General features: G+C 33.0%; 17 protein-coding genes, 6 long non-coding RNA genes, 1 other non-coding gene and 4 pseudogenes across 39 annotated transcripts; 12 read left to right on the plus strand and 16 right to left on the minus strand.

Annotated features, from left to right (window-relative positions):
- The first annotated feature begins 216 nt into the window (after positions 1 to 216).
- On the plus strand, positions 217 to 2990 carry LOC108480500 (protein TRM32-like). Of its 3 annotated transcripts, none has more exons than XM_017783517.2 (4): positions 217 to 377; positions 513 to 800; positions 1164 to 1249; positions 1318 to 2990. In XM_017783517.2, exons 2-4 carry the CDS (start codon positions 644 to 646, stop codon positions 2635 to 2637), a joined length of 1563 nt encoding a protein of 520 aa, XP_017639006.1. In that variant the 5' UTR covers positions 217 to 377; positions 513 to 643; the 3' UTR covers positions 2638 to 2990. The 3 variants fall into 3 exon arrangements, with proteins under 3 accessions (XP_017639006.1, XP_017639007.1, XP_052883341.1); XM_017783518.2 differs by having other exon boundaries at positions 588 to 800; XM_053027381.1 differs by having other exon boundaries at positions 588 to 800; positions 1164 to 1234.
- A 6553-nt stretch (positions 2991 to 9543) lies between these two features.
- LOC108480684 (uncharacterized) lies at positions 9544 to 10888 on the minus strand. Its single transcript, XR_001870666.2, has 3 exons — positions 10681 to 10888; positions 10234 to 10415; positions 9544 to 10116 (listed from the first exon to the last, which is right to left on the minus strand). It is a non-coding gene; the product is annotated as an uncharacterized LOC108480684 (long non-coding RNA).
- A 1010-nt stretch (positions 10889 to 11898) lies between these two features.
- LOC108483138 (mitochondrial import inner membrane translocase subunit TIM9-like) lies at positions 11899 to 13698 on the plus strand. Of its 2 annotated transcripts, none has more exons than XM_017786363.2 (2): positions 11899 to 12143; positions 13322 to 13698. In XM_017786363.2, the coding sequence occupies exons 1-2, from the start codon at positions 12049 to 12051 to the stop codon at positions 13476 to 13478; spliced, it is 252 nt and encodes an 83-aa protein (XP_017641852.1). In that variant the 5' UTR covers positions 11899 to 12048; the 3' UTR covers positions 13479 to 13698. The 2 variants fall into 2 exon arrangements, with proteins under 2 accessions (XP_017641852.1, XP_017641851.1); XM_017786362.2 differs by having other exon boundaries at positions 11901 to 12143; positions 13292 to 13698.
- A 635-nt stretch (positions 13699 to 14333) lies between these two features.
- On the plus strand, positions 14334 to 19862 carry LOC108483137 (very-long-chain 3-oxoacyl-CoA reductase 1-like). Its single transcript, XM_017786361.2, has 3 exons — positions 14334 to 18038; positions 18127 to 18196; positions 19314 to 19862. The coding sequence occupies exons 1-3, from the start codon at positions 17401 to 17403 to the stop codon at positions 19566 to 19568; spliced, it is 963 nt and encodes a 320-aa protein (XP_017641850.1). The 5' UTR covers positions 14334 to 17400; the 3' UTR covers positions 19569 to 19862.
- Positions 14358 to 16371, plus strand: LOC108483136 (pentatricopeptide repeat-containing protein At4g11690). The gene has a single exon (XM_017786360.2). It carries the CDS (start codon positions 14358 to 14360, stop codon positions 16038 to 16040), a length of 1683 nt encoding a protein of 560 aa, XP_017641849.1. The 3' UTR covers positions 16041 to 16371.
- A 3440-nt stretch (positions 19863 to 23302) lies between the features above and the next one.
- On the plus strand, positions 23303 to 25846 carry LOC108481054 (uncharacterized). Its single transcript, XM_017784227.2, has one exon. The coding sequence runs from the start codon at positions 23526 to 23528 to the stop codon at positions 25605 to 25607; it is 2082 nt and encodes a 693-aa protein (XP_017639716.1). The 5' UTR covers positions 23303 to 23525; the 3' UTR covers positions 25608 to 25846.
- A 564-nt stretch (positions 25847 to 26410) lies between these two features.
- LOC108483263 (chaperone protein ClpB1-like) lies at positions 26411 to 29670 on the plus strand (annotated as a pseudogene).
- Positions 29671 to 30502: 832 nt separating this feature from the next.
- LOC108483264 (probable serine/threonine-protein kinase PBL10) lies at positions 30503 to 33330 on the minus strand. Of its 2 annotated transcripts, XM_017786550.2 has the most exons (8): positions 32992 to 33330; positions 32821 to 32873; positions 32492 to 32599; positions 31922 to 32253; positions 31646 to 31781; positions 31407 to 31549; positions 31216 to 31339; positions 30503 to 31124 (listed from the first exon to the last, which is right to left on the minus strand). In XM_017786550.2, exons 3-8 carry the CDS (start codon positions 32574 to 32576, stop codon positions 30688 to 30690), a joined length of 1257 nt encoding a protein of 418 aa, XP_017642039.1. In that variant the 5' UTR covers positions 32577 to 32599; positions 32821 to 32873; positions 32992 to 33330; the 3' UTR covers positions 30503 to 30687. The 2 variants fall into 2 exon arrangements, with proteins under 2 accessions (XP_017642039.1, XP_052882980.1); XM_053027020.1 differs by having other exon boundaries at positions 32492 to 32555; positions 32821 to 33329.
- Positions 33331 to 60986: 27656 nt separating this feature from the next.
- Positions 60987 to 63634, minus strand: LOC108483046 (triosephosphate isomerase, cytosolic). The gene is made up of 9 exons (XM_017786230.2): positions 63499 to 63634; positions 63163 to 63238; positions 62919 to 63042; positions 62703 to 62787; positions 62410 to 62542; positions 62116 to 62210; positions 61810 to 61888; positions 61412 to 61494; positions 60987 to 61297 (listed from the first exon to the last, which is right to left on the minus strand). The coding sequence occupies exons 1-9, from the start codon at positions 63535 to 63537 to the stop codon at positions 61250 to 61252; spliced, it is 762 nt and encodes a 253-aa protein (XP_017641719.1). The 5' UTR covers positions 63538 to 63634; the 3' UTR covers positions 60987 to 61249.
- Positions 63635 to 63791: 157 nt separating this feature from the next.
- On the plus strand, positions 63792 to 64757 carry LOC108483047 (uncharacterized). Its single transcript, XM_017786231.2, has one exon. The coding sequence runs from the start codon at positions 63792 to 63794 to the stop codon at positions 64530 to 64532; it is 741 nt and encodes a 246-aa protein (XP_017641720.1). The 3' UTR covers positions 64533 to 64757.
- Positions 64758 to 65104: 347 nt separating this feature from the next.
- On the minus strand, positions 65105 to 68558 carry LOC108483045 (uncharacterized). 2 transcript variants are annotated; one of them, XR_008281600.1, is made up of 2 exons: positions 67096 to 68558; positions 65105 to 65484 (listed from the first exon to the last, which is right to left on the minus strand). XR_008281600.1 is itself a non-coding variant. In XM_053027026.1 (2 exons), exon 1 carries the CDS (start codon positions 68068 to 68070, stop codon positions 67180 to 67182), a length of 891 nt encoding a protein of 296 aa, XP_052882986.1. In that variant the 5' UTR covers positions 68071 to 68558; the 3' UTR covers positions 65105 to 65484; positions 67166 to 67179. The 2 variants fall into 2 exon arrangements, 1 of the variants encoding a protein (XP_052882986.1); XM_053027026.1 differs by having other exon boundaries at positions 67166 to 68558.
- On the plus strand, positions 65443 to 66845 carry LOC128291760 (uncharacterized). Its single transcript, XR_008281609.1, has 2 exons — positions 65443 to 65578; positions 66373 to 66845. It is a non-coding gene; the product is annotated as an uncharacterized LOC128291760 (long non-coding RNA).
- A 2190-nt stretch (positions 68559 to 70748) lies between the features above and the next one.
- On the minus strand, positions 70749 to 71477 carry LOC108482844 (uncharacterized; annotated as a pseudogene).
- Positions 71478 to 93024: 21547 nt separating this feature from the next.
- Positions 93025 to 93913, minus strand: LOC108482836 (uncharacterized; annotated as a pseudogene).
- Positions 93914 to 95004: 1091 nt separating this feature from the next.
- On the minus strand, positions 95005 to 97608 carry LOC108483718 (very-long-chain 3-oxoacyl-CoA reductase 1-like). The gene is made up of 3 exons (XM_017787277.2): positions 96574 to 97608; positions 96416 to 96485; positions 95005 to 95439 (listed from the first exon to the last, which is right to left on the minus strand). Exons 1-3 carry the CDS (start codon positions 97209 to 97211, stop codon positions 95185 to 95187), a joined length of 963 nt encoding a protein of 320 aa, XP_017642766.1. The 5' UTR covers positions 97212 to 97608; the 3' UTR covers positions 95005 to 95184.
- A 2401-nt stretch (positions 97609 to 100009) lies between these two features.
- On the minus strand, positions 100010 to 102043 carry LOC128292221 (uncharacterized). Its single transcript, XR_008282256.1, has 3 exons — positions 101841 to 102043; positions 101136 to 101166; positions 100010 to 100499 (listed from the first exon to the last, which is right to left on the minus strand). It is a non-coding gene; the product is annotated as an uncharacterized LOC128292221 (long non-coding RNA).
- Positions 102044 to 103262: 1219 nt separating this feature from the next.
- Positions 103263 to 110845, minus strand: LOC108481466 (uncharacterized). The gene is made up of 8 exons (XM_053018161.1): positions 109330 to 110845; positions 108852 to 109246; positions 105673 to 105726; positions 104585 to 104677; positions 104408 to 104500; positions 104173 to 104301; positions 103387 to 103473; positions 103263 to 103298 (listed from the first exon to the last, which is right to left on the minus strand). The coding sequence occupies exons 1-8, from the start codon at positions 110843 to 110845 to the stop codon at positions 103263 to 103265; spliced, it is 2403 nt and encodes an 800-aa protein (XP_052874121.1).
- Positions 110846 to 114223: 3378 nt separating this feature from the next.
- LOC108480627 (uncharacterized) lies at positions 114224 to 123734 on the minus strand. Of its 6 annotated transcripts, XR_008281628.1 has the most exons (6): positions 122967 to 123716; positions 122502 to 122584; positions 122358 to 122404; positions 121854 to 122251; positions 115279 to 115363; positions 114224 to 114473 (listed from the first exon to the last, which is right to left on the minus strand). It is a non-coding gene; the product is annotated as an uncharacterized LOC108480627 (long non-coding RNA). The 6 variants fall into 6 exon arrangements; XR_008281630.1 differs by lacking the exon at positions 115279 to 115363 and having other exon boundaries at positions 122967 to 123713; XR_001870659.2 differs by lacking the exons at positions 114224 to 114473; positions 115279 to 115363 and having other exon boundaries at positions 121752 to 122251; positions 122967 to 123112; positions 123197 to 123734.
- A 3677-nt stretch (positions 123735 to 127411) lies between these two features.
- LOC108481467 (uncharacterized) lies at positions 127412 to 134284 on the minus strand. Its single transcript, XM_053018166.1, has 3 exons — positions 133808 to 134284; positions 132836 to 133706; positions 127412 to 127911 (listed from the first exon to the last, which is right to left on the minus strand). Exons 1-3 carry the CDS (start codon positions 134282 to 134284, stop codon positions 127412 to 127414), a joined length of 1848 nt encoding a protein of 615 aa, XP_052874126.1.
- A 6354-nt stretch (positions 134285 to 140638) lies between these two features.
- On the minus strand, positions 140639 to 142139 carry LOC108481943 (uncharacterized). The gene is made up of 2 exons (XR_001870792.2): positions 141849 to 142139; positions 140639 to 141695 (listed from the first exon to the last, which is right to left on the minus strand). It is a non-coding gene; the product is annotated as an uncharacterized LOC108481943 (long non-coding RNA).
- Positions 142140 to 144771: 2632 nt separating this feature from the next.
- On the minus strand, positions 144772 to 147093 carry LOC108483682 (expansin-A4). Its single transcript, XM_017787214.2, has 3 exons — positions 146791 to 147093; positions 146362 to 146680; positions 144772 to 145645 (listed from the first exon to the last, which is right to left on the minus strand). The coding sequence occupies exons 1-3, from the start codon at positions 146939 to 146941 to the stop codon at positions 145336 to 145338; spliced, it is 780 nt and encodes a 259-aa protein (XP_017642703.1). The 5' UTR covers positions 146942 to 147093; the 3' UTR covers positions 144772 to 145335.
- A 3283-nt stretch (positions 147094 to 150376) lies between these two features.
- LOC128292322 (uncharacterized) lies at positions 150377 to 151201 on the plus strand. Its single transcript, XR_008282357.1, has 2 exons — positions 150377 to 150773; positions 150901 to 151201. It is a non-coding gene; the product is annotated as an uncharacterized LOC128292322 (long non-coding RNA).
- Positions 151202 to 171816: 20615 nt separating this feature from the next.
- Positions 171817 to 175406, minus strand: LOC108481468 (RHOMBOID-like protein 1). Its single transcript, XM_017784597.2, has 6 exons — positions 174456 to 175406; positions 174052 to 174215; positions 172852 to 173015; positions 172504 to 172763; positions 172218 to 172344; positions 171817 to 172033 (listed from the first exon to the last, which is right to left on the minus strand). The coding sequence occupies exons 1-6, from the start codon at positions 174866 to 174868 to the stop codon at positions 171911 to 171913; spliced, it is 1251 nt and encodes a 416-aa protein (XP_017640086.2). The 5' UTR covers positions 174869 to 175406; the 3' UTR covers positions 171817 to 171910.
- A 5613-nt stretch (positions 175407 to 181019) lies between these two features.
- LOC108481993 (uncharacterized) lies at positions 181020 to 183463 on the minus strand. Of its 3 annotated transcripts, XR_008282580.1 has the most exons (6): positions 183037 to 183463; positions 182727 to 182830; positions 181752 to 181881; positions 181473 to 181648; positions 181346 to 181383; positions 181020 to 181234 (listed from the first exon to the last, which is right to left on the minus strand). XR_008282580.1 is itself a non-coding variant. In XM_017785098.2 (4 exons), exons 1-4 carry the CDS (start codon positions 183151 to 183153, stop codon positions 181610 to 181612), a joined length of 390 nt encoding a protein of 129 aa, XP_017640587.1. In that variant the 5' UTR covers positions 183154 to 183463; the 3' UTR covers positions 181300 to 181609. The 3 variants fall into 3 exon arrangements, 1 of the variants encoding a protein (XP_017640587.1); XR_001870805.2 differs by lacking the exon at positions 181020 to 181234 and having other exon boundaries at positions 181300 to 181383; XM_017785098.2 differs by lacking the exon at positions 181020 to 181234 and having other exon boundaries at positions 181300 to 181648.
- A 10457-nt stretch (positions 183464 to 193920) lies between these two features.
- Positions 193921 to 194027, minus strand: LOC128281799 (small nucleolar RNA R71). The gene has a single exon (XR_008272070.1). It is a non-coding gene; the product is annotated as a small nucleolar RNA R71 (small nucleolar RNA).
- A 45164-nt stretch (positions 194028 to 239191) lies between these two features.
- On the plus strand, positions 239192 to 242373 carry LOC108481469 (oxysterol-binding protein-related protein 3C-like; annotated as a pseudogene).
- Positions 242374 to 250995: 8622 nt separating this feature from the next.
- Positions 250996 to 256949, plus strand: LOC108480297 (telomere repeat-binding protein 5-like). 4 transcript variants are annotated; one of them, XM_017783239.2, is made up of 10 exons: positions 250999 to 251468; positions 252689 to 252872; positions 252986 to 253850; positions 253946 to 254152; positions 254240 to 254302; positions 254399 to 254478; positions 254800 to 255041; positions 255428 to 255745; positions 255872 to 255935; positions 256496 to 256949. In XM_017783239.2, exons 2-10 carry the CDS (start codon positions 252792 to 252794, stop codon positions 256691 to 256693), a joined length of 2118 nt encoding a protein of 705 aa, XP_017638728.1. In that variant the 5' UTR covers positions 250999 to 251468; positions 252689 to 252791; the 3' UTR covers positions 256694 to 256949. The 4 variants fall into 4 exon arrangements, with proteins under 4 accessions (XP_052883007.1, XP_017638728.1, XP_052883009.1 ...); XM_053027047.1 differs by having other exon boundaries at positions 250996 to 251468; positions 254240 to 254478; XM_053027049.1 differs by lacking the exon at positions 250999 to 251468 and adding an exon at positions 251481 to 251698 and having other exon boundaries at positions 254240 to 254478.
- Positions 256950 to 263993: 7044 nt separating this feature from the next.
- On the plus strand, positions 263994 to 267330 carry LOC108480207 (scarecrow-like protein 33). Its single transcript, XM_053027056.1, has one exon. It carries the CDS (start codon positions 264699 to 264701, stop codon positions 267006 to 267008), a length of 2310 nt encoding a protein of 769 aa, XP_052883016.1. The 5' UTR covers positions 263994 to 264698; the 3' UTR covers positions 267009 to 267330.
- The last annotated feature ends 21028 nt before the right edge of the window (positions 267331 to 288358 follow it).

Below are 288358 nucleotides of genomic sequence, written 5' to 3' on the forward strand. Positions count from 1 at the left end.
CCACTAGATACATCATGCATGCATAAAACAAAAGTTAAGTAAACAAAACACATCATGCCTGTATGTTTTGTAACTAAAATTAAGCGAATCATTTTGATAGGTAAAAAAGTGGGTAATCTGCAGAAAGTGGGAACTTAACATTATCTACTCTTGATTTTAATATTATTGTTATAATGGTTGGTCAGCTAATGTTATCCCATTGCTTACTTCATACACGTTTGACCCTTTTATATTAACTTTGGACTAATCTTTGCCTAAAACCAAAAACAGTGGACCAATCTTGTCCTGCCTGCTAAACTGTGTGCCTTCATATACTATTTCTTCTCTTCTTTGTTCATATGTTTATTGTTTTTTTGAGCCGTGAGTCTGCACTTCAGGTAAGCTTTTTGATGCTTTAATGCGTTTTATTTTACATTTGGTATTTATGTTATTGCTGTTTTGATGCATAAATTCATTGAAAAAACAGTTGTTTTTAATAAATATTTATCTGATGTTTCAACTTTGTTTAACAGGTATAAATATGGAAAACAATTTCCATAGCCTTCCATCTCTTGTTTCATAGTAGTAATTGAATTATTATATATCAGGTTTTACAAGAGGATTGAGGGCATTTTAAGGGATCCATTTGCTGTCGTGTTTCAATATGGGAAGGGAAATTGATAATGATGATGATGTTGAATTTGAGAGTTATCATCATCATCATCCAAGTTGCATGGGGGCCATATTTGATTATCATCATTGGTATAATGTCAAAAAGATGTTCCCATACAGAAAGTACAACTGGGGAAGACATGTCAAATGTAAGCAAAATATCAGGCTTGTCTCATCTTTTGATACTACATCAATATTTTCTTTTTGCAATTTCATCTTAGCATGTTAACACATAAACCAAATTCTTATCATCAAAATCACATATAATTCATACATAATCAAAATCACATATAATTCGTACTTAAATTATGTAGTCAAAGATTTATAGGGACTGCCATAGGACCCTTTTGGCTTTTTATATTGGCTCATTAGCAAGAAGACTTCATGTGAAGCACTCGTGTTTAGTGCATACCTCATATTCGATACTGTCACATGAGTCCGAGAGAAAATTCTCTTCTGAAGCTGCAAAATGATTGGTTTCTATGGTTTAATTTAGGCTATTTCGATTGCAGGCTGTGCAAATCCACGAACTGTTTCCATGGAACGTGAAGTCATTGAAACCCAAGGATTGTTACATGCTGAGGTTGACCACTTCCAAGTAAGTTTACATTATAGTTTTTGTTTTATCATGCAATGAAACATCAATGGAGTTACCTCATTTTACAGGTTCCACAGCAAACAAGAAAAACAAGTCTATCCATCAACAAAAGCTCAAATAAAGCCTCCACAAAGGGGTTTTCAGCAAGACCAGAATTACTGCAAATGTATTCAACCCATCATTTGGAACATTCAGGTTTCGGTTTTGGTTGGATTAATCCAATTATTCTCATCAACATGAGAACTGACACCTCTGGTATGAGCTCGACTTCATCTCCAGCAGAAGGGAAAACGTCTGATTCACCACGAACTCGATATCTGCGGTTTAGGACACTCGAGCATAAGCAGAAGGAAGTTTGGTCATTCAGAAAAGGAGAAAAAAAACAAGTTGCTGGTACTCAATCATCCCAGGAATCTGATTATCAAAAGCTGAACCGTTTCGTTATGAATCGACTCAAGGATTTTAAGCAGAGAATGAAGCAGGCCATCAAGGAAAGCAGAAAGGGTACTAACCACACCATTCAAGTTTCTATAAATGAAGATGGTACTGATCTTGATATCAACAATGGTAGACTCGATAGGATGAGCAGAACGAAGTTGATAAACAAGTCATTAGATCGATACACGGAATCTTTCAAGCATGGTGCACATAATGGACCAAAATCAATCAGTATTGGTGAAGGTATAGATAAGTTTGAACTAGTGGAAGCTGTTATAGAAGCTGAATTGCAGGAGAGCATGAGAGAAATAAATAACCATGATGATTTTAGTTCAACTTGTTTATCAATGGAAACAAATGATGAAAACATTGCTAAACCATGTGACTTAGCAATGGAGGAAACCAGTCCTCACCAAGAACAAGAGCGTGTTTGTGAAGACAATCCAAGCAGAGAACAAGAGGTTGATCTATGTTACAATTACGTTAGAGATATTCTGGAGCTATCAGGTTTACTACAAAATCAATACCTCCATCCATGGTACTCACCACACCAACCATTGAACCCTTTGCTGTTCAAGCAACTGGAGACATTGCTGCACCCTGAACTTAAACATTGCTCCATTGATGACCACCAGCTTGTTTTTGATCTAGTTAATGAGGCACTCGTGGTGATGAGTGAAAAAGCAAGTGTTCATAAATTCCCCAAGCCCTTTAACCGTGGCATTGGTTTAATGTTTAAAGGAAACGCTGTTCTTCTTCAAGAGGTGTGGAGATACGTCAGTGGGAACATGTGGTTTCAACAGGAACATGATGGGTCGTTGGATGATATTGTGGGTCTAGATATGGAGAAAGATGCTTGGATGTTCCTTCAAGGTGAAGATGACTTTGTGGCACTTGAGCTTCAAGAGTTGGTTTTCGATGGGCTTTTAGATGAACTTCTTTGTAACTGATTGAGGAGAATATGAATTCGAGCTCCTCTTAGTTTCTAATTTATGTTTTTGAAGATCTAATGATAACAATAGGAATTATAATTTTATATATATATATATATATATATAGCTTTGTTTATAGATACTCTCTGTTATATGTAAGCTGTGGCTTGTTGACGAAATCCATGTTCATGAGTAGGACAGAGTGAAAACTCGAATATGGACTATAATTTGGGGACGTTTGTTGCAATTAACAAAAGAAAATACAGGAAAAAGGAGAAGGAAAAAGATGAGGGTGCCATAATTGTCTAGCAAACTATGTAATTTAGATATAATATAATAAATTTTTTTGTCCTCCAATTTTAAAAAAAAAACAGTCATTTTAGCTCTCAATTTAATTTTTTTTTTGTCTCTTTAGTTATTGACATTGTATTTTTTGTTAAATCACTTCAAAATAGATGAAAAAGTTAAATTTTGTTAATAATTTTGTTAACTTTGCTGTATTGCATACACATGGATTACCATGTAGATGACATATCAACATTTAATTAATTTTTGCTATAATATTTGAATTAAAAGTTAATACAAATAATTGTAAAATTTAAATATATTAAAAATGTATTAAATATTAATATTAAAAAGTTTTATTAAATCTTAATATTTTAAAATATAATTATTTTAAAAATAAAATATAATTTTACATTCAATTAATTTTAATTTCAACAACTTTAGACCTTAAATGCATTAAACTAATGTAAAAATGTATATTTTTCCTAAAAATATGTATTACACATTTTTCCAATTTATTTACCAATTATAAATGAATAATATTGTCCATAATTTTAAAATTTTTATAGAGTGTCATATTTAATTATTTTATTAAATATAATTTTATATTAAATAATGTTATTAATGATAAATAATTTTTTATTTTATATAAAAATAATATTCTTAAAATGTTTTTAAATCATTTTAGGATGTTTATTTGATTTTATGTGAAAATAAATACGATTTTATAAAACTATAATAATAAAAACATTAAATACTTTCATATTATAATTAATTTAAATTTAAATTATATGCACTATCAATATGTGCACCACACGAGAATGCAAACTAGTTTTTCAAATATATTGTATTTTATGTTCTAATTGACTTTTTTTTTAAGTAACAAGATATTTATCGAATGAATTATTCAGATTGAATTTCTACAATAGAAGAAAGTGAAATATTATTGACAAAAAAGTCAAGATAAATTGTAGTTTTAGATATTTTTCACTTAATTTAAAAATTATTAATTTTTGTAATTACATACAAAATAATTTCACAATTTTATTTTTATAATAAAAATATTATTATTTTCCATAAATCTGTTTTAGAATTTTTATAAATATTTTAATAAATAATTTATTATTTAAGATAAAAAAGCTTATATGTAATAAAAAACTTAATAAAATACAAAAAATCAATTAAGCTCAAATATTAAATTCACACCCAATTAAGCTCTTGTCCTTAACAAAAAAAAAAAAACAATTAAGCTCTTAGTTTTCGTTAGAGGTGTGCATGAGCCGGGCCGGGTTCGGGTCGCGCCCACTAAAAATTTTAGGCCCATTTTCTAGGCCCAAGCCCTGCTCGGCCCGAAATATGGGCCTAAAAATTTATCCAAGCCAGGCCCGAAATAAAATTGTTAAGCCCGAGCCCGGCCCGACCCGACCCATATTAAATTTTTTTAACTTATTTCATTAAATAAAAAATTTTAAAATATATTAAATAATCAAATACATTTAAAACAAATATTAAAACAAAAAACAAATAAAAATATATTAAAACAATTTTTAAAACAATACACAAATTGAAAATATTATAAAAATTAATTATATTAAAATTAAAATTAAAATATAAATATGATTAAAAATAAAAATATATATATATTTAGTATATAATTCAGGCGAGGCCGGGCTCTCGGGCCAAAAAAATTTACTCGAGCCCGATCCATTTTCTAAACGGGCCTTTTTTTTGCCCAAACCCATATTTCTGGCCTATATTTTTACCCGAGCCCTCCCATTTTTTGGGCGGGCCTTCGGGCCGGGCCTCATTAGCCCGGCCCATGCACACCTCTAGTTTTCGTCATTGACCATGTTGACCGTTAAAATAAATTGATAGAACAATCAAATGGTGACACATGTCAACTTGTGGTTTAATATAATATTTTTATAAAATATTAAAAATCAAAATAATATTAAAAATAAAAAATATATAAACTTGAAAAAATTATAAAATTTAAAAACTTATCAATATTATTAAAATATATAATTTTATAAAATTAATAAAGTATTTTAAAATATTTAAAATTTTATTAAAACGTATAAAATATTAAAAATTATAAAACCATAAAATATTAAAATTTTATAAAAGTATAAAAATATTAAAATCATAAAAATAATTATTAAAAATATTAAAATTGATATAAAAATATAAATAAAAAATCATGAAAGCTTATAAATTTTATAAAATCATAAAATAAAGGGTTCACACATATGGTTCTCACACATATTAATTCACATACTATATAACATGGGTGTTCGCATATTATGTCATTGAATAGAACATGAGGGTTTGCATACTATGTCATTCTATATAACGTGGGGGTTCGCATTCTATGTCATATTATATAACACGGGATTCACATACTATGTCATTCTATATAACATGAGGGTTGGGTTCGCATACTATATCATACTACATAGCATGAGGGTTTGCTTAACAGATCTCATAGGGTTCGCAGGTTTATTTATCATACTATAAATTTTTTTGGATAAAGGAATCGACAATCTATTGGGAGGAGAGGGACAGATTTGAAAACCTTGAAATCCTTGATTGAATAAAGTAGTTTTGACAATGAAGAAGAAGAGAGAATTCTTGAGAGTTTTTCTTGAATTTTTTTTTCTATATATGAGTTTTAGGTTTTGAAAAGATTGACTATTTAGGGTCCGTTTGTTTATATGTAAAAGGTTTTATGGAAAATATTTTCTGCATTTTCCTGTGTTTGTTTTCACAAAAAATGGTTTGGTCAACGGAAAATGACTTACAAGTCAAAGTAAAATAAGTCATTTTTCTTGTAAAATGACTTGCACTTTTGAAAAGCGTAAGTCATTTTCCAGAAAAGAGTTCATCTATAGATAATTTTATTTTTTTAGAAAAATTAACTTAAATCAAGCTTAATATTATTATATTAATAAAAAATTTATTTTATTTTTAAAAATATTTAAAATATTATATTTTTCAATATTATTAAACATACATATTTAATTATTTATATTTAGTCGATAATAAATTATTAATATAATAAATATAATTTATTATTTTAATAAATTATTTAATATTTCAATTTTATTTAATAATAAATTTTAAAAATAATAATTTTAAATAATATTATTCACAAATTATTGAAAATATTCAATATTAACATTTTAATAATAAATATTTATTACAATTATAAATATATTAATAATAAATGTTTTGTAGTATAAAGGTTAAAATATGTCATAAGTCTATATACACTTCACTGATTTGTAATTTAGTCTTTGTACTTTTATTTTCAAGAATTTAGTCCCTTTACTTTTCAAATTTGAAAATCAAGTCCAACTGTTGACATCGTTAATTTTTTGTGTCAATTTTGTTGATGTCACATTTTAAATAAAATACTCACTTTTAGTCATGTAATTAAAAATGATATTGTAATGAATCAATTTAACATAATATTTTTAATATACATAAAAACAATGTAAAATATAAAATTATAGATAAAAATAAATTCAATTAAACAAAGCAAAAATAAGAAAATCTCAAATGTATGCTTGTTTAATTGAAAACAACTTTATGAAATATTTTAAGAAATCTACCAAACAACGTAAAATATAAATTATTTTCCGAAATCATTTTCCGAAGTAATTTTCAAATGAAACAAACGAAGCCTTATAAAACTTTCTTTTCCTATTTGAAATAGGCTTAAGTACTCATTTAGAATTAAGATTGATTTAAATTTAAAAAAAAACAGTTTTTTTTAGTTTAGGTTAATTTGAAAATTCAATACTTATGAGGTAAAAATAAGAAAATAAAATATTTTGATTCAACCAATAAACTAATCTTTATCGTAAGTCTTGAAGAAAATGTTTTTAAGGGTTATGGCCAAGCATCAATGGAATTTAAAAAAAATCAACAAAGCTGTGATTAAGAGAGTTCAAACCTAGAACCTTTAGCTTGCTTAATATCTTACCATTAAGTATCAACAATAATTTTTAAGGCAATTTAAGTTCACTTACCCTAATTTTTTTATGCATTAAAAATTTAAAATTTACCCTTCTTTGGGATATGACATTATTAGATTTTTTTTATATATTTATAATTTTATAATTTTTTATTGTCTAAAAGTACATAATTAGTACTTGAACATTTTTTTGGACAACTTATGTTATGTTACCTAAGTTGATACCTCTACACTCACATCGTTAATTTGTAATGACATGGTATTGATAACCAATTCGACGGTGACATGTCGCAGTTTCTCAGTAAGCTAAATGACGAGCATAGATTAAAAAGTTAAAAAATCTTTTAAAATAAACAAATTAATAGAAAATATAAATTTTTTCACATTAGAATGAACTTGGACAATAAATTGCCCGGGTACATCTGAATTTGGACACCCATATGTCTAGAATTATTCTAGATGTATTTTCAATAAATTTATATAAATTTAATTTTTACACAATACCAATTTTTAAGTTATTATTATTTTCAATATATAAAATATAAAATATAGAATTATAAAAATATAAAAATACATACAAATAAAAATTATAAAAATGTTTAATATTATAATATATAATATATAAATTAAAAAGTAAAAAAAATTAAAAAGTTATAAAAGTTAAAAAAAATTAAAAACTTATAAAAGTATATACAAATATATAAAATAACTAAGGAGAATGAAAGAAATGATGGAAACTTGTCTGAACTCATAGATACTAAAATCCAACGTAATTTTGAGACTGAAAAAGATGAGCGCTATTGGGAATAGAGGGCACGAGTTAACTGGTTGAAGAATGGAGATAAGAATACAGCTTTTTTTCACAAGCAGGCTACTCAGAAAAGACATAAGAATTTTATTAGTAGAATGCAATTTGATGATGGCAGAGACACAAAAGATATCGTGGAAATGGAGAGAATAGCCAGATTGTATTTTCAACAATTGTTTTATGTTGGAAGGAGGGGTAATTTTGATCATATTTTGGCAGGAATTATTCGTTGCATCTTGGATGAAGATAACTTAAGGTTGAAAGCAAGGTATACAACAGAAGAGATTCGTGAGGCACTAGCAGAGTTGCGTCCAACAAAAGCCCCAGGTGAGGATGGATTTCCGGCGTTGTTTTATAAAAAATGTTGGCCAATTATTGGGGAATAAGTTACCTCATTTTGTCTTGCTAAACTGAATGGAGGTATGGATATTAGTTTAATAAACAAAACAAATATTGTGTTAATTCCAAAAGTCCCCAATCCTTTGAATATTACCTACTTTAGGCCAATCAGTTTATGTAATGTGCTTTATAAACTATTGGCTAAAGTTATTGCTAATCGTCTTCGTCATGTGATGAATAAATGTATTGATCTAGCTCAAAGTGCCTTTGTACCGGGGAGACTTACTTGTGATAATGTTCTATTGGCATATGAAATTCTCCATACTTTGAAGAATAAAAGAGTGGGGAAGAAAGGGTTTATGACGGTGAAATTAGATATGAGTAAAGCGTATGACAGGGTTGAATGGAGTTTTGTTGAAAAAATTATGAAGAAACTAGGTTTTGATGCAGAATGGGTTGATGTGTTAATGAAATGTGTAACCATAGTGTCATATTTAGTGGGTTTTAATGGTGTTATTGGAGAAAATTTTGTCCCCTCTAGAGGTTTTAGACAAGGTGACCCTTTGAGCCCGTTCCTATTCCTATTCTGTGGAGAAGGGTTATCTAGTCTTATGAGATTAGCCACAGAAGGAAATTTAATTCGAGGAGTAAAGGCTAGTAGAAGTGGGCCACAGATCTCGCATTTGATTTTTGTGGATGATTGTATTTTGTTTGGGGAGGCCATAGAGAGATGAGCAAATTCATTGAAAAGGATATTATATGAATATGAATTCGGTTCTAGTCAATGCGTTAATTTCACGAAATCTATAATTTTTTTCAATACCAATACGCAGGAAGAGGAGAAAAGGGTAATAACTAGGGTGCTTGGAGTTCGCAGCTCTAATGATCTAGAAAGATATTTAGGTTTACGAAATTTGGTGGGTAGAAGGAAGAAAGTAGGTTTCCAGATTTTGAAGGATAGATTAAAGCAAATAATTGATAATTGGAACATTAAGTATCTTTCTTAAGGAGGTAAGGAGGTCTTTATCAAAGTTGTTTTACAATCCATTCCAACCTATTCTATGGCTTGCTTTTGCTTCTTAAGTCTTTATGCAACGAGTTGAGGGTATAATAGCTAAATTTTGGTGGCAAAAAAATCGGGGGAAAAAAGGAATCCACTGGTGTGCTTTGAAGGATATTTGTGTATCAAAAGATGCAGGTGGACTTGGTTTTCGAAAACTTGATAAATTCAATATAGCATTATTAGCTAAACAAGGTTGGCATTTTATTAACTATCCGAATTCTTTGTTAGCCCGTGTTTTGAAAGCTAAATACTATCCAAATGCGTGTTTTTTAACTGCCCTACTAGGGAACTTACCTTCACTTACCTGGAGGAGCATCTGGTTGGCAAAATGAGTGATAGAAGGAGGGCTATGTTGGAGGGTAGGCAAGGGGATCAAATTTCTGTTTGGACGGACATCTGGATTTCGGGCAATGAAGAAGATAGATTGCAGTGCCAACACAGAAATGATGATTTTGTATTAGTATCGGATTTGATAGATGAAGTTAACAGAACATGGAAAGCAGACTTAATTGACAATACATTCAGAGCGGATTTAACTAGAAAGATCAAGCAGATTCCTTTGGTGAGTGTAGTATAGCGCATGAAGACTTCCAAGTCTGGAAAGGAGAGCCTTCTGGTTATTTTTCTGTTCGAAGCGCCTACAAACTATTACAGGAGGCTACTCTAAATCCTATTATTATACAGACCGAAACTAAAAGTTTTTCAAAAAGCTATAGAATTTACAAATGCCCTCGAAAGTTAAAATTACAATCTAGAGGATATCTTGGAATTACATTCCAACTTTTGTTAATCTGAAGCAAAGACAAGTTGCTTCTGATGCTCGTTGTTCCCAATGTAAACAGGTGGAGGAGGACTGTAACCATGTCTTCCGTAGCTGCCCTACAACGATAGAAGTATGGAGATTTTTAAAGCTTTCTTGGGTACTGCAAAACAACACTGATAGTGTATGGAGTTGGTTAACCTGGGTATTCAGTCAAAGAACAAACGAACAGAGTCGCCTTTTTATTGTGGGCTTTGGTTAATCTGGGCAAGCCGAAATAAGTTAATTTACGAAAATAAACACTCAAGAAGCAGAAGCATTTCATCACAAGTTCTAAATTATATGTCAGAATTAAGAGGAGTTAAGGAGAAAAAACTTACCTTAGATGCTAGCATGGTTCCTAAGTCTATTGAAAGAAGACTATCTGTGGCGATTTATTTCGATGTGGCTTTTGACCAACAACTTTCAAGATCTGCTTCGTGGTTAGTTGTTCGAAACGAAGAGGGGGAAATATTGGCCTCCAAATTAGTCATCCATTCCAATATTGCAACTCCATTTGCGGCTGAAGCACATGCAGGGTTACAAGCTTCATTATTAGGAATTTCTATGGGGTTTAATGTTTTGCAAGTAATAGGAGACTCAAGAATAGTTATTTCAAAATGCCAAAGTTCAGAACATGTGAGATCGGTGATCGGAGCTATCATTCGAGACATTCAGAATACAAAAAGCCATTTCCAAAATCTCAAATTTCTTTTGTTCCTAGATAAGAAAACATACTTGCTCATTTTGTTGCAGTAAAGGCTTTAAAGAAGGGGGAAGGTCATTACCTGGTCGGAGATATTCCCAGATTCGTCCATTGCGCTATGGAGAGGAAGCGTCCAAGGCATCCAGACTGAAAGAAAATAGTGGTTTTGAATATGTAGCAGAAGACTAAAAGATTTGTGGAAATCTGCTACCATTAAGGCTAAGTCGGTGATGGGAAATGAAATGACTTTATGGAGGCCAGCTGTTTTGTCGACTGAAATTTGAACAGATTTTCATTTTATTTTTTATTTATTTGAATAGGGTTCTTTTATCTGTTTGCTTTTGTTTTAGGATTTGGGCCAACCGGTGTGTGGCCTGGTTCCCATACAGGTTTTCAGGCCTGCTTTAGTGGGCCTTAAGCTGACTTTGTGGATATTATGTTGTTTGGACACGTTCTTTTATTATAATATTCAGTCGATTTCTTCAAAAAAACTAAAAAGCACGGCTACAATGAATCCTGATAAATAGTTGTTTAGATGCATTTGAATCTAGATAATCATTTATCTAGGATTATTTTTATATAAAAACTTTTTATATTTTTATTAATTTATATATTTTATTTTTAATTTATATATATATTTTAATTTCAAAATAATAATACAAATAACATGATATTTTGTAAAAAAATTAAAAAAATATATAAACTTATTGAAAATACATCTAGAATGAATAAAGACAAATAGATATCTAAATTCAGATATATTTGGACAACCATTTGTTTAGATTCATTCTTGATGTGAAAATTTTTTTATTAATTTATTATTTTTAAAGTTTCTTTTAAAATTTAAATTTACTATGAGGCATACTAAGAGATTGCCACTTGTCATCACTTGAATTGACTATCAGTGCCGCGTATATATAAATTAACGTGTTAATGCAAAGATACCAACCTGAGTAATGTAATACAATTTTAGGTACTAACAAAGCCTAAAAAATATTAAAATACCAATTAGGCACAATTGAATAAGTATAAGGACAAACTACTTATCAAGGTTATCGACTCCCTAAAATAGAATATTTTCTTTTTAGCCTCTTTACCATTTATAAAATTTTAAATATTAGTAATAAAATTACACTTTAAACTTTAAAAATAATAAAAATTAATTTTATTTTTAAAAATTATAAAAATAAAAAACTATTAATTAAATTACATTTTTATTAATTTATAAATATACGATTTAATTCCCATCCAGTTGATACATCAACAGTTGTCTATGTTATTTGGTTTCGCATTTTATATATCCAAAGTCCCCTTAAGAGTTTCAACGACGCCGTTCTAATGTCACGAATCCTAGGGTTTCTCTTAAAGAACGGAACGACTAAAGCCTTACTGTAAAGTAAAATATAAACCCTAAGCAAAATCCTAAAAGGAAATTACATTCGGATCCAGTATGGACAAGAACATGTTAGCAGGTCTCGAGGGTCTCCCTGAAGAAGATAAGGCCCGAATGTCCGCCATGATCGACCATCTTCAGCTTCGTGATAGGTGTGTTTCACGCTCTTTTTTCCCCTCAAACTTCCCATTTTTCCATCTGCAAATTCGCTTATTGACTTCCCTATTTGCTTCCTGAATTGGTTATGTAATGAAGTTTTAGGAAATGGGTTCTCCTTATTTGGAGTGTATAATTTTTGGGTTTTATTTTTAATTGTTATGTTTGGTTTGGTTTGTGGTTAGCTTCTCAGATTGTAGATAATGCAGGGGTCCCAAATTTCCATCTGGGTTTTGCTGCTTTGTTTATAATGAGAAGCTAAAGAGATGTTCTCCTTAAAACCCGTGCAGCTTTTTTCTGTGTTGCCTCTGGACGTTTTGGGAACTACATTTCTACAACATGAATTCTGATACCCTTTTTAATGATGATTTAGCTAGTATTGCGCCAAGCCACATTAGACTTGAGATTAAGCCCATCGGGTCTGGAGCTCTTTAGATAAAATCCTCGCTACAAGTGCATATTTCGGGATTCATTCGTAATCTCACCTTACCGAACAAGGCCGCTACTGTCTCAACCAACAGCTTGTTGGTAGCATTTTGTTGTATTTGCTTTCATAGAATGGAGTTAAGTTTGGTGGTTGACACATCTTCACTTGGACTATAGCTATCCCAAAATTGATCTTTCCTGTTTTTGTTTAGAACTGGCCTTACATCTTCTGTGGGTTAAGTTGCCTTGTCAGTCACTGGTTGCTGAATTTTTAGATCCTTAAATCAATGTCAGCTTTTTCATGCATCAAATGTAGTGCTACAATTATGTTTATGTTGATTTTCCTGATACTGCTTATAATGCTACACTGGATTTTGTTTGTTTATAATGCCTACCTGGGATTGGGGAATGATTGATGCTTATGATATTGTTATTTGCATAGACTTATTGGCATTATTGCCCTAAGGCAAATGCCTCTTTTAAGACAGAAAAGGGGGTTGGCAGGGTTTTTGCGATGTCCATATTTCAATAAACAACCTTCTCCATAGCTTTGAAGGCTTTGTAAACTTCTATATGTACTTATTAAAGTGCCAATTCCAATTAACCAACAAAAATGGACCTGTGTCTGGTTAATTGCTTTGTGCTTTTGAATCTAAGCACCTCCTTACTGCTATGGAGGTGTCTGTATTGATCTAATTATCTGTTCTTTGATGTGCAGTCTAAGAATGTATAATTCTCTTGTGGATAGATGCTTCAATGACTGCGTGGACAACTTCACTCGCAAGACTCTGCAGAAGCAAGAGGAGACCTGCGTCATGCGATGCGCGGAGAAGTTCTTGAAGCACTCAATGCGTGTAGGACTGAGGTTTGCAGAGCTTAACTCGCAGGCCGCAACACAGGATTAAAGCTAATAAACGACCATGAGTTGGAGCTCAAAATGTTTTTGCATATCATGTAGAATTTTCTTCTTTTGGGATAAATTGGGTTCTTCCTCAGATGAAAAGCATTACGTTGCTGGGGTTGAGAATTGTTGTTAAATCATAGAATTTGTTATTGTTGATTTCCTCATAAGAAATTCAATACAATTGAATAGATATTCGTTATGCAAGATGGTTCATTCACAGATGTTGAAATCCCTTTATTTCCTTTTTGTTCTCAAGACATGACCCTATGCAAAACGGTGGTGGCATATTATGGGGTTGCTTATGATTATCAACATTTCTTTGGAAATTGAGGCGAAAAGAAAACCTACAGGCACAAAATCGAATGCTTAGTTTGAGATTTTAATCGGGTTGATTTTGGATCATGTTAATCCAGCTTGAATCTATTTGGATTTTTAAATTTTTCGGTTGGTTAATTTGGGATTTTGATTGTTTGAGTTTTTACTTCGAAACATTTTAGGTTTAAATTAAATTTTTATTTGAATTAATCGAGTTTGAAGCTTTTTTTCAAGTTAAGATTCTTTTTAACTATTTTGAGATGCTTTTATTGTTGTTTATGAGTTTTTTTGAGCTTAAATCATTTCAGATTCAAGTTAATATAAATTAAATGAATTTAGATTGCTAACTTATTATGATAATGTCAAGTTGGATCAAATTTGAGTTTAGATTTATCTATGGGTCAAAATCAAAACTCTCTGCAATTTGAGCTTAGATTACCAGAAAAGAAGGGAAAAACATCAGCAAAAGACATGAGAATAGCCATTCCTCGTACCAACTAACAAGTATAACAACCTTATTATATATTTCCCTGTTTATCCCAAACAATCCAAAATCTAAACCACGATGCTTCAATCTCTGACTCTCATTCCCAAAATGGCGAAGAACCCACCTCTCAAAGCTCTTTCCCTGTTCAACTCTTCAATCCTCCAAGGTCTTCAACACACCCCTGAATCCATATCCTTCACTCTACACATTCTTCTTTCTTCCAACTTGCGCTTTCATTCTCAGTCCCTTCTCCTCCAAATTATCTCTGGTAGAATCTCCTCCCCTTTCTTCACTCCGTCGTCTCTATTCCACTATTTAACTCAACACTGTTTTAGTCCCAACTCGATGAATCAAATCCGTCTGTACGAATCCATTATCAACGCCCATGTTCAATCCCAGTTACCTGATCAAGCCATTTATTATTTCAATCAAATGGTAGACAAAAACTTTATGGTTGGACCCAATACTTTCAATGGCATAATGGATTTCCTTATAAAATTTTATTGTTTTGAGAAAGCTTGGACCCTATTTCAAGAATCCAAGGGTAGGGTTAAGTTGGATGTTTATAGTTTTGGGATACTGATCAAAGGGTGTTGCGAGGCAGGGGATTTAGGCAAAAGTTTTGAGCTTTTAGATCAGATTGAAGAGTTGGGTTTGGCTCCAAATGTTGTTATATATACTACTTTGATTGATGGGTGCTGTAAAAATGGTGACTTGGAGGAGGCAAAGCTGTTGTTTGCCAAAATGGAGGAGATTGGTTTGGTTCCTAATGAGTATACATACACGGTTTTAATCAATGGGTTGTTTAAAAGGGGACTTGAAAATGATGGGTTAGAGCTATATGAGAAGATGCAGCGTAAAGGGGTAATTCCTAGTTTATATACTTACAATTCAGTGATGAAAGAGTATTGCAGTGAGGGAAAAGTAGATAAAGCTTTCGAGATGTTCGATGAAATGCGTGAAAGAGGAGTAGCATGTAATGTTGTTACGTACAATATATTGATTGGTGGGTTGTGTAGAGAGAAAAGGTTAAGGGAGGCTGAAAAATTAGTGGATCAAATGAAGAGGACTGGTTTAAGTCCGAATTTGATTACATATAATTCGCTCATAGATGGTTTTTGTAATGTTGGAAAGTTGGAGAAGGCTAGGTATTTATTTGGTCAATTGAAAACCAAGGGTCAATCTCCATCTTTGGTGACTTATAACATTCTTATTTCGGCATCCTCTAGAGCGAAAGACTCGACAGCAATTGCTAAATTGGTGAAGGAAATGGAGGAGAGAGGGATAAGACCTTCTAAAGTAACGTATACAATTGTAATTGATGCATTCTTTAGATCAGAAAACACAGAGAAAGCATTTGAATTATATTCGTTCATGCAGAAGGCCAGTTTGGTTCCGGATGTTTACACGTACGGTGTCTTGATCCACGGGTTGTGCATAAAGGGAAACATGAAGGATGCATGGAAACTATTTACATCAATGGATGAAATGCAGTTGAAGCCTAATGATGTGATATACAACACGATGATTCACGGGTATTGCAAACAAGGTAGCTCCTATAGAGCCCTGAGGCTGCTTCAAGAAATGAGAGAGAAAAGGCTCGTTCCTAATGTAGCTAGCTACAACTCTACTATTGGAGTTCTTTGCAAGGATGGGAAATGGCAAGAGGCTGAGGCCTTAGTGACTGAGATGGTTGAATCACGTTTTAAACCTACAGTCTCCATATATAATCTAATCTCTGAAACCAAAAACAATACATAGTTGAAGGTTTCTAGCACACAATTAAGTAAAATGTGGATGCCTGATGGCTTAAATTGATAAAACTGAGCTTTCATTGTGTGAAGGAAGATAAGAGAAACTCCTGGATGTGATATATTTTGAAGGAAAAGGAAATGCAGGATGCTGTGAATAAAGTGAGACCAAAAATTATAGCTCAATGGCTACCAGTTCTGAAGGAGGAGACATGAGATATACAAGCAGTTCATTCAGGGGTATTTGCTCCATTTCTTTGTAAGCTTCAACCACTTTCTCTATTAACTGTTCATTAACTCCATTGTTGTTGAAAAGATCCTCTAGATTGATTGGTTGATGATATGATTATAGCCCTTTACTTCCCATATTGCAAATTCAAGGCCAACAGCTAATTTAGAGTCCGGCTGAATGGTGCAAATGAAAGTGATATAGAACCTCTAGATTGAACTTCTGAATTATAATTTGCCACTATACATCTCTAAGCAAGTAGTTGAAGATTTGTGTTGGGAAATGAAGAAGACAGTGACGAAGAAAGGGTTTGAAGATTTTGTTTTTAAATTCCTGATTTTTTTATATTTTTTAATTTCAGGTCTTTAATTTATGCAATTTTATGTTACTTTGGGATAAAGAAAAGTTTATTTATTTTTTAAAAATATTTTTGATCCAACAATTTTTATGGAAGTCTCCCTATTCTGATCATTTAGCTCTTTTATCTGACACAATGCCAACGGCAGCCCATGATTGGGCCACGCATCAGTATTTAACACCATTAGGGCCAGATACCAAATTGATAGACGGAATAAAAGTTCAGGTAGCACATTGGATAAATTGAAAATGCAGGTGCACCTCGACAATTTTGTCAAAGTAATGGGGACTTTTTGGTCTTTACACAAACAAAAAAATGAATAAAATGGCATTTTAGTAATTACGGGGAAAAGTGCTCTCCAGTCCACTCTACGCACAGATTCGCACACATGGGCGACAACGCACAGTTTAATTTCATCCCCTCTTAAATTACTGTTAGCTTTTTCAGCTTTGAGGTTTCTTATTTCTATTAAATCAGCTAGTTCGCACGTTTCTTCTCCTCCACTGTGATTTTATTCTCCTGTCTATACCAAGGCCCCTCAACAGTCAAACTCCTAAGTAGTTAATGAAGGTGGTTTTCAGCTCATCTACTTCACCCACTACTTTATTTTTTCATTTATAGATAATCAGTCCTTCCCTTTTCCTCTTTTTGATTCCCATCTGTTTCTGCCTAACCGAACTGCTAAAGATTCCCCTTTTCGTTATCGTGCGCTCTATTTATATCCCCTTAGGTCTCTTTCTTTGGTATTCACCTAAGTTTCAAGTTTCTCCTCTTACGTAATCCATGGAAGCCTGCTTCTTCGATACTCTCAAGGCTCAATCTTTCTGGGTTATTTTCCTTTTCACTTTGGGTTCTTTATCACTCTTGAAGTTCTCATTTGTTTTTCTAAAATGGGTCTGGATCAATTTTCTTAGACCTGGTAAGAATCTAAAAAAATATGGCTCCTGGGGTCTTGTTACTGGACCAACTGATGGTATCGGCAAAGGATTTGCCTTTCAGCTGGCTAGGAAAGGGCTTAATCTTGTCTTGGTGGGCCGTAATCCTGATAAACTCAAAGACGTTTCCGATTCAATCTTGGCCAAGTATGCCAAGATTCAGATCAAGACAGTTGTTGTGGACTTCACTGGCGATCTTGATGAAGGCGTGAAGAAGATAAAAGAAACTATTGAAGGACTGGATGTGGGGGTTTTGATTAACAATGTTGGGATTTCATATCCTTATGCCAGGTTCTTCCACGAGGTTGATGAGGAGCTGTTGATGAATTTGATTAAGGTTAATGTTGAAGGTACCACAAAGGTAACTCAAGCTGTTTTGCCTGGGATGGTGAAGAGAAAGAGAGGCGCAATTGTGAACATTGGGTCTGGTGCTGCCATTGTCATCCCTTCTGATCCACTCTATGCTGTTTATGCTGCTACTAAGGCGTAAGTGTTTTGACACTTGCAAAGTTAATTGGGGTTTCATTTCTAGCTTTTAGCATCTAAGGTTCATCTTTCTCTCGGATTGTTTCAGGTATATTGATCAATTCTCTAGGTGCCTTTATGTTGAATACAAGAACAGTGGGATTGATGTTCAATGTCAGGTAATGTTTGCTAATATATGCCTATGATTTTCTGCTTTGATTCCAGGAGTTTTAAATGCTAGAGTAAGGCTTTTTTTCATGGAACTTGAACATCTATCCTTTGCCATTGCTGGATTTGTCTAAATAGCTTGGCTATGCTTCTTTTTTCTTTTTTTTTTACTATTTCGAAATCTGATTACTGGAAGCGTTCCACCACCTTATTTGTTAGACTGAGTAATCAATAATTGAACGATGACTCTATAGAATTACCATTATATGTAAATTGCAGTTCAAAATTCTACCTACAAACAACCTAATTTGCTAACATATAGTGATTCTGGAACAAAGTTTTCTACAAGGAATCTGTATAGGCCGTTTAAGCAGTCCGTTTGTCCTGCTAAGTTATCAGAAACTAGCTACATATAATTATCTTATTTTCTTGTTTCAAAAGGCGTCTTGTTTTATCTACTTCACCTGAAATATTGACAATTTTGATTTGCTTATTGAACTTACTATGGTCAATAAATTATGCTATTTAAGAACCCTGGGATATTAAATTGTTTATATTAGCTAATTTCTTTTGGGGGAAAAGAAACAGTTACTGTTTTGGGCACTGTAACTCTTTCAATCACTTTCACTCTCTTAGTATAACATGTTATTACGAGTATATTAAGAAAGTTTGCTGCTGTATAAGATGGTGAACAAGAAAGCTGATTCAACAATGTTTTATTCTCTCTCTCTTTTTAATGACATTAGTTTAATTCCAGGAATGACGCTTAGCTCATGCTACTGAATTACATAAAACATTGTCATTTACAGGTCATCAATTTTCACATTAGCTTTGGGAAACATTGATGTAGTTACCCTCAGTATCGGTAGCCAAGGTTACACTGTGTTATATTGACAAAAATAGGGAGGGAGGGTTATTGTTGAATGGGGTAGGAAGTCTATCCATTCGTATAATCACATGATAAAAGTTGAACCTCTATGAATTTGATGTATTTAGGTTGGTTGACAAAAGCTATAGCTTACAGAAGGTTGTACTTTAATGGCCAATGATCTGGGTAACTTAATATTGAGAGCAGCTATACTCTATTCATTAACATTCTCTGATCGATCAATGGGTTTCTTAATGCAGGTTCCATTATATGTGGCAACAAAAATGGCATCAATCAAAAGATCGTCTTTCTTTGTTCCATCAACAGACGGATATGCTCGTGCAGCAATGCGGTGGATAGGCTATGAACCTCGTTGCACGCCCTACTGGCCCCATTCCATCCTCTGGGGCTTGGCTTATTCACTGCCAGAGAGTGTGGTTGATGCATGGCGTTTGCGCTTTTCTCTTGGCATTCGAAAGAGGGGGCAACTCAAAGATTCTAGGAAGAAGGAATGAAAACAGATTGTTGAGTCTGCTGTATTTTGTGTTCATGGAGTTGAGTGTTTTGGTTGGATGAATGAGCTCCAGAACCGTCCAACCCCCCAAATATTGTAATCGCTTCATAAATTTGTTTTCAAGCATTGCAATTGCATTGTGACACTTCCATTATGTAGGGAAGGATAAGGATGAAAGCAAACAAATGTATGAATCGTCTGCCTGCATGATTTGCTTTTACGAGTTTAAAGTATACAAAAATTTGTAATGCAATACTAATATTTCTAGCTAAGCAAAAATGTTCAAATGATTAAAGTTTGATCTAGCTAAGCAAAAATTGCTCAAGCTGTCGATTGAAATATAGATAAATGGGTACCTTAAAACCAGTTAACCGAGTATTCATGTTTGGAGTATAATAAAAAGGCACAGGGACAATCACTAACTACGAACAAATATCATAAAATAAATATGGAAAATACAAAATATATAAACTTTTAAAATTTAAAGGTTAATGTATTATATAACCTCATAATTACACTCAATTATCACTTTGGTACTTAAATAATTTTTGCAATAATTTGGTACTTAAAATTTTCAATAATTTTTGCAATAGTTTGGTACTTAAAATTTTCAATAGTATATCACTTTACCTAATTGTTAACCACATCTCAAAAAAAAAAAAAATGCCATGTCGTTGACTTCTATTTTTTGAAATTCTAAAATAAAAAATAGAAAAATATAAAATATTATATAAAATTTCCAGAAATTTAAAAAATTAATTTTTTAAATATATAAAAGAAAGAGCGAAAATACCAAAGGAAAGAGCGAAAATACCAAAGGACAATGCAACCTTCCATATTTATGTCATAAAATTGCCAATGAATTCCCACCCACACCATCAAACAATGCAATTTTTTCCTTTTGCATGAAATTGTTCTTATAATATATATATATATATATATATATATATATATATATTAATTCACCATTGGAATTTGTTTTATATAAAGGAAATATTGTTTATAGTAATTTAAAAATATATATAAAATTTTGGTGTTCAATTTTACTAGCTCTTAATTTCCTTTATACAAAATATATATAAATTTAAAAAGAAAAAATAGAACTAACTGCTATCTTACATGATGAACATATTATCTAAAAATATATATTTTTATTTTCACTCTTTCTTTCAATAATATGTATATTTTTCAAAAACAGTATATTTTTTTTGGAATTTTTCATAATTATTGAACTTTTCTGATTTCTTAAACAAAATTTTATCTCTCTTAACTTTTTGCTATTTTTTGGATTTTTAAAAAATTTATTGCGCAAGAAAGAGAAATTTTAAAAATAAAAAACATTCAAGATTATTAAAAGTACAATAGATATTTATTTATCTATATTATTTTATTATTAGACACTTTAGAGCATCTAAGTCATGAGCATTCATTGTTCCTCTTCCACAACTTCTCAGCGAATTATAGTGCCTATTGTAGAAAAAGTGACACATGGAACATGGCATATAGATGCACTAAACATTGTGATTTCACTTTAAATCTAGAATGTGCCACATTACGACTCACAGCTTGGTACAAGTATGATAGACATCCTCTTATTCTAGCTTGTTATGATGATTCAGATTCTTCTCAACATTATTGTGATCTATGAGTATGAAAGGGATCCAAATGATTAATTTTACTATTATGCTAAATGTGATAACTTTTACCGTTCCAAATGTGCTCTTGGGGATCTCCCATTTCTGAATATTAGAAGCAACATTGACAAGCATCTTTTTCATAAACACTCACATCCATTCACTATTATGAAAAATATATGGGATTGCCCTCCATGTAAATTTTGCGGTGAGGTTTGCAATGGATAAGTCCGACAATGTAAAGAGTCTGAATTCAATTTTAGCGTCCATTGGAACTGCACTTATCATTTACGCTGATCCTCCAACTCCAATGAATCATTGTTTTAATGAGAGAATATAAGTTCGAATTTTAGAGACGATATTATAAGAGGGATAACCACTAGTGTATTTTATTTAATAATTAGATTTGATTATAATTATTTATTTTATTATTAATTACAATAACTATTTGTACTTATATGTGGGGTATGTTTGAATAATCTTTGTAAATTGAGTGTAATTAAAGTTAGGGAAGAGCATTCCATCAAATTGAGTAAAAAAATACTTTAGTTAGTTGAGTTGACGAATTAAACTTTACCATCCTAGCTCGATTTGAATTTTTCTTTTCAAATTAAATCAAGTTAAATGAAATTCAAGTTGAATCAAGTCGAATAATTTATCCTAGTTAAATTAAAATAAAAGTTAAAAAACCAATTACAACTTTTGTTGACAATAAAACTAAATTTCAAGCTACAATATATAAATTTGAGAATATATATATATATATATATATATATATATTTCAAACCTCTTTCAAAGCAAATATTAGAAGAACAAAAGAATTTAGTACGGTAAACTTCATTTGATAATTAATTTTAAGATCTCAAATTTATCATTTTGGAAAAAAATAATTTTTATAATTTAACATTTTATATAATATTTAGAATTTTATATAATTTTAATTTTTATAGATATTTTAAAATTTTGAAGATTAAATTTATTTTGTTGTATTGTTTTTACTATAGGAGTAATTTGTTCATTTTCGAAATTGACAAGAGCCCAAATGATATTTACACCAACTTATTATTCAAATTATAAAAATTCAATTTGGCTCCACCTAAAAAATTGAATTACTTTGATTCAAAAATCTAATAACTTGAATTATATAATTCAAATAAGTCAAAAGTAAAAAAAAAAAATTGAATCAAATTTTGCTCGCCCTTACGTAAAATAACTCAATTATTTGCTCCAATACTAATAAGGAAGGTTGAAAATGTTGGAGAATCATGCTATACAATCCACTATGATAGTTTAAAATTTTCATATTAATTCATTTTCTAAATATATAGTTGTTAATAATAATTTATATTATCAAATGTAACATAAAGGACGTTTGATTCATCGAATCTTGGATTAAATTTTGTAATAAGATTATAGGTAGAATATAAGATTATTTTATTTGGTTTATTTAATTAAAATGTAAAATTTAAGTGTTCAATAAACCTAAAACAAATTTTATTATATTATCAACATCACTTCCTTTAACATTGTTTTAGTGTCTAAATTTTGATAAAATTATAATAATTTAAGAAAATCATTTTGACCCTTTGATTATCATATGTATTTAGCTAAACAAGTGGCAGTTTAGTTACTTTAACATATTATCTTTTTATTGTAAAATATGCATATTTCCAATTAATAAACACTCTTTTATTTAATTAAAAAATTAAAAATAACGGCCAAATAAAATACTATAAGGTAATATTCATGACTCTTAAAATAAAGGAAAATAGAAGAAATTATCTTAAAAATGCTGTAGTTATCGCACAAATAATTTATTGATTCAATATATTGAATATGATTGATAATTTTGAATTAAAAATCTGAAAGATTATACAATATTTTAAACACTCAAAATTATAATTACTAATTTGAAACATTTGCAGTAGAGAAAATGAAGATATTAAACCTGGCAATCTATTTAATCACAACTTTAAACTTTTAATCCATTGATATAAAAACTGCAGTAATTATAGTTAAAATATTATTAAGGCATTTGTCATGTAATTTCATTATTTGGTTTTGAGGATATTCTGGATTCCTATTTTACCTTTTCGGCCTTTGTGCTAAATTTGTACCACCAGCCTTAAGGTCTCTCCCTTTGTTTATCATTTCTTTTCTTTTTTATTGGCATTCACATCAAGTTTCCATTCTTTTCAATTTTGTATACTAGTGGTGGAACTGATTGACATCCCCAAATTACCTCCTCCTTTTAGCACCATTTCCTTTCTTCCTCTCACCATTTTGGTAAGCACGAGGCTTAACCACAACCAAGTTTTCATCTAATGGATCTCACCCTGTCTGAGACTAAGAAAAGGGGAGAGATGGAACTTCAACATTTCTCCCATCACCATCCTTTGCTCTTCATTCAACACCAAAGTGTTACAGATGAAGCAGCTCAGTGCTTTGGGTGTGAGGAACTTATAGACGGTCCAAGCTATGGCTGCAATGACTGTAAGTATTATCTTCATAAGAGATGTGCGGAGTTAGAGTTAACCCCCCACCTTAATCATCCTTTCCACCCTCAACACCTTCTCACTCTTTTGCCTAAATCTCCTTATAAGGGTACATGGAGCTGTGATTTTTGTCGGAGGCGGCCTTCTTCGGGATTCGTTTATCATTGTGATCCTTGTAAATTCGATCTGCACATCAACTGTGCTTTGCTTCAATCATCCATTGCTCCAAATTATCCTACTTCTTTGCATCAACATCCACTGTTCTTCATTCAAGACCATAACGACGAAGTCAATCGCGATTGCTCCGGATGTATGAAACCATTATCTGGTCCAATTTACTATTGTTTAGATTGTTACCTTTCTGATAAACGCTGCTTTATCCTTCATAAGCAATGTGCAGAACTACCTCTTGAGATTAATCACCCCTACGACCGCCGTAAGCATCCCCTTACTCTCTTGCCGAAACCACCTACTCATCTTCACAACTGTAGCTGTTATTTGTGCAAAATTCAGTGGGAAGGGTTTGTTTATTCTTGCTCTTTTTGCAAGATTGAGCTTACTCTTGATGATTTTTTCTCACCACAAACAATCACGAATGCAAGTCATGAACACCCATGGATGCTTCTATCAAGACAAATGTCATTTATTTGTGATTTTTGTGGCACCACTGGAGATCGCACCCCTTATCTCTGTGCTACATGTAACCTTCTTGTCCATAAAAATTGCATTTCATTGCCACAGAATATCATGATAACGCGACATCATCATGTTATTTCTCACTCATATTCTCTTACGCAACTAGATGAGTTGTGCAGAATTTGTTACGAGGAAGTCGATACGAGGTATGGCAGTTACCATTGCTCTGCTTCTGATTGCAATTATATTGCTCATGTGCATTGTGCAACAGATAAAGCAGTTTGGGATGGAAAAAGCATCCCTGAAGACTATGATGAGAGGTCCATGGTAGCTCTTGATGAATCTATAAATTGGATTACCGATGTTGTTGAACAAATGAGTTTTGGAGAGAATACGGTAGCAGTTGAGATCAAACATGCTTATCATTATCATAATTTAAGACTCACTTTTAGTGGGGAGAGGAACGACGATGGCCAATGTGATGGGTGTATGAGGCCTATCTCAACTCCTTTTTATAGTTGTGAGCAATGTAAGTTTTTTCTCCATAAAGAATGCGCTGAATTGTCGAGAAAAAAACGACACCCATTTCACACGCACGGACTTATGCTAAAAAAATCAAACACAAGTGTTTATCCATTATGTAGTTCTTGCAGACGTTTATACCATGGATTTAGCTACAAATGCGATGATAAAGGTTGCGCATTTGAATGTGACATTCGGTGTATTTTATTATCAGACACTTTGGAGCATCCAAGTCACGAGCATTCATTGTTCCTTGTCCACAACTTTTCAACGAGTTGCAATGCTTGTCGTAGAGAAAATTACTACTTATCGGCACTAGCATATAGATGCACTAAGCGTTGTGATTTCATATTAGATCTACATTGTGCCACATTACCTCTCACAGCTTGGTATAAGTATGATAGACATCTTCTTACTCTAGCTTGTTCTGATGATTCTGATCCTTCTCAACATTATTGTGATCTGTGTGAGCATGAAAGGGACCCAAATGATTGGTTTTACTACTGTGCTGAATGTGATAACACTCTCCATTCCAAATGTGCTCTTGGGGATCTCCCATTTCTGAAGATTGGAAGCAACCTAAAGCATTTTTTTCATAATCACCCACATCCATTCACTATTGTGAAAAACATATGGGATTGCCCTCCATGTAAATTTTGCGGCGAGGTTTGCAATGAACAAGCCCTACAATGTAAAAAATCTGAATGCAACTTTAGCGTCCACTGGGATTGCCGTTATCAGTTGCGTTTGTGAAACAGACAAGTTACAACTTCACAGATTTGTATGTATTTGCATGACTGCACCAATTTGTCATCAACGCTCATGGCTTTTGCTTTTCATTCTGTTGTTAATGTTTGAGCGCTTCAAGTTTGTTTAGATGAAACAGAATCGGTAATTAGTTATCATTTGTTATTCTACTGGGTTGTTATCATCTGTACTATGAAGCAAGGTTTGATTTGATTTATATATAAATCAGTGCATGTTCTGCTCAAGGATGGAATAGGGTATATGAATGAATTGAACTTCCACAAGGTTAGTACCATTTTCTACCAAACATTAAGAGAAATTGCAGGGAATAATTATAGGAGTGTATGAATGGATTTTGGATCCTTTTTGATGGAGTTGAGTTCGGGGTTAATCGAGATTTTGGATCCTTTTGGAATTTTTTATAATTAATGAATTTTTCTGGATTTGTTAACAAAAATTTGAATTTTTTTAACCTTTTGCTATTTTATGAATTTTTCCAATTTTTTTTTAAATCTTATTGCGCAAGAAAGAGAAATTTCCAAAAAAGAAAAACATTCAAGATTATTAAAAATATTATTTTAATACTCTACTTCTCTGTTTTCTTCAAAATTGTTCCAGAAAACTGATTTTCCTGTTGTTTATTTCTTATCACCAAGGTAAGAAGCAAAAATCTTCCTTTTTATATGAAATCAGTTCTTTCTCTCTTTGTTTTTCTTGTTTTTGAAAATGTAAATTAACGAAGATGCATTTTCTGGAAAATAGAAATTCCAAACAGAAAAAAGAAAGTTATTGTCAATTTACATTGATCTAAAGTTTTTGGTTATGTACTGAATGGGTTTAGTTTTTGGACATTTTAATATTTTTTTTTCCTTTTGCAAGTTTTCTAAAATAAGTAAAGAGGATGAATCCCGATAAATTCACTCACAAGACGAATGAGGCTATGGCCGGGGCTTATGAGCGCGCAACGAGCCTTGGCCATGCCCAATTCACTCTCCTCCAAGTTGAGTTTCTTTAATATCCGACTCCCAAGGCATCTTTTATCAAGCAATCTCCAAGCCCGACTGTGGTAGTGCCGCACAATACGTGGATAGGGTATTCCATCAAGCCTTGAAAAAGCTTCCAGCACAGTCACCTGCACCAAACCAAGTCCGTGCTAGTTATTCTCTTATTAAGGCAATCCGCCACGCCCAAGCCGCCCAACAGTCTCGCGGAGATACCCATTTGGCGGTCGATCAGTTGATTCTAGGCCTCCTTGAGGATTCTCAGATTACGGATTTGTTGAAAGAAGTAGGGGTTACACCAGCAAAAGTGAAATTCGAGGTCAAAATGCTTCGAGGAAAAAAAGGGAAAAAGATGGAGAGTGCATCCGGGGGACACTACATTTCAAGCATTAAAATCATATGGGACTGACCTTGTTGAGCAAGCAGGGAAGCTTGATCCTGTAATAGGCCGAGATGAAGAAATTAGAAGGGTCATTAGGATCCTGCCTAGAAGAACTAAAAACAACCCAGTTCTAATTGGAGAACCAGCTGTTGGTAAAACTGTTGTGGTAGAGGGTTTGGCTCAAAGAATTGTGAGGGGAGATGTGCCTAGTAATCTTGCCGATGTTCGACTCGTTGCATTGGATATGGGTGCACTAATTGCAGGAGCGAATAGAGGAGAGCTTGAAGAAAGATTGTAAGCGCTTTTGAAAGAAGTTGAGGAAGCTGAAGGGAAAGTGATTCTCTTCATTGATGAAATCCACTTAGTACTTGGCGTTGGTTGAACCGAGGGTTCCAAGGATGCGGCCAACCTCTTTAAACCTATGCTTGCTTGGGGTCAACTTAGATGCATTGGTGCTACTACCTTGGAAGAACATAGAAAGTATATTGAAAAAGATGCTGCATTTGAGAGAAGGTTTCAACAGGTTTATGTTGCTGAGCCTAGTGTACCGAACACCATTAGCATTCTTCAAGGATTGAAGGAAAAATACGAGGGTCATCATGGTGTTAGGATTCAAGACTGTGCCTTGGTGATTGCAGCTCAGTTGTCAAGTCGATACATTACTGGTATGCCATATTTCTTCTTTAGAGATGCTTGATCAAGTGTTAATGATATCTGTTTAAAGCATGGATTTGAATTTCTTTGCTGAGTTCTAAATGATATTAATTGGTATTTTGCTTCAAGACGTTATCTTCCTGACAAAGCAATTGATTTGGTTCATGGAGATTGTGCAAATGTGGGAGTTACAGCTTGATAGTCAGCCTGACCAAATTGATAAACATGAAAGGAAAAGAATGCAACTAGAAGTTGAGCTTCATGCATTGGAGAAAGAGAATGATAAGGCTAGCAAAGCTCAACTGGTTGAAGTAAGTTTTGACTCTCAAAAACTGATGGATTAAGTTTATGTTCTTACTTTTGTCGGATCTATAACTTTTTTTTTTTGGTTTAGGTCTGGAAAGAACTTGATGACTTGAGGGACAAGCTTCAGCCATTGAAGATGAAATACCGAAAGGAGAAAGGAAGGGTTGATGAGATTCGACGATTGAAGCAGAAGAGAGACAAACTCATTCTTGCTTTACAGGAGGCTGAAAGGAGATATGATTTGGCAATAGCTGCTAATTTGATATATGGGGAAATTCAGGAAGTGGAATCTACACTAGCCCAGATTGAAGGCACAGCGGATTAGAACATAATGTTAACTGAAACAGTTGGACCGGAACACATTGCCGACGTTGTAAACTGCTGGACTGGCATTCCCGTCACGAGGATTGGACAGAATGAAAAGGAGAGGTTGATTGGGCTTGCGGAGAGGTTGCATCAAAGAGTGGTGGGACAAAACCAGGCTGTTGACGCTGTTGCAGAAGCTGTTTTGAGGTCGAGAGCTGCATTAGGAAGGCCACAACAACCAACTGGCTCATTCCTTTTCTTGGGTCCAGCCGGTGTTGGCAAGACGGAGCTTTCTAAGTCGCTAGCGGAACAACTCTTTGATGATGAGAATCTGCCGATCAGGACCGATATGTCTGAGCACATGGAGCAACATTCAGTGGCTCGACTTATTGGGGCACAACTTGGGTACGTTGGCCACAAGAAAGGTGGGCAGCTTACAGAGGCAGCGAGGAGGAGGCCTTACAGTGTTGTACTCTTTGATGAAGTTGAGAAAGCACACCTTTCTGTTTTCAACACACTACTTCAAGTCTTAGATGATGGTCAGTTAACTGATGGCCAGGGCCGCACTGTGGACTTCAGAAATACTGTGATCATCATGAAATCAAACCTTGGAGCGGAACATCTTCTTTCTGGGCTTAGAGGGAAATGTGCAATGCAAGTTGTTCGCGATCGAGTCATGCAAGAGGTAGTTAAATGACCTATTTTTGGCACCATATACCTTTGTCATATAATGTTTTGAAGCAGTACTACTAACATTATGGTTTTGATTGTTTGACAGGTAAGGCGACACTTTAGACCAGAGTTGCTTAGCAGGCTTGATGAGATCGTCTTTTTCGACCCTCTATCACATGACCAATTGAAGAAAGTTGCTAGATTGCGAATGAAGGATGTTGCAAGCCGCCTTGCTGAAAGGGGTATTGCATTGACTGTAGAAGATTCAACATTGGACTATATCCTTGCTGAGAGTTATGATCCAGTAAGTATTAACATTTATATCTTATACATATTCAGATATCATTGAGGGTATGGCTGAATAGTAACAATGTCTCTTTTTTTAACTTTTGATATAGGTCTATGGTGGAAGACCTATTAGGAGATTGCTTGAGAAGAAAGTTGTGACCGAGCTATCAAGGATGCTTGTGAAGGAAGAAATTGATGTGAACTCAACAGTTTACATCGATGCTCCAAATGGAAGTGAGTTAGTGTATCAGATTGAGAAGAATGAAGGGTTAGTCAATGCAGAGACTGGGCAAAAAGCGGATGAATTGATCTGAATCAGAGCAAGAAGAATGTTCAAATTTAAGCGGATGAAAAATTTAAGTGTTTAATGTTGCTGTTAAAAAGTGCTTTTGAAAAGTAAAATATTCATTTTAGACATGATATTATAAAGAAATAAATATGTATTTAAATAATGTTCAAATTAGTTAATATTATAATATTTTAGTAAAAATATAAAAAATAATTTATTATAACTTATTGTTAATATTTTAATATATAATATTAATTTTAAATATTTCTAAGTAATTAATATTAATTATTTATTAAATTTAATTAGAATATATAAATTATATTTAAATATTTAAATATAATAATTAAATATTTGTAATTAGATATTGGCACAATTGTATTATTTTAAAAATATTTTTATTTTTAATTAATGCTTTTAACACATTTATAAAACTCATATTAAATAACCAAGAAAGAGAACACAAAATAATAGCATCAAACACATTTTAAGTTAAAAAGTAAGATTAAAAAAGTAAAATAACAGCCAAAAGTGTTTTCTAACTGAAAAAGCTAAAATTTACTGCTTTTTCATCTCTAAAAAGGCTCATCCCAAAAGTTAAAAAAGTTGCCCCAATGATATGTATTCTTCATTGCTTTTAAGAGAAAAGCACTTTATTTTAGCAAAAGTTCATCCCAAAAGCAACGGAGAACACACCCGAAGTGATGCTGCACAAGCAGTGAAGGAGATGAAAATTAAAGAGATAGGTGATGAAGATGATCATATGGGCTCATGAACCAATTTATTTGCTTTTTAGTACGTTGAAAGTATTAGGATGCTATACAAAAGACATCAAAGTATGTCAGGTCTTGAACATGCAACCTCAGTCGGTAAAGTTGATTTCAATCTCAAAGGACAACCTACACAACCCCAAAAGAAAGTAATCATAAATGAAATAATAATATGATTACATTTCGACTGGAAATGTGAAGATCACAAAGTGTAACAAACGCTGTGAAACAAATGCTTTGTAATCTCAAAATCAAAATACGGCATTGCACATTCATTCCAACTTTTGAGTACATTAGCTTCATATAATAACTGTACAGCCAAAAGGCATATATGGAAAAACTGAATGCCCAAGTTCTGGAGACGATTCACCCACTATACTTGGTAGGTAAGCAACTTTGGTTCAGGACCTTGATTCTGTTATCAGGCATAAAGAGGCGAAGCAGATGGCTGAGGGTACGCAGTCGTACTCCTTCCACCGGTAGCATCATCTGCACTTTGCCTACGTCTCCGAGGTACGCTGTTAGTATTGTTGTGATTAATTCTGGAGTCGTTAGAATCCTGGAGCTGCTCCAATGCAGTTACAACCTCATTCATGCTTGGTCTGAACTTGGCATCGATCAACAGGCATCGCAAAGCAAGGGTAGCAGCCTTAAAGGCTCCTTCGATTGTATACTGCCCTTCAAGGCGATTATCTAGGACACGAAAAATTTTGCGTTTGTTGGCAAGGTAAGGTTTGGCCCATTCCACCAGTTTATGTTCTCCAGATGGTCGATTCTTGTCAACTGCTCTCCGGCCAGATAACATCTCCAGCAGCACAACTCCAAAACTATAGACATCACTCCTTGCAGACAAGTGACCTACAGTTGAAGGGAAAAAATGGTATCATTCATCGTTTACAAGAGTAGAAAATTACATATACTCGGTTAACTGAAACAGGTTGCTAAGTACCTGTGGCAAGATACTCCGGAGCAGCATATCCGTAAGTCCCCATAACTCGGGTAGAAACATGGCTCTTATCACCTGTTGGCCCATCTTTGGCCAACCCAAAATCAGAGAGCTTTGCATTGTAGTTCTGCAATTACAATAGAGAACCATGTAAAGGAATTGGAAAGAATGCTTTGGCTTAACAAATCACATACCGTATCGAGCAAGATGTTGGAAGTCTTGAAGTCTCGATATATAACTCTTGTTTCCGCACTGTGAAGGAAGGCGAGTCCCTTCGCAGCACCGAGGGCAACTTTCAACCGTAGGCTCCAAGAAAGAGGCTGGAAATAAGAACCTCCTGGTACATGTAACTCAAAGTGTTAAAAATAAACAAAATGGCATCTAAAACAAAGTTTTGCTCGACCAAACCGACATATAGGCTAAAAGAACTTACTCCTGAATAGATGATTCTCCAAGCTGCCACGAGGCATGAATTCGTACACCAGCAGGCGGTGCTCGTCCTCCAAGCAATATCCAATTAGTTTCACAAGATTAGGATGATAAAGCTGTCCGAGAAAATTCACTTCTGCCTACAAGATCAAGATCAAACACAAGTAAATCTAAGCACTTCAATCTCAAAACAACAGAAAGTGACAAGCTTCATAGATAAACATCTTAAGCAAGCAAACTCAACACATTAAAATCCTTTCCACCTAATAAATGGACTTACCAACCATTCCTTGTGACCTTGGAACCCGTCCTGGTTAAGCCTTTTGACAGCAATAACAATGCCAGATCCAGGCTTGGTAGCAGTAAAGGAATTTTCATCGATCCACCCCTTAAACACGGAGCCGAAACCGCCTTCTCCAAGCACACTATCGGGACGAAAATTCCTTGTGGCCATTTTGAGATCAGCAAAGCTGAAACTTTTCAAATTGGGGGACTGCAAAATCTCACCCTCACTCCGAGGTGTCAAAGGTGCTGAAAATGATGAAACTTTGCTGTTGCTGCTTTCACTGCTAATATCTTTCCCATCACCACTATCATACTTTGAACTGAGCCCTGTTTCAAACATGTATAACCCCTCATGCATTCATTGATTGAAATTAACCCATTTTTGGAAGTACAATAAGGTCATCTCCCACAAATTGTTAGGATGTATGTTAAGTTACTAATGAAGATAAAGCTCTCAATAAACCAGAACTTTTAAGAAAAAAAATTATACTTGAAAACCCCAAAATTTCAAAGTACATAGCAATTAACAGATATATTATAGCATAATGTGGGATAATTGAAATACCTGTGTTGCTGTGGCTCTCAGCTTTAATACCGGCACTCAAGCAATTTCCCATTGCATCAAATACCTGAAAAATACAAGCCACCATCTTCAACTCTTCTTTCGTAGATCCTAAAACAAAGAAAAAATCGGTTTATATAACAAACCAGAATTCAACAATGAAATGAAGCAGATCTAAGTTCTATTTAAAAAAAAAAGAGAAAAGAAAAGAAAAAAGCTTCCCAAAACCATCATTTTTCATTACAAAAAAACAGATAAAAAGGTCATCTTTTTCTCTGTAAACCAAGCAGGGAAGGGCCTAAAAAAAAGAGCATCAAGAGAGAGAAGTTTACCAGTTTATTATAGCAAAAGCTTTAATTTTTCTTGTGCAGTACCTAGTGGCAACCTGCAAATAGTTAGCCAACGGCGATGATGGTTATAAATTTAAGAAAAAGAGAGAGATTTTTAAAGGAAGGTGAGATGAATTGCACCAATGTCGGGCTGGTCCCGCCTTTTAAGCGTACCGTGCTACACTCTGTCTCTCTTTCTCTCTCTCTCTCTCTCTCTCAGTTTAGTCAAGTCAGAGAAGGTTAGCCCTTGCACTCCATTGCCATCTTTCCTGAGCCGTTGGATCCTTTCTATAAATGATGGTGGCTGAGCTTCAACAGCTGGCTTCGTCCTTGTATGTAGCTTTCAAGTTTCAACTATGACATAAATAAACCGTTAAAAAGTGAAATTTTCTATCTGAATTAAAAAGAAAAAATGGTTTTTTTAATGGATAATTGTAGTAATTGGAGAATGGAGGGACAATTGGCAAGCCAAGACCCTGGCTTTTATTCAAGTGGGAGCTTTTAGCTTTGAAACCGCCACAGGGGCCCTCATTGAAGGAGGAGCAGCCAATTATCAATGGGGTAAGAAAGGGTACTCAAAGAAAAATACCAAAATAATACAAAGAAAAAATTATGTACCAAAATAGTACATTTGGGGTGGTGCCGCCTATTGCAGAGGCATGACCACCCCATGTCAGATTAAAATTATTGTGGTATCGGTCAAATTATGATGACTAAAATGTAATAATATAAAATATTTAGAGACACATTATGAAATTATACCATTTAGAATGATTCTTGAGAAAAAAGTGAAAGGTGGTGCTTTATGGCGAGGCATGACCACCCATGTCGAGATCAAAAATTCATGGTATCGGTCAAATTAAGACTAAAATGTAATAATATAAAATATTTAGGGACTGTTATGAAATTATACCATTTAGAATGGTGCTTTGAGAAAAAAGTGAAAGGTGCTTGCCTTACAGTGGCGGCACCAAACTAAATAAATAATTTCATATAAGCTCTCCTTTTTTGTTATTTTCTTTTATTCCCCTTCAACTCACTATATTATTTTAAACAAGCCCTTGACCTATTTTTTAATAAAATAAGCCCTTAACTTATAGTTTTTACTCAAAAAAGCCCTTTATTTTAATATTAAAGTAAATATATTTTACCCAAAATAAAGCTATTTAAAAAATATAAACTAATTCACATTTTAGATTGATGTGAATAGCTTATTAAATAAAAATTAAAATTTTAAAATTTCTTGAGAGTGCTTATGAATAAAAACTATAAATTAAGGGCTTATTTAACTAAAAAATAGGTTAAGGGCTTGTTTAAAAATAATATAGTGAGTTGAAGGAGGAATAAAAAGAAAATAACAAAAAAGGAGAGCTTACAAGGTAATTAACCCATATTTTAGTTTGGTGCCGCCACTTTGTCAGGCGGCACCCTTCACTTTTTTTCCAGTAGCCATTCTAAATGGTATAATTTCATAACAGGTCCTTAAATATTTTATATTATTATATTTTAGTCCTGCGCCGCAATTTGACCGACAGCTACAGTAATTTCTGATCTGACATGGGGTGATCATGCCTCTGCCATAGGCGGCTCCACCCCAAATGTACTATTTTGGTACATAATTTTTTCTTTGTATTATTTTAATATTTTTTTATTTTTTTTTCCTATTTCAGTAAAAAAACCCACTCTTTTGTGTATCAATGGCATAGGTTAATTCCCAAGAAAAACCTCTTTATTAGTACAAGGAATTGACTAGACAGCTTCACTTGCATGGAAAGTTCAGAGCTTTTGGACACTTTTTAGTGTGACAAATCTGGTAGGTTTTGTTTTAGGATTAATTCCATCGGCCCTCCTCGAATTTCAACTCCAATTTTGAATTAATCCCAAACTTAAACTATTTTTAAATTGAATCCTCAAAATATTATCATATCAATCGAATCTTTAGTTTGGATTTTAAATCTCAACTCAAATCCGGCATACACTAAATCTATTTAACATGTTAATAAAAATAAATAACGATACTATATTTTTTTAACATGTCAGATTCAAATTGTCTATGTAATAAGTACACGTGTTTCTAATATGACCAACAAGTTTTAAATATGCTTAAAGTTAGATTTGAATTGACATTTAACGTTTAAATTGCCAGCTAGGATGATGAAAAGATTTTATTGATACAATATTGATATTAAGAGGGTTGAATTAGAATGTTTAATTTAGTATTTAGGTAATAGTTTAATGGCATTTGAAGGAATTAAGCCTTGTTATAATGATCCAAAGTCTAGAAACAGGCATTAGGTTGAGAAAAGAAGTAATAATTATAATATTAGTAAGTGTTTGAAAGGATGTTTCTGGTTAGATTCCAGACCTTATGTTAAAATAAAGATTTTGTTGCGTTATTGCAACTCTTTCCTTAAATAAATCTTAATTTTGTTGCATTATAGCTGTTCTTTCCTTGAATAAATCTTAAGCTCTTTATTTTATTTTATCTTGTCTAATCTCAAATCATTTTTCTTTTGATCAATAATCTGAATCATTTTATCAACAAGAATCTTAATCATGTGGATCGCATATTTTCATTTAAAAAAAAAAACAAAAGAAAAGTTGATTTAAGAACAATTTATAACAATTAAATAAGACTGATTTTTTTTATTCGTTAATGATGACAATAGTAACAAAAAAAATATAATTGTCGAAAATACTCGCAACGTTTATGAATTTTTGGTTTTGAGCCTTTAATTTTTTTGTTTTTTTATTGATATTCTTTAACGTTACGATTTTTTTATAGATTTTTTCATAAATCAATCCAATTTTAATGGAAAACGTCATTGATCATCAATTAAACGTCGATCAACGAAATAGTCTATGTGGCGTGCTGACATGTTAAAAATAAAGAATTAAATATGAAATTAAAAAAAATATATAAAAAATAGAGAGAGAGAGTAGAAAAGTAGTTATTTTGAACCCAAATAACACAGAATCAAGCTCCTTTCCACTTTTAAAAAAAAGCCGAAAAATGGAGAGTTTCAACGCCAAAGATCTGTCAACAATAGGCGGCATAGCCACCATTTCCTTTCTTCATTCCTTCATTCCCACCCATTGGCTTTCTTTCTCCATTGTCAAACGAGCCTAGAAATGGAAAAGAAACAGTGCATAAACTTGCTTCACTTTTGCTTATAATTCATTGTGGTAGCTATATGCTGTTGTTTTTGTCTGGAAAGGGTGGGCACAATCATTCTCATAATCAACCTATGGAGAACATGGCTATCGCCGATCTTGTTCTTGTTCCAGCATTGTCTCTTTGCGCTACCACTCTTCTTGTGTTTCTAGTTGTTGGAAACTCATTGTCGATGATAGATTTTAGGGATTTCATGATTTGGAAATAAGGGATTATGGATTTTAATTATAGGTTTTAATTTGAGGGTTAAAATTATTTTTTTTTATAATTTTTTTATAATTTCATATTTAAATCTTTATTTTTGACATGTAAGCACTCCACGTAGATTACTTTGTTGACCGGCGCTTGACTGACGATAAACTGACATTTTTCATTAAAATTGAGTTGATTTGTGAAAAAATTGTAACATTGAGGACATCAATCTAAAAAAAAAAAAATCAATGGTACAAAACCAAAAATCCATAAACGTTGAGGGTATTTTCAATAATTATGTCATTAGAAAAAACTATTGATTAACTATATGACTTCTACAACCTTCAATATTGCTTCTAAATTCTAAATCATTAATCGTTAATTCAAAGTATTATTATCATATTAATTAGGTAATTTTGATGGTTTAGGTGTTAAATACTAATTCATATTTGACATGAATTGGACCAAAGTTTTAATATGTATGAATCCATCACATGGACAGTTTACAGTTAGCATCTTAAAGAAAAAACAAATAACTTATGACAAATGAAAGTAATACTCTTGGTTTCTTTGAAAAACCTTCAACCAAAAAAGTTAGATTCAAAGAATTACGTACGGATGAGGGCTATGATATGGCGGTTGATTTAGAACTTAAGTCTGTGCTTTCCTGGAAAGATAGACTATTAGGTGGTAGATATGAAGGATCTAAGGAGTCAGCTGCCCAGTCTCGACTTGGTAAAGATGACGATTTTGAACTTTTGAATAGGGATATTACAATATCCCTGATCAATGGCATCCCTACGATTAGTTTCTCTGAAAGAATTAATCAATCATTGATCAAAGACATGGCAACAACGGTGGTTATTAAGCTTTTGGGTCGGTCCATTGGATATAATGTTCTGCAAAATAGAGTCGCCAATCTATGGAAGCCAACTTCGCCGTCCCATTTAATGTACATAAAGAACGATTATTTTTTTTTTGTGAAATTTCAAAATACAGAATATTATGAAAAAGTACTTACCAACGGGTTGTGGATAGACCAGGTGGCCCGACCCAAAGGCTCGCTCGAAATGTGGGAAGATTTGGACAAAAATATACGCTTGAAAAATGGGTTTGGAAAAAAAAATAAGGCCGATTTAAAAAACGGGCCAAGCCTCGGGTAAAGCATTTTTGGCCTTGGCCCGACTTGGCCCGAATTCACTAAATGACAAAAAAATCTATTTTTTTAATATTATTTTCTTATTATTTTCTCCTATTTTACTACTATTTTACTATTATGTTGCTACTATTTTATTGTTATTGTTTGGATATTGTATGAAACTTATTTTATTGTTAATTTTGTTATTATTTTAAAGACATTTGCTTGTTAAGTTGCATTTAACTTAGTGTTATTTAAGTATACATATTTTTTAAAATTTATTTTCATGTTGGGAAATATTTATTTTGATGTTTTAGTATTTTTGATGTATTATATATTTTTTAAAATTATATAAAAATAATATAAAAATTAATATAGACGGGTCGGGTCAGGCTTGGGTTTTAACAATTTTATCCGGGTCAGGCTTGGGCAAAATTTTAGGCCCATTTTTGGGCTGGGCTGGGCTGGGCCTGAACCTAGCAGACGAGCCTGAATTTTTAATTGAGCATGGCCCGGCCCATGCACACCTCTAGTTGTGGATCATCTTTGGGCAATATCTTACCGTGCAACCTTGGACTAGATTTCAATTCGATGCAACCTTACCCCGAATGTTGTCAAGGCTTGGATTAGTAGACTCTCAAGGTTTTTATACAAAATGAAGATTCTTGGAGAAATTGGAGGGATAATTGGTAAAGTCTCAAAAATCAATTTTAACACAAATAGTAAAACGAGAGGAAAGTTCGCGAGAATGGTGGTATATGTTAACCTTGATAAGCCACTAATTTCTCAGGTATTGATAAACGACACTCTTCAATGAGTTGAGTTTGAATCACTACAGGTGGTACGCTTTGGCTACGGGCGTTATGGCCACTTGAAGGATTTGTGTCCAAACAAAGTTAAAAATCTGGTTCAGAATGAGAGGAAGACGTCAATGGAGGCTTCGACAAGGACTGATCAAGCTACGACAAAGGAAGTGGGGGCCTACGGGCCATGGATGATAGTTGAGAGAAAGAATCAATGAAATCTCAGGGAAAACAATTTTACCGACGAAGAAGGTGGATTTTGGATTGGTTGGGACCAGATTTGATGCTCTATTTTTAGCAGACAAGAATGCCACTATTTCAGGTGATGAAGATGGAATTATATCAGGTAAGAAACAAGGGGTTAGGGTTAACTCAAATAGTTTCTATAAAGTGAATTTTTCTAGATATATAGGAAAAGAAATGGAATGGGTTTTGAGCCATTTGAAAAAGGAGATTCGGCTAGTAATGGCCTGATTTTGTCCAACTAGAGTAGCGGGTTGGTGCTTTCGAAATTCAACCTAGTGGAATCTTGAATTTAAATTTGGATAGCAACATGGTGAGGTAACCTGACTCGGCCCAAATTAAGGATATACATGTTGAAATTTCTACTGTAGCCATGAACCAAAATTCAAATTCAATTCGCGACGATAATATTTCTTCTGAGAAGGTTTTTTTTTTATCAAGTATAGCTCCTAACTCTATAACCTTTTCTAATCCTTTTTTTTTATAGGTTCTTGACATGTAGGTCATTGTGGAAAATGGAACACTTGATCAAGGTAAGCATACAAAATTTTGGTTTTAAAGAAAATACGACATCAACAAATGGGAAGATTTCCAAGAAAAACATCTCAGTAGATACAAGGAAGGGTATACATATAGACAAAGGACATGGATCCGATGGTCAAATAGATTTGAGTAAGAGTGGTAAGGTCTTTAACAGAACTCTTAGGGGCCGTGGTGATAAGTTTAAGGTATATGGTAATTCACGCATTCCTCTCTTAGAGTCCATGAATTCTATGGTGGAACTTATTAATTCCCAAATGGATACTGTTAACAATATAGGGGTCTCGGTAAGGAATGAAACAGGTTTGCAAAGTTCTTTTCTCTCTAAGTAAGTTTGAGTGCACTTTTTTCATTGTGATTTTGTTATGGAACTGTTAATTTTTTTTTGTGGAATTGTCAAGGTTGTGATAATGCAAAATTCTCGTGTATTTTTTGTGAGTATAATTTAGAATACAAGTCTAATATTGTCAGTTTGATTGAAACAAAAGTCAGTGGCATGAAAGCAGATAACATTATAGCCAAATTAGGTTTTCATTTTTCTCGTTGAGTGGAAATTGTTGGTTTTTTCGGAAGAATTTGGGTTGGTTAGAAGGATTTGATTCAGGTTGAGATCATGCATAATCATCCACAATTTATTTTGACTCGAGTTTTTGGTCATTCTCAGAATCTACCCAGTTTTATAGCTTTTGTTTATGGTAGTTCTGATAGACAGGAGTGGAATTTGTTTTAGGATGTTTTAAATACTACTATTCCTTCCGGAAATGTCCTTTGGTTCATTATTGGGGATTTTAATCCTTTCTAGGTTGATGGTGGGTGTCGAAACCATTTTTATTTTGAAAAACAGGGATCGACTTTAAAACAATGTATGGAGTCGCCACCAATCCTTTTTGTTTAGGTGTGATTGGGTCACCCTGTGGTCGATCATTTTAATAAAACATTTTGGTTTATTAAAACAAAGTTTTTGGTCTACGAAAAACTAGAAGACGGATTCGGGAGTCGGTTACACGCGAGGAAGGATTAGCACCCTCGCAACGCCTAAAATTGGTACCGTATTGATCGATTAACGTCCTAATGTTGAAAATTTGAAAAGATTTTAAAATATTACGTCCAGTGCGATTGGATACAATATTTCGAACCCTCAACACAAGATCATCTCAGGATTTCCAAAACACATGCACTTAAAACTTTTAAAAAGGATATTTGGCTATTTGGCCCAAACGGTAAATCGAAACCCAGCACGATTGGGCACGATTTATCAAATTTCAAAATACGAAACATTGCCTCATTTTAATTTGAGAAAACGTGGATGAAATTTCAAAAGGATATTCTGTATTTTAGTAGAATGAAAAATCGAAGCCGAGCACGATTGGGCACGACCTCCCAATCCCCCAAACACAAAATATTGCCTCGTTTTAATTTTTTAAAAAAAAAAACATGGATGAAGTTTCAAAAGGATATTCCGCATTTTAGTTGAACGAAAAATCAAAATCCAGCACGATAGGGCACGATTCCTCGAACTCCCAAACACGAAATATTTCCTTATGTTGAGAAGGTTCTTTGAAACGCGGATGATTATAAAAGCGATCTAAAGTATCGAAAATAATTTTTTAAAAAATTATTTTCCATTCAAGATAAAATAATATATAAAACTCTTTAAAAATAATATATAAACAATTCAAAATATATAATGTGTAAAAAAGTTTGAAATACATAATATATGAAAATATTAAAGTAAATAATGTGTAAAAATGTGAAATGAGCGTTGTATAAAAAGTTAAAATAGATAATAATAAAAATGTAAAATAAATAAATAAATAAATAGAATGTTAATAACAAGAGTAAAAAACATATATAAGAAAAATAATAATGAAAATAATATTAGTATATAAATAGAAATAAAAATATAATAAATAGAAATATAATAATAGTAGAAATATAAATAGATAAATAAAATTAGATAAATAATAATAGTATTAGAATAAAAAATAAATATAAATAAAAATATAAAAATAATAGCAATAATATATTAAATTAGCTAATTTGATAATAAAATAGCGAAAATAAAAAAGGATTAAATCTAACCTTAAAGCAAAATTCTGGGGCAAATCAAAGATAAATAAAAGAAAATGGACCAATTTGAACGTGCGAATAACAAGGAGGGACCAAAAGGGAAATAATCCCCACCCTCAAAAACACACAGCTTCAAAGAAGACCAAAATGTAGTCAAAACAAATTTTAAGGCCAAAATTAAGAATAATGAAAACTTAATTGCAAAACAAATAAAAAACAGAAGGGCTAAAAGCAATTGGACGAATTTAGAAAAAACAAAGAAATTGAAATGAAATTGACAAAATCCCACGTAATAGAAAGAGAAAAGAAAATAATTTAATTCCAATGAAAATAGGAAAAGAGAGAATAATCCAATTCCAAATTGAAGTAGGAATACCAAAAGTAATCCCCCCTTTTCAAAGAACAAAATACTCCTATTTATATACATAGGGTTTACTAAAAATAGCCTAATTAATTTAAAAATAAAATAAAATAAAATAAAAATAATATATTTCTATTTTTAGCCTTTTACCAAGTCAACAAATTTTGATAACTCATTGGCTTACTCCATCTTTTTTATTTGGCCACAATTTAATGATTGTCTTTCAATTTGGCCCCCTTTTTTAACTTGTTTCCGACCGATTGCATCATTTGGCTTCGGTTATTATTTTTTGGGGCCCAGGCCAAAATTTGCCTATTACAACTGCCCCTCTTTGCTCATTGTCATGTAACGAGAATGGAGCAAATACTATAAAATGACCAATTTTTCCTGGGCCTGCTGAGTCTCGATTTCTTTTAGCCACTTCAAGTAGCTTTGCTTTAACCCACTGCATCTTTAGGTATATAGGAACTCGTCTTCGATCTGCTCCACTACTGCTTAGGGAGATAAGATCTGTAATTTCCAACCTGTTACCCTACTGCTTAAGGAGTTAAGGCTCGTATCTTCAACTTACTCTCCTGCTACCTCAGAGAGATAAGGCTGGTGGCTAAAATCTGCTCCATAGCAGATACACGGAGATAAGACTCGCCATTTCTGATCTACTCCATAGCCGATACATGGAGATAAAATCTATAATTTGTAGTCTGCTTCCTTGCTACCTTAGGAAGATAAGACTCATATCTTCAACCTGCTATCTTGCTACCTCAGAGAGATAAGGCTGGTGGCTAAAATCTGCTCCATAGCCGATACATGGAGATAAGACTCGCCATTTCTGATCAGCTCTATAGCCGATACATGGAGATAAGATCTATAATTTGCAGTCTGCTTCCTTGCTACCTCAGGAAGATAAGACTTGTATCTTCAATTTGCTCTCTTACTACCTCAGAGAGATAAGGCTGATGGTTAAAATCTGCTCCATAGCCGATACATGGAGATAAGACTCACCATCTTCAACCTGCTCCATAGTCGATATATAGAGATAAGATCTGTAATTTTCAGTCTGCTTTCTTGCTACCTCAGGAAGATAAGACTTGTATCTTCAACTTGCTCTCTTGCTACCTTAGAGAGATAATGCTCGTGGGTAAAATTTGCTCCATAGCCGATATATGAAGATAAGACTCGTATCTTTAACTTGCTCTCTTGCTATCTCAGAGAGATAAGGCTGGTGGCTAAAATCTGCTCCATAGCTGATACATGGATATAAGACTCGCCATTTCTGATCTGCTCCATAGCCATACATGGAGATAAGATCTATAATTTACAGTCTGCTTCCTTGCTACCTCAGGAAGATAAGACTCGTATCTTCAACCTGCTCTCCTACTACCTCAGAGAGATAAGGCCGGTGGCTTAAATCTACTCCATAGTCGATACATGAAGATAAGACTCATCATTTTTTATTTGCTCCATAGCCGATACATAGAGATAAAATCTGCAATTTTCAGCTTGTTACCCTACTGCTTAGGGGGTTAAGGCGCGTATCTTCAACCTGCTCTCTTGCTATCTCAGAGAGATAAGACCGGTGGCTTAAATCTGCTCCATAACCGATACATGGAGATAAGACTTGCCATTTTTGATCTGCTCCATAGCCGATACATAGAGATAAGATCTGTAATTTTCACCGATGTCGCTACACTGTCCTCTAGGGAACATGCCCTGTAAACTCGGTTTCAATATGTCTATGTTTATGCCCAAATGATTAGAATGCTACGACCAAAACGAATCAAATGCTCCTAACCAAATGTGCTATGAATGATATGAATGTAGAAATGTCATGAGAATGATTCCTTTTAAATGCTTAAAGTGTCATCACTCATAATTCATCAGGGTCTTATCACTGACGTATTAAGTGCCATCGTGTTTGGCTGGTATTCTTGACAAAAAACCAAAAGAAACAATCTCATTCTGCTCAGTAAGCCTGCCCCAATGTAGTTTCAAAGTCCCTTCCATTGTACTTTCTGTGACATAAAATTTGTACTTCTTACTGCAACTTCAGGGGAATAACATTTGATTTCTTCTATCAATCCTACTGCAACTCAGAGGTATAGGATTCATACCATCTTCTTCAATCAAATGATCTATTACACCCCTCTCTGAGTAATATGACCAGATGCGTATGCAGAATATCAATTTTCTTTTTCGAGCTGATCCCATTTAATGCTTGGGTGAACATTGTTCATCATTCGTCGAGGTTGTATCATCGATGCCATATCTCATATCTGATACTTTTGATAAAAAATCTAAAGAGATAGTGACAATTTAGACTCCTCTGTCCAACCTTTAAGTTTGGTAAGTTCTAAATAATAGTCATGTTTCAAGTTTTTGTATTATTTAGAAGCTTCCAAAGTAATATGCAGAACCTCTTTTTGTGAAGGTATTATTAGTCCACTAATCATTATTTCAATGCAAAAATGTTTAAAAATGATCATAACAATGGACCAGAAGGAAATTAGGAGCATAGCTCGAAGTAAGTAAGCAAATACAACTTTAAGAAGGAAATCTATTAGAGTGTATCTTGAAAAGAATAAGATAATCAAATATATTAAATCCAAAAACTGGTGAAATAAAAAACTAAGTGCCCTAGATATCGTAGCCTGAGATTCTCTGTACGAACTTCTTGAGAACTATTTTGAGTTTGACATGTGTTTAGGAGATCTATAGTACTTTGTCGATGCCCCAAAATGTAACGTACTTCCTCTTCGTTGATTCCAGCATAGCAAGACTACCATATGCCTCATCTTTAGTCAAAATTTTAATTGCCCTTTTTCAGGTTTTCAATTCAAAACCCCTTTGGTCTTAAGGCGCCCTTTACGGGTTTTCGCCTTGGCCTCTCCTTTTTCTTTTCCTTTTCTTTTTTGTGTTTTTTTGAAATTATTAACTGTGACTGAATCTGAGTTCACCGGATTGGGCAGGTCCTTGCCATCTATTTCGGTTAATATCAATGCTCCTCCAGAACAGACATTCTTTACACATAAAGTCTCTCTCAATTTGGCATATTTCTTCCTTTGAAATCCTTCTATATAGGAATGATTTTCTACAATATCAAATTCCCCTCATGGAATTCCCTAGGATAAACCTCTCTGTCATAAGCCCGCATCATTTGACTGTGGCGGACATCCTTTAAATTCGATTGAATATATCAGGACTGGATTCATTCTGCCTCATCTCATTTTAATTCTGACAAGACTTAGAGAAAAGGAATCTTGTTTTCAAAACCATTTTTATCCCATAAACTAATGAGCAATGTGTTGCCCCAGCGAAGATCCTGGTTAACATTCAATAAGCATAGAGGGTAAATTGTAACTTATTTATGCCAATCTTTACAAGTTTTGGTCGCCCTTCACTATAACCTTTGTTTTTTTGGGGGGGTTTGATGACTTTGTAACATTGGCATATGAAGTGACCTTCACCCTCCTCTTAAAGTAATTGACGACTGCCAAGATGAATCGATGTATATTAGTTGATAATGACCTGATAACATCCATGCCCCACATAGAAAAAGTCTGTGAAAAAATGAATAAGGTACATGAATTTTGTCTCACTAAATAGATAATGCAATCCCCTTCCATGATGGATCAACAGTATCCAAACCTTATGATTAGAGTGGCTACTGTGAAGCTATTAACATATGTCCGTCTGACACCGTATAGATATTTTTATCGTCCACAGGTCTTAATATCTCGGGTATATCTTGACATGATCACGCGAAAACCTCTTTGATTTCTTGGAATAATTCAATGACGATTCGCTTTGTCTTCGTGGTAATGCAGGCACCGATCTTTACCTCTTACTTATAATGTCCACTGACCCTTTGTAGAGTAGGATCTGTTTTTCATCTTGTTCTACCTTCCTTAACAAATCAGGAGATAAGCTACAATCTCTGTCATCTTCAAAGTCCTAAGATCTACTTAAACACATACTTCACCCCAAAAGGGAGTCAGTTACAGCGCTGCTCCTGTCATTGATATCTGGGGATCTATTGTTGGTACAAAGGCATATTTCCAAAGAATAAATGATTCTAAGGATGATTATTTATAAGATATAATCATGGATGAAGAATAAAAAAAATATTTAGAAGACAGTCCAAAGAACAAAAGAATGTATATTATGAAATGAAAAAAATGAAAGAATATTTACTCGACAAGATGTATTTTATTGAAATAGAAAATTTTGGACACAAGCCTATGTCACAAAAGGATTCTTATTGCCTCTAGGCTTAAAGCAACAAGCGTGTTTTGAATATTACTCTAGATTAGCTCTAAAAATACAGTGATCTCTTCCACAGTCCCATTATTCAAAACATTCCCAAGTATGCAAGGATATGAAAACCTTTATTCCCCGATTCTCTCTTCGGATATGTCATTCAGATTCCCCGATGTTCCTTCCTCTTTTGACTTATTCAAGAAATCGCATTTACTCTATTGTTAGAGCGATTGAGGAGTCGTCGAACTTCACAATTCCCATGTTGATGAGCCTTTCGACTACTCTTTTGAAGGAGGTGCAGTTCTCTATCGAGTGTCCCGTAATGCTTGCATGATATTCACATTGGGCATTTACATCATACCACTTGGGTACGGGGGTTGCAACTGTTTTAAGTAGAACGGAGATACAATGTGCACATTGAATAGACTTTTGTACAGCTCCCGGTATGTTATTGGAATTAAAGTGAATCGGAGCTTCTCCGTGCTTTGTTTTGTATTGGACTCCTGACCTGAAGAAGCTTGCTGGCCTGTGACCGTCATTTTTTATTGATTAATTGTGATCGGTTTTACATGACCCATGCTCACATTGTCGACCTTATTTTCTCTCTTCTTCGGGGCTGACTTCCTGGCTCTATCCCCAGCCTCTATCTTTCCGCACCTTATCGCATTCTCTATCATTTCATCGGACATCACTATGTCCGTGAAACTCTTTGTCATGCCTTCCAGCATGTGATTAATGAAAATTGCCTTCAAAATATTAATGAAAAGCATGGTTGTCTCATTTTCCAAGAGCGGCGGTTGAACTTGCGTAGCGACTTCCCTCCATCTCTAGGCATATTGCCTAAAACTTTCATTTGACTTCTTCTCCATGTTCTGTAACGTGATCCCATCAGGCGTTATGTCTGTCACATGGCCATACTACTTCATGAAGGCCTGTGCTAGGTCCCTCCACGATTTAATTTGGGTGCGACTTAGCTGATTGTACCATTTAGCTGCAGCCCCGCTCAGACTATCCTAAAAACAGTGAACTAGCAACTGATCATTATTGACATGACCAGTCATCCTCCGACAAAACATCATGAAGTGGGCCTCAGGGTAGCTAGTTCTGTTGTATTTCTCAAACTCCGGTATTTTGAACTCCGGAGGGAGCACTAGATCTGGAACCAAACTCAACTCTTTAGCATCCATGCCACATTGATAATCTGTGCTTTCCAGTGCCTTAAATTTCTCCTCCAGCCATTTGTATCGGAGTTTCAGCTACTCTAAGAGTTCTCTTTTTGCCTTCTCCACCTCTGCTCCACCTCTGCCATCTGATCACAGTCGGGGACGAAGGATTTACACGATCGTCTTCGGGTTTAGAACACGAGCCCATCGAAAAATTCATCGGTGCCAAAATACCAGCCTGATACTGGGGTTTGATATTGATAGACACCCTTTGTGGTGGTACTGGGGTATTCACTGGGGTGAAACGTGGAGGGTAAGCAAGGATCTTGCTATCGCCCTCTAGGTTGACCAGAGGGCTCTTCCCTTTTCCTGGCCCTCCGAGCAACAACTGAGTTAGCTGATTCATCATGTCCTTCTGCGATTTTTACATCTGATCTTTCATATCCTGCTAAATCTTGACCAGTTGCTCTTGCATCTGTGCTTGCAGCCACTCTTGCATTTCTCTCTGTAGTTGTTCCAATTTTTCCAGCCTTTGATCAATAGCTTTGGTTTTTCTCCGTGTGTAGTAGTGATGTTCCAGGGTAACTATAACATGATTTCTAATTAATTAGGGTTCTTTTGTGAAGTTTAATACACATGATGCAATGCAATGCAAATGCATGGAATGAATGCAAAAGAAAGTAAGGCATTGATTCTGAATTCAATTCTATTAGAACAATTTTTTTAAAAAACAAATTCCTTTACATAAAACGGATTACATATGTGGCCTTGCCCTCATGTTCCAAGCGAAGACGTCGATTTCTTTTCTTTATAAAAGCCAAATCTCGCAAGCTTCTGATAAATTCCCCCACTAGCTCTTTTTTGCTTGATTCGGGCCGCGACTTATTACTCACTTATCCTCGCAATGCTTGTTGGCTCCTTTAAGAAAGTCGGAACATGACTGCTCTCAAATAATCTTTATCGACTTGAATTCTCAGGTAACGTCTTGTTTTCCTTCACGAACTATCAGCCTTCTTCGGTTGTGTTTACTTGGACCATATTCAGACAACCGTAATTTAATCCATTTTAGCAAGAAATTCATTTTCTTATGACAAACTGTTCTATTTAGTAATCAAATATGAATCAACATCTCATTTCTATGATGATGTAATGCAATATAGTCATAAACAAAACAAAACACGTTAGCACAGGAGGAAAAAAAAATATAGGACACCTACTTGGGTAATCGCTAGGGTTTGGAGTGGCTCTACCTAGGGTTGGGCTCTTAAAGTTCACTATATGTGGCTCAGTTATCAAGAAAGGGTATCTGAACCAGTAGATTCCTCGATCCTCACCCATTATAGGCTCATGTGGGTCGAGTTCAGTTCAGGGAAATACATTTCCCTATGGCCATGCGAGATGAAAACCTCACGAAGACATAGGTACGGATGTATCCCGGAAGCAGTCCACTAGCCCATGCGGAGGTGAAAACCTCACGAAGGCATAGTTTCTCACTCCCATTTAAAAGATGTGACCACAACGGTCATGCAAGATGATGTAGGAATATCCTTAAAACACAACAAACAAATGACACGGCATCAACAAAGTACGACAAAAAGAAGCATTATTTTTCAAATCAAATTTTTAATTTTTTGACAAAAGGACAGAAAATAATCAATTTTATGGCCTGACTCTCTTATGGTCCCCAGCGGAGTCGCCAAGCTGTCGAAACCATTTTTATTTTGAAAAACGGGGATCGACTTTAAAACAAGGTATGGAGTCGCCACCAATCTTTTTTGTTTAGGTGTGATCGGGTCACCCTGTGGTTGATCATTTTAATAAAACATTTTGGTTTATTAAAACGTTTTTGGTCTACGAAAAACTAGAAAACAGATTCGGGAGTCGGTTATGCGTGAGGAAGGATTAGCACCATCGCAACACCCAAAATTGGTACCGTATTGATCGATTAACGTCCTAATATTGAAAATTTGAAAAGATTTTAAAATACAATCTTTAAAAACATTTGGATAACTTGAATTGGATATTGAGATTCTCTCGCTTAGAAGGAATAAAATATTACGTCCAGCACGATTGGATACAATATTTCGAACCCTCGACACAAGATCATCTCAAGATTTCCAAAACACATGCACTTAAAACTTTTAAAAAGGATATTTGGCTATTCGGCCCAAACGATAAATCGAAACCTAGCACGATTGGGTACGATTTATCGAATTTCCAAATACGAAACATTGCCTCATTTTAATTTGAGAAAACATGGATGAAATTTCAAAAGGATATTCTGTATTTTAGTCGAATAGAAAATCGAAGCCCAGCACGATTGGGCACGACCTCCCAAACCCCCCAAACACAAAATATTGCCTTGCTTTAATTTAAAAAAAAAACATGGATGAAATTTCAAAAGGATATTCCGTATTTTAGTTGAACGAAAAATCGAAACCCAGCACGATAGGGCACGATTCCTCGAACTCCCAAACACGAAATATTTCCTTATGTTGAGAGGGTTCTTTGGAACGCAAATGATTATAAAAGCGATCTAAAGTATAGAAAATAATTTTTTAAAAAATTATTTTCCATTCAAGATAAAATAATATATAAAACTCTTTAAAATAATATATAAACAATTCAAAATATATAATGTGCAAAAAAGTTTGAAATACATAATATATGAAAATATTAAAGTAAATAATGTGTAAAAATTTGAAATGAGCGTTGTATAAAAAGTTAAAATAGATAATAACAAAAATATAAAATAAATAAATAAATAAATAAATAAATAGAATGTTAATAACAAGAGTAAAAAACATATATAAGAAAAATAATAATGAAAATAATATTAGTATATAAATAGAAATAAAAATATAATAAATAGAAATATAATAATAGTAGAAATATAAATAGATAAATAATAATAGTATCGAATAACAAAATAAATAGAAATAGAAATATAAAAATAATAGCAATAATATATTAAATTAGCTAATTTGATAATAAAATAGCGAAAATAAAAAAAAGATTAAATCTAGCCTTAAAGCAAAATTCTGGGGCAAATCAAAGATAAATAAAAGAAAATGAACCAATTTGAACGTGCGAATAACAAGGAGGGACCAAAAGGGAAATAATCCTCACCCTCCAAAACACACAGCTTCAAGGAAGACCAAAATGTAGTCAAAACAAATTTTAGGGCCAAAATTAAGAATAATGAAAACTTAATTGCAAAACAAATAAAAAACAGAAGGGTTAAAAGTAATTGGACGAATTTAGAAAAAACAAAGAAATTGAAATAAAATGGACAAAATTCCCACATAATAGAAAGAGAAAAGAAAATAATTCAATTCTAATGAAAATAGGAAAAGAGATAATAATCCAATTTCAAATTGAAGTAGGAATACCAAAAGTAATCCCCCCATTTTCAAGTAACAAAATACCCCTATTTATATACATAGGGTTTACTAAAAATAGCCTAATTAATTTAAAAATAAAATAAAATAAAATAAAAATAATATATTTCTATTTTTAGCCTTTTACCAAGTCAACAAATTTTGATAACTACTTGGCTTTCTCCATCTTTTTGATTTGGCCACAATTTAATTATTGTCTTTCAATTTGGCCCCATTTTTAACTTGTTTCCGACCGATTGCATCCCTTGGATTCGGTTATTATTTTTTGGGGCCCAGGCCAAAATTTGCCTATTACAGTGGGAAGAAAGGTAGTTGGATTAGAGGTAGGAGATGTCCTTATTTTGAGGGTTTTATTGATTTTGTAGCTTTACATGATCTGGGATTTAGAGGCCTATCCTATATTTAGTGTAAATAGGGGACTCTTGAGAGATTGGATAGGTCTATTGGTAATGATGCTTAGCTGAACATTTTCCCTAATAGTTTAGTCACTCACCTTTCAAGGCTTAAGTCCGACTATTGACAGATTTTCTTATCTGTGAGGCTAGATCTTAGGGCTCCTAAAGAGTGCCCTTTCAAATTTTTTGCTGAATGGCTGGAGCATTCTAGGTTTCCAGATTTTGTTAAGGATTAGTGTGGCTTTAACGGTAATTTGGAAAATTTTGTTTGTAATCTTTCCGTTGAACTTAAGAAGTGGAATCGTACTATTTATGGTCACTTAAGTACTCGTAGAAAACACCTTATAAACAAGCTTTCTAGTATTCAAAGGAGGATGGAGTTCTCAAATCCTAGTATGCTCTTTCAGACTGAGTTAGAAACCTAATAAGAGCTGGAAAGAGTTATTAATTATCAGGAACTTCTTTGGAAACAAAAATCCAGATGTGAGTAGCTTAAATTGAGAGACAAGAATACTAATTTTTTTCACTATCATACTTTACAAAGAAGAAAGTAGAACCGTATTATGACTTTGAAGAGTGATAATAGTTCGTTGATCTATGATGATGGATCCCTCCAATATGAAGGTATTAAGTTATTCCAAAAACTGTATAGAGAACAACTGGAACCAATGTGTAATCTTTCCCATAGTTCTTTCCCTATTCTTGGAAATTGCAATATCCAGTTTCTTGGAAAGGATGTGTCACTTGATGAAGTTAAAACAACTCTTTTTCATATGACCCCATTAAAATCCTCGGGAAGTGATGACTTTTAGACACGTTTTTTTCAAAAATACTGGGATTTAATTAGTTTGATGATCTATGAGTGGGTTAAATGAGTCTTTGTTGGAAGGGGTATTGAGCCTGAGCTAAATAACATTCTGTTAGTCCTCATTCCTAAAGTCCTTAACTTTGAGGGTTTTTCTCAATTTCATCCTATTAGTTTGTGTTCCGTGATGTATAAATTGGTGATGAAGGCCATTACTAGTCATTTTAAAATAGTATTTCCTAATATTATTGGCTAAGAACAGGAGTTTTTCATTGCAGGACGTAATATCACAAATAACATCATGATTGTTAGAGTAAGCACAAGAACATGAAGTGGATAGTTTTCAAAATTGATCTGGAAAAAGCTTATGATAGAGTAAGCTAGGAGTTCATTGAGGCTTCGCTTAAGGCTGCAGGTATTTCTGGCATGCTTATAAATTTTATAATGTCTACTATTTAAAATTCTATTATGGAGGTGTTATAGAATGGTGCTCCAACGCAAAAATTCAAGCTTGTGAAGGGTATTCAGCAAGGATGTTTGCTTTCGCCATATCTGTTTGTTCTATGCATGGAATGGCTTGGCCATAGCTTTCATCAAGCCATAAATGGTGGTCTTTGACGACTTATTTAGTTATCAAGATCAGGTTTGTATCTCTCTAATCTTTTCTTTGAAAATAATCTTGTCATCTTTGGTCATGCAGATTAACAACCTTTGATTCTCAAAGACGTTCTTGAGTGGTTTTGTTGATATTCTAGCCATCAGATCAATGCTCGGAAGATTGATATTTATTTTTCCAAGGGAATGGATGATGATATTGGTAGACAGTTGAGCAAAATTCTTGGATTTCACAGGGTGCATAATCTTGGCATCTATCTAGAGGTTCCTTTTCTTTATGAAAAGATTTTGAATAGTACTTTGCGTTTCATTGTTGACAAGGTTTGGAATAAACTGAACATATGGGATGCTAGGAAGTTATCTTTAGCCGGTAGAGCTACTCTAACGTAGTTCATCCTGTTATCTGTTCCTAATTACTTCATGCAATCTATTTTTGATTTCTTAGGTATTATGTGATGAGATTGAATGTATCACCAGGTAGTTTATTTCGGGTTATTTGATAATAAACAAAAGATGTCTTTGGTTAAATGGGAGTCTGTTTGTCAACCTCAATCTTGTGGAGGGCTTGGCTTTAGACATTTGAGGAACCAGAACACCTCTTTTATGTTGAAAGTCTAATATGTCGTCTTTCAAATCTAATTGGGGACATGTCTTGTCTTGGGCATTGGAGCGGATGACTCTCAGAAGATAGAAACATAGATGTGACTGACTGGACTAACAGTACATCAAACTAAACCCAAGAAGAATAGATCTTGAATTTGTTTATGGATTTATTGACTTATGTTATTCAAAGTGTGTCATACATTAATCCTGAGTGGATGACAGATTATATATACGTGACTCGTATACTTTGATGCAAGTAAAAGTCTGAGTTCAAATAGATAAGAAACCGAAAGTTGGTGTATTAGGTATACGACTTCTGCAGTATGTAGTGTCATTCACAACAATGAAATTCATAGCCTGAGATATGGGTAAACGATATCCTCTTGTTGGCATTACATAGTAGATGAAAAGTAAACGTGACCACATGTCGTTCGTATTTGTAATGAATGACTTGATTACTATTTGATAGTAATAGACTTTTCATGAAGGAAGATATAATGGTTATCGTGAAATAAAATATGATCATATTGGGAGAACATATTTATCCCAAAAAGATTATGGATATCCTATGAGGGTAACACACTTACGACAATGTCATTGGACGAGCACTGATCGAGGTATGTCATTAGGGAGAGCTTAGTCACGATACTATAGTGAAATGACTTTGTAACTAAATGAGTTTTAATTAATAGGTGAAAAGCTAAAACTTAATTATAAATCATTTAAGCTTTAATCACATTTGTCTAACCAGTCCCTCCGCTAGCTCATTAAAACCAGAAATCAATTGCATGTTGAATCAAATTAACAGAAATGAATAGAAATGGTAAAGTTAGAGAAATGAATGTGATTTCTTTAAATGGAAATGACTTAGATTAATTTATGTTTTTTTGAATTATTATTTAATTGATTAATTGAATAATTAAAGTTCAAAAATGAAAATAAATTAATTGGTCATAGTGAATCCGTTGAATATAGAAATATTAAATATATTTTTCATAGATTCTTTTACGATAAAGTTGTCATGATTTTAACAAAATTAGAATTGGGTTGAGAAAATTATTAAATTGAGATATTAATTAATTAATTTAAATTAATTTAAGATGTGTATTTTGAAAAATAAACATGTATAGGGTTGGATTGAATTATAAAGTATTAGATTAAAAACCCAGAAAATACTTATAATTAGACTCGATAGAGGAGAGATTAAAAAACCTCTCATGTTAATGCTGAAAACTGCAAACCTTAATATAATTAATTAGGGTTACCGTCTCATCTAATCTTAATTAGACTAGAAGTTAAGTTTTTTCTATGGAATATGGAAGATTTCCTAAGCAAGTAAACCCTTTTTAAAGTCAAGCCAACTCTTTAGAATACATGAGATTGACCACAAGAACAACCTTCTTTTAAGTTTTGAAAATTGAGAATCTTTTAATCAATTAACCTTTAATTAGCTCAATGCATTTTCAAGGACTCGGCACACAAAACACAAAAAAGAGGACTTTCCTTTTTCTTAAAAAAATAAAAAGTTGAGTTGATTTTTCGTAGTTATCAGACTCTTTACTTTTTTTCTATCAAATTAAAAAAAAAAAGAAGGGAAAAAGTCGAAAATTTTGTCAAATGTTTCTTTTTGGGGGGTTGAAAATTGGAACTTGAAGAAAGTGCACACGTGAGACGCGAGACATACCTAGCTACTTTGTCTCAAATTTGCCCAAAATGACGTATGATCTTTCGTAATGCTTGCGTAATCAAAACCGAATCAGAACCGTCAAATTGAATGACTGTTTGACCCTACGTGGGACCCATTGAAGCCATTTATTATTAAATTAATGAAAAACCATGTTTAATGCTGAAATGATTGAAGGGATTAAGTAGTTAATTAAGGTTTAATTAAAGAAAATGTGGTAATAGGTGTTAGTTAAAGTTGATTAGAATAAAAGTACAAGTGTTGGGGGAAGGTGAAACAATAGTCAAAATGGGTGACAAAATTTGTCGCCTATCAAACAAACGCCTTTGACGTGGCATTTAAAGGTAAAACTTCCGTACGTCTCCAAGGCAGCATGAGTGTCGGCATGATTCACAAATGGTTTGATTTATATTTAATTTTATATTACTACCTATTCAATCATAATTTAAATGACTTAAATATTATTATTAATATAAAAATATTTAAATTTAAGTACGACGTGTATTATTATTTTATTTATGAATTGAATAGAGAATATAAATAATTCAAGTATTATATAAAAAACGAATATAATTAAAATTTATAATAAAATAATCAATTTTGATACAATTAATCAATTAAATTTCTACATTTTTAATAGTAATATAATAATTTTATATGATTTTTGAGAGGTTTACTTTTAAGTTTTAATCCTTTTAATTGATAAAGATTGGTATACGACACCTTTTTTTTTATTTTTTACAAAATTATAAATAAATTGTTAGAATTTGATTTTCATAGTTTACAAAGAAAAGTTAATTCAATTAGATAACACTTTAAATTCTTTTAAAATTAATAATTTAACAATTTATATAAAAATAGCAAAAATCAAAAGTTTAGAAATTTATATGTAGTGAATTAACAAAACGATGGTTCAAGTTCACATATTTATCAATAATTAGATTAATTTTTCAATTTTCATATATAGTAAAGATCAAATTTTGACAAATTCAAAAGATTAATTTCTCAATTTTATACAATAAAAGAATAAAAATCATAATTAAATATATAAAAAAACAAGTAGAGTGCCTTATGAGCAATTTTCAAAGGAGATAAAAACATAAAATGAAATATCCCATGATTACTTTATTTTATCTCTAAAAGTTAAAATCAATTATTCTCATAGTTTTTCTTTCCTATATGGTTCATTTTCAATACTTTTAATGTTTGATATTGTTAAAATAAATTTAATCATCAAAATTTAAAAAAATAGTCAGAATTAAATAAGAAGGCTAATTTTAATCACAAAACTACTTTTAATTATTTTATAAGTTAGATCACCAACTATTAGCAATATCTGAAACTTAGGTAAAATTAGAGTGATTTTATATTTTTTTATAATTTTTATACGATTAAATTTTAAATAATCTAACCATTCAATTTGTCAAGATATTTATACGACATGCATGTAAAATTTGAATCGATTTGATATATTTATCATATCGACTTAGATTGTTATCCATATTAATATGTATTTAACAATTAAAAGGTTTACATAAAACAAATAGTTAAAAAAAATAAATTATGCAAAACTTAATGCGTATTATCCATATAAATAGAGAATGAAATATGACAGTTAAATAATTAAAATATTACAAGTAATATAAAACTATTTTAAATTTACATCCCTTCTCATATTAATATATTATATTCAAGTTGAAGATTATAATCTTATCTCATTCCAATCACTAATGCTATTAAAAATCTCATTAGTCAATTGATTTGAAATTAGAAAAAGTTTCCAAAAGATGGGTCTTTTTTATGTATATGAAATACAAAGTAAAATAGAATTATTTAGTAAAATAATTGAAATGGACACTCAGAGGACTTTGCAGTTAGGTCTTCAACCATTTTGCTCTATTATTTTATTTTATTTTATATATATGAAAAGACCCCAAAAGAGGAGGGTGGGTTAATTTGTTTTATTTAAATAAAAATAATGAAAAAAACTATTTTTACAAGTATAATTTCACCTCATAAATGATTGGAAAAAATCACCATGTAAAGGAAAATTAATTTAAGTTTTAGATATTTTTAAATTCATATAATTCAATTAACAAATTTTTTAATAATATTTGGATTAAAGCATAACATTAATAATAGTAAAAAGATTGAATTCCAAAATTAAGTATACTAATTATAATGGCACTACAACAAAATCATTATGAATATAATCTATAAGAAAATAAAATATAATGCACATATTATCATATATATTACAGTAATTAGAGGTTAAGAAAAGGAAATAAATAATTATGTTCATATTATAGTTTTTTTTTATACAGGACATCTTCTATTTTAAGTACTTATTTATAATTTTGGTATATTATTCTTCTACTAGATGCTTTTTAATTTTTTTAAAATATTAATCGTATAAAAATTACGGAAGGATGTAAAATTATTTTAGTTTTACATGGTGCAAGTGGATCCCTCACATAATATTAATATTCAAACTATAATAAATTTTGTATTTATTTTTAATGATTTTAAGAAATTCATTAAAATTTTAAACAAAAACTAATGTTATAAAAATTATAAATTTAATATACATAATTGATCCATACATTGCACGGTAATACAAACTAGTATATATATTATAACAATATGAGATTACAAAAAAGAAAAAAAAAAAAAGAGAGGAAATAATATTTATATTCAAATTACAGCGTTTTGACATATGACACTCTCAATTTAAAGCACTTATTTACAAATTTGGTAAATTTCTCTTTTACTTGTCTTTTAATTTTTTTTAAGTTATTTTGCCAGCCCTAGTTTTTCAAATGTTTTAATATAACATAGTCAAATTAAAAATGTCACTTAGTCAAATTTGAAATCAATTGGTAAAATGTTGTAAAGTTATTTTCAAGTTCTTACAAACTCATCAAATGACTAAAGTTATAAAATGCTTTTGAAAACTATTGGTTCAAGATAAATTTTACCTTATTGGGACAGTTCTATCGATACAAGATTTAATTGTATCGATAGAAGTAAGTCAGAGAACACCCCAAGCATTACTCCAAACTTTTATCAATACATATGCAATTGTATCGATATTCGAGAGAAGTTCTACAGGTAGAAGTAAGTTAGAGAGCACCCCAAGCCATCCATCAAATTTCTATCGATGCAAGTAAGTCAATGAACATTTTAAGGTTCCCTTGCACCTTTTACTGACATAACTATCAATACAAGTCTAAACCTTTGAAATCCTCAAGCTTCTATCGATACAAGTGGTCTTTTACCGATACATCAAGCTCCAATGATCACATTTTTGAAGACTTCTATCGGCACAAGTCCACTTGTATCGATACAAGTAGTTTGTAGTCTACAATTAATGCTCAAACTAATTGCAGCAACAAATCTAATTTACTCCCAATGTCTCTAAACTGCCCCAAGGTTGTTAGAAAGCAAAAGTACAAGTCAACAACTTCATATTGAAGACAAGAAATAAATTTGTAAAGTCAATCTCACAAAAAATCTAATGTTTTCATTCATATTCTCTTTGTTTTTCATACACACACTTGGGAATCTATCTCTTCTATTCTTTTCAAGTGTTGTATTATCATTGAGTGAGTTTCATCACTGTAATACCTTCCTTTGACAGGTGTCTTTAATCCTTGTTCTTATTTCTCATCTTTGTAAGGGTTTACTTACCCCAAAACCTCAAGGAAAGTGGCTTTAACTTGCTTAGTGAAAATATAGTGTTTTGTAAAGGTTAAACCTTGTCCTTGAAATGTTCAAATCTACTGAATTTGAGAAATTTTTAGTTGTGGTAAGCTAAGGTAGTAGAGGTCAACAATTGAGATCGAACCACTATAAAGTCTTGAGTCTTCATGGTTTGCCATATTTTCTTAAAGTTTTTAAAACTCCAATTCACCCTCTCTTGGTGATTATTGAGCGCAACATATTTCGTGCATTTTGTTTAATTTTTAATAATTTATATATATTAAATAAAAGTTTATTTTAAATAAATTATCTCTTTATTTTAAAATTTTACTTAATTTAATTAACTTTTAATTTTATCAAATTAAAACTAATCAATATTAAATTATTAAGCTTAAAATATAGTTTTAAAAAAAGACACATATTAATAGCATTTATCAAAATAAATTTGTATATTTCAAATATAATAAGAGTTAGTTATATTCATTTATTAAAGTAGAGTAAAGATAAATATAAAATTACAAAAAATATTAACAATTTTGAGATTAAAAATTTAATTTGAAAATATCTAAAACAAATAACATGTAAAAAATTATTGATAATACTATTTAAATTATAATATATTAATATTAATATTCAAACCATGATGAATTTTGTATTATTTTAATATTAAATATTTTTAAAATTAAATAATATTGATATAATCTATTTTAAATTAATTAAATATTTTAAAAATATTTTTAATTACATTTCCTTTTAGTTTATCAGTGATTTTTTGAAAAAATATTTAAAATTTTAAACAAAAACTAATTTATTAATAAATATTATAAATTTAATAGAAGCAATCTACCCATATATTACTCGAGAATATAAAATTAGTGTAAATTATAATAATTTCAAACATGACACGTAACGAGAGGATTTTAAATTAAATAGAGATATGTATATTAATTAGTGGTATAATTTAGCATTATTTTAAGCTAAATGAAGACTAAATCAGTGAATCAGTGATTTGATAACTCATATGGTTACCAAAATAGAAGACTTTTCATGTCAAAATCAAAGAAATTTGTGGACAAGTTGACGAAAGGGTCCTACAATAATTTGTTGGCTTAAATAAGGAGAAAATTTTAGGTAAACTACACTTTACTTCATTATTTTTATTTCGATTATTCTAAATTTCTTTTGTAAATTTAATTATTATCGTTTAAAAAATTGATTGAAATGATTAATGGATTGTTGATTGGACCTGCAAAAGAAAAGGAAAAAATTATTGTTTTAGTCCCTTTAAAAATTACAAAATTTTAATTAATACACTGCTATACTGGTGAAGTTTTAATTTTTTATGCTTAAAAGTAAAAGAAAAATAGCGATTTATCGTATCTCCACCCTTTATGACGTTATCACTTATCACTGTCTCCACTCATTCATCTTTTATTTGAACAAGAAAGCTTCGTTATGATTTCTGTTTAAAAAGAAAAAGAAGAAGTAAAGCAAATGAGGAAAACATATAATTTGGGTGGCTTGGTTTGATGTTAAACTCAGTTATATATATATATATACATATTTTATTCATAGTATGTTTATTTCTTTGCGTGTGTGTTTTGTTTTAGGTTTTTATTCTAGGAATACACACCTTGGAAGGGAGGCAAGGCATGAATTTCCGGCAGGGGACAAAAAAACAAGAGATATGGTTTACCAGTGTTTTAAAAGGTGACACCCCCAAAAAAAAAAAAAAAAAGAAAGAAAGAAACAAAATGGAAACATGATAATAAAACTAAAACTGAGCATTCATTAGCACTCTGAAAATCATTGGAGTTTAAATTTTACTAATTATTATACTTTTTGATTGATAATTTTAGAAGTAGAAGAAGAACCCCAGACCAGGGTCATGGTACCGAAATCCAAACCCAAGTCAACGGTAGCATCAACAGTGGAGGAAGAAGAAGGTATTGAACCGATGATGCTGTTTTTGAGGGCATAAACAATGACAAAGTTTTCTTGTTTGGGTGAAAGATAACGGAGAGGAAGTGGTGATGATATCATAGAAGGTGGAGCTACAGTAAATTATTATCTTTTCCTTCTTTAAGTATAAAAGACTATTGCAATTATGTTAATTGAAATTTTGTAATTCTGTTTTTTTAGGTCCAGTCAACTATTTCTTAAGGATTTAACGGATGAGGGAGAACTTTGGTCAATTTTTCTAATAATAATGACTAAATTGACAAAAAAATTTAAAATGATTAAAATAATAACGAGGATTATTTTCGATTTAGTTTACTTATTTTTAATTGATAAAGGACAAAAAGTCAAACAAAATGATGCAGCAAACGACATCAAAGTTGTAATAGGAGAATGATAGAAATAATTTCATTGATTCACGGATTGCATTATTTCAACGGGTTTAGAAAGTCAAAAAAAGGAAAATTGCCATAAAAAAAATTTAAGTGAAGCAGCACAACACAATGAAGTTGTAATATTAAAGAACAAAAGGGAAAAAAATACCCACAATTTCTGGAAAAAAAAAACTGAAACAAAGCTAGAATTCTACTGAAAACTGGGCGATGCAATAAAACCATAAATGTAGGGATCTGTTTTGAAAGAATAGCTTACATTTATAAAAAATAAACCATCTATTAATTCAATTATTAATGACTTGTTAACTTGGCATGATTAAATGATAATAAATTAATTGAACAAGTCATAATTAATGAGTGGATGTTATTATTATTATTATTATTATTTATAATGCCTCATTTAATTAATTAGTGTATTAAACTAAGGGAAAAAAATTAATGATCGCATTAAAATAGTGTCATAATATAAATAATAACTGTCAATAACTTTGATCCAACAAGAGTATTATGTTGTAAGTATGAAAGCTTGAGTTTAATCTTATTTTTCTCTCTAATTATTAAAAAACATTAAAAAATAATTAATATAAATTTAGCTGTATGAGATTTGAGTTGGGTGGAGGTAAGTCACAGTCTGATCTATAAAATAATAATAATAAACCAGCCAAATATTTTCACCCGAAATCCGGTGACTGGATGGGTTACCATAATATAGCCCACTTAAATGATGGATTATAATCCTAAAATAAGATTATATATCCAATGAAAGTCCACCCCCAGAAACAGTCTAACATGAGGATCCATGCTTCATACCAACAAAAAACAGAGTCAAATTTGGCTTATTACACACTTAAAACCCTGATATCCTCCTCTCCTAAGGAAACACCACAAACTACAAAACTAAAGTTTCCCACAAGGTTGTTTATGTTGAACTTCAATTCTTTTTCACAGTGGCCGACTTGATGATATCCACGAACTCAGGCTGATTGAGAAAAAGTAACAAAGTACAAGTTAAGAATAGTTGTGCACAATCTGAAGAAAAGGCATCAAATAAATGAATTAACAGTGGCAGAAGCAAAGAAAGACAGTTACTAACCTTCAGAGAAGCTCCACCAACCAAAAAGCCATCCACATCTGGCTGTCCAGCCAATTCCTTGCAGTTTGCTCCATTTACAGAACCTACATTTAATTTGCAATGGATGCAAAATCAGATTCAATCTGGTTTAGCAAAAAAAAAAAAAAGTTTAACCCAAGAATTGAAGGGTCATGGAGAACCAAGCAAAGGTTTTAACTTTTTTAGAATGATACTCTGAAATAGCAAAATCCAACAGGAATGGTGAAATACTATTTAGAAGATAGGATCGATGCAAGTAGGGTTTTTTAATTTTTTTTATTTTTATAGTTACAACACATTTACATGCTAACATAGGCTATGCTATGTTTCCTTAAAACCACGTCAATAAGATCAATAGTTTAGGCAATAAAGATAAATACCTCCATATATAATTCTAACTGATGCAGCAATGTCAGCACCAACATTTTGATTAAGCCATTTCCTCAATTCACAATGGACCTGGAACAAACAATCACATGTTCGTATGTAAAATAAAAGAGGGTATATTTTCTCTATAGGAACAAATTAAAAAGCAATGGCTTAGATGCAAAGAAAAGTTGGATAGATTGTGCTAAACCGTTATATAACAGCGCTTGGCATTTATGGGAGGACCAAACTATTAAAACAAGTGAAAAGCAAAAGTGAAGGACCCTTTTAAATGATATATGCATAAAACTCAAACTTACTTCCTGAGCCTGAGCAGGAGTTGCAACTTTCCCAGTACCAATGGCCCACACAGGTTCATAAGCCAAAACAACATTATCCCAATTTGTTACTTTATCTGCAAACGAGCAATAGAGGTTTAAAAAGATATATCTAGAAAGAAGAAATGAAAGAAGTCTAATGCAACGTAGATAGTTAAATAAATACCTATAGAGACCACAATCAACTTCAACCAGGCAAGCTATTAGACCTACGGTTATAACATATATCTGAAAAACAAATAATTGCTTTGATTTTTATATTCTAAAAGCAAGTACCAGCAATTGCTTTGGTCTGTGCAGCAACGACAGCCATGGTAGAGCCTGATTCTCGCTGTTCAAGAGTCTCTCCAATGCAAGCAATCACTTTCAAGCCTTGAGAAAGCGCATACGCTACTTTATCTCCAACAAACTGCAAAGACAAGCATTTAAAGTTTACAAAGGGGAATGAAATATAGCAAAGAATAAAAAAAAAAAAAAAAAACCATCAGATTCTTTGGGTGACTAAAAACCAAGACTGGAAATCCGTTAAGTAGATTACAAAATAACAGGAACCTAATCGTATTACTTACCTCATTGGACTCATTCAAGAGAGCCCTTCTCTCGGAGTGACCAATAATAACCCAAGGAATGCCTAGATTAACAAGCATCTCTGCACTGCTTGAAGAGAACATGAAGTTAACCGCTGATACGATGCAAAGATCTAGAAAGCCCCCTAAACAACAATATTACATATATAGCCTGCCATAGAAATGATCTATAAAGCGGATAACAGACAAAATGCATACCTAACTTCTCCGGTAAAAGCACCACCCTTGCTAACCCAGCAGTTCTGAGAGGCGACGTGAAAATCGGACCGCAACAGACTTTTGACAAGGGTAAGGAACACAAATGGAGGGCTCACAACAACCTCTGCCAAAACATAAATATTAACTTTATAAGCATTCGAAGTTAATTAAAAAGTTTCAATAGTTATCAAAATTGAAGTAAATTTTAGACCCAAAAAGGGAAAAAATAAAAAAAAACACTAACCCACAACATCATGAGAAGGAACTTCAGCTTCATTCAATGTTGTAACAATCTTCTTAACCTCCTCAGTTGTCCCATTCTGCAACAAACCCACTTCCCTTTATTTACATATGCAGTAATAAATAGAACTATGGATCAGATCTCAAAAACCTAAGGGAGCTATTTAAATCACCAATCAACTAAGCTTTGGTACAAAGATCAAATCAGACGCAACAACGTTTTTCAATATCGAATATTGATGCAAAATATGGATTCAGTGGATGTTAAAGAGAGTATGAGATCGAATTTTGACTTAAAAAGAAAAAAGAAATTTATTGAGAAACAGAAGAAGAAACATACACATTTCCAGTTGCCGCCGACGAAGAATTTCCGAGCCATGAAGTTTTGAGTTTGGGGTTTTTTTTTTTTTTTTAGATTATTTGCGATGAATACGAGGATTAATTAACTGCTCTTGGGCTACTCCCAACGTTTACCCTTTTTGCAGTTTAGTCCTTACCATTTAATTAACCTATTTCGGCCCAAATTAACTAAACCCGGTTTGCTAACCCTAAACATCTAGTAATTTCATATTTCTCCATTTTTATTCCTTCATTAGTTTCTCAGGTAGAACCCTTAAACCTCCCAGGAACACCATGATCCGAATCGCCAAAAACCCCAATCCTCTAACAATTCTGACTCACCAATTCCTCCAACGTTGCACCGTCAGTGGAACCGCCAAAGGCAAATCCAAGCTCAAAGCTGGCCAACCTTTAAAACGCTCCAAAATCTCCACTAAAAAAGGCAAAGGCGGCGCTCCTCTCGACGATTCCCTCCCCAAAGGCGGCCGAATCCCCGACGAGAAGCAAAAACTTTACGAACAATGCCTCAATGCCCCCACGCCGGTCCGTCACCTCTCACCGAAAGAGCGAGCCCGCGAAGCCGAACGGGAAAAATTGGGATTAATAAGCAAGGAGCGGCAACGGGAAATGGAGATTTTGAAGAAGGGAGGAAGAAAAGCAACGGGAGTCCCTGACGAGCCTATGATTATGGGAACTCCGGGGCTGGATTTGGTTACATTGGGCCTTGTCGATGCTGATAAGATACCCAAATATGAGCTGACGGTGGAGGATGGCCGGAGATTGGCCAAGGAGTATAGTCGGGTTTTGATGAGGAAGCATAGGGCAAGGCAGGCTGCTGAGACTAATTTGTTGAGAATGAAAAAAGAGGCAATTGAAGCGTTGCCGGAGAAACTTAGGGAGGTGGCTATGATACCAGATTTGACCCCATTTCCGGCAAATCGATTGATGGCGTCTTTGACTCCACCTATTGAAGGGTATATTGAGAAGGTTAAGGAAGCGGCTAAGAAAAGTTCCACCAAGCAGAAGCTTAGGTGAAGGCGAGGTGGAAGGTATTTTAACCTTTTTCTTGATTGGGTTATTGATGAATGGTGTAATGCTGATTTTTCTTATTAAAAATTCAACTTGAAGTGAATGTATATTGAACTCTTCTTTTCTTTTTGGGGGTGGGGAATTAGAACTTAAAATCCAAATATGAGTGAGTGAGTGAGTTTTGATGCTTGGATTATATCAGTTATGCAACACTTTCAATTTTACTCAAAACTCATAACGTGCTTTTTTGGTGGCACTATCATTCACTAATCTCTGGACTTGAAATTGATTCATTGAAGGTAGAACCATAGGATAGAATTCATATGCCTTCGACAACTACTCCATAGTTTTGTTTAAAACATAGGTTTCGACTGTGTTGGATACTCAATTACAACAATATTTGTGATCAAGTTATGTTATAAATAAAATGTTTCTTGCTCTGGCTGAGCTTCAATTGGTGCTTCCTGTTATTGGTCATGTTTGCCATTTGGTATGTTTAAGTTTTTGTTGTATTGGCATCTTCTTGTTCAATTTGACTTCCAATTTGTGATATATTCGAATGTCAAATACATATAAAATTAAATCAATTGGTTGTATTCTTAATTTATTTTTTCAAAAATTTTGGAGTTATTTCCAATAATTACAACACACCTAAAATATTCAACTCCTTGAACACAACATACAACAGACTCAACAATCTGTTTTCATTCCTCCTCCTTAGAATCTTTGAGTTGCCCCTCTTTTGAACGCCAAGACAAAAGCACAAACGCCATGCATCAACCACACTCCCTGGCAGTGAATAAGCCAAGCCCCAGAGGATGGAATGGGGCCAGTAGGTCGTGCAACGAGTTTCATAGCCTATCCACCGCATTGCTGCATGAGCATACCCGTTTGTTGATGGAACAAAGAAAGACGGTCTTTTGATTGATGCCGTCTTTGTTGCCACATATAATGCAACCTGCATTGAGAAACCCATTGATCGATCAGAGAATGTCAATGAATAGAGTCTAGCTGCTCTCAATATTAAGTTACCCAGCTGATTGGCCATTAAGGTACAACCTTCTGTAAGCTATATCTTTTGCCAACCTACCTAAATACATCAAATCCATAGAGGTTCAACTTTTATCATGTGATCATACGAATGGATAGACTTCCTACCCCATTCAACAATAACCCTCCCTCCCTATTTTTGTCAATATAACACAGTGTAACCTTAGTTGCCGATACTGAGGGTAACTACATCAAATTTTCCCAAAGCTAAGCGTAATAATCATCAGAAATGCATACAGTTCTGCTGTCATGTTCCACTCTTGAAACTCATCTAAAAGTATAATCAGTAGAGATTAGGGCAAAACAAGAGGTCGGAAATCAGGGAAAATTGAGTGAATGAAAAAAAGGAAAAAAGACTTGAGAACCACTCGGGGCATGAAGTGTCTTAAAACTAATGTGAAAATTGATGACCTGTAGATGACGATGTTTTATGTAATTCAGTAGCATGAGCGAAAGATGGTGTTTATTCCTGGAATTAAACTAATGTCATTAAAACGAGAGAGAGAGAGAGAGAGAGAGAGAGAGAGAGAGAGAGAGAATAAAACGTTGTTGAATCAGCTTTCTTGTTCACCATCTTATACTGCAAGCAAACTTGCTTAATATGCTCGTAATAACATGTTCTACTAAGAGAGAAAAAGTGATTGAAAGAGTTGCAGGGTCCAAAACAGTAACTGTTTCTTTTCCCCCCAAAAGAAATTAGCTAATATAAACAATTTAATATGCCAGGGTTCTTAAATAGCATAATTTATTGACCATAGTAAGTTCAATAAGCATATCAAATTTGTCAACATTTCAGGTGAATGTTACGAACAGAAACCGAGAAGCCAAAAATGGCAGACAAAGAAGGGAAGGAATAGAGATTCCAGAGAGAAGAAGAGTTTGAGAAGAAGGAAGAAGAATCAACAGAAAAGAGAGAGAGAGAGAATAATTCCTCAACAATTTTCATTAACCACTCAATTACCTCAGCCAAAAGCAGAACATCATATATAAGGGAAGATAACAGCAAAAAGAAAATTGTTGGATGAAACGCTCCATATCATCGAGATGTCAAAACACATCGTTTTGCTTGGTATTCATTTCGGTTCGTACCAGTGAAGTAGATAAAATATGATGCCTTTTGAAACAAGAAAACAAGATAATTATATGTAGCTAATTTCTGATAACTTAGCAGGACAAACGGACTGCTTAAACGGCCTATACAGATTCCTTGTGAAAAACTTTGTTTCAGAATCACTATATGTTAACAAATCAGGTTGTTTGTAGGTAGAATATTGAACTGTAATTTACATATAATGGTAATTCTATAGAGTCATCGTTCAATTAAATAAGGTGGTGGAGCACTTCCAGTAATCAGATTTCGAAATAGGAAAAAAATGCATAGCTGAGCTATTTAGACAAATCCAGCAATGGCATAAGGATAAAAGATGTTCAAGTTCCATAAAAAAAAGCCTTACTCTAGCATCTAGAACTCCTGGAATCAAAGCAGTAAATCATATAGACATATATTAGCAAACATTACCTGACACTGAACATCAATCCCACTGTTCTTGTATTCAACATAAAGGCACCTAGAGAATTGATCAATATACCTGAAACATCTATTCTACCTATAGATATTAAGCATGTCCATCGCTTCACTCTGCTCCTCCAACAATCCTTCACTCGCATACTTACTTAAAAGCTCCATCTTCTTCCTTTCCACAATCATTCTCTCAATCTCCTTATCATCAGGCAAGGGTTCGTGCACGACAAATTCCCTCTCCTTATCCTTCCTCTCTTTCTCCTCCCTCTCCCTCCTCTCCTCCTCCACCACATCCTCCTCTTCCTCAAACAAAACCTCTCTCGCAGCAGCTCCCACGGTAACCACCTCCTTCGCCCCTCTCCTTGCTTCTCTCCTAATCTCCTCCACTCTCCGCCACTCCTCCTCGGCTTCAGTCCTCATCTTCGCCTCTGTTGGCCCCTCCACTCTAGCTAAACCTTCATCCCTATACCCATAATAACTCGCATCAATATTCTTATTAATATCATCTCTCCTTCTCCTCTTTCGCAACTCTGGCTGCCTCTCAAACAACTCCCTAACTCCCGGCAACTTCTTCGCGGCTCCGAAATACCGATACCCAGGGCCACGTCCGCTAGGGTTCGGAACATCCACTATGTTCCCTTCTAAATCCGTCATTTTAGGGGCCTGTTTGGCGTAATTCGGGCCGCCGAGTTCAACCATACGTCGTTCCCAATGCGACTTCTCTCGTATAAGCTTATTGATCTCGTCGTTAAGGTCGCGAAGTCGATGTTCCCCGAGGCCATCGTTCTGAATCTCGGCGACCTTGTGGCCGATCTCTCGCATGATTTGTTGACGCCATTTGTCGGCCTCGGCGAGGTCGCGACACTCGGAGGCAAGAAAAGGGCGGCGTTCTTTGGGCTTCTTTTTTTCTTCCGCTTTTAGGGCTATGAATCGATTTAGCATCGACTGGGCTTTCTCTTCGTTTCGAGCCATACTGTAATTGAGGGTTTTCAAAGGCCAAAATCCAATTGTTGCTACCAATTTGGTTCACAACAGAGGCAGAATATTCGATGAGAGATTTTGTTATGGAATAAAGATGGTATTTATAAAGTTGAGTCCTGAAAATCTTAGGATATCCTACTGGATTTAGGAAAAATGTTCTTTGCACATAAAATATTCCTAGATACTTTATATTTATATTTCCTAATTTGAGTCTGACTCTATCTTTTACAGGTGCTGTTAGGTGTTAGAAACTCTTTTCCATATATTTTTGTGTAAATCCATCAACATTCCCGATAGGAACTAATCTCTTGATGAAGCCATAAAGCCGACCTTCGCACTAAATGTGGGTATAACAATCTAATTAAATAACCTTTAGCGGCTGTTAAGAAAAGAGTCGGTGAAAGGGAAAGAAAAACAGAAAGGAGAAGAAAACGAGAGAGGAAGAAGAAAAACAATAGCCTGACCATTACAGTTTCTTTTAGATTTGTTAGGCACGCATATCTAAGACCATAAAACGCACCGGTTTCACTCGTACAGAGTAAGGGTGAGCGTTCGATTGAATCGAATCGAATCGAATAAAAAAATTTTGAGTTAATCGAGTTGACGAATTAGATTTGTTAGGCACGCATATCGAGTCGAGTGAGATGAAATTCGAATCAAATCGAATCGAAATATTTGTTCGAGTTAAATTTTAAAAAATAATTTCGGGTCCTTATAACCACTGTCACCTATCATAATAAAATTTGTCCACCTTAATCAAATTATTTATTAACTTTCATCACCTCATAATTTATTTATTAATCTTTTATAAACGGGTTAGCTTCTTTGCTTGTTTAGTTGTTTCAATTATCTTGATTATTGTCATTATGCCTTTTGAAATTAAAAATATATTAAATGTAAAATGTGATTTTTAATAAAATTATTTTAAATATAAAATATGAAATTGATACCAATATAAAATTTTAGCACGAATATTTTATGACATAATTAATAATTCAATTTTAATATAAATATTCAATATTACTAAACAATTCAATAATATAAATAATATAAAATGTGAAATTTAATTTAATAATATAAATAGTATATATAAATAAAATTATTACTATTTATGTTTAGTGATATTTTTGGATAATTTTGATTTTTATTTGAGAGTAAAGGGTGAGAAGTAAAAGTTTAAGAGGAAAATAAAAAGTTTTGGGAATAAAAGTTTGAGGGAAAGTAAATGGAGGAGTAAAATTTTGGAGGGAAAATATTAAAAAAAAATTTGGGGGGATGGGTTTGGGGTAAATGGGAGGTGGGATGAGAAGGGAGTAAAAGTTTTAGGGAGAAAGTGAGAGGGAGTAAAAATTTTGGGGAAAAATAAAAAGTTTTGAGGGTTTTTGGGAGTAAAATTTTGAGAAAAAGCAAATGGAAAGTAAAATTTTGGTGGGAAATGGATTTTGGGTAGATTAGGGGGTTGTGATGGGAGAGGAGTAAAAGTTTTGAGGGGAAAGTGGGAAGGAGTAAAATTTTTGAGAGAAAAGTAAAAAGGTTTGAGAGTTTGGGATAAAAATGTAAAATATTATAGTTTGATATTCGAATTATTCGAATTATTCGAATTATTTGAATTATTCGAGTTATTCGAATTAAAAAACTCAACTCGATTCGAACTTGAAATTCAAAAAAAAATTCAAGTTGACTCGAATAACTCGATTAACTTGATTCGTTTAACTCGAAATTCGATTTTTTATTTTTATTTTTTCAAGTCGAATCGAATTTTTCTCACCCCTAGTACAGACGCCCTACTTACCACTAAACTTAGCATTTTATTAATGGCATAGAGGTAAATAATGCTAATTTGCTAAAACGAACTATATCATTAACGCCCCATTTTTTAGCCCGTATCAAAATCAGAACTAAAACCCTAAAAAGGAGAGAAATTAAAACCTGATAAACCCATGTATAATAAGAGAGCTACAAGTCCCTCTACTAAAAATGTAGCAATTAAATCCCTGGATTTTTAAAATGTAAGCAAATTGGTAAAATCTTTAATATTTTAAGTCCCTCTACTAAAAACGTAGCAATTAAATCCTTGGATTTTTAAAATGTAAGCAAATTGGTAAAATCTTTAATATTTTAAACAGAAATCATACAAATGGATGATGTGACAAATTATTTTTTGGTCTGTGATGATAGAGACTAAATGATGAAATTAGCTAATATAAAAAATTTAATATCTCAGGGTTCTTAAATAGCATAGTTTATTTACCATAGTAAGTTCAATAAGCAAATCGAATTTGTCAACATTTCAGGTGAAGTAGATAAAATAATACGCCTTTTGAAATAAGAAAACAAGAAAATTATATGTAGTTAATTTCTAATAACTTAGCAGGACAAACGACCTATACAGATTCCTTCTAGAAAACTTTGTCTCAGAATGACTATATGTTAGCAAATCAGGTTGTTTGTAGGTAGAATATTGAACTATAATTTACATGTAATGGTATTTCTATAGTCATCCTTCAATTATTGATTACTCAATCTAACAAATAAGGTGGTGGAACACTTCCTGTAATCAAATTTCGAAATAGTAAAAAAAAAAAAAAAGAGCATAGCCAAGCTATTTAGACAAATCCAACAATGGTATAAGGATAAAAGATGTTCAAGTTCCATGAAAAAAAGCCTTATCATTCCTCTCTTTCTACTTCCTCCTTTTCCCTCCTCTCCTCCTCCATCACATCCTCCTTGTCCTCAAACAAAACCTCTCTCGCAGCACCCCCACGCTAACCACCTCCTTCGCCTCTCTCCTAATCTCCTCCATTCTCCGTAACTCCTCATTGGCTTCAGCCCTCATCTTCACCTCTGTTGGCCCCTCCACTCTAGCTAAAACTCCATCCTCTTCATCCCTATACCCATAATAACTCGCATTAGTATACATATAAATATCATATCTAGTTCTCCTTTTTTTGCAACTCTGACGGCTTCTTAAACAACTCCCTAACTCTTGACAACTTCTTTGCAGCTCCAACATATCAATACCCAGGGCCACATCTGCTAGGGTTCGGGACATCCACTATGTTCCCTTATAAATCTGTCATTTTAGGGGCGTGTTTGGCGTAATTTGGGCTTCCATGTTCAATGATACGTCGTTCCCAATGTGACTTCTTTCGTATAAGCTTATTGATCTCGTTGTTAAGGTCACGGAGTTGATGTTCCCCGAGGTTTTTGTTCTAAATCTCGACAACCTTATGGTCGATCTCTAGCATGATTTATTGACACCATTTTCCGACCTTAGTGAGGTCGCAACACTTGGAGGCAAGGAAAGGGTGACATTATTTAGGCTTCTTTATTTCCTCTACTTTTAGGGCTATGAATCGATTTAGCATCGACTAGACTTTCTCTTTGTTTCGAGCCATACTGAAATTGAGGGTTTTTAAAGGCAAAAATTCCAATTCCAATTAAACACTGGAACTATTCATAGGTTTACAAATTACACCGCAGAACTTGAAAATCATAATAGTCTAGCATACTTAAAGCAATTTCTTAGCCACTCACACTGAAAAACATGATAGTTAACATACTTATGACGAATCCCAGATCGCTTACCAAAAATTGAGAATTAAACAAGTTTAGTTTTGCCTTTATCTTTGCCAGTAGATGGTTTAGTTGGTTTGCAACATACACAAACACACATATTACTTAGACAAGCAAAACTTACATAATTCACACATGGAAGCGAACTTAGCTTTCTAAACAATCAAACCTAACAAGATAAAGACTTACCCTAAGTGCTACGAACTTGGTTCAGAACAACGACTTGACAACGAAATATTTGATAAGAGATTTCTCATGGAATAAAGGTCGTATTTATAGACCTAAGAGTCCTAGAAATCTTAGGATATCCTACTCGACTTAGGAAAGACATTACTTGGACGTAAACTATTCCTACATACTTCATATCTCTATTTCTTAATTTGAGTCTGACTCTATCTTTGACAGGTGCTGTTAGGTGTTAGAAACTCTTTCTCATATATTTTTGTGTAAATCCATTTGATATGATGTGATGTTTAGGCAAAACATTCCCGATAAGAACTAATCTCTTAATGAAACCATAAAGTCGACCTTGGCACTAAATGCGAGTATAACAATCTAACTAAATAACCTTTAGTAGTAAAATTATTAAAAAAAAATCAAAATTTGATTATAACACATTTAGCAATTAAAATAAATGTGGTTTAGTTTTAAAATTATCTACTTTGTGAAAAAACTAATCCACTTGAATTTTTTTTCTTTTATCTATAAAATAAAAATTCTCCCATTCACATGAAATAATTTATCTTATTTTTAAAGGTAATTTTTTTCAAAATTATTATTATTTATTATTTTTAAATTTATTATTTTCATTAATTCTAGTATATAGTATGTATCGCATATATTTATTTTGTCTATATACTCTATCAATATTGCCATAAACCTGTTTCATTAAATAAAATAATTATCAAATATAAGTTTCTTTTTGTAACCCATTAAAACAATTAAATCAAAAAATTAATATTTTTGTTTTTTTAATGAAATAAATTAGAAAATAATAAATAGATAAAAAATCTCTTATAAGTTAAAATGAATTTTCTTTCAATTTATTTTCTTTTACTTTATTTCAATTTATCATTATTCTTTAAATATGTTACCTTTAACTTTTTATCATTCAAGAGGATTTGAAAACATCAACTTAGTCCTTAAGAACTGATTGACATTTTGGCTTGAATCATTAACAACATTTATCTACTTTCAACCCAATCGAAAGAACAGACTCATAGCCCCTATCACTTGTAATAACAATAAACTCGTTTTTCAAAGCAAACCACACTATTATTAATTGTATATACAATTTACATTTTAACAAATGTCGTATGAAATTACTGTTTGTTGGGAACTCAAAGAGCCCAACACACCTATTATAGAGGACCTAGGACCTACAAGTAATGTTACACCAACTCTCTGAAGTCAGTTAAGCCTTTTCTTTCTAACTTCTTATTGCACTATAATACTCAAGTGACAGGGCTGACCATATATTATTTAGGCGGCAGAACCGATCATATATCATTCAAGCGATAAAGCCGACTATATATAGAAGCTAACCCAAGTGCACTAAGTGCTTAGAAACCTAAGGCCTATCCGAGACTTACAATTACAAGAGAAGAAAACATTTTTATCAATACACAATACAATTATAATATGACGCACACTTCTTTATTGCATACACTTACAAAAATGAAAGCTTCTACCCCTATTTATAGAGTTTAGTGGTCGTTGGATTGTTGACACATGTCAACATCCTTGCCATTAATTTTACAAATATCTAATAGCTAGAATATTCATCTAGAATATCTAATCTTCTAGACAATATCCTATTTCTTTTTTTTATATTCTAGAATTTTCCAAAGAAAATGTCTCTTAAGGGGTAAATTTGGTTTTTATATTCAACACTCCCCCTCAATTCAAACTTCTTTCCACAGAAGATTTGCAGATTATGCTAAGTGCTTCTCTGAACTTCTCAAACTTTGGTTTACTCAAACTTTTCGTGAATATGTCTGCAACTTGTTCATCTATCTTTGTTGGCACCATCTTAATCTCCTCTTCAAGGAATTTTTTGCGAATATAATGATAGTGCACTTCTATATGTTTTGTCCTTGCATGAAAGATTAAATTCTCTGTTAGATGTATAACTGATAGATTATCGTAGAGAAGCTTTACTTGATAGTCTGTTGGCTGATGGAGATCCTTCATCAATTGTTTTAGCCAAGTACTCTATTGTGTCATTGATGTCGCTGATCAATATTCCACTTTGGTGCTTGATAATGACATTGTTGGTTGTCTCTTGCTACACCATGATATTGCTCCTGATCCAACACTGAAGATGTACCCAGTTGACAATCGTCGTGTATCATAGTCTCCAGCATAGTCAGCGTCACAATATCCAACTACTAAACATTTTTTTTCTTGTATAAAATATCAAAATTAATGGTGCCTTTAACATGCCTTAGGATGTGTCGTATTGCATCGAGATGAGGTTTCTTAGGATTGCTCATGTATTAACTAGCCATTCCAACTGCATAAGTTATGTCTGGTCGACTTAGAGTGAGATAGATAAGAATTCTAACCAACTGTCGATACATGGTTACATTTTCTAAATGTTTTCCTTTATTTGCCTGTAGTTTTATATTGGGATCCATAGGAGTGGAGATAGGCTTGCAGTCAAGCATCATATACCTTTGTAGAAGATCCTTTGCATATTTCTATTGGCCCAAAAATAATCCTTCCTTTATGCGCTTTACTTCAAGTCCAAGAAAGTGTTTAAGTTCTCTTAGTTCCTTCATATAAAATCTTATTGAAAGATTTTGCTTTGTTCACTGGATTTCCTTGCAATAATCTCCTGTGATGATTAAGTCATCCACATATACTAGCACTATGGCTAGTTTTCTTTGATTTTCTTTCACAAATAAACTAGAATTTGAAAGAGAAATTGTAAAACCACATTGTATTAAGAACTCATCGATCTTCCTATACCATGTTCTTGGAGCTTGCTTCAAGCCGTAGAGTGCCTTCTTCAGTTTGTAAACATACTCATGATGGATCTTGTTCTCAAAACCTCTTGGTTGCTTCGTGTAAATGTCCTTGTCAAGTTCTCCATGTAAGAAAGCATTCTTGACATCCATCTGTCACAACTTCTAAGACTTTCTAGTGGCTAATGCTAGTAATACTCGAACAGTTGTGATTTTTGCCACCGGGCTAAATGTTTCTTCATAATCTAACCCATATTGTTTTGAGAAACACTGAGTAACAAGTTGAGCCTTATACCTTTCAATTGAGCCATCTAGTCGGGTCTTCACCTTGTAAACCCATTTACAAGATATTGGCTTCATTTCTTTTGGCTTTGGCACTAAGTCCTATGTTTGATTTTCTTTTAATGCCTTAATCTCTTCTTCCATAGCTTTCTGCCACTTAAGGCTTTGTGCTGCTTCTTCATAAGTATATGGCTCAATAGGTATAGACTCATCTATAAGGGCAGTGTTGGCATACCTTGGGTTAGGCTGCCTTGAGGTTGTTGATCTTTGTAATTCTTTTGTAGGCTCCTTGACTTTTGTTTGTCTTGGATGAAACTACTCAGATGTAGGTTGATGTATGTTGGTTTTCTATGGACTCTTGTCCTTAGAGGGTAATCTTTCTCTTTTCTCATTTGGATATGATGCTTGTTCTTTACCTAGTTCTTTATTTTCTTTTAGAACTTTTTTTAAGTCATGAGATTCCAAAATCTTGATCTTCTGAGGTGACCACCATGAACAAACTTCATCAAACACCACATTTCTTGAAGTGCGGCACTTGCCTGTGGTTAGGTCACAACATCTTCAACCTTTTCATGCATCATCATAACCGACGAAGATGCATCAAATTTTCTTCTTGTCAAATTTGCTCCTTAAGTAATTTAGAACAAAAACATAACATACACAACCAAATACCTTGAAATGGTTGACAATTGGCTTGATCTTCCATAGTATCTCATATAGTGAAATGAATCCCAACTTAGCTTGTGGTAGCCTATTAATCACATAGGCTGCCATTTTCATACACTCTCTCAAAATCTTCCTAGTACACTCTTAGGAAGAAGCATGCTTCGACAAGTTTTAGTAAGGTGACGATTCTTGTGCTCTACGACTCTATTTTGTTGTAGAGTATTGGGGCAAGTCAATTGGAGTATGATCTTAAGCTTCTCAAGATAGATAGTGAACTTAGTAGATATATATTCTCTCTCATTATCAATGCATAGGCACCGAGTTTTCTTATTAAGTTCATTATCTATATTCTTGTTAAGCTCATTGAATTTCATAAAAGTCTCTAGCTTTTCCTTCATAAAGTAAATCTACACATATTTTGAGAAGTCATGGATAAATGTCACTATATACTTAATACCTCCAAGTGATGATTGCTTCACTAAGCCAAAGACATATAAGTGTATGGGCTTTAGTGGTGTTTTGGACTGATGCTCTGACTCCTTAAATGTCAATTGCTGAGCCTTGCCAAATTGACATCTAGCATATACTATATCTGCTCAGATGTCCACTTGAGGAAGTCCTCTTAATATGTCAGTCTTTATCATTTCATTCAGCTTGTTGTATTTTACATGTCCAAGATGCTCATGCCAAAGATCAACTCTGTCATTCTTCTAAGTCTTATCCACATATGTTGACTCTGTACATAACATATAAACTGACTCTGTTCTTTTTCCTTTCATAATGTGAGTGTTAATGACCTTCACTTTTTGAAATACAGTTACATCTTCAGGCTCAAAGAGAACATAATTCTTTTTTTCTGTTAGTTGAGGTATTTGTAACACCCCTAATCCTTATCTGTCGCCGGAATAGGGTCACAGAGCATTACCAGAGTTTACAGATCAATTACAAAAAAATTTATATCATTTACTATTTATATTCGAAATTAATCATATTTTCCCTTAAATGGGCCATCGAGGCCCAAAATATGCATTTAGATCAAATCGGGACTAAACCGAGAACTCAAAAAAATTTTCGCGAAATTTTAAAATTTTTCTTAGGTGTAGGTGACACACACCCGTGTGGCCAGACTGTATGTCTCACACTGCCAAGTGGTACACCCTTGTCCCAAACCATGTGGGCATTCGATGTGAGGCACATGGTCGTGTCCTAGCCCGTATTCAAATTAGGGTAGCTACTGACTTGGGTCACACGGCCAAGCCACATGCCCGTGTGCTAGGCCACGTGAACAATTTATTTTACATTAATTAGGTGCAAGGGTCACATGGCCAAGTTACACGCTTGTGTGCTAGGTCGTGTGTCACATACGGCTGAGACACACACCCGTGTCTCTGCTCGTGTGAAAATACCTGAGCATTTTGTTTCTCAATTTTAAAGATGAAGGGGACACACGGTCAAACCACACACCCGTGCGTATGGCTGTGTGTCACACACGGTTGAGACACAAGCCCGTGTGTCTGTTCGTGTGGATGAAAATAGGTCATTTTCAAGGTCACTTTTCTCACCCAAATTTGCCTTTTACCTACAACAACACTTGAATACATTCACCAACCAATTCAAGACATTAAAACTAATCTTATGCATGATATATCATCACATGTATTCATGTATTCAAACTTACCTATTTGTATAAACATATAAATTTACCAAAATTCAATCTAATCATACCAAGCACATATTTATATTAATCATATTATACCCTCATACATTTACATCAAACAAGTCATCACTAGCCATTCCAATGGCTAGTTACAACCAACCATATATATACTATCATTGGCCAATTTAACCTATACATACCATTATACTAAAATAAGTTTACTATTTATACCAAAACGAATTGAAGGATAGTGTGATGATGCTCCGACTGATTTCAACTTTTATGAGCTTCCGAGCACTATAAAACAGGGGAAATAAAACAAGGTAAGCTTTTAAGCTTAGTAAATTCATATAATGGGAAATAAACTTACCATTTATTAGCTTTTAAAATAATCTTACAAGTGCATCCAAAATCAAGTAAATCAATATCTAAATACACATACATCCTCATCAAACATGTTAGTTATATAATTCACATAAGTTTCAAGAAACAAGAAAAAGCTCATCCTTATGCAATTTCCACATACATGTATTTATCATATCAAGTATACAATAATCATGTACATATTATATCTTTATATTTCAAGTATTTCTCATAGTAATTCATCTTGAAATTCATATCATCTCATATCATAACTGTAAAAAAAAAAAAAATAAAGAACACACAAATTTTACGTGGAGACCCTTTCAGGAACGGGTAGAGAAGAAGAAAATTCACTATGTCGAAAAATTTGAATTCAATACAAGAGGAATAGACTATGTCTATTTATAGGCTTGTAAAGCCATATTCTAGTAGGATTGAAACACCTTATCCTAAGCAATATAAAATAGATGAAGTTTAATAAGGTTTAAAAACCTTATTCTAAAATAAAATAAAAAAAGTCTAGTTCTATATGGATTTTACTTTTATTTTATTTTCCATCGTATTTTATTTAAATAAGAATTTGGGTCACTTAATTCTAACAATCTCCGCCTTGACACAAATTCTCAATGAACAAGTTCTTCATCGTGAACCTTCAATAAACAAGTTCTCCACCTCTTCCATAAAACCCCTTAAGGGTTTAACTTCAACAATGAACACCAACCAAGTCTAAGCAATGCTCAAACTTGGATATAGGAACTGACTTAGTCATCATATCTGCAAGATTTTCATGAGTACTAATTTTGCTCACAACAATATCACCACGAGCAATAATATCATGAACAAAATGATATTGAACGTTAATGTGTTTGTTCTCTCATGAAACATTTGATCTTTTGTAAGAAAGATAGCACTCTGACTGTCAAAAAATACTGTGCTGATTTGAAGGTCTTCATTGAGTTCACTAAAGAGTCCCTTCAACTAAATAGCTTCTTTACAAGATCGCCATGTACTCAGCTTCAGTGGTAGACAAAGCGACTGTAGACTGCAAAGTGGCTTTCCAACTGATTGCACAACCTATGATTGTAAAGACATAACCTGTGAGAGATCTTCTTTTATCAAGGTCTCCAGCAAAATCAGCATCAACATACCCTATGAGTCCATCTCTAGTTCTTCCAAACTGTAAGCAAACATCAGTAGTACCTCGTAAGTATCTTAGAATCCACTGAACTGTTTTCCAGTGTTCTTTACCGGGATTCGCCATGTATCTGCTAACTGCACTGACTGCATATGATAAATCTGGACATGAACAAACCATAACATACATGAGAGATCCCACTACACTAAAGTATGGAACATGTGACATGTACTCAATCTCATCATCTGATTGTGGAGACAAAACTGATGAAAGTCTGAAATGGGCTGCTAAAGGAGTACTAACAGGCTTAGCACTCTGCATATTGAACCTGCAAAGAACTTTTTCAATATACCCCTTCTGACTTAGGTACAATTTACTTATTTTTCTATTTTTGAGAATCTCCATTCCAAGTATCTTCTTTGCTGGTCCTAAATCTTTCATCTCAAATTCTTTACTTAGTTGGGTTTTTACATTTCTTATCTCTCCTTTATCTTTTGCTACTATCAACATGTCATTAACATAAAGAAGTAGATACACAAAAGAACCATCACTGTTTTTCTTAAAGTAAACACAACTGTCAAAACTACTTCTTTTGAAATCATAAGAAGTCATAAAGGAATCAAACCTTTTGTACCACTGTCTTGGTGACTGTTTCAAACTGTAAAGGGACTTTTTCAGCAAGCAAACATAGTCCTCTTTTTCTGAGACTATAAAACCCTCTGGTTGTTGCATGTAAATATCCTCCTCAAGTTCTTCATGCAAAAATGTAGTTTTTACATCTAACTACTCAAGCCCCAAATCATGCATGGCCAATACCAAGCAAAGCTCGAATCGAACTATGCTTAACAACTGGAGAGAACACATCTGTAAAGTCCATTCTTGGAATTTGACTGTAACCCTTTGCAACAAGCCTTGCTTTATATCTAGGTTCTTCAACTCCTGGAGTCCCTTCTTTCTTTTTAAACACCCATTTACAACGAACAACCTTTTTACCTTTAGGAAGTTTCACAAGGTCCTATGTTCTATTTTTGTGGAGTGATTCCATCTCTTCTTGCATAGCAAACATCCACTTTTCTGAGTCTTCACATTAACCCTCGAATAATTAGATGGCTCTTGATTCGCATCTATATCTTCAGCCACATTTAAAGCATAAGCAACTAGATCAGCCTCGGCATACTTCTTTGGAGGTTTAATTTCTCTTCTAGTTCTGTTTTTGGCGATAGAGTATTGTGGTGAAGAAGCAACTCTATTCTCAATTTTTGTTCTGGCTTGAGGAGTTGACTCTGTATTAATCTGATGCTCCACCTGCTTTTGATTTTCTTTATTGGAAGAGTCTTTAAGAGATAAGTTAGGTAGCATAGCAGTTTCATCAAAAACAACATCTCTGCTAATCACAACTTTTCTATTTTCAGGACACCATAACTTATACCCATTTACACCAGCTTTATAACTAAGAAAAACACATTTAATGAATCTTGGTTCCAATTTTCCATTATCAACATGAGCATACGCAGGACACCCAAAAATATTTAAATTAGAATAATTAGCAGGATTACCAGACCATACCTCTTGTGGAGCCTTTTTCTCAATGGCAACGGATGGAGATCTGTTGATTAAAAAACATACAGTAGAGGCTACTTCTGCCCAAAATGACTTTGATAAGTTGGCATTTGACAACATACATCGAACCTTCTCCATGAACGTTCTGTTCATTTGTTCTGCAATGCCGTTTTGCTGTAGAGTATGACGAATTGTCAAGTGTCTCATGATCCCTTCTAACTTGCACAATCTATTAAACTCATCAGAACAGAACTCTAAGCCATTGTCTGTGCGGAGGTATTTTATCTGTTTTCCCGTCTATTTTTCAATCATAATTTTTCAAGACTTAAATGCAAAAAACACATCGCTTTTCTACTTCAGAAAGAATGCCCAAACTTTTCCGGAAAAATCATCAATAAAGGTTAGCATATAGTTAGCTCCACCTCTCGAAGGCACTCTGGATGGCCCCCACAGATCAGAATGAATATACTCCAATATTCTCTTCATGTTATGGATTCCTCTAGTGAACCGAACTCTCTTTTTCTTCCCAAAAACATAGTGCTCACAGAAATTTAGTTTGCAAATTCCTTGCCTATCAAGAAGTCCTCTTTTACTCAATTCTACCATGCCATTCTCACTTATATGCCCTAGGCGCATATGCCAAAGTTTAGTAATATCATCATCTGACAAGGAAGAAGAAGTGACAGCTGCATCACCAGTAACAGTAGAACCCTGCAAAACATATAACTTGGAAGTTTTTCTTTGCCCTTTCATCACAACAAGGGAACCTTTAGAAATCTTTAAAATCCCACTTTTAGCTGTATATCTGTACCCTTTTGAATCAAGAGTACTCAACGAAATTAAATTTCTCTTCAATTCTGGAACATGTCGTACCTCACTAAGTGTTCTGACAACTCCATCAAACATCTTAACTTTAACTGTTCCAACACTTGTGATTTTACACGAAGCATTATTTCCCATCAAAACAACACATTCAGATACTATTTCGTAAGTTGTAAGCCAATCTCGATTGGGACTCATGTGGAAGGTGCAGCCTGCATCAAGTATACATTCCTCGCTTACTTTAGAATCATTGATAGAAGCAACTAGAAGTTCACCATCACTGTAATCTTCTACAACATCAGCTTCACCGGAATTTTCTGGTTGTTTTTCCTTTTGATTCGTAGCCTCCCTTTTAATCTTATTTTGTAACTTATAGCACTCAGATTTAATGTGCCCTTTCTTCTTGTAGAAGTTACAAGTTTTACCTCTATTTGAAGACTTCGATCTACCTTTAGATTTACCATGAAGATTTCGTCCTGTGTCCTACCACGATCATCATTAGTATTTCGATCTTGTCTCTCACGAACAATGAGACCCTCTCCCTGAGAGTCGGGTTTAACCACAAATGCTTCATATTATCATACGAGGTTAAAGAATCATAAACCTCATCAACTGTGAGAGACTCGCGGCTATATAAAATTGTGTCTCTAAAGGTTGAATAAGACGGGGGCAACGAACAAAGTAGAATCAACCCTAGATCTTCCTTATCATATTGAACCTTCATGGCCTCCAAGTTTGAGAGAATTTCTTTAAATACTGTTAAGTGTTCGTGTACAGACGCACCTTCCTCCAAATGATGAGCATAAAGACGCTGCTTCATATGCAACTTGCTTGTTAGAGTTTTCGACATACATATTTGTTCTAGCCTCTTCCATAATACAGCGGCAGTCTTCTCTTTCATTACATCCTGCAAAATTTCGTTGGACAAATGCAGATGTAATTGTGTTAACGCCTTTCGATCCTTACGCTTCTTCTTTTCATCTGTTAATGTCGAAGGCATCTTATCTATCCCTAGCAGGGCATCCTCCAGATCCATCTGTGCAAGAACTGCTTGCATTTTAATTTACCACAACGCAAATCTGGTGTTGCGATCCAACAGCAAAATTTCGTGCTTCAAAGACGCCATTACCATGATCGAGATGAATAACCCGGAAGCTCTGATACCAATTTGTAAAAAAAATAAAATAAAATAAAGAACACACAAATTTTACGTGAAAACCCTTTCGGGAAAAAATCACTGGCAGAGGAGAAGAAAATTCATTATGTCGAAAAATTTAAATTCAATACAAGAGGAATAGACTATGTCTATTTATAGGCTTGTAAAGCCATATTCTAGTAGGATTGAAACACCTTATCCTAATCAATATAAAATAGATGAAGTTTAATAAGGCTTAAAAACCTTATTCTAAAATAAAATAAAAGCAGTCTAGTTCTATATGGATTTTACTTTTATTTTATTTTCCATCGTATTTTATTTAAATAAGAATTTGGGTCACTTAATTCTAACAATAACTTTACCCGTTGAATCATTTAAAATATCGATGGATACATGGGCAATACACATGAAGTGTACAATATGGTAAATCCGTCAACTCATATTCTAGAGTGCTTATAAAGCACATAAACAGGAAGCTTATCCGGGCTAAAACGAGAAGCTTATAAGAGCCATAACTGGGAAGCTCATGCGAGTCAATAATAGATAGCTTTTAGGAGCCATTAACAGGAAGCTCCGGATAGCCATATATTGGGAAGTTCAAGCGAGCCATATCGGGAAGCTCACAAAGAGCCAATTAATGGGAAACTCACAAAGAATCGTAATTGGGAAGCTCATAAGAGGTAAGGTGTGTCCACAACACATGAAGGATCACAACTTATTGGGACGCTCTGAAGAGCTATAACGGGAAGCTCACAAGAACCATCATACGGGAAACTTAGAATAGCTAATAATAGGATGCTCTTTCGAGCTATTGTGTGTCTGCAACATATGCAAGACCACAACCAATATAGGAGCCCAGTATCTAATCGAATTTTATGTATTTAAACGGGATTTAATATTTACCAAGCATTATCAGATTTATGAATTTATTTCCTAAACATACCAAATTCATAATTCAACATTCACATATAAAACATTTCACTCAAACGTATAAATATACATAATTTAGTTACACGAACTTACCTCGACACTTGTTTGTATACGAGAATATACTAATCCGATACTTTTCGATTTCCTCAATCCAACTCCGTACTAGGTCTATCTGGATCTATACGAGTAAATTTAACTCAATTTAATACAATTCATATTCAATTCAACTCAATTCACATTTTAGGCAAAAGTACCATTTTGCCCCTATACTTTTAATTAATTCAGATTTCGTCCCTAGGTTAGGAAAATGAAATTCATGCAATTTAATCCTTAATCCAAGCCTAGCCGAATTTTTCATATAACATTTACAGCCTATGTATTTCACAAAAATAAAAAACTTTTCATGAATTTTTCATATTTTCAATTTAGTCTCTAAATCACAATTTCATGAAAATTTCCTTTACAAAAGTTGTTTATCTATCAACAACCTTTCATTTTCTACCATAAATTTCAAAATTTCAGCATACTCATCCATGGAAAAAACTTTAATACTTTGATAACTTTACAAATTGATCCCCAAAATAGCTAGATTAGGTTATTACGATATCGAAAATATAAAAATTACTAAAAATGGGACAAAAATGCTTACCCAATTGAGCCAATTAAGCTTGCTTGAACTCTTTTCTCTTAGTTAGGGTTTCCATGTATTTTAATTTGGGGAAGATGATAAAATAAGATGATATTTGTTTATTATCATATTTAATTATTTCAATTTTCCAATTTAGTTCTTTTTTTATTCAATTTTCCATGGATGAATCATCATAAATATCTATTAACTTCTCTTAATGGTCTATTTAACTTATAAGGACCTCAAATTTTGAATTCCATAGCTATTTGATACTTCTAGCTACTAGAATTCAACTTTCACATTTTATGCAATTTAGTCTTTTCCCCCTAATTAAACATGAAATCGGTAAATTTTCTTAACGCAATTTTCATATGAATTCTTTACCATAATGCAAACCATGCAATAATATTAAATTAATTTTTCTTTTCAATTCGGATTTGTGGTCCCGAAACCATTATTCCGATTTCACTGAAAATGGGCTGTTACAGTATTGACAACAAATTTTTCTTCAAGTCAGGACAAGATAGACCTTTTTGAGTTGGAGCTGCCAAGAACCATACCTTGGAAGTGTTGTCTTCCCAATATGAGAAATAAACAACTTTGAATTGTTGGCTATCAACACCACTCTCATTCCTTTGTACTCATTCATGTCTTGCAACTTATTATCGTCACTGGTCATATGATTAGAGCATCCAAAATTCACGATCCAATCCTCCTTAGAGTCTATCTTTGAATCTATGGTTGCTACAAGAGTTGATTCATCCATGTCTTCAACTCTTCTTGATCCACTCCAACAAAAAATCCAACTTCTATATCCTATTATTCCTTATGGATGGATGCCTCCAGCGTGACCTCTTTCTTCTCCATTTTTGTGGTGGCCATATTTCCTTAGAAAGTTATCCTCTTAGGGAATTTGTACTCTCGATCAAAGTGGCCATTCTTGCTACAATTGAAACATTCACCACCTTGTCTTTTATCATTCTTCCCATGTTGTTGATGATAATCTTCTCTTTCATGTCGAGCTCCCTCTGAAGTGTTACTTCTCTCTTTTAGATGAAGCTTGACTCATTGTTTCCACTTTTTCTTCTCCATTCATTGTCTTTGAGACGTACCCTTCTTCTTGTTGCTGAATAATCCTTCTTTTTTGTCTTTTATAGTTACTCCACTCATATGTTTTGGCTAATGCCTCTTGATTAGCCAAAAGATTTTCCAGCTCCACCAAGGATGGTTGAGTAGGTCATTCTCTTACAGCGACCATAGACCAATTATACTCAGGTCTTAGGCCATGGATGACAGTTCTCTTCATCCTTTCCTTAACTTCTCCTCTAGTGCAGGTTGAGATGTCTCATGATAAATAGATTTCAACTTAGTGAAATATTGAGAAAAGGTTAAGTTTCCTTGTAAGATACCTACGAGCTCATTTTCTTAAAACTAGAGGCGTGCTTTATTCTTCTTCGAAAATAATTTTTCCAAAGTTTCTCAGGCTGTCTTCGGTGTCTTATCATCACGAATATGCTCCAATAGGTCTTCATCGATTATGGTTTTCAATACAAATGAAGCCTTTCCAGCCTTGATGTTCCATTTTATCAAGGCTTCAGCATTTTCCTTTGATGGAGGAGTTGTGTCAGTGCCAATGACTATTTCCCACAAATCTTGACCTTATAGGTAGGATTCTATGCAAGTCTGCCAATAGCCATAGTTGTCGTTATTAAGCTTCTTCATTCCATTACTCGTGCTGGCAAGATTTGCCATGGTCACTGACACCTGTTGTTAAGTAAACTTGCTCCCTGAACAATAAGCTTCACAATCTTTGACCGCACACTAGCAGAGACTCCCCTTAGTGCCTTTATGCCATACCAACCAATGCAAGTCCCTAGTGCTTACTGAAGCTTCCTTCACTAGTGATGGTCCTATATTGCTTGCTCGAATACCACTTGTTGGGAACTCAACAAGCCCAACACACCCACTATTAAGGACCTATAACCTACAGGTAATGTTACACCAACTCTCTGAAGTCAGTTAACCTTTTATATTCTAACTTCTGATTAAACTATAATACTCAAGTGGCAGGGCCGACCATATATTATTCAGGTGGAAGAACTGACCATATATCATTCAAGTGTCAAAGCTGACCATATATCATTTAAGCGGCAGAGCCGACCATATATAAAGCTAAACCAAGTGTACTAAGTGCTTAGAAACCTAAGGCTTCACCGAGACTTACAATTACAAGAGAAGAGAACATTTTTATTAATACACAATAAAATTACAATATGACACACACTTCTCTATTGCACAGACTTACAAGAATGAAAGCTCCTACCTCTATTTATAGCGTTTAGTGATCATTGGATTGTTGACACATATCAACATCCTTGTCATTAATTTTACAAATATCTAATAGCTAAAATGTTCATCTAGAATATCTAATCTTCTAGATAAAATCATATTTCTTTAATTTATATTTTAGATTCTTTCAAAGAAAATATCTCTTAAAGGATAAGTTTGGTTTTTATCTAGAAATAGCATTGGCCTTCAACACCGCTCAATATTCAACATGACTTATTATACTAAAAATCAAATAACTTGGTTCATGAGTCCATTTCATCATCTTCATCACTTATCTTTTCAATCTTCATCTCTTTCACTACTTATGTAGCATCACTTCTTCTTGTTCCTTTCAGGATTCAGATCAATACATCCATTTTTTGCCCAGTCTTTGCATTGACTAACCCTCTATTATTCTCAATCCGATACACTGACTCACTTCTATTTAGAGCATTAATGTAAACTGTCGAGTTCACATCAATTTCTTCATTCACAAGTATCCTTGATAACTCGGTCAAAACTTTCTTCTCAAGCAATCTCCTAATAAGTCTTGCACAATAAACTTATATCAAAAGTTAAAAAAAAAAGACATTGTTACTATTCAACCGTACCGTCAATTATATTTGAATATGTATAAGATATAAATGTTAATACTTACTGGATCATAAATCTCAGCAAGAATATAGTCCAATGCTAAATCTACTACAACCAATGCAATACCCCTTTTAGCAAGGCAGCTTGCAACATCCTTTTATTTGCAATCTAGCAACTTTCCTCAATTGCTTATGTGATAGAGGGTTGAAAACGATGACCTCATCGAGCTTGTTAAGCAAATCTAGTCTAAAGTGTCGCCTTACCTGTCAAAAAATCAAAATTATAATGTTAGTACTACTACTTCAAAACATTATATGACAAAGGTATATGGTGCTAGAAATAGGTCATTTAACTACCTCTTGCATGACTTGATTGCGAGCAACTTGTATTGTACATTTCCTGCTAAGTCCTAAAAGAAGATGTTTGACTCTAAGGTTTGATGTCAGGATGATCACAATATTTTTGTAATCTACAGTGTAGCCCTGGCCACCGGTAACTGACTATCATTGATGCAATCTCTCAAAATTGAATAGAACTTTGAAAATAAATCGACGAGACTGGTATCCGATAGTAAGTAGAATGCATGATTTTGTTATGATTTGTCTTGATTTAGAAACAATAGGATGGACACCTTGACTCGAAGCACTTGAAGACTTCAGGATCTGAAGTTATTTAGAACCCCTACTTGCTTAAACTTACAAACTACCTGAACCTTGTTATGTTAAAGTCACCACACTCCAGGATGGATGGAACAGAGTGATAAGTCAAATGATAAATGTTACAAAACCTTAATTTTTGATAAGTTCAAATTAGTTCAATGAATAACCAAGAAAAAATTTTCACAAATAAAAATGTATGTTATAATTGGTCAAACCTTACAAATGACATGTTTCGAGCTATTTATAGAACTAAAAAACTAAAAAAACCACATTCGACCATTAAAGGTTGTCCATGCTTAAATTGAATACATTCATGTATAGTGTAGGTTCATTGAATGGTTGAAAGGTCAAGTTCTTCCTCCTTTTCCGTACATGTATTCTTATGATGGAAGAAATCTTCACATGCTTTGAATGAACACCAAGGGACTCATTCATCTCCTTTGACCATACATGAATGTAACACCCTGATTTTGGGCCTAGTCGGAACAGTGGTTTCGGGACCACAAATCCGACAATGGAAATTTTATTTTTATTATATTTTTATGGTCTACAATTCCACGGAATAATTTCTTGAAATTTTTTTTCGAAAATTTTGACGTTCGGGCACTTAATTTAGTCAAAAGGACTAAATCATAAAAAGTGTAAAAGTTGAGTTCTATATACTAGAGGTGTCATTAAATGGAATTAGATCATTGGTTAATTTCTGGACAAAAATAGACATGAAATGGGTGTAATAAAATATTTTTAAGTTAGGGATATTTTGGTAAACTAATAATTAAAAGAATTAAAAAGGGAAATAAGCCAAATTAGCTATCATCTTCTTTATTCAACCATTTCTACCTGCAGCAGCCAGGGTTAAGGTTTTTTCAAACTCCCAAGCTTGATTGTAAGTGCTCCCTAGCCTCGTTTCTAAAGTTCTTTACATTTTTGAAATCCCGATAACTTGGTTAAGATTATTCTAGCAATAATTTAACCTAGGCTTTATATTTGAAAAAATGCTCGTAGGTGAAATATGTTTATTTTGATGTTTTATGGTAGAATATGAAGCTTGAAATTGTGTTAAACAACTTTTACTAAGCGATTTTACGTGAAAACGAGTAAAACGACATAATTGGTAAAAATACCTAATGTTCATAAGTACATGTTAGAGTGTGAATTTGATGTTGCTATAGAAGAGAAAAATGATAAGCATGTCATAAAACATAAGGAAATAGGATGAAGTTTAATTTACGAGCCTAGGGGAAAAAATGTAATTTTGACAAAGTTTTGGGGCAAAATTGTAATTTTAAAAAAATATGATTTTGGGTTAATTTGAATAATGTGAGTCCTAATTAGGCTATATTTGAAATGATAGAGCAAGGAAAAATTGAAATTCAAGCTAAAACTGGAAAATATCAGGTTGTGGACAAAATGGTAAAAATGGTCATTTTCGCATACGAGGTAAGTTCATATGATTTTTAATAATGCAATGTGTAATTTAATGTTATTTCCTTGATATTAAATAAGATGTAAGTTTATGTGTAAATGTGGTAACATAATTGTCATTTTAAGTAATTTAATGATATTTATATGATATGATGATTATTATCATGAAATCATATGCTTTGTGGTTATTATTGAGTAATATGCAAAATTATGTGAATTACTTGATAAATATGAAATGCTACTAAGTATTGGTTCCAACATTCCGTGAAAGACGACAAAGATGTGTGATCGAGGAAAATCCCGTTTGAACCTTAGGAATAGATTAGGATACAAGTGACATGTCACTGGAATATTTGAGTTCCGAACTCGTTGAGTTGAGTCCGAGTTCGTGAGATGTAACTAGGCATCCAAACTCGTTGAGTTGAGTCCGAGTTCACTTATGGATGCGCACACCCGAGCTCGTTGAGTTGAGTCTGAGTTCACTTATGGGTGGGTTACATGGTAGCTTAGCTACACATATATTACGCAGGCTATTGAGTTTGTCTAGCTATGGGCATGACACTTATCTAGCTATGGGCACGACACTTATGTGCATGTATTCCGTGTATCCGATTATATTCCGAGTGTTCAACGGATAATTTGGCGAAGTATTCATTGATGATCTCAATGAGATAAGCTATTGGTGAGTATGTCTTTGAGTTATGTTACAAGTTGTACAGGTATGTACACTAAACTTATGTGTGATGCCTTGACATGTGATGATCTATGATGTATATAGTATTTGGTGACTATTATGAAAATGATATGATTTGGAATAAATCTTTGATACTTGATGACATTGAGATTATGGATTTATGCTTATGAAGCATAATTATGTGTTCTTACCATTATGAATGAAATGATATTGTATGGATTTGGTGAATAATAGTAATGAATGAGTAAATTTAGCCTTGACAGTTTTGGGTTATTGCAGTGGTGCAACTTTGTAAATTCACCAAAAATTGTGGAAATTGCATTAGGGGCTGAATGGTTAAAGCCCAATGAGTCTAGTTTCACATAGAAGAAACTGTATATGCAATCGAAATTTATATTATGAGATATTTAAATTGTTGTGAGACAGAGTCTGAATGACTTTGTGATCCCCTATTTCGATTTGAGAAAATCATTAAAAATTGTATAAAAATAATTATAGGTTGTAATTTATATTATTAAAATCCTTAATGAGTCTATTCTCTATAAAGATAGATGAGAGCATTATTCAAATTCTGTACTATGAGAAAAATAATTTTTAGTGAAGAGAGGTCAGAACTGTTGGACAGCAAAACAGGGGAAACTTTAATGAATAAACTGTACTAATTGGCTTAATAAAAAATTCTAGAAATTTTATAGGAGAAAGGTATATGAGTCTAGTTTCAAGGAAAATTAACGAAACTTAATTTGGAGTCTCGTAGCTCCAGATATAAATTAATTAGTTACTGTAACTCGGTAAAACAACTTAACCTGAAAAAGAGTAAATTGTACAATTATGATGTTTTACCTTAAAAAAAAACAAAAAACATGTGGGTAATTGCTTATTAACTTCATATGGACTTACTAAGCGTAACGCTTACCCCTCCTCTCTACTTCTTCAATTTTGACAGGTCGGCTCGGGGTTGGAGATCGTCGGAGGCAAAATCACACTATCAAGCTATCATTTTTGGGAGAATTAATTCAAATATTAGAAATATCAAGTGAGTGACATGTATAGGAAGTTGGTTTGTGATATGTATTATTATTATGACTTTGACCATACGTATCAGTCTGCATTGAGTTATCGTATATGTTCATGAGATGTGGTCCTTATCCATTATGGTTTGTAAGTTTAATTAATCATGCCATGTCCTATGTTTTGACGTGATGATATAGTTAGCTTTGTTTGTTATGCATGACTGGTAATACATCAGGTAAGTTAAATGCAGGCCAGTGGATTATGAATTAAATGGAAATGAGTAATGTTGCATTGAATATGGATGTTTAATGGACAAATTGGTAACTACATTATGATGGTATAAAATGAGAATAAGATTTAGCATGTCTAGTTCTAGTTAATGTAAGAATGTATATTATATACAGGATGGTAAGCAAAAATGTTTAAAGTGAATGACATGTTATTGCATGATTACGGATGTGTAAGTGCTCATTTATGCCACGTTATATGTCTTTAAATATGAGTCTATGCATGTCTTCGAAAAGCTTTGAATTAAATGAAATTTATGACCCGGTTTTCGTCTATGTGTATAGTTAAGTCTGGTAATGCCTCGTACCCTATTCCGGCCTTGGATATGGGTAAGGGGTGTTACAATGAATATGCATGGGACATTCATTCTTCATAAATGTTGCATTAAAAGCTGGCATGTTCATGAACTAGTGTAACACATCTTTTAGATTCATCCTCCCAACTCGTGCTTGCATGTGGAAATTCAATGTGCTAAATTTAATGTTGTACTTCCCCCTTGGATGTTCATTTTTTCAAACTTACGATTATCAAAACCACTCGACTTTAGGGACAAACCACTTATACTTAACTATTCATTCATTTAGCAAAAATTATCAAATCAAAATTTAATAAAACACTATAATCAACTCGTAAATATTATTAAACACTATTTACAACTCACTCATCGAATTTGTGACCCCGAAACCACTATTCTCGACACCACTGAAAAACGAGCTATTACAAGTACAATTAAACTTGAAGAGCTAGAGTCGAGCTAGGAGACCTCTCATCTCATCACATCTTCAAGGGTAACAAGTGTAGGTACTATATTTTAAGTTGAAATGGCATGTACATAGATAGACCAAATGTGTTCCCAAGTGTTAGGGACTAAAATGTAAACTCTTAAAACTCTATTTATTTTGGTATTTTAAATATAAGTATTTTGGTTCTAAATAAAATAAATTATTGATGGTCATATGTATGCCGGTTTAATAATGTGATAATTTGGTTGATTTGGGGTTGTTTTGAATTGCTTCAAGGCATTTTGATATGATTTTAAATGTTGTAAAAAATCCAAAACTTTGTAAGGGTTTTAGAAAAAATTTTCAAATGGTTTTGAGCAAAAATTTCCCAAAGTATTGATACTAGGGGATCAGGTATCAATACCTATATTTACATTGGTGTAAATAACAAGTCAGAATGCTATTTTAGTATCGATATTGAAGGCTAGGTATCGATACCTACGCCTAAGGTATCGATACCTTTATCAAAATTTGAATTTTTTGGAGTTCTAGAATGTTATTTTGGTGTCAATATTGTGCAGAGGTATAGATAAAAGGTATCAGTACCTAGCTATATGTATTGAGGGAAAGGATTGTATGAAACAGTGACGCCACATCATCTGTATCCCTTTCCAATAGTTTTATGCCACATCAATATTCTTATACTGAATTTCAGGATTTTATCCTGAATTTTAGTATTTTAATTTGGATTTGATTTTTTTCAGGATAAAATCCTGAAATTCAGGATAAGAGTACTGATGTGGCATGAAACTATTGGAAAAGGATACAGATGACATGGCGTCACTGTTTCATACAATTATTTCCCTATGTATTGATACTTGATCCCTGTTTTAAGTAAAAATAATTTTTAAATCATTTCCAAACACAATTGAACGTCCATTAATGACCCTAGATGTTTATAATAATAATTTTTGGGTTAAATAAGTTAAAACATTATGGGTAAATGCTTAAATTACACAGGGTTTAGCCAAAACTGCTTTGACACCGAATGTAATAGTCTTATATTAAGTCCATACTGTCAAGCCAAGTATAGGGGTGTTACAAAATTGTACTTAGTTACGGGTGAAAAGTTAGATAAACCTTGAAATGAAAATATATTTACCATATTAATTGCATAGGTGTTCGCATAACAAGGTTCATAGACAAATTATCACTAGGGTTTGTATAGGAGGTGTTCACATAACAATGTTAGGAGACAGATTATCACCAAGCATTCGCATAGGTGGTTTGTAGAAGTGTTCGCATACAAGTTCTCACATCTTGACCTTTATTGGCATTTCCACTCTAGCTTAAACTCCTAAGATATAGAAAAATAACAATAGAAACCATAAGTTTTCTTGACTAAGTTCAAATACAAAAAACCATACTGAGTTTAAACCCCAAAACCATATTGAGTTCAGACCCCAAAACATGTATTCTACCTATAGATATTAAACATGTCCATTGATTCACTCTACTCCTCTAACAACCCTTCACTCGCAAACTTACTTAAAAGCTCCATCTTCTTCCTTTCTACAATTATTCTCTCAATCTCTTTTTCACTAGGCAAGGACACGTGCACAAAAAATTCCCTCTTCTTATTCTTCCTCACTTTCTCCTCCCTCTCCATGCTCTCCTCCTCCACCACATCCTCAAACAAAACCTCTCTCGCAGCAGCTCCCATGCTAACCACTTCGTTTGTCCCTTTCTTTGCCTCTTTCCTAATCTCCTCTACTTTTCGCACTTACTCCTCGGCTTCAGCCCTCATCTTCGCCTCTGTTGGCCCCTCCACTCTAGTTAAAACTCCATCCTCTTTATCCTTATACCCATAATAACTTGCATCAATACCTTTATAAATATCATATCTAGTTCTCCTTTTTCACAACTCCAATGGCTTATCAAACAAGTCCCTAACTCCTGACAACTTCATTGCAGCTTCGAAATACTGATACCCAGGGCCACGTCTGCTAGGGTTCAAAACATGCACAATGTTCCCTTCTAAATCCGTCATTTTAGGGGTGTGTTTGGCAAAAGGCTATCGTGTTCAACGATATGTCATTCCAAATGTGACTTTCTATTGTATAAGCTTATTGATCTTGTCGTTAAAGTTGCAGAGTCGATGTTCCCTGAGGCCTTTGTTCTGAATCTTCGCGACCTTGTGGCTGATCTCTCGCATGATTTGTTGATGCCATTTGTCGGCCTCGGCGAGGTCGTGACACTTAAAAGAAAGGAAATGGCGACATTCTTTGGGCTTCTTTTTTTTCCTTCACTCTTAGGGTTATGAATTGATTTAGCATCGACTAGGCTTTCTCTTCATTTTGAGCCATACTACAATTGAGGATATTTAAAGGCCAAAAATCCAATTCCAATTAAATATTGGAACTATTCATGGGTTTACAAATTACACCGCAGAACTTGAAAAGTCTAGCATACTTAAAGCAATTCTTAACCACTCACACTGAAAAACATGACAGTTAACATAATTATGACGAATCCCAGATCACTCACTGAAAATTGAGAATTAAAAAAGTTTAACTTTGCCTTTATCCTTGCTAGTAGATGGTCCGACTGGTTCGCGACATACACAAACACACAGATTATTTAGACAAACAAAACTTATAAAATTCACACATGTATGCAAACCTAGCTTTTTGGACAATCAAACCTAACAAGATAGAGACTTACCCTGATTGCTACGAACTTGGTTCAGAACAGAGACTTGACGGCAAAATATTCGATGAGAGATTTCTCATAGACTTAAGAATCCTGGAAATCTTAGATTCCCTTCTTTACTTAGGAAAGACGTTACTTGCACATAAAGTATTCCTAAATACTTCATATCTTTATTTCCTAATTTGAACATGACTCTATCTTAATATGCTTAGTGTCCTTTGATGATTGCATGAATATCAAGAAGTAAAAACTTAAAACAAAAGCCAATTTAAACAAGACCACCTCAATTGCCCTTCCATTCATTTTTAACCAATGTCCCCTTTCAATTTTTTAATCATTACGGTCAAGTTAAGCTATCCATGAAAAAAAATTTATACCAAATTAAATATACTACCTGTTTTATAAGTAAAATCTGCTAGAGCTCCCAAGTGTCATTTGAGTGGGTATTTCGATCAAGGTTTTCAGAGGAAATGAAAACAGCAGCCTATTATTACTTAGGACATCATTTAAACCAGCCCAAACAGAGACACCAAATTACACAGGTATTTCTAGTCGAATTGTAATCATATTATTATTTCATTTTATGATTGCTTTCTTTTGGGGGTGTGTAGGTTGTCCTTTGAGATTGAAATCAACTTTACCAACTAAGGTTGCATGTTTAAGACCTGACATACTTTGATATCTTTTGTATAAACGCGATGACATACACTTTAAACTTGTAAAAGTAAATCATGCAGGAAAAGGGTTCATATAATTTGTATACTTTCATCCTTATCCTTCCCTAAGCATCCTAATACATAATGGAAGTGTCACAATGCAATTGCAATGCCTGAAAAAAAAATTATAAAGGGTTGTGGATCTCATTCATCCAAGTAAAATATTGAACTCCATGAACAGAAAATAGAACAGACTCAACAATGTGTTTTCATTCCTTCTTCCTAGAATCTTTCATTTGCCCCCTCTTTCGAATGCCAAGACAAAAGCGCAAACGCCATGCATCAACCACACTCTCTGGCAGTGAATAAGCTAAGCCCCAAAGGATGGAATGGGGCCAGTAGGGTGTGCAACGAGGTTCATAGCCTATCCACTGCATTGCTGCACGAGCATATCCGTCTGTTGATGGAACAAAGAAAGACGATCTTTTGATTGATGCCATTTTTGTTGCCACATATAATGGAACCTGCATTAAGAAACTCATTGATTGATCAGAGAATGTCAATGAATAGAGTCTAGCTGCTCGCAATATTAAGTTACCCAGATTATTGGCCATTAAGGTACAACCTTCTGTAAGCTATAGCTTTTTTCAACCAACCTAAATACATCAAATTCATAGAAGTTCAACTTTTATCTTGTACACGTCCAACAGAAAAACAAATTATATTCATAGACAAAATTGCACACGTCCATATAAGATGTAGGAGTTGTTGGCAGTCCATGTTAATCTCTTCTGATTGCAAATCCAGTTATACTAAGAGATTGAATAAAACGTTGTTCACCATCTTATACTGCAAGCAAACTTGCTTAATACACTCGTAATAACATGTTATACTAAGAGAGTAAAAGTGATTGAAAGAGTTGATGGGTCCAAAACAGTAACTGTTTCTTTTCCCCCAAAAGAAATTAGCTAATATAAACAATTTAATATCCCAGGGTTCTTAAATAGAATAATTTCTTGACCATAGTAAGTTCAATAAGCAAATCAAATTTGTCAACATTTCAGGTGAAGTAGATAAAATAAGACGCCTTTTGAAACAAGAAAACAAGATAATTATATGTAGCTAATTTCTGATAACTTAGCAGGACAAACGGCCTATACAGATTACTTGTAGAAAACTTTATCTCAGAATCACTATATGTTTAGCAAATCAGGTTGTTTGTAGGTAGAATATTGAACTGTAATTTACATATAATGGTATTTCTATAGTCATCCTTCAATTATTGATTACTCAACCTAACAAATAAGGTGGTGGAACACTTCCTGTAATCAGATTTCGAAATAGTAAAAAAAAAAAAAGCATAGCCAAGCTACTTAGACAAATCCAGAAATGGTATAAGGATAAAAGATGTTCAAGTTCCATGAAAAACAGCCTTACTCTAGCATTTAGAACTCCTGGAATCAAAGCAGTAAATCATAGGCATATATTAGCAAACATTACCTGACACTGAACATCAATCCCACGGTTCTTGTATTCAACATAAAGGCACCTAGAGAATTGATCAATATACCTGAAACAATCCGAGAGAAAGATCAACTTTAGATGCTAAAAGCTAGAAATCAAACCCCAATTAGCTTTGCAAGTGTCAAAACACTTACGCCTTAGTAGCAGCATAAACAGCATAAAGTGGATCAGAAGGGATGACAATGGCAGCACCAGACCCAATGTTCACAATTGCGCCTTTCTTTCTCTTCACCATCCCAGGCAAAACAGCTTGAGTTACCTTTGTGGTACCTTCAACATTAACCTTAATCAAATTCATCAACAGCTCCTCATCAACCTCGTGGAAGAACCTGGCATAAGGATATGAAATCCCAACATTGTTAATCAAAACCCCCACATCCAGTCCTTCAATAGTTTCTTTTATCTTCTTCACGCCTTCATCAAGATCGCCAGTGAAGTCGACAACAACTGTCTTGATCTGAATCTTGGCATACTTGGCCAAGATTGAATCGGAAACGTCTTTGAGTTTATCAGGATTACGGCCCACCAAGACAAGATTAAGCCCTTTCCTAGCCAGCTGAAAGGCAAATCCTTTGCCGATACCATCAGTTGGTCCAGTAACAAGACCCCAGGAGCCATATTTTTTGAGATTCTTACCAGGTCTAAGAAAATTGATCCAGACCCATTTCAGAAAAACAAATGAAAACTTAAAGAGTGATAAAGAACCCAAAGTGAAAAGGAAAATAACCCAGAAAGGTTGAGCCTTGAGAGTATCGAAGAAGCAGGCTTCCATGGATTACGTAGAGGAGAAACTTGAAACTTGTGTGAATACCAAAGAAAGAGATCTAAGGGATATAAATAGAGCGCACGATAACGAAGAGGGGAATCTTTAGCAGTTCCGTTAGGCAGCAACAGATGGGATTCAAAAAGAGAAAAAGGGAAGGATTGATTATCTATAAATGAAAAAATAAAATAGTGGGTGAAGTAGATGAGCTGAAAACCACCTTCATTAACTACTTAGGAGTTTGACTGTTGAGGGGCTTTGGTATTTACAGGAAAATAAAAGCACAGTGGAGGAGAAGAAACGTGCGAACTAGCTGATTTAAAAACAATGGTTTAATTGCTCTTGGGCTACTCCCAACGGTTACCCTTTTTGCAGTTTAGTCATTCAATTTCCATAATAAACCAAAAAAAGTCATTTACCTTGTCATCCCTTTGGATAGTTTCCAGTACAAACGTTAATAATTTTACCAATTTGCTTACATTTAAAAAATACAATGACTTAAATGCTCTGCTGTTTGCTCCTCTTTTCATATTATAGGGACTAGTGGGATACTTTCACCTAAAAATATATACTTCATTAAAACACCCATACTCATAGTCAATTTTCTTTTAAAGCCAAAATAAAAATTCACCCCCTAAAATAAGGTAAATGCGTAAGCATTTGATCCAATTAAATGAAAAAATTTTAAATTAATTGAGGTGACGAATTTTATTTTATCCCATTTACTTATAGGATGTAGGTGTTGTTTGCAGTCCATGTTAATTTCTTCTGATGGTTACTTGTTTTCCATTTTTCTTTTCAAAGAACAGAAGAGTAAATTTAGGACTGTTTACAGCAGGTGTGATCGTTCAACTAAATTATAGATTACAGGAGCAAAAAGAAATGTAACAGGACCCAAATTTAGAATGCACCCAATTTTCTTTTTCTCACTCACGTTCGAATATTAATCAAATACAAATGATTGAACATGGATGCCTAAAGAAAAATGAAATGAAAATTAGTCAAAAATGAATATTCTCTTCTCGCATGTAAACACAAAACTCAACTAGTGAGGGGCAAAATTGAAACACACTCATAAAAACAATATTGAGATAGCAAATCCAGTTAACCAAACTTCACTTCTAGAACGTATGAAGCCCTGTAAACTGTAATCTAGGAACAAGCCTATCACTTATGAGATGCATTAATCCCCTGGCTAGGCACCAAATTCAATCAGTGGGATCTGGGAACTGAGACGTGCATTCTAACCAACTAGTAGCGGAGTCCAACATTGGAGCTGAAACACAATGGTGGTTCTTCTGGATAGAGTAGTTTCCGAGCTCTGGGCTTGCTGGATGACAACATACAAGATGAACTTCTCTTACCGTTGGTGATCTCGGGAGAATTTGGTAATCCGGGACTAGCATCAATACCCAAGTTTGTAGTCCTGTGTTGGAACTTCATTTAGCGTCTAATGAAGGCAGAAAAATTGTTTCAGTCAAAAGAGACAAACGTCATAATATGAAAGAACGACTAGTAAAAAAGTTGAAATATGAATGGATGTCATAAGAGTTAAACAAACTTCCCTCAACATAAACAAAGTGAAGTAACTACAAACCTTAACAGCTTGCCTCAAAAACGCAACACTTCTTTCGCGTGCTTTCGTCTTGCAAACTACCTCGTCCTGCTCCTGCAACAGCTGTTCGAAAAGGATCTCTCTGTGTATCCAAAGGTTCAGACTTCGGTAAAAACATGCATACAGACATCTCCACAACAGTAACAATGGAAAGGGGGAAGAAAGAGAGAACAACATTCATGTAAGTGCAAGAATTTTGCATTAATTATTACTGCAAAAGCACATCTTTCACTCGTACATTCCTGAAAGTTGAATTAAATAATGTCAGATGATAGAATTATTCCATCATTACCCTTTTCTGTTTGTATACATCGATTTGCAATCTAATTTTTGGGCAATTAAAACACCAATATCTCCATGACTAACATTATTTCAAGCGCTCATATAAGAAAAAAATGTCAACCACAACTACCGAGAGGCAAATAACCATTTTTTTTTTCATTTACCTATTCTGCAAGTTGAAAACTAAAACATGATATACTTCAAAAACACCATCAACCAAAAGAGACATACTTGGTACAATATTTGTATAAAAATATTATGGAGGTTTCCTTTTGTATGATTGACCTGAACTGATAAAGAGGGGGGAAATATTTTAGATTTGTCAGAATAATAATTTTAAACTTAACCAGCAGGAGAGTTAAACGAAACAGTATTACCAGAAAGTGCATTATAGCCTTTGGCACTAAGTCTTGAATGTTCTTCCGGACTATATCAAAGTAGGATTTCTGTTAGAGAATGGCCCTCCATGCAGCTCATGCAACAAAAGAGAAATTCATGCACGTAAGAATTCATGCACATAAGTCTTGCGGATGAAATATGAAGAAGTAGCAGCTGCAGTATTGCCGGATGAAATACATGCAACTGAAGTTGTTAATGCTACTGTTTCATCTCAGTTTCATTTTGTTACTTTTTAACAATGTTTTGTAATTTAGTTCATTTTGAACTATGTTTGGATGACAATTGATGTAACTTGATAGTAAAAGAGCTGATTACCAGCTTTGCCTAAGTGTGCAAGTCAATTTCACCTAGTTCCAATGAATTAAGTGGAGTTAGGTAATGTTTAGGTGATGTATTTGTTAGTTTAGACCAGCCATTGTCTGGAATATGTAATAGCTTCATGCCAAAGTTCAATGTAATGAAAATTCATTAGAATTTCATCAAAAATACTCTCCCTTTTCTTTGCTTTCAATTCTATTCTGTTTTTCAAGTTCAAAGTCACCAGACTTTGAAGTACTTCAAGTTTTTCTTCATTCTTCATCTGAATTTATTACGTTGTTGTATAAGTTCCAGATTAAGCTTCATACTTCATCCGGATAAAGTGTCCCAAAACACTAACAATTTCACAAGTATTCTGGTGATAATTATTTCTGTAGCTTCATTCTCTGACATTTCAAGTGGTCTTAAGATTGACGTAGGCTGAGATCACCAAGGGAAAACATGAAGGAAGTGAATTTAGGACAGGCAAGATATGCTGCTATAAAGAAAAACAAAGTCATCAACACTTTCTCACACACAAGTGCAAGGCTTTAAAATGTATAGATACCTCTCTCAGTTGGATTGTTGATGACATATTCTCTGCATCATGAAGAGTTTCTTCAGGAGATTCAGTAGCTGCGGTCCCTCTAGATGATGCCTGGCTCCCAAATATTGAAGAAAAGCCCCAACTCCTTGTAGATAAACTACCACATAAATAAAAGTTACCTAAGTTGATGCCTATTAGTGAAAAGCCCTAAAAAACTGTCCATGCGGAGGCCTATGGGTATCATCTATATGAACGTCACAAACTCGCTTAGAAGATTCAGAAAAAATGGTAAAACTATTTGTGGAAATATAAAATTTTTTTAATTTTCTATAGTGTTAAATTTAGATCCTTCCTTCCATTGTTCTTGGCAATGTAAATACTATATTAATGAGTTTTTTCTTTGAAGCATATAACACAGAATAGTGCTGCAGTCTCTGCAAGGGACATTAACCATAAGAATAAGATGTTCCAACAGAATGTATTACAATACAAACCCATCTCATACTAATCTTCAGCCAAGTGGAATGTTATCATACATACACAGATCTTGAAATTGCAGTGCACTGTTGATACACTGAAACATTCCGACCCGGATCAATCATAAACACACAGCCGGAATTTCATATTTTCTTTTCAAGATGTAAAAGAAAAAAGCATCATATCTTCAGCCACTGAAATTTTCTTATCATAAAAAGATCAGTCAGTCAGTCATACTAGAATCATGTGAGAAAGAAAACAAAAATGAATGAGAAACAAACAAACTTGGACTAGTCTTCAGTTAAGAGTAAATTACCAGTTAAAACATTTGACTGAGGATGATTTCCCTGCCAAAATGCCATCATAGATTAAATGCTTAAAAAGTAAATGATAAGCATGGTTCATATTTCCAGATGTTTACACTTCTTTCCTCTTTTTTTCCCTTTAAAGAAAATTAACCCAAGTCTACCACCAAGATGTTACATCAGTCTGAACCATGATGCCACAATTACCCTTAGCTTACAATTTGTCCTCACAAAAATATTAAGGGATTCCTATGTGATAAAGCATAATGGTATTCTCCTACTGTGTTAGAAGGGTTTCACTTGCATATACGAACAAAGGTCGGTCTGATGCATTGAAGAGCAGTACACTAAGGGTCAACCGTTCTCACTCAAAGTAATTGAAGCATGCATTCAATGCTAAGTATATGAACTAGATAGATCAGGATAATTGCTTCAAATAATCAAGGGCTGAGAATAAGACTCAGTTTTAGTACTTCAAGGAGATACATCTAGGGGCATGAATGGAGCTTGTTTGTTAGGGTGCTCAAAAAGAATATTCATCTATTACAAACTAAGATATCTTCACACAGACAGGGAAGAAACCTAATATATCATAAGACAAAGCCTGAAGCTTGGAGAACTTTATGTTCATTTCTAGCAATTTCCTTTTTGCCTACTTCCTCCCCAAATGAATTCTTACAAACAAAAAAGTAAAATAAAAATGTAAAAACAGACACCTGGTTAGAAACACTATTCAAAACCGATCGACGAGCAACAGTTTGGGAGAACTGGCCCTTGTCAGATATAGGTACCTTTTCAGCATCCGCTCTCTCTTGAATGATAAAAAGATCAAGTAAATGTGTCTATATCATGTATAAAGTTAACAGTATATACCCATTATTGTTGCAGAATAACAAATCAACCAATAAAAAGAACTTGAGAAATCATGATAGAATCATGCAGTTGTCAATTTAGAGTGTTAATTATTACATGTGAATCAACCTCAGATTTCAAAACACTTATTTCTGGATGCCTACGTCTATGTCAGCGTAAGTACATTAAATTCTTTGACAGAAGTGCCTTGACTAATGCAAAAAGTGTTCACACACCGATAATAAGTTCTTCTATTTTATTAAAGGATGAAGGAGATCATCTCAGTGATCCCACTGAATATAGGAGTCTTGCCGGTACTTTACAATATGTGGTCCGGACTCAACCTGATATTGCTTACGCCGTAAATCGTGTTTGTCAATTCATGCATGCACCAATTACTGTGCATTTGGTTGTGTTAAAGCTAATTTTACGATATTTACGTGGCATTCGTGATTATGAGTTAGTTTTTTGTCCGTCTGATAGAGTATCCTTAGTAGGTTATGCCGATGCCAACTGAGGATTAGATTTTGACGATCGCTGATCAACAATAAGGTATTGTGTGTACTTTGGACATACACTAGTCTCCTAGTCTTCTAAGAAACAACAAGTTGTTTCTCAAACTACGGCTGAGGCTGAGTATCAGAGTTTAGCTGCCGCTACCAGCGATGTTACTTGGTTACTCTCGTTGCTACAAGAGTTACACCTGTGTTCTGCCAATCTACCCGCTATCTGGTGTGATAATTCTAGTGCAGTTGCGGTCGCAGCCAATCCTATCCTCCACTCTAAGTTCAAACATGTTGAGCTTGACCTATTCTTTGTTCGCGAAAAAGTTGCTAATGGCTTACTTGTTGTTGGCGAGGCCCCGACTTGTGATTAGGTCGTTGACATTCTCACCAAACCTTTATTTGTTTCATCTTTTGCTCAGTTTTGCAATTTTCTTTAAGTTTTACCTGTCGAGAAGATGGGAGAATGTTAGAGTCTAAGAAAGTAACTCTGTTAATCTGTTATACAAATTATTATGCAATTACTAAATTGTTAACAGTAGTTACTCATACCATTTGTATAAATACTATTGATTGTACATATTCAAGATAACATAATAATATCACTTCAATTTCTGAGAGTATTTTCATTCTTACTAGAGATATTAACAGAGTGTAAATTATTACATGTGAATCAACCTCAGATTTCAAAACAATTATTTGCTATTAATTTCTGTAATAATAGAATAGACGTTATAATAAGTACTTTTAATACAATTTCACATCCCTTCAGAAAATTTAGATTCAACTGTCAGTCAGTCTCACAAAGGAAGATGAATGCTGAACCGAAGTGAGCAATATAAAACTATAACTCCATGCTAAAGGGCTAACTTCCCACACGTTGATTCAACTGAAATACTATCTTTACCTTTGATGATCTCATCTGCTTCACAGCAAGCTCAACAGCTTTGTTCCCACCAATAAAACTTGGATGCGAAGAATTTATATAATCCATCTGATATTAAAGAAAATGAAAACAAAAAAAATTATAATCATGCATTATAGAATATTTCAAATATATGATTTTAATAGAAGATATGGTAGCTTATATCTTGGTGGGTGAATCACAAAATGGTCTGTAAAAATAAGATCTGAAACCTATACTAGTCAAATTAACTGAGGTGTAGTAGCTTTCTGTGAGAGATGAAAATAAAAAGGATCATATCAAATAAACTGAATAATGAAAGCAGAAAAATCATACCTACTAGGAACAGATACAAGCTGATAGTTGGTGCTAAATTTTTTGTACTAAAGACGGTGCTAACCAAATCCCATCTAAACAAAAGAGCATGAATAATTGGAAACTGATTATATAAAAATATCAGTGAAGTAAAGTAGTAAAAGAGCATTGCTTGCAAAGGTTCACACGCAAATGATGACTAAAATGAAATTACAGAATGACTAAACAGGACTCGAAATTTTCATCAAGCATTTTAGAAGTTTCTTAATAAGCTTCTTTAGGCCCAATATTTTTCCATAAGGATACACATGTCATACATGCAACCACATGCATATCTACGAGTAGCCCCTAGGTTTCTAGAAACTCCTTATCATGTCATTTTTTTGGGTACCCAATAGATATTGCAGCATTACACACTAACTCCTACATTATTGTAGATATCATATAAAGGAAGGAAAACAAGAAATAAATAACCTTCATCTCAATGAGATTTCCTCTCATTGTCTCAGCAGGCTTAGCAGCAGCATCTAAAAACTTTCTTACAACGTCATTCATGTGTCTTCTTAACGATGGGAACCTCTTTAATCCAGTTGATTCACAAGCCTGGCAAAGTGTTGCACGAAATTCACTCTATTCACCATATCCACATATTGAACTCATAATTTCATTAGGTAAAAGATCCCAGTACTATATGAAGTACTATTCTCGCCTTTATCTGTTCATCATAGACAATCCATAGACACTGATGACATGGGTCTGACAACTGAGCAAATAGTCTTCTAACCAAAACTTCAAATGGAACCTGAAACCCAGCGAAATACATGATTTATAAGATCTACTGATTTCAACAATTGGTTAAGTTTTAACCAATCACTGTCATACTCACCTCTGGGACAAATGGAACATTTCTTAGACCAGAGGAATTTCTAAGGACATACACAATATCCTCGTCAGTCAACTTTTCACAAGGGTCCACTTCCTGTAAAAAACCAGCTAATCTCCTAGTTCTCAAGCAGGGAAAATTCCAGACAACACAAAAAGATAGAGCATCAATTACATAAGCGCTTTAGAAAGACAGAATCATAACCTCTAAGAGCTTCACAAACATTGACTGAAGAAGTGGATCCTGGCTCCTCCAAACAATTATTTAGTTGACATGTCCAGACTTTTTCCATCAACCAGAGATGAAAAATCTTTCCAACAATGAGAAAAAAAAATAGAAAACTTAGCAACAGCAGAAAATTCAGTGAGCAACATTCCGCTGCCCCACTTGAAATTAGAAGGCAACACATACAAATATACAAGATAATAAGTGTATTGCTTGAAACGCTAAAAATGGAACATATAGGAAAATAAAAACCTCACCATCACAGTATCTTCTAAGAATGTGCAATAAGGCTATGTGGACATGAGTAATAATCAGAGATAACTAATCTAACAAAAAAGACAAAAAAGGAAAATTCAGTTCTCTAATAAATATCTCAGCTTTATTTGATTATCTAAATATTAAAATTTCTAAACCAAATTTTAATACAATACTAATGATGTCGTAAACATTAAATAATTAATATTTTCAGACTCACAAATTGGAATGGCGGTCCCTAAACCATTATTTCCGACACCACTGAAAAACGGTTTATTACATAAATGCCTTGTAAAGTGCAAGTTTGTTCTGGTGCTCAAACTGCATTGTGAGTGATCTAAAATTCCATAAAATGGACCCTAAAGACGAGCCATTGTACTTCTAAGACCACATCACAACCTTTAATAGATATGACCAAAAAGTCTATGGTAAATTCATGTCCTTGAGCTTCCCAACTTACTACTTTGCTTGAGCCTTTGGTTATTAAACTACTCCCATCAGCTATCATAATTGTCAGTTGACTAGATTGTTCCACAGGGTAAGTTTAATCTCCTAACCAACTTTGAATCTACAAAGTTATGAGTACTTCCAAAGTCTACAAGAATAATTACCTCTGTATGCCCCATTTTGGCTGCTACTTTCATAGTATTATGGCCTTGAGAACCCTGCAATGCATGTAGAGAAAGTACTGGAATGGTATTTTCAGAAATCTTGTTCCACCACTTCCAACTGTTCAGGATAGTCCAGGAATTCTTTTGTTACTTGAGGTTTTGAATCCACTAAGCAATCAGATAGGCTCCACCACCAACTGATAGAGCCAGGATTTAGTGCACTTGTGTCCTAGGGTGCATTTAGAGGCACACCAGAATGCTTCACACATCTCTATGCCGTGTCCCCTGGTTCTCTTTTTCTACGACAAGCACAACAATTCGCTGAGTTATTGAAACTTGCCATTTTTTCGCTATGTTTTTGCTATTATCTTTGTATCACTTTTTAAGAGATTTTATGCAACAAAGAGTGTGGTAAAACTGCAGAATGTATTTTACTAAACAAGGAAACTCAAAGATATCTAGTGTAATTATCTTTTCATATTTAACAAACATTCGTTGGAAGAAGCAAAAAGATGAGCCGGTTCTGAAGGTTAATCAACGAGTTCGGGTTAAGGAAAATGTGTTAATGGATTATCCATTTGATGGATTTTTTTTCTTTCTTTACTTGCGCAGTATTGGAGTTTGTACAAGTAAAGTTGAAAGTGGAGGCTCAACTTTCGGTTCAGCCAAGTCGAAGACAGAGGCCAGCCTTCACTTTCAACTTATTGGGACAAACTCTAATACTGCGCAAGTAAAGAAAGAAAAAAATCCATAAAATGGAGAATTCCTTTATCAAAGGTGTTTCTATTTGTCTCAAATTGCAACTCAGCATTTAATATGGTTGATATCGATCAAAACTTTAGAGATTTTATTCCCATCACACTAGCTCGGAAAAAGTTTTGGTGAGAGAGTTTACTCATTATAATTGTATGATATAAGACTGCAACAAACATTAATTAAATTAAACTTAAATCATCTTTTATAGTGGAATACTCTTTAAAAAAAATTACATACATATAAAATTAAATCCAAATTGAGTAATCAATTAGCTGTATTTTAAAATTTTTTTTTTCAAAAATTTTGAAGTTATTTCCAATAATAACAACTCACCTAACATAATTTTTTTTCCCTGCTCTGAATCACCAGCTTTGTTTTTGACACCCAAAAAGACTTATAAGTTTAATGAAGAAAAGTATGCTCTTTGGGCATGGAAGACTTTGCCATATGGTAGCTCAAATCGTGGGCTAAAATGAGTTCCCCATTGCTGTAGTATTCTTCTTTTGTTCAATCATAGGCTAATTTATTCAATTTTTAGGGTGTTTTATTTTGATCATTTGGTTTTAAAAAGAATTTATTTTATTTATTGGTGTTATTAATATTTGATATTTTGATTATCTATCTATTAAATTATTAACGAGGTGGATTTTTTATTGACATAATAATAAATTTAATTCTTTAATATTTACAATTTTTATTAATTTAATCTCAATTCTAAAAATTTAACAAATTTAATTTTCAACTTTATATATTAAAGCTAAAAATGAAAATGAATTTTTTCAAAACACACTTCCCTTATCATGAGTTTCAATTCAATTGATGCTAAAATGTTTCAATTGTTGAATTTTGTTGCACAACTCAATAAGTATCCATAGTCTCTTATCATGAAGCTGCCAAACCACTTCTCTTGATGACTCAAATGCCGACAATTTAAGTTTTATGATTTATTAGTTTGAGGTTAGGGATAAGTAAAATTCAATTTGATTCAAAAATTAATTTTTTTTAATATTTGAAGTTAATTGAATGAAGATATTTGAGTTTTTCGAATAAGTAATTCGATTTTTAAGTTCAAGTTGAGTTGAATTTTAAAACTTGAATAATTTAAATAATTTAAATAACTTGAATAATAAATTAATATAAATACTTCTTGGGCCCTAACAGTTTTGAAAATGTATAAATTGGTTCCTATAAAAAAATAAATTTCAAAATAAACTTCAAAATGTTTATAAAATATTCTTTTCCAAAATTTTATATATTCAAAAATTAAAATTACTAAAATATTTTAAAATATAAAATGCTAAATTATGATTTTTAAAAAATCAAATTTATAAATTTGAGGCCTTAAACAAATAAATTATCAAATAAAGTTTGTCATGATTTTTTTCTCTCATTTTGTTTTAAAAGGGTTTCAAATATATATTGTATTTATGTTCTTTAACTTGAAATTAGTTATATTATCAACAAAGTTTATGATCAGTTTAATTTTTCTAATTTAACTCAAAAATTCATTTGACTCAACTCCACATAAATCTCATTTAACTTCTTTTTAACTAACTCAAATTTTTACTCAATTTAATTTGATTGGATGGGATGCCTGAGTATTCATCTACCTTAGGAATATTCTGAATTCCTTAAAAAATTTTGATTAAAATTGATTTTGACAGCATAAGCAGAATTAAAACCCAAAAACAGAATTAAAACCCTTCCCCAATTTCCTCATAAATCAAAATTATTCCAGCCAATAAACAAGCACCAGCAAACCACTGTAATGTTATTAGCACATTAAAATTATTGAATTAATAAATGCCTTTAAATAATTTAAAGTGTGTAACATCATGTTTTTGTCGTTTGTTTTAATTTTTTTTACTAAGATGGTTATATTCCAATCCATTACAATGATTAAGGAATCTTTGCAACCAACAAAATGCCGCTCATCATCCTCACCAAAAAAAAAAAAAATTGTTCTCATAATAGTTGCAGACTAAAATTATTCAATTTTATCTTGATTAACTCCAAAAACTTGCTCAAATCCAAAAAAAGAATCTAAAATCCATTCATATACCCTGTCCCATCCTTGAACAGAACATGACACTGGTTTATATATAAATCAAATCAAACCTTGCTCCATATGATAATTGATTACAGATTGTATTTCATCTCAACAAACTTGAAGTGCTCAAGCATTAATAACATAATAAAAAGCAAAAGCCATGAGCGTTGTTGGCAAATTGGCGCACCCATGCAAATACATACAGATATGTGGAGTTGCTGTAAGTTGTCTGCTTCACAAACATCAGCTTGGAATATCATTAAAACGACAATTCACTAGAGTTGGAGGATCAGCGTAAATGATAAGTACAATTCCAATAGACACTAAAGTTACATTCAGATTCTTTACATTGTAGGGTTTGTCCATTGCAAACTTCACCACAAAATTTACATGGAGGGCAATCCCATATGTTTTTCACAATAGTGAATGGATGTGGGTGTTTATGAAAAAGACGCTTGTCAATGTTGCTTCCAATCTTTAGAAATGGGAGATCCCCAAGAGCACATTTGGAATGGAGAGAGTTATCACATTCAGTACAGTAGTAAAACCAATCATTTGGGTCCCTTTCATACTCACACAGATCACAATAATGTTGAGAAAGATCAGAATCATCAAAACAAGTCAAAGTAAGAGGATGTCTATCATACTTGTACCAAGCCGTGAGTGATAGTGTGGCACATTCTAGATCTAAAGTGAACTCACAATGCTTCGTGCATCTATATGCCATGTTCCATGGGTCACTTTTTCTACGACAGGCATTGCAATTCGCTGAAAAATTGTGGACAAGAAATAATGAATGCTCGTGACTTGGATGCTCCAAAGTGTCCAAAAAGAAATACACGGGATGTCACATTCAAAGAATGACATGCAATTTCCATCATCGCATTTGTAGTTAAATCCATGGTGAAGACTTTGGCAAGCATTACATACAAAAATTACTGTATTTGAATTTGTGAGCGTAAGCAAGTGCTTGTGAAATGGGTGTCGTTTGTTTCTCGGCAATTCAGCGCATTCTTTATGGAGAAAAAACTTGCATTGCTCACAACTATAAAAAGGAGTTGAGATAGTCCTCGTACACCCATCACATTGGCCATCATTATTCATCTCCCCACTAAAAGTGAGTCTTAAATTGTGATCATGATAGGCATGTTTGATCTCAACTGCTACCGTAATCTCTCCAAAACTCATTTCCTCAATAACATCGGTAATCCAATTTATAGATTCATCAAGAGCTTCCATGGACCTCTCATCATAGCCTTCCGGGATACTTTTTCCATCCCAAACTGCTTTATCTGTAGCACAATGCACATGAACGATATAGTCGCAATCAGAAGCATTGCAATGGTAACTGCCATACCTCGTATCGACTTCCTTGTAACAAATTCTGCACAACTCATCTTGTTGCGGAAGAGAATATGAGTGGGAAATAACATGATGATGTCGTGTTATCAAGATATTCCGTGGCAATGAAATGCAATTTTTATTGACAAGAAGGTCGCATATAGCACAAATGTATGGGGTGCGATCTCCGGTGGTACCGCAAAAATCACAAACAAATGACCTTTGTCTTGACAAAAGCGTCCATGGGTGTTCATGATTTTCATTTGTGATTGTTTGTGGTGAGAAAAAATCATCAAGAGTAAGCTCAATCTTGCAAAAAGAGCAAGAATAAACAAACCCTTCCCACTGAATTTTGCACAAATAACAACTACAGTTGTGAAGATGAGTAGGTCGTTTCGGCAAGAAAGTAAGGGGATGCTTACGGTGGTCGTAGGTGTGATTAATCTCAAGGGGTAGCTCTGCACATTGTTTATGAAGGTTAAAGAATTCATCAGAAAGAGAACAATCTGAACAATGGTAAATTGGACCAGATAATGGTTTCATACATCCGGAGCAATCGCGATTGACTTCTTCGTTATGGTCTTGAATGAAGAGCAATGGATGTTGATGCAAAGGAGTAGGAAAATTTGGAGCAATGGATGATTGAAGCAAAGCACAGTTGATGTGCAGATCGAATTTACAGGGATCACAATGATAAACGAATCCCGAAGAAGGCCTCTGACAAAAATCACACCCCCAACCACCCTCGTAAGGAGATTTAGGGAAAAGAGTGAGAAGGTGTTGAGGGTGGAAAGGATGATTAAGGTGGGGGGTTAACTCTAACTCCGCACATCTTTTATGAAGATAATACTTACATTCGTTGCAGACATAGGTTGGACCGCCTATAAGTTTCCCACACACAAAGCAATTGTTTTCTTCTTCACATGAAACACTGTGATGTTGAATGAAGAACAAAGGATGGTGATGGCTGAAATGTTGAAGTTCCATCTCTCCCCTTTTCTTACACTCAGACACAGTGAGATCCATTAGACGAAAACTTGGCTCTGGTTAAGCCTCCTGCTTAGCAAATGGCTGTTACTTTCGCGCAGAGAGGAAGACAGCAAATGGGGCAAAAACAAGGGTGTTAAATATGATGAAAACACTAAACTGTCATTGCAAAATCTCGTTGTTGCCTACATTGTTATTATTGAAACAGAAAGTACCATATAAGCATCAAATTGGTCATTTTAAAATATGTTTTCGATTTAAATGCATGAACAAAATGGGTACAATATATATATATATATATATTTTGTATAGAGATCGGCATTGCACAAAGCTCGAAAGTAAAGAGCGAAACAGACAAACGAGTCTCTAAAAGAGTCGGTAAGACGAGAACCAGAGAGCCAACTGCATGGTTGGAATCCCTACTCCCGAGGATGAGTTGTTGGGTTGGCCCTCATTATATTATTAAAATGATTAAAATATCTTCTATACATAAGGCTCAACTTTAAAATGATTAAAAATTATCGATCAAAATAGCTTTTAAAATATTAAATTTAAAATATATTTTGATATAATTAAAATGATTGCCTAAACAATCCTTTTAAAGTATATTTAATGCTTTGATATAAAAGATTCACTTTTAAAATTTTAAATTTAAATAATCGTGTTTATTTATATTGAAACACGTTATATATACTATTTAAATAATTATGTATTTCCAAGTATCATTAAGAATTTTTAAATAAATTACGCTTTCTTTTGAAAATTTGTAGTTAAGTCACTTAACTTAAAAATTTTACAATTTGATCACTAAAATTTATAATAATAAAAATTATTTCAACACAATTGAATTTTATATTTCAATTAGAATTTTTGGTTCACTCATGAAGTTTGTAATAATTAAATAAAGAAAAAGTTAACATATAATCTTAATTTTGTAAAAAAATAATGAAAGCTTATTTTAATTATATAAAATTTGAAATATTTATTTAAGTCATCTCTTAACATATTTTAATATAAATAATAAAAGTAAAAAATTAATTTTTGTAGCGAATATAAAAATGTTGACAATTAAGCCATTATAAGGGTCCGTTTGTTTGCCAGTAAAATATTTTCTGAAAAATAATTTACGGAAAATGATTTACTTTTCTGAAAATGATTTACTTTTCTGATGTTTGGATAAATCAGTGTAAAATATTTTACATTGTTTGGCGATTTCAAAAATATTTTCTGGAAAAGCTGTTTTTACATATATTAATTAATAAATTTATATTTTAAGTTGTTTTTACATATATTGCAATGATTTTTTTATAAATAAATAAATTAAATTAAATATATAATAATACTCAATTATTAAGCTAGAATATTAACCGTCATAAATTGAAATCAACCAAAGTTTAGACAGTAACACAATGATTGGAAAGTAAAATGCTAAATTATTTAAAACATATCAAAAAAATAGAACTGGTTCAACCATTACGACCCTACAATGAAAAATGGGTTAAAAGAGGAACAATATATTACACAAATTACATACATATATATATAGTTCAAATTAACTACGACAAGAGAAGCTATTGTATCAATGGACTTCATTTTTTTTTTCTTATTGTCCTTTGCTTGTATCTGTATAAACCCCACAAAGAAGAACTAGCAATGGAGGCCTCATGAATGGCAGTCAAAATTTGGTATATATAAATGGAGAACACGATGCAGGCGAGGGAAAAAGGAACTAATCAAGTGCTGCTTTGTTTTTATGAGCAGATATTGGCTTTGGCAATAATAGGCTGCTGAAAGAGTAAAATGACTGACGATATTTCAAAAGAGTTTGATAGCAAGAAAATAACAAGTTATTGTGTTTTAGCTGCTATTAGTTCCTAATTCCCTTGTTAGCAAAATTTCACAAGTCTTACACATGATTCACTACTTACGTAACTATATGCCACTTTTAGCTAACTGCCAATGACCGACTACAAGCAAGACGTTCACGATATAGAATGCAGAAATGGGCTAGGGCTGCAACACACACACACACAAAGAAAGTTTATTCCAGTTCACTGCTACAGCTATTTTTAAATATAAGAGCAATCATTTTCAACTTCTATAAAAGTGGATATTCCAAAAGCTGTAAAGAAAACTCATAAATAAGGTCTAACAAAAAAAGAAAACCAAAGATTCAAGGGTAATGATGATGATTATGATGGAGAACAAAGCAAACTCACCTGATCCTTATAAAGATTATCGTTAAATATGTCTTCAAGAGACCATTGAAACACAATATCAATGAAACCCATATCTTTTCTAAGATATTAAGCAACACCTAACACATTTATTTCATCATGCTTTGAACAACAATAAACAACCATAAGGCAGTATGTTAACTCAGCAGATCCTTCAACAACCAGAAATTTCATCAAAATTCCATCACTCATACCAGCATAAAGATCCAACAAAACAACCAAAGAAGAAAATGTAAAGAACTCGCTACCATTTATTTAATTAAGTAAATAACATATGCAATTGTTTCATTTTTAGCAAGTTTAAAACATTTTTAAACAGGGAAATTGCACACTAAAAAAACTTATCACGAATGAACAAGTTTAGGAAGAAGAACAATTCTTATTTCTTCTAATCTGAATACAGCCTTTTAAAGAATAGCAGGAAAAATAAAAAAAGGAAATAATCTCTAGAAATTAGCATATCCCTAAAAATTAGTAATTAGATTATGGTTAATAGTACAAGGAAATTCCTAGAACTAAGGTAGAAAATCTGCTTAAATTAAGGAATTCTACCACTCCCCCTTAAGCTGGAGTGTAGATGTTAATCAAACCCAACTTGCCCATAGTTTCTTTGAACATTTTTCTGCTCAAGCTTTTGGTTAACACGTCTGTTACTTGTTGTATTGTAGGTAGATATGAAACACAAACTTCCCCTTTGTTAATTTTCTCCGTAATAAAGTGGCGATCAATTTCCACATGCTTGGTATGGTCATGGTGTATGTGGTTATGAGCTATGCTAATCTGCTACCGATTGTCACAAGATAATGTTATAGGTTTTGTATAGGATAATTTTAGTTCTCCCATTAGCCGTTGTAACCACATTCCTTCACATATACCGTGGGACAAAGCTCAATATTCATCTTCAAGACCTTCTTTGCGTGCCACAACAGATCGCTTTTACTCCTCCATGTCACTAGATTACCCCAAACATAGTCTGCAGTAACCACTTGTGGAGCGCTTGTCATTAATTGCCCCCGCCTTGATCAGCATCGATGTAAACTTCTATTGTAATACCCCTACTCGTATTCATTGCTTAATAGGGTATGAGGTATTACCGAGTTTACAATTTTTTTTTATATTCAATATAGCCCCTTTATAAATATCTAACCTTCCCTGCAATATTAAATCGAGACCAATCCACTTCAACCAAACCAATTCAACATATTTTCAAGATAAATTCATACATATTTATAAGATAACGTCATCACATACCCAAAACCAGGTTTGTTAACCATACTAATGGCTAACTTTATATTCATTTCATGTTAACATTTACTTTATTAGCTTATACATGCCATTGATTTCCTAAATAAAGTTTCTTTATATACCGAAATCCTGAGGTTGATAGTGTGATGTGTCTCCGACCAAATCTGACCTCCGAGCTCTTAACACTACAAAACAGGGAAAAGAAAACGGGGTAAGCACTTCGTGCTTAGTAAGCTCATGTAACAAGAATTATACTTACCTAATATTTTCAATACAATATAATAAACATTCATATATTCATTCAATGCATTATTACCCTAATATGCACAAACTCAACATTCAAGTTAGTACAATAATTTCTATGTACCAATAATATATACCATGATTGATGAGCTCATCAATATTATAATTTCCATTTCCTTGTTATTTTTTCATATTTATCTCGTTGAATTTATCGAAATTTAGATGGATTTTCAGAGGTACACTTTTAGTGTACAATTCCGGGTTCGTCAATTCATATTCATGTGCGACATTTCCATTTCAAAGAGCACACTCATGAACCTCAACCTTGCAATGGATTACCATCGAGCTAAATCCTCGCAATATAAACTCATAGAGTATTGTCGGGATTACCAATCCAGCTAAATTCCTACAACGACAATTACTCTAATGAGCTTGGATCCGAATTGCCACCCAAGCTAAATTCAGACCCTAATTGGATTACCCGTCAGGATAAATCCATTTTCCACATATTCTTCGGGAGGGCTATATCAGGATAGGATCACCCGTCCGGGCTAGATCCTTTTTACCATCAATTCCTTCTCAGAGATCCATCGAATTTTCCTTTCATTCAGCCGGGATTTCTTCCCCTTTTTATCAAATATATCAATGTTTCATAAATTTTTTATGTGATGAACATTCAAATCATATTCACATCAATAACATACATTTCAAGTATTTAAAAATATAATTCAAGTTACACGAACTTACCTTGATACTTGTTCGTGTACAAAAATCTACTAATCCTAAACTTTTTCCTTTCCTCGATCTAGCTTCGTATTTGAATCTTCTGTATCTAAATAAATAAATTTAATTATCAATTTAATACATTTCATGTTCATATGCAACAATTTCTATAATTTCATTATTATTATTTATAGTTTATTCAAAGCTGTCTATTTGAGTCATAGTCACTAAATTATTTATAACTCGAGATACGGAACTCCAAATTAAGATCTGTTAATTTTCTCTGAAACTAGACTCATATATATTCTAACCATAAAATTTTCAGAATTTTTGGTTTAGCCAATAAGTAGAGTTTATTCTTTAAAGTCACCCCTGTTCTGCTATCTGACAGTTCTAACCCTTCTTCACTAAAAATTAATTATCTCTTCATACAGGATTCAAATGATGTTCTTGTTTATTTCTCTTAAAAATAGACTCATTCAGTATTTTATAAATATAAATTTAATCCCATAATTATTTTTCATCAATTTTTTATGATTTTTCAAAGTCAGAACAGGGGAACCCGAATTCATTCTGACCTTGTCTCACAAAATTTATTATATCTCAAAATTTACAAATCCATTGCTTACACTATTTCTTCTATGAGAAACTAGACTCAATAAGATTTAATTCTATATTTTTTTCATCTTCTAATTCGAATTATAAAATTTATGGTGAATTTTCAAAGTTAGTCTACTGCTGCTGTCCAATATTGTTTTAGTGCAAGCTATTTATTACCATTTTTTCCCTAAGCTTTTAATAAATAACAATTTCGTCCCTACTCAATTAGCCTCTCAATTGAGCTGATTTTCTCAATTAACACTTTATTCTACCACCTTAAACTAGTTTACAACCTTTAGGAATCAAAATTTCAGTAATAGACTTTAATTCTAAACATTTTCACAATTAGGTCCTAAAAATCAATTTCTATTGAAATTACCTAATAAAATCATCTCATAAACAAATTAAAGCTTTAATTTCATTCTATTTCATCATAAACATACAGCATTCAACCATGGTGACTTTCAATTTCATCCATAAAATCAAAACTAATGAATTTAATAGTAGGACCTAGTTGTAAAAGTCTTACAAACACAAAAATTACAAGAAAAAGGCAAGGATTAACTCACTTGGTGCAAAAATTATGGAATACCAGCTTATAGAACCCTCCTATGGCATTTTTATCTGCTGGAATTGAAGAGAAATGAAGAGAAATCTAGATATTTCCTATTTAGTCCTAGTTTTATTTAGTTAATTTTGGAATATTCCAATTTTGCCCTTAATTTATCAATTTTCCTGCTGATTTCATGCCCTTGCTGTCCAGCCCAAATAAATTTTGGGTCTAATTGCCTTTTAAATCCTCTCTCATTAGACACTTAAGCTATTTAATCATCCCATCCTCTTTTACAACTTTTACAATTTAGTACTTTTTATTTAATTAACTATCCAAACATTAAAATTTCTTAACGAAATTTTAATACCACATTACTAACATTTCATAAATATTTATAAAATTATTTTCGACTCGATTTTACGAGATAAAGGTCCTGATACCTTATTTTACCCAATTTCTTTAATAATTTCTTTTTCTAACTAACCATTAAATCGGTAAAATTTTTCTATCAATATTTTCATACGATTTTCTTATCATATCAATTTTCATGCAAAACTATTGAAATAAATTTCTCTTTAAATCGGATTTGTGGTTACGAAACTACTATTCCGATAACCTTAAATTTAGGCCATTACATCTATGCTTCGATTTACATCTTTCTTGAAATGCAACCCTTTACCAAGAGTCCCTTTTAAGGATCTCAATATCCTGTAGGCAGCTTCCAAATGTTTCTTCCTAGGAGCATGCATAAATTGACTAATAACACTTACTCCAAAAGCTATGTCTAGACGAGTGTGAGAAAGATAGATAAGTTTTCCCACTAACCGTTGATATCTCCCCTTATCTACCTCTTTTCCATCCTTATCAGTTCCTAATTTAAGATTGGGTTCCATAGGAGTCTCGGCTGGTTTGCAACCCAACAATCCGACTTCAAAAAGTAGATCAAGAACATACTTTCTTTGAGAGATTGAAATACCTTCCTTTGACCTTGCTATCTCTATTCTAAGAAAATATCAAAGATTTCCCAAGTCTTTAAGTTGAAACTCAAGACTTAAGAACTCTTTTAGTCTTTCAATTTCACTAGAATCATTTCCTGTCAATATTATGTCATCTACATAGACAATGAGAATACAACACTTCCCATTATTCGAATGTTTGTAAAATAAGGTGTGATCAGCTTGACCTTGAGTATAATGTCTACTAGTCATGGCTTTGGAAAAACGATTAAACCAAGCCCTAGGGGATTGCTTTAGTCCATACAAGGACTTCTTTAACTTGCATACTTGGACCTTGCTTCCTTCGAATCTAGGCAGCAAATCCATGTAGACTTCTTCGTTTAATTCTCCATTGAGAAAAGCGTTCTTTACATCCAATTGGATCAAAGGCCATTCTAAGTTGACAGCAATTGAGAGAAGCACTCAAATAGTATTCAGTTTGGCCACTAGTGCAAATGTTTCCTCATAGTCCAACTCATATGTTTGAATGAACCCCCTGGCCACAAGTCTAGCCTTGTATCGATCAATGCTCCCATCTGGTTTAAATTTTGTGGTGAAAATCCACTTATAACCCACGGTCTTCTTCCCAGTAGGTAGTTTAGATATTTCCCAAGTTCCATTGTTTTCAAGAGCCTTTATTTCTTCCAACACAGCTTGCCTTCATTTGGTTGACTTAAGAGCCTCTTCTATGTTCTTTGGAGTTTCTACAAAGTCAACATTAGAAACAAAGACATTGTAAGATTTAGGCAAGTTTCCATAGGATACAAACCGAGAAATGGGATGTTGAGTGTAGCTCATAGTGCCCTTTCTTACTGCAATTGGAAGATAGATAGAAGATGAAGGAGGTGAAACTTCTTCCTCAGAACAATCCTCAAGTAAAGATGGCATTGGCACTGTTGTTTCAGTCTCAGGCAACTGATGTCTCCGAAAGTATACACGAAGCCCCTGAGTTTTTTCTTGTTGTTTTTCAGAATGAATGAGCTATTTTTCTTCATTAGTATGGTTAATCACCCTTGTTTCTTGTTGCTGAACAGTGGAGATAGGAAAAACAATGTCCAAAATAGGAATAACAGTGGCTGTAGGATTTTCAGCAGGTTTTGTAGTGGTGGTAGGGCTGATAGAGTCTTGAGGTATAATGAGAAGATTGCTCAAGGTCTCATCTTCACTAAGTATCTCCCCCTGAAGATGAGAGGCCGAAAAATATGGCTCGTTTTCAAAGAAAGTAACATCAAGGGACACAAACATCTGGTGTAAGGTTGGAGAGTAGCACTTGTACCCTTTTTTGTATAGGTGAGTAACCAATAAAGACACAAGTGTGGGCTCTAGGATCAAGTTTAGATCAGTTAGGTTGATGGTTGTGGACAAATGCTTCGCAACCAAATGTTTTGGTTGGGAGATTAGGAACACGAAACAAGGGAAAAAATTTTGAATAGTATATAAAGGTGTTTGAAAGTTTAATATCTTTGATAGGAGTCGGTTTATAAGATAACAAGCAATGAAGACTGCTTCTCCCTATAAATACTTTGGTACACCCATAGTAAACATAAGGGCACGAGCCACAGCTACAAGGTGTCTGTTTTTTCTCTCGAAAACCCCGTTTTGTTGAGGGGTGTCAGGACAAGAACTTTGATGTATGATTCCTTGCTCAGAAAGATAAGGACTTAGGATAGAATTAAAGTACTCTCTCCCATTATCAGTTCTAAGGGTGTGAATATTTGAATTGAATTGGGTTCGAATCATTGAATGAAAATTTTAGAAGACTCTAGAGACTTCAGATTTTTATTTAAGGAGATAGACCCAACAAACTCTAGTGTGGTCATCAATGAAAGTTATGAACCACCTAGCCCCTGTGATGTTTTTTACTCGACTGGCTTCCAATAGATCACTGTGGATTAAAGAGAAAGGTTGAGATTGAACATAAGGTTTCAAAGGATAAGGGACACGAGTGTGTTTAGACAGTTGGCAAACTTCACAGTTCAAGGAACTTATTTTCTTATTTAGAAATAGTAGAGGAAACAGTTTCTTTAAGTACATGAAATTCGGGTGTCCTAGTCTACGGTGCCATAGCATGATAAAATCTTCTTTTGATGTAGATAAGGCCATCCCTTCTTGTGAACTGTTTTTGTCCCAAACATATAAGCCATCATCAACTTTAGCAGTGCCAATCATTTTCCCGATTCTCGCTCTCGAACCACACAACCGAAAGCAAAAAATTCAGGAAGTACTTTTTCATCCTTGGTAAGCTTGCTAATTGAGAGTAAATTACAGGAAACATTTGGAACATGTAAAACTTTATCAAGGGAAAAATTTTTAGTAAGTCTAACTGTCCCCATTCCAGCCACTGGCGAGTAAGATCCATCAGCTATGCGAATCCGAGGCTAATCATGACAAGGTAAATAGGTGTGAAACAAACTTAAATTACCTGTCATGTGGTCGGATACACCTGAGTCTAATATCCAGGAAGTTGTGATAGCTTCGTGTGTAGTATTTAAAGCAGCACCTTGAATAGCTAGTGACCCACTGGTTGTAGGAGTCCCGAGTAGTTTATGAAGAGCCTCAAGTTGAGTTTTGGTTAGCCGAACATCTTGAGCATCTTCTTCAATAGTAGATATCATTGCTGCCTTGTTTTCTTTCTGTTTTTTTCCAGGATAGCCATGGAGTTTGAAGCATTTCTCTTTGGTATGCCGAATCTGATTACAGTGGCTACACCATGGCCTATTTGAACCAGAATCACTTCCATCTTTGAACCTTTGAGATTGTGGGCCTTTTGAAATAAGAGCAGAGTTCTTGGAAGGATGATGACCAGCTATGGTCAATGGTTTTAGTTCTCTTGTGTCTCCCAACATAATAAGACGTCGTTTCTCTTCCCTCCTTACTTCAGCAAATGCTTCTCCTATGGTTGGCAGTGTGGTTCTGCCTAGTATTCATCCTCGGACCTCATCAAGATCATGATTTAGTCCTGCTAGGAACTCATAGAGACACTCTTTGTTAAGATGATCCATGAACTTGGTGTGTTCCGAGCCCTAGCCCAAATCAGCTTCATAATACATGTCTAACTTCTATCATAAGATCTTTAGGTTGTTGTAATATTGAGTGACTTCAAGTGTTCCTTGTCGAATATCTTTCAACTTTAATTTGATCTCGAATACTTGGGAAGCATTTCCAAGATCTGAGTAATTCTCCTTGATTGCATCCCACATTTCTTTGGCAGTTTTAAAAAAAAGATACGTTCGGCTTATATGACCTTCCATCGAATTTATAAGCCAAGCCATAACCATTGAGTTGTTAAGCTCCCAAGTTGCATAACCAGAGTCTATTGATGCTGGTCGAGGAATTTTTCCATTAATGTACCCAATTTTTCCTCGCCACGAAGAACTATAAGGATGATTGTGACCATTGCAGAAATTTTTCCATCTAATCGATAATTTGTGATTATAAGAGAAGAGTTAAGGTCACCTTGTGGGATTCCTTGGCTGTGATTTTGAGTTATTTGTGAGATCTTAGTCTCAAAAGAATTTTTAGTGTCACCCGTGGGAGTAGGGTTTCTAACAGAGAAAACAGAACAAGAAAAGAGAAGGAAGAGCAGGATCAACTGGATTCCTGATGCTCTTGATACCATGAACAAGTTTAGGAAGAAGAATAATTCTTATTTCTTCTAATCTAAATACAACCTTTTAAATAATAGTAGGAAAAATAAAAAAAGAAATAATCTCTAGAAATTAGCCTATCCCTAAAAATTAGTAATTAGATTATGGGTAATAGTGCAAGGAAATTCCTAGAACTAAGGTAGAAAATCTGCTTAAATTAAGGAATTCTAACAACGAAGATTAACATGTCGTAAATAAGCCCTTTGGAGGTTTGTACCCTTCAAATTCGTATTGCTTAATTTCGCACCCTGAAGCCATGTTCATCACAATTAACTTAATCACACTAAACATGTTGGGTCAAAACAATTTATTCAAATGTTTATCAATAATATCGAGCTTGCTAGAGTTATCAGGATAAGTTGTCGCACATATCAAATTAAGTTATAGAACCCTAGTATTTTCTATTTAGGTGCCTAATGATAACTTCACATAAATAAAATGATACATGTGCTAAAGCAATTGACTTGTAAACGCCATGCTTAAGGGTCTCTTCCCTTCAAATTGGCTCCTTCAAGATTAGCTCCCTCTAAGTTGGCATCAGTAAGATCAGCACTCTAAAAGTCTAGATATTAAGCATATTAATAGTTTACAATAACACAATTGACACACTAAGCATATAATTTTAATTTTAATCATTCAACCGAACCATTATAGCTCAAACAATTACGAATCTGAAAATATTATTCCAACAAGCTTAAGGAATTTATAGTAACCTAAGATCTTGTAATTTCCTACTTTATATATGCACATTCTATTCAATTCAATGAACCACATTTGCTTGTTTATTTTAATTTAGTGAATCACCTATAAGTGTGAAGAACGAATATCGGCCCCACAGAAGCTACAATCTATCAAAGAAGCATCTGCAACAATGTAATTGATGATGATACATCAATATTTAAACCTTAACAATAAATAGTAACATTTAGCTAAGTTACTTGGACACTAGTCTGAATGTCCGCTATGGATATGTACAATTTTTCTATTTTAGGAGTTCCATGTATTTGAAGAGTCTTTATAGGACCGTATCTCTATATCTATATCCAGACATGTGTCTAGCATAAGTATTGGACTTCGGTACTTCAAGAATATAGACATTTAGTAAGAAATCTACTAACTATAGAAAGATGGCAAATATTTTCCTTGAAGATTTGCACTCTGAAGATTCGCCCCAGCTAGTAAAACCCCACGAAGATTTGCCCCTGTAAATTCACACCTTCCTTAGGCAAAAAAAAAAAAAACCGTTGCAAACAAAGTTCACAAGAAAATGCACTCTCCAAAAAGAATAAATAATTCTGAGGATCTTACTCGCACAAAGTTGCATTGTGAAAATTCGAACACACAACATCCACATCCTGTTACAAAAACAAAGAGGTTTATTATAAGTATGAGCTTAAATTTAATTAAAGCATTGACAGTTAATCACATACTTCACTTAAGAATCAGACATACCCGAAATTTTGCACACTGAAGATTTACACGTGTGAAAAATACGTTTTTGAGACAGGCAAAGCTGAAATCCACGAATGAAAGATCTTGCACAAATAAATAGGAAAAACTGAGATGATGAATCCAAAGTGCAATAACAAGCGGCATTACATTACTTCTGCTTCTTCATTAGACTTGAAGTTGAACCACAAGGGATCAAATGATAATAAAGAAAGACATCAAACATTCGGATTAAAAATAAAACACACACACATTCAACAATCCAAAAGAAAATGCCACAAATAACCACCATCATCATGGAATAGCGAAAATGAGAAAACTAGTATTAGAGCCAACAAGCACGTACAAAAGCTACAAACAGAAGATCAATGAGACCGAGTCTTGCTTCCTGCGAACAATGATTCTACTTCTCCAAAATATGAGTTTCCCACAAGATTTTGTCAAAAATTTGGATAAGAAATTATTTACCAATTTAGAGATATCAATGCCAGAAAGGTTAACTCCTCGAAATTTAACTCTTTCAGACTGTATGCACTTGATGATATCGGTACGCGTCAATTCTGCTGAAGACTTTTCATCTTCTTTCTTCTTATTAAGAACAGAACTGATTCCTTCTATTAATCCCTGAATCATATCACATAATACTGTCACTGAACAAAATTTCAAGAGATCATACCATGGGTGCAAATAACAATCACCTAAAACTGTTGCAACGATCGAGATCCAAGCATTTCACACGATGTCGTTAGTAGGAAGGAAGATCGCTCTATAAACAGTAGCACTGGCGCCATAACCAACCTCTTCTAGAAGCTTGTAATCACTGGGATTCGCTGAGTAACTCTGACTTCCTCCCATTCTCCCAAAACCTAAAGCCTTAAACCGCCTTTTGGAAAAAGAACCAAATCACTGGCAGTCGAGTAATCGACGTTGAATGCCGGCGGCAGAGTAATTAAAGTAAAAGAATCGTAGTGAAAATCAAAAAGGCGGTAATGAAGACTAGAAATGTATAGGGTTTTTTTCTTTTTGTCAATGAAACTACTGCTGATTGTTTTTGATACAGAGATGAATTATCGGTTGGGGACGCAATGAGGGGAAGGAGAAGAAGAAGGAGAAAGCGTTTCAAGATGCTGGGATGTGAAGAGGAAACCGAATTAGAAACTGTAAGACATTTTCCCCAAAAAAACACTTCCTTTTCCCGTATTTTGTAAAATATTTTACGGTGAAAAATCATATCCAGCCAAACAAACAGTAGAAAATACTGGAAAGCTTTTACGGAAAAGCTTTTACAGCTAAACAAACGGAGCTTAAAAGTCATATGGATAATGAATTATTGATAATAAAGACCAAATATTAATATAATAAATTTTGAAAAACATAAAATTGGAAACCAAATAATAAATTTTCAAATTTTAATAATTAAAATAAAACTTCTCAACAAACTTAGTGGTGAAAACTATAATTTAGATTTTATACTTCCAAAAATATAATAGCTTGTGGACAATGTTATGTTACAAGTTAGAAGGTGTGGCAATATCAGATATCATTTAATATGTATCATAACATTGACATGCTATTCAATCATTAATCTCTAACGAGTAACCATAATTTTATATTCTTAACGTTAGTGTCAAAACGATTAATTTTAATAGTTGATTAATAAAATTTAAATATCTTATATAATTGGATGGTTGTCTTCATAATTTATTCCTATAAGCAACATAATGAAAAATAATTGATAGATAATAATAAATGATTAATAGTAACTAACAAAATTATTTTAAAGATGATATCACATTCAGCACATCTGGAATGAAAAGAGTTATTATTATTTTTTGGTGAATTATAATAACAATGCAAAACCCAAACAACAAACGCAATTAGTGTGACTTGAACCCAAGCCACATCTAAGGCAATAAACACCCTTAACCATCAAGCCATTAGATGAGATTCAAAAAAGTTATCACTTTTAACATAGTAATAAAATCAATCATTAGGGTCTCGCTCATTCTCATACAAATCACAGGAATACTATGAAGGGTTAGAATCATCAAAATAACTTAGGGTAAAGTGAAATCACAAAGCTTCACGCATCTGTATGCCATGTTCCATGGGTCTCTTTTTCTACGACAAGCGCAACAATTCACCAAGGTATTAAAACTTGAAATTTTTTCATTATGTTTATGCTTCTATCTTTGTATCACTTTTTAAAGGATTTTATGCAATGAAAAGTGATAAAAACGAAGAATATATCTTGCTAAAGAAGGAATTTTGAAGAGATGTAGTGTAATTATCTTTTCTTATTTAACAAACATGCAATCAAACGTATTTTTATTTATCTCAAATTGTATATCAATATTAATGGTGGTTGATATGGGCCGAAAAATTTTAGAGATTTTATTCTCATCACACGAACTTGAAAAAAGTTTTAGACTGACTTGAAAAAAGTTTTAGTGTGAGAGTTTACTCATTATAATTGTACGAGAGTAATGCTGCAACAAGCATTAATTAAATTAAACTTAAATAGTCTTTTATAGTGGAATCTTCTTTAAAAAAAGTCACATACATATAAAATTAAATCTGAATTATGTATTCTTAATTAATTTTTTAAAAAATTTTGGAGTTATTTCTAATAATTACAACTCACATAACATACTCTTTTTTTTTTCCTGCTCTGAATTCACCAGCTGTGTTTTTGACACCCAAAAAGACTAAAGTTTAAAGAAGAAAATATGCTATTTGGGCTGGAAGACTTTGCCATATGGTAGCTTTAGTTGATAAAAAGAACAAACAAAGGCAAGAACACAAAAATCATTTGGGATTTAAAATTTGGTGGCTGCAGAATTTGATTCTTAAATATAACAAAGGAATGTAATCATGGGCTAAAAACGAGTTCCCCATACTATTAGTTGCTGTTGTATGCCTCTTTTCTTCTATCATAGCTTCTATATTATTTTCTCTTACATTCAATTTTTAATGTGTTTCTTTTTCTGCCATTCAATTTTAAAAACAAAATCTTAATTATTATTGTTATCAGCATTTTAATCATCCACCGATTAAATTATTAATGGAATGTCAACAACAACCATAATAATAAATTTAACTTTCCTATATTTATATTTTCTATCAATTTAATTTTATTTCTAAAATTTCAACAAGTCAGGTTGATGCTAAAACAAATGAAAATATTTTTTTTAAAGGACTTTAAAAAAAGTTGACATATGACAAAATTGACCCTTAAAGTTTCTCATAATTTGTTTTCTACTATTTTGTTTTAAAAGAATTTTCAAATATATATGGTATTTAGAGATAAATCTCAAAATTATACATGAACTTTAATTCAATGTGTAATTTGATACATCAACTTTAATTTGGTGCAAATGTACATATGAAATTTTGATTGTAGTTCAAATGTATCCATGAAACTTTAATTTTGATTCAATCATACACATTTAGAAAAATAAATACATCAATTTACTTTTATATTGGGTTAAATATAGTTATTTGTATATGCAATATATAAATATAAAGTGGTGTTATATCAATAATTGTATTAATAATTTGTGATAATTAAATCAAATCAAAATTTCATGTATAAAATTGTATAAAATCAAAGTTCATGTATAAAATTACATATTAAATCAAAGTCCATATATAGTTTTGAGATTTATCCCATAGTATATAGTTTTTTAACTTGGAACTTAATCATATTGTCAACAGGTTTGTGATCAATTTAATTTTTTAAAATTTAATGCAAAGAAATGTATTCGACCTAACTTGATACGAATCTCACTTAACTCAATTTGATTCGAAAAAATTTTAAATTGAATTAGGATGATAAAATAAGACGCCTCAACTTGATTAACTTGAATTCTTTTACTCAATTCGACTTGATTCGATCGGATGCTTACCCCTAACTGAGAATATTCTGAATTCAAATGACTAAATTAAAATACCGCTCATCATCCTCACCAAAAAAAAAAAATTTCTCATTGTACTCGCGACTTGAGAATTTAAATTATGCCGGTGAGTTGGACGGAGGCATAAAAACTTCAGATTCAACGATTTCGACCCGATAATCAAGAAAAATTGACACATCTATCTCGTTCTGTTGTCATTTTTAGATGAATGATATATATAAAAACAACTGTGTTTTAATTTTATTTGTAGAGTTAAAATTATTTAATTTTATATAAAATTATTTTGGTTATTAGCTCAATGATTGGGAAACCTGATTTAATAAGATTTTTTGCAATTTGTTACAATTTGTTAGATTTCTTAATACATACTTTAAATGATTTATTGACCATCCTTCAACAAATGTAATTAGATGCCCATCGATGTAACTTCCAATCGCCAGCTTTGGCAGTTTTTACTTAGCAAGAGTAAACTACGAGCATTTGAACTTTCAAAATTACTAGATATACCATGGATAACTTGGTTCATTTTGTGACAACATAATTGGAATAAAGGAAAAGTACATATTCAAGAGAAGTTTAAAGTGAGCTATCAAAGTCTCGATTAAGCTCGAAAACTTGCTCAACTCCATAAAAAAAAAAAAAAAATCCAAAATCCATTCATACACTCCTATAATTATTCCCTGCAATTTCTTTTAATGTTTGGTAGAAAACAGTACTAACCTTGTAGGAGTTCTGTTCATTCATATACTCTGTTCCATCCTTGAGCAGAACATAACAACCCAACAAGAAAACATATGAGAACAACCCAATAAAAAAACAGATGATTAACTGATTACAGATTGTGTTTCATCTAAACAAACTTCAAGTGCTCAAGCATTAATAACATAATGAAAAGCAAAAGGCATGAGCGTTGTTGGCAAATTGGCGCACCCATGCTAATACTAATAGATCTGTGGAGTTGAAACTTGTTTGTTTCACCAAGGCGAACTTGGAATATCATTCATTAGAGTTGGAGAACCTGGGAAATATTGCAGGGCAAAACCAGTGGATGCTAAAGTTGCATTCAGATTCTTTACATTGTAGAGCTTGTCCATTACAAACCTCACCGCAAAATTTACATGGAGGGCAATCCCATATGTTTTTCACAATAGTGAATGGATGTGGGTGACTATGAAAAGGAAGCTTGTCAATGTTGCTTCCAATCTTCAGAAATGGGATATCTCCAAGAGCACATATGGAATGGAGAGAGTTATCACATTCAGCACAGTAGTAAAACCAATCATTTGGGTCCCTTTCATGCTCACACAGATCACAATAATGCTGAGAAGGATCAGAATCATCTGTGCAAGTTAGAGTAAGAGGATGTCTATCATACTTGTACCAAGTTGTGAGTGGTAGTGTGGCACATTGTAGATCTAATGTGAAATCACAACGCTTTGTGCATCTATATGCCATGTCCCATGGGTTTCCATTTCTACGACAAGCACTGCATTTCGCTGAAAAGTTATGGATAAGGAATAATAAATGCTCGTGACTTGGATGCTCCAAAGTGTCCGATAATAAAATACACCGAATGTCACATTCAAAGCAAATGCAATCTCTATCATTGCTGTGAAAAATAAAATAGAATAAAATAAATAAAAATAAAGAACACATAAATTTTACGTGGAAACCCTTTCGGGAAAAAAACCACGGGCAGAGGAGAAGAAAATTCACTATGTCGAAAAATTTTTACTCAAATACAAGAGGAATAGACTATGTCTATTTATAGGCTTGCAAAGCCATATTCTAGTAGGATTGAAACACCTTATCCTAATCAATATAAAATAGATGGAGTTTAATAAGGTTTAAAACCTTATTCTAAAATAAAATAAAAGAAGTCTAGTTCTATATGGATTTTACTTTTATTTTATTTTCCATCGTATTTTATTTAAATAAGAATTTGGGTCACTTAATTCTAACAATCTCCACCTTGACACAAATTCTCAATGAACAAGTTCTTCATCGCGAACTTTCAATAAACAAGTTCTTCACCTCTTCCAAAAACCCTTAAGGGTTTAACTTCAACAATGAACACCAACCAAGTCTAAGCAATGCTCAAACTTGGTTATAGGAAGTGACTTAGTCATCATATCTGCAGGATTTTCATGAGTGCTAATTTTGCTCACAACAATATCACCACGAGCAATAATATCACGAACAAAATGATACCGAATATCAATGTGTTTTGTTCTCTCATGAAACATTTGATCTTTTGTAAGAAAGATGGCACTGATCGTCACAAAATATTGTGCTGATTTGAAGGTCTTCATTGAGTTCACTAAATAGTCCTTCAACCAAATAGCTTCTTTACAAGCCTCAAGAATCGCCATGTACTCAGCCTTCAGTGGTAGACAAAGCGATCGTAGTTTGCAAAGTGGCTTTCCAACTAATTGCACAACCTCCGATTGTAAAGACGTAACTCGTGAGAGATCTTCTTCTATCAAGGTCTCCAAGAAAATCAGCATCAACATACCCTATAACTCCATCTTTAGTTCTTCCAAACTGTAAGCAAACATTAGTAGTGCCTCGTAAGTATCTTAAAATCCATCGAATCGCTTTCCGGTGTTCTTTACCGTGATTCGCCATGTATCGCTAACCGCACCGACCGCATATGATAAATCGGACGTGAACAAACCATAGCATACATGAGAGATCCCATCGCACTAGAGTATGGAACATGTGACATGTACTCAATCTCATTATCGATTGAGGAGATAAGGCCGATGAAAGTCCGAAATGGGTCGCTAAAGGAGTACTAACGAGCTTAGCACTCGCATATTGAACTCGCAAAGAACTTTCTCAATGTACCCTTCCGACTTAGGTACAATTTACTTGCTTTTCTATCTCGAGAATCTCCATACCAAGTATCTTCTTTGCTGGTCCTAAATCTTTCATCTCAAATTCTTCACTTAGTTGGCCTTTAACCTTTCTTATCTCTCTTTATCTTTTGCTACTATCAACATGTCATCAACATAAAGAAGTAGATACACAAAGAACCATCACTTTTTTTCTTAAAGTAGACACAACTGTCAAAACTACTTCTTTTGAAATCATGAGAAGTCATAAAGGAATCAAACCTCTTGTACCATTGTCTTGGTGATTGTTTCAAACCGTAAAGGGACTTTTTCAAGAAGCAAACATAGTCCTCTTTTTACGAGACTATAAAACCCTCTCGTTGTTGCATGTAAATATCTTCCTCAAGTTCTCCATGCAAAATGCGTTTTACATCTAACTGCTCAAGCTCCAAATCATGCATGGCAACAATACCAAGCAAAGCTCGAATCGAACTATGCTTAACAACCGGAGAGAACACATCATGAAGTCCACTCGAATTTGATCAGAACCCTTTGCAACAAGCCTTGCTTTATATCCGGTTCTTCAACTCCTGAGTCCCTTCTTTCTTTTAAACACCCATTTACAACGAATGACCTTTTTACCTTTAGGAAGTTTTACAAGATCCCATGTTCTGTTTTTGTGGAGTGATTCCATCTCCTCTTGCATAGCAAACATCCACTTTTCGAGTCTTCACACTAATCGCCTCGAATAATTAAATGGCTCTTGATTCGCATCTATATCTTCACCACATTTAAAGCATAAGCAACTAGATCAACCTCGGCATACTTCTTTGGAGGTTTAATTTCTCTTCTTGTCCTATTTTTGGCGATAGAGTATTGCGGTGAAGAAGCAACTCTATTCTCAATTTTGTCTTGGCTTAAGGAGTTGATTCTCAGATTATCGATGCTCCACCGCTTTTGGTTTTCTTTATTGGAAGAGTCTTTAAGAGATAAGTTAGGTAGCATAGCGCTTTCATCAAAAACAACATCTCTGCTAATCACAACTTTTCTATTTTCAGACACCATAACTTATAGCCTTTTACACCAAACTTTATAACCAAGAAAACGCATTTAATGGATCTCGGTTCCAATTTTCCATTATCAACATGAGCATACGCAGACACCCAAAATCTTTAAATCGTAATAATTAGCGGGATTACCGGACCATACCTCTTGTGGAGTCTTTTTCTCAATGGCAACGGATGGAGATCGGTTGATCAAAAACATGCAGAGAGGTCGCTTCGCCCAAAATGACTTCGTAAGTTGGCATTTGACAACATACATCGAACCTTCTCCATGATTGTTCGTTCATTCGCTCGCAACGCCGCTTTTGTCAGTGGAGTATGACGAATCGTCAAGTGTCTCATGATCCTTCCGACTTGCACAATCTATTAAACTCATCGTAATGTAACTCTAAGCCATTGTGCATGCGGAGGTATTTTATCTGCTTTTCCGTCTGTTTTCAATCATAATTTTCCAAGACTTAAATGTGGAAAACACATCGCTTTTCGCTTCGTGAAGAACGCCCAAACTTTTCTCGGAAAAATCATCAATAAAGGTTAGCATATAATTAGCTCCACCTCTCAAGGCACTCGACGGCCCCCACAGATCGTAATGGATATACTCCAACGCTTCCTTCGTGTTATGGATTCCTCTAGTGAATCGAACTCTCTTTGCTTCCCAAAACACACGGTGCTCACGAAATTCGGTTTGCAAATTCCTTGCCCATTAAGAAGTCCTCTTTGCTTAATTACGCCATGCCATTCTCACTCATATGCCCTAGGCGATATGCCAAAGTTTAGTAATATTATCATCGACAAGGAAGAGGAAGCGACAATTGCATCACCAATAATGATAGAACCACAGAAACATATAACTTGGCAATCTTTCTTTGCCCTTTCATCACAACAAGGGACCCTTTGAAATCTTTAAAACCCCACTTTCACTGTGTATCTGCACTTTTGAATCAAGAGTACTCAACGAAATTAAATTTTTTTCAATTCGGAACATGCCGCACGTCACTAAGTGTTCGACAACTCCATCAAACATCTTAACTTTAATTGTTCCAACACCGCGATTTTACATGAAGCATTATTTCCCATCAAAACAACACCTTCAGAATCTTGTTTCATAAGTTGTAAACCAATCCCGATTGGGACTCATGTGGAAGGTGCAACTGAATCAAGTATCCACTCCTCGCCACTTTAGAATCATTGATGAAGCAACTAGAAGTTCACCATCGCTGTAGTCTTCTACAACATCGCCTTCACCGAATTTTCCGTTTGTTTTCCTTTTGATTCGCAGCCTCCCTTTTAATATTATTTTGTAGCTTATAGCACTCAGATTTAATGTGCCCTTTCTTCTTGCGAAGTTGCAAGTTTTACCTCTGTTTGAAGATTTCGATCTACCCTTAGATTTACCACGAGGATTCCGTTCTCGTGTTCTACCACGATCATCATCAACATTCCGGTTTTGTCTCCCACGAACAATGAGACCCTCTCCCGAGAGTTGGGTTTAACCACAAGATGCTTCATCTTATCATACGAGGTTAAAGAATCATAAACCTCATCAACCGTGAGAGACTCGCGCTATATAAAATCGTGTCTCTAAAAGTTGAATAAGACGGGGCAACGAACAAAGTAGAATCAACCCTAGATCTTCCTTATCATCTTGAACCTCCATGGCCTCCAAGTTTGAGAGAATTTCTTTAAACACCTGTTAAGTGTTCGTGTACGACGCACCTTCCTCCAAACGATGAGCATAAAGACGCCGCTTCATATGCAACTTGCTTGTTAGAGTTTTCGACATACATATTTGTTCTAGCCTCTTCCATAATGCAATGGCGGTTTTCTCTTTCATCACATCCTGCAAAATTTCGTTGGACAAATGCGATGTAATTGTGTTAATGCCTTTCGATCCTTACGCTTCTTCTCTTCATCTCGTTAATGTCGAAGGCATCTTATCTATCCTAGCAGGCATCCTCTAGATCCATCTGCAAGCAAGAATCGCTTGCATCTTAATTTGCCACAACGCAAATCTGTGTTGCGATCCAACAATGAATTTCATACTTCAAAGACGCCATTACCGTGATCGAGATGAATAACCGAAGCTCGATACCAATTTGTGAAAAATAAAATAGAATAAAATAAATAAAATAAAGAACACATAAATTTTACGTGAAACCCTTTCGGAAAAAAAACCACGGCAGAGGAGAAGAAAATTCACTATGTCGAAAAATTTTTACTCAAATACAAGAGGAATAGACTATGTCTATTTATAGGCTTGCAAAGCCATATTCTAGTAGGATTGAAACACCTTATCCTAATCAATATAAAATAGATGGAGTTTAATAAGGTTTAAAAACCTTATTCTAAAATAAAATAAAAGAAGTCTAGTTCTATATGGATTTTACTTTTATTTTATTTTCCATCGTATTTTATTTAAATAAGAATTTGGGTCACTTAATTCTAACAATTGCATTTGTAGCTAAATCCGTGGTGAAGTCTGTGGCAAGTACTACATGGTGCACCACATGCTTTAATACCTACTGTGCTTGAATTTGTGAGTGTAAGCAAGTGCTTGTGAAATGGGTGTCGTTTTTTTCTCGGCAGTTCAGCGCATTTTTTATGGAGAAAAAGCTTGCATTGCTCACAACTATAAAAAGGTGTTGAGATAGGCCTCATACACCCATCACATTGGCCATCGTCGTTCATCTCCCCACTAAAAGTGAGTCTTAAATTATGATCATGATAAGCATGTTTGATCTCAACTGCTACCGTTTTCTCTCCAAAACTCATTTGTTCGACAATATTGGTAATCAAATTCATAGATTCATCAAGAACTTCCATGGACCTCTCATCATAGTCTTCCGGGACACTGTTTCCATCCCAAACTGCTTTATCTGTTGCACAATGCACATGAGAAATATAACCGCAATCAGAAGCAGAGCAATGGTAACTGCCATACCTCGTATCGACTTCCTCGTAACAAATTCTGCACAACTCATCTTGTTGCGGAAGAGAATATGAGTGGGAAATAACATGATGATGTCGCGTTATTAAGATACTCCGTGGCAATGAAATGCAATTTTTATGGACAAGAAGGTCGCATATAGCACAAATGTATGGGGTGCGATCTCCGGTGGTACCGCAAAAATCACAAATAAATGACCTTTGTCTTGACAAAAGCGTCCATGGGTGTTCATGACTTGCATTTTTAATTGTTGGTGGAGCAGAAACATCTTCGAGAGTGAGCTCAATCTTGCAAAAAGAGCAAGAATAAATAAACCCTTTCCACTGAATTTTGCACAAGTAACAACTACAGTTGTGAAGATGAGTAGGTGGTTTCGGCAAGAGAGTAAGGGGATGCTTACGGCGGTCGTAGGGGTGATTAATCTCAAGGGGTAGTTCTGCACACTGCTTATGAAGGATAAAGAAGCATTTATCAGGAAAGTAGCATTTATCAGAAAGGTAACTACCTAAACAATAGTAAATTGGACCAGATAATGGTTTCATACATCCGGAGCAATCGCAATTGACTTCTTCGTTATGGTCTTGAATGAAGAGCAATGGATGTTGATGCAAAGGAGTAGGAAAATTTGGAGCAATGGATGATTGAAGCAAAGCACAGTTGATGTGCAGATCGAATTTACAGGATCACAATGATAAACGAATCCCGAAGAAGGCCTCTGACAAAAATCACACCCCCAACCACCCTCGTAAGGAGATTTTGGCAAAAGAGTGAGAAGGTGTTGAGGGTGGAAAGGATGATTAAGGTGGGGGGTTAACTCTAACTCTGCACATCTCTTATGAAGATAATACTTACAGTCATTGCAACCATAGCTTGGACCGTCTATAAGTTCCTCACACCCAAAGCACTGAGCTGCTTTATCTGTAACACTTTGGTCTTGAATGAAGAACAAAGGATGGTGATGGGAGAAATGTTGAAGTTCCATCTCTCCCCTTTTCTTAATCTCAGACACGGTGAGATCCATTAGATGAAAACTTGGTATGCCTCCTGCTTACCAAATTGCTGAGAGGAAGAAAGCAAATGGGGCTAAAACAAGGGGGTATTTTGGTGATCTCCATCATTTCCACCACTACTATACGCATATCAGCATATGATTAATGCCAATAAAAAAGAAAAGAAATGATAAACAAAGGGAGAGACCATTAAGGCTGGTGGTACAAATTTAGCACAAAGGCCGAAAAAGTAATATAGGAATCCAGAATATCTTTTATCCCTCAAAACCAAATAATGAAATTACATGACAAATGTCTTAATGGTATTTTAACTATAATTAGTACAGTTTTAATATTAATGGATTAAAAGTTTAAAATTGTGATTAAATAGATTGCCAGGCTTAATATCTTCATTTTCTCTACTGCAAATGTTTCAAATTAGTAATTATAATTTTGAGTGTTTAAAAATATTTGTAAATCATTTTATTATAAATTTTCAGATTTCTTAGTTCAAAATTGTCAATTATATTCAATATATTGAATTAATAAATTATTTGTGAAGCTTTTAAGATAATTTCTTCTATTTTCACATATTTTAAGAGTCATGAGTATTACTTTATAGTATTTTATTTCTATTTTATTTTATTTTTTAATTAAATAGGCGAGTGTTTATTAATTGAACATATGCATATTTGACAATAAAAAGATAATATGTCAAAGTAACGAGACTCGCCACTTGTTATCATTTTAATATTTACTGATTATTTACTAAATATGTATGACAATCATCGGGTCAAAAATGATTTTCTTAAATTATTATAATTTTATGAAAATTTTGATACAAAAACAATGTTAAAGTAAGTCAACTTGATAATATAATAAAATTTGTTTTAGGTGAATTAAACATTTAAATCTTACATTTTAGTCAAATGAATTAAATAAAATAATCTTACATTCTACCCATAATCCTATTATAAAATTTAATCCAAGATTCGATGAATCAAACACCCTTATATTATATTTGATAATATAAATGATAATTAACAACTATACATTTGAAAATTAATTAATATGAAAATTTTAAATTCATCATAGTGGATTGTATCGCATAATTCTCCAAAAATTTCAACCTTCCTTATTAGTATTGGAGCAAATAACTGAGTTATTTTATTTAGGGATGAGCAAAATTTGATTCAACTCGAAAAAAATATTTTCTTTTTACTTTTGACTTATTTGAATTGTATAATTCAAGTTATTAGGTTTTTTAATCAACTCAAATAAGTAATTCAATCTTTTGACGTGTAGCCGAATTGAATTTTTATAATTGGAATAACAAATTGATATAAATATCATTTGGGCTTCATCAATTTCAAAAATGAAGAAATTGCTCCTAGTAAAGACAGTATAACAAAATAAAAATAATCTTCAAAATTTTAAAATATCTAAAATAATTAAAAAATTATATAAAACTCTAAAATGTTATAAAAATGTTAACTTATAAAAAGATTTTTTTTCAAAATGATAAATTTGAGACCTTAAAATAAATTATCAAATAAAGTTTACCGTACTAAATTGTTTTGTTCTAATATTTTCTTTAAAAGAGGTTTCAAATATTTATATAGTCTCAAATAAACTGACACTGCCAAACCACTTCTCTTAATGACTCCAATAAATTAAAATGTGAACTCAAATTGTGGTTTATAAGTCGGTGCATAGGTGAGTAAAACTTGATTCGATTTGAAAAAAAAAATATATTTTTTAATTTTTGAATTAATCAAATTAAATTATTTGGGCTTTTCGAAATAACTAGAATAAGTCATTCGATTTTTTGATTTCGAGTTGAAGTTTTAACAACTTGATTAATAAATTAATGTAAACATCTCCTGGGTTCCTAATAGTTTTGAAAATGTACAAATTGGTGCCGGTAAAAACACAAAATTCAAAATATTTATAAAATATTGCTTTTCCAAAATTTTATAAATATATATTCAAAAAATAACTAAAAATATTTAGAAATATAAAATGCTAAATTATATTTTTTTAAAAATCAAAATAATAAATTTTAGGCGTTAAATGACAAATTATCAAATTAAGTTTGTCATACTATTTTTTTTGTTTTATTTTTTTTAAAAAAGTTTTCAAATATATATAGTATTTATGTTCTTTAACTTGTAATTTAGTCATATTGTCAACAAGGTTTATAACTAGTTCAGATTTTTTAATTTAACTCAAATAAATTTATTCGACTCAACTCGATGCAAATCTTATTTTGCTCGATTTGATTTAGAAAATTTCCAAATCAAATTAAGATAATAAAATAAGATTTCTCAACTCAACTAACTCAAATTTTTTACTCAATTTAACTTAATTTAGTCAAATGGTTATCCCTAATTGAATGTTGATCTACCTTAGAAATATTCTAAAATCGAATTATTATAGTAAAAAAGTGCATTAAAATGGCTTTTGGCAGCAAAAGCAGAATTAGAACTCAAAAACAGAAATAAAACCCTCCCCAATTTCTCACGAATGAAACTTGTTCCAACCAATACCAAAGCACTAGCAAACCACTGTAATTTTATTAGCACATTAAAGTTATTTAATTAATAAATGTCTTTAAATAATTTGTATTTTACTTAAAATTTTCCAAACCAGCATGAAAGAAAAAAGTGTGTAACCTCATGTTTTTGTTGTTTGTTTTACTTTTTAAAATTTATTTACTAAGATGGTTATATTCTAAAATACATTATAATTGTAGCAGTTAATTTTGGCTCAGACCAACAAACCAAAAATAAACCCAAACAAATAAACCAAAAATAAAATCTAAAATATAATAAATAAAATAAAAGTCCAATAGTCCATTTACAATGTTAAACAGCCCAAACCCAATGGCCCATTACATACCCAAATTGAACCAAACTCAATTATCAGCCCACTACCCAAACAACCCTAGCCCAACTACCCAAAACGTTTCAGCAACCCTAGCCCCCATCTCTTCAGTCGCCGCTCCTCACCATTGGCCACCTCGCGCAGAGCTTCCCTCACGCCACCGCCGCAGCACACGCATCTGACACCACCTGCAAACAAATCAAGACACGCAAAATACAAGAAAACAAAGAAGGAAAAAACAAAAAAAGAAGCAGAAAACAAAAAGCAAAAAAACAAAGAAGAAACAAACAGAGAAGAAAATAGAGCGGGCATGTATTCGGCTATAAAAGCCATTCTCGATCCTTTTGTAATTTTTTACGAATACTAACAATCGAAAAGCAAGAATACAAAAGAAAGGTTGATTTCAATTTCCATTTTCATGTCTTTTCGTTTTATACTTTTATTTTTCTTTTATTTTTTATAAATCTGCTCTAAACGAAAATAAAAAGAACAAACTTACCGGAGTTATCCTGTGGCCGCGTCATCGGAGTCCTCATCTCCGTCGCTGGGGTCGTTTTTTAAAAAGGAAGAGGGGGACTTTTTCACTTGCATTTTCGAAGTTCGGAGAACGTGGCCTTCAGTTCACCGAACGGACTAAGGATCCTTTCACAAGAACGCCGCCTTGACCCGACGGTGGCGCGATGGACTACTGAGGGTTCCCTCGGTCGAAGACAAGAGGAGAAGGCGAGGGGGTTTAACAGTTTTTTTTTTAGTTGGAGGCTAAAATGAATTTTTTTAAAAAAAAAATTGGGCCTTAAATTATAAGAAGCAAACGGCGTCGTTTGGGAGTAGGAGTCCAGGTGCCAAAACGGCACCTTTTTGGACCACCTACGTATGACCCGACCCGTGTCCGTGGAGGATCCGTGCCTTTTTGACCGTTGGTCTATTTGCGCAGTGGGTCCTCCGCTTTTGTAGCCCGTCTCATCAAGCTTCCTTTTTATTTTTTAAACTTTTGCCACATGATTTTGTCTCTCCTTTCATTTTAGTCCTTCGTCCATTTGAGGAAACTGGCCACTGAAACGCTGCACATCAAAAGGCCTGGGATACTTGCTCTTTCGAGCCTTGGTCTTTCGAGCGCTTTTAATATAGTCCCTGGTAGCTTTTGGCATTTACGATTATGCCCCATTCTTTATTGTTGCCTTGCAAAGCAGTCCCAGACACATTAACTTCATGTTTTTTTAATTTGCTTCTGTTTATTTATTTATTTTTTATTTTCTTTTTGTTTTTATTTTACTTTTTAAACTATTTTATATTTTATTTATTTTATTGTTTCATATATATACTAGTTCTCTTAAAACTGTTTTTATGTATTATTCATTTAAAATTGATCTATAGTTTTCATTTCAAATTGTTTTCTTGTATATTATTTTAGATTGTGAGTATATATATATTTCCTTAATTAGTTATTTTACTATATATTATTTCAAATTATTTTATATGTTACTTATTTTATGTTTTATTTATATGTCATTTTATTTTAAAATTTTACATATCATATTTTAAATTCACATATTAAGTAGTTTAAATTATTTTATGTTTTATTTATCTAAAAGTTATATATATATGGTTTATTTCAAATCGTAGTATTATTATTTACCTTAAGTTTATATATATTATTTACTTGAGGCTTTTTATTATTTATTCGTTTTGAATTATTCTTATACACTATTTTTTTTTTAAAAATAATACTATTTACTTGAAATTGCTTGATGTTGTTTTATTTTTACTTCATTTTCCTTGATTTTCAATATTGGATTTTAAATGACGTATGTTACGTGATTATTATCATTGTGCGTATTATATTTAGCCTATTCGTATTTTCATTACTGTCATTCGCTCGTATTCTTGTTGTATTATTCCACACTCCATGTTATATTTTCGTTTTATCTAGCCTAAGTCATATCATACATTGATTCAACATATTTATCCAACTTGAATCTCTTGTTTTTTAATCCAAATAAATAACACGTCGATTAAATATCTAATTCGCTACTATTTAAAAACAAAAATTTCAAAATAAGGCAATGTTTCGCGTTTTAGAACATCGACAAATTGTGCCCTAACTTACGGGATTTCGATTTTCTCGTTGATTCTAAATTGTCAAACATCCTTTTGAGTTTTAAAATACACGGAGTTCCAATTAAAATCAAAGACAAACTTGTGCTCGAGAGTTTATAGTACTGTGTCCTAACTTACGGGATGTGATACTTCGATATCTCGAGACGAGGAAATCTTTAACAATCGTTTTGAGCTAATTAGAGAATTTTAAAATCGATGCTAATAACAAAGGATAGTATTTCAAATCCGTTCCCGGTTTTCAACTATTCGACATTGAGACACAAACTAATTGATTTGGTACCAATTTTTGGGCGTGTCGAGGGTACTAATCCTTCCTCGCACGTAACTGACTCCCGAACCCATGAGTTTCGTAGACCAAAAATACCGTTTTAATAAACTAAAACGTTTTATTAAAACAAAGGTGATCCGATCGCACCTGATAAAGATCGGTGGCGACTCCCGTTTTAATTTTTACTCTCAAACAAAGTCGATTCCCATTTTAAAAAATGGTTTCGATAAAAATTATTAAGGATATTTACAACCAAAAAAGATTCAACAGTTGTAAAATGTAAAACTAATACATGTAATGGACTAAATTAAAATGCAGCTCAACAATTTCGACTCGATACTAAAAAGAAATTAACACATTCGTCTCATTCTGTTGTCATCTTTAGGTGAATGATATGTTTTTAAGAGTATAATAAAAATAAAAAATAATGTGATAGTTTTGTAATTCTATGTGGAGTTAAAATTATAGAATTTTATGTAAATTTATTTTCATTATTAGTTCAACCATCATTTTCTATTTCGGTACCTTAGATTTATTAAAATTATTTGCAATTTGTAACAAATTGTCAGATTTCTTAAAACATACTTGACCATCCTTCAACAAATGTCCATTGATGTAGCTTTCAAAATTAATAGATATACTATGGATAACTTGGTTACTTTTGTGACAAAATAATTGGAACAGAGGAAAAGATTAAATGGAATGAGCTAAAAAGGGCATACTTATAAGAAGTTTAAAGTGAGCTATCGAAATCCTGATTAAGCTCGAAAACTAACTCAACTTCGTAAAAAAGGATTCAAAATCCATTCATACACTCCTATAATTCCTATAATCATTCCCTGCAATTTCTCTTAATGTTTGGTAAAAGATGGTACTAACCTTGTTCCATCCTTGAGCAAAACATGACACTGGTTTATATATAAATCAAATTAAACTGAACTTTGCTCCATATTACAAATGATAACAACCCAACAGAAGAAAATATGATAACTGATTACAAATTGTGCTTCATCAAAACCAACTTGAAGTGTTCAAGCATTAATAACATAATGAATAGCAAAAGCCATGAGCGTTGTCAGCAAATTAATACATACAGATCTGTGGAGTTTGTAACTTGTCTATTTCACAAACGCGAGCTTGGAATATCATTAAAATGATTCAGTCAACATGGTGGGCAGTGCTATATCATAAAAGCAGTTCAAGTGGACGCTAAAGTTACATTCAGATTCGTTACATTGGAGAGCTTGTTCATTGTAAATCTTACCACACTCTTTACATAGAGAGCAATCCCATATGTTTTTCACAATACTAAGCCGATGTGGGTGTTCATGATAAAAACCCACATCAAGGTTGCTTCCAAAGTTTTAGAAATGGGCACTCCCCAAAAGCACATCCAAAATGGAGAGAGTTATTACATTTAACACAGTAATAAAACCAATAATTTGGGTGCCTTTCATACTCATACAAATCATAATAATGTTGAGAAGGATCAGAATCATCAAAACAGGTTAAAGTAACAGGATGTCTATCATGCTTGTACCAAGCTGTGAGTGGTACTATGGCACATTCTAGATCTAAAGTGAAATCACAGCGCTTTGTGCATCTATTTGCCATGTTCCATGGGTCTCTTTTTATATAACAAGCATTGCAATTCGCTGAAAAGTTGTGGACAAGGAACAAGGAATGCTCATGACTTGGACGCTCCAAAGTGTCTAATAATAAAATATATCGAATGTCTCATTCAAATTTGCAACCTTTATCATTGCATTTGTAGCTAAATCCATGGTGAAGTCTTCGGCAACCACTACATCTTGAAGAAAGAATTGTGTATGAATTTGTGAGTGTAAGCAAGTGAAATGGGTGTCGTATTTTTCTCCACAGTTCAGCGCATTCTTTATGGAGAAAAAACTTGCATTGCTCACAACTATAAAAAGGAGTTGAGATAGGCCTCATGCGCCCATCACATTGGCCATCATCATTCATCTCCCCGCTAAAAGTGAGTCCTAAATTGTGATCATGGTAGGCATGTTTGATCTCAACTGCTACCGTATTCTCTCCAAAACTCATTTCTTCAACAACATCGGTAATCCAATTTATAGATTCATCAAGAGCTTCCATGGACCTCTCAGCATAGTCTTCCGGGATACTTTTTCCATCCCAAATTGCTTTATCTGTTGCACAATGCACATGAGCAATATAACCGCAATCAGAAGCATTGTGGTAACTGCCATACCTCGTATCGACTTCCTCGTAACAAATTCTGCACAAGTCATCTTGTTGCGGAAGAGAATATGAGTGGGAAATAGCATGATGATAATACTTACAGACTACAGAGTAGACAATAATAAGCGAATCCCGTAGACTCCCTGCCACAAAAACCACACATCCACTTCCATCTACCCTTGTAAGGAGATTTAGGCAGAAGAGTAAGAAAGTGTTGAGGGTGGAAAGGATGATTATTTATTTTGGAATTGCTAGGAACTTAATGTTAATCCAATATGCATCTCACCATATCATTAGGGGAAAGACTATTAATCTCTTTCCTCAATAAGAAAAAAGAAGAAATGTTAAACAAAGGGAGAGCCCACCAGCCATAAAGCCTGGCCGTACGAAATTAGCACAAAGGAATCCAATGGCCGAAAGGGTCAAATAGGAATCTAAAATATCTTTTTCCCTCAAAACCCAATAATTAAATTAAATAAAAGTAAATTATTTTAATGACAAATTCCTTAATTGTATTTTAACTATAGTTAGTACAGTTTTTATAATAATGGATCACTTAACTGTTATTTTTATTAGGGTTCAGCATTCGATCGAATCGAGTAAAAATATTTTGAGTTAATCAAGTTCATGAGCCTTATTTTATCATCCTAACTCAATTTAAATTTTTTTTCGAATTGAGTTAAGTGAAATGAAATTGAGTCAAGTTAAATAGAGTGAAATTGTTCAAGTAAAATTAAAAGAATTAAACATGTCAAATAAAAATATTGTTATAGTATAATTAATTCCATATTAGAGTATATAAAATTTAAACCATATATATTTAAATTTTTAAAAGCAAAATAATAATAAAATGATACTTGAGTATGATAAATTTGAATCATTAATTAGGTCTCAAAATTTTATTTTAGAAAAATTTTAATTTTAAATTTTTTATACATTTTTAGAATTTTTATAATTTTTTAGAATATAAATTTTGAAATTTTTATAAATGTTTTAATTTTTTGTATCTTTTGTTGAGAGAGAACAATTTATTTATTTTTAAAGTTGACATGACTAAAAGGGTATTTACACTAATTTATTATTTAAATTATTCAATTGTTAAATTTAACTAGACTTGAACTTAAAACTCAAATCAAATTTTTAATTTAACTCGAATAACTCAATTTTATTAACTCAAAAATTAAAAAATTATTTTTTAAATCGAATAAAATTTTACCATTCTTATCACATGTAAAAATTTTGGCCAAATAGTAAGAAAAAATCATCCAAAATACCAGAGCGCGTAAAGGGATAAGATTGGGAAGACCCACAACCCATGTGCTCTGGCTTCACTGAAGTAATTTCAGCAAATTCATTTGGAGTTCCGACCTTATTATGATGTCACCTCCCAATTTGGATGTCTTAATTATAAAATAATTTTATTTTTAATGAATAAAAAGTTATTACATTTTAATTTACATTCATCCAATCTTATATTTTCATTTATAATTTTACATTTTAGAATGATTTTTTTTAAATTGTGTGAGATATTATAATAGGCTTAATAATAAATTTGGTCACTAATGTTTATATATTTTACTAAAAAACATTTTAACTTTTAACCTATTTAAATTATATAATTCGAGTTATTCAATTTTTGAACTAACTCAAATAAGTAATTCAGTTTTTTAGATGTGGCGAATTGAATTTTTATAATTTGAATAAGAACATAGGTGTAAAAGTCATTTGGTCCCTATCAATTTGAAAATGAATAAATTAGTCCTAATAAAAACAGTACAACAAAATAAAATTAATCTTCAAAAATTTAAAATATCTATAAAAATTACAGAAAATATAAAAATTAAAAATTATATAAAAATGTTAAATTGTGAAAAGATTTTTTTTCCAAAATGGTAATTTTGAAAACTTAAAATAAATTATTTTACCATAGTAAATTATTTTGTTATTCTAATATTTGCTTGGAAAGAGTTTTCAAATATATATAGTCTCAAATTTATATATTGTAGCTTGAAATTTAGTCTTTATTGTCAACAAAATTTTTAATTGACATGTTTAACTTTATTTTTAATTTAACTAGGACAAATTATTCGACTTAATTTAATTAGAATTTCATTTCACTTGATTCAATTTGAAAATAAAATTCAAAATCGAGTTAGGATGATAATATTTAACTCACCAACTCAACTAACTTAATTTTTTTCAACTCAATTCGACTGAACACTCATCCCTAACTTTAACTACACTCAATTTATTCAAACATACCGCATATATAATCACAAATAATTATAGTAATTCATAATAAAAATAAATAATTATAAACAAATTCAATTATTAAATAAATTGTCAAATACACTAATGGGTCTAAGGAAAATATCCAAAGTAACCTAAGATGTAACGTTGGGGTCAATAAAATATGTAAGATCTCATCTCTTTCTATAAAGAATGCTCTTAAATATTACTATTTAGATAAATAAACATTTTGAGGGTTTTAAATCTCTATTTCATTCGATTTTGATGATTTGATATTGATATCCAAAGATTTTATAAAATTTAATATTAAGGTTTCAATTTATATATAAAAGTTTATTATTAATTTTTTTATAATATATTAAATTTTATCACACTTATAATATGGTTGAATGAATTTTTTTTATTATAAATAACACGGTTTTATATAAATTTATCGATTTTGTGTTTGATTTTCAAATAATATTTTTAAATTTTTTATTTGAAGATTATATATATGTATGAAAAATAATAAAATGCCCTTATAATTTTATAAATTACCCTTCAAAATAAAAATATTTTAGTAATTTTATAATTAAATTGATATCAAGTTGACTCATAACATTAACACAGTCACCCACTTTATATATATAAAACATTGATACAACTAAAAGCAACAAATTGAACATTAAAAATAAAATTTTAATTTAGTAAATTTAAACTTTTACTAATCTAATTTATGCGTAGGTTCAAATTCTATAATATGTATATTTTATTAACTTTTGCTAAAATAAAATATTTTTAAATAATATAAATTGATTAAATTAATATTAATTTATAATACAACCCAAACATTGAGACAAAATAAAGCACATTGGATACGAAACAAACCAAATATATATAAATTCAACTAAACATATAAAGAGACACTCCCCAATCCAGTACTACATTTCAACACTTGGGCTGCGGGCTACATCTTTGTGCAGCCACTTCAGTCCTCACCTATTTTTCTTCACTTTTCTCCTTTACCACTAAAAACTAAAATTAAAATTTAAAAAAAAAAAAAAAACCCTTAATTCACACCACAGAACAATACAAAGCAAAATAAAAGTTCAGTTAAAAAAAACCCTTGTACTTAAAATTTCAATTGACATCCATCCAAAAAGAAGTGTAAGCAACACCAAGTCCAATTGGTTAAAATGGAACTTCACCCTAGATCAAGGGTAAAAAAGGTGTGATGGATTATGGTGGGAAAACTTCAATTCCTTTTTTCGAATAAAACCCTAAACTTTGTTTAAAGTTCTATGGGGTTAAACTTAATATTTGCTATTTTTTTTTTTTTGGGAGGGGTTGCAAAATCTATCAAACCCTGAAATTTTTGCCGGTGAATGTTTGACCAAACTGCCAATGGGTAGGAACGATGTTCCAAGAGGTAGAAGTGCGCCTGTCACTGCCTGTCACCCTGAATGATAATGATTGACCAACCAAAACTGCATTTGACTGCCAGTTCTGACCCCAGTTCCGGCTCATGCTCATCCAACCGGTCCTCGAGCCTTTCACGCTCACCTTCACGATATCCCCTGCACCCGCGACATTGGAGATCAACACCAAGTTGAAGTAACGGAAGCCATTGATTGTGAACCTTATCCCTCCCCTCTTCCGGCATGGCACCCTGCGTAATTATATAATAACCGTGAGCCCTTTTGTTTTAACATGGAACACGGAGCATGATTGTTGGTTTTTGTTCAACAAGACAAGAATTAAGGTTCCAAAATTGGTCTTCAAGTACTTTGGTGACTGTGCAGTCGTCCTCTCATTTTATAATGAATGTTTTTTAATTAAATAAAAATATATTCACGTGTACCAACATGTTACTCTAAACTTAAGTCCAGCTCATCTGAGCTCAATTTCGATCCGACAAAAAAAAAGATAAGGTTAGTGAGTAAAAGAGGAAACAGAATATGGGTATTTTGGTAAAATTCAAAATGGCCAGAGATAGACAGTAATAACTCTTCCGCTCTGACACAGACCTCACCCAAGCTTGCATCATAAATACGACACACACTCTTAATCTTTTATAAAATACAGAGATTAACCAAAATAAATAGGCTTCCTATGCATTAACCGCATTAATTAAACATTTAATATTTGTGTAAGCCAAAATAGGTATTGTTCATAACTAAAACTGAGGTTTCATTACTCGTTTCGATCCTTCAACTTCAATTCGTTTCAATTTAACCCTTCTAATCATATTCTGTTTTTCGGTCCAGCTGTTCATTTTCACATTAAATGCAACAAATTGAAATTTTCTGTAGTTGAAGGACTAATGTAAAATTTAACCATTCTGGTCTAATTAACCAAAAACTAAATAAGAAACAGAGCACATACCGGCGGTAGGAAACGGGGACAATGCCGGCACGGTACTCAGCAATCTTGAGGAACATGGGCATGGCAAGGTCAAAGTGAGTGCGAGGAGGGTTGCACCACCCCCCATTGTCGTTTGGGAGGGCATAGTTTGGTGGGCAAAAGTTGGTCGCCGTGATGAAGATGGATGGGCTCCCCGAATGACACCACTTTGGGTCACTGGCACACTTTATCTCGAAGCAAGCACCGCAGCTTAACCCGTTGTTGAACAATGCCGTGCTCAGTGCCGCCGTGCTGACTCCGTACCCTTGGCTGTACAAGTTCCCATAGCCACAAGCTCCGCCTGCAAGGAAAGAAAAATGTGAAATAAGGACTGGGTTCTTTAGAAGCATTTGAGGGATAGGAGTGAAATGAGGCAAAAATGGGGGGTTAATGAAGGTACATATAACATACCCATGGTGCCCGAAGCATCAGCACCGCCGTAGAACGTGGCATGGGCATTTTGCCATGCTCCACCAGAGTAAACTCCTGGGATTCTAGCTTCACCCATCATCCACATTGAAGAGATAAAGATCAAAACGCTTATTACATTCACCATTGCCATTTTTTCCCCTTCAATTACTTCAACACTATGATAAAAGTCTAAATCTTCGCTTTCTTTTTTTATAATAGAGAGGCAGTGAGGGTTATAGCCAAAGAGAAATGGGGCTTGAAGGTGAGTGTTAAGGGATAGAGTGAAGGGGGGGTACTTAAAGAGAAGGGGGTCTATATCTTCAAGGATGGATTTAGGGCCCCACTGTTAGGAAAATTCAAACCAATCATCATTAATGTTGCTTTTGTTTGAAACCAATTTATATTTTTTTCTCAAAAGTATTCTTCTTAAAAAAGAATTGTTTAATTGTATTTTTATTAAAATTGAGATTAATCTTTTAAAACATATCCATACATATTGTATTACTATTGAATTAAGATTTTTTAAATTTTATTATATGTGATTTTTGTCTAAATTTATTTTGATTTAAGGTTATACATACCTAAGTTATATTAGGTATAATTTTATCTAAATTTATTTAAATTTTAATTTTAATATATTTTAATTGTCAAAGACTAATTTTTAATTATTATTTAAATGTATTATTTGTAATCATATAAAAGAAAGGAAAAGAAGAAACTCCATCTACCAATTTATAAATTGTGTGAACCAATATAGTAAGGTTATATGGATCAAAGCTTCAACGCACTAACATAAGACCCCCGATGGCGCTTAACAATTAACAAAGCATCTATAACGTGGAGATAGGGACCCACTTAATCCCGTAATCGTCGGCTCTTATAGAACAGCCCGCCGGACTTTTAACTGTGAGTGGGGCACATACTATGCCAAATTGCCAACCACTCGCCCCCATACTTTTTTTTTTTGCCCTTAACACCCCGTCGTTTTTGCTATATATTGCTACTTAAATTTAATTTTAATATTTAAATTTATATTAATTCGAGTTCAAATTCATTCTTTAATTTATTTTTGTAACATTATTAAAATAAAATGAGATCGATTAAATATAATATTAAGACTTGGCATACATGTGTATTTGATATAATAATAAACACGGTTTTTTTATGACTTTAATTAACATTGGCAAGCAGTTATTTAATTAACATTGACAAACAGTAATCACTGCTTGCCAATGTTGGCCAATGGTCAAATTTATTGTTGACTAAGAAAGTTAATGTCAATTAATTTTTTATTAAAATAATGTAACAAATAGAATTTGCTTACATGATAAGTATATTTAATTGATGATGTGAATGTGCACCATATGTAACAACCTTATCGTTCCACGTCATCTCATTTCAATAACGTTACAAAAATGGATTGAAATGTGTGATATGAGTCAAATTCATGTACTAATGTAGATAAAAATATTAGTATCAAATTGAACATTAAAACTAAATTTAAATGTCAAAAATATATTTTCCTTTTCAAATTAAACTTATCCTTCTATATAGAAATTTAAGATTTAAAATAATGTATTTATACTTGACAATTGGACTTATCAAGTGAGTCAATTTAAATTGAGTTAATTTATATTCTGAACTTTTTGGATTATTTTGGATTAATTAAATTTAGGTTCAAGTGATTTTAATGTCATGTTGTTTTAAGATTAAATTATTTCAAATTTTTATTATTTTAAATTTGAGTTTTGAATAAATTCATTTTAATTTCAAATCATTTTAAATTAGAATTATTTTGTATTCGAATCATTTCAAAATAAATATGTTGAAGTTGATAACCTTCAATTCTCCATTACGAGTCAAATTTGACAGCCAAATGTAGTTTATAAAATGATATTTTGTTTCAATAAAAAAGGACAAAAACATGAAAAATTATGATTTCATTTTTCAAAGAACATGCATGCTTAACTACGAGTTTTGTCAATTAATGCACACTATTAGGTTACAAAAGCACGAAAATACTCTCTTTTTTAAAGAATACAGCAAAAGTTGGATTTCGACAAAAACATTAAGTTAGGCATAATTGTGTCTATTATGTTTTTACCTTCAAGAAGATTTGACAATCCAATGGTTTATTTCAAAGAATAATTAGACTAAAGAGAGCTATCACTTATCTATAAGTCGATAAAGATGGTTTAGTTTAATGTTTTGAGAAGATTAAGGTAATGCTTTTTGACCATTCAAGTTTAGATTGGGTTGGATTCAATCAAGTAATCGAATCCACTTGATCAATCCATTTTTTATAGTGATGATTAGTTGATCTAGTATGTATTGAGATTTAGTACCTTTACTGTAGTAATATCGTCATACCTTCTGTACTTCTAATTTTTCGAATAAATTAGTTTAATAAATTCCATCATTATCATTAATATCTATTATAAGTGATCCGACTCATGATTATGTCTAATTGAGACTTAAATCACTTGTTGTACAAGGTTAAAATTAATAGATTATCTCTTGTTGAAGTTTAAAATTAATTGGTTTAATTACTTGTTGGAGTTTAGGATTTTAAATTCAACTCGATATGAGTTTAAATATTTCAAATTCGATCACTTTATATTTAAGTCATCTCAAATTACTTTTTCAATTCATTTTAATTAATTTTGAATTGTTTTATGTTTGAGTTATTTCAAGTTTAAATGAATTTAAATTTAAATTAATTTAAATTAAGATTCATCAAATCGAATTTTAGATACGAATCAAGATTAATTAATCAAATTTTAATTAACAAAATCATACATTTAAAAATAATTATAAAAATAGACTTAGAATTTTCATAACTTCATTTTTCAAACAACATGCATGCTTAACTACGAGCTTTGTCAATAAATGCACTTTATTAGGTTACAAAAGCACGAAAATACTTTATTAAGTTAGGGATAATTGGCCTACTCTTCTTTTCTATGTGAAAAATTGACGATGGTTTAATTGAAAGAATAAGTGGACTAAATTATCACTTATCTATAAGTGCAGAAAGTAGCTTTAGTTTAATGTTTTGAGAAGATTAAGGTTATGCTTTTTGACTATTGTTCTACAGATTTGATATAATGCTAATATATTAAATGCTTAATCCACACTTTAGTGCTCCAATCATATCCGTTTTTCATTTTTTTTTTCATGGTTTGATATTTAAATTACTTTGTCACATCCTGAAAATTAGATCAATAAAAATTAGATTAGTGAAATCAAGAGTAGTCACGTTCTGTTTTTGAATTAGGGTTGTAGAAAAATTGTCAATGTAATTAATCTACTTCAGTGGTTAAGTGTTGTCAGTAGTATGTGAGGGGTTTTGGGTTTAAATTATTTTCCTTGAGTTTTGTTAATTTTTGCCCAACCCCTCACTTTGAATATTAGAGTTATATATTATTTTCTCTCAATTAATATTAAAATGAGCATCTTGGTTTAGTGGTAAAGCTTTAACTTACCTTTGATCTTGTGTTTGAATCTTTACCCGTGCAAACGGGCATATGTTTGCTTCTCACCTAGGTTAGTATTTTATTTTTAAACTTTATTTTATTTTATTTTTGAGATAATTTCCCAAAAATCTCTCTCTTTCCCTCCCCCACTTTGCCCTTTCACTTTTCCCATCTTTCTCTCACGTTGGTTTTCTTTTCCCCTTGCTTTCTTTCTTTCACTTGTTACAGTAAAGGAAAAAAAATATAACCTTTTGCTGATTATTCCATGTTTTTTCAAAGATTTTTTTATTCGTTTGTGTTCCTCTTGATTCATCATTGACACTTCTTTTACGTGGTGTTGTTTGCACGTTTGAGAAAGTTAGGTAAGGTCTCGTTTTGTTGTGATATATCATTGTTGAGATTAGGAAGTAAGTTTTTAGTTTAATTGTTTGGTACAGTTAGGAGGAGATTGTGAAACGAGCGGAAAACGGAAAACTAAGGATTTTGGATCTGCCGCTATGGTTTTGGGTAAGTAATCAATTGCCGAAAGGTTGATTTTCATTTTGTTAAGGCATTGGTAGCGATCGTGGCCGAATTAATGGTTTAAAATTTGGTGTTTCATTGCTAAGATTGTCGGTTTTAATCATCGTTTTAGGTTTTGGGATCTTCGTGGTTGTATCGACATCGAAAAACGAATAGGTGTGTAATGAAAACCTCAAAAAATAACGAACGACGTAATGCCAAAAAGCTTATTGTCGATGTCACATAGCCATGTGTCAAGCCATGTGGATCACACTGGTTGGGTTGATTGGGCTGTGTGGCCACACAGGCGTGTGGGCCATTTTTCGTAAAATTTTGTTAGGTTGTATTTGAAGTGCAATTCAAAATTAGTTATATCATTGGCTCCGAAATGTGTTCTGTATGTATTATGAATACGAAATCTGATATTCTACCTCTGTCAATGAGATTTCTAAAAACATGATATTAAATATTAATATTGTATGTATAACATTCAAGAGCATATCTGTGGTATAATTTTTGCTTCTGATTTGTAATTTGAGAATATGTTTAAGCATGATTCATTTATGTGCATCTGAGTATGTAATACGTTCTGATATGTGCACTGGGGTGAGATATTGATGTGATGGAGGAAGTGTTCTGGCAGTTTCATTGCATACTGATATTAGTAAGCCATCGTTGTCGAGCAACCCAAGGTGGCGGGTCATCATTGCTGGGCAACTCGGGATGACTTATGTGTAGTTTAACCATATCTGATCTGGTGGCTTGACCACACTTATTTGATTTTGGCGGATTATTGTATTATATTTGACAACTTGATTGCGCTATTTTGAAAAGTGACATACACTCATTTATAAGTGTGGGGCGTTGGATGGGTATTCATTACCCTAATTGGTGTGTAGGGATGGACGGAAATGATGTGTAGCGGATGAGGGTAGGACCTCTATCTGCATCTGCATCTTTATCTCCATTTGTGTCTGTATTAGTATTTGCAACTATATCTATTTTTGAATTGCATCTGTATTCATATTTGTTACTATATTTGTATTTGTTATGTTGTATGGGTTGAGTTACACACTGCGCTCATTAGCTCACCCCTTTGTTTTCATCTTCTCAGGTAATTGGCAAACTTAGAACTGGATGGTAGGTGGAAACTCAGAAACTAGATTTTTTCAAAAAAATTGGTTTTTAATGGACTTTTTTTGGACTTTTCAGACTGTAATTTGTTTTGGAATTTTCTCTATCGTCATGAACTGCTATATTGTATTTTACAACTATAATTTTACAAACTTCAAAGTATTAGATTACAAACTAAGTCACGGTTTTCAAAATTTAATACTAAAAAATTTTCACTGTAAAATAAAGTAATCACTTAAGTGTTTTCTATAATAAAATCAAACAGATTTAATGAGCATTTTTCTAAAAACTGGAAAACAATTTATCAAGTTGACATTGTTCCATTACACATTTTTGAATTTAAAATCTGATTTTAAAACAAACTTATGTAACTCCTCAGGATTCAGTTATAATGTTTAGGCTGAGTTTAGGGCATTACATGTTTTTTCATTACCAAATTCAATCCAATTTTTATAATAATGTTAAAAAAATCAATAATATGTGGCACCAATCAAAATTTACCATATGAAACCTCCAACCATTTAAAATGTCACATGTGGTGTTAAAGTATATTGAAATTAATATATATATATATATATATATATATATATATATAAACAATTGGTTGTTGACCAACCATTCATCGTTGAAATTGATTTTTATTTTTATTTTTAAAAATTTTAAGAATTTTTTATAGAAATTATATATACTTTTTCAATTTTTTTAAATTTTACAAATTTTATATACTTTATATGTTTTGAATTTTTTCAATTTTTGAGTTAATTTTTATGAAAATTTCAAATTATATCATTTATATTTTTGAGTTAGAATTTTTCATTTTTATATTAATTTGATTTTTAGAATTTTATATATTTTTTGAGGTGTTTTACAAAAATAATTATAATTTTTTAGAATATATATTTGAAAATTTTGAGGGTTTTTTTAAATCTATAAATTTTAACTAATTTTTTTCAAATTTTAACTAATTTTTAATTTTTATATATTATTTTGACTTTTTAGAATTTACATTGATATATTTTCTATTTTCTATTTTTAAAATATTTTTTAATTTTAAATTATTTATATGTTATATGTTATATGCTATATATTATATATTTTAATTTTTAATTAATATAATATACATAATAATAAAAGAAAATAAAAGAGAATGACGCAACACATTCTAAAAACATCACATGTCAATTTTATTTTACTCCATGGACTAAATTCTCCAATAAAATAATAGTTTAGTAAAAGAAAAGAGCTAAAGTGAAAAATAAGCTTAAAAAAAAAAAAACTATTCAATAAAATTGTTCAATTTATTTTTATTAAATAAGTCTGTATTCTTTGATGCATGAAAGCCATTCACACTTTTACTTCAACCTAAATCATTAAAGGGACGGAACGGTGTTTCTTTCCTTTCCTTTTCTTTTTTTTCATTTTAGTTTGAGATATGTCACTATTTTACGGGTTATAAAAAGTTGGTTCAAATCTATAGTAGTTTTTATACTTTGCGAAAGTTACGGATTTAATCTTTTTACTTTAATTTAATTATTTTTAGTCCCTACATTTCTTAATTTTTAAATTTTATCTTCACCAAATGATAACTATTTAATTCATTAAGTTAAGTTATGTTATTTTCAAAATCTAATGCGGCAAATAAATTATCATATGTAATGTTATATTAGCTTGTTATTTCTAGATATTACTCATTAAAAATTTAGCTAATGGATTAATGATTGTCATTGGCGTTAACATTCAAATTTCAAAATTTGAAAAATATAGGGACTTAGAATGATCCAATTGAATAATATGAACTAAATCTACAATTGTATGCATAATACAAGACTAGTAATTGAATTTAAACAAATAAATTTAATTCTTACTGTTTAGTCATTACTAAAATTTTAAATTAAAGTACAATGACTAAAATTGATCAAAATAGAATACAATGGACCAAATTCACAATTTTAAAATTAAGTACTTATGAAAAATAGTCCAAGCATTTTTTAAATATAGGCATAATACCAAATTTAGCCCTCAACCCATCTTTTATCAATTTGGGTCTTATTCTTTTTTTTAAATTAAATTTGATAATTAATCTTTCAAAATAATCAAATCGTTTTTCAACAGAAATAATAACTAAAATATTAATTTTTAATAATGTTCGCATAGCAACCCACGTGACAATTCATGTGTATTTCATGTTGACATGACACTATTTGTTTTATATTTAAAAATAATTTAAAATTTTTAAAAATATTTGAAAAAATTAAAAATCAAATTTAAAAAAGTATATAAAAGTTCATAAAATTTTTAAAAATAGAATGAAGTACATGTTAATTACCATGCGGGGTGCCATGCTTTAAAAATTAACATTTTAGGCAATGTTTCTGTTAAAAATAACAATTCGGCTTCTTTTAAAGATCAATAGTTAAATTCGACTTTTTTAAAAGGTTTAGTGCCAAATTTACCTAAAAGATAAAGGGTCAAATTGACAAAAAATATAAATATTAGGGACTAAATTTATCGCTATGAGTTTAATATATTACTATACTCTATTCACTAAATATATTTTGTTGACATTACTTCTCAATTTTCCCTTTTTGTTTCCTAAAAAGTATAGATTATTGATGTATTATAAGTTAAATATATTATTTAGTATCCAAATTTCATATATATATTTTAATATGGAGCTTATGTTTTGTTTGTTCAATACGATATTTATCTTTAGCAAAAATTATATATTTAATATTTAAAGATAACAATGTTAATTTTTACATAAATGTTTAATAATATTAATAAAATATCATGTATTTAATGACCATTTCAGTTTTATATTAAATATTATTATATAATTTATATTTTAATTACTAATAAATTATATTAATTTTTATAAAGAATTTATCATAAATATTTTTTATTTTATCAATAAATATAATGTACTTAAAATTTTTATAACATGCTAATAATAATGATAATAAAGTATTATTTTTAATTTAAGGATAAAATTGTCATTTTCAATCTATTCCTTACTTATTTTAAAATATTTTTTTGTTTAGTCAAACAACATAATACTTAGACTTGCTCATAGGTTAGGTTACTCGTTCAAAGGCCTGCCCGAAAAGTGGGAGGATTTGGGCAAAAATAAGCTGAAAAATGGGCTTGGTTAAAAAAATAAAGCCCGTTTAAAAAATAAGCCGGGCATTGGGTAAGGATTTTTGGCCCGACCCAGCCCGACCCAAATTCAAAAAACGACAAAAAGATCTACTATTTTTTGTTGTTTTAATGTTATTTTATTGTTGTTTTAGTGCTATTTTCTTATTGTTTTCTTCCTATTTTGCTACCATTTCATCATTATATTACTACTATTTTGTTGTTATTATTTGAATATTGTATAACACTTGTTTTATTGTTAATTTTGTTATTATTTTAGAGATATTTGCTTGTTAAGTTGCATCTATTTTAGTGTTATTTAACTATACATATTTTTTTAAAATTTATTTTAAATTTGTTGAAAAATATTTATTTTAATGTTTTAGTATTATATATATTTAAAAATTATATAAAAATTTAATATGAGTAGGCTGAACTTGGGCAAAATTTTAGTCTCATTTTTTTTACTGGGCCTAGCAAATGGGTCTAAAATTTTAACTGGGTTCGGCCCGAACCCGACCCATGAGAACCTCTAGTAATACCTATTCCATGTCTATTTTATTTCATCCAACCAAATTATTGTTATGTTAATTTTATTTCATTATAGCTGTATTCTATTCTCGTAGAATAACATTCTATTATAGTTTTATTTCATTCTAATGAACCAAATATATCGCTAGTGTTTAATTATGGTTTTACAGTTGACTTGATGAAAATTCATAATTAAATGTTAATATTAGCAAGTAATTTTCATTAAATCAGTTTTAAAATTAAAATAGAATCATACTCATTAATCAGTATTTAACAAATTAAGTACAAGAAAATAATTTCATAATTAACACTAAATTTATTTTAGTAACAAAATCATAAAAATTAAATCTAATAATATTAGCTATTAATATTAATAAGTAATTTTCATTAAATCAATTTTAAAACTAAAATAGAATTATACTCATTAAACTGTATTTAACAAATTAAATATAAAATTAAACAAATTCACAATTAAACCATAAATCTATTTTGATCATAAAATCATGAAAATTTAAATCTAATAATATTAAAATATCAAATCAATCCTAAAATTTAAATTAAAATTAAATAGTAAACCGTGAATGGTTTATCCGATACAAGTACATTAGATAAAAATGCATATGGAAAAAATATTAATTTCCTTTTCATTTTTTTTTTTTTAATTTTCCTCATAGCCATGTGCATGTGCATGCCACAAAAAGAAAAATCTATTTTCTAAAATTTACGTCATTTACGTGGGCCAAACAATTTTGCCCACGTAAGGTAGGGAAAATATGAAAAGATTTGATGCGGACCCAGCCTGACATTGTGGTTCATCATAGCATCTAATTAGAGGGTGCCTCTCACTCGCGTAGTCCCCTCCCCATGTGATTCCTAATCATTCTTTCTTGATTCATTTGCAATTTGCATTGCTTAAGAAAAGTCAAAAGTCTATAAAAAAAAGAAAAAGGGAAAAAAGCAATTGCACTTAATTTTCTTTATTGACTTTTGTTTTCCTTTTTGGTAAAAGAGAAAAGGGTTTCTTAGATATTGATTTTTTCATTTTTAATAAATTCTGTTACTCTTACTCCACTTTATTAATATAATAGCCCAAGAGAGATTTAATTTGACTGAAAATACGTTTTGGGTTGAGGAGGTATATGTAGCCGGTGAATCTAGATAATCACATTTCGGCTCCTCTAGATTGAAACAAGATGATCTCTTCCCAGCTAATGCATGGCTGTTTTGTGATCTGAAAATGGCTTAGTTTTGTGTTTTTGACTGTTTAGACCCTTCAGCTCACCCAGATTACCAATATATTTATTTGTTTGTTAATTATAAATATATTTTTAATAATTTTATTATAGATTCTGCTCATATCTACTTTTTTACACAATGTCTAAAATTATCCGTAGCCTCTCCCAGTTTATAAATAGGAGGATAATACTCTTCAATACACTTAAACTCATATCTTTTAATATTGATAACAATATCCTTATCAATTGAGCTAACATTAAATCAGTTAATAATAAATATTTAAATGATAGACATTTGTCCTTGCCAAATAACTTATTCATTTGTTTTTAAGTGAGTCAAATGGTTGAAAAAAAAAACATATGTAATTGAAGTGGCTTTTACTTTCCCTATACATATGTTTGCAATCTTTCTATTTGTCAATTACCTAACCAAAGCATATTTTTTACATTATATGCTTTGAAAATTGAAAACCCATTTTTCTCTTGTTATTATCTCCATTCTAAGATACTAAAATTATGAACTTGGGCTATTGTTTGTCTTTATTTGAGGGATGATAAATTCCAATAAGCTAAAACAATTTTAGATGCCTTTTCATAATGCTCTTTTCTGTAAATATTGTTATGCAAATCAAGGATTTGACTTGAATTCATAGTGCTTATAAAACAATTAGAAAATATTTCATTAAAAATGACACAATTATTAGTTTTTGGCATGCACTCTCTCAGCCACTAGTTTTATTTTTTTAAATATCAAGTCACCTAAATTCTATATATCACTTACCTTATGGATCCCAATCATTATTAATTTTTCTTTATTATCTTATTATTTTTCCTGTAAAACCAAGGAATCTTATCATAATTGGGCATGCAAATTGGTCAATTGCAGTTGCATCCAATATAAATACGTTCAAAATCTTCAATTTCAAGCTTGTCTATTAATTAATTTATTTATGTTCTAAAATTCAAACTACCAATTTTATCTGCATATTTGAAATTAATGCTAAATATAGGTTTTCAACTGTAGACATTATTAACTAAATAATAAAGGTGAGAATTTTAGGTCATCTGGGTCCAAACTTTTAACTAACATGATTCAATATGATAGGTGGGTCAATATTTAGAATTTGTATTTCAAAATTAGAAAAAAGTTTAGAGTACAGAAATTAATTTTTCTATATTTTTATAAATTTTAAATGATTAAATTAAAATTTTATTATTTTTAGGATTAAAGTATAATTTTATTTTTATTAATTTAAAATTTTAAAAATTTAAAAGACCAAAATAGTAAAATTTCTATTTTAGGGAGGTCAGACCCTGCCAACCTTCCTAAATCCGCCTCTAAATTTAAATTCGACTCTCATAAAGCATAAATTATGTGTGAATTATCTCTAGAATTATTATGACTTAAGTCCCATAATGTATTAGTCTTCTTTAGAACTATTTTAATTTGACTTTGAATATGTTTCAAATATTTCAAATACTTAATTTTAACTCTAATTGATTCAAACACGTAAACTTAAAAACTGACAAAGCATTAAATATAAACGCTAATATTTATCAGCTGAATCATGCCACACTAGGTGACTTTGAATTTTCAGTCCACAACCACCACATCTCCATCAAATGAGCTAAAATTGCACGGTGTTTTTGGTGATGGGGGTTGCTTTAATTTCATTTTCAGAATGAGATACATTTAGCCTGGGGTGGTGGAAATTTGGGGTGCCCTTGGTCTTGGGTTACTGCCATCCCCATTCTTTTGGTGCTTTAATTGTGTTACCTTCCTTATTGAAGATTGGACATCGACAATCAAATTCCCTTTTGAATCAAACTTTATATATTCAACATACTTTGGAAACGTACGATATATACATATAAAATCTAGGGGAAGGATGAATTTGAATCCGCATCAAACTAACACGGTTTTGTTTACATTCTTTCATAATTTTTTTTACAATTAATATTTTAACAATCTAACCATTAAATTTATCAATATTATTATACTTATTATATATGTAAAATTTTGAATCAATATGATATTTCTATTATATAGATCTAAAATATCGTTTATATTAATATATATGCAACAACCCTGACCCGGCCTAAAAGTTTCGACTAAATTAAAGATGTTAGATTGATCACCGAAGTGATCCATTAAAGTCATTCCTTTTCTTGTATGAACATCGTTTTTTATTGTTTTTAAGAAAAACATTCATCGTTCAAACCGACTTTACTTAGTAATTCATTTACAATATTATTAATGTGAAGTTAAAAAAAAAAGGGTTAAGGAAAGACTTTATTAAAACTTTAAGTATTTTGCAAAGCAGCGAGAAACATTATAAAGAATAGTAGTTTTCTAAACCATATAACATGCATTTATTAGAGTGTTAATTAAATATCATTCCTCGAGATTATTAAGCTAAATAATCCCAAACCATAGTTATAAAAGCAATAAATAATTAATAATTAAAACCCGATAAATAATCCTAATAAAACGATTAAGGAAAACTATAATGAAAATTTTAAAATAATAATAACAATAAAAATGAGATGCTAGTCTGAGGTTCCTCCGATGCCATTTCGAATCTTAGTTTTTTGCGTTACCTGAAAGGTAAGGAAAAATAGGGGTGAGTTTATGACAGCTTAATGTGAGTCTAATTTTTAAACCATTATATATAATGGTTTAAACCATAAAGCATTCAATTTATAGCATCATAGCAATTTAAGCATAATGTAAGGAACATTAAATAAATCAATGCATGTACAGTTTATGATGTAATGCAAAATTTTAATTTTAAGTTCCCACCCATCCATCCTATCCACCCTCAAGCATTATTCGGCACTCCAAAACACTTGTCAATAACTGACCACCCCGAATTTCCGGTGACGATGGGCATTCACTTGCCATCTGTGACGATGACTTTTACTACAATAATTTACTATCCCGGTTGCCCAATTTCGATGGCTTTTAAACTATCATCCCGGTTTACCTAGTTTTGATGACATTGTCACCTACTTCGTGTAGTACTGACTTCAAGTGTGGACTTAAATTGCCACTTTCTCTTACGGAACTCCTCCGTCCTCCATACCTAATTTCATGTAATCATGCACATAAACTCAACATATCATGCTATTTATCAACAATCGATGCTATGCTTGTTAAGCACATTTATTATTTCATACTATCATTTAATGACATGTATTCATGCATTCATTCATATCAATTTCACATATATAATTTTTTCATGCAAATTGAAAACTTGTATCTATATATTAATATTAGATTGTATATTGTGCTTGTTCAACTAACACATACATAACAGGTTCACATGTAGGGTTCGCACATGCACATATTAAATCACATACTATATAACTTGGGGGTTTGCATACTATGTCATATGTACTATATAACATGGGGGTTTGCATACTATGTCATACCATATAATGTGGGGGTTCACATACTTTGTCATACCATATAATGTGATGGTTCGCATACTATGTATTAAGTGATCGCCTAATTTTTACTAAGGGTTCGCATATTATTCTCTAAGGGATCGTATAATAGATTGTCTTAACTTTTAACAATTCCATTGATTAATCATATACAATAGTTTAAGTTTAGATCCCACACCTGGTTGAAGACACAAAAACCTTAATTTTAAATGAAGAAATCGACAATCATTGAGAGGAGAGGGTTGCAATTGAAAACCTTGAAACCTTGAGTTGAGTAAGGTGATTTGGCAATGGAGAAGAAGAAGAGAGAATTTTGAGAGCTTTTCTTTAAATTTTTTTTCTAAATATGAGTTCTGGGTTTTTGAAAAGATTAACTATTTATAAAACTTTCTTTCCCTAATTAAAATAGGATTAGGAGTTAGTTTAAAATTAGGATTTGATTTAAAATAATGACTAAATTTAAAAAAAAAATCATTTTGGTCTAGGTTAGTTTGAAAATTTGGTACTTTATGGGGTAAAAATAATAAGAAAATAAAATATTTTGACCGAAATGTGCACAAAGAGTTTCAAATTGAGGACTTAAGAGAATGTTAAAATTTTACCACTGTACTAACAGATTTATTCTTGTTAATTCCTTGACTAGAATAATTTTAAGGCATTCTAAGTTTGCTTACCTTATTCTTATAATGTATTAGAATCTAAAATTTTTTTATCCCTATTTCTTCTAGCGCTAAATTTGGTATTTGACATATATATATATATATATATATATATATATATATATTTAACAATTAATTTTTTTACATAAAATAAATAGTTAAAAGAATTTTATTTACTTCAAACTTGACAGAATGATCTACATAAATAAAATATAAAATTTAATAATCAAATTATTAAAATATTAATAATAGAATAAATTATGAGAAAATGTAAAAGTAACCTATATAAATAAATCTCTCATTATAAAATAAGATTTTGAAACAATTTAAAAATTGTTTTAAGTGATTAACTCATTGATGGACAAATGATATACTTGTTTCATTAGTTATAATATTAAAATAATATGGACCATTTTATTCATTACTAATGTTTATAATTTAAGAAATCTGGAATACACCTTTTATTAATTCTGTGTAAATTGCAAATCATTGAATTTCCATTCATTTTTAGGTTCAAAATTTGATTTTAAATCGGATTAAATTTCTCAAGAAATTGATTAATTAACATTTTTATTGCATTGTAAGTTGCAACACCCACATGTAAAATATTCGTATCCCTTAAAAAGATTTGGTTGATCATCAATACATTTCACTTGCAAAATAGCCCTGCATCCACGTGTGAGTTATAACACCCATACAATAAAATTTAATTTTTTTTTTCATACAAAGCTTAAGATTATTCATAGTGTCTCCCTAATCTTTTTTTGGTGATATAGTAAAAACAAAACTAATTATAAAATAGTATTCTGTAAAGAAAAAACATTCTTATTCTTGTCTAAATCCATTAACGTGTGTGCCATCGGATGAAGAGTATCGAACACTTGCAAATTATTAGTTCTGGAAAAGGCTTGTTTAGCTAGACAATTTGCAACTTGATTTTGATTTCTCGGAATGTACCGCAAGCACCACCGTTTTTCTTGAAATAAAATACTTTGGATGCGCTTCAGTGAACTTGAACACACGTCCTTTTCCATTGACAACAATGCTGATGTTAATTAAATTAATACTCAATTGACAATTTCAACTTTTTTAACTTAATACCAACTATATTTATATTTTTTTAAATAATTACATTTGTATTAGGGTAATCTACAAAAATAGTCACTTTTGTTTGCCTCAAGTTGCATTTTAGTCACTTATGTTTGAAATGTTATGTTTTAGTCACTTATGTTATTATTTTGTTACGAAGTGATTACTCTACCGTTAGGTTTCGTTATCTCTCTAACGGTAATCCTACGTGGCAGTCCAACTAGATTTTAAGTGACAACTTGGATTTCTAAATAGGATGAAAATATATTTTTAATTAAAAAATTTAATTAATTAAAATTTTTAAACCTAAACCTTAACTAAAAAAACTGTTCATCTCCTCTTTTCTACTTTTCTTCCTTCTCTTCTTTTTTTTTAATGGTTTTTTTTTTCATTTGATTGGAAAAACTATTATTAAGATCAAAATAGTTGGAATCAAATTGACTACTTCATAAAGATGGATTCAATGGAGGATTTAGGTATTTCCTCTTTGCATTCCTCTATCTTTTTTATTCAATACTGAAAAACAAAAGATTAAATTTTTTATTGTTTAGTGAAAACCTTAAATTAAAATTTGAGTATTTTTGTTCATCAAACAACAAAAAACAAAAGACAAAAAAGAGAGAAGCTGTTCACTTTAGTACAATTTCTGTCTCTTCATCAATGGTGGTTTTGGTGGAGCTTTACACAAACCCAATACTCACCCAACCAAATATTCTCTCTTTATTTTTATTTTTCTTTTGATAGAAAAATGAAAGGAAAGACCAAGTAAAATTTTTTTCTCTTCTAAACTCCTTTTGACTCCAAATAAGTTTTTTTTTTCTTTTCATTTTCTTGGTTTTTAAGGGAAAAGTGGAAAACCAAAAAACCATTGAAAAAAAGAAGAGATGGAAGAAAAATAAAAAAGGGGAGATGATCAATTCTTTTTAGTTAAGGTTTAGGTTTAAAAATTTTAGTTAATTAAATTTTTAAATAAAAATCTATTTTCATTCTATTTAGAAATCCAAGTTGACACCTAAAATCTAGTTGGACTGCCATGTAGGATTACCGTTAGAGAGATAACGGAACTTAACGATAGAGTGATCACTTCGTAACAAAATAATAACATAAGTGACTAAAACGTAACATTTCTAACATAAGTAACTAAAATGTAACTTGAGGCAAACAAAAGTGACTATTTTGTAGATTACCCTTTGTATTATATATTATGTCAATTAGTGTATCGCATGAAAAAAAATTGTATTATATATTACAAGATTTTAAATAAATAAGGATATTCACATTACAATTTTTTTACAAGTAACAGCTCTTTATTTTAAACATTTATTTCACTTTGGATAAATTTCTCTTTTCTTGCTTGTCTTTTATTTAATCTAATTTTACTATTTAGTTTAAAATTTAAAATTTAAAAATAAAAATAATGTAAAATTTATCATAAAATAAATAATATTAAATTCAAATAAATTTAAATAATATTTATCTTAATATTTAAATTATTTTAACATAAGTTTGTTGGTACAAAAGAAAACTCAAGAAAATTAACTAATTACACCCTTCCTAGGAGCATTTAATATATAATCATAATTTTTATGACCGATTTGTAAATATAACATTTAATTTAATTAATAATTAATTGATATATTAATATTTTCAATAAATAAAATTATACAATTCAGGGAAAAAAAATAGTTGTAGTAAATGGAGAAGAACAAACTCTATCAACACAGAAAAGGTTTCAGCCCAGCATCAATAGAACATTATGACACATTGACAATTGATTTTGTGACAACTCAATCACAACATATATGGAGTGATTACAAGCACCAAACACGGTAAAGAAATCAGCCTCGGATGGTCCAAAGTGGCAAGCAAAAATCGACAAAGAATCGAACACTCACCAAACTAAATAGGACGACAACAAAAACATCCCTAAAATCACTTGTAAAAATAAGATTACATGCATAAGCAAGACTAAAAACCGTGTTACGAGAGTAGATAAAAAATTTTAAAACTGAAGATTTATTAAACAATGGAAAAACAAACAAAAAAAAGTATAAAACTTAAAGACAACACGGGGTCCAAATCAATTCGTGAAATTATTTATTATTCTGAAATATTTTCAAAATAGAAATAGATTAAGAAGCTAACAAAGAGCCACTCACTTTTCAATAAAAACTACTAGTGGCCGGTAGAGTTTTAGCGAACGACAGACATCGTCATCTATCCATCATAACTTGTGAAGACAACAAAAATACTCACAAAATAGATTTGCAAACTGAAAAAAAAAAAGAAAAAATACATGGAGTGAATGAGAAGAAAAAAAAAGATTGGTGGGAGGGGAAAAAGGGTAGGTGATTGCTAACCCAGAAGTTGATAGTGTCGCTAAGCAAAACAAAATATAAGAAGCAAATTGCTTGAAGAAAAAAGAGAATTTTATATATTTAAAGTTAAAATAATTTAGAATCTAATTACACCCTTTCGACAATGACTTAATATATAATGATAAATTTTATAACTAATTTTGTTACAGTTGTTCAACATTTAATTTTACAAATCAATTTGTAAATAATTTAATATATAAATTTTAAAATTTTAAATAATATTTATACAATAATAAAAATTAATACTATAAAATATATTAGACAAAATGAGTTGAGTGCATAGTCTATCAGGAAGGAATGCAGAGGCGAAAGATTGCATTAGACAAAGTGTTGCGAAATTGGGATGCAAAGGCCAGCTTGATAGACTGATTTGCTGGAGCAATTTGTACACTCGTTGAATAAAATTACAGTGGCCAGCCTGAGCCATGAGCCAGAGACGTTAGTCTTTTTTAAGCCAGTTTGACCATGGAACAATTTTTTTCTGGTATTCTTAATTTGGAGTTGTTTTTTTTTTTTTATTTTTATTTTATAATATCGTTTTAGAATTTAAATTTGAAATCTTTTATTGAAAATGTAATATTTCTTACCACAGTGTCTAACACTAACTAAATTTTATATTCTTTTTAATTTTTATGAACTCATAATTAATTATATTCTTTTTAAAACACCATTATGCAACAACGTTAATGCTAACTGAATTGATTACATAACTGTAACATTATATGTAAAGAAAAAAATTAATGAAATAAGATTAACTTTCCATTAAATGCTAAAAAATTAAAATATTTAGGGAATTAAGCCAATTGAATGAAAAATGATGGGAATGAGTCAATTTTTGAAAAATGCTTCCAACTGGAAGCTTTTTCAGGTGATATGTAGAAAATTATTTTTTTTTCTGTCAAGTCAGCAAAAGCGTTTTTAATAAGAAGATTTTTTCCCCAAAAGTCACCTACTCTCAACGGCTATTTAATTAGCCGTTACCTCCCCCAACTTAATTAGCCGTTGCACCCCTCATGGTAAAAAAAATTATCCTATAAACCTATAAAAATACATTACATCATAATTCACTATCTTAACTTTATCATTTTAAGCAAATCTATATTTAATTTTTATATCAAATTTATTTATAAATATGTTATATAAATTTTTTCACCCACATCTAATATATCTATAATTAAAAGCACATATTGTTAAAAGTTTTCGGTTGGTTCAGTTATTATTTAAATTGAACTACCATTAATCAAGTTTTAAAACACTTAACCGCTTGTCAAATTAAAATTTTTCAAAAATAACATAATTACAACAATAAACTAAAAACATAAAAAACAAACATTAGATTAAAAATAAAATTCATGAAAACACTAAATTAAAAACATTACATTAATGTTATTTTCATAATATTTTTCTTTAGCCTATTATATCAGTAGTCACAACTCCACCAAACTTTAACAAACCCTTGAATTAATTTTGATAATCGATTAATTAATTTAATTTCAACTATTAATTTAATTTTAATAGAAATGTGCACAATAACAACCTGCCACATATGAAAGAGAAATTATCTTAAAAATATCAAATGGTAATACCTTTTTGACACTACCGTGATATAACTTTTAGTATTACCAATAGAGAGATTCTAGTAAATTCATTTAGGAAAATATTTTTAATAGATAGTATTTTAAAAATAAAAACAAAATAAAATGTTTAATATTTGTAAGTTTTGATGATATTTGTCATAAAAATAAATATAATAATAAATTTAACTCTTATTATTTATATATTTTATTATTTTATCTTAAATTTGTTATCACTTTAATTTTCGATTTTCTTTGTCAAATTATTTTTTAAATAAAAATAGGTTTGTCCTCTAATATTTCTATATTTTATAACTTAGTACTAATATTTTTTATCACTTTAATATTTAACTCTTTTTACCAAATTGTTTTCTTAAGAAAAAATGATTTAGTAGTTAACTAAATAGCAATTGAAAGTAGAAGGAAAAGAGCTTCTTGCTGGAACTGTTTTTGTTGACTTAGCGGGAAGAACTTTCTATTAAAAGTATTTTTGCTAAAAAATAACGGAAAGAACTTCTAATTGAAAACAATTTTCTGTGTATCATTTGAAAAAATTTCTAATTATAAGCGTCTTTAAAATTGACTCGTTTCAATTATTTTTCATTCAATCAGTTTAATCCTATAAATATTTTATTTTTTTAGCATTTAATGAAAAATTAGTGATGAAATAACATATTTTTCAGGGGGGGATAAATTTGGGTCAAATTGAGCAATGATAAATTTTGACCTTCTAGTAAAAAACTGATTGAAGGGACAGGATCTGAGCTCCAGTTGCTGTTAAGCTTTTTGGCCATTGCTCTCCCCTCAACAGTCCTTTTCGTAATAGCTCCAACTGCAAGGCATCATCTTCCTTTTGGGAATTCACGCCTTTTTAACTTCATATGCTCACTAGCCACATGTCCAATATAATCATGCCAATCAATATCTGCTTCACTAATTCAACTTACCAAAACAGGTCTCATTTTTCACAATTCAGGTAGGAACTCGAGTTCCTTTAACTAAAGTGTCATGCTGGTTAATCATGTGGACAAAAGAAGCAATTGGAGAATGTATTTTCGAGATAGGAATCTGACTTCAAAGTCCAATATTGTAAATTGCAAAACCAAGAATGACACTTAGAGGGCAATAATAAGTACTAGTGTTGTGCTCAAAGAAGGCATGTAAGGGCATCATGGAGAGAGTATTTGCCTGCACTTTATCAAACCATTGGTCGGATATGCAGGGACCGTTTTTCCTTTTGCTTTTGGCTCCCCAAATCATGCACTTTATTTTGATGAAACAATGCATGCTTTGAGGGGATTTAGTTTTCATCTCAGCTTTAAGCAATCTCCATGGGAATAAATGACAAAGCTTTTAAAAACATGTTACTCAATCAGCAAGCATAAATGGCATCATCATCTTGGTTTTGTTCCCATTCTAGTTTCCATGTAGGCTGGTACCTTACTAGTTACTCATTGCTTGCACAATTCACAATTGTCCTTTTCAACTTTGGAGCTATAGGGGTAATGGGTAGATGAGGGTTTACTTTTACTTATCAGATTAAAAAAGTTAATGGTAAAATGAAATAATTTATCTTTTAAAGAAAATTTTATATTTATTTATCGATGGGACGGACGATACTTTCTAAAAAATTGGCCAACTCTAGCTATAAAATTAAAAAAACTAATGATATTAAGTGGGATAGATTCTCTCTTTTTTTCTTAAAGATGGTAATATTTTCTATAAAATCGGTTAATCTATTTTTAAAGACATCAGATTTTTCTTTTGGAATTTCACTTCTCATTTGAAAAAAGTGAAACATTTTGCAATACATAGTTGCATGCAGTGTAATATTATTGCCTCGTGTTGTTCTGCATTGAAAGACGACTATATTCTACTTTTAAAGACATTAGATTTTTCTTTTGGAATTTCTCTTATCACTTGGCAAAAATGAAACACTTTGAAATACATAATTGCATGCAATGTAACATTATTGCCTCGTGTTGCTCTTCACTGAAAGATGGCAATATTTTCTATAAAATTGACTAATCTACTTTTAAAGACATTAGATTTTTCTTTTGGAATTTCTTTTATCACTTGGCAAAAGTGAAACACTTTGCAATACATAGTTGCATGCAATGTAACGTTATTGTCCCGTGTTGTTCTTCACTGAAAGATGGTAATATTTTCTATAAAATTGGCAAATCTACTTTTAAAGACATTAGATTTTTCTTTTGGAATTTCTCTTATCACTTGGCAAAAGTGAAACACTTTGCAATACATAGTTGCATGCAATGTAACGTTATTGTCCCGCGTTGTTTTTCACTGAAAAACGATGATATTTTCTATAAAACTGGTAAATCTACTTTTAAAGACATTAGACTTTTCTTTTGGAATTTCTCTTATCACTTGGCAAAAGTGAAAAACTTTGCAATACATAGTTGCATACAGTGTAACATTATTGCCTCGTGTTGTTCTTTACTGAAAAATGACGATATTTTCTATAAAACTGGCGAATCTACTTTTAAAGACATTAAAATTTTCTTTTGGAATTTCTATTATTACTTGGCAAAAGCGAAACACTTTGTAATACATAGTTGCATGCAGGGTAACATTATTGCCTCGTGTTGTTCTTCATTGAATGACGACGATATTTTCTATAAAACCGGTTAATCTACTTTTAAAGACATTAGGTTTTTCTTTTGGAATTTCTCTTATCATTTGGAAAAAGTGAAACACTTTGCAATACATAGTTGCATTAAGTGTAACATTATTGCCTCGTGTTATTCTTCACTAAAAGACGACGACATTTTCTATAAAATTGACGAATCTACTTTTAAAGACATTAGATTTTTCTTTTGGAATTATTCTTATCACTTGGCCAAAGTGAAACACTTTGTAATACATAGTTGCATGCAATGTAACATTATTGCCTCTGTTCTTCTTCACTGAAAAACAGTGATATTTTCTATAAAACGGGCGAACCTACTTTTAAAAACATTAGATTTTTCTTTTGGAATTTCTCTTATCACTTGGCAAAAGTGAAACACTTTGCAATACATAGTTGCATGTACTGTAACATTATTGCTTTATGTTGTTCTTCATTGAAAAACTGCGATATTTTCTATAAAATTGGCGAATCTACTTTTAAAGATATTAGATTTTTATTTTGGAATTTCTCTTATTACTTGGCAAAAGTGAAACACTTTAAAATACATAGTTGTATGTAGTGTAACATTATTGCCTCGCGTTGTTCTGCACTGAAAGATAGCAATATTTTCTATAAAATCGGCAAATATACTTTTAAAGACATTAGATTTTTCTTTTGGAATTTCTCTTATCACTTGGAAAAAGTGAAACACTTTGTAATACATAGTTGCATGTAGTGTAGCATTATTGCCTCGTGTTGTTCTGCATTGAAAGACGACAATATTTTCTATAAAATCAACCAATCTACTTTTAAAGACATTAGATTTTTTTTTTTGAAATTTCTCTTATCACTTGGCAAAAGTGAAACACTTTGCAATATATAGTTGCATTCAGTGTAACATTATTGCCTCGTGTTGTTCTGTATGGAAAGACGGTTATATTTTCTATAAAATCGTCGAATCTACTTTTAAATACATTAGGTTTTTCTTTTGGAATTTCGCTTATCACTTGGCAAAAGTGAAACACTTTGCAATACATAGTTGCATTCAGTGTAACATTATTGCCTCGTGTTGTTCTTCACTAAAAGACAATGATATTTTTTTATAAAATCGACGAATCTACTTTTAAAGACATTAGAATTTTCTTTTGGAGTTTCTCTTATCACTTGGCAAAAGTGAAACACTTTGCAATACATAGTTGCATGCAGTGTAACATTATTGCCTTGAGTTGTTCTACACCGAAAGACGACTATATTTTCTATAAAATCGGCGAATCTACTTTTAAAGACATTAGATTTTTCTTTTGAAATTTCTCTTATCACTTGGCAAAAATGAAACACTTTGCAATACATAGTTGCATGCAATGTAACATTATTGCCTCGTGTTGTTCTTCACTGAAAGACTGCGATATTTTCTATAAAATTGACGTATCTACATTTAAAGACATTAGATTTTTCTTTTGGAATTTCTCTTATCACTTGGCAAAAGTGAAACACTTTGCAATACATAGTTGGATTCAATGTAACATTACTGCCTCGTGTTGTTCTACACTGAAAGACAGCGATATTTTCTATAAAATCGGCGAATCTACTTTTAAAGACATTAGATTGTCTTTATGAATTTCTCTTATCACTTGGAAAAAGTGAAACACTTTGCAATACATAGTTGTATGCAGCATAACATGTGTAGAAAGACAGCGATATTTTCTACAAAATCGACGAATATACTTTTAAAGACATTAGATTTTTCTTTTGGAATTTCTCTTATCACTTGGAAAAAGTGAAACACTTTGCAATACAAAGTTGCATGTAGTGTAACATTATTGCCTCGTGTTGTTAAGTACTGAAAGACGGTGATATTTTCTATAAAATCGGCGAATCTACTTTTAAAGACATCAGGTTTTTCTTTTGGAATTTCTCTTATCACTTGGCAAAATTGAAACACTTTGCAATACATAGTTGCATGTAGTATAACATTATTGCCTCGTGTTGTTCTTCACTGAAAGACGGCGATATTTTCTATAAAATCGACGAATCTACTTTTAAAGACATTAGATTTTTCTTTTGGAATATCTCTCATCACTTGGCAAAAGTGAAACACTTTACAAAACATAATTGCATGCAGTGTAAAATTATTGCTTCGTGTTGTTCTTCACTGAAAGACGACATTATTTTCTATAAAATTGGCGAACCTACTTTTAAAGACATTAGATTTTTCTTTTGGAATTTCCCTTATCACTTGGCAAAAGTGAAACACTTTACAATACATAGTTGCATTCACTGTAACATTATTGCCTCATGTTGTTCTTCACTGAAAGGTGGCGATATTTTCTATAAAATCGGTGAATCTACTTTTAAATACATTAGATTTTTCTTTTCGAATATCTCTTTATCACTTGGAAAAAGTGAAATACTTTGTAATACATAGTTGTATGCAGTGTATCATTATTGCCTTGTGTTGTTCTTCACTGAAAGATGGCGATATTTTCTATAAAATCGGCGAATCTACTTTGAAAGACATTAGATTTTTCTTTTAGAATTTCTCTTATCACTTGGGAAAAGTGAAACACTTTGCAATACATAGTTGCATGCAGTGTAACATTATTGCCTAGTGTTGTTCTTCACTGAAAGACGACAATATTTTCTATAAAATTGGCGAATATACTTTTAAGAATATTAGATTTTTCTTTTGGAATTTCTCTTATCACTTGGCAAATGTGAAACACTTTGCAATACATAGTTGCATTCAATGTAACATTATTGCTTCATATTGTTCTTCACTGAACAAGTAGCTATTTCGGCTTATAAGTGATAATCTTTTCAAACCCTAAATCAATTTTGCCTTGAAAGAGATATATCACCTGAAATTTGAATCCATAGAATTCTATTGCTTTTCTATTTGATTTTAATTAAAATTTATTTTGAATTTTTCTTTATTTTTTTGGTAAATTTCACTTGTCAATTATGATGCTCGAAAAAAATTACAGATTTTTTATTTAGCAGATACAAATATGTGAAGAAACCCCATGCTAGTCAAGTTTTTTAGCAAGAAAAGGATCCATTTCAAAAAATAGAAGGTTTTTTTTTTCTTTTGTAAATAAACTAACGTAAATTCTTCATCAATAGAATTCAAAAGAGGGAAAAAAAAGTCACAAATAGAAACTCTCAATATCTTAATTACAAAACAAATGCAATATTTTTCAATTGAAAAAAAAAAGAATATTGAATCTATTGCATCTTTATAAATAAAAAGATTCCATTAATGGAGTACTCGAAATTAAGAAAATTTAAAAAAAAATTGGAAAAATCTTTCTCCTATACATGGTCATGCATCAACCACAGAGCTTAGAACATAGCTGTTGAACTTGGGAAGTGCTTTCCTCTGTTAACGGATAGATTTCGCTTTTCCCATTGCTTATGCATGTCAAGTTCAACGATTTCCCGAACTCGGTCGACTGCGATAACAATTATCCAAAAATATTAGTAATGTTCTATTTAATGATAATTGTTCTCCAATGGATTAAAGTAGTGTTTTCTGCTATTTTATTTCAAGTATCACTGTCTATTGATTTACTTCGAGTCATTCAGATATGCGATTCTTTAATCGAGTCGAGAACGAGCACGAATTGACAAACTAACCTGACAATACACTTGTCGGTTTTTGCAGCTCCACAATGGCGTCGGGATACAACTCATATAATGACACCAAGAACAGTGTTCATTCAAGTTAACCCCTCGAAGGAGAAGTATTAGGCCAATGGCGAATCTGGGAAATTTTGTTCCACAACATAACATATTGCATCAGTGAAAGTACATAGAAGCATGGGGCTATGGAGTATAATGTCACTCATGCATGGCAATGGCTTATTTTGAACATGATGATGAGTGATTATATGATTTCGTGTGTACCAAATGGATTCCTTACCCTGCAATCAATAGTATCAGAGAACAGACCCACAAGACGTACTGGTATGTCTTATGTTTAGGTTTACGAGAAGGTGCAATGTATCCTGGAGGAACCTCTTTCTGACTAACATATCCAAACTGGGGACGGATTAGGAACACGAAACCGAGGAGGAAGCCGGAGATAAATCCTCCGATGTGAGCAAAGTTATCCACGTGTGGGAGGATTCCCATAGCTAGATTTATTACGATAACCAAAACAAGAGTTAACAACGCTGCAAACTGCACGTAAAAAACCGAAACCGTAAGGTAATTTGGTCGCTAAAGTAACAGCGCACCAAGAATTAAACTTCGTTGCAATCTTACGTGCCTTATTTGAATATATTGTCCAGTTTGTGATTAGTTCTGAAAGCATGCTTCCTAGTAAACCAAAAAGTGCACCAGAGGCACCAACCGATATACCGGTCTGAATAAAAAGAGATGACAGTATACTCCCACCGAAACCAGCGATCAGATAAAGCATCCCGATTCTCACTGCCCAAAATACCAGAGAGCCAAATAGAAATTAGGATTATGTACCTTTAAGCTAGTACAATAACTCCTGAGTTGGTAACTTTAAAGCATTTCCAAAAGGCAATAACAGAGATTCTATCCCATCTTGGCAGTATTCGATGCCGCAGCTAACGGTTTACAAGTTCCGGTTAATAACAAAGACGCCTTAAGAAAGCATTAGAACTCAAATTTTGAGCTATTGTGCTTCAATTAAGCACACCTAACAGCTGTGATAGGCCTTGTTTAAGCGTATCAAAGTCCTAGATGGTGACCTTAATAAACGCATGCCCTGCAAGGACTAGGCAGCTCTCTTTGAAGTTAAAATACCTAAATTAAAACAAGACTTGCCTCAGGACAAGAAATCTCCTATTTTAAGACACAACATCAAGATTTTTGATAGTTGAGTTTAGATTTGAGTGCTAACTTTAAATTTGACCTTTTTTAACGACGTATATTGATGATTAAATTGATTTAAATAATAATTATAATTTAAATTTTATGATTATGTAATGAGATAATTTGAGTTGTTTACGTAACGTAGTGTAATATCACATATTCAAATCTAAAAATTAAATCAAGTATAGGGTGTCACATTTAGTGATATCATTATAATTTAGATTTCTTTTCATTTTAAAATTATACATTTTGATCTTAAAGAAATTAACTACATATTCAAATCGAATATTCAACAATCGATCAAATATAGGATGTCATATTTAGTGGTATCATTGTAATTTAAATTTATTTTTATTTTAAAATTATACATTTCGATCTTAAATAAACTAACTACATATGAAATTGCCATCATGATGAATTTATTAGCTAGGAAAAGGAATTAATATTATGAACATTTAGGCGGGAACATTGAATGCAAGTAACCATACAAATAACCCTGCACGCATCTCAATTTCGTAAATTAGTACATGATGTTGAGAGCAACCCGTCCTAAGCCGTAAACCCCATACATATCGAAGTCATCAATGGTAAGAAAGTTTTAAGATGGGAATAAGATACATACCAAATCCGAATTCCTGCTCGAGCCGAATTCCAATGAATAAAAGACTCAACATGTTTGCAAGTATGTGGAAAACACCAGCATGCAACCATATACAAGAAATCATGCGCCATGCTTGACGACTTTTGACAACTTTAGACACTTCAAGAGCACCCATTTTCTCTAATCTGAAAACAGAAAAGCATACCATTACAGGTCAGCTGTCAATCCCGAGTTTGATCCCTGTACAATCCCTGCTCTACTTTAAAAAGAAAAAAGATCATTCCAACAAATAAGCAATGCCGAAACATCACAGAAGATAACAACACAAGCCCACATATATTAAACAAAAAAATGATCCCTCTGGAATATAAGTGTATTCTAAAAGACATTATGAAGGAAGATAATGCAAATGGAAAGAGGCTTACGTAGAAGAAGAAGGGCCAAGTAGGGGATTCTCTTTGAAAGGCTGAAACGAGAACCTGCCCAGGAAGCTCCCCACACATTTCTTCGAGTTCTTGGGACAATTATTAATGTACATTGTTATCATGAAAAGGAAAATATTAACCAAAACAAAGCCTGGAATCATCCAAGGCACCCATTTTTTAAACGGCATGAAATCAATCAACCGCCCTGCTTGCTGCCCTTCCCTGCCCCTGTTCCTTTGCCCCTCTCCCTCTCCATGCCCGTACCCTTGTCCCTGCCGCCTACGCCGCCCGTCAGACGACTGAGATGGCTGTGACGATGGTGACGGTGACGTGGCACGACCTGGTCTCACCGAATGCACTACCTTATCTCCGTTCTTTGGATTGGTCACCTTGATTTCAATCTTGGAATCCATGCCCCGTCTTGCAAAACACCCCTCAAAACAAACCCTTTTTTTTCCCTTCTCCCTTCAAACACCAAAAATCAAATACCCAAAGTGCAAAAAAAACAAAAAATCATACAGGTAATTTTCTTTCACAGTTTTGGGACATATGTGCATGGTTTTTCAGTTAGGGATCAAACAAAACAAGAAAACAGAACATATGGGAGGATTCCCATTGTGGAAAAGAGTTAACTGTGTTTCAATATATCATTAATAATAATAATAAAGGTTTGGTTTTCTGAATTCTGGTATTACACAGATCCTGTCGTGTTTCAGAGTTCAGACAAACCCTTCCTTGTAGCCGGTTTTCTTTTTCTTTTTGTTGTTGATTCAATGATATTGGTTATGGAAGAATACAGCTTGTTAGAGATAGGGTTATAATGTTAAGTTTCCATTTATTTGATATGAACAAAGTGATTATTTTTATAACAAGTTATTGTTTCTAACAAAGAATCACGTTTAAATTCAGACCAAAAAGCTTGCAAAGTAGAGTAGTATAGATAGCAAGATGGTAGTCAAAAGTTATTTTAGGAAAATACAAGAGGAATTTATGCAAGTTTTATAAGGAGAAAGAAACATGTGTGTAAATGTGTAATGTAATAGGAAATTATTCAGTAGAAATTTTCCTCACCATTGCTTGCATCATGTACTGTCCTAAAACCGTGCTCCTAATAATAGTAAAAAGTAATGCAAATCTCCATTTGATTTTTGTGGATTTTAATAATATTAGATCCACTATTTGCTGAGATTTAGATAACATCTTTTTGAAATTTTCCTATTCTTTCCCATAGTAATTAAACTTTTAAATGGAAATAACTATAGGGTAAATTACATAAATAGTTACCCAATTATTAATTTTTTTATTTTAGTCACTCAAAATAAGCACGAGCATTATATAATTCGGTCATTTTTGTCACTCTCATTAGAATTACAGGCAGTTAAAAAAATTAATATACTAACAAATTTAGCTCTTAACTTTTACATATTATATCAATTTAGTCATAATTTTAAAAAATTAACGCTCAAAATTTACAAATAATCTCAATTTGATCCTAATTTGTAGTAGCAACAGAGAGGGAGAGGAACCATGGTGGGGGAGGGGAGAGGATTTTTATTTTATTTAATATTAATATTAATATAAAATTTAAATTTATTATTATAATTTTTTGAAAATATTTTTTATTTTTATATATTTTTAAAAATATTTGTGTTTTTATATTTTTATATTTTTAGAATTAGGATCAAATTGGTACCATTTGTAAATTTTGGGGATTATTTTTTAAAATTATGACTAAATTGATATACTATGTAAAAGTTAAGGATTAAATTTATTATTGTACCAATTTTTAACTGCTACATTAGCTTGACTTTTATGATTTTTACAAATGTAACGTGAGTGCTTAAATTATAATTTTTTATTTTAGATGCCTAAAATAAAAATTTTAATAATTGATTGACTATCTATATAATTTACCCATGAGATCATTAAATTCTTGTCAAAATATACGAATCAATTTTATTTATTTGATATTAGGAAGTGAACATAATAAAAAAATTAAACTAATTCATCATGCGTCATTATTATTTATTTCTAATTAAAATTAAAATCATTCTTTGTATAAAAGAAATTATATTCATTAATTATTATTTTATCACCAATTAATTTAAAGTAATATGAGATCAATAATAAATAAAAGAGTTTATTTGTTATAGAACACTCAAATAAAGAAATTATATTCTACAAAAACTTTCTTTTACTTGACTAAATGACATTATCATGAGCCACCTCCGAGCTATTTAACACAACTTCAAAAGTATAGAAGTTCACAAATCGGTCTTAAAGAGAAAATTTTGAGAATTAGAAGTTCGTTCGAAATCCCAAGAAATCTCATAACTTGAAGAATTTCATAAGAACATTGCATCAATTCTAAATAAAGTTGCTTTTCTATCTTGTTCATTCGATAAAAGGTGGTTAAACCTGTTCTTCAAGATCAAGCCTAAAGGGCCCTTTAAGCGAAATCATCCTTCCAATATGAAAGTTTAGACAGCTTTGGGTCAAAGCTCTCCACAATCCAGTTGCACCAACATAAAGGAAATAAAACTCATTCCTCACTATTAAGTTTCAACAACTCTTGAAGCGGACTCAACCATCCAAGATTAAATCTTGAAGACCCTTAGATCAAACCCTCTCTAACTTATTTTCAAAAGCAAGTCTCGAAAATCCTTGAATTCAAATTAAATCAAATTCTCAAGCAAGCATCTATCTAAATTCGTTTTCAAGATCAAGTATCAACAAACCTTGAAGTGGATAACATTGGCTCAAGATCAAGCTAGATGACCCTTGGATCGAAGCTCTATCGAGAAAAAGAATCAAATGATTTATTCATATATTGTAGCTTAATTTTATAAATAATTTTTAAAAAATAATTATTCTAATCTTTCTGGTTTATTTTTTTATGTGGGATTTATGTGCACAAATTTCTGGCATACTTGGTGGGACAATCTTTATCTTTAATCTCATTTTTTTTCAACAATTAAGTTCATCAAAACTGCGATGACTCTTGTGAAGAACCTTTTCAACAAGTCAAATCTCAAATCTTCTTCAACTTAAAAGTTAGTAACGCTTATCTTCAAAGTTAGATGTTGTGCCTGTGATGACAACTGGCACTACTTCCTTTGAAGAACAAATGACTTCACTTGCAAATTCGTGGAATCCATTGCAACAAGCATCAAGGGAACGGAGGATAAAATTGGTTTCATGATTCATGATGACTCAAATTGAACGCTTAGATAGAAGCAACCAAACTCTTCCAATGAAACTCAACATCAAACTCTTCAGGAAGTTGGTGAAACCAAGACAAATGAAAAAGGAATTTAAAAGGTTTTTTTCAGGTAAACTCAAAGAGTTCATCAAGAAAGCCATCAAACATCAAGCTAAAAATATTTCTCCACTTTTATATACGTAAGCAAAGCCATACACTCAAAAGATTAATTATTTGGGGATGCCTAAAAAGTACCAACCTCCAAAGTTCCGACAGTTCAATTGCAAAGAAAATCCACGTCAATATATTGTACAGTTCGTTGAAACTTGCAATGGGGCCAACACTAACAGAGATCTTATGGTGAAGTAGTTTGTCTAATCATTAAAAGGAAATGCATTTGATTGGTACATTGACCTTGAGCCTGAGATGATTGACAATTGGGAAGAACATGAGTGAGAATTTATCAAAAGATGCTACAACACTCGTTGCACTATCAGCACGACTAGGCTCACGACAATGGAAAGACAAGCCAATTGTTTATCATATTCATTGTTGGAGAAATTTAAGCTTGAACTGCAAGGAAAAATTGTCATAGTTCTCTGTCATCGACATGTGCATACAATTCATATATTGGGGCTTGTGTTACATTCTATACAACATCAAGCCAAAGTCTTTTAAAGAATTAACTATTTGTGCTCGAAATAAATTATATCAAAGATGTATCATTTGTTAACATAGATTTGAGTTTTTGTACATTTGAAATTTATATATATTGTAAAATTTTTAAATAATTTTTAATATTTTTTAGTTTTGCACTCGTCCAAAATGAATCTAGACAATCATTTGTCCGAATCTTTTTTATGCATATTTTATTTAGTTAAACAAGATTTTATTTTTAAAAATATTTTTTAAAAAATTAAATATATTTAAATATATATTTGTTGACATGGCATACCACATTAGCATACTGCCATGTGGCACCTTATGGTGGCCTCCGTCAACCATGTTAGCGAAGTTAATGGTCAAACCAGTTAATTGACAATTTTCGTTAACTAAAAGGGCCAATTGATTTTTTTTAAGTCACTATGAGCTTAATTAGGTGCATTTTTTATAAGGGTTAAATTGATTTTTGTGATTTTTTGTTGAGGCATTTTTTTTTTGACACTTAGGCCTAATTTTTATATATTTTATGATTTCCTATAATTTTATAATTTTTAATGATTTTATATATAAAATACTAGCTTTCACCTCGTGGCACAATCCTATCATGTCACACGGTGAAAACAACATGCAAAAAATTGTTGCTATTTACTTTGTAAAGTTGACTGATAATTCTAACAGTTAAAGGGCTTAATTAATTGTAATCCTAAGGCTCAAATGAGTAAAAAAAAAATCAAGAGTTTTTAAGGCCCTATAACCTATTTTGTCAAATCTTATTTTGAAATAAATTATTTCGCGTTTTATTAAAAAATAAAATATTCAAATTTTATTCAAAATTATTCAAAATAAAATAAATAATAAAATTAAATTTTCAAAATAAAAAGAAATTATCAAACAAAATAATTATATTTACTATATCAAATGGTTCTATAATATAAATTGAGTATTTAATTTTGTAGTTTATGGAACACAAACTTACCTAAACAAGGAATAGAATTAATGATTTTTTAGCTTCGGCTGGTGCACTGCTCAGGGACTCTAAAGGAAGCTGGTTATCAGGATATGGCAGAAACATAGGAGTTTGCTGAGTCCTAGATGCTGAGCTTTGGGTGATCATACATAGTCTGGAGCTAGCTTGGGAGCAAGGAATAAACTAGGTGGTAGTTGACTGATAGTTGGACTGCTATTGAGATGATCCAACAACAAAACAGAATTGATGATTCTAATCTGATGAAGAGAATTAAGGAGCTTTTGTGGAGATCATGGGTTGTCAAGGGCAGTACACGCCCCGAATGAATAATAAGGCTGCTGATTTCATGGCAAATATGAGCAGAAGAGCTCCCTTGGGTCTGATTGTGTTTGTTGAGCCGTAGAGTCGATTTTTCTCCATTATATTAATTGGAGTTCCTATTTAGACTTTCTGGCTGGATTACTGTTTTCTTTTATAATAAAAATATTTTACTTAAAAAGGAAAATTGTTTTATAAACTGTGGAATTTTAGACTTCATTAGAGAGTTGACAAACATCTACAAAATTTTGTTTATGGACATGATCACGCATTTGTCGTTTTCCAGCTTTGGTCATAGTTGATGAGATTGACATGTTTGATAGAGCAGAGGTATCTAATTTCCATCTAGATCTTTATTCTTTCACTTTGTTTTTGAATGATATTTTTGAAACAGTTAAAGCTACGCTGGTATGGTTCGAAATCCGTGTTGTTGCTGTAGAATACAAAGGCCTCATTCAGAGATAATTCCTTTTAGAGTAGTATTATATTTGTTTGCATGTCATTTCTGTGTGGTTGTCTATGTTTAGTTCAATGCTGCCAACCAGATTTAGTACTGTTAGATATGGCACATAAGAGTATTAGTAAAAGTTTCAAGGTTGTACCTGTGGCTTGGAGAGAAATGATAAATTTGATGTGCATCCCCTGAACAAGTATGTTGTTCAGGGAAATTAATAGCTGAGTGATATCTTTCATGTGTATTTGGATATGATTAAATGATTAGAGATTCATTTTCTTTTTATGGAGTTCCTAAATAAGTAATGACGTAATTTCATGATGACTTGCATGCTAAACATGTAAGAAACAAGTGTTGGCGAAGATGAGGCAATGTGTTCCTTTTAATTGAAGTAGCTTTTTAGCTTTGAATTGGGCAAAATCCTCTTTGTTTTCTGCTCTAATCAAATCCGTTTCACTTGTTGAGATGACTTAGAATTTGTGGGTAACCATTTTAATATAAACGCGTCTTGAATCTAATAAAACTAAAATATAAAACCCAGTAGGCATTGTCATGGAACCATGGTATCAAAATGCCCATGAGATATCACACAAACGAGGAATGGATGGGGGTCCTAAAAATTAGGCATTTTAACGGATTGAATTGATTAGACTAATTAGGGTTCTAAAGTTTTTGAAGTGACTTTCGATTGCTTATTAAAAACCTTTTAAATTTGAATCAATTTAAGGTCAAGTTGAAATAATTTTGACATTTTACGATGAGATTGTTGAAATTGAATGGATTTGATTTTCGAATAAGGATGACAATAAATAGTACAGATTTTGATATCCTACATTTTCAACAAATTAAAATATTACATATTCGGATAATATATGAACTCAAATAATCTAATTATTATTCATAGTAAATTCAAAATGAGTACAAATTCAGATTCAAATTCGAACATCCAAATAATTTAAATTTAATTTGTAAAATTCTAGTAGATAATTTAATTAATTTAGATTCGGATAGTAATGCAGGTAATATACAAATTTAGATTTTAAAGCGGATTTAGCATATTGGAATTCAGATTTTACAAGAATATTGCAGATACCCAACCCACTACCATCCTCCAGTAAAAATCGGCACATCTACTAGAAATCCACCCTTTTTTTTCATGTAAAAGAACATTCAAGCTGCCAAAACCACAAACAAATTTAGCATTGCTATGGTATCAACAAGAAAGTTCGCTGGAAATGGATTATTTGAAGCAATGCAAAACAGTGTTTTAGATTAGCATCAAGTACCACAAACTGCTTCATTCTGTGGGCTCAATAAGGTAACACTGAAATCAAACATATATAAACCATTTAAAAAGGTTTATGATCTGCAAAATCAGAATCTTTTGCACAATGAAATGTAAAAAAGCAATACCTATTGGCATTTTCCCAAGTAAGAAAGTTTCTAATTGTTTTCTGGGAATAATGAATGGTTCCTCTTGCCTAATGGAATCGAATCCTTGATATGTGTTGTTGAAACACAGGACAGCAGGTTGATGATACAAAAGTATATCAAAAGTGGGCCAAGCTGTATACTAGAACCCACGCCAACTGAATGAAAAAAAGAAGAGGGTTTCGTTAGCTATAAACATAGGAAAGTTGCACATCATCGGCATTTGAATCTGAAAGAAATAATCAAAAATTGTTTCAGTACCAGAAAGAGAGTTATTGAAGCAAAAAGCCCTTCTTGGAGAAGGGTTGCATGACCACCAAATTCTTCTTCATCGACCTTTAGTATCATAGCATAATAACCGTATATGATTGAAGTGGATATGACCAGAAAACTGCAAATGAATATCAACATTAAATGATTGACAAAAAGTTTCTCAAAGAATAGTAATGAAAGAGTAAAGAAATACAAATACAAAAATAAAAATAAAAATACTACAATTACTTGCTTATTGACTGAATTCTTCACAATCAATACGAGAACACCGAAGGTAATCATCCTTTCAAAGAAATGGTATAGTGACATGAACATTCATGCTTGAAAAATGCAAGTAAAAAACTTATTGAAGACCAGCAACAGATGATACACACAAAATTGTGGATACAGCCTAGAAAATTACATCAAAAGAACCAGGGGCATGTATGCAGATGGACATGTGCAGCCTAACTCCACTGATTAAAGGTACTATCAATGCAGCAAAATGGCCCCCATGTCTTATATATTAAATATGGTTCCAGAAACCCAAGAACTATAGAGTACTAACACACTCTGGTATGTCAATTAACCATTGGCATAGTGGCATACGACCCGGACAACCCTACCTCGACACACACTTTTGTAAAGTTTTTGTGCATAAATTCAAAATGCTTATATCCTAGGTTAAGAAAATGCTAGAATCCAATTGCTAAGAATTATCAGAGACCACTGGTCAGCCAATCTACAATTTTATCAAACTCGATCACCTCATGTTGACATCGCAGTTCAATCCCATTACAGCAGTGTAAAGTCAAGAAATCCTTCCTTTTAGAACAAGCATAAACGCATATCATACAGCTCAGCTCACAAAAAGGCATCTAAAAATCTAGTGAATCACCAAATTTGCAACAGATTCAACAAATCCAATATGAATCTGAAACACTGCAATTCACAAGTGCAAGCAACATGAATATGAGAACTTACATGAAGATCCAAATGCCTCCAACCACAGGGATTGCTCCCCATAATAATCCACATAAAAGCCCCACAACTTGTCGAATCCAATGCAATACATCTCCTAATTGATCCTGCTCCAAAAATCAATCAAAACCCATCATCAATTTTCCTTTCCTGAATTTACCCAATTCAGTTACAGTTATGATCATCCTATTTAAATTTCATTTAACAGGAAAAAAAAGAAAACCCATTAAATCAGAGTACTTCTAGAACTGAATAAGCTCAATAAAAAAGCACCATGCCCTTTAATTAATGATAAAATAGGATAAAGACTTACTTTATCCCAAGAAGCTTCCGGATCTAATAACTTGGCGAACTTGAACGGGGAAAAGTGACCGTTTTCGTGTTGCTGATGTTGCTGTGCATTCAATTTAACTGGTTTCGTTTCTTTCATAGTTGATTTTGATGCGAATTTGTTAAGGATTCAATTGAAAATGACAGTAAAAAGGATGGAATTTTGGTCAGATGCTAAATTTGGGTTAGGGTTTTGGATATGGAAGAACATAAAAAATGGTTCAAAAATGCTTTGATTTTAGATCAAAAGGCAGTGGAATTATTTGGCAAAATTAGGCAAATATGCCAAAAAAAAAAAGATTTATTTTGGGTTAGGGTTTTGGACGCATTTCACCTGGTGAGGAATTTTTTTTCTGGTTTGATGTTTGGAAATTTGAGTTTAAAGGGTTTTCTTTTTTCTTCTTTCAAATAGATATTTTGATAGTTTTAAAGTATTTTTGACTTTTTATGTGATGTGCTCGAAAATCCACACATTTCATTTTTTACGTAGCGATGGAACCATTACTTAAGCGAATCGTATTGCAATTCAGGCTCTTAGTTGACGGTGATTATACAGTCACAGGTTGGAGTGTAACTAGGGTTTTAAGTTGATAAAGGTTATGCTGTGAAGGGTTGGAGTATAACTCGGACCCCCAATTGACAATGGTTTTACGGTGACGGTTTCAAGTTTCACTTCACTAGAAGAGGATGTTTTAAAAATTGCATACATAAGTTTAAGATCATAATCATAGGGGAAAACACAAGGGTTTCTAATATAATCAACTTCTTTTTGTCCATCTCTACCAAAGGCAGTGACCCTGTTACTATAACCTGTGACAAAGAAGGAGGAGTTACAAGGATGCTGGAGAAAAGCTGAAACGCGAGTCGAGGCAGCAGCGGTTATAGTTATTAATCACAGCAATCGTTGTCACCTTAAGTTGCATTTCAACTTTTCTCCACCTCACAGTAACTCTACCCCCTGAAAGTCTTGTTACCGCTAACTCTGTCACAGTTGATAGTAACAGGATCATTGCCTTTGGTGGAGATGGAGAAAAAGAATATATTGATTATACTAGAAACCCCTATGTTTTTCTCAATGATTATGATATTATAATTATGTATGGGGTTTATAAAGCACCTTCTTCTGGTAGAGTGAAACTTGGACCCGTGACTACTTAACCACTATCAACTGGGGGTCTAAGTTACACTCAAACCCTTGACAACATAACCTTTGTCAACTTGAAACCCTCTTTACATTTCAACTCGTGACCGTATAATCACCATGAATTGGGAGCCTGAGTTGCAATGCAATAGGCTTCTAAGGTAATGGTTTTATCCCCACACGACAGATGGAATGTGTGAGTCTTCGAGCGTCACCACATCACCATGAACTCAAACACACTTTAAAACTATCATTATGTCTCTCTCAAAGAGAAAGTCAAATAAATCTTTAAACTTGGAAATTTTAACATGCAACTAAAAGAAAAAAAATTAAAATAGAGTAAACATTTTTTTCTAAGAGATGGTGGGTAAGAGATTTGATGGAGTAGGGGGAGCGAAAGTCCCCTTTATATAGGCAACCTAGGGGGGAGGAATATGTTTTTAACATAATCGTCTCAGATTCCTGGGTTCTAAAATAATCAGGATGCATTTTTCCCCCCCATTTTTAACCCTAACCCTAATTGTTTATTTCAAAAGCCGAGAATCCCGGGATAATTTTCAGCCATAAAATCCTGAGAATCCCAGACAACATCTCATCCCACATTTGTTGCGAAAAACGCTTCTATCAAGACACGCTTTTCTAAAAATTATTTAAACTTTTTAGGAAAACGTTTTTACTTAGAAGCGTTTTTTTAGACTTGCCTTATCCAATCTTATTCAATAATTTGAAGTTATATTTGATATCTGGGGGTATTATTACCTATATAATGAATAAATTCTATAAAGGTTCCACATTGAAATTTAGAGCAGATTGTTTTTATAAGGAGATTTGCATAAGAAGAAAATTGTTTATGTTAAAAATTCTGGATTTCAAAAATCGACCCAACAAAAGTAATTCATTCAAGTATGTGTCATTTTTTTTCATTTGGGTGATGCGTACTCATTTTTCTCTATACTTTTTTTTTGTTTTAAACGTGTGAAACGAGCTATTTGGTTGAATATGAGTAGATGAATTAGAGTTGTGATTTATTACGAAGGTGAAATTTGTGACACTGAAATTGGACTCGTCTTTGTATCAGCCCAGTCTTCAAATTTGACTTTCAACTAGAGCCTAAAAGTGCACGAGCTTCAATCAAAAAATAGGAGGAAGATGAGGAGTTCAAGCCGGAGAAGAATTTCAAACTTGGAATATGGATATCTAATATCATTGAATCTTGCTAGATATGATATATTTGAGCTTGATCTGTCATACTTTGATATGTCAAATTAGACTTCCCTATTATACGTAAGAAAATTGTTTTCAAGCAAATTAGTGTTTTTTCTATAGTTTAGCATAGTTTTTAAATTTTCTATTCAATAAGTGTTTACTTTTTTTTTTTTACTCATTTTGAAACCCAAATTGGCCAAATGTGCCATTTGGACACTAAAGATTGATTAAGTGTTGTAGGAACTCAATAGCGGCTATTTTTTAGTAAAAACATCACCAATAAAAGGGGTATCACAATATCGAGGCCTGGAAACCATGATACCCTCGACAGTCCCGAAATGAAGAGAATAATGAAGATCACCTACAATGGTATCACGATATCCTCATTGGTTATTGCAATACCCAACCTTCAAGGAAACCCCTATTTTGATACTGTTGACGGTATTGCAATATTCAGACCATGGGTATCACAATATCACTGTTGTGAGGAGACAAAATTTGACATCAAAGGTAGTCATTATCCAATTGAAGCACCAATCTAAAAGACATGTTGAGGGGCATTTTGGTCAAGAGCAATGGATCAGAATAGCTGCTAAAAAATAGCCAAAATTGGTTGAAAAGAGTGAGAGGAGCATGAGGCATAATTTTTAATCATCTTCTTAGTTTTATTTCATTTTTGGGGTTTTAGTTATTTTTCTCCATAGTCGTAGATTTAAATTTATGTTTGTTTATTTGCTTTCCTTTATATTCTTAGCGTTAGTTAAGTTAGCTAACAATGTAGCTTAAGTTTATTTGCATGTTTAGGACCTTTAACTTGCTTGTAATGACATTTTCATCTCTAATTTAATGTTATCTCAATTGGTTTCCTTTCATCTATTAAAAATCTCATCTTTATTGTTCTTGTTCAATTACTTTGTTGTTAGTTGATTTTCTTTTAACTCTTTCAAAGTAAAAACCAAAACTTTCATATTTTTGTTCAAGTTTTATATTAATGGCTTTCATGTATGTTTCTTTTATGTTAGTTAGCTTAGATATGTTAATGGGTAACTAAACCTTAGGAGGTTGGTTGATGGAGATGTAGGAAAACTAATTTTTTGGTCAAGGACTAAATTGTAATAAATTAGACTAAAATAAATGAACTTAAAAACTTAGGATTGATGCCTCTAAGGGTAAATTAAGATAAGCGAGACCGAGAGGTAATCTTATTGGGCATCAATTCATTAATCCGGGTAAGTTGGGTGAGATTGAGAGATTAATTGGACTAATTTGTCTAATTTGGTAAAATTGAGACCGAAAGGTAAAATTAAGCTACTTTAGGAGTTTAAGCATTTTAGTTCCCAAATTTGATGATTAATTAACCATATTGAAGTCAACTAACCACTATTTGTTATTGATTGAATAGTTTCCTAGATTTGCATACTTTACGATTTAAATAATCTCACTTTCATCGCCTGCCATACTATGTTATCTAGCGTGTAGTTGTTTAGACTCTTTATTTACATGTTTTTAGCTAGAATTCACTTAATTGCCAACTCTTGTAGGTTCAATCCTCAGAGTACTCCAGTACCTTATTGTACAAATTATATTACAACTGACCTGTCACACTTGTAGACACTGCATGTAGTTATTTTGATTTGATTGTGATATTAGTGTTGATTCTCAGCTCCGGTGCATACACACTGGGGTGTAGTCAAGTTGTTGGCATCGTTGTTAGGGAGCCGGTGCTAGATTGAGTGATGTTTTTTTTATTGCATGCTCTGTAGGGAGATAATTGACAAAAACTAAGTTTATAGATACAACTTTTTACTTTGTTTCTTTGCTTGTTATTTTGTTCAAAAAATTTATTGATTGTGTGAACCTCTTTTGCTTACAAGAGGTAGTGTATGACTCGGACCGGAAACTTGATTGCACCATTCGAACTAGAATTGAAAAGAATCTTGAAACATGCTCAATGAGGACAAGTTTTGAGGGAAGCCCCAATTCCAGTTATAGGCCAACCAATTGACGACCTAAGAGTCGAGGAATATCTTCCTTCAATTTACAAATGAGCAATGGTAGAAAGGACATTGAGAAACTATGTTATGCCTAATCTCGATGTTGTCCAAGAAGCATTAATTGTCTAGTGATTAATGCTAACAATTTCAAGATTAAGCCAGCTATGATTCAAATAATCTATGGGAATCTTCAATTCCGATGATCGATGAACAAAGACCCGAACTAGCACCTTAAGCATTTTCTGACCATATTTGATACTTTTAAATATAGTGGAGTATCTGATGAAGCCATACATTTTCGGCTATTCTTTTTTTTTGACTGATAATGCTTTCATGTGGTTAGATTCGCAGTTGATGGACTCGATAAACACATAGGATGAGCTAGCAAGTCTGTTCTTGGCCAAATACTTTCCTCTGAATAAGACCATGAAGTTGCGAATGCATATTACAAATTTTTGACTATTCGAGAGAGAGTCACTATACAAAGCGTAAGAATGCTTCAAGTTAATGCTACGTAAGTGCATTTATCATGGTTTACAAGATTGGTTGCAATTACAAGATTTTTACAATAGGCTTGATGGGAATTTGTGATCTAGTCTTGATGAAACGTCTGCAAGGATGTTCATATCGAAGACTATGCTAAAGGTTGCCAACTTATAGATGACATGGCAATGAACTCATACATGTGATTGGCTGAGTGGTTCATATACCGAACCAAATAACCAACCATAAATGTGGTCGATAATGAAGACAAATTTCAGCACATCTTTGAGAGGTTGAACCATATTGAAATAAGCTCGCAAAATCGCAAAACCCAAACCAACCGCTTCTAATAAACTCAAATGCAGGGAATGATAGTGAAGGCACTAACTGGGGAGGCCACAACGAATACAATCATGCAGAAGCCAATTACTTAGAAAATAGAGGGTACAATTTGTACTCTAACACCTACAACCCAGGGTGGTGAAATCACCCCAATCTTAGGTGGGAAGGGAACCAAGGGGGTTCCTCTAATCAAAATGTACCCAACTTTAACCTGCCTAGGCCTAACATACCATACCAACTTCCAAAGCCATTTAAGGCACCCCAAGAAAGCAAGAGAAAACTCGTCTACAATAGTGACCCTCCAATACCCATTTATTTGAGTAAACTAGATGAAGGCTTGCATTCAGTGCAAGTAAAAGTATACTTAATGCGAGGTCAATTAGACTAAATTTCACGTATGCTGCAAAACAATGCTTCCTTTAGTATACCGAGTAATACTGAACTGAACCCAAAGAGGGAAAAGAAAGAACATGCTAAGGCCATTATCCTTAGATTTGGAATGGTGGTTAAGGATCCTATCAGATCTGTGAGTGGATAGAATGTAGTAATGAAGGAAGAGAGCACTCGCACTCCCAGTGATAAAGATAAGGTAGGCGAGAGAGTAGAAGTTGAAATTGAACATGTAACACCCTTAACCCATATCCGTCGTCGGAACAGGGTTATGGAGCATTACAAAAATTTACCGATCAAATATAGACATTTTATACCATTTCTAATTCATATCAGAAAACTAATCATAATCAATCATAATGTCCCTTATAAGAGCCTTTGAGGCCCAAAATATACATTGGAAAAAAGTTGGGACAAACCGGGTACTCAGGGAATTTTTTGCAAAATGTCAAAATTTTTCCTAGGTGCAAGACACACGACCGTGTCTCAGGCCGTGTAGGTCCATACCCATATAACTCTCTGACTTGGGTCACACAGCCAAGCCACACACCCGTGTGCTAGGCTGTGTGAGCAATTTGACTTGCATTAATTAGGTGCAGGGGTTACACGACCAAGTCACATGCCTTTGTGCTAGGCTGCATGGATAATTTTGAGCATTCTATTTCTCAATTTTTAAGATACAGGGGACACACGGCTGAGACACACGCCCGTGTCTCTGCCCGTATGGAAGAAAATATGCCATTTCCAATGCCACTTTTCTCACCTAAATTATCTTCCACCTACATCAACACTTTAACACATTTACAAGGCAATACCAATCATTCAAATCAAGCTAAAACCATGTTTAGCACATGTTATAACATCCTATATGTCTAAGTATTCAGTTTCCCTTAATTGACCCAATTCATATGCATGCACATCTTACCAATTATACTAACTCAATTCAATTAATTATGAGCCTTTATAATCTCTCTCATTTAACCAATTGAAAGACTCATCAAACACATTAAGACCATAAATAAACACATCAATATATGTCATTCACAAGTCATTCCAATGGCTAGTTACAACCAAACATTTACATTGCTATAATTGGTCATATTTAGCCTATACAAGCCATTTTAACCAAAATTAGTTTGCTATATATACTAAAGAGTCCGAGGGATAGTGTGATGTAGCTTCCACCAGCTTCCAACCTTTACGAGCCTCCAAGTATTATAAGACAGAGGAATTAAATAGATTAAGCATTTAATGCTTAGTAAGTTCGTATAATGGAAATTAACTTACCATTTAATTCACATTTAAGGCAACAAATAAATATGCTCAAACCAATTTGGTCAATTGCCTAAACACATATCCTCATCAAGCATGTTAGCCATGTAATTTACATATATAACAAGAAACATGTATGAACTCATCAATATTCAATTTTGACATACATATATTTATCACATCAAGTGTCCATGAAACATATGCATATCATATCTTTGTATTTCAAGTATATACTCGTAACAATACGCATCAATTTTATAATTTCTCATGTCATAACTTTGCTCGTTAAATTATTTATAATATCGATGGATACACGGATATTACACATGAAGTGTACAAATCTGTAATCTGTCAATTCATATGCAGGAATGCTCTTATGAGCACATAAACGGGAAGCTTTTTCGAGCCATATAATGGGAAGCTTATGTGAGCTGTATAACGGGAAGCTCTTGCGAGCCAAATATCGAGAAGCTTAATCAAGCTATTAATCGAAAAGCTCATCAAAGAGCCTTTAATCGAAAAGGTTTGACCGAGCCAATATCAGGAAGCTCTAGAGAGCTAAATAATCGGGAAGCTCATGAAGGGGCCTTTAATCAAGAAGCTCCGAAGAGCCATATATCAGGACACTCATAAGAGCTATGGTGTGTTCACAACACATGCAGGATCATAATCAAATGGGATGCTTTGAATTTTGCAAAATTCGAGATAGCTAGATTAAGTTGGCTTGAGCTTAGTTTTCCATGGCTAGGGTTTCCACGTTTTAATTTTGGGAAAGATGATGAAAATGATGAAATTTTGTGATTTAATTAAAATGTCATCTTTTATTATTTCATGTTTCCAATTTAATCATTTTCTTTATTTAATTTTCCATTGATGAATCATCATACTTATCTACGGAATAATATTAAAATAATTTTTCTTATGGACTCGAATTTGTGGTCTCAAAACCACTATTTCAATTTCACTGAAAACGAGCTGTTACAGAACCCAAGCAATCTGAGTTAGAGGATAGGCCGATTGTACCACTGAGTCAAGTACCCATACTTTTTTGGCCCATATTGAGGAAAGAAAGAAAAAGGAAAGTGAAAAATTTCTAAGTTTTCTTAACATGTTTAAGGCTTTGAATGTTAACTTCCCATTGTTAGAGCTCTTAGAGAAAATGTCAAAATATGCTAAGTTCCTTAAGGAAGATATGTTTACGAGGAAGAAGATTGGGAAATGAGAGAAAATTGCTCTTAACGCCAAGTGTAGTACGTGTGTATCCAGAAAAGTTCCTCCAAAACTTAAGGACCCAAGCAGCTTCACAATCCTTTTAAAAATAGTAAAAGTGAATTTCGGAAAAGCCCTTTGAGATTTAGGAGCTAGCATCAACCTCATGCCATTATTGATTTATCAGAGGTTAGGATTAGGGGATCTTAAAGAGATGTTAGTGACCTTATAGCTTGCCGACCGATCGTTAGACTATCCCAAAGGAGTCATTGAGAACATAGTAGTTAGAGTTAGATAATTTGTTCTCTCAATGGATTTTATTGTATTGGACCTCAAGAAGGATCTTAAGATTTTGGTCCTACTAAGAAGGAAAATTTTGGCCGTCTCTAGAGCTACCATAGATGTTGGGAAAAGGAGTTGATGATGGACATAGACGATAAGATTGAAATTTTTAAGTGCGTTGACCCCAAATATAGTTATAGGGAGATATTACCTTATCTAGGACATAAGCATCAAGTCATACATATATTGTTTGGCCCATCTTCTATAGTTTCTAATAGAGATCCTAGGTTTACTTCGAGATTCTAGAATTAGTTACAGAGGTCTTTGGGAACTAAACATCAATTCAGTACTACATTTCATCCTCAAACTAATTGCCAGTCTAAAAAAGTTATTAAAGTCTTAAAGGATATGTTGAGATGTTGTGTAATTAATTTTTGAATGAATTGGGAAATGTATATTCCTTTGGTTGAGTTGCTTCCAACTAAAGTTTTCACTGGTTTGAAAATGTATCGCTTTGAAGCTTTATATGATAGAAGGTGTAGAACACCTACCTGTTAAATAGAGCTCAATGAAAGAAAGTTAATGGATTTTGAATTGGTATGTGAAACTAAAGAAAAAGTCTCTATTATTTTTAGTCATTTAAATACTGCTCGGGATCGTCACAAAGCATATGTAGATTTGAAGAGAAAAGAAATTTATTTTGAAATCGGTGATAAAGTATTTCTAAAAATCTCTCATTGGAAGAAGATCATCAGGTCTGGCCAGAAGGGAAAATTGAGTCCAAGATTTGTAGAACCTTATAAAGTTATAGAGAAAGTAGGACATGTAGCTTACATGTTGGCTCTACCTCTTGAGTTATCAAAGATCCACAACGTGTTTCATGTATTTATGTTGAGAAGATATAGATCAAATCTAGATCATGTTGTACAGATTGAAGAATTAGAGGCTGAACCAAATTTGTCTTATGAAGAAGAGCTCGTTCGTGTCTTGGCAAGAGAGGTAATAGAGCTGAGGAACAAATGAATTTCATTAGTGAAAGTATTTGATTTGTCGTAATTTGGTGTAGCAAATTAAACTAGTTTTCGCATTTAAGGAGCTTGAATACAAGCATTTTCATTATATTTTAGTTAAGTTTTCTTAGTTATATTTATATTCAATAAAGTGTGCAAATTGAGTCTTTTATTGACCTTAGGGGCCGAATAAGGCCTAAAGAAGAGCTAACGCACCTTGTAAACATGTAGGAGACCTTTAGAATGCATACTAAACAACTATTGGTCGCTATATCGCAACACAGGAAGTCATCAATGTGGGAATTAACCCAAAATTAGTATTGTCTATCCGTGAACACCTTCACCCCAAGCTAGTCTAGATTGTGAGGTCGGAAGATAAGTAGTTCTTACTGACTCATTATGTTAGTGGAAGATCAGAAGATCTTGTTAAGGTAATGACTAGTTGATTGATAAGGAACCCAAAACAACAGTTGATGGGGATTACCGAAAAAAGCTAATCACCCATAATCAAGATTTGATTCATTCTACTCTTCTATCTCTTGAACGTTTATTTCTTTTATGTTATTATTATTAAACCCTAAAAACCCTATTATCATGTTTTCATACTATAATTGATTTAAACTGCTAATTAAATCTTTTAGTGTTTAAGTTAAAATTGATCTAACATTCCCTTATCTTGGGTATGATCCTTAGAGTACTCACTACTCTGTTATAAAAACTATATTACAACTCAACCCATATACTTGCAGATACTGCATTGTAGTTTTTTATTTTATTGCAGTATTCATACTATAGACGTTAGTATGTCCGGAGGAGGTCAAGTTGTTGCATTGTTGCCAAGGAGGCAACATTACTAGTTTAAATTTAATTTTTGCACGTAAAAAATAATTAGAAAACTTTTAGGTTGTAGATACGATTTTATTTTATCTATCATTACTAATTGTCTTTTTCTGGGTTTAGTGTATGACTCGTAGTAGGGGCACCCCTATTAAAGATCCAAAAAGAATAATCCAAAAAATTGTCTACAGCAGCAGTAACAAAAATAGATGCAAGATCCAGCACCACCTGTTGCAACTAATGTACCACGTAAAAATCCACTGTTCGGTGACGCTAACGATAAAGCCTTAGGAAACCCACCAGCCCCACAACTACTCGCAAACATACAAATGGCTTGAAACAAAAGAACCTTAAGGGATTATACCTTACCAAGTTTGGACATGGTTCAAGAAAGTATAGCAAGGCCAACATTACAGTTAATAAATTTGAGATCAAACTAACAATAATCCAGATGATCCAGAATAACCTACAATTTAGGGGTACAATGACAGAGGACTCTAGGATAACAATTCCTCTAACTCTGTGATACTTTTAATTATAACGTGGTCACTGATGATGCTATTCATCTTCGGTTGTTCCCCTTATCTTTGATTAATAACGCATTTTCTTTGTTAGACTTGTAGGCACCAGGGTCTATCACGACATGGGATGAACTCGCTGGAAATTTTTTACAGAAGTTCTTCTTGATTAGCAAAGTAGTTCAACTAAGAAAAGAGATTACAGTCTTTAGACAGATGGAGGGGGAAAGTTTTCATGAGGCATGGGAACATTTCAAAATGTTAATTCAAAAATGCTCGCACCACGGATTTCCTAAGTGGATGTGACTATAAGTATTCTATAATAGATCAATGTGAACGCACGATTTGGATTAGATAGAGCAGCAGTAGCAGCCCTTATGAACATGACGTATAAGGATGCATACAAAATTATTGAAAAGATAGCATTAAACTCCTATCAGTGGCTGATTAAATGCTTTACATATGGCCAGAAACCTGCTACGGTCAAAACTATCCAAAAAGAGGACAAATATCAACAGATAGTGGATAGACTTAATCGTATCAAATCTACTTATACACTATCTATGCATGGAGGAGATAAACCACTCTTTCACTATCTCAATAATCCTATTAAGGATGTAAATTACATCGGGAATAGAGGTGGAAATCCTTATTCTAATACATATAATCCCAATTTGAGGGATAACCCAAACCTGAGATGAGGAGGAAATCAAGAATGAGGTAACAATTTAAATCAAGCTAAAAATACTAATTCTTAACTTCTTATTTGTAAAAACCCCTGGATAGAGTCAAATAAAGTGACCATACTGCATATGGACAACGTTTGGATAAAATCGAGGGAGAAATGCAATAAATGAGAATAAATGTCAAGCAGGTGTAGTTTGAGTACACCAATTTAACAATAACATTGACTAAACTCGAGGATCAAATGAGTCAATTGATGATATGATGAATGAAATCAAAAGACAAATTAACACAAGTATTTTCATCACTACAGAAAACAATCCACGGAGGAAAAGTAAAGAGCATGTGAAAGCAATTGTACTCTGATCGGGCTAAGTATTGAGTAACTTAGAAGCCACTATTTTTGAAACAATTGTGAAGAAAAAATGACGATCCTCAAGAGGAATCCCTAAAGGTTGAAGATGAGCTAGAGCTAGAGGAGGTAACCACATCGACAGCGAAAACAGAAAAAGAAATAACTAAATATTCTACCAGTGCAAAAATCTAATTCCCTTCAAGATTACATGAAAAACAAAAGCAGGATGAGGATGAATTTGTAAGTTTCTTGAACTTTTCAAAGCATTAAATGTTAAGCTGCCCTTAATCAAATTAATAGAGAAAGTTCCTAAGTACACCAAGTTTTTAAAGGAAATTATATCTAGGAGTAGAAAAATTAAGGTAGGTGAACAATATAGTATAAGAGCTTCATGTAGTGCTATCGTATCAAGACGGGTCCCCCAAAAATTAAAAAACCTAAGAAGTTTTACTTTTTCCATAAATATAGATAGCATTTATTTTAATAGAGCTCTATGTGACTCACGAGCTAATATTAGTTTGATGCCTTTATCTGTCTTTGAAAAACTCGGGTTAGGGGATCTTAAAAATATGCATATAACATTATAATTGGTTGACAAATCTTCAATTCATCCAAGAGGGGTATTAGAAGATGTGTTAGTCAAAGTACACGGTTTCATTATTCCAGCAGATTTTTTGATGCTTTATTTTGAAGAAGATCGTAAGATATCGATCTTATTAGGTAAACATTTCCTGACCACTTTTAGATCTACCATTAATCTAGAGAAAAATAAATTAGCTATGAAAATTGATGGTGAGACTGAAACTTTAAATGTGGTCATTAACCAAACAAGGAAGATAGGAGGAAGTTAGGGGAGCAATGCAAAAAATTATTTATCTCTAACATTCTCGAGTCAAAGGACATGATTCCTTTTATGCATGCAGGAGAATAAACAGGTTTAAGGAAAGGGACAAGTAGGCACAAGTGGAATGGCACGATAGATGATGGGCTAATACTAACAGAACAAAAGAATCATCCATCGATGAACTGATGATATTGACAGATGAATCCGGCAGTAAAACTTTAAAATATTTGAATTGCCTAACTGTTGTAAATTATTGTATATTTAACTAACCGTAGAGTTTAGATGTTAACTTTTATTTGATAGATGTTCATTCAAGACCGAGACATCCTTAAAGATGGAAATTTACGCTAACACAGAGTAGTGTCGCAACACGGCAATCTTGTGTCACAACACTTTATGCAGAATGTAACAACTAAAGAAACCAACTCAACGTTGCGACACCACACTCCTATGTCGCGACATGGATGATAATTTCCCCAAATTCCCAAATTGAAACACAGAACCGCTGTGTCAAGACAACGATAAACTGCTAGGGATGCCGCGACACAAAGGTTCTCGCGACATTGTTATAATTTTTCTATAGGTTAACTCGACCCATTTGTGCAATCTGATGACCTAACCCTTAATTTACCCAATTTAAAACCCCTAAAACACTTATTTCTTAACCTAAAACCATATTAACTCTTATTTAAATACTCCTTACCTCCTTTAATCTTTTAAATATTCCCAAATACCTTCAACCCTAACACTCATTCTTCCCTTTTTCTTTTTAATTTGTTTGGAAAAATTGTTTCTTTCAATCTTACTTAAGGCAAAATGAAACCACTCCAAAGAACAATGAGCAAACAAAAATGTGACAAGGAATCCAATGGCTCATGCAAGGTTAAGGGTTCCTATCTTAATTTTTACTGTTCTATTGAAAAAAACTGTTTGATTAGGTCATTAGTTAGTGACATTCGATATCATGCCACCTACAAAAATTAGACAAACTAATGAACTAGAACCATCAATAGTTTTAAATCCCTCTAAATTTTCAATCCCGAAAATTAAAAAATATTGTATTGAACTTCAAGGAAAAACCTTTCTCCAAGAGAGGGGTTTTGATCTATCTTTGATCTTGTGTAAGGAAATATGGTCTTTAGTCAGATATCATAGGTAAGAATTCTAGAAAATCCCTAAAGATAGTTTTGTGGTCCCCGTTGTCCAAGAATTTTATGCATGATTAGAGGACCAAGAGTCTAGGAACACTGAAGATCATATGTGTGAATCGATACTTGTGTGAGGGAAAAAGATGAAAGTAACCCCTTGAATTATTTGCAACTTTTATAATGCTCCATAGTATGAGAACGATTTTATTTATGAAACTAATTTAGAATATTTTCGGGACATACATATGGATAACATTATAAACTTTTTAATTGAATAAAATAGTGAATGGAAATATCGCTCAGGTACCAATGTTCCTATGTCCTTTTATCAAGCTATTTTGTTTCTAGAGGTTAAGATATGGCTTCAATTTGTTTGCATAAGAATAGAACCTGCTTTAAATGTTTCTCACGTTAACACCTTTAGAGCAGTTTTACTCTATGCTATTTTACAGAAAAAGTAGGTCTGTATCGACAAACGAATCCACCAAAACATGAAGAGATACATTAGTGGCCAGAAGGTGGGAGTTTTCTTTCCCCACCTAATGACATCCTTACGCAAAAAAGCGGGTGTATTTATGACATCTACTGAGCAACCATTGAAACCTTCTAGAAGTATTATCAAGGACACCTTATTCCAACAATACATTGAGCTACGAGCCAAACAGATAAAAGATTGAAACAAGTGATAGCAAGAAGCAACAACTACCCCAACTTCATCACAAAAGTTAGCACAAGCTCAACAGGAAGTTGGTGAGAGTAGCCATCCAAAGTTAGATTGGACGAGTCAGTAGATGCAAGAGTCAAGACCAAATTTCAAGAATTTGCTAGGCAAAACAACATTCGGGTCCTCAATTATACACTTGACATGTTTGGGCCAACAAATATGGAACAAAAAGAAGAGGGGTAAGAAAGCAAGAAGGTTTCTGAGCCTATTGACACTTCTTGATGAACCTTATTAAAAACTTCAAGCCTAAAAATGTTAATTTGTATCTGTCTTTTTTCTTTGGTCCTGAACTACACGACTATAGACGTCTGGCCAGACGTATTGAGGACTAAGTAGGTACATCATAGTGGAGTTTGTAAAAACAGAGTGAAATAGGAAATATTAGTATGATATGAGAACTATAGGTTAGCCTGAAAGTGCAAAACAAAAGAAAAATCCAAAAAGCAAAAGTAATATATAAGTAGAAAAAGTTCTCGAAAAATACAAAGCATTCATGAGTGAGATGAGCTGAAAAATAAAGTCACAAAAGAAAGAGAAACTCTTTCATTAGTGCACACAAACTTATAGGCTAGCCGTAGTTACTATGTCATGCTATGATTTCCTATATATGGAGAGACAAGGAAAGTGAGAGAATGAAAAATAAGGTAGTGAGCGAGTAAGGGTTATTAAAGGGGAAGAATAGGGATCAATACGATGTGCCAAATTATTTTCGTGTTTATAATCCTTTTAATGCATACTATTTTTTAGTTCCAAACCTGTCCTAAGCTTTAGAATATTACAAGCTGAAAAGTCCTATATGACTTAAATATCCTTATACATGAATAGAGATTACATTAAATAATTGCATAAACGACTATTTGTATTCTACTCGGATAATCAAAGTACTTGTATGATTTGTTGATGAATTCCTACAGGTGAGACCCTTAATACTTGTATATTTTATAACATACTAAACTTAGATATTTGTGATCAAAAGTAGTAAGTCAGCTACTCATCATGTTAAAGTTGTTAGGAAGCATGAAATGGCTAAGTATGCTTGTATTATATTTGCTCAAAGGTCATCGCTTTTATTTCTTTTTTTTTTATGTTGCGTGAAGACAAGCAATGACTTAAATATAGGGGAGTTTGATATGTCGTAATTTGGTGTAGCAGGTTAAACTAGTTTTCAATTTAAGGAGCTTGAATACAAGAATTTTCATTATATTTTGGTTAAGTTTTCTTAGTTTTATTTATATTCAATAAAATGTGAAAATTAAGTCTTTTATTGACCTTAGGGGCCAAATAAAGCCTAAAGGAGAGCTAACGTACCTTATGAGCATGTAGGAGACCTTCAAAAGGCAAACTAAATTTATATTGGTTACTATGTCACAACACAGGATGTTTGATGTCGTAACATAGGGAGCAGAATAGAGAAAGCTCAGGACTACCTTTGATGTCGCAACACATACTAAGAATGTCGTGACATACCCCTAAAGATATCCCAAGAGAAGTATATTGACTTCCATGTTACGACACAGATCCTGGTGTGTTGCGACATCGACTCTGTAACGAGAACTAAATACAAAGTAGTGGCGATTTGGTCTACACAATCAAACTTAAAGCTTGAAGACGTCATCTAACCTAGGGTTAAGGACGACAACCATCTAAAATCTATAAATAGTCTCATTTGGCACATGTTATGGACATTATTCACTTAGCCTATGTTTTCTTTAGCAAATTTAGTTTTAGTTTTTCTTTAATTTTTAGGTTTTAGAACTTATTTAAGTTGTTTTTCGTTGTTCTCAAGAGATCTAAATTATGGAAAGTATTCAAGCTTTGTGGATTCATGATTAATCTCAATACAATCAGGTTCTTTCATGTACTCTATACTGTCGATATAATTAACATGTTTTCTCTTTATATTGATTCTATATTGTTTATGAAAACCATGAGGAATTAATCCCTTTATGAGGGATTAACAAGTAGAGGTATGATCTATTAACTATTTTGTAGGGTTACTCAATGGATCAGGTGTTTAGGAAAGGAAGAACGTGAAACAAACCCCAAGCCTAACAACCCCGGAAAGTCATCAATGTGGGAATTAACCCAAAATTGGTATTTTCTATCTGTGAACACCTTCACCCCAAGCCAGTCTGGACTGTGAGGTCGAAAGATAAGTAGTTCTTGTTGACTCATTATGTTAGTGGAAGATCAGGACTAGTTGATTGACGAGGAACCCAAAACGATAGTTGTTGCGGATTACCAAAGCAAGCTAATCACTCATAATCAATATTTGATTCATTCTACTCTTCTATCTCTTGAACGTTTATTTCTTTTATGTTATTTTTATAAAACCCTAAAAAAACTTGTTATTATGTTTTTGTACTATAATTGATTTAAAGTACTAATTAGATTTTTTTAAGTGTTTAGGTTAGAATTGATCTAGCACTCACCTCCCTTGGGTACGATCCTTAGAGTACTCACTTACTTCGTTGTAAAACCTATATTGCAACTTGACCCGTATACTTACGAATATCACCTCGTAGTTCTCTATTTTATTGCAGTATTCACACTCTGGCATAAGTTCAGAAGAAGCTACATGGGAAAAAGAAAGTCAAATGGAAAAGCAATATCCTCAGTTATTTTCAGGTATAAATTTCATGGAAGAAATTTTCTAAGTGGGGGAGAATTGTCACATTCCACCCAAAAAAGTATTGATATCTGATTATTGCTTAGGATGTTTTGGTTAATTAAGAGTAGTGATAAGTAAGTAAATTGTTTGTTTTGATTAAGTATAGAATTCTTTGTATGCGCTACTTGGCGGACTCTTAGTGTTGGCCAAGATTTAAGGTTTGGCGGACTCTTCTGTTAAGTGTACGCCTCCCAGATGCTTTGGTAAACTCGCTTTATTTACAATTGAATGGATTTGTTTATTATTTTAATAAGGAAATTTAGTTAGTTAAATTAAGATTTAGTTAAAATGGAATTAAGCTACTATAGATTAAAAGACTCAAATTATGATAAGCACATTTAATCACGAGAATCAAGAGTATTAGTGAAATTATCTGATTTTTTCACTAAACCTTGTCGTCGTGCTTAAGTATATAAGGATAGTGGTGCCTTCATGGAAAACTTTTACATTTTCTTTGTATTCATAATCCTCCTTGATTTTCTTTGAATTTTCTAAAACCAAAAGCCCAAAAAACCTGTTTGAAGTTAGGTCCATTGTAGTCAGCCAACTTATACGTTTGCCATAGTTCTTTGGCAATTACTGATGAACCCTAAGTTATTCTTAAAGTTAATTATGTGTCTTCGAATCTGCATCCATAAGTGTTAGGTAGTTGCTTAAGGAAGGAAATTTCCTAGTTTTGGGTTAAATGTTTATGATTCATGCATGCATGTTTAGATTTGATGAAACAATAATTTAATATGTTTAATACTCTTATTTTTTGCTCCAGAAGCTACTGAAAATATGAGTGACAAAGGCAAAAGATCTGCTTCATAGACTTTGATATATTTTTGGCGAGTTCCTTCTTACTTCCATGTGTTGTGATTACCTTTACTTTATAAAATTGGAAGGTAAGTATTCTTTACTTTATAAAGGGTGATCAATGTATGTATGTATGAAAAATGGTTGTTTGACCAGAGTCATTAGTCTGAGTTCTATCTGTTTGGGATAAGAAGTATGAGTCATTTTCATGTTAAGCCACTTCCATATTCTTTTGAAAGGAATGATCTAATATGAATTTATCTACGGAAATGGATTTAAAGGAAATATGTTGTGTAGCCTCCGGTAGGGCAGATATATATTGCAAAATGGATTGACATAACACAATTAAACATGCTACTGAATGAATCTAAAATGGGAGCTATAATGAGATAATGTATATGAAAGAAAAAAAACATTTTATATTAATCTGACTCTAAACTCTGGGTATGTGGCTGACATGAAAATGGAATGTCTGAGTTATGTTGTGTTGGCATATAGTATTCACCCATGTGACACCCCATTGGCATACTAAGTCTATCTGAATTCTGTATACATCATTGGGCGTACTCTGTAATGTTGAGTGTTTCCTTTGAAAGATTGGATTGTGCTATTAGTATTTTGTTTAATATCTATATAGAGCTCCCTAACAACATGTTTGGTTGGCATGAATAACCATTCCATTCATGTCAAATTCAATGGTGAACACTAATTCAATAGTGGTTCATTGAATGGGTTATTCAGTGGAATCTCATTCCTTCTCTATTCATCAAATTCATCAAACCAACATTCAATGGAAGGAGTTAAGAATATTTATTCAACATCAACACGTAATAGAAAAAAATTGTTTTAGTCAATTTTACCTAGTAATTTTTTTCAAACTCACTCTCAGTCATTTTCAGAAACTTCAAAAATAAATTGTATAACCCATTTATGTTTCCATCTTGTTTTTACTTTAATCTTACTCCTCATTCTACTATCCATCAATTTCAAGAATACAACAAGAAATAATACAAATTCATTTCTCAACAGTTTCAACTCTCAATCAATTTCCAGAAGATAACAAAAAAAAAAAAACTAACTAAAATTAAAACCCATTTCTTAATAATAGATTTGTAAAACATGATTTGGAGAGGAAAGCTTTCTTACCCATTTTTCTTACCGATAACAGATAAATAAAGGGGGGAAACAAGAAGATGAAAAAAAAAAGCTTAAATCAGAGGCTTTTGGAGTAGGTGAAATAGTGGACGACGACGCCACCGGCGGTTGGCTACCAGTAATTAATTCCAATTCATGTTAAGAGAAAAGATTAGATGAAAAAAATGAGTGGCTAAAAGTGATGATGAAGTTTAGAGAGGCACGATAAAAGAAAAAAACTAAAAATAATATTAACTTTTCTATAATTAGGTGGGTTTTAAATAAATTTTAAAAATAATTTGTTAAAAATATATAAATACATGTATTTGTTAGATAGCACATATATAAAAAATACCTAAATAAATTTTGAACAAAATAATCTTTCATGTATAATTTATAAAATATCTCTTGATATTAATTTTATCATAAATTCTTATTTTATTATTAAATATAATTAATTTAGATATACAAAATATGTATTAATAAAATAAATAATATTTATCTAGTTTAAGGGTTATAATATGTATTAATTCATAATTTAATAATAACTTTATTAAAATTTTTATTATATTATATATTTTTTTATTAAATTGTATTTAATAATAATTATATTAAAATATGATTAAATTAGTTATTATTTTTAATCCTATTAAAATTTAATAATAATAACAATAATAATCATCTATCTAAAAACTTTTACTAAGGGTACTCTAGACATTTCAGCTTTTTTCCTATGCTATTATAACATCTATTCCATTCAACCAAACACAATAATACTATTACAATTCTATTCCATTTTATTCAACCAAACAATTGAATTACTAATTACAGTTCTATTCTATTATAGTTCTATTCCATTACAGCTCTATTCCATTCTAATGAACCAAATGCATTGTAAGTCCTCGTTACCCTTTTCCTTCTCAGGCTTACTGTTGAAGGAAAACTTTTTGAATGACTACGCTAGAGGACATCTGCTGCTATGGGATATTTGTTTATTTTTATTATGCATGATGATGGGGTGATGTCTGATTGTATTTTGAAAAGAATTTGTACATAAGACTCATGTTGAGGAATTATGATTTAATGAAGTTTCGTTAAAGTTTATGAAATGATTTTAAAGTATTTTATTTTGGGTTGATAAAATATCTTACTGAAATTCTATATGCCATTTGGCTTATACTCTATTTTTTTGTATTTTATTAAAGGTTTATTTCAAACACTATAGTTTTACATAGTTTATGCTAGAAACAATTTTGAAGATGAATGATTTTTATGTAATGACACGTCTTACTTGGATCTTTCTAAGGGATCGGGTTTGGCGTGTTACATGTTTTCACTGATGTGGCAGTGAAAGCGTGTCTTACAATGCATGTTTTACTTTCTCTCCAAAAATAGAATAGATCGGTAAATTTTAAGAAATTCATCCTAGTTTTTTAAATAATTTTTTCAGCATATTTATATAAATTAACCCTAATTGAACTATTAAATTAATAGATAAAAAAATTAGATAACTATACACAAGCACTAAGTTTTATTTATTCTAACTCATCTCAATTATTAGAATTTCTTGTTCTTATGATTGTTATTATAGACATTGATGTTTTTTATTCAATGTAGATTAGTATGTTAGATGTGTGTTATTTGTGGTATTATTGTTGAATTAATATCCCTATTTTAATTGAGGATATACAAATATTCAAGTTGTCCAAAAAAGAGTTATTTTCGACCATTTTACAAAATCAATTTAGCTTCTTGTTAAGCAATTGTATGTTATTTGTATCTACACTTATGTTGTTTTCTTTTAAGAGCAAACAAACTTGGGAAATATAAATAGCTTTGGTATTTAGAGTCTAGAAAAACATATTTCTTTGTTTTCTTAAGCTTTTCTCTCAATTTACCATTGATATTTTGTATTAGAATTTATTTATTGTTGAATTGTAAACATACTAGAAATAAAATTGGACATGATGGATTTTAAGCAACAGAAGTGGGATTAGATCTTCTTCCATTATTTCTGTGCAATTCTTACTCCAATTCTTTTTTTTTCTTGAATATTGTTTTTGATAGATAACTTTAGTGAATGTTCTATTGTTATTTTCAAGTAATGAGCTGAATTTCTTATTGGTTAATTACTAGATTAACCAATAGGAACTGGATACCCAATAGCCAAAGGAATAGTCGTAAAGAAGACAATCATTCTCCTGAGAAAGATTTGTGATTGTATTCGATTCAATTTGCCAGAACTCATCTTTCAAGAGATCATCAAACATGCAAACCAAACCTACCCCATGCTATATCTTCCTTAATCCAGAATTTTCAAATTTGACCCTTAATCCAAATTTTCCAAGCTTGCGTATCGAAATGGCTTCACCGTCAATGCTCGTCATTTTGTTTGCAGCCTTGATCACATCACTTTTTTGCCTCATTAAACTATTAAATTGTAAATCATCATTTCATTTGTATAATCCTTTTCCTTGTAAGACTTTCCTGCATTGTGTTTTCCTATTACAACACTCTTTAGAACCTACCCAGCCTCTATTCTCCTAATAGGCACGTGCATGGCAATTTCTTTCATCTTACCATTTACAGCATGGGTTTTGGAGTTAGGGTTAGCCTAGCCCTTAAAAAGCATCATTGCAGGTGATCGGGTATGAATACATTCATCGCAGATCAGAGATGTTCATGGGTCGAGCCGAACCTAGACAAGATATTAACACACTTTATACTTGCCTAAGCTCAGCCCAACCTAAAATATAGTCTAAAAGTTATAAAATTTTCACTCCACTTTTCAATTTTTTCTTTTTTGGTTATCCAACTATTTTGAATTTTTTGGTGTTTCCATTTTTATGTTAGTCGATTGGTGAACAAAAAAGGCAAAAATAGAATAATTGAATGATCATTTTATAAATTTTCATAGTTGAATGACAAAAAAAGACCATATTTTAGCATTTCATTTAAACTAATGATATAATGGTCTCGAGGCAGGTCATTTTATAACCTACATCTCGATTAGGGGGATTATTTTTACACCCCTACCTCGATAGGTACACGTGGAAACACAAGAGCCAACCGGTGAGACCAACGGACAATCCCTTACCTTATATCGTCCGAATGGTTGCTCAATGCCCAACTACTCGTGTGCTTCGTACCATCCACGAAAGGAACCATCCATCCTTAACCACCCAATTAGACCCTCTGTTAGGCTACTTGGTATTAACGGGTGCGCTCTCCTCAAGAGGAGACCACCCGAGAACCATGACCTACCTATAAATACCCTTGAAACACATAGATGGTGACTCTCCTTCCTTTTCTACAAATCCTAATAGACCTAGTTCTCCCTTCTTCTTTCCATTCTCTAACTTTCCCGGCTCTCTACCCGACTTGGGTGAATCGACCTTCTTCAAAACCACCCCTTCTTCTCTTTCTTCACCCTCGTTGATATCGTGTATCAACAATATTATATACATCATCAATAATTAAAATAATTTTCCATTTTTCTTTGGTGCCGTTGTAGTTTGAATATTATTCAATTTTGCCTCTTGAAGAACCATTATTTTTCTTATATATAAATCTATATATCTAACTTATTAATCTAACAATCTCCTATTTTTAATTGATAATTTTTCTTAGATGTTACTTGGTCAAATATGTCTAACTACAGATGTTATTTATAAAACTAAGCTTAAATTTTAATTGATATATAACACTAATATTAATTAAGTGATAATTAAGATGAGTAGAATTCTACTAAAATAATAACTCTATTTTACATTAGTAAAATTAGGACTTTTATATCAAATGTTTTTTAACTAATAATTTAATTTTAATTTTTATGTTTTTCCTATATTTTATAGTTAGAGTTCTATTCAAGTAATAATTTTGTTTTAAAATTAGCACAATTTTAACTAATAATTGTAAATTAAATTATAATTATTTTTAATTGTATAATTATCACAACTTCTACTTTAGTTCAACTTTTTAACTAATAATTCTAAATTAAATATTAAAATTATTTTTAAATGTGAATTTAATAATATGGTGGGAAATAAAAATATTTTCGTCAGTTCAAAAGTTTTTTAAACTCGTGCTTTTATATATATTATTATAAATAATTTATTTAATTTATTTAATAATTCTATAGAAATATAAATAAAATAATCATCATCTTATTATAATGATATAAAATTTAACTTTAAAATATAAATAAATATAATAAATATTTAAAGTGCAATTATAATACAAATAAAATGTATTCTTTTTGTTTTAATTTTTCTATATATACATTCATACATGAATTATTTAAAATATAAATATTATAGTAATTTACAATAAAACTCGTTAGTTAATTAATTTGGTGTAATAATTTTAAAAGTATACTATTCATTTGATTGTCATTTTAAATTATATTTTAATATAAATATATATTATCAAATAAGTATTATAAAGCTTATGATATTGAAATAAATATACATATTTTTAGTTAATAGGTTATATAAAATTTTACAATTGTAATTACAAAATTTACAATTATTTTTATTATTAATTATTTACTTTTATTCTATATATATTTATTATCTTACACTCGTATTATAAATTATTTATTACTACTTCTATGTTTATGTTATTAATGGTTATAAAATGTTGTTGATTGCTATTATATCATGCATCAGTTGAAAATTAATCCTAACTTAATATATTAATAAATTTTTAATCTAAAACATAAAATGCCTTATTTGGTTCTAGTGTAATATCGTGAAGAAAACATATGTATGTATAACAATAGTTAGACATAAAATAAATGGTGATTAGTACAAATTTAATCTTGAAATTAAAAATATGGTAATAATTCTTGTAAAAAATGAGACCTCTTCAAAATAAGTGAAAAATTATCCTTCTGAAGCGACGTAAAAATTGGTTTCGGGGTCGCTAATTGTGGCGATCTAGTGAAAAAGTTTGGAAACTGAAGTTCGATTTTGAAATAAAACGGGGAGTCGCCACCGGTCCTTTTTCCTAGGTGTGATCGGACACCTATTAAATTTCCTTTTTTTTAAAAAAAAAAAGCGAGAAAAAGGCCGAATTAAGGTCTACGTTAAAAGCCGGAGAAAAATTTGGGTTCGGGAGTCAGTTACGCTCGAGGAAGGTATTAGCACCCTTGCGACGCCCAAAATTGGTATCTCATAAACACGTGTTGTCTTGATTTTCAAAAATACGAGTTTAATGTAAAATTTAGTCGTGATCCGGTTAAAAAGACGAGAAATTTTGGTTCATTCCAGTTTTTTTTTTTAGAAGGGTATACCAGTTTAACACGAGTCAATTGACGCTCACCCAACATAGCGATGAACTCGATGACTTAATGTTAAATCGGAACATTGCCTTGATTACTGAAACTAATAAAACATAAAAAAAATAATATTATTTGTAACAGAAATTCGTGTATAATGCTCACGATGATACAATTAACGATAAATATTAAAATACAATAAAAAAATAACAATAGTATTAACATATGTATGAACAATAACAGAACTAATAATAATAATAATGACACGATAAGTCAAAATAAAATGATGACATGTTAATAAAGACAATAATAAGTAATAATAAATAATGTTAAATAAATTAATAATAAGACAATAAATAAATAAACACAAAAGGAGAACATATAATATAATAATAATAATATGAAAATAATGAAAATAATATTGTAAATAAATATTCATGTGTATATACGCTTATAATGAAAACATACACTAATATTAATGATAATAATAATACTAACAGAAACAAAAAGTAAATATGATATAATAATAAAATTAAAACAAAATAACTAAAATAATACTATATATAAATATATATACAAACACATATATGTGTCATAAAATATATATACTAATATCAATAATAATAATGATAATAGTGATAATACAAAAAGAAAACGTCATAAAATATTAAAATACAGTAAAAAACATCGTATGGAAATATATACATATATATATATATATATAGAACAAAAATACTCACTACTATATAATATAAATAACAATAGTAATAATATATAAATACACAAAGCAAACATAATAAAATACTAAAACAAAGTAATAAAATAATAGAATTGTATAAATATATATACATACTAAAAATATACGTGATAATAATGGATACATACAAAGTACACTAATATTTAAACATAATAATAATAAACATAATATTAACATTAAATGAAATTAACATTATAAATTTAATTTAAGAGCTAAAATGACAAAAGGACTAAATTTGAATTAAAAATAAAGTTTTGAGCGAATTTTAAAATAAAAGATAAATCGGAGGATCCCTTTGAATACGCTTGCAAACCATGAGGGCCAAAAGCAATTTTCCCAAGCCTTTAAAAAGCAAGCGCTTAGCCAAGGACTAAACCGAGAAGCGACAAAGTTCAGGGCCAATTCGTGAATACCTATAAACCTGATTTAAAACATCAAAAATGCGGAAGGGCCTATCGCACAAATAGCCCATTGAGTAAAAAACACGCGGATCCCCTGGTGGATCGGGTCGGGTCTTCGGGTTTGGGCGTGAAACGACGCCTTTTAAGCGCCCAGGGGACAACGGCCAAAAGCGGTGCTGTTTATTTCACTATATAAACCAAATTTCTTTGAAAAATTTTCAATTGGCAGCAGAAGAAAGGAAGAGAGAAAAAGAGGAGGGGAGAAAAGAGAGAGGGGAGAGGGAGAGGGAGCTCCGGTGGGACTCCGGCTAGGGGTCCGGTCGCCGGACGGTCACCGGACCACCGTCCGTGGCCGGATCCGGTCACCGTACACGGTGGCCGGAGAAGGTAAAAGTTTCAAAATTATTCTTTTATTTTTCTTTTATTATTTGTTATATTTATTTTAATTTGTATAAGTTAGAAAATAAGCTTAAAAAAAATGTAAATGAAATGGAAAAGGGAAAGAATGGAAATCACCTTCGCTCTCCGATCTCACTGTTTTGTTCTCTGTTTTTTTGTTTGGTGTTCGATTTAGGGATTATTTGTTTCAATAGTGAAGGAATTGCTATCTTTCTTGCTCTGAAATTGGCTGTTCTCTTATTTCCCCTTTTTTGTTTTTTTGTTTTTTTTGAAAAAAAAAAAAACCCCTTTACAAAGCATTTTCCTTTGGTTTTTATAACCGTTTACAGATGTTAACCTAATATTCTTGTCTTTTCATGTGTCTCTTGCAGGCATAGGCAAGCAGCGGTGGCGAGGCATGATGGTATAGAGGAGCGGTGGCCATACATGGTGGCATGGAGAGTGGTGTCGGAAGGTTAGTGGGCAAGTGGGAGACTCGATCGGTGGCATTCTTGAGTCGAGGCCAAGTGGGGCTAGGGTTTCCCGATTCTGGTCTTGGGCTAGGGATTTGGTATTGGTTTGGGCTTGTTTTGTTTAGTGGGCTTATTGGGTTAGGGGTTTTTGGATTAGGGTAGGTTAGTTTAGGGTATTGGGCTAATAGTATTTGGGTTTGTAAAAGTGTGAATGGGTTTGGGTTTTAAGGGGTTTAGTGTTTTGTAAATGGAGTTTTAATTTGTAAATGAGATTGGGCTGAAATTGGCCTAGTACAGCTGCCTCTCTTTGCTCATTGTCGTGTAACGAGAATAGAGCAAAGACACAAAGAAAGGCCAATTTTGCCCTGTCTTGCGAGTCTTGACTTCATTGGTGCTCTTCTTGTTCAGATAGTCTTCTTCCAGTCTACTGCATCTTATAGCTTTAGATTCAATCCACTACATCTTCTGACATATGCCTTGTAGCTTCAATCTACTCCAATGTAACTTCAAGGATATGAGATTTGTGTCTTCGATCTGCTTTATTGTAACTCCAGATAAATATAGTCTACAGCTTTGATCTGCTTTTCTATTGCTTCTGTGAGATGAAATTTGCGATCTTCTCTTCTGTAACTCTAGCAAGGCAAGATCTGATATTCTCGATCAGCTCCACTACAACTTCAGGGAGTTAAGACTTGCAACTTTGACCTGCTCCATTGCAACTTCAGGGAGGCCACCTTTAGTGTCTTTCATCAACTTCAATCTTTATTCTTTACTCGGCATGTAATCTTGAGCCCAACTCATTTCTCATAATGTGAACTGATTCCTTAAAAGACATAAACTAAAAGATGGAAATTGAAAATAGCTCAGTGCGTGAGCCAAGGCTCAACTCACCTCTCACAATATGAGTCGATCTTTTTGAAACTTAATTTGAAAAGCAGATTTTGAAAATACCTCGACATGTGACCTGAGACTCAACTCACCTCTCGCAATATGAGTTGATTTTTGAAAAACAAAAATTGAAATTACCTCAGCGTGTCCTGAGGCTCAACTCACCTCTCGCAATATGAGTTGATTTTGAAAAAGTGGAGATTAAAAGGTTCAACCCACTTCTCGCCATATGAGTTGTTTTTTTTTTGTTTTTTTTTTTACAACAGAAATTGAAATTACCTCAGCGTGTCCTGAGGCTCAACTCACCTCTCGCAATATGAGTTGATTTTGAAAAAGTAGAGATTAAAAGGTTCAACCCACCTCTCGCCATATGAGTTGTTTTTTTTTTTGACAACAGAAATTGAAATTACCTCAGCGTGTCCTGAGGCTCAACTCACCTCTCGCAATATGAGTTGATTTTGAAAAAGTAGAAATTAAAAGGTTCAACCCACCTCTCGCAATATAAGTTGGTTCTTGAACAGCATAAATGGAAAATAGGAATTGAAAATACCTCAGCGTGACCTGAGGCTCAACTCACTTCTCGCAATATGAGCTGATTTTTTTGAAAAGTAGGAATTGAAAAGCAGAAATTGAAAAGACCTCAGCGTGCCCCGAGGCTTGACTCACCTCTCGCAATATGAGTATTTTTGAAACATAAACTAAAAATACCTCAGCGTGTGACCTGAGGCTCAACTCATTTCTCACAATATAAGTTGATTTTTTGAAAACATGAATTAAAGATACCTCAGAGTACCCAAAACATATCATCTGGTGGAACTCATGTGTCTTTTCCTTTGATTCAATACAACTATCATCACGTCCTTTGCTCTATTGGATTAACTGTATATGCCATGCATGATGTTATCATGATATGCACATGTTTGTCTTAAATGCCTTTATGCCTACATGATTTCGCAGTGTTCCTTAAGCATGTTTGTCGTATGTCTTTTTTCGTCACGATTCTTGTGATGGTCCGTATTCATTACTTCGGCTCTTGACTTTCTCTTTACGTCATGTACCCGTCTTCAAGCTTCACGAGTAATCGACGTTTATCAGATAACACTCTTTTTTTCCTGGTTGAATTTTGTCCTTGCTTTAAGGCTCTTGTACTTATCAAATTTTCATCCAGGTAATACTTAACATTTCTTTTGTTTAGAGTATGTCATTTCACTATTTATCATTAAATAAACACATAATGAGATGCATGAAAATGGTCAGGTAGGGACAAAAAGGATATATCATATTCCTTTATTTCAAATGTGGCAAACAAAGAAAGTTAACCAATGATAGTACAAATGTGCAAAGAAGAGATCGTATTCAACGGATACAAATGCTTTAGATATTCGACACATGAACTCTTCACGTTCCTCAATCAAGAATCTTTTAGAGTCTGGCTCCTTGCGTAGAAGATTTCGAGCCTTCAGAGATGCTTCAAATACTGTAGTCTCACTGTTTGTCGTACCGTTTAAAACGCCTTGCCTTGTAAGCCGAATATTTGCTTCATTAGAACGCCCTCTCGGGTTTTCATCCTAATCTTTTATGTTTAACCAAAGCGCCCTTTTCGGGTTTTCGCTCTGATCCCTTTTTTTTTTTTTTTTAGGATGCCCTTTTCATCTCGACTTTCTTTTTTCAAGCATAGTACTTCTTCACCGTATCTGAGTTCACTGGATTCAGTAGCTCCTTACCATCCATCTCAGTAAGGATCAAAGCCTTCCTGAGAATGCCTTCTTTACGACGTATGGTCCTTCCCAATTTGGTGCCCATTTTCCTCGCAGGTCTTTTTGTATTGGGAGAATCTTTCTCGATCTGAGTTCTCCTTCATGGAATTCTCTTGGTCGTACCTTTTGTCATGGGCGCGATCATTCTTTTTGGTACATCCGCCGTGACAAATTGCCACGAGACGCTTTTCTTCAATGAGGTTCAATGATCATATCGAGCTTGTACCCATTCTGCTTCTTCTAACTTTGATTCCATTAAGACTCGCAGGGAGGGGATCTCAACCTCAATAGGTAGCACAGCTTCCATTCCATAAGCCAGAGAGAAAGGAGTTGCTCCCGTAGATGTTCGCACAGATGTGCGATATGCAAACAAAGCAAATGGTAGTTTCTCGTGCCAATCTTTATATGTCTCAGTCATTTTCCCAATGATCTTTTTAATATTTTTGTTGACTGCTTCCACAGCCCCGTTCATCTTTGGGCGATAGGGCGAGGAGTTATGATGCTTTATTTGGAACTGCTCGCTCACTTCTTTCATCATCTTATTGTTCAGATTCGTGGCGTTATCTGAAATGATTCTTTCAGGCAAACCATATCGACAAATGATTTCCTTTTTCAAAAACTTGCAAACTGCAGTCCTCGTCACATTGGCAAACGAAGCGGCTTCTATCCATTTTGTGAAGTAATCGATAACCACAAAAAATGAATCGATGTCCATTTGATGCTTTTGGAGAAATTGGCCCTATAACATCCATGCCCCACATAGAAAAAGACTACGGAGAAGTCATGACATGAAGGGGTGAAGGGGCTACATGAATTTTATCGCCGTAGATTTGACATTTGTGGCATTTTCTGGCAAAACTAATGCAGTCGTTTTCCATCGTCAACCAGTAGTAACCAAGTCTCATAATCTTTCTGGCCATATTGAAACCATTGGCATGCGTTTCTCAAATTCCCTCATGGACCTCTTCAAGTATTTTTCTGGCTTCAACATCATACACACATCTCAAAAGCATCTGATCCTTTCCTCTTTTATACAAGATATCAAGAACAAATCCCGCTGCCATTCTTCTAATTGTTCTTTTATTGTTCTCATTCGCTTGTTCGGGATACCTTTAATTCTTGATATATTCTAAGATATCATGGAACCAAGGCTGTCCGTCTACTTCTTTCTCAATGCTATAACAGTGTGCAGGGACCTCGTATATGCTCATTTTGAGGGGCATTATTTCTGCTTCTCTACTTGCTTTGAACATTGAAGCCAAAGTGGCCAGGGCATCAGCCAGTTGGTTCTCTTCTCGTGGAAATAATGAAAAGTTATTTCTTTGAATTCCTTGATCAATCCACCACTAAATCATTGTACTTAATCAATTTTGAGTCCTCACTTCCCACTCTCTGATTTGGTAAATCACTAGAGTGAGTCCCGTACACCTCCAAGATCTCGATGTTTCGTTCGATAGCTGCACGAAGCCCCATGATACAGGCCTCATATTCTGCGATATTATTGGTACAGAAGAAGTTCAGTCTTGCGGTGAACGGATAATAATTCCCGTCTGGTGATACCAGGATTGCTCCAATTCCATGCCCTAGAGCATTTGACGCACCATCAAAGCACATCTTCCATGACTTCTCTTTTGATGACTCGGATTCTATTTCTGTGATACACATTAAGTCTTCATCTGGGAAATCGAATCTTAAAGACTCATATTCCTCTGTCGTTCGAGTTGCTAAGAAGTCAGCTATTGCGCTCCCTTTTATCGACTTCTGACTTACATAGGCAATGTCATATTCCGAAAGGAGGATCGCCATCGTGCCATTCTTCACGATAGTGCGGCGATTCCATCATGTATTTTATTGGGTCCACTTTGAAATTAGCCATGTCGTGTGATACAACATATATTGTGCGAGTCTCCGAGCTACCCAAACTAGAGCGCAACAATATTTCTCAATGGACGAATATTTTGCCTCATATTCATGAACTTTTTCTTTGAGGTAGTAGATCGCTTTTCTTTCTTTCCCGACTCGTCGTGTTACCCCAAAGATGCAACCCATTGAACTTTCGAACACAACAAATACAATATCAATGGTCTTCCAGAGTTGGCGGTACTAGCACTGGAGGACTAGACAAATATTGTTTTATCTTATCAAAGGCCACCGGCATTCCTCGTTCCATTCTCCGGGTTATGTTTTCAAGAAGCGAAAGATTGGGTTGCATTGGTTGGTAAGTTGAGTGATAAATCGGGCGATGTAGTTTAATCTCCCTAAAAATCCTCTAACTTCTTTTTGCGTGCGCGGAGGTTGTAATTCTTGGATGGCTTTTATTTTATCTAGATCAACTTCGATACCTCTTTCACTGACAATGAAGCCTAGCAACTTTCCCGAGGTAGCCCCAAATGTACATTTGGCTGGATTAAGCTTTAGCTGAAACTTTCTCAGCCTTTCGAACAACTTCTTGAGGTGCACTACATGCTCTTCTTCCCCTCGGGATTTAGCAATCATGTCGTCAACGTAGACCTCTATTTCTTTATGCATCATGTCATGGAATAACGTTACCATAGCCCTCTGATATGTAACCCCAGCATTCTTTAACCCGAATGGCATCACCTTGTAGCAGAACGTTCTCCACATTGTTATGAAGGTAGTTTTCTCCATATCCTCAGGGGCCATCTTGATCTGATTATACCCCGAGAATCCATCCATGAAAGAAAACAATGGATGTTTTGCTGTGTTGTCCACCAACGTGTCAATATGTGGCAAGGGAAAATTATCTTTTGGGCTTGCTCGATTCAGGTCACGGTAATCCACGCACATTCGTACTTTGCCATCTTTCTTTGGTACCGGACTATGTTAGCCACCCATTCGGATATTTGGAGGCTTGTAGGAAGCCAACAAATTGCTTCTTGACTTCCTCTTTTATTTTCAACAGCATTTCTGGTCTCATCTGTCTTAATTTTTGCTAGATGGGCTTGCATTCTGGCTTTAATGGGAGCTTATGGACCACTAAATCTTCATCTAGCCTGCATGTCTGGTATGACCATGCGAAAGCATCTTTGTATTCACGGAGTAAAGTGATCAAACTATGCAGTATTCTCTGAAATAGAAGTCCCAATCTTCACTTCTTGTTTCCTCTCTTGATCCCAAATTTATTGTTTCCACAGATTCTTCATGAGGCAAAATCTGTTTATCCTCTTGTTCCACCATTCTTAACAATTCAGAGACGAGACATAATCTTGACATTTTCTTGACTTCAAATTCTCCTAAGCAAACAAACCTTCTCAAAATCAATTTCAAGATTCGTATGAGCTTATTCATGTCGTCAATATCGAGCACCGAAAGTTGAATGGAAAAGGAAGCTATAGAGGGACATCCAAGTATTGGAAACAACAAACAAAATGTTATGTCATGGCAATGAGGCAAATGTAAGGATAGGCTATAAAATGAGAAAATGATTATGAAATTAGTGATAATGCGAAAAATCGTGACAAAATGCATCTTCATTGATATTCATTTAAATGATAAAGAGCGATTGTAAGCTCTTACAAAAGAATTCTATTATATCTAAGGACACAATAGAAAGTTAATGTTTAGCATTTCTCTGAAGACTTATAAACTACAAGAAGCTCCTCAGCAGTCCAATTGTTCAACATGAAACCAGGAGGGCAAGGGCGTATCCTCGAGACATCTTTACTTGCACTAGTCCCTTTGTCAATGACATTTATCGACATTCGAAAACCCTTTCAATTAACCCCAAAGATGTTTCGTGGATCATCTTGTCCAGGGTACATCATTCCCGCAGATATAAATATTTTTGACAAAGGAGGGTACTCTATTGGTTCCCATTCTGGTTCTCGGCCCAAAGTTCTTGCAACTCTTTTCTCTTGATCCTTTTTCCACTGTCTTCTTCTTTGACGCATGTCAGGCTGGAACCCCAAACCGTATCGGGCCTTGTGGTGCACTGGTTTTAAAGCCCTAACTATTCCTTGCAGATGTCTCCCTAAACCTCTTCTCGCACGAGCTCCCTTTCCCACAGTCAACTTGACACCCATTCTGGTATTTCTCGATAGTTTTGGCATCGAAATTCTGTTTCCCTCAGCGACGAAAGTGGCATTGATGAATTCAATGGATCGAAAGGAACATTCTACTGCGTTCTTACTTACTTCCAGGTATGGCGCATCAGCAGAGATAGATGCGACGATGTCTTCTTCACCCTCGACTGTGACCAAATAGCCATCCATGATAAATTTCAACTTTTGATGGAGGGATGATGGGACTGCTCCAGCAGAATGGATCCAAGGTCTTCCCAAAAGGCAGTTATAACAGGGTGTAATGTCCATGACTTGGAATTCGTTGGCTATTAGAGACGCATACTTCTCTTTCGTTGGCATCTTCCCTCTTGTTGAGGACCTTGATCTCCTTATTATCCATCCGGTCTTGAAGTAACCTTTTAAAGTCCTCACATGACTGAATGTCATGTCCAACAATCCCATGAAAATTGCAAAAACTTTGACCTTCTTCTCCAAAAATTCTATCAGAGTGACTGAGCAATCCTTTCTTAACCAATACCTCCCAGATTTTCTGCAGAGGCGTCCTTATTTCTGAAACACATCTTTTGTCCTTCTATTCATCCTCTTTCCCCACTGTGCTCACATTCCCATCGGTATGGTTAGGGAACGGGTTCCCCGTGGCGTTACTGGCACTATCAAATCGTAGGATACCAGCGTCAATGAGTCCTTGAACTCTTCTTTTGAAAGCAAGACAGTTCTCAGTAGAGTGCCCCTGGTTCCCTGCGTGGTATGCACAACTAGCGTTTGGATCGTACCACTTTGGGTATGGAGGTTTAAGGGGTGCCATGTAATGGGGAGAAATTAGCTGTTTTTCCAAAAGTTTTGGGTACAATTCCCCATACGACACGTGGATGGGGGTAAATTGCGGTCTCTCGGGATTATGCTTTCTTTGGTCTTGGTTCATTTCGGTTGGCTTTGGTAGTACCGTGTTTTGTGGGAAAGTGGTGACGGGTCTTTGGTTGTTCGTGGCGTATCTGGGTAGGACGGATGTGGTGCTTGGTAGTAAGGGGTTTGAGGGGATAATAGAAATTGGGGTGGATAATTTCGAGGTCGGGTCGGTTAGGATACGAATTGGGAATGTAACGACTCCAGCCTCCCACCATGTGGGCTTCGCTCTTTCTTCCTTAAGGGTGCCGCTTTTCTTGAGCTTTCGATCCTTCCATTCTACCGCTCTTGACGGCATTCTCTATGAGTTCACCGGATATTACAATATCCGCGAAATCCTTCGTGGCACTTCCCACTAATTTGTCATAAAACGGTGCCTTTAAAGTATTGATAAAGAGAACGATTATCTCCGTTTTTGTTAGTGGGGGTTCCACTTGAGCTGAGACGTCTCTCCATCTCTGCAAGATCTTGTCTAAAAGTCTCGATGGCTTTTTCTCCATCATTTGCAAGGTCATACGGTGCGGCACCATATTCGATACATGCTTGTCTTGATCGCAAAATCTCGACGCCAAGTCCTTCCAGGATCGAATCTTTTCTCTACTAAGTTGATTGTACCACCAAGAAGAGTGACCTGTTAGACTATCTTGAAAGCAATGTATGAGTAGTTTATCCTCGTTCACATAACCGGTCATTTTAAATGAACATAATGAGATGTGCTTTTACGCACCTTGTCCCATCATACTTTTCAAAATCGGGCACTTTGAACTTGGGGCAAAATTAGATCGTACCAAATCGAGTTCCTTGGCACCTAGTGCGGAGAAGACTTCATGCCTTCTATTGCTTGGAGTCTTTCCTCTAGACTCCTATATTTTGCGTCATGGTTATCAATTTCAACTTGGCTACCTCTCTTTGGGTCATCCAGATCTGGAACTAGTAGATCAGCAGGACTAGCCCTTGGGTTCGACGCGAATATTCCTTGCCCCAAATTAGTGGGTGGAGCAGGTGGCATAGGTCGATGTTCCAAGCCAGTGGGTTCCCCTTGAGTATACCCTCTTTGTGTTGTATATACGGGCGGTGGAGTGAATCCCGGGGGATAGAGTGGATCCTGATCGTGGTGAATTCTTGACTGAGGTTCCATAACATCGGGGGTTCTGCATTTTTCCTTTGACCAAGGTTGTCATCATCTCCATCATTTTAGCCATCTGATCTCTTTGCTCGAGTAATTCCTCTCGAGATCTCACCATTAGGTCTCTCGTCTCCTGTTGCGATTTGGCCAGTTGCTCTTGTAATTCCTTTTGAGCCCTTTCCATCCTTTCAATTCTCTCATTGAATTCAGCTTCCATTACTCTAGCTTGTCGGCGCGTTTTATAGGAATGGTGTGGTTCCAGATTTGAAATCTTGCAACTGCGGATTATACGGTTCTTTAGTTTCGGTGGATGATTATGGTGATGTGTACACGCGATGAATGAATGACTGAGTATATGAATGGATGAATGTCCAAAGAATAAATGATGCATAAATGTTAGTTATGAGTAAACATGCAAGAATTTGGTGTTGATTTTAAGATAGCCCCATATTTAGGCATTTCATTTATCAACCTAGTCTATTACACAAAGTTTCCATTTTTCCAACGGTTACACAAATTTTCTAGCCACATTGCCTTGTTTCTTCACTTGCTCTAAAAACTCTGATATGCTCGATCTTTGGCTTGGAGGGAATTGGCAACTGAGAACTTCGGCTTCATCTGATAATTGAATAACTTGTGTAGCCGCTTTGCGAATTTCATTGATCAAGAAGTCGAGTTTCATTTCTTTTTCTTTGAGAGTTCCTTCATACGCGTGAATGTCCCTATCGTACTGCTCACTCTTTTCTTCTAGAGCCTTCAGGAGGTTATCTAATTGTTGTTGACGAGATTGCAGCATATTTTCTAGATCTCGTGTTTTCCTTTTTAATTCTTGATGTTCAGACTGACTATTCGCAAATTCTGCAGTCACTATTTCATACTCGGCGTTCTTCCTTCTTAACTCTATCACAGCGCGCGCAGCCTTTTCCTCCTCTTTCTTTGCTTTTCCCTTCCAAAACTCCATTCCTCCCTTGATATTGCTAATTTCTTCCTTCCATTCTACTGTCGACTTGCCCAACCCACTATTCTTTATAGTGTTTCTTAATTTCTTATTTTCCAAATGAAGGTCCCTTAAGTCGTTTCTCACAATCTCGGCTTTTCTTTGTACTTTTTCAGTTCTGGACCTTTCAACTTGAACTTCAATCTTCAATTGATAGTTTTCTTCTTGAAGGGTACTAAGGTCCCGAGACATCTTGGCCTTTTCTCGTTCGAATTCTTGTCTTGCCATTTCTAGCTCAGACGGCGTTTCCTCCGAGAAAGGATTCTGGATGGTGTAGTTTGTTGACCAGATTTGCTGACTATTTACCCGTTGCTTCCTCCATATATCGTAATCTTGGGTAAGGGTATCAGCATACAAGGCTAATTCCATGAAATAAATTTCCTTCCAAGACTTTGCAGTGTCTCGGACTCTCTTCATATATCCTTCACCCGCGAAAGCGAACTCGAACTGTGCCAATCCTCCAGTTGCGGGGAGGAATTGTCGCGAAGAAAATTGCCTTTGGACCAATAGCGGAGCATATCCAACTCCTCCCCATAACCCAAGTAAAAGTACCCAATCTTGGCTTCCACATTTGTATAGCAGAACTGAAGGACGGATCCAGGGTGCTCTCTATGTTATATCCTCGGCGCGAAGATTTTAAAAAACTGATACCCAATGTTGCTCGGTGACTTCCTTCGGCCATTCTTTCTTGAGGTAAGCTTCTAGCGGGAGAATGTTTTAGAAAACATATGGAGCGGAGTGCGCTCTACCTTCCGAAGTGACTCAAAATCCAAACATTGAGCAATCTACAAGATCCGATAAATCGTCCTTCCCCTTTTCTTCGACAGCTACTCAGGGGCCTGAAGGTCTCGGCTAGGATGGTCGGGACAGGATTGATTCCTTGTTTTAACCTTTCGAAGAAATTAACTACTGCAACTTCGAGATGTCCGAGAACTTTTGGGAAAATGACCAAACCATAAATGGCCAAAGCGAATAGATTTACCCTTTTCAGCATGTCGGGATGGTTCAGAGCCAAATCTCGTAGGGAGGACCATGGAATGCAAATAGTTTCATTCTTCTTCTTTATCTATTTTTCAGCCCATGCATCAGTCATGTCTGTCAGTCTCACCAACTTTTTCTTGAAGGTCATCGGCTTAGGCTCCTTCACATATATTTTGCCGAATTGTACATTGTCGATGCGGAGTAAAACAGCATACTCTTCTATGGTTGGAGTCATGTCTTCTTGATTGAAGGTGAAACACTGATAAGTTGGGTCCCAGAACCGAACCATGGCTTGAATCAACTATTCGTCTACACTGATGGTGATCAGGTGAGCTATATCTCCATACCTCTCAGTGAAAATGTCTCTAGTGTCTGAATCCCACTGATTCCAAATTTGAACCAAATCCTCAAGGTTATTTTGGCGAACATTTACAGTTATATGTTCGGGCAAATTGGCAACACACCCTTCCACTAGACTATCCCCCTTTTCTCTCTGAGTTTTTAGAGACCAGTCCCGAACCACGGCATTCTTCTCGGTTATTTGTGTAATTGACTCTTCCATCAAAAACCCGTTTTTTGGCAACCAACCTTTAATCAACACCTTCCTAATATGATGCCTATGATGCATGATGAAAATAAAAATAAAAACAAACAAACTTGGTTAGTAAACACAACAAATGTAATTTGAAAAACAAATTAAACTACCCAATCCAATTATTTTGCATAAACAGTGTAAATGAAAGGCAAAAGGCATTTTCCCCGTGTACTTATTTTGGTGACTATAAGCGGACAGAGGTTCGGCATGGCTCTAATTGGATAGCTCGTATGGTTCATTATATGCAGTCTCGGTTCTCGACAGGTACTCGAATTGCTCGTACTATCATCTATTAAGATCAGCACGAAGCCTCGGTCATAACCTATCACAGGCTCACGAGTTCAATTTGAGGGATTACATTTACTTATGCCTATGCGGAGGGACAAGTTAACTCACGAAAGCATAAGTCATATGTAACCAAAGTATTCACTAGCTCGTCTTGGAGGAACGAGTTAACTCACGAAGGCGTAGGCGTTTACTTTCACTTAAACGGACGGAGCCCGGGTAGAGAACTCATGTTATGCGAAAATGCAAGTGCATGGTGTGTGGGGGAAAACTCATAAACCTTTACGTTTTATTTTAAAGAAACTAAACCAAAATTAAAGCCATAAAAATTGAAAACTGAAAAACAACCAAATAACAAGTTAGAAGAAATATTTACAACACGATACAAATGCATGAATTTTGAAAACGAGATTTTAGGATCACGACCAAATATTTACTTTGAACAAAGAAATTTGAAATTTTTGACAAAACGTGTTTAATTCGACTCGACTCGCAAGTTTTGTCCCCAGTGGAGTCGCCAGCTGTAGCGACGTAAAAATTGGTTTCGGGGTCGCTAATTGTGGCGATCTAGTGAAAAAGTTTGGAAACTGAAGTTCGATTTTGAAATAAAAGGGGGAGTCGCCACCGATCCTTTTTCCTAGGTGTGATCGGACACCTATTAAATTTCTTTTTTTTAAAAAAAAAAAAGCGAGAAAAAGGCCGAATTAAGGTCTACATTAAAAGCCGGAGAAAAATTTGGGTTCGGGAGTCAGTTACGCGCGAGGAAGGTATTAGCACCCTTGCGACCCCCAAAATTGGTATCTCATAAACACGTGTTGTCTTGATTTTCAAAAATACGAGTTTAATGTAAAATTTAGTCGTGATCCGGTTAAAAAGACGAGAAATTTTGGTTTATTCCGGTTTTTTTTTAGAAGGGTATACCAGTTTAACACGAGTCAATTGACGCTCACCCAACATAGCGATGAACTCGATGACTTAATGTTAAATCGGAACATTGCCTTGATTATTGAAACTAATAAAACATAAAAAAATAATATTATTTGTAACGAAATTATTGTATAATGCTCACGATGATACAATTAACAATAAATATTAAAATACAATAAAAATAACAATAGTATTAACATATGTATGAACAATAACAGAACTAATAATAATAATAATGACACGATAAGTCAAAATAAAATGATGACATGTTAATAAAGACAATAATAAGTAATAATAAATAATGTTAAATAAATTAATAATAAGACAATAAATAAATAAACACAAAAGGAGAACATATAATATAATAATAATAATATGAAAATAATGAAAATAATATTGTAAATAAATATTCATGTGTATATACGCTTATAATGAAAACATACACTAATATTAATGATAATAATAATACTAACAAGAAACAAAAAGTAAATATGATATAATAATAAAATTAAAACAAAATAACTAAAAATAATACTATATATAAATATATATACAAACACATATATGTGTCATAAAATATATATACTAATATCAATAATAATAATGATAATAGTGATAATACAAAAAGAAAACGTCATAAAATATTAAAATACAGTAAAAAACATCGTATGGAAATATATACATATATATATATATAGAACAAAAATACTCACTACTATATAATATAAATAACAATAGTAATAATATATAAATACACAAAGCAAACATAATAAAATACTAAAACAAAGTAATAAAATAATAGAATTGTATAAATATATATACATACTAAAAATATACGTGATAATAATGGATACATACAAAGTACACTAATATTTAAACATAATAATAATAAACATAATATTAACATTAAATGAAATTAACATTATAAATTTAATTTAAGAGCTAAAATGACAAAAGGACTAAATTTGAATTAAAAATAAAGTTTTGAGCTAATTTTAAAATAAAAGATAAATCAGAGGATCCCTTTGAATACGCTTGCAAACCATGAGGGGCCAAAAGCAATTTTCCCAAGCCTTTAAAACGCTGCGCTTAGCCAAGGACTAAACTGAGAAGCGCGACAAAGTTCAGGGCCAATTCGTGAATACCTATAAACCTGATTTAAAACATCAAAAATGCAGAAGGGCCTATCGCGCAAATAGCCCATTGAGTAAAAAACACGCGGATCCCCTGGTGGATCGGGTCAGGTCTTTGGGTTTGGGCGTGAAACGATGCCGTTTAAGCGCCCAGGGACAACGGCCAAAACGGTGCCGTTTTATTTCACTATATAAACCAAATTTCTTTGAAAAATTTTCAATTGGCAGCAGAAGAAAGGAAGAGAGAAAAAGAGGAGGGGAGAGAAGAGAGAGGGGAGAGGGAGAGGGAGCTCCGGTGGGACTCCGGCCAGGGGTCCGGTCGCCGGACGGTCACCGGACCACCGTCCGTCGCCGGCGCCGGCCACCGTACACGGTGGCCGGAGAAGGTAAAAGTTTCAAAATTTTTCTTTTACTTTTCTTTTATTATTTGTTATATTTATTTTAATTTGTATAAGTTAGAAAATAAGCCTAAAAAAAATGTAAATGAAATGGAAAAGGGAAAGAATGGAAATCACATTCACTCTCCGATCTCACTGTTTTGTTCTCTGTTTTTTTGTTTGGTGTTCGATTTAGGGATTATTTGTTTCAATAGTGAAGGAATTGCTATCTTTCTTGCTCTGAAATTGGCTGTTCTCTTATTTCCCCTTTTTTGTTTTTTTGTTTTTTCGAAAAAAAAAAAACCCTTTACAAAGCATTTTCCTTTGGTTTTTATAACCGTTTACAGATGTTAACCTAATATTCTTGTCTTTTCATGTGTCTCTTGCAGGGCATGGGAAAACGGCGGTGGCAGAGGCATGATGGTACAGAGGAGCAGGTGGCCGACATGGTGGCATGGAGAGCTGGTGTCAGAAGGTTAGTGGGCAAGTAGGAGACTCGATCAGTGGCAGCTGCTGAGTCAGAGGCCAAGTGGGGCTAGGGTTTCCCGATTCTGGTCTTGGGCTAGGGATTTGGTATTGGTTTGGGCTTGTTTTGTTTAGTGAGCTTATTGGGTTAGGGGTTTTTGGATTAGGGTAGGTTAGTTTAGGGTATTGGGCTAATAGTATTTGGGTTTGTAAAAGTGTGAATGGGTTTGGGTTTTAAGGGGTCTAGTGTTTTGTAAATGGAGTTTCAATTTGTAAATGAGATTGGCCGAAATTGGCCTAGTACACCTTCCCTTTGTTAAAAATAAGTCTTGGGAGTAACTAAATATTACCAATTGCATTAGTTTGTCATTAACCCATATACTAAAACCTGCGTAAAAAAATAGTACTCCTACCAAACATAGATGAATTAACCTATTAATCTATACTGTTATTAAGTAATTGATCGAGTTGATCTCTTATGTTAACTCTTGACACCAACTCAATTAGGAAAAGACTTAATTTAAAAAAAGACAAATATTACTATGATAGTGTTTTTGTCTTTTATATTTTTATTTCAAATCTATAGAAAACAATTTATATAAAAAAATTAAGTATAGAAAAAAATACACCCATACTAGGACTTGAATCTATGACATTAAGTCCCAAAAGCATTAATTTTACCATTTCAACAAAATCCTTAGTGATATTTGAAGAAAATTGTCGATAGTTGCAAGAACTGAGTGAGCAATGCTAGGAGTAGTTATAACTGCTAGTGTAACTACGAAAGAAAAACAATAAACACAATGCAATTGTTTATAGAATTTGATTTCCTTGTGTCTGTGGGGCACTGCCCAAAGAGATAACCCATTATCTTTTAACCTCTTACAAACAATTATTTAAGTCGTATTAAGTTTTTAAGGGAAGTCTACCCCTTAAAAATATAGTTTGTAAATCAAGTGCTCACTTGTTTACTTACAAAATGCACTCGCAATGATGAGTTCCTAAACTCTCTGTGTACAAAACCTACACAAATCTTTTGAATATATGAAATTTCAACTTGCTAACATATTAGATTAATTACAATCTCAATCTCCATCAAAGTACTTGTCCTCTCACAATATGAGTCGATTTTTGAAAAACAAAAATTGAAAATACCTCAGCGTGCCCTGAGGCTCAACTCACATCTCGCAATATGAGTTGATTTTTAAAAACAGAAATAAAAATATCAGAATAAGAAATCATCTGGTAGAACTCAAGGGTCTTTTCCTTGATCCAGTATAACTATCATTCAAAATTTCTTGCTCTACTGGAGTACTTGTATATGTCATGCATGATGTTATCATGATATACACATGTTGGTCTTAAATGCCTTTATGCCTACATGATCATGCTATGCGCCTTGGGCTTGTTTGTCGTGTGTTCTTTTTCGTCACGATTTTTGTGAGGATCTGCATTCATTACTTCGGCTCTTGACTTTCTCTTTAGGCCCTGTACCCATCCTCAAGTTTCACGAACAATCTGTGTTTCTCAGATATCACTCTTTTGCCCTTGGTTGAACTTTGTCCTTACTTTGAGGCTCTTGTACTTATCAAATTCTTATCTGGGTAATGCTTAACATTTCTTTTGTTTAGAGTATGTCATTTCACTATTTATCATGTAAATAAACCACATAATTAGATGCATGAAAATGGTCAGATAGAAACAAAAGGGATACCTTCGAATTATTTATTTCAAATGTAGCAAACAAAGAAAGTTGACCAAAAAGAGTTTAAAGCGTCATGAAAAGAAGGGGATTATATTCAATGGATACAAATGCTCAGATCTTCAACGTATGAACTCTTCTACGTTTCTTAATCAAGAATATTTTCAAGCATAGCTTCTTGCGTATAAGATCTCGAGCTTTCAGAAATGCTTCAAATACTATAGCCTTGTCGTTTGACCCACCGTTCAAATCATCTTGCTCTTTAAGCCCAGATTACTTCATTAGGACGCCCTCTCAGGTTTTCATCCTAATCTTTTGTGCAATCAAGACGCCCTTTTCGGGTTTTCACCTTGATCCCTTTTTTTTAAGATGCCCTTTTCGAGTTTTCATCTTGATTTTATTTTTTCAAGCATAATATTTCTTCACAACATCTGAGTTCACTGGATTCGGTAACTCCTTCCCATCTATCTCGGTGAGAATCAAAGCTCCACCTGAGAAAGCCTTCTTTACGACGTATGGTCCTTCCCAATTTGGTACCCATTTTTCTCGTAAGTCTTTTTTGTATTGGAAGAATCTTTCTCAGTACGAGTTCTCCTTCGTGGAATTCTCTTGGCCGTACCTTCTTGTCATGAGCCGCGATCATTCTCCTTTGGTACATCTGTTTGTGACAAATAGCCTTTAAATGTTTTTCTTCGATGAGGTTTAACTGGTTATATCGAGCTCGAACCCATTCTGCTTCCTCTAATTTCGACTCCATTAAGACTCGGAGAGAAGGGATCTCAACTTCAATAGGTAACACAGCTTTCATTCCATAGACCAGAGAGAAAAGAGTTGCTCCCGTAGATGTCCGTACAGATGTGCGATATGCATACAAAGCAAATGGTAGCTTCTCGTGCCAGTCTTTATATGTCTCGGTCATTTTTCCAATAATCTTCTTAATATTCTTGTTGGCCGCTTCAACAGCTCCGTTCATTTTCGGGTGATAGGGTGATGAGTTATGATGCTTTATTTGAAATTGCTCACACACTTCTTTCATCATCTTGTTGTTCAGATTCAAGGTATTATCTGAAATGATTCTTTCAGGCAAACCATATCGATAAATGATTTCCTTTTTCAAAAACCTGCAAACTGCAGTCTTCGTCACATTGGCAAACGAAGTGGCTTCTATCCATTTTGTGAAGTAATCAATAACCACAAAAATGAACCGGTGTCCATTAAAAGCTTTTGGGGAAATTAGCCCTATAACGTCCATGCCCCACATAGAAAAAGGCCACGGAGAAGTCATGACATGAAGGGGCGAAGGGGCTGCATGAATTTTATCGCCGTAAATTTGGCATTTGTGGCATTTTCTTGCAAAACTAATGCAGTCGTTTTCCATCGTCAACCAGTAGTAACCAAGTCTCATAATCTTCCTGGCCATAGTGAAACCATTGACATGTGTCCCACATATTCCCTCATGGACATCTTCAAGTATTTTTCTGGCTTCAACAGCATCTACGCATCTCAAGAGCACTTGATCTTTTCCTCTTTTGTACAGAATGCCCCCATCGAGAACAAATCCTACTGCCATTCTTCTGATTGTTCTTTTATCGTTCTCGTTTTCTTGTTCGGGATACTTTTGGTTCTTGACATATTCTAATATATCATAGAACCATAGTCGTCCGTCTGCCTCTTTTTCAATGCTGAAACAATGTGCAGGGACTTCATATATGCTCATTTGAAGAGGCATTATTTCTGTTTCTCTGTTTGCTTTAAACATTGAAGCCAAAGTGGCCAAAGGATCAGCCAATTGGTTTTCTTCTTGTGGGAAGTAATTAAAAGTTATTTCTTTGAATTCTTTGATCAGTCCTGCCACTAGATCACTGTATTTGGCTAATTTTGAATCCCTCACTTCCTAATCTTCACGGATTTGGTATATCACCAGCGCTGAGTCTCCGTATACCTCTAAAGTTTTGATGTTTCGTTCAATTACTGCACGAAGTCCTATGATACAAGCCTCATATTTGGCTATGTTATTGGTACAGAAGAAGTTTAATCTGGCAGTGAATGGATAATGGTTCCCCTCTGGCGATACTAAGACTGCTCCAATCTCATGCCCCAATGCGTTCGATGTACCATCAAAGCTCATCTTCCATGACTTCTCTTTTGATGACTCACCCTATTTTTCTGTAATGCACATCAAGTCTTCATCCGAGAAATCAAATCTCAATGGCTCATATTCATCCGTTGTTCGAGTTGCTAAGAAGTCAGCTATTGCGCTTCTTTTTATCGACTTTTGACTCACACAGATGATGTCGTACTCCGATAGTAAGATCTGCCATCGTGTCATTCTTCCTGAGAGTGCAGGTGATTCCATCATGTAATTTATTGGGTCCAGCTTTGAAATTAACCATGTCGTATGATACAACATATACTGCCTGAGCCTTCGAACTACCCAAACCAAAGCTCAACAGAACTTTTCAATTGACGAGTACTTTGCCTCATACTCTATGAACTTTTTGCTGAGATAGTAAATCGCCTTTTCTCTTTTCCCTGACTCATCATGTTGCCCCAGTACGCAACCCATCGAATTCTCGAACAGAGTCAAATACAATATTAACGGTTTTCCTAGAGTTGGCGGTACTAGTACTGGCGGACTAGACAGATACTGTTTTATCTTGTCAAAAGCCACTTGGCACTCTTCGTTCCATTCTCCCGGATTATGTTTTCGAAGGAGTCAAAAAATTGGGTCACACTGGTTGGTCAGTTGAGCAATGAACCGAGCAATGTAGTTTAACCTCCCTAAAAATCCTCTTACTTCTTTTTGCATTCGCGGAGGTGGTAGTTCTCATATGGCCTTTATCTTATCTGGATCAATCTCGATACCTCTTTCACTGACAATGAAGCCTAGCAATTTTCCTGAGGTAGCCCCAAACATACATTTGGCTGGATTAAGCTTTAACTGAAACTTTCTCAGCCTTCCGAACAACTTCTTGAGGTTCACTACATGCTCTTCCTCCCTTCGAGATTTAGCAATCATATCATCTACATAGACTTCTATTTCTTTGTGCATCATGTCATGGAATAATGTTACCATGGCCCTTTGATATGTTGCCCCAGCATTCTTTAATTCAAACGGCATCACCTTATAACAGAAGGTTCCCCACATTGTTACGAAAGTAGTTTTCTTCATATCCTCAAGAGCCATCTTGATCTGATTATACCCCGAGAATTCATCCATGAAAGAAAATAATGAATGTTTTGCTGTGTTATCCACCAACGTATTAATGTGTGGTAAGGGAAAATTATCTTTAAGACTTGCTCGATTCAAGTCACAATAATCCACACACATTCGTACTTTACCGTCTTTGTTTGGTACCGGGACTATGTTAGCCACCCATTCTGAATATTTGGAGGCTTGTAAGAAGCCAGGATCAAATTGCTTCTTGACTTCCTCTTTTATTTTCAACAACATCTCAGGTCTCATCCGTCTTAGCTTTTGTTGAATGGGTTTGCATTCTAGCTTTAATAGGAGCTTATGGACCACTACATCTTCATCCAATCCTGGCATGTCCTGATATGACCATGCAAATACATCTTTATACTCATGAAGCAAAGCGATCAAATCATGTTTGGTGTTATTTGAAATGGAGGTCCCAATCTTCACTTCTTACCTCTTTTCTTTATTTCCCAAGTTCACTATCTCAACAGATTCTTGATGAGGTAAAATTTGTTTATCTTCTTGTTCTACCATTCTTAGCAAGTCAGGAGACAAGACATAGTCTTCAACATTTTCCTCAGCTTCGAGATCTCCTAAACAAATAGCTTTCTCGAAATCGATTTCAAGATTTGTAACTGGTTTGTTCATATCGTTGATATCTGAGCACCTGAAAATTAAATGGAAAAGAAAACTATAGAGGAGCATCAAAGTATTGGGACCAACAAGCATGGTATGACGTGAGATATATGCAATGAAAGGCCGTGAGAAGAGGGAAAAATTATGAAGTTAATGAGAATGTAAAGACCATGACAAAATGCATCTTCATTAATGTTCATTTAAATGATAAAGAGCAAAACATAAGATCTTACAAGAGAATCCCTACTATTACTCAGGGGCACACAAAAAGAAGAGTGTTAACATTGAGCATTACTCTGGAGAAGACTTAGAAACTATAAGGAAATCCACAGCAGTCCAATTATTCAAAACAAATCCAAGAGGACAAGGACGTATCATTGAAACATCTTTAATTGCATCACTTCTTTTGTCAATGACATTTATACTGACATTCTGAAGACCCCTTTCAATTAATAACAATGTGCTTTTTGGATTATCTTGCTCGGGGTATATCATTCCTGCAGATGTAAATGTTTTTGATAAAGGAGGATACGTTATAGGCTCCCATTCTATTTCTCGGCCTAAGGTTCTTGCGGTCCTTCTTTCTTGATCTTTTTCCCATTGTTTTTTTCTTTGACGCATGTCTGGCTGGAATCCCAAACGGTATAGGGCCTTGTGGTGTACTGGCTTTAGAGCCCTGACTATTCATCGCAGATATCTCCCTAAACCTTTTCTCGCTTGAGCTCCCCTTCCTACAATCAGCTTGATTCCCATCCTGGTATTTCTTGACAACTTAGGCACGAGAATTCTGTTTCCCTCGGGATCAAATGTGGCATTGACAAATTCAATAGATCGGAAGGAACATTCCACTACGTCTTTGCTCACTTCTAGGTACGGTGCATTGGCAGAGATAGATGAGACAATGTCTTCTTCTCCCTCGACAGTGACCAAACAGCCATCCATGATAAACTTCACTTTTTGATGGAGAGAGGACGGAACTGCTCCAACAGAATGGATCCAAGGTCTTCCCAAGAGGCAATTGTATGATGGTGTAATGTCCATGACTTGAAATTCAACATCGTATATATAAGGGCCCACTTCCAGAGGGATCTCAATCTTTCCCATGACTTCACGTCTTATCCCATCGAATGCCCTTACCGTGGAATGACAGGGCCTTAAATAGGACAGATTGATCAGTATTCTGGAAAGCGTGGCCAAAGGCATAACGTTGAGTGCCGACCTATTATCGATAAGCACGTTCGGTATTATGTAGCCCTTGCAGCGAGTCATAATATGCAGTGCTTTCACTGAGCCCTTACCGTTTGGCGGTATCTCATTATCACTAAAAGAGATAAAATTGTCTGTGTTCAGATTATTCACCCACCTATCAAGCTTCTCAACAGATATGTTGTTTGCTACGTAAGCTTGATTTAATACATTCAGCAAAGCGTTCCGGTGTGGCTCTGAATTTAACAGTAGAAATAAAATCGAGATTCGTGCTGGTTGCTTATTCAATTGTTCCACCACATTGTATTCACTGTACTTAATAAATTTCAAGAACTCCTGTGCTTCCTCTTCATCCACAGGCTTTTTAGTTTCTTACACGGGTGGAGTTTTCTGCTCGACTTCGGCCTTATACATCACTGCCTTTCCTTTTTGCTTCCAGTCACTGTTCTTCTTTATAGGCTCAATCTCTTTAGAATAACACCGCCCACTACGGGTAAAATGGCCTACCTCCCCAACATCTCTAGTTGTGGTTTCAGATTTTTCACCTTCAGGTGTGACGATGTTGATATCGTATTTCTACAGTACCGCCTTATTGTCCTTGTAAGGGAAAGGAGATGGTACTTCAATGATCATCTTTAGTTTTACTGGCTCCTTCTTCGCATCGTAATAAATTATTAACAGTCGGTCGGCGCTATACGGGAAACCTGACGATTGATTGTAAGAAGCACATATTTTTCCTCTATCTGCCTCTTTGCCTTTGTAAAAAAATCTCATCTCCTTATTATCCATCATATTTTGCAGTAATCTCCTGAACTCCTCGCAGGATTGAATGTCGTGCCCTTCAATACAATAGAATTCTCAAAAACTTTGACCTTTTGCATTTCTTCCTTCAAATACTCTGTTAAGATGACAGAGCAACCCCTTTTCAACTAGTACCTCCCAGATTTTCTGCAGAGATGTTCTTATTTCAGAAACCCATCTTCTACTTTTTCGTTTATCCTCCTCTCCCACTGCACTCACATTCCCTTCGGTGTGGTTTGGGAATGGGTTCCCGACCGTACCGTCAGTACCATCAAATCGCAGAATGCTCGCATCGATGAGTCATTGAACTCTCCTTTTGAAGGCAAGACAGTTTTCCGTAGAGTGTCTTTGGTTCCCAGCGTGGTACACGCAACTAGCGTTTGGGTCGTACCATTTCGGGTATGGAGGCTTCAAGGGTGCCATGTAATGCGGGGATATCAATTTTTTCTCCAAAATTTTTGGGTACAATTCCCCATACGATACAGGAATATGAGTAAATTGCGGTTTTGCAGGATTGGGTCTTGCGTGCCTTTGTTCTGTTTTAGGCTGGCCTTGGGAGGGTATAATATTTTGTGGGAATGCAGTGACTGGTCTTTGGTTGTTCGTGGCATATACAGGGTAGGATGGGTAAGGAGGTGGTGTTTGATAGTAAGGGTTTTGAGGAAGGAAATAGACATTTGGAGATGAGTGATATTAAGGTCGAGGTTGATTTGGATATGAATTAGGAGTATAACGGCTTCCAATTCCCACCATGTGGGCTTCTGGCTCTTTCTTCCTCATGGGTACTGTCCTTTTTGAACTTTCTGAACCTTCCATCCTCCCACTTTTGATGGCATTCTCAATAAGTTCTCCGGATATTACGATATCCGAAAAATCCTTCGTAGCACTTCCCACCAGCTTGTCAAAGAATGGTGCTCTCAGAGTATTGATGAAAATGACTGTTATCTCAGTCTTAGTCAGTGGTGGTTCCACTTGAGCCGAGATATCTCTCCACCTTTGAGCATATTACCTAAAGGTTTCTGATGGTTTCTTTTCCATCATTTGTAGAGTCATTCGATCAGGCACCATATCCGATACATGCTTGTACTGCTCACAGAATGCTGACGCCAAGTCCTTCCATGATCGGATCCTTTCTCTATTAAGCTGATTATACCATCGAAGAGCTGATCCGACTAAGCTATCTTGAAAGCAGTGTATGAGTAGCTTATCTTTATTCACATAGCTGGTTATCTTCCGGCAAAACATGATGAGATGCGCTTTTGGGCATCTTGTCCCATCATACTTTTCAAAATCCAGTACCTTAAACTTTGGAGGCAAAACTAAATCGGGTACCAATATGAGCTCTTTAGCGCTCAGTGCAGAGAAGACTTCAGTGCCTTCTATCGCCTTGAGCCTTTCCTCTAGGCACCTATATTTCTCCTTTGCATCGTGATCATCCAATTTCAACCTGGCTAACTCTGCTGGATCGTCCAAATCTGGAACGAGTGGATCAGCAGGACTAGCCTCCGGGTTTGATACGAACATTCCTTACCCCAGATTAGCAGGTGGCGCAGGTCGTTGCTCCAGGCCTGTATGTTCCTATTGAGCGTACCCTCTTTGTGTTGTCTGGGCGTGCGGTAGAGTAAATCCTGGAGGGTGGGGCGGATCCTGATCGAGGTTAACCCTTGACTGTGGTTCCACAACGTCAGGGTTCATAGGTCCCTTTCCTTTTACCAGAGCCGATATCATTTCCATCATCTTGGCCATTTGATCCTTCTGTTTGAGTGATTCTTTTCGAGATCTCACTATTAAGTCTCTTGTCTCTTGCTGCGACTTGGTCAACTGCTCTTGTAATTCCCTTTAGATTCTTTCCATCCTTTCAATCTTTTCATTGAATTCAGCCTCCATTACTCTAGCTTTTCGGCGTGTCCTATACAAATGACGTGGTTCCAGTCTTGTGGTATTACAACTGCGAATTGTATGTTTTAACCTTAGCGAACGATTATGGGATATGTAATGAATGAATGAATGCATAAATGTCAAATGAATGTTAGTCATGAATGTATATGCAAGAATTTGGTGTTGATTTCAAGATAGCCCCTATTTAGGCTTTTCATTTATCAAAAGAGTCTATTATAAAACATTTTGCCATTTTCGATTCAGCCATTACACAAACTTCCTAGCTATATCTCCATATTTCCTTACTCGTGTTAAAAATTCTGATATGTTTGATCTTCGACTTAGAGGGAATTGGCAAATGAGAATTTCAGCTTCTTCCGATAATTGTACCACGTGCATGGCTACCCCACGAATTTCATTGATCAAATAGCTAAGTCGCATTTCTTTTTCTTAGAGGCCATCTTCGTAAGCACGAATGTCTCTATCATCCTGACTATTCTTTTCTTCAAAGCCTCCAAGAGAGTATCTAGCAGTTGTTGACGATCTTGCAGCATGTCTTCTAAATCTCGTATCCTTTCTTTTAGTTCTTGACATTCAGATTGACTAGTCGTAAGTTCGCTAGACACAGTTTCATATTCGGCGTTCTTCCTCCTTAGCTCTATCATAGCCCGCGCAGCCTTTTCCTCCTCTTTCTTCGCTTTTCCTTTTCAAAATTTCATCCCTCATCTGATATTGTTTAATTCTTCCTTCCATTCCGCCGACGACTTACCCAGCCCACTGTTCTTTATTGTGCCTCTTAACTTCTTATTTTCTAGATGGAGATCTCTTAAGTCATTTCTTACGACTTCAGCTTCTTTTTGTACTTTCTCGGTTCTGGATCTTTCAATCTGAACGTCGATCTTCAGCTGGTAGTTTTCCTCTTGAAGAGCACTAAGGTCCCGAGACATCTTGGCCTTTTCTCTTTCAAATTCTTGTCTTGCCATTTCTAGCTCAGACAGCATTTTCTCCGAGAAAGGATTCTAGACGGTGTAGTTTGTCGACAAGATTTGCTGACTGTTCACCCGTTGCTTCCTCCACATGTCGTAATCTTGGGTGATAGTATCAGCATATAGAGCCAATTCCATCAGATTAATTTTCTTTCAAGACTTTACAGTGTCTCGGACCCTTTTCATATAACCTTCACCTGCGAAAGTAAACTCGGACTGTGCTAATCCTCCTTTGACGGGTATGAATTGTTGTGAAGAAAATTACCTTTGGACCATTAACGGAGCATAACCAACTCCTCCCCATAATCTAAGCAATGACACCCAATCTTGGTTTCCCACCTTGTATAACAGAACCGAAGGGCGGATCCACGGTGCTCTCCAGGTTACATCTTCAGCTCGAAGGTTCTGAAAAACTGAAACCCAATGCTCTTCGGTGACACCCTTTGGCCATTCTCTCTCAAGATAGGCTTCCAACGGGGCGAAAATTTTTGAAAACATGTGGTACGATGTGCGCTCTACTTTCCAGAAATGGCTCAAAATCCAAACATTAAGCAATTACGCACATCTGATAAAGCGTCCTTCCCCTTTTCTCCTACAACTGCTTAGGGATCTGAAGGTCTCGGCCAAAATAGTTGGGATAGGGTTGATTCATTATTTTAACTTTTCAAAAAAGTCCACTACTGCAACCTCTATATGTCCCAGAACTTTTGGGAAGACGACCAATCCGTAAATGGCCAAAGCGAACAAATTCACTCTCTTCAAAATATCGAGATGATTTAGGACTAAATCCCGCAGGGAAAACCACGGAATACAACTGATTTCATTCTTTTTCTTTATTTGTTTCTAGGCCCATGTGTCGGTCAAGCCAGTCAACTTTACCAGCTTTTTCTTAAAAGTCATCGGCTTGGGCTCCTTCACATAAATCTTGTAGAATTGCACATTATCAACACAAAGTAAAGCAACGTACTCTTCCACGGTTGGGGTCATATCTTCTTGATTGAAAATGAAACACTGGTAAGCCGGATCCCAGAATTTGATCATGGCCTGAATCAATCTTTCATCTATGTTGACGGCGATCAGGCTGGCTATATCCTCGTACCTTTCAGTGAAGATGCCTCTAGTGTCCGAATCTCAGTCTCCAAATCTGCAACAAATCTTCAAGGTCATTTTGGCGAACATTCACAGTTATGTACTCGGGCAGATTGGCAGTACATCCCTCCACTAGACTATCATCCCATTTTTCTTTCTGAGTTTTTAGAGACCAGTCCCGAACCACGACATTCTTCTCGATTGTTTGTATAATTGATTCTTCCATTAGAAACCCGTTTTTTGGCAACCGATCTCTAGTCAACACCTTCCTAATATGATGCCTATAATGCATGATGAAAAATAAAAATAAAGACAAACAACCTTGGTTAGTAATCACAACAAATATAAATTACGGAAAATTCAAATAAAAAGTATAAATGTCAACGAAATAAAAGGTAAGAGGCGTTTCCCCCATGTACTTATTTTGGTGACTATTAACGGACAGAGGTTCGGCATGGCTCTAATTAGGTGGCTCATACGGTTCACTATATGGGGTTTCGGTTCTAGACAGGTACTCGAATTGTTCGCACTATCGTCTACTAAGACTAGTACGAAGTCTCGGTCGTAGCCCATCACACGAGTTCAATTCGAGGGATTACATTTACTTATGTCTATGCGGAGGGACAAGTTAACTCAAGAAAGCATAAGTCATATGTAACCCGAAAGTATTCACTAGCCTGTGCAGAGGGACGAGTTAACTCACGAAGGCATAGCGTTTACTTCCACTTAAGCGGACGGAGCCCGAGTAGAGAGCTCATGTGATGCAAAAATGCAAGTGCGTGGTGTGTGGGGAGAAACTCACAAACCTTTACGTTTTATTTAAAAACTAAACCAAAACTAAAACCATAAAAATTTAAAGCTGAAGAACAACCAGATAAAACAAGTTAGAAGAATATATACAACACGATGCAAATGCATGATCTTTAAAAAACACAATTTTGGGATCACGACTAAATATTAATTTGAACAAGAAATTTTGAAAATTTTGACAACACGCGTTTAATTTGACTCGACTCTCAAACATGCGGTCCCCAGTGGAGTCGCCAGCTGTAGCGACGTGAGAATTTTGCTTTTCGGTCACTAATTGAGGTGACTTATTGGAAATTTGAAAAATCAACTTTCGATTTTATTAAAAAGGGAGTTGCCACCGATCTTTTTTCTAGGTGTGATCGGACACCTAACAAATCATTTTTTTTTTGAAAAGAAAATTGATTCTTGAACAAAAATGAAGGCCGAGTTTAGGTCTACGTTAAAAGCCAGAGGAAAAATAAGGTTCGGGAGTCAGTTACGCACGAGGAAGGTATTAGCACCCTCGCGACGCCCAAAATTGGTATCTTGTTAAACATGTGTTGTCTTAATTTTCAAAAAATACGAATTCAATTTGACATTTAACCGTGATTCGATTGAAAAGACGAGAATTTTTAAATTTTGATTCGTTAGAAGGGAGTTCCGTTTTTAACACGAGCCGATATGATTCATCCAACATAGCGATGAAATCAACGACTTAGTGTTAAACCGATACGTTGCCTCATGTATTGAAATTAATTAAAAAACCAGAATAAGATTTTCAAATAATGCAAAGTAAATTGATATGAAATAAAAATAAATAAAAGACAGAGATAGAAATATATTGAAGCAAATATAAGTGTGACAATAATATTGAAAACAATAAAGATATATGCGATATTAAACGTAATACTAGAATTAAACATGAAACGGAAACAATGAATGTAAAAACATAATAATGATATTAGGAGTATGTACGTAAAATATATATATATATATATGAATAGCAATAGCGTTAGAAATATACTATATATAGTGTTTGAAGTATATACCTAAGATAGTAAAACTATAACTAGTAATGTTAAAATATATACATAATATATACATATATATAAAATAAATATCGAAAAATGTATGTACATGACATATATGAAAAATATATACATAATAATATTAAAATAAAATAATAAGTGATAATAGTGAAAATAATAAGTATAATAATAAATATAATGATATACTGAAAATAATACTATATATAAAATATGTATACAAGAATAATAAAATATATATACTAATATTAATAATAAATATAGTAGGAATAAAATAAATGTAATAATAATATATACACAATATGGTATTAAAATATACATATACATATAATAATGTTTAAGAATATATACATAAGATGATATGAAAATATGTACATGGAATAGTATATAAAAATATAACTAATAATATTGAAAATATATACATAATATATATAAAACATATACTATATATACATATACATTAGAAATGATAGCAATATAAAAGGAACTTATTAATACGCTACATAGATACGCACGTATATAAATATAAATAATAAGGATATTAGAAATACTTAATATATAATATTAGAAATATATACATAACATAAAATATATATATAATGTAGTATTAAAATATACATAATATATACGTATTAAAATAATAATAATATAAAAAACAACTATTGATAATACTTCACAAATATATATATACTAAAATATACATAATAATAATATATATATGTATATATTAGTAAGTCGTGACGTATAAAAAGCTAAACACCATATAGAAATGCATAAAAAATAGTGATAATGATAAAACATGGAAGTTAATATAATATATATATATATATTTAAAATATTGAAGATAATAATTTATCACTATATAACAAGCGTATATATATATGGGTATTAATCAAAATAAATACTAAGACTAATAATAGTAATAACATTAATTATAGATACAATAAGAATAATAATACTAAATAATTAACTTAAACAGTAAAATAACTAAAAAATAAAAATTAAATTGAAGTAAAAGCAAAATATTTGGGGCGAATTTAAAACAAAATAAAGAGAAAATGACCAAATTGCAACATGCGCATAATATAGAGGTACTCAGAGCGCAATATTCCCCATCTTAAAATACAGCGCTTGGCCAAGAACTAAATTGAAAAGCGCGACAAATTCCAGGGCCGAATTAAAAGCAAAAATAACCTGATTGTACATACATGAAAAAGCGGAAGGGCTAAATGCGCAAATAGCCCTTCCGTTTAAAAAACACGCAAATCCTAATTGGAGCGGGTCGGGTCGATCCGACTCAGGGCCAAAACGGCGCCGTTTTGGTCCCTATAAAAGACAAAAAAATTTTAAAAAATCAATTGAAAAGGGGAAAAGAGAAAAAAAAAGGGAGAGAAGGGGGGGGAGGGAAGAGATTTCTGGCCATGGGCCGGTCACCAGTCCGATCGCCGGACCGTTGCCGGCACAGGCGCCGGCCATCGTGCACGGTGGCCGGAAAAGTAAACATTATATATATATATATTTTTATTTTTGCTTAATAATATAATATATATTTATATAGATATATGTAATATAAATGGGTCATGAGTATTGAATAAGTAAGCTTATATTATAAATGTAACTGGGCTAAAATTTGCCTATAAGAACACGCATTCTGTAAGCACTTTATTTTTTATAGGTTCATATTTTAACTACTTTCTATTATTATTATTTTTAGGAACGAGAGAGCTACTGGAAGATGATGGTCAAATATATAGGTTCAGATGTTACATCAATGGTGACACTTCCTGTCATCATATTTGAGCCAATGGCTATGCTTCAGAAAATGGCAGAGGTTTGTTTTACTTGGCAGAGATCTGTTACTTTATTTCATCTTTGTTCTTTTCCAGTATGTGGATGTGCTATGCCTATTGCAGTTGATGGAATACTCCTACTTGTTGGACCTAGCAGACAAATGCGAGGATCCCTACCTCCGACTGGTGTGCATGTGAGTATGCTTTTTTCGTATTTTATTTGATTTAATGAAGCAAGTGCAAATTTGATGATTTTGACCCTATTCTGTGTAATATGCCTACCAACGGACATGGAAGCCTTTTTAACCCTATTCTTGGGGAGACATATGAGATGGTTAAACATGGAGGGATTACATTCATCTCTGAGCTGGTGACTTTCAAGTTATTTGATGATTTTGAGCATGGTTTCTTTCATTCTTGTATGTCTGTGCACGCAACTTATTGTCTAGTGATTTCTAGGACTCCTCTCCACTGTTTTTTGTGTTCTAAAAGCAATTCTGGGATCTTTCATGCTTGGTCTTATTAATTTAAGCTTCATGAAAAGCATGTTCTAATAACTTACTTTATCTGTTATTTTCTTTATCTTTTACTTTTTTAATCATTTCAGGTCAGTCATCATCCTCCAATGAGTGCTGGGCTTGCTGAAAATGAACATTTTACATATGACATCACATCAAAGTTAAAGACTAAATTTTTGGGGAATTCTCTTGAAGTTTACCCTGTTGGAAGTTAGTACTTGTGTTATTTTTCTGTATATATTTTTGGGGGGGATTTCTCTTGAAGTTCATCCTGTTGGAAGGTAGTTCTCAAGTTCTTTTCTGAACGCTATTTTTTCCCCCTTCGTCTTCATGGTATAGTTATGGTTAATAAATGTTCAAAGGTAATAGTCATGTAAAATTTTCTTTTCAGAACATGTGTTACTCTTAAAAGGGATGGTGTGGTTTTAGATTTGGTGCCTCCTCCCACCAAGGTTAACAATCTAATCTTTGGACGAACTCGGGTTGATTCACCAAGAGAGATGATCATGACAAATTTGACTACTGGGGACAAAGTTGTGCTATATTTTCAACCATGTGGCTGGTTTGGGTATCAACCGTGCTTCACTCATACATATTACTTTTTAAGCATTTTGTTTATTTGTCATTCATATACAGTTTACCTTCATATTGATATTTTAAGGTAATAGCAGTACTACAACTGGAATTCTTTAACCCAAATGGTCTGAGATAAAATTTGATTTTATGATTTAACTTGAATCAGAGTTTTGTTCCCATTTTGTCATCCATGCTTGTTCTCTCTGTCTCTGAGGCTTCTGTGTGTGCAGAAGTTCACTTTAAACTAATTTAGTGGAGCTACTCATACCAATCAGATACATGTTTTCTGTACTTTGATCAGTCCCGTTCTACCTAAAGTTTGTTTCCATGACTCTCTTTATGTTCCTAATATGCTTACTTTTACACTAGGTGCTACCTGCTAGTGCTTGCTGACAAATTGCTGACTGATTTATGGGATTATCTGATTCCAGATCTGGTCGCTATGAAGTGGATGGTTATGTTTATGATGCTGCTGAGGAACCTAACTATTGATGACAGGGAAGTGGAATGAGTCAACGAGCTATCAGCCATGTGACACAGAAGGGGAACCTCATCAAGGCACAGAATTGAAAGAGGTTCTTTCTTAGAGCATTTTCCCGTCATACAATAGTAACCAACTGCTTTATTTAACCTATTCTTTATAATGTGGAATAGATGCCTTTTCCCTGACAGGCCTACTTGAAATATTTCATTTTACATTTCATGCTCAGTGCTTGGTTGGCTGTCATTTTTTTTCTTTGAGAATAGTTGGCTATCATTTTATTTGTTAAAACCTTTGAGTCTTCATTTTTTACCTAAATGTTGGAAATATAATTTTATGGATCTATCTTATGATTTTAGCTTATAGTTGAGCTCACAAAAGAGCTTGTGACTAATAAACTTAATCCTCTTTATGAATACTGTATTATTTTTATATGCAGGTTTGGCACGTTGCTGTTACTCCAGAAAATGACAAATTTCAATACACATATTTTGCACATAAAATAAACAGCTTTGACACTGCTCCTAAGAATTTGTTAGCATCAGACTCCCATCTGCGACCTGATCGATTTGCAGTTGAGAGGGGTGATTTATCTAAGGCTGGTGCTGAGAAGAGCAGGTCTCTCTCTCTCACACACGCATAACAAACACTTGAAAATTTTTTATGCCTCCAAAAAGTCCAAATGAAATTGTTAACTACTGAAATGTAATTGAGGGATCTATATAGTAATCAGTTCCCGTCTTTCTCAATGAATGCCAGAAACTAGACCTTAATTTCTAACCTTGTAATTGAGGGATCTATACAAACCCGACACACCATGGTAATGCATCAACACTAGCAGTGGCAGGTATACACTTGATGTCAATCCCTTGATCAGTAGATGCATTAACTGCCTTAATGATTGTAGTTTTGAGAACTTGTATTATAAGGTCTCCATTTTGATTAACATTATAAATTTTCGAAGAACAAGGAAAAATAGTGTGTGCTCTTCCGTAGGAAAGTGCACCTTGATCACTAAGAAAAGAAAATAGAGGATTCAATGAATGAATTTAAGCCTAATTCTTTGATTTTCCGTTTGGCGCCTTCTGTTATGCTTGTACAGTTAATTATAAAAAAATGATAAAGATCAAGCAGCTACATATTTGGAATGTATACTTGCCTCTCATGGTTTCAGAATACAAATTTTTCCTTACAATGTCTAGATATTTAAGTTGTCTTTGGCTCATTTTTTCCAGTTTGGAAGAGAGGCAGAGAGCGGAAAAGAGGACAAGAAAGGCCAGTGGCCATCAGTTTACCCCTAGATGGTTTGATTTGATAGATGGAGTCACAGTAACACCTTGGGTTGACTTAGAAATCTATAGCTACAACGGTAAATACCCCGAGCATTGGGCCACTGTAGATAGCTCGGACAGCAATGGCGAGTTGGACATTATGTCAATTGAGTTTAACCCATGGCAGTATGGTAATTTATCTAACAAATAGATATGGGTTATTTAATGTATACCCTTTGGAGTTCGCGGTTGATCAAACCTTTTGGTGTGATATGTGTCAGCATGTCTCTGTTGTACCCTTATTCCATAATCCTGTCTTAATCATCCCTATAGAAGTCTGAACTGTTTGAGAAATCTTTTTCACCACTTTTCTTCTCCCAAATTTGTCAAAGAAACCTTCTTTCATGGCCTTATGGTCTGAAAGCTCATGAGTAGCATCAAAAAGATGGATGAAAAGTATATGCTCATGATAAGGTCTCAAGCTGATTTCCATTTCTGTATATATTTATTTACCGTAAAAAAAAAAAGTTGTTCCATGGGAAATATCTGCTTAATATATTATACTATCATGTGATATTTTTGCTACCAGATGCATTGTGGAGTATTTACAGTTCCTGGTAGCTGATATTGTGTTTTCTTTAGTGATAAATGCTATCAGCAACTTATGTCAACTCTAGACATTTGATAATTGTTTTTGATAATGCACATGCATAGACATGCCCATGCGAGGTTTGATTCTGAATTCATAAGTTAGCTGTGATTGTGAAGTGCTGTATCAGTTAATATCATTACAGTACTTCATACTATCCTTGGTCTAATCAACCTGCATAACTTGCATGTTTAGCAGATGTGACGACCCGCACTTGCTCGTGTTATTTTGTTTATAAATATATTATGTATTAAACATGTCGTGTTAATTGTTCATTAATCGTGTCGTACTTTTTGTTGCGTCTAGAATGATGTCTTTTTGCTTGAATACCTTTAATAACTCCAACACCACGTCCAAAAACACATTTCAATAAAACAAAAATGTTTCATGTAGTTTTCAGTGTCCCGTAGCAATATTTTCTGACTGCTAGCGTCCTGCAGCTTATATGGTTGAAGGCCAAGTTTTTGCGTCTTTTAATGGTAAAGTGGGGGCATTATGTCCCCAAAACTTGGGTGGCATAAATGGTCCATATTATTTAGTATCCATTATAAGTAAGGGCTAAGAATGCATCGTACTAGGAAAACATTTTCATTTTCACTTGGGACAGGGTGTAGGAAAATAGACATCACAATCGAGTGAGTCGGGTTGTTTCAATTTGAGTTTTAAAATTTAAGTTATTTTGAATTACTTGTAGAAATTATTTTGAGTTGGAGCCATTTCAAAAATTTATATTTGAGATATCAAATAAAAATTTATATTTGAGATATCAAATAACAAAAAAGTATGCATGATCTCATGCACATAAAAAAATTGGGTTTAGGTGATTAATGCTATGAATGTTTTAAATTCTGTGAATCTCAGAAACATTTTTTTTTGAAGGATTGATTTGTTTAAAATTTTGGGCTACTTTTTCTTTTTTTTTTTAGAATTTTTGAGATTTGCTCTCCGAACTTTTTTGAAGAAATCAATTACGATATTAAAGCTTTTTTTGCATCCAATTGAGCCCCTAAACTAATAAATATTAGTCACATAGTTTTTTGGTCAAAGTTGACCATTATAGCACCAATGTGGCACTCCATGTCAGCAACAGTTGATCTAGTATATTTTTTAAAAATAAAAAATTAAAAAAATATTTATTTTTACTGTAATGAATCTGGACATATTATTGTCCAGATTCATTTGTTTAAAAGCTTAATTTTTAAAATTAATTTTTAATTTTTATAAATTTTAAAATATTATTAAAATTTATAAAAAATATTAAATAAATTTCAAAAATTCAAAAAATTAATAATTAATAATTCATTTAAAAGTTAAGTCTAGAATGAATCTAGAAAATAGAGTTGAATCTGGACAAAATGTTGTCTAGATTCATTGAAGACAGTTTATTTTCTAAATTATATAAAGTTTAAAAATATTGAAAATTAATTTTTTAAAAATTAATATGTGTATCAATGTTTTAATGCTATTGGTTCCGTTTAGGATGTATACAAAATAAAAAAATATTTTATAAAATGAATAAAATAAAAATAATTTTATTTTTATTAATAGTATGTGTAAAGATTTTAAAAAGTGTATCAATTTTAAATAATTGGATATATTCGTATATGTAAAAAAATTACACGTGCAATCAATAAAATTTAAATTATTTAAATTGATTTATTTTATAAAATATTTTTATTTATATATCCTAAAATGTATCAATAGAATTAAAACATTGGTACATGTACCTATTTTAAAAGAAAATTAATTTTAAATATTTTTTAAATTTTATATAATGTAGAAAAATCGCCTTGAATGAATTTAGATTTTAACTTTTAAATTGTTTTTATTAATTTTTATTTTTATATTGAAATTTATTTAATATTTTTATACATTTTAATAATTTTTATAAATTTAAAATAAATTTTTTAAAAAATTAAACTTTGAAACGAAAGAACTTGGACAAACCATATGTTTAGGTTTATATTAATAAAAATTAAAAATCTTTTTAATTTTTTATACTTTAAAAATTTTGAATTTTCTACTTTTTGCTGGTGTGGTATTGTGATGCCAACATTTGTTGTTAACATGGAGCGACATGTCAGCATTATTAAACGTTAGCGATGTAACAATTAATATTTGTCAAAGAATCTATTTAGTTCATTTTATTAGTTCAGTAATTTAACTGTGTGCAAAAAAAAAAATATATATATATATATATATATATATACTGAGACTTAATTTATTTTTCGAAAAAATTAGAAGAGTATAAATTTTCTTTTTATCATAAACATCGAGAAATAGAAAAATAAAAACATATAATATTAATATATTCATTCAATTAATCCAATGAAGGGACAAAAAATTCCATTGATATCAAGTTTTCCATTTAATTATCAGTTTAATCCTTGTATTTTTAAAAATTTTGAGATTTAATTTCTATACGTAAAATTAAAATTTTAATTTTTATTTAATTTAAAAATCTTAGTCTAGTTCAATTATTATTGTCATTGACAGTTTTATCAAAATTTATCAATTAATCATATTTATTTTCTGTTAATTATATGTCATATTATATGAAAATAGCTTAATCAACTTATTAAATTAACAAAATTTAACGAAAAACTTTGTATAATTTTAATAATTGAATTAAAAAATAAGAGACTTAATTCTTAACTTGTTAAATATAGAAATCATATATAAAATTTTATCAATTTAACAATATATTTTAAACTCTTCATTCAAATAATATAAATATATAAAACAGTGGGGGTAGGATGCGAATCATTAAGCTTTTTGTTAATGCTATTAATATAAGGCAGTATTGTGTTGATAATAATTTAAGTAACGTTGACTCTCTTTTCCACAAAAGGAACAAACTTCATTAATTAAACACTAGTATAGAGTCCCACCTACACATCATCTACAAAAGGACACGTAAAGCAAATCATAAATGAAGTTCATCAAAAGGAACAAACGATTGGAAATTACTACCCTACTGGGCTAGAATTTATTATAGGTTGAAGATATGTTTAAAAAGTAAGACGGATAAAAATATTAATCTAAAAAATAAGGTTAGATAATAAAAAAATACTCATTTTCTAAACGGGTCGAGTTTCGAGTATGATTTTTTAGTCTGGCTCAAATCAATTGTTTTGTTGTTGTTTTATTGTTATATTACTACTATTTTGTTATTATTAATTGGATATTGTATAACTCTTATTTTATTGTTATTTTTACTACTAGTTTAAAGGTATTTATTTGCTAAGTTATAACTATTTCAGTATTATTTAAGTATAAAGTTTTTAAATATATTTTATTAATTTTAATATTTTAGTGTATTTGATGTATTATATTTTTATTTTTTATATAAAATAATCTAAAAAAATAATATAGACAAGTTCAGATTGAGCATTTTAATATAGACCAAGCTTAGGTAGAATTTGATGGCCATTTTTCTAACTAGATCAAGTCTAAGCCTAAAGTTTTGCATTGACGAACTAGAGCAGGCTCGAATTTAGAAATAATTTAACCAACGAATAAACATTTTACACTTATCAATCAAAAGAGATAACATAAGATTTTAACTAATAAAATTCTACATAAAATAAAGTACAATAATAACAACAACTTTAATCTCGACATATGAAATATTGTGATGGCGTACAAATGAAATACCGTCACAAAATACATAAACTTCAGACTCAAAAAGAAATATATACATGAAAATATAAAAGATTTATATAAAAATATATTATATATATATAAAATTACAAGTGTAATTATAATCATAATTATAAATAATATATCCAAATAATTAAAATTAACATTATAAAGCACAATTATCAATACGATTAAATTATAATAAAAATATATTTAAACTTAAAAGTAGAATGAAAGTGAACAGTTCATTTTTTTGTCTGTTTCAATTTTAGTTTTGTTAGAAAGTGTACGTTGATGGAACAGAAAATTGTGCAAAGAAAAATCACCATTTGTTGTTTTTACGCAAAGAAACCTCACCACACCAATCTCTTAATTAATTTTTTAGTCATTTTTAATAGTTATCTTCAATAAATGAACAACTATTTTTAATTTTCTTTTCTTAATTAAACAATCCCTCGCCATTCTCTTCCATAATTTTTTATTACTAAATAATAGATTATATAAAACTGTAATTTCACGTCATCCCTATTCCTTTTTAATAGGATAATGACAATTTGAATTTTTTCAAAAGAAAAAAACTGTAAATAAAAAGTAAAAATCTAATTTGTCATTCTCCTATTGGAAAGGGATAGCGATGACATAGATTAACAATTTCATATAATTCATTCTCTTTATTACTATAAACGCATTATATATGCGAATTGAATCTTATCTCAATTGATATCGGTATTGTTATTAATGTAGAAGAATATAAGTTTTAGTACATCAAACACATTATCTTCCTATTTAGATTGTAATCTATAAATATATTCAATAATTATGAAGGGATAAATGTCAAGATTTGCCATTGTATCTTATTAATGTAGTATTTGTGCTTTTAATTTATTCATTTTAGTACTTGTATTTTAAATTCATTTGTTAAAGTGGTACTTATCCTTAACACTGTTAATAACATGGTGTTAGACCAATAAAAAGATGCCACATGAAATTTTTGTCACATCATTTAATGTCATCAATATCTTGTGCCACCTATAGCAGACATGATCATAAGTTGAGCCAATGCAAAATTGTAAACTCATTTTAAACTCAAAAAATTGGTTTAAAATTTTGCTTAAGTCTCATACAGATAAAAAAATGTGAACCCAATCAAAGCTTACTCAGATTAAATTTTTATATTTTTAATATAAAAATAAATTTAAAAATATAATATATTATAATAAATGTTCCCAACAAATTGAAAATATATTTTAAAAAAATTTAGAAAATAAATGTCTCTAAAATAGTAGCAAAATTAACAATAAAACAAAAGTTATACAATATTCAAACTAACAAAATAGTAATAATAAAATAGCAAAACAACAATAAACAATAGCAAGAAATATTTTTAGGCAAATTCAGATCAGGCCAAGCTTGGGCCAAAAAAATCTTACTCAAGGCTCAACTTGTTTAGAAAACAGGTATTATTTTTTTATACAAGTACATTTTTCAAGTTTATATTTTTGCCATCCTTTTTCTTTCTATAGCCCTTTGGGAAATTCATATATAGCATAGCACACCAATCCTTGTATGCACGAGAAAACACCCCCTAAGGGCTTCGAGGGTCAAAGCACAGCTTTGATCCACCACCGGGATACGTTATAGAGATTTTTTCTTGGTTTATTTGGCTTATAGCGAGCTAAATCCCACCTATGGTTGCAAGCGAGCACGCTAGGGCAAAAGCAGTGCAAAGAGAGAATGTCCGTTAAGCCTCCCCAAGGGAGGTATGGAGACCCTACTATTTTTCAGAGGAACCTTCAAGCTTAGACAGGTGGCTCAACTCATATCAGGTCTAACCTATAGGGACTAAAAGCTAATTTACCCAATATTTATTATTACTTAAAATATAAAGAAAAAGGCAAATATCTTCATCCTCTTCAATCTTTCTTCTCTAAAACAAAAAAGCCCTAGTCGCCTTTTCCCACTGTTGATGCCATTGCTCACCGGCATCTTCTCCGACCAAGAAGCGTTCAATGACATCCATGATTCCATCTTCGAAATTTGATCTTTTCCTTTTGAGTTTGTTGGTGTTGATTATTACAAAGAAAAAATGAGTGAAAGAAAAACCCAGAAAATCAAAGAATTTTTTGGGTTTCTATCCCCTTCATCTAGCCTGGCTCTTTGATTTCCCCTTGCAGCTCTCCAACTCTCATAAAATTTTCTTTTCATCCATCAAAACCCACAATCATGCTTTTATTTTTCTTGTTTTCTTACACTGGTTAGAGATGAAGACAAGAATAACGACCTTGGGGCTGGCTTTACTTTAGATTTGCAGATGATATTAGTAAACCCATTGCTAATCTTACCTTACCAACCACTTTTTTTTGGGTTTGTTTAAAAGGGCCTTCTAATTTGAGATATATTTTTTTTCTAGTATAAATAAATCACCAGCAAAGGGACATGTAAAATACACTCGATGCAACCCACATTATAGTCGTTGCAAACCATTGTTTGTTGGGATTTCCAGACAGTATTGATCTCAAACTTGAAAATTATGTTTCTGCAAATGAGATGAAGACGATGGAGCAGTTTTCATGGATGAGATGGATATTGATGAATTTAAAACCCATTAATAGACATATTGAAAGATAAAAAATTCAATGTTAATTTTGTTACCAATTGAGAGATAAAAAGAATTAAGAAAGCTAAAACTTTAGTCTATGATTAATCACTATAATGATGAAGATGATTCTTGTAATGATGAGATTGCAGTCTATTATTAAATATGTATTGGATTTAAATGTAATTATAACGAGAATAAAAATAAATATTAAAGATATTAGACTAAAAATAGTACATAATTGAAGTTTTAAATTAGTTTAATTTTATGAGTGCTATAAATATGTCACATTATAAATTTAGTAATAAAATCATAATAAGTATCATAATATTTCTATTATTGCTGTAATTAATTATTGTTTATCTTAATAATTATTTACATTAATCCAAGTTTGTTGATAATTATTTTATAAATATTTTTAATGATATTTAGTAAGTAAATTTTTTGATTTAAAAAATTATTTTATGTATTCATATAAATATTTTAATTAATTAATTAACAGGGTTGTGTCCTAAAATACATTAACATCTAAGGATCAAAAGGAAAAAAAAGTTAAAAAGTATGATAATTTTTGTTATTAAAGGAAAAACTAATTATTATACATTTAATTGGAGACACGTGATTTTCATTTTCTTGTATGTGAGATAAGCGGTCCTGATTTCGTCACTAAACTAACTCTCCTCTCTGCCATTCTTCGCCTAGTGTATGCAACTAACATAATCATTCTAAACTCACGCCGAGTGAATAGAATCTTTGTACTGCTCACTCACTCCCTTCTCACCACGTGTAATCTTCAAATCCTTGCACTGTAAGAGAAATTCATCACATTCCCTAATTTAATTAAAACCGCTCTTCTAGCACGCTATACACGTGTCACTTAACTTATCATATTTTAAGAATGTGGGGCCACCATTGGTGTAGGACCCGCCACGGACCCCACACCCCTTATCCTCATACTTCGACAATTGTTTTTGCTTCCCCGCTTGGCTTCGAATTATCCACGTACCTAAGCCGTCAACGTTAAATGTAACGGAGATTCCATATCGCCGTTAGTCCGGCGGGCCCATTTTGGTTTTGTTTTTTTAATAATAAAAAAGGTTAATTTCAAGAGGCATCCTCAAATATGAATTTATATTTTAAATTGGTTTTCAAATTTTAAAATCTCACATTAAATGTCAGTTTGGATATTGACAATAAAATTTATGAAAGCTATTTTTTAATACATTAATTTTAAGTTAACAATTTAGTAGGTACACATATGTTTATAATTTGATTAAAGTGTTTTTAATTGTACTATTTAATATTCAAATTATAGACTAGACTGACAAAAAGACTTAATTACACTGTTTTGAAATTTGAGACTAATATAGAATTTGAGTCATAATTTAAAGATTTCTAATGAAATTAACCCATAAATAAAAAATAAAAAGCAGACCACACACAAGTTGTCGATAACACGCACCAAAAACAGACCAATGGAAGCCTTTCTTTTTGCCACGTAGGACCATTGTGCTTTTTCCTACGTGGCACTCGTATTTCTTCATAAACAAATTTCAAAAAAATAAAATAAAAATAGAGCACGTAATGTACTCATCTGCTTCACCCTTCAACTCGCTTCCTTCCTTCCACAGTGTGGTTGCTGTGATGAAGATTTTGTCATTTTTAATAATTAAATTGAAAAATGCTTCGGTATAATTGTATAAAGAAAAAAATTCTTATAAAATTTTATTTTATCGTTTTAAATATGACATTATTCTAAAGAATTAATTTTTATAAATAGTAAAACAAACATAAAAAATACGTAAATTATATTAGTCTATAGTAATTTTAATGTTTAAAAATTAATTTTAATTCATCATTATTGTATTTTATGAAAAATCGATAAGTTAATTCAATTATTGTTAAATACCTGAATTTGTTGTATATAAATTATTCCCAATTTTCAGCAAAAAAAAAAATAGAGTGATGAAATCAAAATTACACCCTTTCTACAAATGAGTAAAATTGGATTGTGACAAAAGATTGGTGAGAGGTAAGTTTGAGGCAAAAGATTTCAGAAAAAATAAAAAATATGAATATATTAAAAAAAGAATGAAAATGTAAGTGAAGGTGTGAACGGTTTACCTTACCTTCAACAAAATTATTAATAATTAAAAACCCAATCCAAAAAAAGACTAAAATAAAGTCACTCTCTTTGTGACCCAACGTTTTTCTCGATCCTGCAACTCTCTCATAATCGTAGGATTGAATATGGATCCACCTGTTACAAGATCAGAGGGGGACTGAAAACACTGGTGTGGGTCACCCATCAACGAAGAACTAGTCTTAGGTGGGGTTTCCTTCTTACCGGCTATAACCGGTGAGGTTTATGGTAACTACCAATACGTCCGGTAAACGAGGTCAATGTTATAAGGCGCTGGGGTTTAAGCAAAAAGTTGGGTGGTTTTCAGAGGGTTTTCGGCTATCTGAGAGAGAATTAAAAAAGGGAAATTTATAATTTTTTTGGACAAGAAATTTTTTTTAAAAATGAAATTTAGAATTGTGTGAGAAAATCTCAAATGGGTTTTGTTTGGAAAGCACATTGAGATTTTTCTTTTTGTTTTGTCGGGAAGATAATGGGATAAAAAATGGAAGAAAGTTTTCTTTTTTTCTGCTATGAAGACAAATTTTTCGAATCTGTTATTTTCTTTATGTGATCTTATGTTTGGCTGAGAATTTCGTATATTGATCCAACATTTCATTGTTTAAGAGGTGAGAAAAACGAGCTTTTGTTCATTTTCTTTTGCGAATTCGCCCCAGGTTTTGATCTTTTTCACGGGTTTTCTTTTGGCGTGTGTGTGTTTGGTTGCCGACAAATGGTTAGAAAGTGGAGGGAAATATACGATTTGAGTGGTAATTTCTAATTTGAGGAGAAAGTTGATTAATGGCACCGACGTTATATTCTTTTTAATCTTTTGTAGTTTCTATGCAATCAAATGCATGTACTTTTTTCACCCTCTCTTTTTAGTTTTCTTTGGAAAATTCTTAAAATTTGTCACCTTTTAACGTTGAATTCTTTTTTCTGTGGGTAATAACGTATTCGATCTGGGATTTTGGAGGCAATTTGTTGGAAAAGCCGAAGAGATGATTTCATATTCTTTCCATTTATCAGTTATTTCTAAAATTTTCATTTTTGGGTTTTTTTCAAGATGAATCTTTTTTCAGGGTTTTAGATCTTCATATAAGAAGAAATACAAATCTAAATTATGTTGAATTACTCATATAGACGCCTGAATTGGTTATTTGGGATTGGGGATCTTTTTGTCAAGGTTTTTCTTGTGGTTTAAGGGTTCTTTTTTTAGTTTAATTTGCTAATTACCTCTTTGATTTCTTCTCCAGTTCTTTCTTTTGAATTTGTAAAAGTTTGATGTTTTGAATTGAGAATTCAAAAAAAAGAAAACTTTTTTTTTTAAATGTCACATCATTCCTTGAATGTTAAAGTTTCATAGAAAGCCCATTTTAATGGATTATTCATTTCTCATTAGATCATGTGGATATTTTTTTAAAGTTATAATTCTAGGACAGAGCCCTTTGCTTCTGGTTTTACTCACAATTGTAACAAAGTCTCTATATTGTTTTTATTTTCTTTTTCAATTTTTTTTCTTGGGGGGGGGGGTGAATGAATGGAGTTGGAGGCCTGAATTTCTATGTAAAAGTTGAAGATAACCAGTGAAAGCTTGAAAATCATAAGCATAGCTTGTGGTTTAGATTTAATTTTGATGACTTGTTGTGGATCCAAATGTAGTGGCTTTGACATATACATGTTTCCATCTTGTAATTACTTTTTATTGGTTAAAGGATTGCGTTTTGTTTTGAGAATGAAATTTTATGTTCTTTGAATTTTATTCCTTAAATGAAAGTAAACTTTATAATTGATTATACATTAAGTATAAGTTCATTTAGAATTAACTCTCCTATTCATCTCCTTTTAGGGTCTAAGCTGATTTGAGATGAAATACTTGTGTCTCTTGGAACTGATTCAAAGGTGTTGGTGAATTGCATATGATGTGTTCTTAATGTTATGGTCTTTGAAGCATGGAGTTGCAGAAGAGGTTAGATTATGGATTCAATGGCTATCAGGTGCCTGCTACTCCACGAGCAACCAGATCAGCCAGGGTAATATATATATATATGTATTACTATGATGGTATTCTATTTCATATTTACCTTTATTTCCTGTTGCAAAAACACTGATCTCTTTTAAATTATTGTTGTCACCTTATTTGTAGAAAAGGGTTCCATTTAAAAAGAGAGTTGAAGACAACCGAATAAGTGCTTTCGACTTACTGGCCACCGTAGCTGGGAAGTTATTACTAGATAAAGAAAGTACTCCTGTCTTTAGTAATACGTCAAGTGCTGAAGATCCGTCTAAAGTTGAAAAGAATACTGTTAAAGAAGAAAGGCGGGATGGAAGCCAGTCATCGAAGCTAGAAACATGCGATCAATACAGCAATGATAGGGAATTCATAGTTTCTCAACTTGTCTCACAAACTAATGACCTCAGAAGCTGTAGTTTTAGAGAATCACCGAGCCTTAAAAATGACACCCATTTTGGACTTACCTCTGTTGTAACAACTTCTGATTGCTCAGAAAGATCTGGTGTTCTGAAGTTAATGAATGGCAAAATCAAGAATGAAACGGGATGTTTGCCTTGTAAGGTAGAGACTGGTCCCTTTCTGTGCGGGGCTTCTGGTGGTCGTATTAAACTAGAGTTTGAAAATAAAGGGCCTATACATGAGGAGCTGGATCGAACTGATAAGTTATCTATTAGAGAAGTGGCTGATACATGCCCCTTAGAGGATCCTGTAGTTGTGGATGGTAAACCTCCTCTTCTAGTTAGTTCAGATAGTAGTGGCAAGACACATTCATATGGGTTCAATAATTACCTTAGCTCTTTTCCCGGTAAGCGAGATGATTTAAAGGTAGTTAGTAGAGATGATGATGAAAAATCTTCAAGGTGTACTTACCTTGGCCCCATAAAGAAACCATTTAGGCCAACACCACTCATTGGAGACCGAAGAATAAGGAAGACAATGACTTCTAAATACTTGAAAGTTGCTCCGAGATTGAATGATGTGACACTATCCAATTCTGGTACGCGGCTTCTTAAAGTTAAAATCATCTTAACTTTGAGTAAATTGTTTGGCACAGTTGAATGGGGATATTGACAACTATGTAATATCCTTCAGATGAGAATTTGAAATCTGCTTACTGCGATAGGAGTGCTTACAAGCGCATAAGATCCGAAAGGAACTATCCTTTCAAAAAAAGGAAGTTTTTACACTATAGCTCAGTATCAAATTCAGATGGAGGAATCAGCAGTGAGGGTATTTCCGATTCACCTGAGCAGAGCATCAATGGAAATGCTTCAGGCGTATATCCAAAGATGCGTGGAGGTGATTTCCATACTTTTTCACCGTTACTTTCTTGGTGTTTTAGCAAACAACAGCAGCTTTGCTAACTGTTTCTAAATCTTTATTTAGTCACTGGAGAATCACCTTCCCTAGCGGACCAACGCAAATCATTCCACTCTAGGGATTCTCACGGTATGAGAGCCTTTGATGGAGTGATTCATATGTACTGTTTTCACTTATTGACGTTCAAAGAGGTTCTTATATCAAAATATCTTTCCTTTTACTCAGTGAAGTTTAGGATCAAATCTTTCAGGGTGCCAGAATTGTTTATTGAAATTCCAGAATCTGCAACTATTGGTTCATTGAAGGTAATGACTAACGATCTATGATTCTGATCATTTTGGTAAAAGTGTTTGGTTGCTGTTCATCGTATTCAAAGGTTGGTATTTGACTACCAATTACACTTGCTACATTTTGCTACATTTGGACCTTGAAGATTTTTGTCTGGTCTATTTGTTTCACCGTGTGAATGTTTATTTATGTCTTTTCCAGGCATAACATTTTGCTTCAGACAATGATGAATACTTTGATAGTATCTCATGTAAAATGTAATCTAGTGATTGGTCTCATATAGATGCATGTTTATTAGAGTTCCTTCTAATGATGTTAAATTGTTTTTTCTTTTCTAGAGGACTGTTATGGAGGCAGTGACAGCGATACTCGGAGGTGGATTACGCATTGGTGTACTTCTTCAAGGAAAAAAGGTTAGAGATGACAATAAAACTCTGTTGCAAACGGGAATTTCTCGTGATAACCAGATGGATGCACTGGGTTTTAGCCTGGAGCCGAACCCTTCGCAAATCTTTCCATCGCACTGTCCTGGAGGTTCTCCCTTGACGTTTCCCTGTGACACACCTCTACCTTTAGCTAGGTAACAAAAATAGTTTTACAAATTTGGCAGATATCTATCTACACACGTCTGATGGTTTAAAACATGATCTTATTTTATTGTTTCTATCATTTCTCATTTTTTTTTTCTTTTGTTGGAAAAAATGAAAATGGTGCAAGTGCTAGCAAATACCGGAACGATGATCATCTAGGATCTACATTGTTCTCGTAAATGCAGCCTTCAAGAAGATGCTGAGTTTTTGTTGGAAACTACATTCTTTTTCATGAGTCTGCATGGATTTGAGACACGAAGCTTTTTAGTCTCATAAAGTTGTAGTGATAGTTTCCCATGGTCCCATGTTGTTAATGCTTAAATGATACATTGTTATTCTGTAGATTCAGTTTATGAGTGTAATACTTTGTTGCCAGGTATCCAGCAACTCCTGGTTTAGTTGCTCGGGTTACACATGATCCTTCACATGAGCCTCACATGCCTAATTTGGGCCACTTTGTTGAAAGCGATCATGATTCTGCACCCTCGCCTACAGATATGTCACTTGACAAAAGCACAACGGATTCTAAAGCCCTGGTAGCTGTACCAGCGATTAGTGTGGAGGCGCTAGATGTGGTTCCAGCTCATAGGAAATCAAAGCGATCTGAAGTTGTGCAACGTAGAATTCGTCGACCTTTCTCTGTTGCTGAAGTTGAAGCCCTGGTTCAAGCTGTTGAGAAACTTGGAACTGGAAGGTATGTTTCAAACCTTACTCAAGAAGCAATGAGGATCTTTAAGCTTTGGCATTCCTATTTTTTGATAATGTGACATCCCCTTTATGCTGTGATGGTCATGGTTTTAATGGCTTTACTAATCTGCAGGTGGCGTGATGTTAAGTTAAGAGCTTTTGATAACGCAAAGCACCGAACTTATGTAGATTTAAAGGTAAGTTAAAACTCTACACCTGCTGATAAAACTGCTTCTTTCGTTGTATTTTGTATTTCTAACCTTTTATTTTTTTTTTCCTAACCTTTCCTAACCTTTTTTCTTTTTTTTTTTTCCGGTCTTAAACCCTTTGTTTTAAAATTCCAAAGGTCCACTTTATGTGTTGGACCAACCAGAGCACATAGTTTAAACCTGTTTCAGGCACGTAGTTGCTTGTGCAACAGGTAAAATGATTAGAAAATCTTTTACAAAGCTTTCCTCAACTTTTGTAGCTTTATCTGTAAAATAACAACTACCCTAGAACAAATCATTCGAATCCTACTCTTCCATGAGGTATTTTCTCCTGATTTATTCATTTATCCTTTTACCAACTGTGACACGAATGGCACTTTCCCCCCTTTAGGTTTTAGCTTTAATACATTCGTGTATTAGTTATACGACTGGTTAGAGCTTTCTGCTGCTTTTGGCATTTCAGCTGGAAAACGAAAACAAACGCAATGTATGGTCTTTTATAAGCATTATTGCATGAATGTGATGGAATCTATTTTGGAATCGTGCAGGATAAGTGGAAAACACTTGTTCATACAGCGAGAATATCGCCACAGCAAAGGCGGGGAGAACCGGTGCCTCAGGAGCTCCTGGACAGGGTCCTAACTGCGCATGCCTACTGGTCACAGCAGCAAGCCAAGCAACAACTGAAGCAGCAACAGCAGCCTGAGAGCTGCCTTCTCCTTTATAACTCAAACAGTAAGAGCTAGTAGCAGAAGTGATGGTGGTGAAAAAAACTTGGGTTGATGATGATGGGGGGTTTTTAGGGAAGGATTTGTCTAATTATTATTTTATCATTTTTCTTGTATTTTCTTGTGATTATTTAAAAGAAAAAAGGAAAAAAAATTATGACAAGAAATATGTAATATTTTATGTGCTCTAGCACTGATTCTTCTCTTACAATGTAGGGGCATGGATGGCCCTTTTGTAAATTGCTATTGATGGAATAAGAGCTTTGCTAAATTACATTGCTAGTTCTATCAAGTAATAAAATCAATAAAAAAAGTAATAAAAGTTGATAAATCATAAAATTAATCAGTATAACAGAACAACAAAACATGCCAAATTAAAAAAACAGAAGACGTGATTCACGTTTTAGCCAACAAATGCAAGGTCTTGAAAGGTCTATATGTCATATAGACATCTATCGCCACTTTGTTCTCAACAGTTCTCACCCCCTGGGACGAGGCTTCGGCTATACCACTTGAGTATCATTGAAAAATATACTCGAAAAACGTCCTCAAACAGAACCTAATTAATTATAATCTTAAACTAGTTTGCTTTTTTTTTTTTTCAGTATCTTAAAGCAGACGCAAGGATTGAAGCAAATATAAAAAGTTAGAAAAGTATTTTTAACAAATATAAAAATTATTTAAAGTAAAATTAAATTTATTATGAATATTTTATATAATTCTAATTCTAAATTGTATTTAAAATTATAAAATATTTTGTTTATACTAAAACAATTCCAAAGTTGTTATTAGCAAAGTTGTTATTAGCTTTGGACAAGAAAATTTTTGTCATCTAAATGATTTGAGTTTAAAAACATTAATTTATAAAATTTTCTTCCGTCCTAGTTCGATTGGTATAGATTACTTTTTTTAAGGTAAATGATTTGAGTATAAAAACACTAATCTATATCGACTTGAGTTTTAGTTCGGTTGGTATCGACATTATTACTAATACAGGAGGACATAGGTTTAAACATACTCAAACATATTTATTCTTTTATTTAAGGGTCAAAAGGAATTATGAAAACAATACATGAATTTCTTGAAAAAGGTAAAGTGTTAAAAATATATATTATTAAGTAAAATGATTAAAATAAAAAAAGTAAATTTGATATAGATTATTTTACATTACAAAAGAAAAATACAATACCTTAATTAAAAGGCAAATGCAAAATTTGTATTAGATGTTGTAATGATTTAAATTTTTTTTTCTTTTCTATAAATGTGGAAGTTGGGAGACATAAGACTTAGATTATCTAACAACCACCAGCAGTGGCACTGTCCTTGTCTTGCTCGATCGAGGGTTTTTTTTATTTATTAAAATAGGACAAAAAAATATCAAACAAAAATTATGTACCAAAATGGTACATTTGGGATTGTGTCACCTATGGCAGAGGCGTGATCACCCCATGTCAAATAAAAATTTCTGTTTAAAAATTAAAAAAAAACAAAAAGCTAAAAAAAAAGCTGGCAAAAAAAGAAAACAAAAGCTAGTAGATCAAGGGAGTGCTAGAGGCGGCACCGTTTGTGCCTCTGGCAGAGGGGACACCGGTTGTGCCTCTGGCAAAGGCGGCACCTCGTTTGTTTTTTTGGGTTGGGGACCTTCTTCTTCTTCTCTTCTCCTTTTTTTCTTGCTCCTTCTTCTTCTTCTCCTTGCTGCTTCTTGCTTCTGCTGCTGAAACATGGGGATCTTATAATGGTTCCCAACACAAAACAACAAACGGGCTGCTGGATGAGCCGTCCCATCAAATTAGGTGCCGCCTCTGCCAGAGGCACAATTGGTGTCGCCTTTGCACCCCCTCGATCTATCAGCTTTTTTTTTGCCAGTTTTTTTTTTTAATTTTTAAATAGAATTTTGATTTGACATGGGGTGGTCACGCCTCTGCCATAGGCGGCACCACCCCAAATGTACCATTTTGGTACATAATTTTTGCTTTGTATTATTTTAGTATTTTTTTTTATTTTTTGGACCTATTTTAGTAAAAAACCCCTCGATCAATGCTGCCACCATAGGAGGCGGGTTTTCGAAGAAGCACTGCTCAACTGGTCAGTCCCTCTTTAGCTTATTCATAGCAAATGAGATCATATTATGTTTAACTTATACTAAGCGGTATTATGTGAACAGATACTAATATAAAAAGATAAAATATATTAGTAGATAATCTAAACATGTCTTTAGTCTAATCGAAAATGAACAAACCGATTATACCAATAAAATGTAACACCCCAAACCCGTGACCGTCACCGGATTTGACCACGTGGTGTTACCGGGCTTACTTCCCTTATTTCTCTCTTTGAAATAATTGATTTCTGTTCCAGGCAGGCTAGCTAACTGCGTCACTGTCACCTTAGAAATCATATCTCGAGTTCCAGAACTCGAAAATCAGTTCCGTAAATTTTCCCTGAAACTAGACTCATATATCCATCCCTGGATTTATTTCTAGAATTTTTGGTCAGGCCAATTGGTACAGTTTATTAGTTAAAGTCGCCCATGTTACAGGGGTCGACTACACTGACCTTCGTGCATTACGACCTAGATATCTTCTCGTACAGGGCTTCAATGCTCATGTCGTTTGTTTCTAATGAAACTAGACTCAAAGGGGAATCTGAACATATAAGGAACGACTTCTAATTCCTTCTGGATAATTTATGGTAAATTTTCAAAGTCGAGACAGGGGATCCAAAAACCGTTCTGGCCCTGTTTCACGAGAACTTTAATATCTCTCAGTATACTGCTCATATGGTCGTTTCTTTTCATCCATATGAAAATAGATTCATTAAGGTTCAATTTAATAATTTATTCACTATTTAATTCTACTTCTACTATTTTTAGTGATTTTTCAATCTCATATCACTGCTGCTGTCCGCAACAGTTACTGCAGTAGACTATGCCAATTTCATGAATCTTTCCTTGGCCTTACTAATCATCCATCATACATGACACAAATTATGGCCACCTTATCAAAATTAAAGTTTCTAAGACTCGTGGCTATAGGTTCTAGCATCCCACTCAACGACCACATAGGCCATTTTCACATGGCTTAAAGTTTACAACCCACAATTCAACAAAACATAATAGCCTATACATGCCAAATGTTCTCCTAGTTCAACGACGAAGACAATACCAAAAGATTTCCAGCCGGTGTGATGACTTCAACGACGGTTCCGAGCACGCAACAATACGAGTCCAAGAGACCTAAAATGGGTGACAAGAAAACACCGAGTGAGTTTATAACTCAGTAAATCATGAGCATTCATCAACCATCCATTAATAAAATTTTCACAACATCAAACAATAAACGAGGCTAGGTACTTCATCCATATCGAAACTATACCATAATTCCTCGGACCTTTAGGTTCAATCTCATACCAAGTCATACATCCACATTTCTATTCTATGCAATAAGATATTTGAGGCATTTTTTACACACCAACTCATTCACACCACAATCATACAATTGCAATCATCACATAGATTTAAAGCTTACCAAGCTCAACCCCGAGCATGAACGTATTGCCTATTCGTCATGAGCTCAAGGTACTTACCCGATCCGCTGTCCGGGATTAACTCGATAATGTCGCACACTCAGTGCCAATTGTAACGCAAGAGCATATAGTGAATCCGCACACTTAGTGCTATATATTTTCAGCTCGCACACTTAGTGCTATATAATTTTCAGCTCGCACACTTAGTGCTATATATTTTATTTTCAGTTCGCACACTTAGTGCTATATATTTTCAGTTCGCACACTTAGTGCTGTACAATTTTTAAACCCGCACACTTAGTGCCAATCTTGTCACCGTGTCCATTTATACCCGCACACTTAGTGCCGAGACCAATACCTTATGCATGTTGCTGCCTTTATACATTCAACCATGGCATCATTCCATACACATACATTTTCATTTACACATCAACTCATTTAAACACAATTGCGTATATATTATGGTCATTTACATCAACACCAAATATATGCTTAATGACTTACCTTGTTTTGGGTAGAACGGTTCCAATTCGGCTACTCGTTTGCTTTCTCCTTTCCTTTGTCCGATTTAGTTCCCTTTGCTCTTGAGCTAAATCAAACAATTTACCTCTCCATCAAACACAAACATACGGCATTCACATACATTATTATGATTATTGCGAATACTTAACACAACTAAGCTGAAAATTTACTCAATCTCATCTTAATTTATTGCTACTTATTTATCCAAAATTTCCAATACAAGGTATTTAACACCTATGCCCATTTATACCCCCATATGGCCGAATGTATGTATATATGTATATATATATACAATGTCAACTATAACATCTTTTAAACACCTAATTTCACCTTATGAACACTTAATCAATTTTTTCCTAATCTAGCATATATTTTCACATCCATTGTATCATCATGTAAAATCACATATAACTCATATAGGTGCAAGGCAATTTCAAGGTGTCCATAACCATCCAAAACACAAAATTTAACTATCATGCAAGAAGCATAAACCATGCTCATGAGCATGCCATGGCGAATACATCACACACCATACTCCTTATAATTTTGGTCATGGTTAAACAAAGGACTCAATGCCCTACTCAAGAATACTAAAAGAAATTTTCAAGAGTAGTCAATCCATCATTGCATGCATCATTAGCAAGCTTCACACTTAGCATGCAATGGCTTCAACACAATATCAACCTTGGCCAAATACCATTTCTATGGCATAACAAGGATTTGAACCATGGCTAACCATGAACATCAAGTTAGCAACTATAACATACATGAATCTCATGACACAACCTCATACATACCTTAATCTTGATGCATGTATAGCCAAATCTCCTTCTAGATCTCTTCTAAACCAAAAAATGGAGCAAAAATCCTATCTTCTTCCTTAGTATTTTCGGCCAAAAAGGAAAGAACAAGGATGAACAAATTTTTTTCTTTGCTTTTCTTTCACTCACGGCACAAAGGGGGGGGAAAGGATGAGCAAATTTTTGATGTTTCGATTTAGAGTTATAAATGTGAATTTCACTAGAAGGGACCTAGTAGTAAACTTTGAAAGTATGATGGGGAAATGTGTGATGACTAGTTGATAATGCATGCAAAAATAAAGGATAAAATAATTTAAAATTTATTTTGATGCCTATGATATGTGTTAATTCATGTGTGACATTTTTGATGTTTCGATTTAGAGTTATAAATGTGAATTTCACTAGAAGGGACCTAGTAGTAAACTTTGAAAGTATGATGGGGAAATGTGTGATGACTAGTTGATAATGCATGCAAAAATAAAGGATTTGCATGTCAAATTTCCCCAAAGGAAGCTTAGTGGCCGGCCATGACATGGTTTATGGGCAAAGAAAACATGTTGAAACATGTTTTGTTAATGGATGATGAGGGAAATGATAAAAAATTAAGCATGTAGGAAGAGAAACAAATAAATCAAAAATTTGCTCATCCTTCCCCCCCCTTTGTGCCGTGAGTGAAAGAAAAGCAAAGAAAAAAATTTGTTCATCCTTGTTCTTTCCTTTTTGGCCGAAAATACTAAGGAAGAAGATAGGATTTTTGCTCCATTTTTGGTTTAGAAGAGATCTAGAAGGAGATTTGGCTATACATGCATCAAGATTAAGGTATGTATGAGGTTGTGTCATGAGATTCATGTATGTTATAGTTGCTAACTTGATGTTCATGGTTAGCCATGGTTCAAATCCTTGTTATGCCATAGAAATGGTATTTGGCCAAGGTTGATATTGTGTTGAAGCCATTGCATGCTAAGTGTGAAGCTTGCTAATGATGCATGCAATGATGGATTGACTACTCTTGAAAATTTCTTTTTAGTATTCTTGAGTAGGGCATTGAGTCCTTTGTTTAACCATGACCAAAATTATAGGGAGTATGGTGTGTGATGTATTCGGCCATGGCATGCTCATGAGCATGGTTTATGCTTCTTGCATGATAGTTAAATTCTGTGTTTTGGATGGTTATGGACACCTTGAAATTCGGCCTTGCACCTATATGAGTTATATGTGATTTTACATGATTGTCTATTAAATCCAATTTGGAAGATAAATTATTTTGAATATCGAAGTGGATGACTCTTAAAAGATAGAAACTGTGATTGATTGGATTGATAGTTGAGCAAGACCAAGTAGAATAGATTCTAAACTCATTTATGGACATGAAGATATAATAGTTACATTGAGGATAACACAATTATAAGAAGCACCCATGAGGAAGGAAGAACTTTCACGGCCACCATTATTGTTGATAGTTGCCATTGATCCATTGTTGAGAAAATGGAGGAGTTATGGTTTCTTCATTTCTAGATATAAAGAAAATAATTACAGAGAGGTCACTAAACTTTAATCAAAAGTAATAGAAAAGTGTCATTTAATTGGCTAATATTTTATGTCGACAATATGTTAGTAGACTAATGAGATTTTTAATAGTAATGACCAATTCGAACAATTATTTTAATTAGAATGACTAAATTGATAAAAAATTTAAAGTGATTAAATTGAAAAAAAATTTAAAGTAACTAAAATAAGGAAAATACTATTTTAGAGTGACCTGCAATGTAATTTACCTTTTATAATATGTTAATAATTCTATCACACATATACATATAAATATTACATATTTAGAATATATACATGTATTTAAAAACAACATGCAATAAATGAGAATAACAATAATAAATCAAACTTTGGTTGTAAAAAAAGTTATTTATATACATACAACATTATGTGTGTGACAAACGAATCAGCTTTTGGTTATAATGATAAAGGCATAAGATGCTTAAGGTTTTAGGTTGTAATTTTCAGTTTAAATTATTTTGTTATAAATTTTATATAAAGGTGTGAAAATAGAAAAAATACCTTTTAATAATATTTATTAATTGTATAAAGTTTGGGTTGTTGATATTTTTATTAATTGAGTTGATATCAAATTGTAATATCAATTTAATTACATAAATAATAGTATTAATTAGTAATGAAAATAAATTATCAAATTAAATCAAATTTAAAGTTGAATTATATAATTTAACAAGTATAAGTATCGAATTAAAAAAACTTAAATGTTAAATAAAATATATATATCAAGTTTAAGTATTGAAGTAAAATAGAATCAAAATAAAGAAAAAAAGTGAAAATATCAAATTAAGAAAAAACATTTTAAGTATTAAATGTAGAAAAGTTTTAAGTACATATATGTATTCATCTCAAAGGGAAAAATAAAATAAAAAATGAAAAGTGGTGGAATTCCATTAACTTAATAATTGTCTTAGAACATGGTTTAACTGTTTGAAGTTTTGAGTTCCTAAGAATTATTGGTTTTAAGACACAAGCCGTGTTAAACCTGTTCCGCACATAAAGCTCGGCTGTCCCACCTTGTTGACTCGTGGTCTGAGAGTGAACAGTCGCAACAACCTCCCATTGGATGACACCAAATTACAAGCCAATTGCAATCGGGGATCAATCACTCCCCCCCAAGAAAAGAGGCCACCAATGTCACCGTCATGCTTGGACGGTGCAGTGACATTGCCACTTGCGTCCTAGTATTTTTCACATAAATGCATTTTATTTATCTTACAAATAAAAAAGTTGCTTTGTCTTTTTATGCCGGGGAACTTTCAAGATGAAGACACTTTCTTTTTCTTCAATACAATAAATAAATAAAAAGCTACCTCCTTTATTGCAGCTCCTCTCTAGTTCCGAGGTTTTTCTTCTCTGTTTTCACTCTGGTATGAACAAGCTTTTTTTTCCTTTTGTGTTGGAATTTTAGTTGGTTTTTGTTTTCTTTTTTACAAGGTTTCTTGTTGTAAGCTTCTTTGTGTTAGTTTATGGGGAAAGATCTGATTTTTTATTGTTAGTCTCCAAATTTTGATAGGTTTCTCTATATGAGTTTTTTTTTCCGTTGCTGGGTTCTTCATAGAAATTAGAGAGAAAACCCTGTTTTGTTGTGGTTGTAAGTTTGGCCTGTAATTATGGGTTCTCATCTCACTGGATTCCCTCGCACAGTTAATGGTTTCAAGATTAGTGACGGGTATCTTTTGCCTAATCCAAATGTATACCCAAAATTTGAAATTTCTGATGGGATTGGATCAAATGACCAATCTTTAGATTTCAGCTCTCTAGGTGTCCCATTTTTACCTTCTTTAGGTTTGGGTGATTCTAGCTTTGCTTCAATTTTGAGCATGGGCAGCATGGGTAAAGAGGGAGATACTTTTTCTCCGACCGATGACACTGATGTCTCGGACACCGTTCTTAAGTACATAAGTCAGGTGCTTTTGGAAGAGGAAATGGAAGAGAAGCCCTGCATGTTCCATGACTCCTTGGCTCTGCAAGCTGCAGAGAAGTCTCTTTATGAAGTTCTTGGTGAAAGCTATCCTCCTCGAGATCAAGCTCCTGTTTGTGTCGATCCAAGTGTTGAGAGCCCGGATAACTGTTCTTTTGGTACTTCCAGTGATCATAGCATTCATAGTGGCTCTAGTTCCTGTACTAGCTATACGATTGAGTCTCAGTGGAATGGTGATTTTAGCGAAAACAACAACAGACCGTCTTTGTTACAAACAAGCATTCCTGAAAACTTTGTTTTTCAGTCTACTGTGGATCCGGGTTCACGGTTTTCATCTCATTCTCAAAATGGTAGTGCTAATAATGGGAATGGATTCATGGGATCTCCTGCGAGTGAGTTTTTAGTTCCAAATTATTTTAGTCAAAGTGAATTAGCATTGCACTTCAAGAGGGGTTTTGAGGAAGCTAGTAAGTTCCTACCAAAAGCTAATCAACTGAATGTCGGTTTCAAGAGCAATGCATTGACTTCAGAGTTGAAGCAGAAGGCTTCAAACACGGTAGTCAAAGTGGAGAGTGACAGGAAGGAGTGCTCACCACCTCGTTTGATCAGAAAGAAGAGTCATGAACGAGAAGATGAAGATTTAGAAGAGAGGAATAACAAACAGTCGGCAGTTTTGGGGGACGAGAGCGAGCTATCAGACATGTTCGATAAGGTGTTGATTTGTGCTAGGAGAAGAGGGCAGTCTTCTTCATCCACTGCGGATGAGACTTTGCCGAATGGACCGAGCAAGACGCTGCTGCCGAATGAGCAAACAAATGGATCCAATAGTGGGAAGGCGCGTGGCAAGAAACAGGGTAAGAAGAAAGTAGTGGATTTGAGGACTCTCCTGATCTTATGCGCGCAAGCTATCACTTCCAATGACAATGTGACTGCTAAGGAACTGATAAAGCAGATTAGGCAGCATTCTTCGCCCTATGGTGACGGGTCTCAGAGATTAGCTCATTACTTTGTTGACGCCCTTGAAGCACGCTTAGCTGGCACTGGAACTCAAATTTATACCTCTCTGGTTGCTAAAAGAATGTCAGCCGCTGATATGTTGAAAGCTTACCAAGTTTATATTTCAGTCTGCCCATTCGTGAAGGTGCCTATTATTTTTGCAAACAACTACATTTCGAAGGCAGCAGAGAAAGCAACAAAGCTCCATATCATAGACTTTGGTATTTTTTATGGTTTTCATTGGCCTGCTTTAATTCACTGCCTCGCAAACAGACCTGGTGGTCCTCCAAAGTTACGCATTACGGGAATAGAGTTTCCCCACCCTGGCTTCCGGCCTGCTGAAGCTGTGCAGGAGACGGGGCGACGATTGGTAAAGTATTGTGAACGTTACAATGTTCCGTTTGAGTACCATGCTATAGCTCAGAAATGGGAGACTATCCGAACTGAGGACCTCAAGATTAATTCTGATGAAGTTATTGCTGTCAATTGTCTCTGTCGATTTAGGAACCTACTCGATGAGACAGTAGTGTTAAATAGTCCAAGGGATACTGTTCTGAAATTGATTCGGAAGATAAATCCAGATGTTTTTGTTCATAGTGTTGTTAATGGATCCTACAATGCCCCCTTTTTTGTCACAAGATTCCGGGAGGCACTCTTTCATTTTTCTGCACTGTTTGACATGTGTGAGACAAATGTCTCTCATGAAGATAACATGAGGTCGATGCTTGAACAGAAGTTTTACGGGCGGGAAATTATGAATATCGTAGCATGTGAAGGCACAGAAAGAGTAGAGAGACCTGAATCATATAAACAGTGGCAGGTTCGTAACATGAGGGCTGGGTTTGTGCAGCTTCCGTTAAACCCTGAACTTATGAAGAGAGTGAAAGAGAGGGTGAAGGCACGCTACCACAGTGATTTTATGGTTGACGTGGATGGCCGGTGGATGTTGCAGGGATGGAAGGGTCGAATCATCTATGCATCTTCTGCTTGGATACCTGCATAAGATAATAACTACTAGCAGAGGGCCAACTAATGGAGGTGTGTCCACTTTAGAGACAACTTACTGCCATCGTCATTATGCCGGGAAGTGACATCGAGCTTAGGACTGCATAGCTTTTGTACATCGGCCCTTTGGCGCCTTTGACCTATTGTTGTACCCTAATGTAGTTAGTATAACTCCAAAGATGAAGATGATACAGTACTATAATTTATCCATAATCCATGGCCTGGGTTCTTACAGCATAGAAATGGTGGCAGTGGCTGTTCCTGCTAGCTTTTTTTTTTGAAATAAAAGATTCATGTCAACAGTTTCTGCTAGAATTAAACTATAAGCAAAGTAGAATCAACTAGACACATGGTTGAAGAGATGAGAGGATTTGGTCTCTCGGTGTGAGACATAAGCAAAATGAAATCGAGTAAAATGAATGGGATTAATGGAACTGGTATGAATAATTTAATCAGTGGGGATAATGTTCAATGTATGAGGCAGAAATAAGGGTGATTGGCATATATTTTAATGCAAAGAAAGATTATTTTGAAAGTTAAAAAGAGGATCTTGCTGTGAAGAGGAAAGGCTATCTAGAAAGCCGCAATATACAAACATACACATACAAATAGGTTGATGTGGTTAAGTGGGAATCAAAGCATTATGGTGATGATTAAAGTTGTATACAAAAAGTAGCATCAGATTCCTTGTTGATCCTACCAATATCAAGAAGAAAAAGCAAGCATTTTAGGTTAAGTTAATTGAAATATATGTGTACACACAAATAGGTGGTGATGTAACCCTAGGCTTTAGAACAATCAAAGTTATAGTGGGATCTTTATACTAAATGTATATATAAGTAATGTTAGGACACACAAAAAGGAAATTACAATTTGTTGGCATAGTTCTCTTCTTGCCATTTGTCATAGTGAAAAGATGACACATGTAATGGAAATCCTTAACCAATTTGCTAAATGTATTTAATTTAGAATTTGCTAAACATAATAAATGATCAATAATTATTCAGGTTAACGTTATCCATTATGAAATATTTTCAACAAAGTGTATACACAAAATTGACAAGTAGGCTTAGGTGGCATAGTTTAAATGTTTTCGTTTGACACCATATAATTAAGCATATTAATGAAACAAAAATAGAAATTGGCATAAATATAGGTGCTTTAATATACAAATAAAAATTATTTAAGTAATCTTTCTATTAATATAAACTAAAATTAAAATACTAGGTAAGGATTTACATATGGTCAAATATACAATTTAAATCATAATTTCATATTTTCATTATTATCATAAACATAAATATTTTGAATCCATATTTATATTAATTATAATATTTTAAAACGTAAATTAAGGGATTGTATATTAATTTTAATTATTTTTGTCAAAATATTGAAATAAATCTAATATATACACTCTAAGTTAAATATTTTAGACAAAAAAAAGCTTCTATATTTGACAAGTGCGATTATATTTATACGATATATGTATATTTAATGTGTGAATTTTTTTATGGGTCATGTTAAGTGTAATGTTTTAGTGTAAAAATGAAATCAATATTTTCTACCTCAAAATATGTTTGAATATTATATACATAGTATGACAACAAATATATATTAAAAAAAACAATCCCTTTAAATATCATTTTCTTAATTTTTAATATTCAGATAATATCAAATATAACTTCACATATTTATAATTTAAAAATAAAAAAATTAAGAGAAATTGAATAAAAATAATTTAAGGATGTTCGGTAATTAATATTTTTTGAATAATTTCACATTACTCACCTTATAAATAGTGAACTTACATACGGTTTGCACACACTTTTATTTTATTTTATTCTTCACTCAAATATTTTATATGTGAAAAAATTCTCGAAGGATAAAACCATGAGTAAAGATAATTTTATTAAAACGGTAAGAATGAAGAGTATAAAAGATTAAGATAAAATTAAATCTCAAAACTCAAAATAATAATCTCAAAACTTAAATATAAAATTCTTTAAAAGTTTGTAAAAGTTAATACCTAAATATGTAGTAAATAAGTGTAATCAAAATTTAAGTGAAAAACTAAAAATAGAATTTAAGCGAGAAAAGAAAAGTCAAATTTATGAGACATAACTCCACATAAACTATCAAGATTTTAAAAATTAAAATTTTATTTTATTTTGTAATTTTTCAATCATATTATTTCTAAAAGGTTACAGATTTTGCAGCAAATTTTAATAAATAAATGTAATACATTTTAATTGATATATATATAACCAAATCCAAACATTCTACAAGATAAAAAAAAACTGATTAACATCTAAAACATCATACAAGAAATACGTGATTATTTAACAATAATACTCCGTTTGTTTGTCAGTAAAATATTTTTCGGAAAATAATTTCTGAAAAATGATTTACTTTTCTGGAAATGATTTACTTTTCTGGTGTTTGGATGAATCTATGTAAAATATTTTCTATTGTTTGGCGATTTCAAAATATTTCATAAAAGTGCTTTAAATTAAACAAATATATATTTAAGAATTATTAGTTTTTCATTGTTTAATTGAGTTTATTATATATATATATATATATATATTAATTTTATAATAAGATAATATTTAAATATTTTTCATCTATTTTATTATTTCAAAATTTTAAATTTTATACACTCAAAAATATTGTGATTTTATTTTATTTTAATAACATATTTAATTACAATTATTCAATTGAGATTACTTATTTATATAGTTAGATATTTTATTTTATTTTTATTTATTTATTTATAATTTTTTATTTTATATAATTAAGTATTCAAATATTACACCTCGGGTTATTTGACACTTGGAAAATTTAATACAAAAATCCAAAACCATAAAATTCCAAAATCATAAAAGAAAAAATAACGAGCACAAAAAAAAAAAAAGACAAACAAGAATTTAAGCTACATAACGCAACATCAATTTTTGACTCAAACCTTTAAGGTCACTTGAGCGTGGTGCGGTGAAATTGTGTCACCATGATTATCCGAACATCATGCACTACTCCAGTAACATGCAAAATGTGCCGAAATGAGGGTTCCAAACAAACCCTTCATCTGTTTTTGGACTGAAAAATAACATTTTGAAATGTACCAAGGACTTTTCTCCTTCATGTTTTCCTCTATTTGGCATTTTCCTCCATCCTCCATCCTCTCTCCGTTTTCTGCTTCTTAAGCTTTTGCTGGTTCCACCAGGGGAGAAGGAGAGGTTTCTATTTGGGCTTCAATGGTGATATTACCTAATCTTATACCCCAATAAGTGTTTGTAACATTAATTATGTTTATGATTAAAAAAAAATCGTGAAGGGACTATACCGCAGAAAACAAAAAGTACCAGAACTATTTGTACAATTTGACCACATAAATAAGGTCCTCGCATTTCAAACCATGAATTTAACGCTTGGCCATATACTGTTATAACAGCCTGATTTTAGCTAAATCGGAACAGTGGTTTCGATTCCACAAATCCGATGTTGAAAAATTATTTTAATATTATTTTTAGTATTTATAGCATGTGATTATATATGTGTGAAAATTTCGTGAGCTAATTTTATCGTTTAATAGCTCAATTTGAGAAAAAAGACTAAATCGCGTAAAATATAAAAGTGACATTCTATATGTTAAATGTGCTTAATTGCCATGGCTTATTAAATGGGAGGTCCTTATGTTGTAATTAGACCATTGATAGTGGGAATCGACATAAATGGGCATAAATTTGATGTTTATTAATGTTTGAAACCAAGATCAAATTAGTAAATTAGTAATTAACATATGTTTTAATTAAACAAAACAAATTCATTAATTCATTCTCATCTTTTTACAACTGAAAATGAGAAAAGAAGATAGGGTTTGAAGCTTTGGAAATTTCGGCACTTGCATAGCTTGATTTAGGTATGTTTTTAGCTCGATATTTGATGATTTCTATGTTTTTGTGATTGTTGCTTTGAGTACTAGCTAGCTCATGCCCTAATTTTTGAAAGTGTTGATGCTTTTGAAAGTTTCCATTGATGAATTCATGTGTTTTTGGATGTTTGATGATGAATTATGAAAGCTTAGTGATATATATCTAAGTTTTCTAAAGTGATTTTGAGCGAAAATGCCTAAATAGGATTAATTTGTTTAAAGTGTAAATTGAGGGGCTAAATTGTGAAATAAATGAAATTTTTGGGCTGCTAGAGACTTACATGAAATTCGAATAGGCTTGGGTGTAATGAAATTTTATGAATTTTTATGAATTTTGTGTATTTGTGTAATAGGGACTAAATTGAATAAATGTGAAACTTTAGGGGCTAAAGTGAAAAATGCCCAAATATGTGTTTGTGGACTAAATTGAATGGTTTGGTGAATAAATGAGTTAATTTTGAATGTGTTTAGATCAAGAACGAAAGAAATCGGATTTAGATCGAGGGAAATCGAAAGTTGTAGAATAGTTGACCCGATATGTCAATCCCTAATACGAGGTAAGTTCATTTGCAAATAAATTTCTTTAAATTGAATTATATGTGTTTATTTGTCGTTGAAATGTTATAAATGTTGAATGAACAATTATGAGCAAGAATCGATAGAGTTACGACATCCGAAAGTCCTATACGAACCTTAGGAATAGTATAGGATACGAATGTCCTGACATTAGGTTATCGAGATGTGATTACATGTAAGACCATGTCTAGGACATTGGCATTGTATTGAGATTAAGTGTAAGACCATGTCTGGGACATTGGCATCATATTATGATTTCGTGTAAGATCATGTCTGAGACAGTGACATCAATATATGATAACATATAATACCATATCTGGGATATGGCATTGTGAGAGCTTATGTGATTTCCAAGTATCCTTAACAATTCTGAATGGTTCAATGGGCAAAGTCAAGTCGAGAAAGATGTGTGAATAAGTTAAATGACTTAGGTACATATAAGATTCATATGAGCATTGAATAGGAAAATATTTGATGAATTCAATTATGATATTGGATATGTGTATCATGAAAAAGGTTTTTGAATTTGAATGTATATTTAGATGTGCTTATTCATATCTTACTTAATTGATGGAGATGATATTGATTCAAGAGATGATTTATTTGTATATGGCTTACTAAGCTTTTAAAGCTTACTGTGTTTATTTTTCACTATTTTATAGATTATCGAAGCTAGATCAGACTCGGGGATCATCAGGAAAACATCATCGCACTATTGATCTCCTAGTTGGTACTTTTGGAGCTTTGTATATATAGTATATGACATGTATAGGCTAGTGTCATCTTGGTATGTTTTGAGTTATGATTTTAGCCATGATATTTGGTTTGTAAATGTTGGTGTGTATAGCCATTTAAGTTGGCTTAAATTATATGTTTGATAGATGATATATGTGATGTATATAATGCCTTGTGTTTTGGCATTGTTTGCCATGGTTGTTGATATGACTAAATGGTTGCTTATTTGGTTAGTTATTAATGCTTGAGGAATGGTATATTATGGTATGATTTATAGATGAGAAAATGATATGTTTGAGAGGCATGATTTAGTTGATGGAAAGGTGATAAAAATACATTTAGAAGTTCTGTAAGTTTGATGATTTTGGCATATTGAATTGCTATATTTTTTAATATAGAACTGAGTAGTTGAAATGGTTGTGGATAGATGGCATGTTATGTGTATGGAATAGCATGTTTTGGTTGCTAAAATATGTTTTGAAATGGTACCAATTTGGTTGTTATTTGTGCATGAGTGAAGGGTGGTAAATTGGCTTTACAAATGGTTTATTTTTGTCCACATGGGTAGAGACATGGGCGTGTGTGATACACGGTCATGTTACACGATCGTGTGTCCCCTGGGGTACCCTTTCTAATTAAGTCAGTATACTTTACATGTTTGACACGGCCTAGTCACACGGGCGTGTCTATTGGCCGTGTGTGGCACACGGGCTGGCACATGAGCGTGTGACTGACTGTGTGACCCAAGTCAGTAACCCCTCCAGTTTTCCCACGGCCATGGCACATGGGCATGTCCTCGGCTATAACACCCCTTACCCGTATCCAACGCCGGGACAGGGTTCGAGGCGTTACCGGACTTAAACATTCACAACATGCAAAACTGGGCCACAAAATTTTGCCCAAAATTAAAACATCTCAAACACATGCATATCGTCCTTTATACAGGCCTTCGAAGCCTATAACATACATCGGGTGGTTCGGGACTAAACCAAAAACTTTGAAAATCTTTAGGCAACTTAACAAATTTTCTTGCTTTGGAGAGTCACACACTCGTGTGGGTTGACCCGTGTGGTCATACACGTCCGTGTGGCTTGGGACACGCCCGTGTCCTTAGCTCGTATAACTATCTATTTGTGACATCAGCAACCGTTTAAAGGAACACAACCAAGGCACACGCCCGTGGCGAGAGGCCATGTCCTCCACACGAATGAAACACACGGCCGTGTCTCTACCCTTGTGGTCAAAACTTAGGCTAATTTTCAAGCCTTTTTGTCATTTTCACATGCACACATATACATTTGACCTTGTCATCTTATTAATCACTTATACCATTATGTTATGGTTATTTACTTATACATCAACATCCATGTTCAGGGCACTAACAACTTATTACCATATCACACAATTATTCCGTGACCATGACCGCCTCAAACGGTCCTAAGGCATTCATCGTGTACATATGCCATATACTTCTCATACATAGTGAATAAGCACAATCACATAACCACATCACAAGACATTAACACATATCATGGATAAATAAGCTTACAAGCCAAAATCATTATAAGCCACATCTCATGGCTATAAACAACAAATCAATATAAGCCAATACATTTGGCTAATCACAACAATATTCATCATAGAAAAACTAAGTCCTTATACATGCCACTCACTTGAAAACATTTAACATACCCATGTCAATACTTCAAGGGTAATGGCTCGATAGTGTGATACTGCCTCCGACGATTCTCCAACCCCGAGTTGACCTGAAAAAACTAAAGAAATGGAAAGGAGGGAGTAATATTTACGCTTAGTAAGCTCGCATGAAAATAATAAGCAATGCGATAACATGCTATTTTCATATTCTTTCTATTTATTCAAATTCCAGCTAAGCTGTTTTCTCGAGTTATAGTCATTAAATTATTTATATCTGAAGCTACGGAATTCAAAATTAAGATCCGTTAATTTTAACAGAAGCTAGACTCATATCTATTATTACCATAAAATTTTAAGAATTTTTGGTCTAGCCAATAAGTACAGTTTATTATTCAAAGTCTCCCCTATTTTTCTGTTTGACAGCTTCAACCTTTCTTCTCTTAAATTTATTTATCTCATAATATAAGGCTAGGATAGTGTTCTCGTCTATTTCTCTTGAAAATAGACTCATTAATAATTTCAAGAATATGAATTAAAACCCATGATAATTTTTGTATAATTTTTAATGATTTTCCAAAGTGGAGACAGGGAAGCCTGAAATCACTCTGACTCTGTCTTGTAAAAATTCAAATATCTCATCATATAATATTCATTTGCTTACACCGTTTCCTTTATCTAAAACTAGACTCGATAATATTTAATTCCATTTTTATTCAGCCTCTAACTCAATTTATATTATTTTTAGTGGATTTTCAAAGTTGGACCACTGCTATTGTCCTAATCTGTCTTAGTGCAACATAATGATAACCATCACAAGTTTGTCATAAAAATTATTCTCATAAATACCATTCATTCATTTGCACTCTTATCACAAGTGCACTTCATTTCACATGTCAAACACATACTCATGGGTTTTGGGTACGTACCTATGCTATCTCTTAGCACAACCACTCATTCAAATAGGACAATCATACGCATCATACTATTATCAACTAAGCATAGATGAGTTTATCATGCCATTTTTCTTTATATCACTTTGTATGTCATTAACTGTTGAATTATTGAATTTTCGATGGAACTTTCCTTTTCCAGTTGTACACTCGAGGTGTACGTTTCTTTCTGAGTGGTACACATAAAGTATACCTTTCCTTTTCATATGGTATACACAAAGTATACCTAACCTTTCCAAGTGTACACACAAAGTGTACATAACCTTTTCAAGTGTACATACAAAGTGTACATAACCTTTTCAAGTTTCAAGTTGTACCATTTGAGTACATAAGTCCTTTTCAAGTATTACCCTTTCGGGATATATTTCCTTTTCATAATGAGATCAAAAGATTATCCTTTAGGGACAACCTTTATTGCAACATATGCAAGATCTCATATTCACAGTAATCACCTGTCCAATCGGAAATCAATATTCAAACGGATTCATGCACCATTTCATCATTTATAGAAGTCATAAATCAATATTTATTTATTACATGTACTTACCAATTACAAATCATGATGCACATAATTCAACAATCAATTAAACACATTTACATGCTTAGTTTAGTTATATGAACTTACTCATTTCATTTAAAATATCATATTCCACCAAATTTCTATTAACATCAAATTCAATATATTTATAGCAAGAAATATTTTGTGTATAACGAAAATAAGATGAATAATAGGCTTATTAAATCACACGAACTTACCTCGGATTCAGAAACGATAATTTACCATTTTAGTCCATAACCTTATATTTTTTCGATTTAAGCTCGAATCTCGATTTCCTTGATCTATAATATCACATTTAGCCTATTAATTAGTCACATTATTCATATGGGTCAAAAAATCATATTTTTACAAATTTTCATTTTGAACCCTAAACTTTCACATATTTGCACTTTTGCCCCAATGCTCGCAAAATGATTTTTATTCAATTTCCTTACATTTTAAGTCTAGCTGAATCATTTTCATAACTATGGCAGCCTCCAATTCCCACTAAATCACCCTTTTATGACCAATTTTACAACTTTTACAAAACGGTCTTTTCGGACGTTTTCATCGAAAATCGCTTAGTAAAAGTCGTTTAATTAACACCCAACACTCATTTTCTACCATTAGACATCAAAATACAAGCATGTCACTCATGGGTAAATTTTAAAACATAACCCTAGCTCAAATTAATGGTAGAAATAGGTAAATTGAGTTACCGGGACTTTAAAAATGTAAAGAATATTAAAAACGGGATTCGAGATCACTTACAAATGAGTTTGGAAAGCTTGAACAAAACCCTAGCCATGGTGGCCTTCAAAATTTCAGCCAAGGCATGAAAATGAAGAAGATGACATCTTTTTTTCATATTATTTTGGCTTTTATTAGACAAATTACTAAAATACCCTTAATGAAAAACAATTTAAAACATACCTAACCATATCCATTTTTGCCCACAACTTAATTAATGGTATAATTACCACATAAGGACTCCAAATTTTAAAATTCATGACAATTGGACACCTCTAATATGTAGAACTCAACTTTTTCTCTTTTTACAATTTAGTCATTTTTACTAAATTGAGTGCCCAAACGTCGAAATTTTCGAACGAAATTTTCACGAAATCATTTCTTGAAATAGTATACCATAAAAATATAATAAAAATGAAATTTTCCTCATCAGATTTGTGGTCCCGAAACCACTGTTCCGACTATGCCCAAAATCGGGATATTACATCGGTCGTATGGTGCAAGTCAGTATGTATGCTCTGTATTCACACGGCCTGTGACACAGGCGTATCTGGTGGTCGTGTGAGGCATACGGCCTGTTCACACAGGCATGTGACTTTTAAATGTTGGAAAATTTTATAAGTTTCTCAAAGTTTGTATATGTTATCGGTTTAGTCCCGAAATACTTCTAAGCATGTTTTAAGGTCTCGTAGAGCCTTATAAGGGACAATGTGAATGTTTTGAATAGATTTTGATTATGAATGCACAAATGTATGTGAATGAGATGTATTATCCGATAATGCCTCGTAACCCTATTCAAGCGACGGATACGGGTTAGGGGTGTTACAACTGTACTTGAACTATCAACAAAATACCAGTCAAGGGAATTGATCCCATTGATGAAAAAAGTCTTCTACTGTACATTATTTCATCGTATCAACTTATAACTATACAATGCGTATTTCCCAATGCTACCAAACCAGAGCAATGAAGTAGAAAATGCCAAAAACATCAACTCCTTTATACAAAAGCATTATACTCAACTGTTGTAACTTCTTCCCTGAATCAGTTGTCCTTCAACTTATAAACCGTGTCAACATATTCTTCAATGTCCCAAAGGAAAGAACCAAAGGCGAAAGCTTCCAAAACTAACCTCTTCAGACTTGAAAAAAATGTCCTGATCACCTCATCAGTTTCCAGAATCCCTGTCTGCTCATCTCTAAAGAGTGCACAGCTGTGCCTCTTGATCAAAGGGTAAAGAACTTGCAAGGTAGTGCCAAAGTAGGCAGTTTATGGAAAGATACACATAACCTGGCACTTAATAAACTAAAATCTCTAGTTTTCATCCAGAATCTGTGAAAGAAAATTTCAGAATCAAAAGCAGGACAACAACAAGTACATTCTAAAAAGTCATCAACATTGCATGAAACCAAAAAAATAGAGATCAGTATATATATAGGAAATCATAAGACCAAAACAGTTAAACTCCAACTGATTAATCCTATACGTTTCCATTTGAGAGAAAAACAAAATTCTATCTTTATTATCCCTATAGAAGAATTTTTCAACATTAACACGACTCGCCTGCTTCCTTATCTAAGCCATTGTTCTTTAATCAAACACAACAACAAACAGTGAGTGAAAGCCTTTTGTCCAATGAAATTGTGAAAAATAAAATAAAATAAAAAAATAAAATAAAGAACACACAAATTTTACGTGGAAACCCTTTCGGGAAAAAACCACGGGCAGAGGAGAAGAAAATTCACTATGTCAAAAATTTGAATCCAATACAAGAGGAATAGACTATGTCTATTTATAGGCTTGTAAAGCCATATTCTAGTAGGATTGAAACACCTTATCCTAATCAATATAAAATAGATGGAGTTTAATAAGGTTTAAAAACCTTATTCTAAAATAAAATAAAAGAAGTCTAGTTCTATATGGATTTTACTTTTATTTTATTTTCCATCGTATTTTATTAAATAAGAATTCGGGTCACTTAACTCTAACAATTTCCACCTTGACAGAAATTCTTAATGAACAAGTTCTTCATCGCGAACTTTTAATGAACAAGTTCTCCACCTCTTCCATAAAACCCCATAAGGGTTTAACTTTAACAATGAAAACCAACCAAGTCTAAGCAATGTTCAAACTTGGTTATAGGAAGTGACTTAGTCATCATATCTGCAGGATTTTCATGAGTACTAATTTTACTCACAACAATATCACCACGAGCAATAATATCACGAACAAAATGATACCGAACATCAATATGTTTTGTTCTCTCATGAAACATTTGATCTTTTGTAAGGAAGATGGCACTCTAACTGTCACAAAATACTGTACTGATTTGAAGGTCTTCATTGAGTTCACTAAATAGTCCTTTCAACCAAATAGCTTTTTTACAAGCCTCAATAATCGCCATGTACTCGACTTCTGGTAGACAAAGCGATCGTAGTTTGCAAAGTGGCTTTCCAACTAATTGCACAACCTCCGATTGTAAAGACGTAACCTGTGAGAGATCTTCTTCTATCAAGGTCTCCAAAAAAATCAGCATCAACATACCCTATGACTCCATCTTTAGTTCTTCCAAACTATAAGCAAACATCAGTAGTGCCTTGTAAGTATCTTAAAATCCACTGAACTGCTTTCCAATGTTCTTTACCCTGATTTGTCATGTATCTGCTAACTGCACTGACTGCATATGATAAATTTGGACGTGAACAAACCATAGCATACATGAGAGATCCCACTGCACTAGAGTATGGAACATGTGACATGTACTCAATCTCATCATCTGATTGTGGAGACAAAGCTGATGAAAGTCTGAAATGGGCTGCTAAAGGATTACTAACGGGCTTAGCACTCTGCATATTGAACCTGCAAAGAACTTTCTCAATGTACCCCTTCTGACTTAGGTACAATTTACTTGCTTTTCTATCTCTGAGAATCTCCATACCAAGTATCTTCTTTGCTGGTCCTAAATCTTTTATTTCAAATTCTTCACTTAGTTGGGCTTTGACCTTTCTTATCTCTCCTTTATCTTTTGCTGCTATCAACATGTCATCAACATAAAGAAGTAGATACACAAAGAACCATCACTGCTTTTCTTAAAGTAAACACAACTGCCTAAACTACTTCTTTTGAAATCATGAGAAGTCATAAAGGAATCAAACCTCTTGTACCATTGTCTTGGTGATCGTTTCAAACCGTAAAGGGACTTTCTCGAAAGCAAACATAGTCCTTTTTTCGAGACTATAAAACCCTCTGGTTGTTGCATGTAAATATCCTCCTTAAGTTCTTCATGCGTAAATGCGGTTTTACATCTAACCGCTCAAGCTCCAAATCATGCATGGCCACAATACTAAGCAAAGCTCGAATCGAACTATGCTTAACAACCTGAGAGAACACATCTGTGAAGTCCACTCCTGGAATTTGACTATAACCCTTTGCAACAAGCCTTGCTTTATATCTGGGTTCTTCAACTCCTAGAGTCCCTTTTTTCTTTTTAAACACCCATTTACAACGAACAACCTTTTTATCTTTAGGAAGTTTCACAAGGTCCCATGTTCTGTTTTTGTGGAGTGATTCCATCTCTTCTTACATAGCAAACATCCACTTTTCTGAGTCTTCAGAGCTAACCGCCTCAGAATAGTTAGATGGCTTTTGATTTGTATCTATATCTTCAGCCACAATTAAAGCATAAGCAACTAAATCAGCTTCGGCATACTTCTTTGGAGGTTTAATTTCTCTTCTAGTTTTGTTTTTGGCGATAGGGTATTGTGGTGAAGAAGTAACTCTATTCTCAATTTTTGTTATGGCTTGAGGAGTTGACTCTGTATTAATCTGATGCTCCACCTGTTGTAACACCCCCTACCCGTATCCATTGCCGGAATAGGGTACGAGGCATTACCGAAATTTACTGAACATTTTCAGATAATTCTGAGTCATTTATTATTCATATTTTGAAAATAATCATAATGTCTCTCTATTGGGCCCTCGAAGCCCCAAACATACATTAGAAACCAACCGGAATTAAATCGGGATCATAGAATTTTTTTTAAATCTTAAATTATATTTTCATCTAAGTACTTACCATTTCAATGCTCCTTATAATTAAACATGTTACCATTCAATCAATAGCTTGGCACTTGTCTAAGCGTCAAACAACATCATTGTTAGTATACTTGTACATATTTCATATAAATTCAACATTGATATACTTATTTTCTCGACATGTCATACTTGAGTTTAATAATTGTCTTTACTTTCATAATTTCCTTGTATCAACATATTAGAGATAATCATATATGCACATGAAATATATCATTCTCTTACCGCTTTCTTCATAAGTATATATCAATCATTTCATTATATCAATGTTTCATGCTCCATCATTTCCATATATTTTGAATATTTATTCGGTAATAGTTTATATCAAACTTAACATAAATTATGTTCCATGTACTTATACTTATTTCGTTTATCTATCTTCATAATTATTTCATACAACTATTCTATACATATATTTCTATATGACCAGTTCTTGTAAATATCTCACACAACCATTTCATTTAACCATTCGTCGTCTGATACATATTACCTGAATATCAATTGTTCGATAGATGTCATAGCATCTCCCATCCACGGTCTTATTTATCTTTGACATGATGCCATAGTGTCTTTCAACTATAGTCTTACTCATTTTCTGCCATGTTGCCATGGTATCTTTCAATCATGGTCTTATTCATTTCATATCACGTTGCCATGGTATCTTTCAACCATGGTCTTACACATTTTATATCAGAGAGCACACTCCCGCGAACCTCATCCTTACAGCGGGATTACCAATCCAGGCTAAATCCCCTGTAATATAAACTCATAGAGTATTGTCGGGATTACGGTCCAAGCTAAATCCTTGCAACAACAATTACTCTAATGAGCTTGGATCCAATTACCATCCAAGCTAAATTCAGACCCTAATTCGGATTACCCATCCGGCTAAATCCATTTTACACATATTCTTCGGGAGGGCTATATCAGGATAGGATCACCCGTCCGGGCTAGATCCTTTTTACCGTCAATTCCTTTTCGTTCAACCGGTTCTTCCCCTTTTTATCAAATATATCAATGTTTCATCAATTTTCATACAAGGGATATTTAAAATCATATTCACATCAATAACATACATTTCAAGTATTTAAAAATATAATTCAAGTTATACAAACTTACTTGGCGAAATTGCAGAAATATCAAGATCTAGGGGGATTTTGGTAATTTACCATTTTCCCAATTTTCACCCGATCTTAAATTGACAATTTCATTCAATTTATTAATTTAGATAATAAAACAATTCATTCCCTTCAATTTGATTTTTTTTACATTTTTACTAAATTGCCCCCTAAAGTTTTACTTTTATTCAATTTAGTCCTTAAGCCTAAAACATGCAAATTAGTCATGCTAGCTGAATATTCCTATATATTTTCCTCCTCCTCCTCTCCATTCCACATCCTTAATGTATATAACACACTTGTAAGTAACATTATCTATAATTTTTATTATTTACTTTTATGAATATTCAAGTGTCCATCCGTGTCATAGTCACTAAATTATTTATATATGGAGATATAGAACTCCAAATTAATATCTGATAATTTTTCCTAAAACTAGAATCATATATATTCTTACCATAAAATTTTCAGAATTTTGGTTTAGCCAATAAGTACAGTTTATTCTTTAAAATTACCCCTGTTCTGCTGTCTAATAGTTCTGACCCTTCTTCACTAAAAATTAATTATCTCCTCGTACAGAATTTAAATGATGTTATTGTTTGTTTCTATTGAAAATAGACTCATACAGTATTCTAAAAATATAAATTTAATCCCATAATTATTTTTATCCAATTTGTTATGATTTTCCAAAGTCAGAATAGGGGAACCCAAAATCTTTCTGACCTTGTCTCACAAAATTTATTATATCTCATGATTTACAATTCCATTGCTTGCATAATTTCTTCTATTAGAAGCTAGACTCAATAATATTTAATTTCATATTTTATTAATCCTATAATTAGATTTATACAATTTTTGGTGATTTTTCAAAGTTAGACTACTGCTGCTATCCAAAACTGTTTTAGTGCAAGATATTATTTACCATGTTTATAACACCCTTATTTTCTTTCTCTACACTATTTGTCATCACTTTCTCTTGTTTTCTCTTCACTAACATATCAAGAACATAGGAACATATGTAAGGAAACTCTACATTAACATTAATCCCATGCTTTTTCAATAATAACAAACTTAAAAATATATTGAAATCATGATGTTCTTACCTTGTTCTATTGATTTCAATCTTCATCTTGATTTTCTCTCTCCTTCAGCTTCCATTTCTTGAATCCAACTTGATATTCTAACTCCCTATAGTCTCCTTAAAATTTTTCTCTCTTGGTAGCTATGGAAATTCTTTTGATTTTTGGGTGAAAATATTGAATTTTTGGTGGAAGGACCAAATTGTAAAGAAAAGAAAACTTTCTTTCCTTTCTTCTCTTCTAACATTTGCATGCATGGAAAGATGGATGAGAATTCCTCATCTTTCTTTCTTTATATACTAATAAAATAATAATAAAATAATAAAATATCTTATTAAAATATTAATAAAATAATATTTATATAATTAAATAATTATAAAATATCAAAATATCTCTAGCATCATTATTACTTTCTAGATTTCTCTCTCTTCCAATTGACCATTTTGCCCTTTATTATCTTTTAAAATTCCATCCTTGAGTCATCATTTAATTTGGTAAAATTGTAATTTAGTCCCTCATAGTTCTTCATCTATTCAATTTGGTCCTAATTCATCCATTTTCCTTAGTTTCTAGATCATTCCACCCTTAAAATATTTACACAATTGGTCCTTCAAATTTTTCATATTTACACTTTAACCCCTTAAATTTTAAGTATTTACTCTTATGCAACAAAACTTTTCTCACTTTTACAATTTAGTCCTTTCTTGAATTAATATATCATAATATACTTCCCAATATTGACATAACTCAAAATTCCTCTTGTGGAGTCTTTTTCTCAATGGCAACGGATGGAGATTGGTTGATCAAAAAACATGCAGTAGAGGCTATTTCTGCCCAGAATGACTTCGGTAAGTTGGCATTTGACAACATACATCGAACCTTCTCCATGATCGTTCTGTTCATTCGTTCTGCAACGCCGTTTTGCTGTGGAGTATGACGAACTGTCAAGTGTCTCATGATCCCTTCTGACTTGCACAATCTATTAAACTCATTAGAACAGAACTCTAAGCCATTGTTTGTACGAAGGTATTTTATCTGTTTTCCCGTCTATTTTTCAATCATAATTTTCCAAGACTTAAATGCAGAAAACACATCGCTTTTCTGCTTCAGGAAGAACGCCCAAACTTTTCTGGAAAAATCATCAACAAAGGTTAACATATAATTAGCTCCACCTATCGAAGGTACTCTGGAAGGCCCCCACAGATCATAATGAATATACTCCAACGTTCCCTTCGTGTTATGGATTCCTCTAGTGAATCGAACTCTCTTTTGCTTCCCAAAAACACAGTGCTCACAGAAATTCAGTTTGCAAATTCCTTGCCTATCAAGAAGTCTTCTTTTGCTCAAGTCTGCCATGCCATTCTCACCCATATGCCTTAGGCACATATGCCAAAGTTTAGTAATATCATCATCTGACAAGGAAGAGGAAGCGACAGTTGCATCACCAGTAACAGTAGAACCTTGCAAAACATATAACTTGGCAATTTTTCTCTACCCTTTCATCACAACAAGGGACCGTTTGGAAATCTTTAAAACCCCACTTTCAGCTGTGTATCTGTACCTTTTTGAATCAAGAGTACTCAACGAAATTAAATTTCTTTTCAATTTTGGAACATGCCGTACGTCACTAAGTGTTCTGAAAACTCCATCAAACATCTTAACTTTAATTGTTCCAACACCTGCGATTTTACACGAAGCATTATTTCCCATCAAAATAACACCTTCAGACATTGTTTCGTAAGTTGTAAACCAATCCCGATTGGGACTCATGTGGAAGGTGCAGCCTGAATCAAGTATCCACTCCTCACTTACTTTAGAATCATTGACAGAAACGACTAGAAGTTCACCATCGCTGTAGTCTTCTACAACATTAGCTTCACTAAAATTTTCTGGTTGTTTTCCCTTTTGATTATCAGCCTCCCTTTTAATCTTATTTTGTAGCTTATAGCAATCAGATTTAATGTGCCCTTTCTTCTTGCAGAAGTTACAAGTTTTACCTCTGTTTGAAGACTTCGATCTACCCTTAGATTTACCACGAGGATTCCGTTCCTGTGTCCTACCACGACATCATCAACATTCCGATCTTGTCTCCCACGAATAATGAGACCCTCTCCCTGAGAGTCGGGTTTAACCACAAGATGCTTCATCTTATCATACGAGGTTAAAGAATCATAAACCTAATCAAATATGAGAGACTCGCGGCTATATAAAATCGTGTCTCTAAAGGTTGAATAAGACAGGGGCAACGAACAAAGTAGAATCAACCCTAGATTTTCTTTATCATACTGAACCTCCATGGCCTCCAAGTTTGAGAGAATTTCTTTAAACACTATTAAGTGTTCGTGTACAGACGCACCTTCCTCCAAACGATGAGCATAAAGATGCTGCTTCATATGCAACTTGCTTGTTAGAGTTTTCGACATACATATTTGTTCTAGCCTCTTCCATAATGCAGCGACAGTCTTCTCTTTCATTACATCCTGCAAAATTTCGTTGGACAAATACAGATGTAATTGTGTTAACACCTTTCGATCCTTGCGCTTCTTCTCTTCATCTGTTAATGTCGAAGGCATGTTATCTATCCCTAGCAGGGCATCCTCCAGATCCATCTGCGCAAGAACTGCTTGCATCTTAATCTGCCACAATGCAAATCTGGTGTTGCGATCCAACAGCGAAATTTCATACTTCAAAGATGCCATTATTGTGATTGAGATGAACAACCCAGAAGCTCTGATACTACTTTGTGAAAAATAAAATAAAATAAAAAAATAAAATAAAGAACACACAAATTTTACGTGGAAACCCTTTCGAGAAAAAACTACGGGCAGAGGAGAAGAAAATTCACTATGTCAAAAATTTGAATCCAATACAAGAGGAATAGACTATGTCTATTTATAGGCTTGTAAAGCCATATTCTAGTAGGATTGAAACACTTTATCCTAATCAATATAAAATAGATGGAGTTTAATAAGGTTTAAAAGCCTTATTCTAAAATAAAATAAAAGAAGTCTAGTTCTATATGGATTTTACTTTTATTTTATATTCCATCTTATTTTATTATTCGGTCACTTAATTCTAACAAAATCAAGATTATAAATTATACAATAACAAGAAACAAAAGTTAATTTTCAGTTCCAATAGTAGTAAATGAGTAGAATTAGAACTGAAAAACAAGTAGAAGTTGGAACACTAGAAAACTTATGGTTATAAAAGAATTTCTAGTTTCTCTCTTCCAATTCAAAGAAAATAATAATAATGTTGTGGTTGTAAATATTTTACAGCTTATTTATAATATTGCTACAAATAAAGTTTTAATCCAAGCTTTAGATTTAAACCATAAAGATATCTTATAATCTAGCCTTAGCTTTAAACCTTAAAAGGTAACTTAAATTTAAAATGATTTTGGACAGTGAAGAATGCACACTGAAAGCGATCGTGTCCAACTTGACTTAAAATTTGCAATTACAGATCTTTCAATGCCTCTGCGGCCTCTAGAACTAAATAAATCATTTATGTACTATAGGAAACAAATTATATATAGGATTCAGAATTCATTTAGTTTATCATTGTCGGTTGAATTGAAAGAAAGAGTAGAAAACTAGAACGATTGTAACAGAAAGGAGCACTGAGGCAGTAGCAGAAAACTAGTGTAAAGGGGAAGTGTATAGAATAGAATGTTGTAAGAGAGGGGAACACAAAATGTCAGGTTTGAGAGGAAGCATTGACTACAGACAAAGTTTAACCCTACAAAGAAACGGGTATGTATTTCCCACAGACTACTACCCTGCCTGCTCATCACATAAACTTATTGAGATGTGCCAACAATCTCAATCTAAAAGTGCACATATTTATTAAATTATAATTTTTGTTCCAAAAAGCTTTTCTTTCTTGTATCATTCAAAAGCATAATAAAAAATTAAAATTCTACTGGTTTATCTCTGCAACCACAAGTGATGGAAGCTAAGATGTTTCGGTATCGTTAATTTTGTGACTACAGGTATAATATACAAATTTAATTTTAGCAAAATGAGAAAAAATTTATTTACATGCAAGACGACCATCATTTCACAATTTTTCTTTAAGAAAACCTAAAGATCAAAACACAATGGAGTGATGTTAGTTAATCTGTCCATTCAATCCAAATAAATATTAATGTAGCAAACATTTATCTAGATTTAGCTGGAAAATCAATTCCATTTGTCCCTTTTTTTCACTTTCATCAAGGGAAATAGACCAAATCATTAATTTTACCAAAACTCACAGTTGTCAATTTAACCCAAAAGAAGTAACAATAAGCACTGTGATCGAATCTGTAATGAAGAAAAATGGGTTCATGAAACTAGAGGATTTTTGTTTTATGGTCCTGTTTGCCTGTAAAAAATAGTAGAACTTCAGCTTTCAAGTTTGTTTAATAGATAGATATCCTGTCAAAATCCCATAGATATTATATAAACTACAGTTAACACATGTTTCTTTTTTTCCTTTCCTCAAACCGGCTACCGACAAACCAAAGTTAAACATCAGAAAAGACAACACCCTTTCCCCATATCAATTTTTTTTTGTTCTTACCTTTGAGAGAGGAAGATGAACGCTAGTGCAAATTTTGACAACGAAAGGCGAAGATGGGGAAAAGCTTTGATGAACGCCGGTGTCTGGTGTTGAGAATTGGTGTTGGTTGACGGCAAGCAGAAGATCAGGAGTCAAGGATGGGAGAAGGGGATGGGGAAGGGTAAAGGTAAAAGTAATGGGAAGGGGAAGCAGAAAATCAGTGTTGGCTTCTAATTTTCCTGAAAATGTCTTACTGAATTAGAAAGGGTAAGATATTTTCCAAAATTAAGGGCTTCTTTTCCCGTGTTTTGTAATTGATTTTACCTTAAGAAAATATTTTTAGTCAAACAAACACTGGAAAAGGCTGAAAAGCTTTTCTGAAAAATGTTTTACTTCCAAACGAACGAGCCCTAAATTGTAGTCCTTTTTTTTTAAAAAAAAGATGTGCTATTTTAATTCTTTTATTGACATTGTTCATATAAAGAAATAAACTTTAACGGTATTTGAGAAATTATGTAATTCTTCAATGATGAGAAATTACTTAATTTCTTTAAGGCCTAAAATTTTAAAATGCATTTAAGAAATTAAAAATTTCTAAAATATTTATTTTAAAGGGTTTTGAGAAATTAAGTAATTCATAAATCATGAAAATTTTATTTAATTTCTCAAGGGTTACTTAAAACTTAGAAAGCTTTTTTAAAAAAAATTAAGTAAATGCCTAAATAATAGGAAAATTACTGATTTCTTTAATCTTTAATGTTACTTAAAACTCTAAAATTTAAGTAATTCTTAAATTATGAAAAATTACTTAATTTCACAACGTTACGTAAAGGGTTTTTCAGAAATTAAGTTACAATAAGAAAATAAAATTATTTAATTTCTTAAGAGTAATTTAAAATTTATTGTAACAGATTGATTTTTAGTGGTGTTAGAAAATGCGATTTCGGAGCTCTATTTTCGTAAACCGGGTCTATAAATAAATATTTACGAAGTTGGTGTAATAGAATATTAAAGTTTGGTCTTTCAGTTTTGTCTATTAATTGCTTAATTAGGGTACAATGACTAAATTGTAAAAATCTTATTGCTAAAAATTTTTAATTGGCCAAAGATTTAGGGACTTAAATTGCAATTAACCAAAGGTCCTAAATGGCAATTAAATCATTTTCTAATATGTGATAGTGAATGATTATGGGTTATGCACCAAAAAGATTATTAGTGATTAGTTAAGTTAATGAACTAAGGTTAATGAAGTCCTAATTACATTATATATACTAAAGTTAGTAGGAAAGCTTGAAAAACTATTATATCATCTTCTTCATTTTGCTATAATTGAAAGAAAGAAACTTTTGGAAGCTTGTGTGTATTCGGTCACAAA

Source organism: Gossypium arboreum, chromosome 1 (assembly GCF_025698485.1).
Source record: "Gossypium arboreum isolate Shixiya-1 chromosome 1, ASM2569848v2, whole genome shotgun sequence".
Taxonomy (NCBI): domain Eukaryota; kingdom Viridiplantae; phylum Streptophyta; class Magnoliopsida; order Malvales; family Malvaceae; genus Gossypium; species Gossypium arboreum.

Coding starts and splice junctions, on each gene's coding strand:
- LOC108483045 (XM_053027026.1), bottom strand. CDS start 68,070: ATGGCTCGAAACGAAGAGAAAGCCCAGTCGATGCTAAATCGATTCATA.
- LOC108483682 (XM_017787214.2), bottom strand. CDS start 146,941: ATGGCAATGGTGAATGTAATAAGCGTTTTGATCTTTATCTCTTCAATG. Junction 146,681..146,790: donor TGATGCTTCGGGCACCATGG/GTATGTTATATG, acceptor CTTTCCTTGCAG/GCGGAGCTTGTGGCTATGGG. Junction 145,646..146,361: donor GTCCCCGTTTCCTACCGCCG/GTATGTGCTCTG, acceptor ATAATTACGCAG/GGTGCCATGCCGGAAGAGGG.
- LOC108483137 (XM_017786361.2), top strand. CDS start 17,401: ATGGAAGCCTGCTTCTTCGATACTCTCAAGGCTCAATCTTTCTGGGTT. Junction 18,039..18,126: donor GTTTATGCTGCTACTAAGGC/GTAAGTGTTTTG, acceptor GGATTGTTTCAG/GTATATTGATCAATTCTCTA. Junction 18,197..19,313: donor GGATTGATGTTCAATGTCAG/GTAATGTTTGCT, acceptor TTCTTAATGCAG/GTTCCATTATATGTGGCAAC.
- LOC108481993 (XM_017785098.2), bottom strand. CDS start 183,153: ATGAAAGAAACGAAACCAGTTAAATTGAATGCACAGCAACATCAGCAA. Junction 181,882..182,726: donor GGAGGCATTTGGATCTTCAT/GTAAGTTCTCAT, acceptor ATTCATTTGCAG/TTTTCTGGTCATATCCACTT. Junction 181,649..181,751: donor CTTCAATAACTCTCTTTCTG/GTACTGAAACAA, acceptor TTTTTCATTCAG/TTGGCGTGGGTTCTAGTATA.
- LOC108481467 (XM_053018166.1), bottom strand. CDS start 134,284: ATGGATCTCACCGTGTCTGAGATTAAGAAAAGGGGAGAGATGGAACTT. Junction 133,707..133,807: donor CAATTGCGATTGCTCCGGAT/GTATGAAACCAT, acceptor CTTCATAAGCAG/TGTGCAGAACTACCCCTTGA. Junction 127,912..132,835: donor CACAAATTCAAGCACAGTAG/GTATTAAAGCAT, acceptor ATAACTTTTCAG/CGAAATGCAGTGCTTGTCGT.
- LOC108481054 (XM_017784227.2), top strand. CDS start 23,526: ATGGATCTCACCCTGTCTGAGACTAAGAAAAGGGGAGAGATGGAACTT.
- LOC108483138 (XM_017786362.2), top strand. CDS start 12,049: ATGGACAAGAACATGTTAGCAGGTCTCGAGGGTCTCCCTGAAGAAGAT. Junction 12,144..13,291: donor CATCTTCAGCTTCGTGATAG/GTGTGTTTCACG, acceptor TTTGATGTGCAG/TCTAAGAATGTATAATTCTC.
- LOC108483046 (XM_017786230.2), bottom strand. CDS start 63,537: ATGGCTCGGAAATTCTTCGTCGGCGGCAACTGGAAATGT. Junction 63,239..63,498: donor TCGGCGGCAACTGGAAATGT/GTATGTTTCTTC, acceptor GGTTTGTTGCAG/AATGGGACAACTGAGGAGGT. Junction 62,543..62,702: donor TCTTGAATGAGTCCAATGAG/GTAAGTAATACG, acceptor TTGTCTTTGCAG/TTTGTTGGAGATAAAGTAGC.
- LOC108483136 (XM_017786360.2), top strand. CDS start 14,358: ATGCTTCAATCTCTGACTCTCATTCCCAAAATGGCGAAGAACCCACCT.
- LOC108483264 (XM_017786550.2), bottom strand. CDS start 32,576: ATGGTGGCTTGTATTTTTCAGGTATTTGATGCAATGGGAAATTGCTTG. Junction 31,782..31,921: donor AAGGTCACAAGGAATGGTTG/GTAAGTCCATTT, acceptor TTGATCTTGTAG/GCAGAAGTGAATTTTCTCGG. Junction 31,125..31,215: donor TCCGGAGTATCTTGCCACAG/GTACTTAGCAAC, acceptor CTTCAACTGTAG/GTCACTTGTCTGCAAGGAGT.
- LOC108481468 (XM_017784597.2), bottom strand. CDS start 174,868: ATGGATTCCAAGATTGAAATCAAGGTGACCAATCCAAAGAACGGAGAT. Junction 174,216..174,455: donor CTTGGCCCTTCTTCTTCTAC/GTAAGCCTCTTT, acceptor TTCTGTTTTCAG/ATTAGAGAAAATGGGTGCTC. Junction 173,016..174,051: donor CGAGCAGGAATTCGGATTTG/GTATGTATCTTA, acceptor TATTTTGGGCAG/TGAGAATCGGGATGCTTTAT.
- LOC108480297 (XM_053027047.1), top strand. CDS start 252,792: ATGGAGTTGCAGAAGAGGTTAGATTATGGATTCAATGGCTATCAGGTG. Junction 254,153..254,239: donor ATATCCAAAGATGCGTGGAG/GTGATTTCCATA, acceptor ATCTTTATTTAG/TCACTGGAGAATCACCTTCC. Junction 255,936..256,495: donor GAACTTATGTAGATTTAAAG/GTAAGTTAAAAC, acceptor GGAATCGTGCAG/GATAAGTGGAAAACACTTGT.
- LOC108483718 (XM_017787277.2), bottom strand. CDS start 97,211: ATGGAAGCCTGCTTCTTCGATACTCTCAAGGCTCAACCTTTCTGGGTT. Junction 96,486..96,573: donor GTTTATGCTGCTACTAAGGC/GTAAGTGTTTTG, acceptor GGATTGTTTCAG/GTATATTGATCAATTCTCTA. Junction 95,440..96,415: donor GGATTGATGTTCAGTGTCAG/GTAATGTTTGCT, acceptor TTCTTAATGCAG/GTTCCATTATATGTGGCAAC.
- LOC108480207 (XM_053027056.1), top strand. CDS start 264,699: ATGGGTTCTCATCTCACTGGATTCCCTCGCACAGTTAATGGTTTCAAG.
- LOC108483047 (XM_017786231.2), top strand. CDS start 63,792: ATGATCCGAATCGCCAAAAACCCCAATCCTCTAACAATTCTGACTCAC.
- LOC108481466 (XM_053018161.1), bottom strand. CDS start 110,845: ATGGATCTCACTGTGTCTGAGTGTAAGAAAAGGGGAGAGATGGAACTT. Junction 104,678..105,672: donor CCAAAATGGGGCATACAGAG/GTAATTATTCTT, acceptor GGTTTTTTACAG/GAAGTGGACCCTTGTGAAAA. Junction 104,302..104,407: donor TCTATGATGAACAGATAAAG/GCGAGAATAGTA, acceptor ACACTTTGCCAG/GCTTGTGAATCAACTGGATT.
- LOC108480500 (XM_017783517.2), top strand. CDS start 644: ATGGGAAGGGAAATTGATAATGATGATGATGTTGAATTTGAGAGTTAT. Junction 801..1,163: donor CTGGGGAAGACATGTCAAAT/GTAAGCAAAATA, acceptor TTTCGATTGCAG/GCTGTGCAAATCCACGAACT. Junction 1,250..1,317: donor CTGAGGTTGACCACTTCCAA/GTAAGTTTACAT, acceptor CTCATTTTACAG/GTTCCACAGCAAACAAGAAA.